A 288,358-nucleotide genomic window follows, 5' to 3' on the forward strand; every position below is an offset into this window, starting at 1 on the left:
CCTACCATTGACTTCCATTCATATCTAAACCCTAACCCTTACCTTAACCCAGACCAAAACAATGCCTAACCCTAGAGAAATGTTTTTACACTTTTACTTTTTTTCAGTAACAACAACATGGCCAAGAAAACACTGTTTAAACTTGTGGGGACCGAAATGAGGTCCCCACAAGTGACATTGTTTTCGGTTTTCCTACAGTTGTGGGGACATTTGGTCCCCACAAGTATAGCCAGCACACACACACACACACACACACACACACACACACACACACACACACACACACACACACACACACACACACACACACACACACATGTTTGTACTTCTATCTTAGTGAGGACATCCATAGGCATAATGCATTTCCTAGAGCCTTACCCTAACCTTAACCATCACAACTGATTGCCTAAACTTAATCCTGACCCTAACCCTAACCAAACCTCAATTCATACCTGTTCTCTAAAAACAAGTCTTCACCCTCAAACATGGCTGTTTCAAAGTGAGGACCGGCCAAAATGTCCTGACTTTGTAAAAATGTCCTCACTTTGATAGTTAAATGCAGAAAATGGTACTCACCATGTAGCAAGTACAAGAACACACACACACACACACACACACACACACACACACACACACACACACACACACACACACACACACACACACACACACACATATATATTTATATGAGCAAACTGTTCTCATCAGCTTTGTTTACATGTAGATAAAAAGGTTCAAATAAACCTTCTGTGTGTGACTTGTAAAGTTCCACACAGCAACATTTGAAACTAACTGGTCGCAGCATAGTAGCAGCATTTATCTGTTAAAAGATGGATATTTCCCTGGGAAGTTAATGGAGACTTAAACAGAACAAACAGAGAGATCGAGTAAATATTGGATTTGGGTTTAAGGAAACATGACTATCAATGAATGCTAAAGTAGCTCTGCGCCTGCTGGAGTTTAAATGTGTTTGCTAACATGTTCACCCTATTGGTTTTAAAGGTGATTATTTTACAACATGGTGTCACAAAGAAATCAAACCATAAAAACATAATTAATAATGATAAGGATAAAAACGGGCACAATGGGCCCCTCTGAATTAAGGGCAGAAAGGGCAGAAAGGGCAGAAAGCAACTTGGGCAGCAGTTTGGGTTCAAAACAACAGGAGGAGGAAGTTTAGAGTGTACTCTACTAAGACCTCAACCAAATGTTTATATGGTTTAAGTTTTAGAAGTTTAAGTTGAGATACTCTGTTTTTACCCAGAGACGGTTAGGTCCTAATCTACCATCTGCTGGATATAATTTTACCCTCTGGATGCACACAAAGACAATAACTCTGGCATTTTCTGTTGTAATAATTTGAAAAAAAAGTCAGTATGCTGATGGTTGGAATGGACCAATCTGGAGAAAGATTCTTGACATTTAGCTAGTTAGCATGTTTAACATATGCCACAATTACCATCACTCCATTAACGGAGAGACCTGTTCATTCAGTATATTCAGGTAGTCAGCTGACCTCATTCTTTGGGAACATAACGTTGCTGAACCTGACCAACCCCAGATCATAACCCTAACCACCACAGGCTTGTAGGCACTAGACATGATGAGTGAATCACTTCATCTGATTCTCTTCTTACCCTGATGCCCCCATCACTTTGGAACAGGGTAAATCTGGACTCATCAGACCACATGACCTTCTTTCATTGCTCCAGAGTCCAATCTTTATGCTACTGAGCAAACTGAAGCCTTTTTTCTGATTATCTTCACTGATGAGTGGTTTTCTTAGAGCTACACAGCTGTTCAGTCCCAATCCTTTGACTTCCCTTGTGCATGTAGAGATGCTCTTATTTTCACCACTAAACATAGCCATGAGTTCTACTGTTGATTTCCTATGATCATCTAAGAGCTTATTCGGACCACATTCGTCCCTTGAAGATGATGGTTCACCACTATCCTTCAGGTTTTAATAATGTATTGGACTATTCTTAACCTGATTTTAGTAGTTTCAGAACTGTCCTTAGTTGTTTTCTTTGCTTGATGCAGGACAATAATTTGACCCTTCTGAGACAGATTAACATCCTTTCCATGACCACAGGATATGTCTTCTGACATGGTTGTTTAAGAAAAGAGAAGCTCCTCACTACATCAGCTAGGGTTAAATAAGTTGTTGCAGCTGAAACATATTCATCACTGCAGCAATTATCCAATGGGAGGTTCTTACATATTTGTTTAGTTAAATCCAAGTGACAACTTTTTTTTGGACAAGCAGTGTTTGTGAATCAGTCTGAGCCATGTTGTTTGTTTTCATTTACAGAGTTAGGAATATGTACAAAACACTGATTATTTTTTTCAGCGTACAGATAAACGACAGCTCAGGAATTCCTTGGGGAACTTGACCAAGAGCCAGCCGTGTTTATTTGTTCCCTAAACTCCCCACTTCCCAGTCTGATCAAGCATCCGTGGGATATTCTGGAACAATCCCAATCCACACGGTCCCCTCGTGATACCTACAAGACCCAAAGGATTTGCTGCCAGTGTCCCAGTGTCAGACACCACAGGACACCGCCACAGGTGTTTATGCTTCAGTGGATTTGAGCTGTTTTGGTGGCACGAAAGGGACGAACGCAACATTAGGCAACTGGTTTAAATATTCTGGATATATTACACTTCAGTGAAAAGTAATCATTAGGATGTCGTTCAACTTCGACTCAAACGTGCTCAGTATTATTTGAATGTGAAGGGTGGCAACATTACAACAGCAGATTGACAAAGTCGTGACTGAGGTAATAAGAACATTCGACAAGCACAGGCTCAATCGATGCATTCAGTGTCATGAATTTGTCTAGTTTACCATGTCTAGGCCAGTTCTAAGGAAGAACCACAATCAATTGTACTTGAAGAATGAAGTCTGGGCGATGGCCCTGCGGTATTGATCTTTCTCAGGGGTAAACATTAGGTAGCCTGTCAGATGGATATTTAACACAGTGGCATTGTCCATGAAATGACAAAAATAAAGAACAGTGAGCAGCATCCAAAGAAAACAAGAAGAAAAGTGAGCGCAGAGCGTGACGACAAATATCAATGGAGACGGGTGAATTCAAAACAACTTTTTGTCATACCTGCTTGTTTACAAAAGAAAATCACAAAACCCACCTCAATAACAAGGAGAACTGTAAAAAAAAAAAAAAAAATCAAAAGAAATGAAAAATGAAACCTGTGATCAGGGGAAAAATCCATTAAGCTGCCACACATCCCTCAGCCCTCATGTGAGCACAATTAAAGCCACGTCACATGAGTATAATATAAATAATAAACATCTGGAATGAGTGAGGAAGAGATTGGTGGGAAGGAAGGAGAGGCTACGAGCAATTTGTGGGGGAGCATTCATCCAGTCCTTCTGCATGGGAAGATAATCTCCTCCCATTACTGCAGCACAAAGCAGAGCAGGTTTTCCATTAAGTGTACAACCAGAGCCTCCCTAGCCTCTCAGCCAGCCATTAGCTCCAAGATTAAGTAAAACCTCTATTTACATACCGTAGCACTGGCACATACTGAATTTTTCAACATTTGGCACAACACAGGACAAGAAATAGCATAAATCTTCTGATAAAGATCAAAGGAACTGCTCACTATATCCTACACTCGTCCTTGAAAGTATGTGCAGGCATATCTTGAATTCCTGAGTTTCTTCTCGGCTTCTGTTACAAAATGCATGCTGACTGTGTACTGCAGGAGTGTGTATGTGAAGCTCAAACTAAAATCCAGTTTCGAGAGGTCACAATATACACTAAGTCAACATTAAAATAGCCTATGTAGATCCTGCCGGTGCCACAGCTCTTACCATTTGAGGCCTTTGCTGCACAATTCCTATAAAGGTGTTCTGTCTTATCAGGCATCAAGATCAAGGCAACAGATCCTTTAAGTCCTGTAACTTGCAAGATAGAGCCTTCCTGGATCAGACTTGTTTCTCCAGCACATCAGGCAGATGCATGATCAGACTGGGCTAAGTGGAATATGGAGACCAAGTCAATAACTTGAACTCTTTGTTATGGTCCACAAACCAGTCCGGAACAATTTTTGCAGTGTTATTGTCCTGTAACAAGACAATAGATGGCATTAATTTCTTTTGTCAGTGGTTTTAATGTTGTGGTTGATCAGAGCACAGAATATCTTTTGTGTTTCTTACAGTTGTTACAGTAGTTATCAAGAAGAGCACTCAAGGCTGCTCAGCTGAAAAGAGAGCCATTATTCTATATTGTACTGTAAAATGTTGCTAAGGAAAAAATGCCACCCAGTTCACTTAATTACACGCCAACATTGGCCACCACAATTGCTGTTCTTGCTAAAAATAAATGAGATTGCAGCTAAATGAGTTCTAAGTGGTGAAGGGGCAGGTTTTATCCCCCATGAGGTCCACTTTTCATTTTTCGGAGAGCAACGGTGTTATTTCTTCTTTCAAAGGTTACAAAGGCCATAAAAAAAACAAAAAACAAAAAACAGTCTCCCTTTAGGTGAAGTTTGCGTCATCAGCATCTCATTTAGCAGCAGCCAGGGTGTGGATTCCACAAAATTTCCTTGAGTGTTTTGACGTATTGTATGAGTGACATTTGAATGCAGCTTAAGAATCGTTAAAAGGGCAGTCATTGCTTCTGAAATTGACATCAATCACGGGAAAGTGTGTGAATTTAAAAGGCAGCGGGATGTCGGCGTGTGCATTTTTTAACAGGTGGCTAGCTGTTGATGTTGCCCTGGGGTGGCAGTCGGTGTCACAGGTGCTGCTCACGCTCCACATCGCTTTGCTTCGGGGGGTGGAATCATCATTGGTCGTGTTGGCAGAGAGTGCTTCTCTGTCAAGGTGCATTATTCTTTTCACCACATGCCCCATCCCAAACTTCAGTCCCGCGTGGCTTCTGCTCTCACACAAGTAGCTGCACTTTCTGTTTTTCCTTTATTCACTCTCAGCTCTGTCTCCCACCGCTGCTATCACCCACGACATCACCTTCCTCCTCCACTCTCCCTTCATTTGCCAGTCTTCCCTCGTCTCCGTTTCTCGCTCAGAGGGTTTGTTTTTGACTCAGACAGATCCCATTAACCCTATCTGTGATTCGTCCTTAACTCTGACAAGCAGGGTTGCACGCCGAGGGAACAGGTGGGTTTCTTTTTAATTCATATACAAGCGCAATGTCACAGAAAAAAGTTTTCATTTTCTAATGTTTTCTGACAAGCCCAGCCACCAATGCAAAAAGAAAGGATGACCCCTGTCAAAGAGGATGACAGATTGACAGAATGATATTCCCTCAGGTTAAATGTGTTATTTCATCTTTTGTCTCCTCTTGCTCTTTTTGGGTTTGTGTGCACAATGGGCCCCTCTGACATTAAGCTTTGTGTTCAAACCTCTGTTTTCATATAACAGGTTGGAAACCTGATTGGATTTGAAGCATATACAGTCGGGAGGTTACCTTATTTCTTGTTTTATCTCTCATAAGATTAAATTAGTCTCCTGCTGACGCTGATCTCAGAGCAGCCTGCTGTTCCAACTCCGAAGCAAAGCTCAGCACTAACACAGCCACATTATTTGCCACTGACCCAATTAGGTCCTGCATAGATCCTGACATACGTATTGCTCTCTCTCTCCCTACTCTCTCTCTTTCTCTCTCGCTTATTTGCCCTCTTCTTGTTTTTCCTCTGCTCTGTTTGATAAATAGTGTTGCTTTTTAGGACAAATGACAGCTCTATGATTAATTGCATTCCTGCACTTTCCCACTCCTTTCAATTTCTGTTTCTCACCAGCTGACTACAAAAGAAAAAAAAATCTATCTTTACCTGGATTTGCCCCATCAGCATATTCCCATAAATAAAACAGTTGGGGTGAAGGGAAAGAGGAGGAGGTTGAGGTGGAGCGGTGGAGGGAAGTGTGGCCCAGAGGCAGGGTAGCAGGCATGTGCGAAATGGAGGGGTGAATGGATAGAGAGGGAAGGGAGAGATGAGCCAACTGCTCCGGATCAAGAGTGTGAAGGTGACTGCAGTGAATAAGTCAAAGAGATGGAGATGAAATGAAAGAGAAATGCAACTGTTAAAAGCCAGAAAACAGACCGAAGAAGAGAGAGAATGATCAGATAGATAGATAGTCTGAACAATTTCCACAGCAAAAAAAAAGCTCAAAATGAAATGAACAAGCACCTTCAGAACTCCGAGCTCTTTCATAATTTGAAGGAAACCGCTCCTTTCTATCAAACAAAAGGATCATACTTGAACAGCAGATGAAGGAGCAAAATGGGGATGTGTTGACAGAGCAGGGATGTTAGCGAGGTGTGCAGTCCGTGCCCCGTGGCAGGACGTCACGCTGTGCCTAATGAGCCAACAGTGCCGGCAATTAGTTCCAGATATGACATTATCAGTCACCAATAAGTGAACACATCATTAACCATGAGACCCCTCCGATAGCCTCCTTTTCTGTGTCTCACTTTCACTTTTCTGACCAACAAACATGTTTTCTGGCGCACACATTTTTAATTCATCAGAATAAGTTTGGGATCACCCAGACAATTTTATGTTTTCCATGAAGATTCACGCTTTTATTCATGTGCAAACAATTGCACAAGGGTTTTCTAATCATCAATGAGCCTTCCAACAGCATTAGCTAACACAATGTAGCATTAGAACACAGAAGTGATGGCTGCTGGAAATGTTCCTCTGTACCTCTGTGTAGATATTCCATTAAAGATCAAACGGCATTAACAATTTAATGTTATCTTCACTGAGAAAACTGTTTTTCCTTGAAAAATAATATTTCTAAGTGACCCCAAACTTTTGAACAGTAGTGTATTTCATATATTTTTAGCAAAATCAAATCATAATCTAATGCGAGGTTCATCTCTTGGTGATTGGGTAACTCAAACCAAGTTAGAAGAGACTGTGGTCCCGATTGAAAATTGAAGATATCAGCTGACTTGAGGAGTGGCAGGTTTATTTTTTTTAATATGAAATAAACACTTTCTTGATAGTTTCCAGTTTCTACCAAAACATTTCTGCAAAACAAATTGACACTACATGAGGGGCTTTTGTAAAAGAAAGAGTTTAAAAATAAAAAATTTCCTTGTAGGACTACATCAGCATTGACGGCATGTTGCTCCAAAATGTGCCACTCCTTCAGCCAATCCCAGTTAAGTCCACTACGAAAGTTGATTTCTACTTAAGTCAACAATTCAAAGGTCCACACTCCATTGGGAGCTGAGTGGTGCATGAAATGCACATTATTGCACTCACTCGTCTTTTTCTGTGAAGGTAAGGGGTGGAGTAAGTTTCTGCTTCTTCAAAAAAAGGCAAAGCGCTAAATAAGGGCTTTGCTTGGACTCACTAAGCATATTTGAGCGTGGCGAGGGTCTGATCGCACAGGGGAATAGTTCTTTTAACCGTTCCCCACTGCAGCACTGCCTCAATAGGCAAGGAAGAGGGGACAGTGAGAGAGAGAGAGAGAGGAAGACAAAGTGCAAAGAAAACTGAGAGAAAGCATTAAAATAAGATTATGCTTTGCCTGCAGTTTTTGTTTTCTTATGAGCACAACAGAGTGGCTCCATTTATATAAAGTTGCTGTACTAGTCATGGTTTTGCAAAATTACAACATATTTTTCACCAAACAGATGAGCTGTTTTTCATTTTTACGGATTTTAAAGTGGTGTGACATTTATGTGAGTCATGGATCAGGCAGCAGGTTTGTCCAGTGAAGTGAGACAAAGTTCAGGTGCCGACTCAAACAAAATGCCAAGGAGAGGAAGAGCAGAGTTTGTTTGGACAGTTACACATCTCTCTGATGTGCAGCCAATTCCGATCTCATTGTTGGGTTAAATTTAAGGTGTCCTTTTGACAAGAATAGTGAGTACATTTGTGATACGTTGGTAGTCTAAAGGAAATGGCTCGAGGGACCTTAAATCCCTCTAAATCCTTTGACCGACTTTGCTAACAAACAGAAGCCAATCAGTGAACTTGGTCAGTTGGGAAATAGAAGGATGGACAGCACAAAGAGGAAAATACTGTCTCTCCTGCTACGTATATGCAGGACACACATACACACACACACCCACACCCACACCTACACACACACACACACACACACACACACACACACACACACACACACACACACACACACACACACACACACACACAGAGGTGTCTTTACAAAGCGCCTTTAGCTTAAACTTCAAACAGTGAATCCGCTGTCATTATACTGGCAGCATTTAACATCCAGTGTGTCACTATCTGGACTTCTTACTTCAGGCTTAAATGGATATCTGTATTTTCTTCAGCTGTCAGTTAATTAACCTCTAAAACCATGAATTTTGCTCCTATTTCCCCGTCGGAAGCTTAAATAAGCCCTTTTCACACTTTCTGCCCCATGTACAATATATAACCTTATCTGCTGCCTCTAATACTTGAATATCTAATGGGCAACCGCTGCAACATTGCAAAACACATTGTTTTATTTATTCTTCCACCCAATTCTGCATGACGTCTGCAGTGGCTTCATGAGATAACCCAGTAAAGCAACTTAATGTGCAAAGGTTGAGTTGTGCTCCCTCAGACTATTTCATGTTCTCTCTGTTTCGTCTGCTCACAGAAGTCACATACAGTTTTATGGCTGTCTCTGTATCTGTTTTCTTATCTGTTTGTCCAATGGTGTTCCTTCAGCAATACAGAAAATCTAGAGATTGACTTACCAACAGCGTATAAAGCAGAGAGGCCTTTCCTGGGTAGATTCCTGAAGCTTTTGTAAGCTGACTTAATCTCTTGGAGTTTCTTTCATCAGTGTTTGTGAGTAAGTGAGAAGCATTTGGAGGATTCATTTTTTATTTTTTTTAATACTGTTGCCTTGCAGCTAGAATATCCCAGGTTCGCATCTCAGCCTTCTTGGGATCTTTCTGCATGGAGTTTGCATGTTGTCCCTGTGCATGTGTGGGTTTTCTCCAGGTACTCCAGCTTCCTCTCACAGTCCAAAAACACGCTCTGTATGATGTGTCACTTTACTCGGAGTCGTACAGAGAGACACAAACTTTCCATGTTGTACAAGAAATTGGCTCTTGCTAATGTTGCTGGTCTCTCGTCCAGTGAAGAAGATGTAGTGATGGCAAACAGAAGAAGCAAACAAAAGATCAACATTCTGGATGTTTACTGGTGATCTGATTCATGACATGTAGGAAAATAGAGTCACATACACCGGGAGTGTTTAAAACACAGATGGATCGTTGCAGCTAGTTACTCCACCAAGGAATGTGGCAGAGTTATGTGACAATCGGCGTATGTTTGTCCGTCTGTCTGTCTGTCTGTCTGTCTGTCTGTCTGTCTGTCTGTCTGTCTGTTTGTTCACAGCATTATCAAAAATGGATTAATGGATTTGGATGAAATTTTTAGGGAAGGGCAAAAATGACAAGTACCACCTCATTAGATTTTGGCAGTGATGCGGCTCATAGTTTGGATCCATGGATGTGTTAAAGATTTCTGTATCATTGCGAGAACAAGGAGTAACAAGTGAACACTACATCAGCTGCCTGCTGACGATCACATGATTGTGATCCTACTACAAATGGACCACTGTCGATTTATTGGGACTTATCCATCGGAAATGATACAAGGAACAGTTGATTAAACAGTGGGGGTGTTTCTGAGTCCCGTCAATTGCCACCGCGCTCTACATATTTAGGTCATGCGATTCAGGTACATAACATACACATGAATAACACACGCCTGTGCTCAGTGCCACGTCATTTTGTTTGTGGGTACATCTATATTAAATAGCCACTTTCTATAGTGCCGCAATTTCTTCTACAAGTTCTTTGTAAGATTTCATCTGTTGGAAATGATACAACCGAGCAGCCCTGGAGGAGTACTGCGCTCTGAGTGCTTTTCTTGTTGCTAATGTTTAACTTGGTCCAGGGCTTATGTAATTACGTTAAAGGATATCAGATACAGAAACAAAAATACAAATGTAGTGCAGTCATACTGAAAAAACAACACTCTTATTACTATCAGAATTATTAATAATACCCCACATGTAGCCATACAAGCAACCGTATTGCGCTGCGACTCTGTTCCAAGGCTGCAATTTTTCAATATCTGCATCATTAGACAACAAACATGAGTGTAATGTGGAGTGAAGAACCCTTACATCTGGGTGATCCGGTTTCAGTTTGATTTCACTCTGTAATTTGTCAGAACTAAAGCATGAGGATTTATGGTGGGAATGCAAGACTTAAGGGAAATCTTATTCAATGAGATTTATGTTTTTCGTAATACAAAATAAAGTAAAAATGCAGATCAGACTGAGAAAGTGTGCACAGTTGCTGTCACTAGTATCCCTTTAGTTCGGGATAAGACACTATATCTTCTGCTGTCTGCTTTTGTGTTCACAGTCTGGCCAGACAAGTATAAATGTTTCTCATTTAGAATTTTTGTTGATCTAGGGTGTTTGTGACTCAAATAAGATGCAGAAAAGAGCTGCTTATCTGTTAAATGTGTTCTAATGCAAATGAAAGCAGAATTTTGTATCTCTTCGGCACAGAAGTACCTGCTTGGTCCTTCTGTACGGGTGTGACACTGCCTATAGCAACTGTGAAACATATATTTGTAAGAATGCATTAAAAGATCAATCGATCGGTGTCGGAGACGTTTAAAGATTTTGTGTTTTTACCCTAGAGTCATTCTAATCATAAGAGATTGAAATAAAACACAACACTGATCTAGTTACGTAAAATGACTGCAGTAAAACAACATCATTGTCCTGTTCGTTCTTGAAGACTGAGGCGGCCACTTACATCTCTAATCCAGACATATTTAGCTGGATAATCACCTTCCATTATATAATCCTCAGGTTGGGTAAGGCTTCATACAGATACAGTTCATCCGCATCTGTCATCTGACACAAAGGAGAAGCAAGAAGAACAATCCGAGTAAGTATAATAAACGTAAGATATAATATTATTTTCTTCCAGCTTCCTTTGATAACTAGAGAGGATTAGCTTGTGTACGTGTGAGTACTGCCGGACTAATGATCTATGTAATGTTAACTTGGTTTGTTTAATTATTTAAAACAACTTACATCAGCTATGGATCATTTGTACTGAGTAAGCTCGGTAAAGAGCATGCTTTTAGGCCGCCCACTCACACTCTAATGAGACAGACAAACATTTCCTTTCTGCTTTATAACATTTCATTATGTGGATCTTGAGTATATTTTGCTGTGCAAGCCAACAGATGGCCAGCCCTCTGTTTGCATTTGTTTTGGTTCAATATTTGTGCCCCTGTTGCTTGCTACAATGCAATCGCATCAACAGACTTATTCAGACCAGCTCCACTGTGCGATTATCAGGCCGGTCTCCAAAAACGCAGCCAGAAACACACCGCAATTGGACAAAAATTACACAAAGCCATAAGGAGATTTTTCCCAAATGAAGATACAAGGGAAGATGCCTGTGAATGAGAAAAATATCTCATTCTCGCCTCTCATTCCCGATCTGCAGCCGCACCGAAGGCGACAGTCTCATTTCAGAGCCGTGACATGAAATCAGTGCTGGAGGGGGTAGAGGAGGGACGGGACGTGGAGGAAGTGGTGGAGAGGTGTGAAGAGAGGTGAAGATAAGATGGAGTGCCAGACCTGATTGCATTACGATCGGTTGTTTATGGATCACACGCAGACCGGTGTGTCCCTCTGGGGTTGATTGTCTTCTGACCGGACAGCAGGCGAATAGAAAGATAATCAGAAAACAACGAGAAAATACAGACAGATTACAAAGAAGGGCAAAGCTTCATCTGAACTCACAACCTGAGTGGAGCTGTGTGTATTTTTCCGTCTGTGGCTTGGTATTTGTGCGTTTTTCTGTCTGTCGGAGAGGTGCATGTTTTGTTTCCTGTTAAATCTTGGCGCTCAACAGATTTCTGGTTGGCAAAATTTCGTGTTTCTTTAAGTGAATTGATTGTGACAAATCTCTGTAAACATATCGTGGTTAGTCGGGAGCTTTTTAAAGTCTGACATATAAAGTCTTTTGAGGCTCCAGACAGAGCTGTGAAGAGTCTGAAAAATTGGTCCAAGTGATGTCAGTGAAGTTGGTTCAAAAGACAAGTTTGGAAAAAAAAAAAAAAAAAAAAACTTGAAAGAAGCGAACTTATCATAGCCCACTCCTTATCTTTATTGAAGACTAAATTCCACAAAACACCTGAATTGGTCAAGTTATATTGAGAATAATGTGACTACAGGGAAAAAATGAATGGAGTAGAAAGTATTTGTTGTTCAGCTGCACTGCTTTTGATCTTTTTAAAGAAATTTTCATCATAACTGACTCATTTGTCTGCCTATTTATCAGAATGTGGCCATGTTTAACACCTATAGTTTTTCTCAGGACTTCTCATCTCTCACATGTTGACAAGACCTTAAAAAAGCCTTAAACGGACTTCCGGTGGAGCTCATGGAGTAGCAAGTCGCACTGAAAGCAGCTCCGCCACCTTAACCTCGAATATCCCTTTCAAACTCGCTATTTTGAACTTTTTTCGACACATTTGGCAATCGAAAGGGGCACAACTCATATCAGGCCATCGACGAAAAGGAAAGAATGGGGAAACCTCAAGAAAGAAACACTTCGACCGCTAAGGCTAGCTCTCAACCGGACCAAGCTAACGCTAGCAATGCAGTAGCTAACAAGGACTCGGAGGTGCTCAAAGCTATTGCCAATCTCAAAACGGAGATTCTGGGTGACAGCAAGCAAAACATGGACAGACTTAGCCAGGAAATTAACAGCAAATTGGACAACGTGAGCCAAGAAATAAAAGGCAAATTGGACAACATTTCAGAGGATGTACAGGGCCTCTCGGAGCGGATGGATGAGGCGGAGTCCAGGATTAACAAAGTGGAGTGCTGGGCAGAGCAGGCAACCATTGCTCTGTGTACAAGCCTAGAACAGCACAGTAGTCTCCAGAAAAAGTGCTTGGACTTAGAATCACGATCTCGAAGAAATAATATTCGCATATTTGGCCTGGCAGAGAGCGAGGAGACCAACCCGGTGCCACAATTCATGGATACATTTCTGAAAACTCACCTGGAAATCCCACCGCAGATCGATTTAAAAATCCAGCATGCACACCGCTCCTTGACAAGTAAACCCCCGCCTAACGCACCACCGAGACCCTTGATTATAAATTTCTCGGACTTCTCAACTAAAGAAATGGTCTTGAGAGAGGCATGGAAGAAACGAGTAAAGATTGGCTCCCGCTCCATATATTTCGACCATGACTACCCCGCTGAAATCGTGAGAAGACGCAAAGTGTATGCTCCCATAAAGAAAATACTCAAGGAGAAAAGCATTCGTTTCCAAACTCCGTTTACCAACATGAGAATTCACTGGGAATCAGGAGTACGCACATACAGCTCCGCCCAGGAGGCTTTCAGTGAGTTGAAGAAACGCGGATGTGTCGCGGAGATTCCAGCCCCAGTTGACGAAGGATATGATCCAGTGCGGCGCCTACGGGAACTCCTGGGATGGCAGCCGACGGAGGACAGCGGCCCCGCGGTTTCACGGAGAGCAAAAGCCAAGCTGCGGAGTTTCCAGAGGGAATCCGCAGAACAGGTCTGAGTGGGTCTCCAGGCAACGTCTATTCATAACTTCGGCCTGACCAGCTACTCGGGTGGGGGAGTTGGCTCTTCTTGCTTATATGTTTGAACTACGTTGGACAAATAGGGTGGTGCCGTTTATGTCTATAGACGACGTAGCCGTCCTCCTAGGGCCCTCTTCTAAAGAAAGGCGTTCCCTTCGACCCTCCAACGGGGTCCAGTTTGAGGAGCAAAAGTCTCCTCTGGGCATAGTCAGCTCTGTTTTTGTTCATTGTTTGTGTTTCTGTTCACTTATTGTTCTGGGGCCACTGTTCCACATATACATTCATTTGATTTGCTGTCAGAATGTCAAATAATTTGAAAATAGCTTCTCTAAATGTAAATGGATTAGGTAGTCCATTCAAAAGGGAAAAGGTTTTAGACAAATTAAAAAAGGATGGGTTGCAAGTGATATTTCTGCAGGAGACACACATGTCAAGGTACGAACACGCTAAATTTAAATGTTATGGTTACTCACACCTTTTTTACAGTTCATGCAAAAACAGTAGACAGAGAGGGGTAGTGACTCTAATATCTAATACACTAAATTTTGAATTGCTTACCAAGATAGAAGATAGCCAAGGCAGATATGTCATAGTAAAAGCGAAGATAGACGATACTGTGTGCACTTTTGCAAATATCTACGTTCCTCCGGAGAGTAATAGAACCTTCTTAAAAACACTGTTTGACATCATTGTTACATTGAGTGAAGGGATATTAATCTGTGGCGGTGACTGGAACACCATTCTGAATCTCTCATTGGATACTACAAGTCACAAGAGACAAAAAACATATAGATCTAAGAACCTTAACGCCTTGATAAAAGAAATGGGGTTATTTGATGTTTGGAGGAACCTCCACCCTAAAAACAAAGATTTTACGCACTACTCCCTCTCGCACCAGGTACATTCTAGATTGGACTTTTTTCTGATGAACAGCGTTGACCGTCATAAGGTAATAGAATGTTCAATCGGCACGTCTGATATATCAGATCATAACATAATTTACTTGACAGTTCAATTAACCAGTTCACCCAAATCTACATTATGGAGGCTAAACATAAGTATACTTAACAAGGAAAATATCATAAAGGAGATTAAAAAAGAAATAACAACTTGTATAGCAGACAATGACAATGACCAGGTTAAACCTACTATCCTCTGGGATACGATTAAAGCTGTAATGAGGGGTAAACTAATCTCGAGAACGGCCTATTTGAAAAAAACTAAAAGGGCAATGTATGATAACCTCCAAAAAGATCTTAGAACTATGGAACTTAAACTATCACAAAATAATAAAGACATTAGCTTGCTTACCAAAATAAAAACCATTAAAAACAAAATAAATGTATCTGTACAAGAGGAATTAGAAAACAAACTGAGATTTTGTAAACAATCCTTTTATGAATCTGGTACAAAAGCAACAAAAATGCTAGCAAGACGCGTCCGGAAACAGCAGCTAAAACATGCTATACTCAAAATCAGAGACCCAGATACTGGTAATCTGACTTACGATGTTGAACAAATCCACGGTATTTTTAACAAATACTATAAAAAATTGTATTCATGTCCAATACCAATAGGAGAAAGTGATATTAACCAATACTTATCATGTCTAGACTTACCCTCTCTAGGATTAATACAAAATAAAGCCCTAACTGCACCTATTACTCCAAAAGAACTGAATAATGCAATAGGAAACTTAAAATCAAACAAATGTCCTGGAAGTGACGGTTTCTCAAATGAGTGGTACAAAATTTTTAAAGAGGAGTTAGCCCCTACTCTACTCAGGTCTCTTAATTGGACTCTCGACAGAGCTGAGATACCTCCATCCTGGAGAGAAGCGGTAATAACAGTTGTGCCCAAAGAAGGTAAAAATAAGGAATTCTGTGAATCATACCGCCCTATCTCCATATTGAACGTAGACTATAAAATATTTACTTCAATAATCTCTAAGAGGTTAGAAAACTATTTGTTAGAGTTAATCCATGAAGATCAGACAGGATTTATAAGGGGCCGTCAAACCCATGACAGCATTAGACGTACGTTACATATAATTGAGGAAGCTAAAAATCAAAAACTCAGTATGGCTCTCGTAAGCCTTGACGCAGAGAAAGCCTTTGACCGAGTTAGCTGGTCCTTCCTTTTTAAAGTGCTAGAGCGTCTAGGTTTTAACGACAAATTCATAAAATGCATACAATCAATATACAGTGCCCCAATGGCCAGAATAAAGATAAACGGTCATTTGTCCACTCATTTTCAATTGTATAGAGGTACCCGACAGGGTTGTGGGCTTAGCCCCTCACTTTTTGCTGTGTTTATCGAGCCATTGGCCCAGGCAATAAGGCAGAATGTGGAACTACAAGGAATAACAATAGCAAATTCTAAACATGTTATCGCTCTCTTTGCTGACGATATTATCGCTTATCTTCAGAACCCTGAGTTATCAATCCCTAAACTTATGTCTACTCTGAAGGAGTTTGGACATTTGTCAGGCTATAATTTAAATATTACCAAAACACAAATTCTAACGATTAACTACTCCCCTAGCAATTCATTAAGACAAAAGTATAAAATGACCTGGGATGCGGAAAAGATAAAATATTTAGGAGTATACATCTCACGAGATTACAACAGCCTGTTTAGTCTGAATTTTAGCAAACTACTGGATTCAATTAAAAAAGATTTAATACACTGGTCATCATTAACTTTAGATTTTTACTCCAGAATAGAAATTGTAAAAATGAACGTTCTACCTAGGTTTCTTTACCTCTTTATGGCACTGCCGGTTAAAATTCCAGATTTAGAATTCAATGCATGGGATAAGTTAATATCGCGATTCGTTTGGGCGGGAGCTAGACCTCGAATTAAATATAAAACGCTTCAAATTGATAAAGAGCATGGTGGTCTGGCTCTTCCAAACCTGAGGCAATATTACCTGGCAGCACAGATGAAAAATGCAGTATGTTGGTGTTCACCTGAAATCGAAGCCCGGTGGAAACAAATTGAGTTGAGTATGGGTGGAGCCCCACCTCAATCAAAATTAGGGGAAAAAACTAAGCTGATTGATACTGGAAACTGCATCATGGAAAACACACTCTCTAATTGGCATGAAGTGGTGAAGAAATTTAACTTGAATGACAAAACTTATTTATTGACATGGCCCTCCTTTTCTCTAAGGTTCCCACCGGGTAGGTCTGATCCTACATTTTCACAATGGAACGGAAAAGGCTTAACCGCCCTTTGTCGGTTTCTGGAGGGGGGCACCTTTAAGTCATTCGAAAAACTTAAAACTGAATTTGAACTTGAAAATACAGACTTATTCAGATATTTACAAGTAAGGCACTTTTATAGCCTTGAGGAACGGGAAGGTGCTCCCAGCCCCGAAGCAGACATTATCAAAATATTTACGAATGCCTACAAATGTTTACCCATTAAAACAGTATCCAAACTTTACAAAGGGTTTCAAAAACAAAATGGCCATAATACCTTGTATGTCAAATCAAAATGGGAAAAAGAGTTGTTTATCTTACTGTCAGAGGATGATTGGCATAAAATGTGTGTCACTCAACAAACAACAACTAGTTCAAATAGGTGGAGGGAATTTGGGTGGAAGTGTTTGATTAGATTCTTCATTACTCCTCATATCACCAACAAATTCAAGGGGTCGCAACAGTGTTGCTGGAGACAGTGTGGCTGCACTGATGCCAATCATTCTCACATTTTCTGGACATGTCCAAAATTAAAATGTTTCTGGGACAGTGTGTTTAAAATTGTTGACAGCATTATGACTTATGCTATACCTAGGGACGCAAAGATTTATCTTTTGGGCTTGTTTCCTGAAGAGGCAATTCATAAACAGGACGAATATCTATTTAAAGTTTTGTCTATCGCTTCTAAAAAGGCCATTACTCGGAACTGGCTTAAATCTGACATTCCTCGAGTGGACCAATGGCTTGAAATCGTCGAAGAATTACACTCAATGGAAAAAATGACGTTCTTCCTCCGACTCAGAGGCCACATCTTCATAAAACTTTGGACTAAATGGCTTGAATATAAACGAGAAGCTTGAACCAATTCATATACCCTCCCCCTTTGTCCATCCCACTATTATTTGGTTTTCAATATCATCCTTTGTAATATGTTTCTTTTTATGTCTACAAGGAAGTGAACAGTGCCCCTAAGTGTTCGTCTTGTTCTGCTTGCTATACTGAAAACGATTCAAATAAAAAGTATCAAAAAAAAAAAAAAAAAAAAAAGCCTTAAACATTTCCAACTCAACAGATTGTTTTTCATTTTAAGTTTCTGTAAGCCTTCTTTCCTTCTCCTTCGGCTAATTAAATCTTAATTTGATTTAGTACACAAGCTATCTGAATGAGCCCAAAAACAGCAATCAAGGTGTTTTCTAACAAATTATAACGTTTTTCTGTAACTGGTTGCCAAATTGCTGACACTGTTCTCACATGAAATGCAACAACACCTGGTTTCCTCTCATCAATATCAAGCTGCAGTGTGAACGGTGAGTTGGCTGTCAGGAGGACAGGTGGAAGCAGTCTGAGCTCTAACCTTCCCTAAGCCTAACCAAGCAGCTCTGGGGCCCAAAATTAAAAAATCTCCAAAAAAAAGGGGACAGAACCAGCCACAGACTGTATATAAAAGACAAACAGAGTCCACATGTTTGAAAAATGACGTGCATTCTTTGAAAGAGTCGATAGGGGAGCAACTCTTCACACTGCAAAAACAAGCCAGACTGTAAAGAATTCTGTGAAATAGGATCCTACTTGGCACTTGATTTATTACCTCAGCAATAATGTTCTTAATGAGTTTATAGCCTCAGTAGTTTCAAATCCTCGTCAATACAGAATAATGTCCATTTTATGTATGGAATAATGTCCATTTAAAAAAAAATGGGACAGTTCGTATTAAGGAACATTTATACGTAAATATGAGCAATTATAGCCACATCTCATTTTAAGTCCTATTAGTAGATAATTTTTTAAAAAGTACAAATAACACAGTATTATAGCTGAACAAAGGCATACAAAAAAAAACCAAGCAATAACACACAGTGCACACAAACCGACAAAAGCTGGAGGACTAAGACAAGCTACCCAGCAATAATTAATTAACATTTACACGATTGCATTGCAAATATCCCTCTGTTGCTATTGCACATTGCTATACTACACTTTATATGTTGATTCCACTTCATATATCCCCGACACTATTACACATAATTGTATTGCACATTTCCCATTGTCACTATTGCACATTTGTCTTCATCAGTATTGCACATATCCCTGTCTTCGTTACAAAGAATTACACCATACATGTCCCTTTAAATCTATTGCACATATCTCATTATCACTATCATTCATGATCCTTGAACACTATTACACATGTGTATTGCACAAAGCCCATGTCTACACATTTAAAAGAAATTAAACAAAATCCTCAAGAACAAGACCCCCTCAAAGGGCAAACAGAGTTACACAGTGTTATGATCACAGATCTGATTTTCCAATAGCCATGCTTACAGATGTTTAATAATTGAGGTGAGATTGCACTTGGTATAGCATTCTAGGTTTGAGATGCACGAAAAGAGAAAACTGTCTGCCCAAAATTACCTCTAGAGCCTGCTGCGGTTGATCTGCTGGAATTTTTTTAACGATTCTTGTAGCGGAGGCGGAGCTTGGCCATGAAAAATTTTGTAAACAAAAACAGAATCAGTGTATTTTATCCAGGTTTAATCGCTCACATTTCTTAAGAATACAACAGCGATGACACATTGTTTCTTATTTTATTTCGAATCTTTGAAGCTTGTTTGTTAACTGTTACAATAGGTTTTATGGTTGTCTTACAGGCCGGTGCCCAACTTGTCATATAGCACATCGTTATAAATTATGGTACCATTTAAAGTAAAATAGAGGCAGGGCATCCTTTTGGATGTGGCTACCTTGTGATTAAAATGTCAATATTGTATTTATTTCTCAAACAAATCCATCCCTCACTTGTCATGAAAAAACAAACAAAAAAACACGAAAATATCAGCTGCAGCCAAAATATCAGCTGCACTTTCAACTCACGTCAGAACGGTCGTCTAAACAATTGGTGGCGTCACAGCGGTTATGTACATCTTTAATATACAGTCTGTCATTAACACACAAACAGATCCAAAAATACAATATGTACAGTATCATTTTGAAGGCACTGAAAAATAAAGCCCTGTGCTGCTTTCTCTGAAGGACGCACGTGTAACATGACAATAAACTCTTGAGTCCATTTGTTTCCCAACTTGGCCGACGTGCTGCAGGAGCGACATAAACAGCCTTAACAGCCGACATGAGCATGACTCACTTGAAACGTTTTGTTCTTTTCGTCCCTGTCAAAAGTCATAATTTTAGCAACGGGAATTAGGTATCCTTCCAAAAAAATCACAACCGTCATTGGCCAATCAGCATGATGTCGCAGATTCACGTCCACATTTAAAGGAATATTTTCTCCCATCAAAATAACCCACGGGAAAGATCGAGCAGCCTCGACAGAGTGATTACGTCTTTGAGTGTTTTCTGTTTTTGGACCGTTTTTGTATCTGTATGTGGGTCATGTTTGTAAGACATGCAATAAACCTCTGTGCCCTTCACTCCAGTGGCTCTTATGAAATATATTTAGATATTCTATTTAGTGTTCAACCCCTAACGCTCCAGGACGGCCCACACAGCCTCTACACCATGACATCACAGCTCTCAAGCCCTCCATCGTCAGCTGTGTTTGGTTTTGCCCTGGTCCACCTGGCCCTCCATTTCATTACTTCAATTAGCGTGATTAGGATCTAAAATTGCTTGTGTCGGCTCAGTGATTGACAGCAATTGGCCACTTAGGGAGGAGAGCTGTGCACACACAAAGCTCTGCTCAATGGCTTGTGTAGTGAAACGCGCATGTGTGCAGGCCGTGCATGTGGGCTGTGCGTGTGTTTGTTTACTCTGATGGGAGTTGTGCTCACTGAAGATGAGAGCAATTCTTCAGGCAAAGAGTGTGAGACCGTCGCAATAGAATGTCAGGTATATCTGCTTTACCCAAATGTGCAACGTGAATGTTTTGTAGGGCTGGAAAAGACAGATGTGCACGTGTGTGTATGAAAGAGGGAGTTTGTGTTTGTTTGCAAAAGAGTGGAGTGAGGTTTTGTGAACATTATGAACTTCCATGCAGGTGGATTTATTCTCTGCTGCATGCATACATTTGCATAAACTCCAGGTCGTGTAGACAGAGGCTATATATATTGTCCAGTCTCGAAAGATTTCTGTTATCATGTGTGGAAATGAAAATCCCCCCTCCTTCTCCACTCGTACATCTTAACACGCTCTAAGCGTGTTGCAATCAGCTTGTATCACATGCATAAGAGCATGACAGACAGGCAATCACTACTCAGTCATGGCACATTTTGTTCAACCCAGTGGGAGCTGGAGAATGTGGCTTGTTTGGCACATTAACTGGTCGAATGTAATTTAGGAGACGGGGCGGGCTTCGTGTCTCTTCTCATTACGGCCCTTTGTGGTCCGGGTGGCCTTAAGTAGCGACCGCTCAGGCAGATCTTTGGGAATGTGTCTTTGCACCATATTTGTGACATGTGAGATGGCTGGTGTGAAGCGTGGCGTTTACAGCACGCCAGTCCTAAGCACGGCTGTTTGTCATCTGGCGCTGATACCCAGAACCACAGAAGTGCGTGACAGAACATTAATCTGCCGCTCAAATGGACAGCCATAAGTCTCTGCTCTCCTTCACCAGTCATGTGATTGTCATTCACTCCCTCCTCCTTAATCCTTCTCTTCGTCTATCTCACTGTCCTGCCTTTTCCACACCATTCTTCTTCTCCACACTTTAAAAAAAATCACATTGGCTGTTTTGACCTTTCCACTCATGCTGTCCTTTGTTTATTATTTTTATTTGGTGATTTGACAAAGAGCCCTGTGACACCTCCAGTCAATTAACCGTTTCTAAACTGGGCTGGAGCGATTAATCCAACCTTTTGCTTAAGATCTATCAGTCACTGTTTAATCTGTATCCTGTGTCCATGTTTTATAGACGGAAAATTCAGAATAAAAGCTTGGAAAAATATAATAGTTAAAGGGGCTTTAGTCTTTATCGCAACAATATATCAAATGTGAAATTAGAAAACGCTCCAACAAACTCAGAGAATTATCGCTCAGCTCTACAGATACCCTCAGTGGATCAGCATCCTTGAGCTCATTGTTTTAGTTTTATAGTCTTACACTCTCACAACTCCCATCAACTTGTTTTCCGATGATTTTCAGTGTCAGAGGTTTAATGCTAGCTACCCAATACCAAATGAAATCACTGCCAGCAACAAGTACACTTAGTTGATTCAGATGTTGTTGGAGAAGAAAATACAGCTATGGTGACTATAAAAGTATTCATTGAGGTTGTTTTTTTTAAAACTAATTGACATTACTTTGTGGAAATGTGTTTCTACTTTGGCATGAAAGAGTCTTTTTTTTTGTAATTTCTTGTCACAAAAGCCAAATTATATTGATTATGGTTTAATGTTGAAAAGCAATAAAAGGGGGAAACTTACAACAGGCTGAATACTTTTTATCCACTGCATAGGAGATTGAATATTGACCTTAAATCAGTAAAGAAATAAAGAAAAGCACACAAGAATTAGCGCTAAGATGCTTTGTTTCTTTGCTCACTTCATTATAAAAGAATGTGTTTTCAACTCTTTCTGCCGCCCTGAAATTGCCAAAAAAGTAAATTCATGATGTTTTAATAATGTTGAATGTGAGGCTTTTTTTCTGTAGAAAAACCATTTTCATCCTTTTAGAAGTAGACTCTTTGTCTTGGCCTTCGCTGTTCCATTACAACATTTCTGTCTTTTCGCCTCACATCCCTTTTGACATTTATGTTTATCTTTCAGCCAGGATGTCGTTGAAAAGTGCAAAGGGAGGAGCAGACAGCAGACCATCCTCAGCTGCCAGGTCAGTGAAGAATATTAATAGGAAGTAAATTCACTTAGAAAGTCAAATTTTACAATTTCACTAAAAGCTCAGCTAAGAGCCAGTGTGTCCGTGAACCTTAAGCCTTGAAGTGGCAAACATAAATTTAGCACCGCAACATAATGCAGCATTGCAATTATTATTACCAGATAGGCTGCAAGTAAGCAATTCAGTAACAGGGAAACAACCTAATGAGATAGGATTGGAAAGATTTCAAGAGTTTTTCAATGTTTTTGTGTTGTGTTGTCCCAGAAACTTTAAAAAAAAAAATCGTACAAATTCCATTGCTACTGCTGTCAATTTTAACAACATCAACAGGATCTCTGTTATGGTCCCAAGTTCAGTGTTATTAATTTTTGTTTTTTAGCTAGAAGTAATAAAACTGTGTTGATATTGCTTTTGAGACAGTGAGTGAATTTTAAATTGATTGAAGCTTTTCTCTCTCCTAGTATGTCTTCCAGGGGAGGAAGGGGTGCGGCAGCTTCAAGATCGCCCTCTCCAGGGAGGTTCAAAAACAAGGCCCTTCAGCTCAGCCTCTCCAAGAAATTCTGGTTATTATCATTCTCTGTTTCTAATCAATGTTGATTAGGACAAGGGGAGTGGGTTGTGTAGAGCTATGCACCCAGTTAGTGCCACATCAGCTGAAAACAAACCTTCAGAAACTCAGACTTGTCCTCCTGAGAAACTTTGCTTTTCTCCCTTTTTCTGGTGACTGATGTCAGCTGATTGGACTGAAGCTGAACAATCGTGTTAAAGGAGCACCTTTCTAAGAGCAGTGCTTGTTAAACTAAGTTAGGAGGGGGAAATTATAGGCTTGCTTTGATGATGACAGCTTTCAACAATTGGATGCAAATGCACGCTTCACAGCTCGAAGTCACAGTCCCCCAAGGACCAGGGGAAGGACTCTGAGGAGGAAGGTAGTCGGCGCAGTAAAAGGAGCCTCAGCAACAGCTCAGCGGTGGCTGCCGCCTACATCTCCTACCTCAATAAACTTTTTGGACAGGTCAGTTCAACAGTACAAATCACACTCATGCATGTTTTCAATGTTGTAAATTACTCAGGGAATGGGCGGAGTCGCACCTTCAAGTTTCTCATCAGGAGCAGGTAGAGGGGTCAGAAAACAATGCAACAGCTTTCCCTGCTAATCATTCAGCTACATTAGCAAAGCTGTTAATGTCACACATCTGAACTGCTTCTAAGAACAATACATGTCAACATCCAGTGCTCTCAGCATGACATAAATATTTCCATATCCCACCTGCATACTGGTGACAAATTCAAGAAAAAGAAAACTATATAAAGCCACCAAATAGTGCTACAACAGCTTTAGCGTGTCTTGGCATTGTGTCAGTGACCCTTGTGCCCAATGGATGAATGGGTAAAGGTTATCACTCAGAGCAACTTCCCCTCTTAGGGAACAAGTTGACCTAAACCCTGCCAGTAAAATTCTCCCCATAGCATAACAGAGCCACAGGGTCTCCTCACTGTCAGGGTCATGGGTTCAGGTTTTTCCTGTAATTTGTGCTCCAGAGAGACTGTACTCTGAAGACAAACATCAACACAAATAACAAAATGAAAACATAAAAGATGCATAAATTTTTAAAAATGTGATATGTCCATCCATTCATCATCTTTACATCACTTAATCCTCATTAAGGTCGTGGGGGGCTGGAGCCTATTCCAGCTGACTTAGGGTGAAGATAGGAGACACCCTGGACAGGTCACCAGTCTATCACAGGACTACATATAGAGACAGTCACATTTGCATTCACATCCACAGACAACTTAGAGTCAACAATTAACCTCAGCATGTTTTTGGACTGTGGGAGGAAGCCGGAGTACCCAGAGAAAATCCACGCATGCACAGGGAGAACATGCAAACTCCATGCAGAAAGATCCCAGGAAGGCTGAGAAGCGAAACAGGGATCTTCTAGCTCGTGCTAACCACCAAACCAGCCCATGAGATATGTTAATATTAATGAATACAAATAAAACAAGTAGATCGAGATGAGAGAGTGACTTTTGGTTTAAGCCAGAAACGACCAAGTTACAGTAGTTTAGTTGATGTTGATGTTCAAGTGACGGAGTCTCTAGCAGCAGTAATTATCACTTGTCTGTCATGAGCAAAGGAGGATCCAGTTGTTGTAGTCATTATAGTGCAGCCACATAGTGCACAAAGAGACATGCACCTTAAACATGGACTGCAGTGGAGACCGCTGTTTGCTGAGGTCAGATTCCCTAAGAAACAAAATAGTAACTTAAATGAAAGCCAAGTAGTTCTTGTGCCAAACCTTACAGTGGCCCCTAGGTCCTGGAGTCATGGGCTCAATTTGGATTGGCAGCAACATTACAGACATACTCAAAGCTGTTATCATTTTTGTACTTAGATTGTCATGAGTTTATTAGGTTAAATGTTTTCATTTAGGTTTAACATTTAGATGTTGAATATTTAATATCAGCCCAGTATTGGCTATTTTAAAATCTGCTCCTAAGTTTTTGGGGATGTGAAAGCAGCGAACAGTCATCCCAGGGGGAACAGTTTTAGTTCAGCAAGGCCTTTAGTTTACCAACTCATTTTTCCTCCCTTGAAACTTCCCAACAACACTTTTCTTCTTCATCTGGCACCAGGCTGCCAGCTCCTCCCTCTTCCATCCTTTTTTTTTCAGCAACCTCTCTCTCTCTCTCTTTCGCCATTGTCAACAGGTTGCCAGTTCCCTCTTGCATCCCCCACTCCCAGCAAACCCTCTCTTTCTCTCTCTCACACACACTATCGGCACACACAAACTCTTATAGTACAAGAGTTCGACAACAACTTGACCCTAATCCTCAACATAGCTCTCCATCTTGGAGACACATCTATCAATATTCCGTCTAGTTAGCTTCTATCACAGCAGCTCGTCTCCAACAAATAATCGAAAGCATCCACTAGGGTGTCACTACTGGGAGCTGTACTGTTGCACATTTTCAGCATGTTCATCTTTAATACGTCATAAATGAGGATAATTGAGTTACCCAGTCACCACATGTACTGTCCACATTTTGAAGCAGTTCTCCCTCACCACTGCTGAAATACTCATTCATGCTTTCATTACCTCCAGACCTGACTACTGCGATAGCCTTCTCTTTGGTCTTCCCTCCACTCAACTGCAAAAATTACAATATATCCAGAATTCTGCTGCTCGCCTTCTTACACCCGCACCAGGGAGCACATCACCCCCATCCTCAAACAGCTTCACTGGCTCTCGGTTCAATACCGTATTCATTTCAAACTCCTCCTCCTCACGTACAAGTCCCTCCATAACCTGGCCCCTTCTTACCTCTCTGACCTCCTCCAACAACACCGACCCTCCGGTCACCTTCGCTCTGCAGACTCAAACCTCTTGATGCCCATCATCCGTACCAAGCACCGGACTTTGGGGGACCGAGCCTTCGCAGCCACTGCCCCCCAACTCTGGAATTCACTTCCACCACCCATCAGGAACTCAGACTCACTTTTGACCTTCAAAACCCTTCTAAAAACCCACTTGTTTGATCTGGCTTTTGTTTAATTATTTTTTTTCCTTCTCTTAATCTTTCTGTCTGTTTATCTTGTAAAGCGTCTTTGAGTGACCAAAAAAGCGCTATATAAATACGATGTATAATTATTATTATTATTGGTTCTTCCTTTTTCAGTCGTCTTCACTTTACAGCATCACTATTTGCTGTTTTTCCAAAGGCCACATGGATTTCCACTCCCATGCTCTTGCCACAAGGTGTCAACCTAAGAAAAAAACAGTTCTTCAGTAACAAGAACAAACAATCTGTCTTAACCTAGCCAGCTGCAACACGCCTCAGTGTAGATACCAGCAGAGGCACTTCGCTGAGCAAGTGCTATAGTTTCCAATCTGCAATCTGATCCAGAGACTGCTGGCCCACTGAAAACGCCATCATAAACAATCTCCTGCCCTCCTTCTGGCCCCGAGATGCCAATTTCACTTGCCTCTTTATATCCCGTCAACAGTCCATTTCTTACACTTCTGACACTGGGTCACCAATTTCTCCCAGTTTCATACCCCCGTCAATTTTTTCTGGTTAAATTTCCAGCAAAGACGCCAGTAGCACCTACCTCCATTAACCACGCCAACAAATCACCCAAGAGGCATCCAAATTAGGCATCTGAACCAACTGGCTCCTTTTGACGCAAAGGAGAAACAACTCTACTCCAGCTCCTTCTGGATGGTGAGCTCTTCGCCCTGTCTCAATAGCCTTGCCCAGCTAACCTACGGAGGAAGCTCATTTCGGCCTCTTGTACCCATAAATTCATTCGTCTGTCAACATCTAGAGCTCGTGACCTTAAGTTATTGTTAGAATGTAGATTGACCAGTAAATCAAAAGTTCCCCTTCAGTTTGTTTTATCTAGTGTTTTGGGAAATTTTCAATTTTGTTGTTCTCATGCAAAGACAATAAAGACATTCTGATTCTGATTGAAGTTTTGTGGATCATCTGTTTTGGTGTGTCATTAATTTTCTTCTGGTTGTTACCTATTAATTATCTGTCAAGCTCAACTGAATTATCAGACATGTTTAAAACTCATTATTCTCAGTGAAAATCCTGCAGCTGTAAAAAGGATCTTTTTTTCTATGATTTATGAATGAGTTTATGGACACGATGTGATTGACATCTTATGTGTGCATTATAATTTTTGGCAGAAATTGTGATAATCAGGCTCTCAGGGTTTCCAAGTAGCCGACTGTGAGTGCCTCCATGCTGTGTGGCACATTCACTGCTGAGAGCGTGGACTCCCTGCTGTTTAGAGAACACCAGCATGTACCTGTCCCTTTCATGTCAAACAGGATCTCTGCCTCACATCTCTACATCTTCCACATCCCTGCAAGCCTCCCACTCCACCCTCACAGTCTGAAAAGTTCTGGAATGAAATCCTAACTTTTCAGTGGCGGAAATTATGAGAAGTTTTTACCCACAGAGTGAAAAACAAAGCAGCCCATATGCCTAGTGTATTCACACGACAGAGTTTTACCTGGAAAAATCATGAAATGTAAAAAACCAAAAAAAAAACCAAGAAGTTTTACCAAACTTGGACCGCCCGGCGAGGTCATCTGTATGTCATGGACATGAGCCAGTGACATCGGACACCACATTTACAAAGATGACCCCTGTGACCTTGAAGATTAGGTCAAGGTCACCAAATGCGAACTTGACCTGTATCTTGTTATGGTACACCTGTGTACCAAATATGGTGAGGCTACATCAATATTTTATCGAGTTTTCGCACGGAAACCAAATTGTTACAGACAAACAAGCAAGCAAGACCATGCAGCTCAAAACATCGAAGTACCTTCCGGAAAACAAGGTTTTTCCGGGCGGTAAAAAAGCCTGAGGTTTATTCAAAAATGTAATTGCTCTATGTATTTTCTTAATGTGTTACTTGTATAAAGTGTTTTGCTCCTGTGTATATTGACTGTGTGTGGGTGCAGAGATGCCTTGAATGTTGCTTATAGGAAGCCTCAAGCAATTAATCAAATTAGTGAAGCGCTTTTCAGAATTTCACTACATTTGTTTTCATCATCCAAAGCAGCCGTACATATTAGACATTTAAGCCAGGCGTAAACTAACCGTGACGTCACCCGTTGGTTTCAACGCCGAGAAAATGAAGCCCGGATTTTGCTACTTCCTGGTCGCCGTTTTGGATTTTTTGGAGCCAGTGACGTAAAAAGCGTCATCAAACAGTCTGGACCAGAGAACAGCTAGGGGCAGGATTGGCTGAGGACTCTCTTATCCCGCCCACGTTTTACTGCACAGGCTTCTGTTGCTGTCTATCAAGTGAAACCACGCCCCCTGGCTCCGCCAACTTTAACAATTTATTTAAAATTCAGTATTGATTTATTTTAAGATCGGCCACCTGATCTCTCATTTTGACCATGAAAACTAACGGGAAAAAAATCCTGAGCTGTAGAAAATCAGTCTATCAAATTTTATTTTTTCCAAAAATGAATTGGGGTCTATGGAGCAAAAGCTTTTTGGAGCCAACCCTAGCGGACGGCGTGATATTGCAAGTTTTTGACACTTCCGGGTTGGCTTCAATTCTGGAGCCAGATGCTACGTCCATTATATATACAGTCTATGGTTTAAGCCTAAACATGTTTCTGGGATTATTTCTTTCACGTTGTCTTATTTAATTACTTAGTTTTGTACACTTAAGTCTCTGCAGGCCATGAACATGTTGGAGAGGAGAAGCTGGAGGAGGTGATCAGAGGTGATAAGGTGGAGGTTTACACAGCAAGTCACAGCTGAAAGAAACAGCTTTACAGTGACTGCGGTTTTACAGCATCAAGGTGGAAAATTGACCCGCTGGTTGAGCTGGTTCAAAACATTAACTATTGATTAAAAATATAAACAATCAGGTGCCTGTATAGCTTAATGGGTTAATCAGGCGAATCATGTGTAGGGGCTCTCTGATGCAGTGGCCCGGGTTCGATTCCAGCTTGTGGCCCTTTGCTGCATGTCTTCCCCCATTTCCTGTCTATCTCTCCTGTCAAATAAAGCTGAAAAAGGCTAAAATATATAAACATTCATTGTAGCTCTTTGCAGTAATCCATAGGTATCCAAACATTATTGCTCTGCAGACCAGTAATTGCTGACATGGAATAGATCAAATGACCATGAGAAAGCAATATCAATGCCAACCTCTATTCATTCAAACATGAAGTCATGAGTGTGGACTGTTACTTCATCCTCTACATAACAAAAAGCTTTTTTCCTGGAAATGATTCCAATAATTTCACAAATGATTTACTGCTTGGACACTGGGTTGTCCTCCATTAATGCCCTGCTTGGCTCAAGTCAAGCATTGGCTCTGCTCTTGACAGATACCGCGATCTCACATTCCTGCAGGGCATCACTGAATATTTGGAAAAGTTACAGCAGGAAATGAGCCAACAGACAATGCAGCCCACTGTCATCGTCCCCATTTCTGTTTAAAACATTAGCCAATTTACGCATGGGGCACCAAACAGTATATGCACTGTTGTATAAAATGTGCCAATCTGCTTTGACATAATGTATATTCAGCCCTGGAGTCAAGAGGGTCAGTGTAGTGTCTTCACATGGGAAATGGACAGTAATCACAAAGATTCAGTAGATAAAATTTCACATACTGAAGGTCAAACTATTATAATTTTTTAAATGCATGCATGCAAGTGAAGGAATTTACTATTAAAAGACATCATCATACTGTAAGATTTTGCAAAAAAGTCCAAGCGGCATTCAACAATAACTCTTAGTCATTTCAACAATACATAGAATAAAAGGAGGCGATAACAGGGATGGAGGGAGCCGCAGTAGGAAATGGCATCAGTGTGAACACATAAGCTAAGTCTTAATAGTTGTGCTGTTCGTCTGCATGAATATGATTGACAACGTTGGGCAGACGACGGCCAAACATCCAGTTAATGAACCAGTCTTTGTGATGCATGAATGACTGTCATGCTTTGTGTGGGAAAACTATTCTAAGAAAAGTACATGCTGCACGCCCATAAACAGCAGCATTAGTTATCTCACTCGGTGTCTCAAAATTACACATTTGCGTCATGTAAATATTAAAAGGCACAGGCTACTGGACTCGAAGATGTTGCCCACTCACTTGAATGAAAATTGCTTGTGTGGCATTTGCTGATGCACCCCACTGCTGATTACACATTAGCCTGCAGGACACGCTCTGCCCACAGACTTGCAAGAGCCACAAGGGATGTTTTTTGTTACAATACTGCAAGAAACCACTGAGAAGAACTAGCAGGAAGGCTGACAGGTTGCACCGTGTCCATGACCATGGTTCAAAGGCTGAAACCCTTGAGGGGCCTTTTGTAGTAAATGTACAGGAGCAAAGGACACCAAATTCTGTATAAAACGTCAAGAAGCTGTAAGGCTAACCTAAAGTAATCTTCATAGAGGAGACTGTTTTGTTTAAGCATGATTACATTTACATCCAGAGTTTAGCCAAATGTGTGTTATTGGGCTAATGTTTACCTTCATGTAAACCAGGGGTGTCAAACTCATTTTAGTTCAGCCCAATTTGATTTCAAGTGGGCTAGACCAATAAAATCAGAGCATAGTTACCTAGAAATAACAACAACTCCAATTTTTACCCTTTGCTTTCGTGCAAACAGGTACATTCTGAAAATGTTCACATTTAAGGAGCTATCTTTTTACAAAACATTATGAACTGGAAATTTTTTCAGAAAAATAAGTTCAATTTCAACAACATTATACCTCCATTTATCATTTACACATTACAACTTACAGATCACAGTGTGTCTACAAAGGCACAAAACATTTAATCACAGCTATCTGGAACAGAATGATTCAGTATTTTACTTTATGATCAAAATGATAAATGTCAGACAAAAAAAAACAAAAAAACAAGACAAATTATTACAAAAATGAGACAAACTGACCAAAAAATGCAACAAATGACACAAAACAAAAATAGACAAAAAATTGGACAGAAAACCCACAAAATGGCAAAAATGATGCACAAAACAATGAATAAAGTGTAACACAAAATGATAAAAATAAGACAAAAAACACAAGCGAGACAAAAAGGAAACACAAAATGACAAAAATGAGAAACAAAAGTACAAAAACATGAGACAAATGACAAAAATGAAACAAAAAACCCTACAAAATATTACAAAAATGAGACACAAAATGACTAAAGAACAATGAACAATGTAGCATTTCAATTTATGATCAAAACAACTTGTCACGGTCTAAAAATTATTTTACATTTATAGTTTTACAAATTTATAATTTGCAGTTAATGTCTTCTCTGTAATTTTTGCACTTGACAAAGTCATCCCACAGGCTGGATTGGACCCGCATGTTTGACACCCCTGATGTTATCACAAAGCACTAGGATTCCCTAACAGTGTCAAAGTATTTATCTAGTGTTTATTTTAACCCAAGACTTTTACCTAAACCTCACCAAGCAATCCATGCTCCTGAGCCTCAGTGCACAGTCACATCATAAAACACATTCATTTATCAGCAGAGATTTAGAATAGTTTTGGAAAACTCTGAGAAATGAAACCCTCATTCTATTTGCCATTTAACTAGGAGGACTCATCAAAATGTCTGCAAATCTTATATTTCTGTATAATGATGACAATGAAAGAGCCCTTTCTTTGTCATTTACTAGTCACTGTAATGCTCCTTCAAAATACCGTAAAACTGCTTCATGGGCTGCTGTTGAAATATAAACAAAAAAAAATCCTTTAAATCACAGAATTGTAAGAGACTTTTGGTGAGATTTTACTACAAAGCAGAGCCGTAGGGGTTTTGCATAAATGCCTTCATCACAGCAGAAGGATTTACTCTAAAAGATAACAGAGAACTCTTCACCAAAGGGAGTTGTGTCTGTGAATGATGTTTCAAACCAAGATTTCTTAACTACTAATGGGACCATTTCATTGTTTTAAAGCAATTTATAGAAAATGAAAACCATTTCGCCATGACCTTGGGCTGCCGTGGACACTTCTACATCCCTCGCTGACTTACTACCACACCTGCCATGACTGATCTTCCTTGTTTTGCTGTGACAGCCTCTGGTTTGAATTTACTAGTAGCCAGGTAGGGGACACACTGTTCTGGTGGATGCCTTGACACTGAGACAGAGAGACCATCTATCCTGCAGCCTTCCTAATCTAAACACGAGTATTAAAAACCCCTTTAGCGAGGCTCACTGTCAGCCCTCATCACATCTAACTGAAGAAGGACCCGGCAGAGAGAATTAGCTCAAGAAAAACAATTGATACACGTCTGATGGATCCACAAAGGCAGAAGACTCTTGTGAAGCAGAATTAACTGTACTCATCCTTCGGTATTCACCATGCGCATACCGTTCCTGTATTGTAGTTTTCCAGTGCCGTTTCAATCCGGTGGCCATATCTGTCCATTTGAAGTATCAACATACCCCTAATATGTGCACATGTGTCATGCTTACAAAGCAGTGGACTGCTCAATGGGCCATGTGAAGGCAGACAGAATGAAATTAACTGTTAATGGCCTCGTCCGGATGGATGAATTGAGAGTCTGCATGGCATGCTGTCTAATCCTGTCTGGATGAAAAAAAAATCCAATTAATGTGTTGACCTTGCTATCTAAATATGCCCTTGTATGGCGGGAGGATTCTGTAAGTGGTAAACATCAGTGCTGCAGTGCGAGTTTTTTTATGCCATGATCACAAAAATCCTTTTAAAAAACTTAAAGGTTTATATAAATCATGAGTGTTTTAGGGAGAGTTCACATGCACTGATATAACTCTTGATGCAATTGCATCTTGGCGTTGCATTTGTGTCTCTACTCTGTTGGCAATATCATACAGTGAATAATCATTTGAACGGCTGCCATGCAGAGCAGCTTCCAAATAAACCATAACAGTCTCTCCTTCTCCTGATTCTATTGTGAACTTGAAGAGGATGACCTTGTATGATTTATGTATTAGACACCCTGAGTGCCAGCGCGCATTAAGAGGAAAATATTGTACTTCTCTTTGCATTTCATATCCAGTGCTGCTGCAATTTGCCCTTTTATCTCTCGCCTTTTTAGCAGCAAAACACACAACTAAAGGCTGAAAAATCATTTCATTTAATAAAGGTAGCAGCAAAGACATGAAAACAGACACTTGAGGAAAAGCAAAGGTCCAAAATCAAAACATAAAAGCACAGAAGTGAGGTTAGCATTGACTAGATTAAAGGATGAAAGGTAAAGTAGTATTTTTCCCTTCAGAATGTGAAACTGAATGAAAAACTATTTTAATGCAGTGCTGTTCATTTCTGCCATTTGACACGCATTACAATGCAGCATATTTACAGAAAAACTCACAGAAATAATAGCTATAGAAATCTGAATAATGCAATGGCATTGAAAAAAAAATCCCTCTGAAAGCCCCAAGAATATTTATAATATGTCACTTCAACCTCAACTAGTGTCTCTTTATCTCACAGCATTTGAGTTGCACGGAGTATTTTTTCAGCATCAAAGTGAATAAAAGCAAGCCCACAGCAAACTTGTGCACATTTACGCCTGCAAAAAGCTGTTATAAATCTGTGTGTCAGTCTTGTTTCTTTGAACTTATACAGTAGATCTCCTCAGGCTTGTGGCATCTTTGTGCTAAGTAATATCTGCATGTGTCAGACTGAGTTGCTCTATAGTAAGATGACTGAGTTAGCTTGTTTCTTGCTTCCCCTGTGGATGAGTTTCTTTGGAAGAGTTTCACATCATTAGCAAGCCTTTGAGTCAAGATTCTGTAGGCACAAGTATAGAACATCGGGCATCTTGCTAGAGATAAATGGTCTCTTTGCTTTTACAGGATGGCTAATTTCATTTCAGCGTTATCTTTCAATATCCAAGCTTTACATATGCAAATTTACATCAGTGCATTTTTACAAATATGCTAATTCGTATTTTGTTTCAAGCACTGAGGCACGTGATATGTGCATTCATTTTTTCCCTCTACAATACAAGCTCATTTATGTCGAACATGATGTATCCAGGCAAAGCTCACAAACCTTGAAGCCCATCTTTAAAACTATATTTATTGCCTGAGGATATGTACTTGAGAAGTTTTCCAACCGACTGCCAAATTACAATGTTCTGACTGAAAATGTTTGCCTGCTGCCAAACGTGTTAACAAATTGCTATTTTAAGCATTCAGCACACCTAAATTTCACCATCCTCCGTTATGTTTAACGACTAAGTGGAGATTTTGCTCCTAGCTCTATAGCTCTTCCTCTCTTCAGTGAAAATACACGAATAAGGAAGAGAAAGAGAGGCAGAGATCACCCTGAGCAAATGTCAAAACAAAGCAGAGAATCCTGAATGTTCCACACACACGGCTGTATGCAAATTACTCGCCTTGTGTCTATGTGGACAGGTGTACTCATGTGTGTATGCACGTGTGTACGGGAAGACAGCGAAGAGTTTCTTAACAACATCTCAAGGTTTGTGTAACTCACTGTTGTACGATTGTGTGTGGGTGTGTATTTGCATGCACGCAGGCTTAGCTTGTGCTGCATCTCCCTCAGGATGCTGCAGATATATAATGTGTGTGTGTGTGTGTGTGTGTGTGTGTGTGTGTGTGTGTGTGTGTGTGTGTGTGTGTGTGTGTGTGTGTGTGTGTGTGTGTGTGTGTGTGTGTATAACTCCTGTTGTGGGGACCTACATCTGTTTGCACACATTATGGGGACATTACTTCCTTATGGGGACAAAAAGCAAGTCCCCACAGCATAAATCATGACATTTAATAAGTCATAGTAAGCTGAAGGTTAGGATTTGTGTTATGCAATCAGCAGTTATTGTTAGAAATTAATGTAAGTCAATGTAATGTCCTTTGAAGTGATGGAAATAGAACTGTGTGTTTGTGCGTGTGTACATGTGTAGAAGTGTGCGGTATTGTGTCGCTTTGCAAATTAGAAAGCCATGTCGCTGGGTGAAATCCCATTAGAGTTTACTGTCAGCATGCAGCAGTGTTGACATGATATGCATGTTATTGTAATTTGGCAGTCAAAAACAGATTATCACTGGGATATTTCTCAGGAGAATTTACTATTTTAAAGTCACCCTGATTTTACATCCTTGTCTCCCGATACTGTCTTGTAATTATTTCCACTGTGTCTTCTCTTTTCTCTGCTCCGCAGGAGAGAGAGCTGATGCCAGAGGAGTTAGATGGTAAGATGTTGTTAAAGGCGTAATTACTGTGCAAGCACATGACAAATTACTAGTCAATGCAGAGATTTATCAATCTCATTGATGTTTCCACGGTTAAGCTCGCTCCTCTTCGTGATTCATGTAAGAGATTAAAAATGTCTCAGATTGCCTTGAACTGTTGCTTTCCAATGACTCAGAGCAACAAAATCTATTAAAACAACATAACTTTCTGTACTTGAGTGCTGGCAGTAGTTTTGTTTGCTGGAGTTCAGAACTTGCAGGAAACTTGCAACTATTCGAATCTGCACAGACCGTGTTTGTGTATGTGTGTTTGACTCTTGGGAAAAATATTTTACCCTACTTTACGGTTTGTTGAAACTGATGCAATTTGTTTGTGCATCTGTCAGAGCTGCAAGTGGCCTTTAAGGAATTTGACTATGATGCGGATGGCTTCATCCATTACAAAGACATTGCAGACTGCATGAGGACCATGGGCTACATGCCTACAGAGATGGAGCTCATCGAGATCATTCAGCAAATCAAGATGAAATGTAAGTATATATCTGTCTGGCAGCGTGTGTGTCTATGGTTTTCATTTCCTCCTCAGGGCTTAAAGCACGTGCGCATGATTGATGGGACTTTCTGAAGTGAGCAGGTGTGGATGTGTGAGTAATGTGTCTGTGTGTTGCACAATCCCATGTGCTTGTGTTCTTTCCTATGAGTCCTTGAGGACCTGATATTTGTCTTTGGAGTTGGGGACATTCAAGATGTTTTAGCCGACTGATTAATAGCCCTCACGCTGCAGGTGCAGAGACGTACGAGTGTTAGCCTGAATGTACAAGTGTGTCTTCGCACCTAATGTTCCTCTCTCTGCTCCTAATGTTGTGTTTGCTTTCTTTCATGAATGATCAAGTACAGATATGTGTGTGGTCAGTGTCCAAACTTTAGGGTGAATCATCACTGCAATCGAATTCTGGATTTTTGCCATGAACTTGGAGGATTGAGTCCTGTAACACCTACCTAGTGTTAGAATCTGAATAAAAATTCTGCCAAAATTTTACATAACCCTTCAGTGAACAAACAGGACTTAGACTCATGAAACATTGTATGATGTACTGATTTTAAAATATCCTAATTAGGGATGTTGCATTATAAACAGTGTGTGGGTTTTCCATTAATTGTAAGTTTGGCAGTTTGATGACTGTCCACTCCACATGACAAAGTGTCCTTGGGTGAGACACTGAATGTCAAGTTGCTCTCAGTGGCAGGCAGTCACATTGTGTGAGAGTGTGTGTTTAAATGGGTAAGTGACAAACGCACTGTAAAGTACTAAGCAGAACATATCTAAGGTTAAAAGACATTATATATACTACTTTTCAAAAGTCTGGGGTCACTTCAAAATGTTATTTTTGAAAGAATAGCATTTTTTTTGTCAATGAAGATAACAGTAAATTAATCAGAAATCCAGTCTAGACATTGATAATGTGGTAAATGACTATTCTAGCTGGAAATGACTGATTTTTAATGGAATATCTCCATAGAGGTACAGAGGAACATTTCCAGCAACCATCACTCCTGTGTTCTAATGCTACATTGTGTTAGCTAATGGTGTTGAAAGACTAACTGATGATTAGAAAACCCTTGTGCAGTTATGTTAGCACATGAATAAAAGTGTGAGTTTTCATGGAAAACATGAAATTGTCTAGGTGACCCCAAACTTTAGAACAGTACGGTAAGTTTGAACCATTGGCCCATATCATGCAATTATATATTTATTATTTTAAATTCATAATATTGAAACCCAGTGTGAAGTTGTAATTACATACAATATTAGTTGTGCCAAAAACTGTTTTCAGATGTTTAGGTGTGGAACATTTGAAGTGTTCGATTTCTTGAAAAGCAGAAACTCACAGATTTTCTTACAAATAAAAAAAAAAATACATTAAGGTGCACCATTGCTTAATTCACCTACAATCAGATTCCACGTGGGGTATTCATTTCACTTAAATTTAGTTTATATAGTGCAAATTCAATGACAGTGATTGTTTGTCTCTATATCTAGCACTGTGATAGACTTGTGACCTGTCCAAGGTGTAACCTGCATTCACTTAAGTCCGCTGGGATAGACTCTAGCCCCTTCTAATGGATGGATGGATGGATGGAGCAAATTCACAACCTATGTGGTCTGACCACTAACTTGTGGTGGCTAATGCTGACTAATGCTGTAAAACTTAGATTTTATCTGAGGTTACAGTGTCTGGTCTGTAATTTACTGCTGCTGACACCACATTTTAGCATTAATGGCTTCCCTGTAATTATCAACACACCATCTGTACATCACAATTCCCTTTACTACACTCCTACATCCTCTTTGTGTCTTTTCTTCCCAGTAAAAACATGAGATCTGAGATACAAAAAAAAAAAAAAAGTAAAAACACAAAAAGGAAGATAGCAATTTTAAGAAATGTTTTTCAAAGAAATGAGATGTCCTTACCTCCAAGATAAGTCTGGTTTTAGAGCTATTTACCCCCGTACACATTGACAGTGAATTGTGTTATGAATGCTGTTTGTTCTCCATCTGAGAGCTTGTTTCAGTACAGCCAGTCACATCAGACAGATACGCCACACTCACTGTCAGACAGCAGCCTGATACACAACACAAAAGGCTCAGACTCTGAACAACAACCAACATCAGCAGCCTTATGAAAGTGAAAACTGAACTGCCCTTGCCAGCCAGCTGAAAAAATAAATGGGCCAACACATAAAACAGCATAAACTACCCAATATGCAATATAAACACGGCTTTAGTCCATTTAAATGCCGTGGTGTTGCTTGTTCTCCAGCACTGCTGCTCAAAGATCACTGACAGCCTCTTCTTCACCGTTTCTGTACAGAACCAGAGCTCAGCCTCCAGTTACTGTCAATCAAACAGACAACTCATATTTTAAAAAGAGCAATCCTGATTATTCATTCTTATTTTCATGCTTTCATTAATAAATAACACATTGTGATCATTTGTTCTGCAAAACAAATGTAGTTGTGATTTCAATCGGACAGAAATGACCAAAGTGTGGTATCTGGTATCTAACCTTGAAGGCAGCTTTGTTCAGTTTTCTACTAAAGAAGGTAGCTATGATGATAAGAGGCTCTGTGGATTATCCAGAGTAATGGGGATGTTGTTTTTGGAAGCGCTGTTGCTGTAGGTCTTTCTTTGAGATTGTAAATGCATAGTAAAAAATAAAAAATAAAAAAGGCAAATTAAAGAAAACATTGCTTGAGAAGTATTATGCAAGTAGTTATTTTTGAATTCATTTTCTAATTAACTGTATCAGACCTTTCACCAGATGTGTTTAATGCACATGGTTGATTTTAGTTTTGCCCTAGAGACTTCTGTATATGCAGAGCCTGCTTTGAAAAGTAGCCCAAACTCAGGATTAATGTAAAAGTGTATCTTATTACCGAGCCCTCAGGAAAATAACACAGATACTGAGCAATATACTGGACTTCAATCCACAGCGTAGCAAATCAGCTTCATCACGTCAGATGCAGTAACACTGTTTTTTTTCCAGCTGTGTTCATATGGGATCAGAGTGCAGCTGGTTTCCTGTCTCGCCAGCTAGTTAATTAGATTCACCTGCTGTCCCAGGTGTAAATTATTTCCTGGTTAGTCAGAAGATGGATCTTGAAATCCAGGATTGAGAGAGTGATGGCTCCATGCACTTCAAGGAAAAGTCTCCATTTGATGTGCGCCATTACAAAAAGTGACAGAACACCAACTTATGCAACACAAACAACTTTTTGGTCAAGTCTACAGAGTCTTTTTTAGGCAAGATCTCCAAAACACATACCAAATACACCAATAAAAATTACAGGGACACATCAAGCAGCGTCGTCTGGGGCTGAAAAACAAAGCAAAAGCCGTCGTGCCCAAAACTGAATTTCTTTTAATGGCTACTTAAGGTTGGCTTTAAAAGGAAGTCAATCCTCCATTAGTCTGACTCACCAGACGTAGGATGCAGGTAGAAGTCTGCCAGTGGCTGATGGTTTCACTCAGCATTCTACCTTTCGCCATTTGTGTTTTTCCATTTTGTTCACTACAGGAAACAACCTCTGAGCAGCAACCTACCGCACAGCACTTGGAGCTTTCCTGAGGATGTGAACAATGCTCTATTAGTGTTCTTCAGTGAATTATCTATTTTAATCACAATCTTTATCTCCCTGGATGAAAAACAATTAGAATAGAATATCCTTTACTAGTGCCACAAGGGGACATTTGAAACATCACAGCAGCAAAGTGACAGTAAGAAAAGCAAGAGAACAACTATAAATTAAAGCTGCAAGCAGCGATGGACGGGTCCTCGCATCCACGCTGGTCGTGAATCCACGCACGTCCACCAGGTGGCGCTGTGACTGAGAGTGTATGTCGGCCTCTGAATCGCATCTGGACCAGAGTCCAATCATACATTTAAAATTTCAGCCAGACTGTAGCATGTTCAGAGCAGTTATAGAGCATTTCCTGTCTATCCACCAGGTGGCGCTGTAACTCAGAGTGTATTTCACACAGTGGATGTGATGAGGGTTGGACTCTGATCACTCATGAAAAGTTTCAGGCTGATTTGATCATGTAGAGGCCAGTTATACAGCATTTACTGTCCCTCCATCAGGTGGCGCTGCGACTGAGAGTGTCTGTTGGCCTGTAGATGTGATCAGGATTGGATTGTGATCACACATGGAAAGTTTGAGGCAGATTGGAGCATGCAGAGGAGAGTTATACAGCAGTTGATGTTTCATGGCGAAGCATCAAAACGCTGATGGTCGCCATGGCCACGCCATTTGGCTTCTGGTTAAACTTTTGATAACTTTTCCAAACCAAGTCCTGCTGTGTGGACTGACAAAATTTCAGGTCTCCTGGAATTATCCCCTAGGAGGTATTAACTCTCAAAAATGAGAAAAATCATCAAAAATCTCACAATTAATCCAAGATGGCCGACTTCCTGTTGGGTTTAGGACATGGCTCCAAGAGGCTTTTTTGTGCGTCCTGATGTGCTCTATAAGCCTCCCAAATTTCATGGATGTAGGTGAAACGTGCTGGGGGGGCTGTTTGTTAAAAATACTGTAGGGGGCGCTATAGCATGTGCAGTGCCGAGATGCATACAGTGTTGTTCCTTGGGTCAATGGTGATGTGTGTGGTAATTTTTGTGAGCATTGGAGTATTCCTAACCTGTCAGAAAGGGCTTTGTTTTTCATGGCGATATTTGGTTGCTACGGCAACAGCGTTACATGAAATGTCACACCCTTCACAGTGTGTGATTGTCAAGAGGTGAAGACTCGACTGACCAATTTCCAGCATGATATCACCAAGTTTGGGGCCATTGTACCTGAAAATATAAGGCCTTAAACTTACTATTACCAACAGGTGGCGCTATGACTTTTTCAAAATTTATGAGTGTGGATGTGTTCAGACTGGACCTGGTATCCAGCATGTGAAGTCTGAGGCAGATAGGATGTTGTTCAGCTGAGATATGAATCGTTAAATTTTCATGGCGAAACATCGAAATTGGTTTGGCCGCCACAGACACGCCCTTTGATGACAAGTCACCATTTTCACTGGGATGCATCATCAATGTGTTTAGGCTGTTGTCACTGCATTTGAAGTGAATATGATCAACTGGGTAACAATAGGGCATGAAAGTGTAAAAGATGTCTATTTCCTGAAACCACAAGGTGGCGCTATGACTGTCAATGAATATCCCTATGTGGATGACATCAGGACAGGACTGTCATCATACATGTAAAGTTTCAGGCAGATTGGAGCATGTTGAGAAGAATTAGACACCAATTCCTGTTTCATGGCGAAGGATCAGTTGTTTGAGGCTCCGCCATGGCCACACCTTTTGGCTTCTGGTTGAGTTTTTGATAACTTTTCATCAGAAAGGTCTGGTGCATGTACTGGCCAAATTTCAGTTCTCTCAGACTTATCCACTAGGAGCTATAAATTTTGACAAATGTACAGCAAATTCAAGATGGCCGACTTCCTGTTGGGTTTAGGGTGTGGCTGTGATTGACTTTTTGGTGTGTCCTGATGTGGTGCATATGCCCACCAAATATTGTAGCTGTAAATAAAACATTGTGGAAGTTGGCCTAATGACCACTGTTTCAATTTTGCAGGTGGCGCTATAGAGCCATTTTTTCACACATATGCGCAACTCCCATAAAATATCAAATTTTTCGCCAGTCCTGATGTGCACGCCAAATTTCACGCGTTTTGGTTCATGATAAGGCCGCCAAAAAGGCAAGTCATTTCCCGAGGAGCGATTAAGTTTGAAAAATTTACAGCAAATTGAAGGTGGCCGACTTCCTGTTGGGTTTAGGGTGTGGCTGTAATTGACTTTTTGGTGTGTCCAGATGTTCTGCATATGCCCACCAAATATTGTAGCTGTACATGAAACATTGTGGCAGTTGGCCTAATGACTACTTTTTCAAGTTTGCAGGTGGCGCTATAGAGCCATTTTGCCACGCACATGCGCAACTCCCATAAAATATCAAATTTTTCGCCAGTCCTGATGTGCATGCCAAATTTCACGCGTTTTGGAGTATGATAAGGCCGCCAAAAAGCCAATTTACTTTACGGGAGAAAAAAAAAAAAATAAAAATAAATAATAATAATAATAATAATTAAAGCTGCAAGCAGCGATGGACGGGTCCTCGCATCCACGCTGGTCGTGAATCCACGCACGTCCACCAGGTGGCGCTGTGACTGAGAGTGTATGTCGGCCTCTGAATCGCATCTGGACCAGAGTCCAATCATACATTTAAAATTTCAGCCAGACTGTAGCATGTTCAGAGCAGTTATAGAGCATTTCCTGTCTATCCACCAGGTGGCGCTGTAACTCAGAGTGTATTTCACACAGTGGATGTGATGAGGGTTGGACTCTGATCACTCATGAAAAGTTTCAGGCTGATTTGATCATGTAGAGGCCAGTTATACAGCATTTACTGTCCCTCCATCAGGTGGCGCTGCGACTGAGAGTGTCTGTTGGCCTGTAGATGTGATCAGGATTGGATTGTGATCACACATGGAAAGTTTGAGGCAGATTGGAGCATGCAGAGGAGAGTTTTACAGCAGTTGATGTTTCATGGCGAAGCATCAAAACGCTGATGGTCGCCATGGCCACGCCATTTGGCTTCTGGTTAAACTTTTGATAACTTTTCCAAACCAAGTCCTGCTGTGTGGACTGACAAAATTTCAGGTCTCCTGGAATTATCCCCTAGGAGGTATTAACTCTCAAAAATGAGAAAAATCATCAAAAATCTCACAATTAATCCAAGATGGCCGACTTCCTGTTGGGTTTAGGACATGGCTCCAAGAGGCTTTTTTGTGCGTCCTGATGTGCTCTATAAGCCTCCCAAATTTCATGGATGTAGGTGAAACGTGCTGGGGGGGCTGTTTGTTAAAAATACTGTAGGGGGCGCTATAGCATGTGCAGTGCCGAGATGCATACAGTGTTGTTCCTTGGGTCAATGGTGATGTGTGTGGTAATTTTTGTGAGCATTGGAGTATTCCTAACCTGTCAGAAAGGGCTTTGTTTTTCATGGCGATATTTGGTTGCTACGGCAACAGCGTTACATGAAATGTCACACCCTTCACAGTGTGTGATTGTCAAGAGGTGAAGACTCGACTGACCAATTTCCAGCATGATATCACCAAGTTTGGGGCCATTGTACCTGAAAATATAAGGCCTTAAACTTACTATTACCAACAGGTGGCGCTATGACTTTTTCAAAATTTATGAGTGTGGATGTGTTCAGACTGGACCTGGTATCCAGCATGTGAAGTCTGAGGCAGATAGGATGTTGTTCAGCTGAGATATGAATCGTTAAATTTTCATGGCGAAACATCGAAATTGGTTTGGCCGCCACAGACACGCCCTTTGATGACAAGTCACCATTTTCACTGGGATGCATCATCAATGTGTTTAGGCTGTTGTCACTGCATTTGAAGTGAATATGATCAACTGGGTAACAATAGGGCATGAAAGTGTAAAAGATGTCTATTTCCTGAAACCACAAGGTGGCGCTATGACTGTCAATGAATATCCCTATGTGGATGACATCAGGACAGGACTGTCATCATACATGTAAAGTTTCAGGCAGATTGGAGCATGTTGAGAAGAATTAGACACCACTTCCTGTTTCATGGCGAAGGATCAGTTGTTTGAGGCTCCGCCATGGCCACACCTTTTGGCTTCTGGTTGAGTTTTTGATAACTTTTCATCAGAAAGGTCTGGTGCATGTACTGGCCAAATTTCAGTTCTCTCAGACTTATCCACTAGGAGCTATAAATTTTGACAAATGTACAGCAAATTCAAGATGGCCGACTTCCTGTTGGGTTTAGGGTGTGGCTGTGATTGACTTTTTGGTGTGTCCTGATGTGGTGCATATGCCCACCAAATATTGTAGCTGTAAATAAAACATTGTGGAAGTTGGCCTAATGACCACTGTTTCAATTTTGCAGGTGGCGCTATAGAGCCATTTTTTCACACATATGCGCAACTCCCATAAAATATCAAATTTTTCGCCAGTCCTGATGTGCACGCCAAATTTCACGCGTTTTGGTTCATGATAAGGCCGCCAAAAAGGCAAGTCATTTCCCGAGGAGCGATTAAGTTTGAAAAATTTACAGCAAATTGAAGGTGGCCGACTTCCTGTTGGGTTTAGGGCGTGGCTGTAATTGACTTTTTGGTGTGTCCAGATGTTCTGCATATGCCCACCAAATATTGTAGCTGTACATGAAACATTGTGGCAGTTGGCCTAATGACTACTTTTTCAAGTTTGCAGGTGGCGCTATAGAGCCATTTTGCCACGCACATGCGCAACTCCCATAAAATATCAAATTTTTCGCCAGTCCTGATGTGCATGCCAAATTTCACGCGTTTTGGAGTATGATAAGGCCGCCAAAAAGCCAATTTACTTTACGGGAGAAAAAAAAAAAAATAATAATAATAATAATAATAATAAACCCTAGGGTTTCAATAGGGTCCTTGGCACCGCTGGTGCCTTGGACAGTCGGTGCCCTGGCACCGCCTGTCCTTCGCACCCTTGGTGCTCGGACCCTAATAATAATAAACCCTAGGGTTTCAATAGGGTCCTTGGCACCGCTGGTGCCTTGGACAGTCGGTGCCCTGGCACCGCCTGTCCTTCGCACCCTCGGTGCTCGGACCCTAATAATAATAATAATAATAATAATAATAATAATAATAATAATAAACCCTAGGGTTTCAATAGGGTCCTTGGCACCGCTGGTGCCTTGGACAGTCGGTGCCCTGGCACCGCCTGTCCTTCGCACCCTCGGTGCTCGGACCCTAATAATAAACCCTAGGGTTTCAATAGGGTCCTTGGCACCGCTGGTGCCTTGGACAGTCGGTGCCCTGGCACCGCCTGTCCTTCGCACCCTCGGTGCTCGGACCCTAATTAAAGAGGTGAAGTATACACGCTATAAATAAGAAAAACAGAAGAACATTAAAGCTGCAAGCAGCGATGGATGGGTCCTCGCATCCACGCTGGTCGGCGAATCCATGCACGTTCACCAGGTGGCACTGTGACTGAGAGTGTGTGTCGGCCTCTGAATCACATCTGGACCAGAGTTTAATCACACGTAAAATTTCAGCCAGATTGGAGCATGTTCAGACTAGTTATACAGCATTTCCTGCCCATCCACCACCAGGTGGCGCTGTAACTCAGAGTGTATTTCAAACAGTGGATGTGATGAGGGCTGGACTCTGATCACTCATGAAAAGTTTCAGGCTGATTTGATCATGTAGAGGCCAGTTATACAGCATTTATTGTCCCTCCAACAGGTGGCGCTGCAACTGAGAGTGTCTGTTGGCCTGTAGATGTGATCAGGATTGGATTGTGATCACACATGGAAAGTTTGAGGCAGATTGGAGCATGCAGAGGAGAGTTATACAGCAGTTGTTGTTTCATGGCGAAGCATCAAAACTCTAATGGTCGCCATGGCCACGCCATTTGGCTTCTGGTTAAACTTTTGATAACTTTTCCAAACCAAGTCCTGCTGTGTGGACTGACAAAATTTCAGGTCTCCTGGAATTATCCCCTAGGAGGTATTAACTCTCAAAAATGAGAAAAATCATCAAAAATCTCACAATTAATCCAAGATGGCCGACTTCCTGTTGGGTTTAGGACATGGCTCCAAGAGGCTTTTTTGTGCGTCCTGATGTGCTCTATAAGCCTCCCAAATTTCATGGATGTAGGTGAAACGTGCTGGGGGGCTGTTTGTTAAAAATACTGTAGGGGGCGCTATAGCATGTGCAGTGCCGAGATGCATACAGTGTTGTTCCTTGGGTCAATGGTGATGTGTGTGGTAATTTTTGTGAGCATTGGAGTATTCCTAACCTGTCAGAAAGGGCTTTGTTTTTCATGGCGATATTTGGTTGCTACGGCAACAGCGTTGCATGAAATGTCACACCCTTCACAGTGTGTGATTGTCAAGAGGTGAAGACTCGACTGACCAATTTCCAGCATGATATCACCAAGTTTGGGGCCATTGTACCTGAAAATATAAGGCCTTAAACTTACTATTACCAACAGGTGGCGCTATGACTTTTTCAAAATTTATGAGTGTGGATGTGTTCAGACTGGACCTGGTATCCAGCATGTGAAGTCTGAGGCAGATAGGATGTTGTTCAGCTGAGATATGAATCGTTAAATTTTCATGGCGAAACATCGAAATTGGTTTGGCCGCCACAGACACGCCCTTTGATGACAAGTCACCATTTTCACTGGGATGCATCATCAATGTGTTTAGGCTGTTGTCACTGCATTTGAAGTGAATATGATCAACTGGGTAACAATAGGGCATGAAAGTGTAAAAGATGTCTATTTCCTGAAACCACAAGGTGGCGCTATGACTGTCAATGAATATCCCTATGTGGATGACATCAGGACAGGACTGTCATCATACATGTAAAGTTTCAGGCAGATTGGAGCATGTTGAGAAGAATTAGACACCAATTCCTGTTTCATGGCGAAGGATCAGTTGTTTGAGGCTCCGCCATGGCCACACCTTTTGGCTTCTGGTTGAGTTTTTGATAACTTTTCATCAGAAAGGTCTGGTGCATGTACTGGCCAAATTTCAGTTCTCTCAGACTTATCCACTAGGAGCTATAAATTTTGACAAATGTACAGCAAATTCAAGATGGCCGACTTCCTGTTGGGTTTAGGGTGTGGCTGTGATTGACTTTTTGGTGTGTCCTGATGTGGTGCATATGCCCACCAAATATTGTAGCTGTAAATAAAACATTGTGGAAGTTGGCCTAATGACCACTGTTTCAATTTTGCAGGTGGCGCTATAGAGCCATTTTTTCACACATATGCGCAACTCCCATAAAATATCAAATTTTTCGCCAGTCCTGATGTGCACGCCAAATTTCACGCGTTTTGGTTCATGATAAGGCCGCCAAAAAGGCAAGTCATTTCCCGAGGAGCGATTAAGTTTGAAAAATTTACAGCAAATTGAAGGTGGCCGACTTCCTGTTGGGTTTAGGGCGTGGCTGTAATTGACTTTTTGGTGTGTCCAGATGTTCTGCATATGCCCACCAAATATTGTAGCTGTACATGAAACATTGTGGCAGTTGGCCTAATGACTACTTTTTCAACTTTGCAGGTGGCGCTATAGAGCCATTTTGCCACGCACATGCGCAACTCCCATAAAATATCAAATTTTTCGCCAGTCCTGATGTGCATGCCAAATTTCACGCGTTTTGGAGTATGATAAGGCCGCCAAAAAGCCAATTTACTTTACGGGAGAAAAAAAAAAAAATAAATAAATAATAATAATAATAATAATTAAAGCTGCAAGCAGCGATGGACGGGTCCTCGCATCCACGCTGGTCGTGAATCCACGCACGTCCACCAGGTGGCGCTGTGACTGAGAGTGTATGTCGGCCTCTGAATCGCATCTGGACCAGAGTCCAATCATACATTTAAAATTTCAGCCAGACTGTAGCATGTTCAGAGCAGTTATAGAGCATTTCCTGTCTATCCACCAGGTGGCGCTGTAACTCAGAGTGTATTTCACACAGTGGATGTGATGAGGGTTGGACTCTGATCACTCATGAAAAGTTTCAGGCTGATTTGATCATGTAGAGGCCAGTTATACAGCATTTACTGTCCCTCCATCAGGTGGCGCTGCGACTGAGAGTGTCTGTTGGCCTGTAGATGTGATCAGGATTGGATTGTGATCACACATGGAAAGTTTGAGGCAGATTGGAGCATGCAGAGGAGAGTTTTACAGCAGTTGATGTTTCATGGCGAAGCATCAAAACGCTGATGGTCGCCATGGCCACGCCATTTGGCTTCTGGTTAAACTTTTGATAACTTTTCCAAACCAAGTCCTGCTGTGTGGACTGACAAAATTTCAGGTCTCCTGGAATTATCCCCTAGGAGGTATTAACTCTCAAAAATGAGAAAAATCATCAAAAATCTCACAATTAATCCAAGATGGCCGACTTCCTGTTGGGTTTAGGACATGGCTCCAAGAGGCTTTTTTGTGCGTCCTGATGTGCTCTATAAGCCTCCCAAATTTCATGGATGTAGGTGAAACGTGCTGGGGGGGCTGTTTGTTAAAAATACTGTAGGGGGCGCTATAGCATGTGCAGTGCCGAGATGCATACAGTGTTGTTCCTTGGGTCAATGGTGATGTGTGTGGTAATTTTTGTGAGCATTGGAGTATTCCTAACCTGTCAGAAAGGGCTTTGTTTTTCATGGCGATATTTGGTTGCTACGGCAACAGCGTTACATGAAATGTCACACCCTTCACAGTGTGTGATTGTCAAGAGGTGAAGACTCGACTGACCAATTTCCAGCATGATATCACCAAGTTTGGGGCCATTGTACCTGAAAATAAAAGGCCTTAAACTTACTATTACCAACAGGTGGCGCTATGACTTTTTCAAAATTTATGAGTGTGGATGTGTTCAGACTGGACCTGGTATCCAGCATGTGAAGTCTGAGGCAGATAGGATGTTGTTCAGCTGAGATATGAATCGTTAAATTTTCATGGCGAAACATCGAAATTGGTTTGGCCGCCACAGACACGCCCTTTGATGACAAGTCACCATTTTCACTGGGATGCATCATCAATGTGTTTAGGCTGTTGTCACTGCATTTGAAGTGAATATGATCAACTGGGTAACAATAGGGCATGAAAGTGTAAAAGATGTCTATTTCCTGAAACCACAAGGTGGCGCTATGACTGTCAATGAATATCCCTATGTGGATGACATCAGGACAGGACTGTCATCATACATGTAAAGTTTCAGGCAGATTGGAGCATGTTGAGAAGAATTAGACACCAATTCCTGTTTCATGGCGAAGGATCAGTTGTTTGAGGCTCCGCCATGGCCACACCTTTTGGCTTCTGGTTGAGTTTTTGATAACTTTTCATCAGAAAGGTCTGGTGCATGTACTGGCCAAATTTCAGTTCTCTCAGACTTATCCACTAGGAGCTATAAATTTTGACAAATGTACAGCAAATTCAAGATGGCCGACTTCCTGTTGGGTTTAGGGTGTGGCTGTGATTGACTTTTTGGTGTGTCCTGATGTGGTGCATATGCCCACCAAATATTGTAGCTGTAAATAAAACATTGTGGAAGTTGGCCTAATGACCACTGTTTCAATTTTGCAGGTGGCGCTATAGAGCCATTTTTCACACATATGCGCAACTCCCATAAAATATCAAATTTTTCGCCAGTCCTGATGTGCACGCCAAATTTCACGCGTTTTGGTTCATGATAAGGCCGCCAAAAAGGCAAGTCATTTCCCGAGGAGCGATTAAGTTTGAAAAATTTACAGCAAATTGAAGGTGGCCGACTTCCTGTTGGGTTTAGGGCGTGGCTGTAATTGACTTTTTGGTGTGTCCAGATGTTCTGCATATGCCCACCAAATATTGTAGCTGTACATGAAACATTGTGGCAGTTGGCCTAATGACTACTTTTTCAAGTTTGCAGGTGGCGCTATAGAGCCATTTTGCCACGCACATGCGCAACTCCCATAAAATATCAAATTTTTCGCCAGTCCTGATGTGCATGCCAAATTTCACGCGTTTTGGAGTATGATAAGGCCGCCAAAAAGCCAATTTACTTTACGGGAGAAAAAAAATAAAAAATAAAATAATAATAATAATAATTAAAGCTGCAAGCAGCGATGGACGGGTCCTCGCATCCACGCTGGTCGGTGAATCCACGCACGACCACCAGGTGGCGCTGCGACTGAGAGTGTATGTCGGCCTCTGAATCGCATCTGGACCAGAGTCCAATCATACATGTAAAATTTCAGCCAGACTGTCGCATGTTCAGAGCAGTTATAGAGCATTTCCTGTCTATCCACCAGGTGGCGCTGTAACTCAGAGTGTATTTCACACAGTGGATGTGATGAGGGTTGGACTCTGATCACTCATGAAAAGTTTCAGGCTGATTTGATCATGTAGAGGCCAGTTATACAGCATTTACTGTCCCTCCAACAGGTGGCGCTGCGACTGAGAGTGTCTGTTGGCCTGTAGATGTGATCAGGATTGGATTTTGATCACACATGGAAAGTTTGAGGCAGATTGGAGCATGCAGAGGAGAGTTATACAGCAGTTGTTGTTTCATGGCGAAGCATCAAAACTCTAATGGTCGCCATGGCCACGCCATTTGGCTTCTGGTTGAACTTTTGATAACTTTTCATCACCAAGTCCTGCTGTGTGGACTGACAAAATTTCAGGTCTCCTGGAATTATCCCCGAGGAGGTATTAACTCTCAAAAATGAGAAAAATCATCAAAAATCTCACAATTAATCCAAGATGGCCGACTTCCTGTTGGGTTTAGGACATGGCTCCAAGAGGCTTTTTTGTGCGTCCTGATGTGCTCTATAAGCCTCCCAAATTTCATGGATGTAGGTGAAACGTGCTGGGGGGGCTGTTTGTTAAAAATACTGTAGGGGGCGCTATAGCATGTGCAGTGCCGAGATGCATACAGTGTTGTTCCTTGGGTCAATGGTGATGTGTGTGGTAATTTTTGTGAGCATTGGAGTATTCCTAACCTGTCAGAAAGGGCTTTGTTTTTCATGGCGATATTTGGTTGCTACGGCAACAGCGTTGCATGAAATGTCACACCCTTCACAGTGTGTGATTGTCAAGAGGTGAAGACTCGACTGACCAATTTCCAGCATGATATCACCAAGTTTGGGGCCATTGTACCTGAAAATATAAGGCCTTAAACTTACTATTACCAACAGGTGGCGCTATGACTTTTCCAAAATTTATGAGTGTGGATGTGTTCAGACTGGACCTGGTATCCAGCATGTGAAGTCTGAGGCAGATAGGATGTTGTTCAGCTGAGATATGAATCGTTAAATTTTCATGGCGAAACATCGAAATTGGTTTGGCCGCCACAGACACGCCCTTTGATGACAAGTCACCATTTTCACTGGGATGCATCATCAATGTGTTTAGGCTGTTGTCACTGCATTTGAAGTGAATATGATCAACCGGGTAACAATACGGCATGAAAGTGTAAAAGATGTCTATTTCCTGAAACCACAAGGTGGCGCTATGACTGTCAATGAATATCCCTATGTGGATGACATCAGGGCAGGACTGTCATCATACATGTAAAGTTTCAGGCAGATTGGAGCATGTTGAGAAGAATTAGACACCACTTCCTGTTTCATGGCGAAGGATCAGTTGTTTGAGGCTCCGCCATGGCCACACCTTTTGGCTTCTGGTTGAGTTTTTGATAACTTTTCATCAGAAAGGTCTGGTGCATGTACTGGCCAAATTTCAGTTCTCTCAGACTTATCCACTAGGAGCTATAAATTTTGACAAATGTACAGCAAATTCAAGATGGCCGACTTCCTGTTGGGTTTAGGGTGTGGCTGTGATTGACTTTTTGGTGTGTCCTGATGTGGTGCATATGCCCACCAAATATTGTAGCTGTAAATAAAACATTGTGGAAGTTGGCCTAATGACCACTTTTTCAATTTTGCAGGTGGCGCTATAGAGCCATTTTTTCACACATATGCGCAACTCCCATAAAATATCAAATTTTTCGCCAGTCCTGATGTGCACGCCAAATTTCACGCGTTTTGGTTCATGATAAGGCCGCCAAAAAGGCAAGTCATTTCCCGAGGAGCGATTAAGTTTGAAAAATTTACAGCAAATTGAAGGTGGCCGACTTCCTGTTGGGTTTAGGGCGTGGCTGTAATTGACTTTTTGGTGTGTCCAGATGTTCTGCATATGCCCACCAAATATTGTAGCTGTACATGAAACATTGTGGCAGTTGGCCTAATGACTACTTTTTCAAGTTTGCAGGTGGCGCTATAGAGCCATTTTGCCACGCACATGCGCAACTCCCATAAAATATCAAATTTTTCGCCAGTCCTGATGTGCATGCCAAATTTCACGCGTTTTGGAGTATGATAAGGCCGCCAAAAAGCCAATTTACTTTACGGGAGAAAAAAAATAAAAATAAAATAATAATAATAATAATTAAAGCTGCAAGCAGCGATGGACGGGTCCTCGCATCCACGCTGGTCGGTGAATCCACGCACGACCACCAGGTGGCGCTGCGACTGAGAGTGTATGTCGGCCTCTGAATCGCATCTGGACCAGAGTCCAATCATACATGTAAAATTTCAGCCAGACTGTCGCATGTTCAGAGCAGTTATAGAGCATTTCCTGTCTATCCACCAGGTGGCGCTGTAACTCAGAGTGTATTTCACACAGTGGATGTGATGAGGGTTGGACTCTGATCACTCATGAAAAGTTTCAGGCTGATTTGATCATGTAGAGGCCAGTTATACAGCATTTACTGTCCCTCCAACAGGTGGCGCTGCGACTGAGAGTGTCTGTTGGCCTGTAGATGTGATCAGGATTGGATTTTGATCACACATGGAAAGTTTGAGGCAGATTGGAGCATGCAGAGGAGAGTTATACAGCAGTTGTTGTTTCATGGCGAAGCATCAAAACTCTAATGGTCGCCATGGCCACGCCATTTGGCTTCTGGTTGAACTTTTGATAACTTTTCATCACCAAGTCCTGCTGTGTGGACTGACAAAATTTCAGGTCTCCTGGAATTATCCCCGAGGAGGTATTAACTCTCAAAAATGAGAAAAATCATCAAAAATCTCACAATTAATCCAAGATGGCCGACTTCCTGTTGGGTTTAGGACATGGCTCCAAGAGGCTTTTTTGTGCGTCCTGATGTGCTCTATAAGCCTCCCAAATTTCATGGATGTAGGTGAAACGTGCTGGGGGGGCTGTTTGTTAAAAATACTGTAGGGGGCGCTATAGCATGTGCAGTGCCGAGATGCATACAGTGTTGTTCCTTGGGTCAATGGTGATGTGTGTGGTAATTTTTGTGAGCATTGGAGTATTCCTAACCTGTCAGAAAGGGCTTTGTTTTTCATGGCGATATTTGGTTGCTACGGCAACAGCGTTGCATGAAATGTCACACCCTTCACAGTGTGTGATTGTCAAGAGGTGAAGACTCGACTGACCAATTTCCAGCATGATATCACCAAGTTTGGGGCCATTGTACCTGAAAATATAAGGCCTTAAACTTACTATTACCAACAGGTGGCGCTATGACTTTTCCAAAATTTATGAGTGTGGATGTGTTCAGACTGGACCTGGTATCCAGCATGTGAAGTCTGAGGCAGATAGGATGTTGTTCAGCTGAGATATGAATCGTTAAATTTTCATGGCGAAACATCGAAATTGGTTTGGCCGCCACAGACACGCCCTTTGATGACAAGTCACCATTTTCACTGGGATGCATCATCAATGTGTTTAGGCTGTTGTCACTGCATTTGAAGTGAATATGATCAACCGGGTAACAATACGGCATGAAAGTGTAAAAGATGTCTATTTCCTGAAACCACAAGGTGGCGCTATGACTGTCAATGAATATCCCTATGTGGATGACATCAGGGCAGGACTGTCATCATACATGTAAAGTTTCAGGCAGATTGGAGCATGTTGAGAAGAATTAGACACCACTTCCTGTTTCATGGCGAAGGATCAGTTGTTTGAGGCTCCGCCATGGCCACACCTTTTGGCTTCTGGTTGAGTTTTTGATAACTTTTCATCAGAAAGGTCTGGTGCATGTACTGGCCAAATTTCAGTTCTCTCAGACTTATCCACTAGGAGCTATAAATTTTGACAAATGTACAGCAAATTCAAGATGGCCGACTTCCTGTTGGGTTTAGGGTGTGGCTGTGATTGACTTTTTGGTGTGTCCTGATGTGGTGCATATGCCCACCAAATATTGTAGCTGTAAATAAAACATTGTGGAAGTTGGCCTAATGACCACTTTTTCAATTTTGCAGGTGGCGCTATAGAGCCATTTTTTCACACATATGCGCAACTCCCATAAAATATCAAATTTTTCGCCAGTCCTGATGTGCACGCCAAATTTCACGCGTTTTGGTTCATGATAAGGCCGCCAAAAAGGCAAGTCATTTCCCGAGGAGCGATTAAGTTTGAAAAATTTACAGCAAATTGAAGATGGCCGACTTCCTGTTGGGTTTAGGGCGTGGCTGTAATTGACTTTTTGGTGTGTCCAGATGTTCTGCATATGCCCACCAAATATTGTAGCTGTACATGAAACATTGTGGCAGTTGGCCTAATGACTACTTTTTCAACTTTGCAGGTGGCGCTATAGAGCCATTTTGCCACGCACATGCGCAACTCCCATAAAATATCAAATTTTTCGCCAGTCCTGATGTGCATGCCAAATTTCACGCGTTTTGGAGTATGATAAGGCCGCCAAAAAGCCAATTTACTTTACGGGAGAAAAAAAAAAAAAAAAAAAAAAAAAAAATAATAATAATAATAATAATAATAATAAACCCTAGGGTTTCAATAGGGTCCTTGGCACCGCTGGTGCCTTGGACAGTCGGTGCCCTGGCACCGCCTGTCCTTCGCACCCTCGGTGCTCGGACCCTAATAATAATAATAAACCCTAGGGTTTCAATAGGGTCCTTGGCACCGCTGGTGCCTTGGACAGTCGGTGCCCTGGCACCGCCTGTCCTTCGCACCCTCGGTGCTCGGACCCTAATAATAATAATAATAATAATAATAATAATAATAATAATAAACCCTAGGGTTTCAATAGGGTCCTTGGCACCGCTGGTGCCTTGGACAGTCGGTGCCCTGGCACCGCCTGTCCTTCGCACCCTCGGTGCTCGGACCCTAATAATAATAATAATAATAATAATAAACCCTAGGGTTTCAATAGGGTCCTTGGCACCGCTGGTGCCTTGGACAGTCGGTGCCCTGGCACCGCCTGTCCTTCGCACCCTCGGTGCTCGGACCCTAACAAGGATACAATGAGCACAAGTTTAAGAATATTTAGAAGCAAACCGATATAATGTACACAGAACGGTTAACACATGCAAAATAATTAGTATGGCCCTTTTTTTATATAATGTATTGGGATTAGGACTTTGGTTTATTGCACATGACAGTTGGCTAACTGGTATGTGAGTGTGTGGTCTGTTGGGAGCAGGGCCGATTATAAAGTCTGATGTCAGCAGGAAGGAAGGACATGCAGTAATGCTCCTTCACACACCTGGGGTGATCAGTCTGTCGCTAAAGGAGCTGCCCAGTGCCCTTAGAGTGTCGTACATGGGGTGGGAGTCACTATCCAGCAGGTTTGTTAGCTTGGCTCACATCCTCCTTTCTCCACCACCTGTACTGGGTCCATGGGGCTCCCCAGGCCAGAGCTGACCTTCTCCATCAGCCGAACAAGTTTCCTTCTGTCAGCAGCTGAGATCCTGCTGCCCAGCAGACCACTCCATAAAAGATGGCTGATGTCACCACAGAGTCATATTCAGTCCTCAGGAGTGCCTCCTGCACCCCAGGAGACCTCAGTCTCCTTAGCAGATAGAGTCTACTTTGACCCTTCTTGTAAAATGTACTAGTGTGGTCTGACCAGTCCAGTTTACTGTTCAGGTGAACACCCAGGTACTTGTAGGAGTCCACTTTCTCCATGTCCATGCCCTGGATGTTCAGAATATGTGCCCACCAGTTCTTTAGTCGTTGATTTGGAGGTGGTTCCACTGGCACCAGTCTACAGAATCCTGGGTCAGTTCTCTGTACACCTGAACATCATCATCTCAGATGAAGCTGTCGATCACAGAGTCATCAGAGAACTTTAGCAGATGACAGCTGGCTGAGTTGTACTTCAAGTCTGCAGTTTACAGTGGGCAATTCTACCCGTCACTATATGCACATATATGACCAATGCTTTACTTAGTCCTGCTCATGAAGTCTGTGATTGGTTTGTAGAAATTTAAACAGCAAACACAGCATTTCCCCCCATATAGAATGATAGTCTTAACCCATACCATTATGTTCTACAAAATGGGCTGGCAATGCATGACTAATCCCCATAAATCTCCATGTTAAAACGACCAGCTTTACGGCAGAAATAAACACGTCAACAGTTAACTCATCTTCCTGCGGAATGCTCTGCCTCATTCACCTCAAAGTACTCCACAGAATCTAACTTAGTCAAGCTAATCTTCCAAAGATTCATCCAAACCTCTGAGATATTTGCGACAGATGCTCTCAGGCACCAGCAGACTTGACCCATATGTTTTGGTCTTGCTCAAGATTGGTGAAGTACTGGAGGTCTATTTTTTTTAATTTTACATGATAGATACTAGATCTGACTGTGCATCCAACGTCTCAGATTGCTATCTTTGGTCTCCCTGAGGAGGGGTTTAGAAAGACTGCTAACAAACCAGAATAATCTCCTTTGCCTCTTTAAATGGCATTAATCGAATTCTCCTTTTTTTGAAAATTAGTTTACCCCCCTCTTGAACGCATCTCGGCTGCGAGATTTCATGTCATTTCTGAAATTGCAGGAGATCAAATATGCTGCGTGTTGCTCAGCTGAAAAAATTCACAAACACTGGCTGCCTCCCCTCTCTTATTTCTACACTTTGAAATCTATCCCACTGGGCTGAGGTGAAGCATGATAGGATGTAAGTAGCCATGATTTGTTTCCACAGAGGTGGATCCACAAACATGTGCACAGGTAAATTAAGTACATGCTTGACTAGGTAAATATGTATGTGACCCTGTGTGAAGCAGGCAGTGCGTAAAATGAGGTTCACTTGCTGAGAATATGTATTAATGGCAGTTTCCTTTTTTTTAAAAAAAAAAAGGTGTGTGTTGGTAGGTTCCCTGCTCGAATTAGTTTGCAAACTGCTATTTTCTTTAATGAATAAAATGTCATTGCTGCTTTTTATTGTTACAAGGAGGAGGGGGCTGATGAGGAAAAACAATATATTATGGTACTGCCACTCTTTAAAAAAAGAAAAGACAACATAGAACTGTAACATTACATCTGTCTACAATGTACATGAACAAACTGAATAAATATTTTTGCTGTAAGAAATAGTTTTAGTCCCTATAGGTTATTAAAATTGTAAGGTGGGTGAATTCTTTATAGTTCACATGTTGAAATTGTATGATGCCCACAGTTCTGCATAATTCAGGGAACGGCTGCTTTGAGTGACAAGTCTGTCATGCTTCATCTCTTTGTTCATTTTTTAATAGCCAGGAGTTTGGAGGAACCAGCCACTGCAACGACACTGCACTGAGCTTCAAAGCCACTGATTAGTAAACCTTTGGGTGATGCAACAGAGGGTTCGCTCATCTTTGTGTACAGGCAGCGGGAAACATAAAATGACTGCCACTTGATGTGATATTACAGTCATAAAGGCCCTGTCACACTCTAGCGCATAGAGCAAGCGTATGAGGAACGTATGGACTTTTTGGGGACACGCTGACATACACTGAAACACGCTAGGGGTACGCTGGAATACGTTTCGACTACGCCGGGGTACGTCGCTGTACGCTGATGTACGCTGACGGCCAAAACATTTTTTGAACATGCACAAAAAATTTTCAGCGTATGCTGACGTATGAATTGTACGCGCCTCATACATTCCTCATACGCTGAACACGCTAGAGGTACGCTGAAGATACGTTACTCATACATCGAGTACGCTTCTCATACGTTGAAATTGAGTGGGTCACGAAACCTAGCGTCAAGGCCCTGTCACACTCTAGCGTATAGAGCAAGCGTATGAGTAATGTATCAAATATTTCGAAAAATGATTTATACGCACAACTTTTAAGCGTACGAGGTCGATTTTCGGTTAATGACCGTTAGAGTAACGTGAGCCTAGCGTACCGTGAGCATATGAGTAGCGTATGAGTAGCGTATGCATAGCGTATGTCAGCGCATGTGAGCGTATGTGATGTGACGTGTATTTGAGTTGAACGTATACCGACACATATCAGCGTACCTCCAACGTATGAGAAGCGTATGCGGAACGTCAGCCTTCTACGCCTTCTTCTTCTGTGTCTAGCATACTCAACTGCCAACGTCGGCATACGTCCAACTCAAAAACACATCACATCACATACGCTCACATACGCTGACATACGCTACTCATATGCTACTCATACGCTGACGGTACGCTAGGCTGCGTATAAACATTTTTTCGAAATATTCGATACGTTCCTCAGGCGCTGGCTCTATACGCTAGAGTGTGACAGGGCCTTAAAGAGTGATTTGGATTTTAAGCTTTACACGTCAAAGTTCAAAATATAAAAGATACATGATATACATAGAAAGGGATCTTTAAGAGTATATTGAGCAAACCAGGCCTTCAGCAGCTGTCAGTGTATATTATTTTTTACGTCATGTTTCATGTTGTATAATATGACTGTTGTCTTAGCATGGTTTGATCAATAAGGTATAATGGGCTTTAGACATTCCAGCTTAATCTCTGCTCAATGAAATCCAGTCTCCTTTTGAAAACAGTTACCACACTATCAATTAAAAATAATCCCCCAAGACTTTTGGCAGCATTTTTCAACTCTGTGATTATAGACTGACCCACTTAAGGCAGAAATTCTTCAAGGCGCAGCGAGGAATCCCCCCAGATTGCTGCTCTACAAGGGTAAAGTCAGCCAAAAAAATGTATTTTACCTTGAGGCAAGTATGAAAATCTTTTGCTAACTCAAAAATAAAATGCCAGAAGAGGTGTTTTATTTCCTACAGCTGCTGCAGTAGCTAGATGACAGGTTCAGCTCTTAGTTTCATGATTCACCACCATTCAGACTACTTTCTATCCAAGCAGAGTTTGCTGTGGCTTGATTCTGTCTCTCAACAGCCACGAGACTCGGAGCGCTGATTCAATTTTGGAACCACAAAATGACCGCATGGCTTTATTGAAGTAGTCTTTCACTCCCACCAAGGCCCACATAATGAAAACAGTCCGAGCCCATTGGTCTGCGCTATCAAATGAGCCTGTCCTTTGTCAGACTAATAACATGAGCCGTCTCATTGTATCAGTCTGTTCTGATAACTGCAGAGGAAGTCCAACAAAACAAACTGGTTCTAACTGGGCTGAAGGCAGCACAATGAGCATGCAGCTGAATACACTGATATAACAGCATGTATTCACTGAGGATATTCATGAAGTTCTCGCACTGACTTTTATTTGTATGCTCAAACTGAAAAAGCTCAGATAAATGACACATCTATAAATATGCACTGCATCTACCTGATAGATTCCAGTTTAGCATATCACTAAAGCATAGTTTTTGTACATAAACCCAGTGCTGACCATAGCTTTCAATAAAAGTGCTTGAAAACGTGTATTAATGGTGGCTGCACCGGCCAACGTCCTGCTTTTGTTCAGGCCTGCTCAGTATCATGGCTCACTGGGACCCTTAATGGAACTGAATGAACCATCAGCTGTGTTTTCCCTGCTGTATCAAATTAGAGGCCTATCGTGGATTTTAACAAAAAAAGAAGAAGAAATAGCTTCTTAAATGGACTGTAGTAATGGTGGGGTATCTTCTGCACCGTTAAACTACTAAAACAACTAAAATTAATCTAAGGTTTGAAATTTCTGTCTCAAGAGTGAACATTTAAGTTGGACCTGTTATGTTTCACTTTGAAGTCAAATCAAATATGCTGGGAAGATTTAACCTAAGCACACCCTGTCCAACTACCTACACAAACCTTTATAGTCACAAGTATAGAATGTATAAAAAGATGGATAAACCCTCTGCAATATCACCCACAGGTTTCTTGAAAAGTAGTTTTAAAGCTCCGTGTGGTGGCTCCAGATATTGCTATCTCGGCAGTGCCTGATTCCTCTCAACTCCTGGCTCATCCAAAAATTAGCAAAGAAGTCGAGCATGAGTGGAGGCCATGAAAACATCTCCAGACCACTGACTGACCGCACCCACCTGTCACTCAGAGGTACCACATCCATAACTTTGCACAACTTTAAACTGTCATACAGTTAAAACAGATGAGCTATATAGAAACTCCCCCTTCTTTAGTAGTAAAATTAGCTATAGATACCAGAATCATCTTGGTACAGGGCTATAAACATGTTTATTTCTGCTATAAAGTTAAATATTTTAGCATGAGGGTTTTGGGGATTGACTCACCTTGTAGCAAACCTCAAGTGGACTTTCAAGGAACTGCAGTTTTGGCAGTTCCTCCTTGGCTTCATTTTTCAGCCCTAGAGGTTGATGTTTGGGCAGAGGTCTGAAAACTGAAGTGTGCTGTTGCTGGTCAGAAGAATTAAAATTTGTCAGGATTGGCTGGAATTCAGTTTTAGAATCCTTCTGTCATTGACAAATGGTGCTGAAGCTGGGTTAAGTCAACAACCTCCCGCTGGCTACTTTGGAAAAAACAGGTCTGCTTTGTTATGGAACCAACAATACGCTACAATATTATCATCCTGAAACCTCCTGTGAGTTTTAGATGTGCTGGAAGTTCTTCTCCTTCAGGATCAGTTTCCAGACTACTATTAGGTCTCCAGCTGCAGGTAAAGATGAGACAAAAAAATTTGAATTCTTCATTAAAAAGTGGAGGTAAACCCAGGGCCATACCTCCAGTCAGTCGCAATAGTCACTCATAAATAATTCATATATTTTACACAAATGGTTTCCAAAACAGCCTGCTGGAGGATAGAGCTGTTTGGGAATCTGGCCTGCAAGGAAACACGACTTTAGAATTCTGAGCTTTTGATGAATGGAACGCCACAGACATATTAAAAAATAAATAAAAAAATACCAGAAAGACCAGATCTTTAAGGCTGGGCTATGGTGGCCATCATGAAGATCGATCAAATGTTTAAATTGTATAAAAAAGAGGTTAACACATAGAAATCTGCCCTGAAAGGCGTTCATAGCTTTGCACTTGTTTGTACAAGCTACAAAATGGCAGAAATGGGTGTGTAAAGAATATCATAAAAATCATGAAAACTTGCTTATGTCCTCACATATGGCCATCAACAACACTGAAGTAGGCATAGTTGGACGCAATTCTGATCTTCTGAACAGCGCAGGGGGAGGGGGAAGATGCCTTTCAACCGTATGCATTTCAAAGGGGCATTCTGATGCCTTTATACATCAACTTACCCAGGCCCATGTAGCAGCAGTACTACAATATTTGCTGCTTGCAGGCTAATGTAAAAAAAAAACAAAAAACAAAAAAACATACCGACTCATACACTTTACTTTTTCTCATTTATATTGCTAAAGTACAAGTAGAAATTACGACATGTAGCCTAATGTGATAAAGAAGAGTTGTAGTGAGAAAGTGATATGTCATTTGGCAGACAAAGAGTCACATTTTCATCAGGAATGGGTGGAGAACAAAACAGAGCTAAAAGAAGTGTTACGTCCCAACCGCTAGGGTCAGCTGGGTGGAACAAAAACAACCAGATGTAATAGGTTTGGTAAAGCAATGTTTTGCTCAGTGACAGAAGTAATACAAAAGTGGTCAAACAAAGGAAAATGTAGTTCTTAACCTAGCTACACGCAAACACCACAACACCTCGTCTAAACTTAAGCACAGAAACAACACCAAACAACAGAAACTAATACAGCACAAATGTGTCAAGTGTGCATAATTAACTAAGTAAAACTGCTACTTCAAAACACACGCTTCTTAACAAGACAACATGCAAATACGAAAGTCACAAGCAGCTTCTCACCAAATTAGCAGGCTGCTAATGGGAGCTTTATTCCAAGTGGCCACCCCTCAGTGGCTACTTAACTTATGGAACCTACAGACCACACAGAACGAACACAAAACACAGACTCAAGAGGCACCAGAGCGAACTGGTCACACTAAATCCCATCCACCCTGACTGAGAGTTTGGCTGCAGACTTACACTGGAAAAATGCCCCTCTCAAAGCAAGGGGAAATAAAAAACTTATTTCAGAGAATTTTTACCTTGAAATAAGTGAAAAAATCTGCCAATAGAAGAAGTGAAAAATGGCTTGGTAAGATTTCTTGAAATAAGATATATTTAGAATGTTAAGATCTTAAAATTAGTGGAAAACTTATTTTAAGCTATATTTTACCAGGATTGTCAAGCTTAGATGTCTTAACCCTCCTGTTGTCCTCATTTACAGCACCAAAAACATTGTGTTTCCTTGTCTGAAAAAAAAAATTCTGCAAAAAATCCCCCCAAAAATTTGCAAAACCTTCAGGAAGGAAATTCCTTAAGTTTCCCTGAAAAGTTTTATTTAAAAAAAACAACTCAAATTTGGCAAGAAATTTAAAAAATTATAAATTATAAATATTTTCAAAAAATGAATAAAAATCTTCCATAAAACATAAATCCTAAAAATACCTAAAGTGATTCCATATATCAGTACAAGCTCTATTTGCTTTAAGAACATTCAGGGGGGAAAGAAAAATCAATCCATCGAATTTCACTGGATTTTGGTTGATATTTTTCTGAATGTTCTTAAATGTTAAAAAATTTCCCAAAGAATTTTGAAAAGTGGAAGTTTTTACTGTGAAAACATGTTTTTTTTCTCCACATTTTAAAACGGGTCAGTTTGACTGGCAGGACGACATGAGGGTTAAAACAAGATAATGTCAAGATTGTTTGACTTAATATATTTAAGGTGCGTTGCCTTAAAACAAGTCCCTCTATGTTGCTGGAATGTCAAGTTGTCGAGTGAATTTATCTTAAATCAAGTGGGATGAGACATTTTGACTAAAAATAATACACATAGACTTGGTAAGATTTATAGTTTTTGCAGATTTATATCACAGGTGTGGTGATGGTTGGGATCTTGTGGGAGGAGGAGTTGTGATGGTGGACCAATCTGACAGGTCAGGAGGTGTGGTGAACCAGGGCTGATAGCAGGTCTGGAGCTCCAGGCCAGTCACTCCTGATGACTGCCAGGTTGGATCTGGAGCTCAGTCTTTAGTCAGCTGAAAACAATAGTCTCTCCACAATCCATCCCAACACAGAGGCTCTACAAGGTCCATTACCAACCACGTGACTAGTAGAGGATGTAACAAGGAGAGTAAATCCAGAGTTACAGTCACTCAGTCTTGGAAAAAAATCTTCAAAATTAGGATTTAACAGTAAACTTATTGTCAATAACAAAAACTAGTGAATCAAGTTTTACCATTGTTACTAGAATGATAAATATGGTGCTACAGCAACATATTTTATGTGTCAATATCCTTTATGTGCAGCACAGACAGTCCAGGGAGACACCTGCGTCATTCTTTGGTAGTAAATCTGTGCATCCGAGTGTCTATTGTATGAGTGTGTCCTCTGTGTTTCTGCAGGGGGTGGTCATGTAGACTTTGATGACTTCTGTGAGCTAATGGGGCCGAGGATGCTCGCCGAGACGGCTCATATGGTCGGACTGAAGGAGCTCCGCTGTGCCTTTAAACAGGTATGAGGTTTCCCAGCTTGTAACTCTGAAGAAGTATCACTTCAAGCAAGTGAGACTTGGTACTGACAGTACTTTAAAGTGGGAAGCAGGAGTTTTGAGTGAGTGCCAAGTGTATATGGCTTGTAAACAAGTCTGAGGGAAGAGGGCTAGCTGGCTATGAAGACAGAAGGAAAATGCTCATATTGATGTCATGCAGCCGACTTGCTGCTGTCCACATTTCTTTGTCTCACCTTTTAATTTATGTTCACTCGAAATGCCAGTTCATCTGAAAGGTTGTGATGCCTCATCGAGGAAATGTTTATCGAGTTGTTCCCTTTGGCATCAATACAGAAGCAGATAGAAAAGAGCTCAAGGCCCTGCTGTGACATCATCTCTGTAGAAAGCAAAACAAATGAGGTTATCTTATTTATAAGCACAGCTTCACACACCTGGGCTCATCCCTGCAACACATTACACCGTGATAGGTTTTTAATGGCCGCTGCAACACAGACAGCACTGATGACGTGCTCTTCGTGATTGTAATTGAGAACATATTAGAGTATATGCTCATGGGATTCATTTATCTGCATTATAAATCTGGCTTCATGTATTTAGTGTGGATGCTTTAACTCTTTTGTGAAAAGCATCAGCAGTATAAATAACATAAAGAGCACAGGCACAGACATGACAGGCAGACGGCAACAGAAATACGTCTTTATTTAAAGAAAAACTAAACCAATACTGGAAGGGTAAAACAAACCAGGAGACAAACTAAACAAAATCTAAGACTTGAATGAACTACAAACTAGACCTACAAAAACCCACAGCTCAGCTACAAAACCAAACAGGGGAAAACTAAACCAGACAACAATGTACTTACAGAACTAAGGGGGCAAAACAGGCAGGCTCAGGGAATCCAGGAGTTAGTAGGGGAACAAAACTGGCAGACAGAAAGCTGCGGAATATCCACGAAGAGGTCAGAGCAAAACAGAGTCCAAGTGGAAGGGGAAAGAAGGGCAGGGGCTGAAGCAGGATCATAACAATTCAGAGCTCTAAAAGAAACTGTGCCAACTAATTAAGATGTGACTGTTTGCTCTGGTCATCTGCACTGTATCTTCTTTATCAAACATGTATCAACATCAGTGTTGTTAAAGGCTTGGAGCTCTCTTGTTCTGATTTTTGAATCCATTTATGGAGAATAATGACTTCGCTCATCTCCTCTACAACTTCAGAACAGAAAGTTCTGCGACTTGAGAGCATAGTTTGCTGTCTGAATAAATAAGAATTAATTTTCAACTCATTCCAACCCAGACTCACTTGAAAAGTCTTTCTCACTTATGTGCTAACACCTCATGAGTCAGCACTGATCCATCTGCAGACTCAAGCTGTTTTTAGACCTCATGCAGCCGTTCTGTAACTACATGCTGTAAAAACGAACTCAACGTTTTTATTTCATTACATTGTACTGTTTTCAGCCTCATTCTCTTCAGGATCCTAGAAAAACGTGATTGTCTTCTTGCCTCTTTGTTCCCCGTGTCACCTTTAACTCTCTTTGATCTATTTATTTGTCTCTCGTTGCTCACTACATGCTTGTGTCCTCACCTCCTTGCTCTTCGCTAACCCCACACGTTGCAGTTTGACTGTGATGGTGATGGAAAGATCACATTTGATGAGCTGAAGGAGGGCATGAAGACCCTCCTCGGGGAGAAGCTGAAGAAAGGCGAGCTGGAGGAGATCCTCGGCGACATTGACCTCAACAAAGATGGCAACATTGACTTTGATGGTGAGCAGTCGGGGACTTGTGGGGAGAATGTGTGAGAGAGAGGAGACTCCAGGCAATGTTTGAGAGGTTAAAGAAAAAAAAATTAAAGAAGCACTCATAAAGTAGCAGATGAGTGCACAACAATGAATCCCAGCCAAGGATACTTGTACCACCTGCTTTTGCCAGGGGGTATGTCAAAGAAGCTCATCTATCAAATACAAGTTATGTTGCTGTTTTTAAGTTAATATTCATGTATTTGAGTCAAAGAGTGGACAACCAAATAGTGTTTCAGTTGTTTTATTGCTGAGCATGCAAGCAAAGAAATCAAAAAGTAAAGCAAAAAGTAAGAGTTGCTTGAAGTATAGCATTGAAAATGAATGTTTACAGTAGCTACAGTATAAATACTGAATAAGCAAAACATGTGGATAGATACCTAATATAACCATCCCAGTACAGTGTGTATTTAGCCTGGAAGTTTTCCTCTTTTATTCGTTTTCAACCTTGAATCATTGTCAATATAATCTGGCATTTGACAAGAATTTACATTAAAAGACTCTTTCATGTCAAAGTGAAAATAGATTTAGTTCACTAAAAACATAGAAATAAGTGATTGCACAGGCATTCACCCCATTTAAATTGATTCCCCTAACTTAACACTGGTCCAGCTGGTTGGCTCTAGAAGTCACAAAGTTAGTGAAACGGAGATCAAGTGAGTGCAGTGAACGTGTCTGAAAGATTGTATAATAAAGACACATGCATCTGGAACATCCAGTTACTAGAGACTTAGTACTCCTGCCTATAACTACACAGTGAATGCAAAGCAACAGGTTATTGAAAAGCAAAAGTCAGGGGATAGATGCCAGAAGACTTCCAAGTCACTGAATATCTCTTTGAGTGCAGTTAAATCCATCATTATGAAATGGAAGAAATATGGCACATCGTAAATCTGCCAAGAGCAGGCCACCTTTAAAAACTCAATTGTTCAAGAAAGACACGAGTGAATGAGGTCACCATAAATGTTCTTCCTCAATCAAAGCTTTCTGAGAGAGTGGCAAAGAGAAAGCTGCTATTAACAAACTACCAAACTCTGTGCGTTCTGCTGAGTCCCTTTCTACTTTTAAGAGACAAATGAAGATTCAATTGTTCAGAGAACACCTAGGAACTTAATCTGACTCCACCTTAGGGGTAGAATAAGTCAAGTGGTCCAAAAGCCACCAGTTATTTAGCGCTGACAAAGTTGAAAAAACAGGGGGGGGGTTAGCACTTCTTCTGCATCTTGGTGGCAACACCTTTGACCAGTCACACTTGAAGCACTTTTTGCACTTACTAAAGGTTTTTCCTTATGTCTGAATTCTTGCTTGTGTTGTACGCCGCTTTGGACAAAAGCGTCTGCTAAATGAAATTGTAGAATTGTACAAAAGTTCATATTAAATCTCAAATGGAGTTCACCAGAAGGTATTTTGGAGACTAAAGTCAACTGGAAGAAGGTTCTTTGGTCTAAATGAGATCAAAATTGAGCTTTTTTGGTCATCAGACTAGACACTACATTTGGTGGACACCAAACACAGCACATCATTACAAACACACCATCCCACTATAAAGTAATGCATGGTGGTGGCAGCATCATGATGTGGGGATGCTTCTCGGCAGCAGGCCCTGGAAGGCTTTTAAAGATGGAGCGTAAAATTAATGCTGCAAAGTAGAGGGTAATCCTGATGCAGTTGTTTTCAGTCTGACATCAAAGAGTCGTTTTATACACGACCGTTCAAAAGTTTGGGGTCACTTAGAAATGTCTTTATGATTGAAAGAAAAGCAGTTTTTTCAATGAAGATAACATTAAATTAAACAGAAATACAGTCTAGACGTTGTTAATGTGGTAAATGACGTTTAATGGAATATCTCCATAGGGGTACAGAGGAACATTTCCAGCAACCATCACTCCTGTGTTCTAATGCTACATTGTGTTAGCTAATGGTGTTGAAAGGCTAATTGATGATTAGAAAACCCTTGTGCTGTTATGTTAGCACATGAATAAACGTGTGAGTTTTCATGGAGAACATGAATTTGCTTGGATGACCCCCAAATGATTCCTGTCAAAAAAAGTCAAATTATATTGGCCATTATTCATTATTAAAAAGGAATAAACAGGAAAACCTTCCGAGAGGGATGAATATATTGTAAGAAGCTCAGCTAGTTAGAAAAAACAACATAAATTAAACATCTTGTTTTTTTATACACTTGAAACATTGAGCTTTCTGTACAAATGTAAACTTGACCAAAGCAATCTAAACTTGAAAATTAAATCGTAACAATATCACATTATTTGTAATTACTAGCATCCAGCACAGAACATCCCAGTCATTTGTGCTGCATTTATTCATTTTATTCATAACAACACATTTGGTGTGCTGTCGATGAAGGGAAACCTCGTCTGATAGGACTGTGAAAAGGAAAGATTGTGGGCTGTTGGTGTAGGAGAGAGCAATCTAGAAGGACAGAATGAATGCAGTTGAAATTTGTTTAACATGAAGGGGACAGAAGGAGATTTAGCCGACAGCAACGTACAAAGGGATTGTGCTTGCGCAGCAATCCCACCAAAAATGAGAAAGAAATGAGGTGGGAAAAGAGTGAGGTGGCAACAGAGGCATGGTTATGTCAAGGTGGGATGCCTTGAAGGGCCTATTCAATCTAATCAGTAGTGCATTAAGCCAATCGGTATACATGCCTGGACACCTGTCACATGCTACACACTAAGAAAAGACACTGCTGGACATCTCAAGGACTATGCTGAAATTACATTACCATGTGCTACCGCTTACGCAAGTCAACAATGCAATGTGTCGCACAATTCAGTCACACACTCGCATAAACACAGTGTCAGTGTGCTCATGTGCAGGCGCCATCAACACCACATGTGCGTTAGTGCGATTACAGGCTGCTACACAGCGCAGGCTTAAAGGTGTGATCCTGTTTGTCTCGTCTCAGCTGTCCAATCAATCACAATTATTGGAAACATATGAATAGGCATGTCATTCTCAGAACGGATCAATAAGCAGGTGCTCCTCATTATCATCAATTAGCCCCGAGGGCAGCATTTGAGTCTATCTGCCCAGGATGGCCACATGTGCAGAACATCCCACAAGGCACATGGCTGACAAGCATCCACAGCACCTACCAGAGCTGTGAAAATGTTCCTGTGATAGGTCAAATTCAAGTGTTGAGGATGAGTAGGACAGAGCTGCCTCTCCTAGTCAAGACATGTTACTGGATCAATGTGGAATCAGGCTTTCAATAGATCCACAACCACAATCAGAAATGTTTCAGAGCAAAGTCCTTCAGGAAACAATGGGAATCAGAGGACGTGTGATTCAGTAAAACATGCCTCAAGCTCTGTGCTGCTGGGTTTTATTGGCAGGGCACATCAATAGCTGCCTTGATTGACAAATGAAGTCATCAGTACTGTGAGCTGAAACAGGAGGTAATCAGCTGATCACTGGTTCCATGAAGAAATGGACAAATAGAGTTGTTAAGTCTTTTAAATCCAGGCTTTAGTGCAGTCATTCATAGCCATTGAACAGAAATTTATGAAACTGCTCCTTTATGCCGTCTCTGCTTTAACACACCATCCATCAGCACTTCAGTTCTTCATTAACTTGGTGATAATGGAAATATTCATCACGGCATCACACCCCAAGCAGTGTTAGTCTCCAGTAAGATTCAACGTGGGCTGGGAATGATGTGGCTGCATCCCATGCTGTCCTCTTGTGATGGTAGATTGGCATTGTTCCTTATCAGTGGATCTGCTGCTATCTCTGTCTCCCCCTGCAGAGTTCATGATGATGCTTTCTGCACGGTGACCTCTGATGGAAGAAGACGAAGCACACAGCACTGCGTTCCTGAGCTACATACCGTTAACTCAATCATTTCTGTACATTTTTACCTATTTGATTGTAAAAGCATTATTAAGTTTAAAAAGATTCCTATATTTTCATAATAAAAGTTGAGATTGAATAAGTGCTGTGAGTGAAGGGTGAGTTATGAAACGCTTGATTTGTTACAATAATGCTGCACTGTCCCCCCCTTGTGGCTCAAAAATGCACAGAATCATCAGAACTAACTTGATATATTTTTTCAACCTACTGATTACTTAACTTGTATCTCTTATGTAACTGATGCCGGAGTTTGTCCTGCAGATTTGTTTTCTCATTTAACATCTTGCTCTGAGTGATGGAATTGTGCTTGAGAGAATACTTCTGCCAAAGTTAGAACAGTTTAGGTTGTTTAATGTTAGAGAATTCTGCCTTTCGTTTTTTTGTTCTTCTTACCAGTTTTAAGTAAACATTATTATGCTGGAAACAGGTAATATTTTGTATTACTGTAAATTAGAATTTGCACTATCTGGTGAGATAGACTCAAATCCAAAATGATCAGAATCAGCATTCATAGATAAGATGAAAAGATACACATACATTTCACTATATATACTTTGTTGTTGCATCTTTACTCTTGCAGAACGATAATATAAAGACGTACTGAAAATTTTAAGCCACTTCAGGAGGGCTTCAAAGTAAGGTTAAAAAAAAACAATCTTGATGCCAATATTGAAAAAAAGTGCATTTTTTATTGAAAATTGATAACTTAAAACATTTGAGCAAAAAGAAAGATATGCCCAAAAAGCCTTTGTACAAATGGTTTACATACAACTTACAAAGAAGGTTTTTTTTCCAATTTCTTACAGATGTTATGAACACATGGTAGCTTAAAATAACGGGAAAAAAATAATACAATTAAAACATACTTCATGCTATGGCGAAAAAAGGGAATGGTGACCGAGCAAATGCATCGCGTTAATAAACTCACAATGCAAAATGGTGTAAGGCAAACGCAGTCCTCTGACTGAAATGCTGCAGGTACCGTCCTCTCTCCTCCAAGCAGACAGAGCAGCTTATAATGAAGAATGATGCCAACCCATTTGCTGTATACATGCCACTTTTTTCTGGTTTTGATTTGCCATTATATTGCAAAACCCACTTATATTTTCTAACAAAACTCGAGGTCAGAATGTACAAACATGTTTTTTTGTACTGATAAATTAATTCAGTTCCAATGAACTCAATGGGAAGCAGATTTTTTGGTTTTAAGGAGAGACAAGTTATAGATGAGATAAAGGTAAGATACAGTGTGAGCCAACCAAAGAAGAGAAGACAGGGCCAACCCTGTGGCCGTCATAGGAAAAAGCATTGAAAGACGGAAAAACAATGAGTTTATTGGCCACAAGTTCCTCTAAACTCATGTTAGGAAGAACAAAGTGGGAAAACTTTGGCATGAGAACCAAGAAGAAACTCAAAAGTAAAAAAGATGGAAGCAAACACAGATCAGCTCTTTCTTTCAAAGTCCTTTGACACTCAGTAGTGGCAGAGATGGAACTTGTGGGTGGTGAATAACATCGTAAAGAAAAGTCAGTAGGAAGAAAAGTTGATGCTCAGATGAGAATAATACTTTCATCAGTGTCTGATACACTTAAACCAGCCTGTAGTTGCACTTGGTTTTGCACTTTTCTATTCACATGGCTCCTCTAAACCCGACTGGATGACATCTTCAAGCATCTATCAGTGTCTGTTAAAGGCTGTATAATTAGTGTAGTTATTATCTTTTACTTTTTGGACTTTCAGCATTTAGGATTTCATTTCACAGAATCGCTCCATTTCTCCTCTATATAAACATATAAACAAGTCTTACGGCCAGCAGACAAAACCAGAACACTTCCTTCCACTGGTGTCACCAGATATGATACAAAAACTGAAACTGATTCAACTCTTTTCACCTCAGTTCCATTCCTATGAATCAGAAAATAGTGACACTAAAAAGTGATTGTTAAGAGACACAACTCTTTGCCATTCTCAATAGTATCAACAAAACGTTACCAAGTGTAAACGCAACCGCTCTTCTAATTTCTCAACAATCATTCAGGAAGTTCTCTTGAAAATGAACTGCATTAAGAACAAGAGCAAGAGAAAATAGTGCTATAATGTCTCTCTCTTTTTAAAAAATTATTTTTAATAATGACAAACAAAAAATGTATCACTGCAGGTATCCCTGAGGTGGTTTGGCCATAAATCTGGTTTTAATAATCCACAGGTCAAGGATGTCGCTGCTTTGCAGTAATCTTTTGGATGTTTTAAAGAAACAACTGTAAATTTGGGGGTCTTGAGGCCGTAAAAATAAAAATAATTGGATCAGCTATGAGTAGAAAATATTGGTGGGATGTTGATAGAAATTGTTTCTTAAATGTCACTTCACAGTCCAAAGGTTGTAGGGAAGCTCTAGTTGTTGGGGATGCTCTGCAGATATGTGAGGATCTGCTGGATCTTCACCAGGCGTTCTTTGAGGCTGGTCATGGAGAGGACAGAGAGCTGGTACCGAGGGTCAATAGGCAGAACAGCCAGCAGCCACCAGCAGCAGGCTGGACCATTTGGAGTCGCCTACAAAGGAAGGAAGGAAGAAGAGTGTAAACTGCTTTGACACAAACTACAATTTATCTCAAAACCCATATTTTTATTCTGTGACACTCAAACTAAAGAATTTTGTGCATCTGATTACTGCCCAAAACATTTCTGAATAGATCAATGGTATAATCTGATCTGGACCAAGACAAGGCTATTCTCAATAGTCTGTGAAAACTGACAATAACTAAGAATAGCGGAACAAAAAGGAAAGCGTGAATTAAACAAATTAAAGAGGAGTAAAGAAATTACCCAGCAGGAGACATAGGACAGTAAAAAAATGAGTGTATCTAAGTACTCAAAACACAAAAACAAGCACTAGTAGTCCATCTGCATAACAAAATATTTCATAGTTGAAATTTTAGAAATATTAAATATATTGGATATTTTCTGGTTCTGACAAACATTTGATCCATCTCTCTCACCCTAACTGTGCCACCATATAAGATGAAATCAACCTTCCGTAACGTAACAAGCATCTCACGGCAAAACCTGGGGATCAGTACACCAGCAATCAGTAGCAGTAACAGCTCCCGTGTAACTGCCTTGCAGAGCTTTGTGCCACTGATATTGATCATGTTACAGAGGCCTCGCTGTTCTTCTACTTGCCCTCTCTAGCTGTGATTTGTCAGATATGTAATGAAAACCATTCATCCATGACACCTTTTCAAACCAATCTGCTAATAAAAATACAAATATAGATTTTAAAATGCAGCTTTATCCAGCATCAAGTTAGCCCCAGTACATTCAGCATTCACACAAACCTCTAGCTGCTTCTGAGTTCTGGCTTTCCAATATTCATTTTTAATACCTAAGCACTTCCTGTTACATGAGTGATAATTAAATTAAGTACTTAGTCTTACGACACCGGAATGAGTTGAAACATAAATGACCTTGTACCGTTACATGGAATTCATGACTGCGTCTGAGTAACACAGCTAAAAAAATCCCATTTTCTTCAAGTCAGAGAGCCTGAGCCAGTTATAAAATGTACTTAACACTTTGAAGGACTTGAGGTGAGTGATGTTTACTACACAGGCGCTACATTTTACTGTAAGGCGAGTGCCCTGGCCATTAAGCAAAGAATTTCCCTTGTCAGAAATTACATAACAGCAGCAAAACCTGTGGTTTCTGCCTTATTTTTTTAGTGTGTGTACACGTAGTAGCGTAGGGGATTCTATTCATGACGCTGTTCTGACGCAACAGGGCCAGTGGGATTAGGTATGAAGCCCCCATTAAGCTCTTTAGCCTATATTGTTAACAGACTCTGCCCTGTGGTTGTCCTGAACTATAATCCCTTTCGGTGCTACAGGCTGTGAGCCAGAGCTACAGCTGAGCACACACAACAACTGCTTTCCGGTATTAAGATCTCTGAGGCAGGTGAATCCATGGCAATGTGTTCCCAAAAAGGCAAGTGTGTCATGAGATGATCCAATTTTACACCGAGCATTTAACATGGCTTGCATTGTTGGTTCAAGTAATAAAAAGCTTTGCAAAGCCTGCACTCTTTGAAAGAAAATTACTGCTTTTGTTGAGTTCAGCAGATACCACTTCTGATAATAATTATCAGTGTCCGTGCTTGCAGTATTTTTATAAATTGATCTTGACAAACTATTACAGTTTTTCTCATCACAGTCTCTATTCTGGGGAGTCAGCAATTCAACAGAAGCTTAGGGTTCACTAATTCCAAACAAGCTCTGCATTACAGTTCTGCACACTGCTCATAATGTACACTATTACTAATAATGCCATCGCAAGGCCAGTCATTTCTGCACTCCTATACATCAGCAATTTTTTTGTCTGACCACTGCAGCTGCAGCAGCTAAATGCAAATAACAAATACACTCTTTCTAGCTCAACAAACTCAGAGATCAGTGCAAATAACTTCATTGCTTGGCGCTTTGCACATCTATTTTGATGTCCATGTTGTGTTTTGCCATGAACCTGTCTGTCCAGAACTGTGTTTCATTCTATTGTTTCATTAGCGTCGTTTGTCAGCGACTCAATGTCATCTTGTAATGTTATTTGACGACAGGTCTCTCTTGAGAATGAAACTCAGTGTTTTAATGAGATCACCTGTATAAATAAAGGTTAAATAAATAAAAAATATATAATATTTGTGGTGGAACTGAAGGTATTCTGGAGTCTAAGACGTTATTTATTCGGGGCAGAGACAGTCAAATCTCTGAGTCGGAGTCGTACCTGGATGTCAGCTTCTCGGTCTGGCATTGGTCCAAAGTGCTGCAGGATCTGGTTGTGGAAGTGGACCTTGAGGTTCTGGAACCAAACTCGGGCCTGCTCATACACGGCATCATGCAGTTCTTGTAGTCTCTCCAGTTCATCGCTGTCCTCCACCTAACAGGCAAGAATCAATCATTCAATACATCAGTAAATTTTGGAATGGCTGGATGATACATGAAGATGCATGTATCTACATCTACATCTATATCTATATATACAAACACACACAGTGGTGGGATGCAATTTTAAAAAGTAATTTAATTGATTAGAGGCTTTGCAATTAATTAATCGTGATTAATCACATTTTTGTCAAATAGCAATATTTGACATAATAACTAATAATAATAACAATAATAAATAGACATATACAAGAACTTAAACTTGTTTCATTTATTTTTATCTGCATTTTTCATCTGACTACTAAATTCACAGATTGCAAACTCAAAGTGCAAACTTTAGCTAATATTTTCAACATTTTAAGACTTTTTGTAAACTGAAACACTTTCAGTATCTTGAAAAGTGATTTATTTTGGGCTGGCAACACCGTAAGCCAGTGCCAGGACTGTTGTAGCTAACCTTAGCTCTGGTGCTAACAGCAACATATTTTGCACTGAGGTGATACCGTCGACTTGAAGTGTTGCGGTGATAAGAAAACTCTTTGTTACGCAATTTGCACACAACCACACTTTTAGCTAAGCTGTCATGGGGAAGTTTTTCAAAAGAAAACTTTAAGCCCAACAAGCTCAATGCGGTCTTGTGTTCCTTCATCAAATTTGTGCACTGACATCACTCTTTGCGGCTGGCAAACAGACTTTAGGTGCATTACCACCACATGCCAAGCTTGAGTGTGTGCACATGGTGTCTTTTCAATACTGCTTTGTTATATATGTATATATTCAATTATTATTTAATGTGATATTTTATTACTTACTGCCTGTTGCACCGTCCAGTGGAAGTATTTTCGTCATACCATGTATGATGACAATAAACATATTCTATTCTATTCTATTCTATCAGTGTTACCAGCGTGCCAGAAAATAGGGAACTGAGAAAGGTGTGATTAAATGCCTTATATTTTCTGTAATTAATGAATCAAAATTTGTGGTTCTTACCCTGCTATCCTCCAAATGCTCAATGTCAGCGGTACTGTAACCGTCTTTCATTCCTCGAGACAGGACCCGGAAGCGTTTTCCTCCGATCGTGTCCACTACTGAACGTCCATCAGGGAGGAAATGGACACTCCTAATGATCAGCATGCAGCCATAATCCACAAACCTGCCAGAAGGAATACAGTGGTTTATTTAAAAATGTGGCAACACCTCATGAGCCTTACATAATGAATTACATGTACTGATGCATATGGTGAGAGCTAAAAGTCATAACCAGAGCATCTATGAAGATTTAAGAGATTGCTTTTATAACTAAAGACGGCTGTTGTGTAAAGTCCTCTGTAAAGCAATTCATAGAACATCATACTGAGTGCCTGCGCTCATGTTCTTACCCCTTCTGGGAGTCACTGATGCACATCCCAAACTGCCGCGTGCCCGTGTCCATGCAGCGGCGAATCATGAGGCGGTAACGTGGCTCAAAGACATGCAGAGGACAAGGCACAGTGGGATAAGCCATGGTACACACAAAGATAGGCACATTCTTCATCAGGCTAAGGAGGAGGAAACAAAGAGAGAAGCTGTTAAAACCTCTTTCAATCCTTGGCATACAGCAGCATTTGATAACGAGCATCGAATTGAAACACGATCAGGCTGCTTACTCGGAAAGCTCTCTGGTTTCCTCCAAATGAGATTTAGTTCTCTCTGCATACTCCTGACTCAAATACTGTTTGATCAGTGTGTCCAAGACCGTAGTCACCGTATACTTCCTACATGCTAGATACTGGAGAGAGCAGGACATGAGTTATTAATTAAAAAAAGAAGTAAGGAACACATATTTTATTCAGTATAATGGTAGTTAGAGTAAATAAGAAGACTGACACACAGATTTAAGACATGCCAACATTGGTTCCTCACCTCTTTCAGGCTCTCTTTACAGAGGGGACACTGGGGCGTATGGTCCAAGCAGCGCTCCAGGCAGTTTTTACAGAAGGTGTGGCCACACGGTGTTGTCACAGGCTCATAAAATAATCTGCGATTACCGGAAAGAACAAAAATTCAGCTGGTTGTTCTGGAGGTCAGCAGTCTAGCTGTTGAGTCATATTTCCAAGTACTGACTTGAGCTGGAAGTAGATGTGTAATGTGTACAAGTGGAATGCTATTTGTGTCCTTACCTCATACAGAGAGAACATTCCAAGTCATTGGGGTCCAGCAGATTTTTAGGAACACTTCTGCTGGTTTTAGATTTGGCGTTCTGTTGTTTGGAGCCTTTTGCCACACCTTTTGGCATCCAGAGAAAGAAAGCATTTTAGAATTTACAAGACCACTGATTTAGGCTGGAAATTAAAAACAACAAAAAGTAAGAGGAGCAGAAAGTAATATGATGAGTAGCTTGGAAATTCACCTTGTTTTTTATACTTGCTACTTCCTCTGGAAACGACAGAGGGTTCAGTGTCTGACACCGACAGCTTCCTCTTCAGTAAACTGCCCTTGTCTTGGTCCCCTAGTTGAGGAGCAGAGCAAACTCTCTTAAGGCCCTCCTCACCACCACTAGAGCTGTGCACTCGTAGAGAAAAAGCTCGGCTCAGACCAGGACGCTCCAGACTTTCCCAGCGTTTCTGAATAATGACAGAAGACACAGGATGAGTAGATGATTGTGGGTTAATTGATGTGGCAACAACTGCAATGGATCAATCACTCAATAAACTCTGTGATTTCAGTATAATTACTAAATGTGTTAGTACCTCCTGGTTGTCCAGATAGTGTGCGGAGACAGCACGGGCCTGGTGTTCTCTTTGGACCGGGCTCTGGGGTTGAATTCGGGCATCAGCCTCAAGGACTTTACTGCGTAAGTGAGGCAATGTGTTTTGCGCCGTTTCCCTTAGGCCCACCTTGACATTCTCATCAGCCGGAGAGAGCAGGTCGCACAAGATCTGTAAAAAAAGCATTACGTTGAAATAGGGGCTATAGTCCCTGATGCAGCGGTCATGGGTTTGAATCTAGATCATGACCATTTACTGCATGCCATTCCCTCACTCTTCTACCCACATTTCCTGTTTCTTTATACTGTCCTATATAATAAAGACAAAAAGGCGAAAAAAAAACTTGAAAAAAATAGAAGCATTAAGCTTGTCATTGGAAAACCTAAAAGGTAAACATTTAAGAGTAAATGCAATCTTAACATACTAAGAATCCTGAGTGCCAAAATAGTTAAGTGGACTTAGAAAGAGTCAGTTAGCGATAAAATGTATGTTGGTGTCCCGTATTTATAGTATATATTCATAAATCCAAACCAAAAAGTCTTGTTGTAACATAAGATTCAATCTAAACACCAGAAAATAGCTCCAGAGTACATATTTATATCACATATAGTAAACTTTGATGTACAGAAGACATCTATAGCTACCAATATTAGCAATAATGTTACTTGATGTATATCAGCATGTGCAAAGGTTGATAAAAAGTCTTTACATCTGAGTGGCAAAAATCTGTCCTGCAAATGTGTGTCAGAGGCTTGATGCTAGAAATAATATACAGAGAACTCAAGGTCTAAAGCAGAGTGTAGTGAGAGAAAAATAGACTTTGTTCTCTCTGCGCAATGGAGCTATTGACAAAAAATTTACCTACAGAATACTGTAATTTGTCTTTGTCTTGTGCCATGCTCAGAATACACATTACTGTATCCTGTAGTGTACAGGACCTAGCAGCAAACATTAACAATATTCCAAAGTTTCAGTTAACTTTGGTCTCTTAATTACAGATCATTTTAAACATGTGTTTAGCTTCTCACTTGTCTTTCCTACTTTTACCTAAAACTACAGATTTTTTTTTTTTCACATCATATCAGAGTCTTTCTGAAAAGAAATCATGTGTGAGAGAAGAGGAGGTCAGTGATGAAGCTAGTGATGTCCTGGTCGGAAAAGTGCAGATTTTAGAATCATTCTCGCAGCGTTTCTATGTCTGAATTTTAACTCTTATTTCAACTCAGTATCATTTCAGTGCTCTGCCATATCTTTGTGAGGACCACAAGGACAGAGGCCCTCATTGTTCTTTTCATCAGTTTGCTGTTTTCACGGCTTTGGAAGCTGTTGAGACTGTAAGTGAGATCACAGGCTGCACAAACTTGATTTGACGGTCTACTGATGCTCGCCGTCTGGCTCCCACACTGTTGAAGATTGATGTCTAGTCTGAGTGACTCTTTCCAGATGGGAAGGATAAGGAATTTAGTTAAGATGCCAATGCATGCAGGGACCCCGAACAACAAGTCTAATCAATTCTGCACACTTATAACCAAGTGAAAACCTTATAGACAGATGATTCAGATACGCCTGAACAAACACGTATGAACTTACAACTGAATGAGAGACAGCTTCATCAAAAAAATGGCAACAATTGTTTTTTTTCCCCAGAACATTTGAGCGAGTGTTACTTGCATAACTACAGCGTGGCATTCTGTCTATTAAGGGGTACTAATGTCATTACAGGCAAAGTCACAAGACCTGACCCACAAACAACTTATGTAATTCCCTGACAGTTGATCCAAGAAGCATACAAAGAATGGATACAACTAATGGCTTAGAAAGTGCAAGTACAAATTCTGATATATTTTCTTTAAAGGCATTAATTTTACCTCAAAAAACTCCCCCCGTGTATCAAAGTTCCAGATTTCTAAGTCTTTTCCATGAATATCGTTCCTTCCAATCTGAAAAAACAACTTAAAGATACAATAGCTAGCAAATGACCCCCTAACAAGCAATAAAACATTTTCATATTAATCTTACAACAGATTAACCCTTTATGTCCTAGAATATTTTTTGCAATTCTCCCCTAAAAAGCATTGTTGAAATTAGCCAGTAAAAGCTGCACTTCTGTGAGGCAGAAATGAACAACCTCAGCATCAATAGATAAGAGACACTAGAGAAGAGAAAATTTAACACAAGTCTCCTTCCCCCCATCACTATCCAAGAACGAGTTCTGAAAAAAGCTCATGCAAAATTTTACATTTTTACCTCTCTCAAATCAGAACTATAACTGTGAGCGCATACAACAACAAGTCACTAATCACTGATGATACTGAAGCTGTAGCCGAAATGCAACTCTCAAAAATCTGATACGACACTAATGAAGCACAACAAGCGTCCATCACAGTAGTACTAGATGTCCTACTTATGAACGTACCACTGGCAGACACAGAATGGTCCTAGTTCTGGGACTGCACAGAATTTATCTTTTTTTAGTTTTGTCTGTAAACTGTAACGAGTGATTAGTAAGTATTAAGAAGTCTCATGTGAATCCATTTTGCATTTCCCCCTGTCAAACAAAACTTTAGCAAAGCATTACAAGCAAAAGCTTAGTATTTACAAATATTCATTTCTTTGTTTCTCTCAAGCAACTACTTGACTGACTATGGTGCACATTTATTCTTTTTTACACTCTGAAAAGGTCATTACAAATGACCAAAACATTAAGGCCATTTTAAATAAGCAATATGCAATTTAAATCCTATTCAAACCACAGCAGCACGAGTAGTAGTTTCAACGGGCTATGTAGTAAACCATCATAAATGAAGTCCATGCATAACAAGAGACCATAACAGCAGCTGCCAGACATAAGAACAGAAGAAACAGCTTTGTCCAATAAATCATAACAGAAGAAGTTTGTGTTCCCAGCTATGCAGTCAAAGAAGTGGGACAGTCATGTGCCTTGACTCCGAGAAGCAATTATGCAACAGGAGGAACTCCACGTTCCCTTCCAACTCTTGAGGCTAGCTCCTAACATCTTACTTGCATAAACATGATGTGACCTCAACTGGCTGCCTTCAGGATGACGACAGAGTCTGCCATTTCATCTCTATTACTGACAGGACCGTAATCCTTGCTCTCTCACCTTTTCCACTTGTCTCTTAGCACAGGGGAAATCCTCATCAACAGCCAGGCAGTGCAGAAAGGCTTGGAGAGACTCATCCACTTGACCCATCTCATGAAGCACCATAGCTTTCCTAAACAAAGCCTGAAAGGACAGAAAAAAGAAACAGACATTATATCTCTGTGTCAGCATTAATATTTACACTCTTATGGGCTGTTCTGTAAACTGCTGTTCATGGTAAATGTAAAAGCTTAGCACGCATCTTGAAAAAAGGCGGTCATAAACCTGAACACTCAAACAGCCACACAGAATTCATACGAAACTTCATGAACATCAATTAATGTAAAATTAAGGAATCAGCAACAATCTACATTAGACAACAAATAAATGCTATAGTTGAGGCTACAGCATGAACATTTGGCCTCCTGCTTGTGATGCAATAGTCATTAATGGATTTGACCTTAATCACTACATTCTAAGTTACAGCTTAGAAAACATTCATTAGTCGTGACACTCTTTTGTAACATATTTATCCTAAGAGAAGCACTTCTGTGCAGCACTAAAAAGAGCAGGAGGGTGTTGAATATACGCCTTGCAAACACACAAACAAACAAACAGAATCAACACAAAGCATTTTTGTGAATTCAGTTGCCACGTCATGTATTCAAATTTAAAACAGTTTTATTCTATAACAAAGTGAAAGACTGAATAAATGTGGCATCTGTAATCTGGCCTACAATTCACAGGCCATTAACTTGTAGCTATAATCAAATGACACAACAAATGAGGTGTTCCTCCTCTGTGCCATTGAGGGCAGCAAATCTAAAACACACCGTTGGTTGGCTGACAGACCAATACATCAGAACAGACTGAGTGACAGATTGAACAGACTCGTGTAAGTGGAAAGCAGTTGTGTGAACATACGTACACAGCCTGTCGAAGTCGCCAACAAGTTGTCTGGCACTGAGTTTGGTGTAATCACAGATGAAATGTCCAATACTGTCTCGAATTTTTGTAACATTTGTCCTTTTTAATGTCTAATTGTGGGTGTAATCCTGCTTCAATGATTGCTGTAAAAATATAGTTTATTGATACTATTTATTAACTTCATTTTGTTTCTATTTTTACCACCGAGTGACAAATAACGGTAGCATGAGAGAGTGACCTACTTCAGCAGAACAGGTGGACCTGGGACAGTACTCTGTGTCCTCCAAAGCCAGACGATACTGTTTCAGAGCCATGTAGGCCTCTGCTCGAGACAGTCGCGCCACCACTGTCCTATCTGGATCTGTAGGGGGCATCAGGAAATGGAGAAGGAAAAAAGTTATTAGATCAAGGAAATTCTTTGCTTTTGTATTTTTTAAAAAAAAAAAACCTCCACATTTTCTTTTTGACACTGAAAACCACAGCATTCATGTCATTCAGCTGTCGACTAACATCGAGCACAGCATAAGTAATTACATAATAATCGTATAAATATTAAATTGTCTTTAATTTACTGTGTGAACCTATGACCTTTTGTAGTTGTACAGGTAGACAGTGTATACTGCAAGTCATTCATTATATAACACCGCCAAAATTATATATTAACTGTGTCAATGAACTCTCTGAAAACTGTGTAAAATATAACATAATATTTGTGTGTGATAATATATTTATTTTCCCAAGAGTAGTTTAGATTGAAACGTGCTTTAATTGCAACTTGATGTCACATATAGGCAGACATATTACATTACATTCAGAAAAAAACACCGAAATAAACGACAAAGTTGTTTGAAAATACAGAAATGATGATCATACATTCCTTTGGATGTAGGCTGCATTAAAACCAGACATGAGCCATTCATCCAGTTCCCTAACTATGGCAATCTGATGTGAAATGCTCCAAGTCCTAAATAAATTCTGTTAATATGCTAAGTTGACCCACATTCCATTAAAAGTGCAATCAGTATAAATGTCTCCGTGGACTGATGTGTGATTTTTCAGAATACTGCATCCCATCAATCCCAGTGATGTATTACCTTTAAATTTCTGATTTACGCTAATGTGAACACCTGCACCGATAGTTTGTCTCGTCATCATAGCATCAATGAAACATCCACAAATGTCTGGAACTTTCTGTTCTGCTTCTAGGGTTATCTGCAGCGCTGTGGGCCACTGCTGCTGGCAAAAGCTGGTAGTATGACTGCATCAGACCTTCACAGCTGTCTGTCTGTACCTTCAACCCAATGTCAAGTGACAGCCTCCCTTGTCAGAGACTGAGATACCAGTTATCTTCATGTGGCCTTCAATTTACACACTTCACTGCGGCTCACTGCTCACTAGGGTTGTGAGTCCACTTTAGAGACACAACACAGGAACATAGGAGGACATGTCTTATGTCTATTAAGCCTTACTCTTTTTGCAGGGCAGTGTAATATGCACAGTGCACCATGTCATTTACACTTGTATTTTCACTCTCTATTTCCACGAAGGCAGCCACATGATAGCAACAATACATAAGTTTCTCAGTGAACATGTTTTCAGTTTCCACCTCCACTGGAACATCCGTGGGTTCCTCAAGGACTTTTCTGATGGTCAAAGGGAGCATTACTCATCTCACTTCACCCACACTGGGCTTTCCTGTCAATATTCATTTCTGCACATGAAAAGCTTGCACATACAGCTTAGCTGAAGCACTTCAGTTGATTTTTTTTCATTGCATAACGTTGCAAAAGCTAGCTTGGTGACTGATTATGTGGACAACCAGCCTTTCTGGCCCCCTTAAATTAAACCACAGTTCCTTTTACATCATTTATGAAACAGTGATTCGTAACAGCTACAACAACTACAAAATTGTATTGCCCCTCCACCATCACCCCGGAGATAAGTTACAAAACCTAGCCCTGTGTGTCACGACCTGCGTTATGTAACCTGCAACGACCGCGCATGCTCAGATGGTGAAATTTCGTAAGCAGGACCCACCAAGGGCAGCCAATGGGAGGGTAGACTGGCACCAGTACGACACGTTAATGGTCACGGCTTTCAAAATGTTGGTCAGTAGAACTAACTCTAGTTATCCCCTCTATATGCACTGACAACACGGACTGCAACAGCGCCACGTCTCTCGTGTATTTCTATGATTTTCAAGCCGTGTTCGGTTAAGTAAGGTCTCAAAAACACACTGTGCTGCTGTCATGCTCAGTGAGGATGCGCAGCAGACACACCTCTCCCGGCAACATGGATGCGTTAACAACACTCACCTGACTGAATAACATCGCTCGCTAGTGACACGGCTTCCTGGTAGCGCTTTCTCCTACACAGCGAGTCCACCTCACTTAATGTTTTCGACTTTTTCACCTCGTCCAGGAACCATTTGTCTAAAAGTCCGCACAGAATCACATTCGGCTTCTCCTCGCCCCTCATGGGTTCACTGCACAGCCTACACTTGGAGAACAGCCGCCGTTGATGACACCTTTTACAGTACGAGTGTCCGCAGGCGATGGTGACAGGTTCACCCAGAAAGCTATGACAGTTGGGGCAGTCAAACACGTCGTCCCCGGAGCTGTCCCCTACGTCCCGGCTCCGACCCGACACCTCCCCGGGCAGGGCCGCTTTCCTCTTAAAGTTGCGGAGGATACAATCCACAAAAGTGCTAAGTTGTTCCGGTCGCACGGGAGAATACCGCATAGCCACCGAGAACCAGTCAATGGCTTCTTTGAGGCAGTTTTCGGATGCTAACGCGTTGGCTTTCTGTAGTATAAGTTGATGGTGGTCCTCCTCCTCCTCTTCACAGACGTTGTCCCAGTCGGCGCCGATGAAGAAGGCGCTTCTCTCCTCCGGGGCGTCCTCCACATGCGGTTGGAGCGACATTGTAGCGTCAAAAAGTGTGTGTTATGAATCTTTTAGTTTTCGTCTGTTAGCGTAGCTATACATTTCTACAGCGGCCGCGGTCCGTAGCTGTGTAATGAACAGACTTTCCCATAGGTACCCGTTTGTTACATAAAAAAGCACGGTCACGTGATTGGCAGACTCGGGCCGTGATTGGTCAGAATTCGTCTGTTACAAAACCTGCGCTGGAAAGTTTCATAACTGCGGAAGAAACGCAGTGAAGTTGACTTACTGTGCCAGATTCCAGTGCTCCCGTTTGAACTTGTGATGCCCTAAAGTCCGCGCAGACTCTTTAACACAATAATACGCAGTCTTTTATACGGTTGATACACCCTCCCACCCACCCATTTTTGAAAGCTGTTAGGAAACTTACAAAGAAATCTCATCTGTAAGTGCTTGTGTAACACGATTTTGTAACGCGACCATGTTTACATTTTATGTAACTTATTTAATCTCCCCCGTTTTTAATGTCACTATCTGTCACTTTCTATTTTCTTATGCTTCAAGTTAAACCCGTTGATTGAACAGTAACTATTTGTTTACTACTGTTTTTTGTGTTATTTTGCATAACATAAAAAACTAAATTAGAATCAGTTTTATTGTCCTTATACAATGTATAATGAAAATGTAGCTACTTGACTTTCCCCTTATATGCAAGATTTGCATATGAGGAAAGTCAAGTGCAAAATAAATGGCCCAGCAGAAAAAAAACAGTCACACAGTCTAATATTTTGGTGGACCGCCTTTAGCTCTGAGAACAACACACATTCGCCGTGGCATCATTTCGATAAGCTTCTGCGATGTCACAGCATTTATTTCTGTCCAGAGTTGCATTCATTTTTCATCAAGATCTTATAGTGATGATGGGAGAGTCCGACAAAGTCTTCTCCAGCACATCCCAAAGATTCTCAGTGGGGCTGAGGTCTGGACTCTGTGGAGGTCAATCCATGTGTAAAAATGATTTCTCATACTCCCTGATCAACTCATTCACAATGTGAACCCCATGAATCCTGGCATCGCCATCTTGGAACGTGCCCATGCTATCAGGGAAGAAAAACTCCATTGATGTAAAGATCTGGTCATTCAGGATATTCAGGTATCAGCTGACCTCATTCTTTGGGAACATAACGTTGCTGAACCTGACCAACCCCTGATCATAACCCTAACCCCCACAGGCTGGTAGGCTGTAGACATGATGAGTTCATCACTTCATCTGCCTCTCTTCTTACCCTGATGCCCCCATCACTTTGGAACAGGGTAAATCAATTGTTCTACATAACATTCTATATTTGCAAAGTTGATGAGCAGCCTTGCATGCAATTTTGTTCTGAATTCTTTAATTTCGTGCTTAACCTGCATGAGAAATATGGGCAGGTGCCATTCTGACCTAAAGATAAATGGACACACTCATGTGTTCCTCAAATAGATCAATGATGAACTGGTATTTGTGACTTGTCAGAGCCAGCTGTGTGTATATATTTGTCCATCAGCATTGTGCTGATCACATGGAGCATTCTGAATGCATACTTTAAAGCATGCACCAAATAATCTGTTCTTAATTTTAAACTGACTTTTGTTTATCTGCATATTTTTTGTTTAGAAGTAACATCCTCCGCTGTATGTACATATATATACATGTGCATTTTACAAGTACAAAACAGATGAGTCATGTTTTTTTTTAGTACTCCTGGCATAAATAGAGTCCAACCTTTTTAAACCTGATACTGCTTGACAGAAGAGTTGCTCTCTGCAGATGTCGCAGCATGTTGCCCCAACTGTCATCTCCTGAAGCCTTCAGTTAGGAACATGTCAAAAAGAAAGAAAGAAAGAAAGAAAGAAAGAAAGAAAGAAAGAAAGAAAGAAAGAAATTTTTCAAAAACAAATTACTTTCCAAGACCACATGAGTGTCTAATCAATCCACCCAGCAGGCAGAGGTCACAAATACATTTCTTCTTGTTATCATGACAAATGCATATATTTTTTTTTTAAGCTAAATGTCATTTAATTTAAAAAGCCCTTCAATGGAAAGACGAATAATGATTTCATATTCAATGTGAAATGATTCAACACTGTAGTGGATGGCAATGGCACTATAATAAGTACTGAGCAGAATGACCTCTGTCTTCTTGCAACTGAAATTATCAGTGGTTCTGGTCCTATGGGTGCACATAATGGAGTGAAGAATTTTAGGATTGTACAACTATTGGACTACCCATGCAGACAATGGAACTAAAAATGTACAAAAAAATGCTCCTAACACAGTGCCATTATAGACAAACCACATCAAATAAATAACAAAATCAGTAAAATAACAGCAAAACTATTTTGTACAACATCAAAACTTTTTCTGCTGATATTATGTTAATAAATATGTGTATATCTAATAATGTTTAGCTTTAATAATGTCCAGGTTGAGGCTTTGGGACCTGCAGAGTTCCTATGGGAATGGTCATTTACTGTGTTGTGAGCTGTGACTTTAAGCAGGTCATACTGTGTTTTATTTTATCTGTGAGGAGAAATGATTTTTTTTTGTTCAGTTCAGTTTCATTTACATAGTTTATTTGTTCTAAAATTGCATTTGAGAACAAATAAGCTTTCAGAAACTGTAGGAACTACGTATAAACTTACACTCTGAGAGTGACAAGTTTCTGCAACAATAAAATCCATTTATTCATTTCTCCATGTGTGCACAGTTATAATGGTTTGGAGAAAATTTAATGGAGATTTGTGTATTGTGGAGGGAGACTGACATCTAGTGGTCAAAATATGTCATTACTCAAATGGAAATATGCAACTGGGGCTTTTCAAAATGGTTTTAAATTAATTATTCATGAGGAGAAATGTATGATAAAAAAACATCAAAAATGAATACGTGTATGAATACAACACCGATAAGCTTCTGCAATGTCACAGCATTTATTTCTGTCCAGAGTTGCATTAATTTTCTACCAAGATCTCATATTGATGATGGGAGAGTTGAACAAAGTCTTCTAAAGAACATCCCAAAGATTCTCAGTGGGGCTGAGGTCTGGACTCTGTGGAGGACAATCCATGTGTGAAAATGACGTCTCATGCTCCCTGATCCACTCATTCTCAATGTGAACGCCATGAATCCTGGCATCATCATCTTGGAACATGTCCATGTCATCAGGGAGAAAAACTCCATTGATGTAAAGTCATTTAGTGTATTCAGGTAGTCAGCTGACCTGTATGGTAGGTACTAGGCATGATGAGGGCATCATTTCATCTTATTCTCTTCTTACCCTGATGCCCCCATCACTTTGGAACAGGGTAAATCTGGACTCATCAAACCACAGGACCTTCTTTCATTGCTCCAGAGTCCAATCTTTATGCTCCATAGCAAACTGAAGCCTTTTTGTCTGATTATCTTCATTGATCAGTGGTTTTCTTAGAGCTACACAGCTGTTTAGTTCCAATCCTTTGAGTTCTCTTCGCGTTGTGTGTGTGTGTGTGTGTGTGTGTGTGTGTGTGTGTGTGTGTGTGTGTGTGTGTGTGTGTTCTTGTACTTGCTACATGGTGAGTACCATTTTCTGCATTTAACTATCAATGTGAGGACATTTTTACAAAGTGAGGACATTTTGGCCGGTCCTCACTTTGAAACAACCATGTTTGAGGGTGAAGACTTGTTTTTAGAGAACAGGTATGAATTGAGGTTTGGTTAGGGTTAGGGTAAGGATTAAGTTTAGGCAATCAGTTGTGATGGTTAAGGTTAGGGTAAGGCTCTAGGAAATGCATTACGCCTATGGATGTCCTCACTAAGATAGAAGTACAAACATGTGTGTGTGTGTGTGTGTGTGTGTGTGTGTGTGTGTGTGTGTGTGTGTGTGTGTGTGTGTGTAAATGCTCTTACTTTCACTGCTAAACATAGCTGTTGATTTCCTACAATCATCTAAGAATTTGTTCCGACCACATTTCTTCCTCAAAGATGATAGTTCACAACTGTCCTTGCGTTGGACGGTTCTTAACCTGATTTTAGTAGTTTCAAAAATCTTCTTAGTTGTTTTCTTTGCTTGATGCAAGCCAATAATTCCACCATTCTGAGACAGATTAACATCCTTTCCATGACCACATGATATGTCTTCTGACATGGTTGTTTGAGAAAAGAGAAGCTCCTCACTGCATCAACTAGAGTTAAATAAGTTGTTGCAGCTGAAACATATTCATCACTGCAGTAATTATCCAATGGAAGGCTCTTACCTGTTTGCTTAGTTAAATCCAAGTGGCAACTTTTTTTGGACAGGCAGTCTTTAAATTGTATCATTTTACCTGATAATGACCTAATCATGCTGATGACACAATCCACTCAGCACGCAGCTGTTGACAACTAGTATAAATTGCAAGAGAAGATAATATCTGGGTAAGATAAACTTTTAAAGCTGTGTGATCTCGGACAGAAAGTAGTATGTGGGTGGAATGTGGGTAGCTATCATTCAGTTCAGTCAGTCGGGTTGTTGTGAAAACAAAGGTCCCGAGGGTGTGGTCTTACAACTACAGTCTTGAAGCTACAGCCTCTTGTACTGTAGATACACATTATTCCAAATGTATCATTAATAGCCTCTAGAGGGCAGTGTTGAACTGTGTAAATCATAAACTGACTTCCAAGCAGCTCCATCACACCTCATGTTTGCTCAAAGTGGATGTGTTCCAAACCTTTAGCTAGTGTGTGTCACACAGGTTGAACAAGAAATATCTGAAGGACGGCAGAACATCTGGAACCCAGAGCTGAAAACATCCAGTTTGAAATGTTGAGGATTTATCAACTGAGAGGAAAAACACACACAAAATAGCACAATACCTCAGAACATGAGTTACTGATTATCTCTTCATTAACCTTCGTCATGACACTTTTTAAATCTCATTCATCTGCTTCAGTAAAAGTGTTCAGGCAGTTTCTTTCTCCACTGATAATGTAGTGCGAACATCTTTTTTCCTTTGTTTCTTTGACTGTCCTGACATCTTTCTTTCTTTTTCCCTCTCTGTTGCACATGTGCACACAAATGTGACCAACCAACAGCCATATCAGGACTGGGACACCATCTCAGTGAGTGGTGGATCGAACCCTGCCACATGCGACTCTGTTATTACTGTGAATGTTACATGTTATTGTGTTTGAATGTGTTTTGTGTTTGCAGGTTCATACAATGAGGCACAACATCCTGATTTTATTTATTTTTTTGACAAACAGCCAGATCTGTTTTTCTCTGCTCATAAACTTTACTTCCTGCCTCTGGAATTTCTGAAATATCCAGATGTGTTGAGGAATGATGAGGTCAACTGTAGAAACACCGTGTGACCAAACACTCTTTGTTTTCCGTGTTGACTCTTAAAATATGGCCTTATCTCGATGACATACCATTTCTGTTGCCACAACAGCGCTACAAGTGATCCATCAGAACATGCAGGTCCACATGGAGATATGTGACCCATTTGTGTTAACAACCAATTGAACAGGTGTACCTAATAAAGTGGCCGGTGAGCGTAAATGTCATCCCTTTATCCTATTACACTTCTGTGCGAAATGCTGTTATAATTAGCTCATGAATTCTTCAGTTTTGGCCAAAAACCCTTGAGTTCACTGTGACCTTTGGCCACCAAATTTCAATCTGTTTGTCCCTGAACCCAAGAGGATGTCTATTCCAGATGGAATAAATTCCCTCCAGGCGTTCCTGAGATATCACACAAATGGAACAGAATGCTCAGTGGAGCCATAGTTCTACTTATTTCATACCTAATTAATTAAGTAGAAAACTCCACGTTTGTTTTACTCCTGAAGCAGATAGTATCCGGACAGACTGTTCACATCTTTCAGATAAATGATAGAAATATTGCTGCAGGATTGATAGCAGACTGAGGGACAATATGATTATCTAACCACACAAACCATCAAAGTCTCTGCATGTACTTGAATACATTAATTTGTTCTCACTGCATTCAGTTAGCACCATACCTGCTTATTACAGATGCATTTGAAGTTTTTCTCCCAGCTTCAACACCAACATGATCAGAGAATAGAAATCCCACAAATGTCAGAGAGGGGTACAGAGGAACATTTCCAGCAACCATCACTCCTGTGTTCTAATGCTACATTGTGTTAGCTAATGGTGTTGAAAGGATAATTGATGATTAGAAAACCCTTGTGAAATCGTATTAGCACATGAATAGTGGGAGTTTTCATGAAAAACATGAAATTGTCTGGGTGGATCCAAACTTTTGAACTGTAGTGTAAGTCCAGACAGACGTGGATGTTTGCTTCAACTCGACTGATTAATGCTTGACAAACTGGAGGAACAACACTGATGAATGCACACGCTCATATTCATTTATCAATGGTGGGAAACCCTCTGTGGCTGATTCTCAAACAGCGGTGCAGGAATGCAGCACTGGTGCTGACTGTTGGTCCGCCTTATCTGGCCCTGCATAATCTCGCAGAGGTGTTTGGGTTCTCAGGCAAATCACATACACCAGTACTGGAGTATGCAGGCAAACACACGTACACACAAGAGAAAATGAACAGAGAGAAAGAGACAGATTTTGCTTGCTGTGGTTTATGTTATTCAAACAAAGAGGGAAGACAAATCTGTTGAATGTCCGGGACAAATTCAAATCAAAGGCATGTATGCGTCTTTTGTCATGTGCGTTTGACCCCGTCAGAGGCTCTTTGGTGCACTCATAGAAAAAATAAGTGAGTGAGTGAGTATGCCAGCAGAAAATGTAAATGCATTGTCTTGGCTGTGGGTTCACAGTCGAGTTCAGACTTGTTTCTGCTCTCACACTGTATGGAAAGAACTCGTCCTTGAGCTGTGGAAATACACAATCCAGGATTACGGATCATAATAATTCCAATGTTTGGACAGGAGCAAAGCATGAACAAAACATGTAGAGCACGAGGGAAAGACATTTTTTCCTGCCACTTCTAACTTTGTCGAGTGATTAAAAACAAAAAGAGGTACATTAGGCCCCGCTCTGACCCCTGGAACCCCGTCTTCCTTGCCGCATGACTGCCTTCCTCCATGTTGAGTCTGCCTTGTCTAGACCAGGCCAGCTGTGGTACAACAGACCCCATTGTTGTATGAAACTATTATGTAAGAAACAAGGCAAGGAGTGAGATCACCATCTACCAAGCCTTGCCTGCCTAATCATGGAATTACTAACGTGGAATGAAGACAAGACAGAGAGAGACGTGGATATGAGGGAAAAGCGGAGTCTGGATCTGAGAAGGTGTAATTACTTGGAACAAACTGTAATGTAAACAAGTGATTGCAGAGATTAAATGGGATTTGAGGAGCAAAACCAGAACAAAGCTACAAATGTTTGGTCTGAAAAGGCGTCTATAGTGTGGTCTCCCAGTAAAACCATTAATACGTAACTCTCAAGACACAATTATTATTTTTAATACATTTAATAGTGCACTTTGATTAACCTGTACAGAAATAATATTAATAAAAAGATAAAACATTTTTTTTCATTTCTGAAACACAAAGCTTAACATGTACAATAAAATAAAATACAATGATATGATACAAAACAAACATATATCTGAGGTATAAATATATTTGCTTTAAATTAACTGTCATTGTCATGCGTTATTATTTGGCAAAGACACAGTTATTAGGTACAAACAACTATGATATGAACAATGGCTTAGTGTATTAATCATACAACTCAACATGAACAATGCACCCTCAGATCGAAGCATGTTATGAGCAAAGGTCAACCGTTATGAGGACCCAAATCTCTAATTTCTTTTTTAAAACACTGACAAGACAGTACAGAGAGAGAAGCTTACGCAACAATATTTTTCCTTCCTTTTAAAATCACACATTCAATCGGCCCTCTTCTTTACAGTAAAACCTGTAAAATCTCCACCTTTATAAAAGGCCCATTTTTCTCCGTTTTCTTTTCATCTTTTCTGAGAGGACTTGCTAGAGGTTTGTGTTGCGTTAGAACAGTGCATTGTGTTTTCTGTTCTCATGTACATCAAAGCAATTATAAAATCTCTCTCTATATGTTTTTATTTCCTAAAGTATACGAGCGATGCCTGGTCGACAACTATTTCAAAAGCTGTGAATTGTGCTGTGCTCTAAACAAAATAATCTCTAACATTGTAATAGTGAGAAAAAGCTCAGTAAAGGGGAAGCTACTTCTTTCAGCTTTATTTCCTTTATTTGGTCCATTCGATGTGTTGGTCTGAAGTTGTAATTTGTTATCATGTGATGTCTACGTGACCTCCCATTGTGGCTGCATTACTAGCATAGAGACTTATTTTGCCAGAGTATCTCCAGAAACAAAAACAACTTTCATATGAAGCTCATGATACATCGAGACTAACTGAATCAAATTCGCCTTGAGGGAATAAAGAGACTTCCATTTGTATGTCAGTAAATGAGGCTCTTTCGTTGATCGTTCCTTTCTTTTTGGTGAGCCTGCCACCAGCACTCATCTGTCTCTACCTCGAAACACTAAAACCCTCTGTGCTATCTGCCACCTGTCATCTCACAATATCCTGTCTATTGTCTCCACTCAGTCTGCATATTACCAGCACTTTCACATCTTTCTTCACCCATGGATTCATCAGTCAGCTGACCATAATAATGTCTACTATTCCTCCTGTGCTTTGCTGTAACAGAAAAAGGAACAGAGGTAACACAAGACAGACACCGACCATTACTGTGTGAATGAAATACTCTATGTACACATTATTCTGCGACTGGAAACCAGTATATGTATTAACCGTTTGTTGGTTCGCACTCATACTCGCACTCACAGGCACACATTAAATCCCCCTTGCTTCTCAGAAGCAATAGCACCCTTTGGATAAAGTTTAAATCACACATCCTGTATCAGCAACATCCTGTCCTCTGGACCAGAAAAACGTTTGTGTGACGACTCCTTTCGGCAGCACACTGACAGCCCCAAACAGTTTTAAACACAATATCTGTGTTGATGTAGGGCACGAAAAGTCCTTCAATCCAGGATCCAGGGTTTGTCCTTTAAATGTGAGCATAATGAGGTGTGGACCGCATCTACCCTCTGAAGGAATGAATCCTTTCATTTCAAGAAAGTGTCCAAATTGCCTTCTCATTTGTCCATGGGCACGGTGAAAGAGTCTCGTATCCGCGCCACCTCAGCAGCACACAAGTGTCCATACAGTTTATTGTACCACTCCGGGAAACGACCCCTGAAAGAGAAGAAAGTGACGTGTTGTTAGCTCACAGGATTAATTTAATCCCCACTTTGGTTTTAGTCCTGGAAATAATCCACTCACCTGCAGTCGATTCTGGAAATGTGCGTGAGTCTGGACTTGTTGGTTCCACAGGGCTCTATGTAGTAGCGTGAAGTGAGGACATTGGCTCGGACACCCACCACCAGCACCCCTTCATGGTCCACAGATGTACACACAAGAGCACACGCTCCCTTTGGCAGGTCTGTTACCCATGTCCTGGTAGAAAGTGTAAACAGAGAGTGGATTAGGAACAACATTAGAGCAGTCAAACTGCAGAATAGATGGAGACAAAGACAGAAGTGAAAAAGGTGGATGAGGAGGAGGACAAAGACTTACCTGAGCACCAGGTGGTCTCTGGTGGGATGTGGAGCCATGGTGTTCCTGACATACTGGTAGACCTCTGTCCTCTCGTCGAGCGTCTCCACGACTCGGCTTTCGAGCAGGTCCTCGTCCCAGTGTCCCTGCTCTCGCAGCACCCGCGTCAAAACCTCCTCAGGACCTGCAGGAATCTCCACAGTCACTTTCCACAGCCGCAGTGGAAACCCATCATGCACCTGGAGAAACACACAGAAAGGCCCAATTACTTCACAGACAGTGTTTTATTAAAGATTATTGGATTATTAGATCACATTGTGATAGCAGAGACAATTCTGTCACAGTCGTAGACGTTAAATAAAAGAGATGACATTTTTTGCAACATCTGGCTTCAATTTCAAATGTCTAATAAAAGTGTTTGAAGGCTTCCCATAGGATTTCTAATTGTATCAGTCACATTACATGAGTTATACAAGTTATATGCGGTGATCCAGCCATAAATTTATGCACAACAGTCCGGCTGTGTTTCAAATCCTACTGCTGCCCTTTAGCCAAGTCAGCTGCTTCGTTCTGCCATCAGATGATAAAGAACACACGCACACACACAGACACAGACACACACACACACACACACACACACAGACACACACACACACACACAGACACACACACAGACACACACACACACACACACACACACACACACACACACACACACACACACACACACACACACACACACACACACACACACACACACACACACACACACACACACTTTGCCTTGTGACTTTCAAACTAGAGAAAGATAACCTCATCCAGGCCCCATTCACACTAGACACAGGAAATGTACGCCTGGGATAATGGCGGGGTTGTGTATGATTGTGTGTTTGTCTCCGTGTCAAGCTGATGTCATTCTGGGATGGAGTCCAGTACTGGGATGGGAATGAGAAGCCGAGGGCCAGGCCACTTTCACACGGATGCGTTTCTACACAGGAAGCCCTAACTGCTGTTTTTCTACTTGATATTTAGAGAAGCAGAAATGAGGCGAGGCGAAGAGAAAAGGGACAAGACAGGAAACAGAGATGGTGTGTGCACTTCATGAATGTCCGCTTGTTTACATACAAAAGACATATTGACGAATGATGCGGTTTTTTTTTCTCCTCTTTCATAACGAATTCTTCCTGAATCTGTTTCCACCCGTAACCCAAACAAACATGCAAAAAGCAGCCACTAAGACTGGACAGATGAGGTGTAAAAGACAACAAGAACAAGAGAAAGCAATGAGCGCTGACTGGGCCTACCTTCCTACAGGAGAGCTCGGCATGCTCAGGAGTGGAGCAGCTGTCATAACCTTTGAACTTGTCTTTGGCCTCTTTGAGGAGGGTGTCTAGGCTGTCCTGTAGGTACGCTCTGTAGCCTCCCTGCCCGGCCTCTTCTCTTGCAAGCTCCTCCAAACGTTGTGGCAACAGAGCCTGCTCCACATAGGAGTTCCTGCAGCGATTCATTTCTTCTGGGATCTGAAAGCACAGAGAAGAACGAAGGTCGGAACATTTACTATTTCACTTTAATTGTAGCTACTGTGTGTGATTGCTAGATGTGCTTAATTTAACAGACTCCGTTCAACTTTCTCCTTCTGTATAAATATTTACCACAGTACTGTTTTACACACCACTGAGACACTTCATGTTTTGTTTTGGCCAGGCATCTTCATCTTTACTGCATTAATCCTCTTAAAGGGGAACTTCGTTTTTTTTCAACCTGGAGTCTGTTTCCATATGTCACTTCATACATGTGAGTGATGGAGAAATGAATTTTCGACATAGCTCCAGTATTTAGCCAGGCAGGCAGCTTAGCAGCTCAGCTAGCAGCTCGGCTAGCGAAAAGTATGGGGCAGCTGGCCCCCCTGTGTCAAAGCCCGCCCTACCGTGCTTTTTGCCCCACACTGACCGGCTCAGATAGTCTCAATGAGTGTCCCACAACATACTAGAGATGAGCTCGCGCCAAAACTGGTGTTTTGGTGTGAGCTCTCGTGCGATTTCGGAACAAGATTTGCATTCTAGCGTCCTGAGATTTGGATACAGACCACAACAAAGAGCGATCGGCAGGTAATGTGGAGGTTTTCGTTCACTTCTCATCTCTAGTTTGTTGTGGGACACTCATTGAGACTATCTGAGCCGGTCAGTCTGGGGAAAAAGCACGTTAGGGCGGACTTTGACGCTGGGGGGCCAGCTGCCCCATACTTTTCACTAGCCGAGCTGCTAGCTGAGCTGCTAAGCTGCCTGCCTGGCTAAATACTGGAGCTATGTCGAAAATTCATTTCTCCATCACTCACATGTATGAAAATACATATGGAAACAGACCCCAGGTTGAAAAAAACGAAGTTCCCCTTTAACTGAATCCTAACAACATCAAGAAGATTAGATAAGAAAGGGCTGTTTCGAATTTAAGGTCATCATTTCGGCGGTCATCTTCCTTTTATAAACCTCCATGACCAAATCTAAATTCAATTAAAGAAAGAAAAAAATGAGAGATAATTGAGTTTACTTGCGTGATCATGACAGGAAGCTCCCCCACAATCTAATAAAACTCTGATAGTAATGACCCACAGTACGCGGCCTTTTAGCATCCACTGTAGCATATCAAAGAGGACGGCACAAGGGAAAGCACATTTTATGCTAAATGTAATTTTAATTGGATTAGTAATGCTGCAGTTTGCTGGTTACTTCCCGTTTATCCAGTCAAGTGCTCTTCACTAAATAAGATGTATTCATGGATTTGCAACCTCTGTGGGGCTCCGTTATCGTTTTCCTCTCTGCACAAATGCACGAGTGGGGTTTAAATGAACAGAGAGACGAGAAGTCCAGTTCTGTACAACAGAGGCATTCAAAACAGAGGGTCAGTTGGCACTTTTACTTTATGTAATCATAACAGCGCTTGAACAAATGACAGCATGAATTGGATCAACATGTTATGTAACTGGGGCTAAGTTTGTTTACATGACAAACACGGGGGCACAAGGTAGGTGGCAGTGACATGACGCAGTGAGCCGGAGGTGACATTCATTCTGTCAACACCTAAACGGCAGCTTGCCTACATATAGGACAGCCTAGACCCTCATTCTGACACTGTTATCAATTTTTAAGCTAAGTTTAACTTTAAAAGCGAGGAATTTGCCTAGTTACAACACACATGTTCAGTCTTTTTAAGTTTTACTGACCCTGAAGAGTTTCCTGCACTCCTGGATCATGTGTGCCAGACCATGAGTGGCAGCCAGGTTCTCATTCAAGTCCCTCTGGTCTGGCTTTCCCAGTGTCTGCTTCCGGTTCATCACCCTTTAATCAAGGAAAAGTGGGAGAAACAAGTGGAGGCAACAAGATTAATAACCGCATCCATCATGCAGACAGCGTGCAAAGAAAACGAAGAGGAAGTGTTAGAGAATGAGGGCAGAAACAAAGAGTTGAGCTGTTTAAAGCTGATGAACCATCCCCCTGGAAGTACCTAATATGGAACAAATTATGTGTCTCTTAATTAGGTTAAGATGTTTATGTAACCCTTCTATTTCCTCTGTCTCTCTCCCTTCCTTGTCTCTACAGCTTTGCCCTCTTCCTTCTTCTTCTTCTGTCCTCTATTCACAGCATCCTTCTCTTTTGTTTCTTTAGAGTGAGCCTTTCCTGTTTTCAAAATGTCCAACATATTTCATGTTACGTAAGCGGCTACGACAACATCTGCGACTGTTAATGATATTGCAAAAATAAACAGATTTACAGAGGCACACACACCTAGGCGAGGAGCTCTCCTTGCGCCGCAGGGTGTTGAGGTGGAAGACGGACGGAGCCAGACAGACAGCCAGGTTGGTGGGAGTCATCTGGTTCTCGGCCACGCTGGCCGTCACGTCACTTAGCAAACACAACAGCGTTCGCAGGGCCTCTCGGTTCTCGTCCGGCAGCAGCAGCACGGCAGCACGAGCAGCCTGAAGACGAAGCTCTTTAGGCATGTCTGGAGAAGAAGATGGAATTTGTTATGGCTCCATTTCAAAACTACTAACCACCGTCATGCTGCATCATGTCATCCTTTCTTTTGCATCCATTGGTTAATTCAAGAAGGAGATTGTGTAGGGCTTTATGTTACCTGCCAAGAATGAGCTACGATGGGATCTGCGTGCACCTAAGTGTGTTATATAAGTCTATGTGTGTGTACACTATATGTTTCATACTTCATGCACAGGACTGGCGTTGTTTCACCTTATATAAACAGTCTCAAATGCAGTATAGGAACCCAGCTTGAGAGGATGTCCATGTTGCCAGTGAGTTGCAGAGGGATATACGGTATCACATGCTTTTGAGGCTGGTTAAAGGATAATGTGTGATTGAATGTGGATGTTCCTACAGCATTTTGACGTGTTTTGTTTTGTATACTTACACTGATAGATCTGGAGAAAGGTCTCAGATAGTTTGCTAGTCAGCAGGGGTTCTGGTAAATCTCTAAAGTACTGTTTCAGCATGTCGGCAACGTCATAAGCCGACTGTCCCTCGTAGTTGACTCCTCCTCCATCTGCGCCACTCGCCTCGTTCATCTGGCGAAGAGCTTGAATACGAGATTTAACTCCCGATTTTCTGAAAAGACCCACCTGGACAGAGGCACAAAGAGAGACAGAGTCCCGTCATGCACACGCACAGAAACCTGATAAGTCAGCTTTGAACTATAATTCCTTTATTAATCTCAATATTACTGTGCCATTAGTAGAATGTTTGATCTTATTAAAAGGGCGTATCAAAAATGATTCACGTCCCTAAATCAAATACACAATAACATGTTTTAAAGTGAAGGCTGTGGTGGTTGAAAAATAACATTCTTGACTTATCCGCAAATCTAAAGCTTACAGTCAATATGGTTACATCACAACAGGTCCTGTTGACTGTATTTACAAGAAGCTGCCATGACACCCAGGAGGCATTCTTGTACTGACTGATGTCTGAGACCTCATCAGTGGCCTTTTAAGGCTGTATGAAATGGCAATGTTGGGGAGGAAAAGAGAAAAGACCGTTGGCTTGTCCAGTCGGAATATTTTCCATGAGCTTTCACCACTTCCAAACAGAGGCGCCTTGTCCTGCTCTGAAAAGAATGCCACCGTTCTCTTTTCTATTTTGCACTTCATTAATAGCCATTTTATACATATTCCAGCTTTCTTTCCTCCATGAAAGCACACACAGTCTTTCAAGCTGTTTCTGGAGACACGGATGACTTAACAGCTGCACACTTTGACTCTTCCCAGGCCTCGCTGCGTTCAGCGTGTGTGTGACAGTGAGATGAGAAAAAGGGGGAAAGACAGAAACTGTATACACACACTGACTAAGTGGGTATTGGGTTTTTTCCGATTCACTGCTCCATCTTATGTAATATCCAGTGAAAAAAATTGCACAAGAATATTTGACAGATTGCAGATGTCCTAAAACTGAGCTATTATACAACTCAAGCACTAAATAACTCTTCAAGCTAAAGAAACTAGAGATGGTCGTTTAAGTTTTAAAATGGATGTTACATGTACACTTGCAATTACAGTATATACATAGGTTTTGTGTATTTATCTATTTGGGTTACCTGGTCGAGGCACTGATTGCGTAAGTAGCGCATTGCCTGCTGAATTCCTTGAGGGAGGGGTTGGCCTGTCCGCTGGACGATGACTTGTAGTGGCACACCAAACACATTCCTGTCTTTGTAATCGCGCACCTTGATCCGCTTCATAAACTTTGGCACAGCCCTGCAACATATACACAAGGGGAAAAAAAATGTAACTTCTAAATAGTACAACAAAATAACGAAACACTTTCATTCTTACTTCACTAAACAGCTGTGCATTTCTCACAAAACTGACAGCCTCAGAAGTTTTAAATGGCTGTTTATTAGTTCAGAATAACTTAAAACTCTGAATCAAATTGCAACAGAATTAGCCTGGCCAATGAACAGTTGTCTGAATGTTTTATGTGTGTGCAAGGCAGAAACTGAGTGGCTGCAGAAGCCTGTCTCCAGGTTTATGAGAGGGGTGGATAAGCAAGGTAAGGGGAGAATGGAAAGGGGAGTGAGATGTAAGCCAGGGGTGTCAAAGGGGGAGGAACCCACTCCTTTAGACATCCGCACACAGTGTCTGTCTCCCCTACTGTTGTCTACTCACTGTGTGTGAGTGTGTGTGTGTGTGTGTGTGTGTGTACGCACCTGGGCGCTTGTGAACAGCGAGTCTATAACCACAAACTCAAAGTTGAAACATGCAACCCCGACCGTTTCACAAGAATGTGCCCACATATCTATGGCTGTGTATCTATCTGCATGGGTGCGAGTGTGTTTAGCAGAGAGATGCTATGCGTGACTCAGGACAAGCATCTCTTTGTAAGAGCTGATGTTCACAAGAGCCAAAGTGCTTCTCAGAACCACAGATTGGGAAAAATGGAAAAAGGAGCACATTATAATGCCAGACGGAATTCTGAATATGTATGGGCCTCCAGCCACCAATGGAACACTGGCTTTTAATGAGCCGCAACCTGTCATAAGACAGTCATAACGCCTTCTGTTCCTGTCCAAAGAAGGCCCTGAGCAGAAGAACAACACAAAAATTATGTGACTTTTCATTTTGGTTAATTTCTCTCATAAAACCTCAAAAACTAAAACCTGGTAAGGTCACATTACAGTTTGGTATTACTCTTGTGTAACACTTATGTTTTGCCCTGCTTTCACTTCAGGGCTTCTTTGTCAAATGGTCTATCTAAGGTACTTCATCTCAGCATCAAATAAATGCAGGACTACAGATTAAAACAGGAAGTAGAATTAAGATCACAAGCAACTGCAAAATCTCACGAGTAGACATAACGAGTAGGATATTGGGTGCCATTAGATAATTATGAGCAGCGTATAAACTGATGTCTGGCGTGTAGCGTACAGTAGAATTGATATAAAATATAGTTTGGGCAGATAACTGTTGAGGGCAGCTCTTTCCAGCCTCCAGCTCAACACCTTGCGTGTGAACTGCCATGATTGCCCCGTTGAGAAAAAGACAATGTACGCCCCTTCCCAGCAATTATGGGCCTGGGAAAAGAATGTGAAACCCAACCTCTGTGGACAGCCGTCACCACACTACACAACAACCTGCAGATGGAGTGGATTGAGAGATGGGTAGGATGGAGGAGTAATAGCTGGTTATTCAAGCAAATCACTTGCAGGAACAATCTGCCAGATGCAGAAGCTATTCTACATGAAAGACAGGCTTAAAAACAGCATGTGTGTCGAATAATCACGCTACAAGAATGCTTTCTATTCAGTGGATATACTGTGCATCTCCTTTACGTAAGCCTTCCACTTTCCTCCAGTCCACTCACCAACTGAATCCATGTTTGTTTGTAGGGGTGTGTTTCTCCAGCAGAGCAGTGAGCTGTAGAAGGGATAGCTTCTGGAGCAGATTCATCTGTAGCACAGACTGGCAGCTAATCTGGAGTTGGGCGGAGGCCAAGCTGGGCCGATGGGAGTTCTGGAAGCTCGGCCAGCGGAGTTTCTGTGGTCTGGAGTACATAGAAAAGGAAGGATAGAAATTGAGATGTGAGAAGAAGAGAAATGATTGTAAAGCAGCAGTTTAACTCCTGGGATCTGCGTCATGCTTTTGTGTATACATAAACAAAGAAAATAACACAAGGCCACACACAGTATTTGTAATTGTGTCTGCCAAGTGATCAGTTGAGGGATTACAAGGACTTATGTATACATCAATCAAGAGATTGTCTAAAAGGCTCAAAACCCAGAGCCCACCAAACATAATTCTGCATGTGAATTCCTGAAAGCTCAGAAACAGTCCCCATGGAGACCGAGAAGCATTCCAGAGTATTCAGCAGCATTACGTAAGGAGAGAAGTCTCAGCGTGTCCCCCCTTTATCCTGGAAAAGTCTTTCTTGTTGGTACCTTAGTGTTTGTGTTTCTGTTGGATTCTGATCTGTTTTGTTGTCTTTAGTGCACATAGTTTTAGAGAAAAAGACCAGGAGCATGAGACTATTTGGAAGCAGCGGCTGGAATTTTAGCTTTCTATCCTAAAAAATCAGTTAACCCAAATAAAAAAAAGTAATTTCTACACTTTCTAATGATTGACAGTTTGCCATGTGGGCTATTTAGAGTAAAGCTTGCTGTGTAGAGGAAAGAATCCAAATGCTTCCCTAAATGTACCGGGCTGGAGATGATTTTCTTCACTGACCTGCTGGTTCGGGTTAGGGATGCTCCAACACCAGAGTCTCTTCTCTCTCTCATCCCCTCCTCTCCCTCGCCAAGGGGGTTTCCTGTGCTGTCTTGGTCACTACCGTTTTCAGTCTCCTCCAGTCGGTTCTGCAGAGGAGAGGATGGACATGGGGAGGCTGAGTCCAGGGCTGAATCAGAGTCTCCTTCTTCTTCTTCATCTTCCTCTTCTTCCTCCTCTTCACCGGCCTCAGCCTCTGACCAGGCATTAACAAAACGCTGCAGGCCACTGACGTGTTGAAGCACTTCCTCTAATTTGTGCTCATCCCCCTCTTCCTCTTCTCCCTCCTCTCTCTCAGCGTAGGGGACGTTGTCATAAAAGCTAAGCCGGCTGTCGACTGAGCCTGATGAGCCGCGTCGCTGTCGTCTACTTTGCCGTCCCCTGAGGATCACCGAGTTCCCGTTGTCATGTCCATTGTTACTGCGCGAACTCCCATCCTGCAGGGCTTTTGGGAAGGTTCCAGGCTTGTGGCCCTCTGGTAAATAGAAGAAGATCATGCCCTCCTCTTCCTCCTCCTCGTCTTCTTCCCCTTGTCTGCTTTTGTCTTGAATGCTGCAGTTGTTCCTGTGGTTCTGCTCATCAACTGTCATCCCATTACTAGCCTGGCAGGGGATGGGCGGGGCAGATTTGGGTGGAGGTGTTGGCTGGCGATCTGAGGCTTGTTGGAGAATGCTGAAAGGATCAAAGCCCTCCAAATACATTCCTCCTCTTTTACTTGAGCCAGCTGCCGTGCTGTGGCTGCGAGCTCGAGTCACCGGACTCGGTGTGCTCACCGCACTTCCACTGCTGGCTTCAGACTGGCTGCTCCCGGTACTTCCAGTGCTTCCGTTGCTGGTCTGAGTGGAATAAGATACAGAGCGATTTCGGTTAAGTGTCATAGTCTGGGTGGGATTGCGGTGGTGATTGAGGTTCTGATTGAGGTTGATACTGGAGATGTCAACACAGTTGAGCCTCCGCAGTTTGTCATCATCGAGACCCTCCTTGATGACAGGACCGCTGATTTCTATTTTGCCTCCACTGGTGCTCCCCTTCTTCTTTCTCTTGGAGGAGGTGCCACTGCGAAGTCGTAGACTCTCCATCCTTTTGAGGAAGCTCTTAGCTCTTGATCGTGTACTTTTGCCGCTGCCACCTCCTCGGTCCAGACTTCCCCCCAGTCCCACCATTCCTGTTTTCACATCAAATGTGAACTGTCTGAGTGTCTCCAGCGGCGATGGAGGCAACCCATCAGACAGAGAGTCCTCATTAGCACATCCTGACCCTCCTGTGCCTGAGGATGAACACATGCTTGCTACGGAGTTGGCACGGGTGGCACCGGCTGGTACAGCTTCATTTATCAGGGCGGCCCCATGGCTCTTCTCCTCTCCTCGTCCTCCACTCCCACTGCTATGGATGGAGCCCACTTCAGGCTGCTCACTGAGGTCAGTCAGCACACTCTCTGAACTGTTGCCTTCACGAAGGGCGAGCTTGCCTTTCTGGGACACTTGGTCTTTAGGAAATGGCGGCTGGGTGGCATCTGTAGGCAGCGAGGAAAAAACCTCCAGCTCCTCCATACGGGACCAGCGCTTGCTGTCTCTCTGGAAGGTCCAGCGGCCACTGATGGCACAGGGCTCGTCTTCATCTGAGTCCTCACTCTGAATAAGGGGCGAAGGAGGGGACAAGGGGAGCAAGAAATGGCAAGAAGAAAAGGAAAAAAGGGAGGGAGGGAGAGAACAGAGGACATTATGCATTGCTACTTTTTCCATTTCTTTTCCAACATTCCTCACCTTGATCCAGGAAACTCTATGGAGTTATGGAAGTTATTTTAGAAGTGTTCTAATTTTAACCTACGTGAAATATAATTATATATGGCTGTCAAATGCTTTCATAACACAAGATCCTTTACATAAGATCTGCAGAATTCTTCTGAGAAGATATATAAGATGTAAGTGACAACAGTTTTTCGTAACGGAGGCCTTGAGGTTAAGCATCTGATATGATGAAATAAAGTTATTCATGGTCAGGCAGTAAACATGTCTCACTCACTTCCTGACTGCTCGGACAATACACATATTACACAAAGAACAAAGTGGCCATTACTGAGACACATTTAACGTACATGCACCTTACCAAAATGCACACACCTCCCCCAGTTTGGTTAATATATCTCAGACCCTGAAGGGAGTTCAGGAAATTCCATTATGACCTCCATAGCTCACAATGCAGCCAGCCAGGCTGGGGTCACCCCCGCATCCCCACCCCACAGTCTTAAACTCCTCTGTCTGTCGTCTGGACACACACGCACAGACACACACTCACCGGGAGTGAGACTGTGTCACTAACACACTGCTAGTGTCAATTTTTATTCTTTAGCTGTGACAGAGATATACCTCCTCCCCCAATCACAGTGGAGGATCCTAGCTCGTAAAACCAAACCACAGGCCACAATTTAACCGCCCTCTTCTCCTCACTTTTTAAAGCCCACCTGCTATTTAATCTGAACTTACCGACGCTTACTTTTAGCCATCATTCCTGTCAAATTCCTTTATAAAGATGTCAGGAAATTAGCATTTTGCATTAAAATATGAATCTAGCAAAACATCATTAAATCGAACAAAATACAAGTTCTACTGCTTTTGTGACTGTTTTCCATTTTCACTGCTCACATAGGGCTCCATATACAGGCACTAGTAATTGTTTGTTTAGCAGTAGAAGCTTAATGCAATGTCAAAAAAATTAACAGAAACTGTAATTTATCCCTGCTATAAATAGAACTTTTCTCCAAGACAATGTTTTGGAGAGGAAAACACATATTTTCGTGACAATTTCTCTATACTGCTGTGGCTTGTTTCTTTAGTTATGCTGATTGGAATGGAAGATAACAGCAGCACACTCTTTATCATGCACAGAAAGCAGTGGAAGGGCGCTGGAACTATTTGTAAAGATTGTGGAGACATCTTATCCATGAACAATCAAACCACCAAAGCGTTCATTGCAACGGTGGACACTTTGAACATCATGTCGAGGAGTGTGCAGAATGAAATCTATTTATTATTGCAATAAGGCAGACAGAAATAGCAAACCAACAAGAACGACAGACGGGGACATGGAGATTTAAGACAGGGAATGTGAGGACATGAGGAGATCAATGCATTCCTAAGCTGTTTGGGTGGAGGGGTGGTAGTCCCACAAGAGTCGAAGAGTCAGAGAGGCAAATAACCTCTTTGACTCCTCTATTCTTCTCTGTTGACTCCTGAAATGAAAGGTGACACAGAAAGGGTCATCCTAATGAATACCACCACACATGGGACAAGGATGTTACTATGTAGCCCTCAAGGCCATTAGGGAATTAGGGTTGATTTATATGAAACTGAGCAATCCCTTTCACAGAGGGACAGTGTCGCTCAGTCTAGACTTTCAGCTTTACTTGGTCTAAAACTGGGATTTTAACAGCATTAGCCTTCCTTTCTTCAAAAAGGAGAACACTTTCCAGGAGGTTGGCATTCTTGAAAGGGAAATCTAAGAGCCGGTATTGGTAGGAGTTACATTTCTCCTAAAAAGTGTGTCAATCATACCATTACTATACCACTGCAATCACTCATAGACCCTTACAAGCATGATCACAGACACGGCATGTATGACAGTTCGTTCTGCAAGAGTGTCACCAAAGAAGCGTACTAAATCCCTTTATGGTGAGCCAGGAGTATTTGAGAAAGAAGGTGAGCATGCCTGAAGTGGGGGAAGGTCCTGGTGAATTCAACCCCTTCATTTAGACATTAAAGCTATCCTCCCTCCCCCTAGGGTCCTCGCAGCCCACTTGATATAGAAATAAACCCAACAGGTGCCTTCTCATTACACAAGATGAGAAAAAACACACAGCTTTGCCCTGTGGCTAAAGGTGAACTGATGGCTGAGGTGAGGAAATGCAATTGAGGGTGAGGAGACGTGCAAAGGGGCTTTTCAGAAAGGAGGAGAGTTCAAGTGTGTGCATGTGGACTCACTCTTTTTCTTTGCGGTGATATCTCCAGTCTCATTAGAGCACACTTGTTGAGGGTGTTCAGTCTCCTGCAAACACAAACATACAAAATTGGTTACCTTTAAAATAAATGGCTGTTAAATGTTCTAGCTCCACTCAAAACTCTTATCACCAAGAAGATGTATACTAAAAGAAAGAATGAAACAAAAATTTTTAAAAAAGGGAAAGAGAGAGTCAGGGGGTGAGTTAGCTGGGGTGCACCCAGCTCAGCTAATGAGCTGCTGAAGGATAATCCCCATATGAACAGGAAGAGAATGAGAAGGAGGCAGAAAAAGAGCGAGCGAGGAGAAAGAATGAAATCTGCTGGAGTGGCGACGAAAACATGGGGAGGGGACAGAAAGCTTATCCCCTCGGCCACCTGGAGAAGGGAGGTGGTGGGGTGTACTGGCTGGAGAGCTCTTAGAGCATATCATGTAACAATGGAGAGATGAAGTGATGGGAACTGAAGGATAGTTGGGGTGGTGGGGACGGGGGTGAAACACTGCCAAGAGAGGAGACACTGAGATGATAGCTTCCAGATGTATGGAGGGACACCTGCTGTGGTTTATTACTGAGAGTCAGAGTTTGATGAAGGAGCTGACTCCATTAAAGAGCAATTAGCGCCCTCCGCATATGCTAATTAATATGGCAGGGACAGCGACCAGAATGCAAAAAGAGTATTTTTCAATGATACCTTCTGATATTTAGCTGCTTTGATAGACACAAACCAATGTAAGAGATGTCAAACAAAGCTTTGAAACTTGGCGCTTTTGTTCTCAAGCAGCAGAGAGCAAATGAGGCAAAGTACAAAAAAAAAAGCGAAAGGACTAACGTAAGAAGCATTGCCTGACCTGAGCATCCAGCAGTGAAGGAAGAGTGAGATATGTGCTTGTCAGGGTGATACCAAAGACTTGAATGAGTAAAACAGATGAAGGTATGGACATGGTGAAACAAACTGCAGAGAAGAATCAGTGCAGTATATGGTTCCAAGGTGGTTATCGCATGATCCTTTCATCTTATCTACAACTTTCCAAGCATGTCTCCTTTTGAACTCATACCCTCATGGTTCATTTGGGTGAAAATAAGAGGTAGTGCAGAAAAGACGTACCAGCAAAGGAAAGATAAAAGACACATAAAGGGTTCAGTATGACTTGTAATTTCACCTGCAGAGAGCCTCAATAGCATCCCGATCGAGGAAGTCGTGATCTCTGGTGACTGAAGAAATATCAATGGGAAATAGGGCATCTAAAGGGAGAGAAAGTCAGGTTAGAGTGAGCAACTCCATGCCGGTGACTGGATCAGTGTGCTCAGATAGAACTACAGATACAACCCCTAGCTCAAACACGCCCACCCACTCAAACATCCACCTTCTCCCCCACCATACAGCCTTGATGAAAAGCTAAAAGAGGAAGTAGCGTCTTAGTCGACCAAACAAACACAGCTGCAGCTTTCAGACCCGGCAGGCAGGGGGGATATGGAGCACAGAGGGAGAGACCAGGGAATTGATTGAAGAATGACAATAGGTACTCCACTGCTGCTCAGAGGTCCCACTTCCTTTTCTGCTTCTTGTTCTTTCTCTCTAGTCAGCCTCAATAACAGGATCATTAATTCCAGTCACTGCAGTGGTAAAGGCATGTAGATGCCTCATTCTGACAAGAGGAATGGATGGATGGATGGATGGATACTAACATGTTTTCTGGAATGTGTTGACCAAACACGAAATGGGAATCTTACATCTAAACCCTCAGGGGCGATGATGATAAGAAAGCTCTCTTCATGAGAGACCAGCACCTTTAACATACGGCACTGAAACACACCTTTCAGTTTGCTTATCTTTAGTGGAGCAATACCCTTGACAGCACAGACAATAGAGATTGTCTGATGAATACATGACAGTGAAAAATGTGTCATACATCAGCCCAGCAAATCCTACTCAAGTGGTGATGACTTAAAGCAATCTACTGGCTTTGCTGTAAAATCTGCACAGCGATTGCCATTTGGACTTTTCTGTTGCTGTGCATGAATGCATAAAGGGGCTCATCACCTGTGCAGAAACACAATGAATGTTCCATTCAAATTGGAAACCCTTCACAGTTAAGTGGAAACAAGCAATGACCTGTTGACAATGGTAGCTTGGTCCTGCTGTCATCATACCACAATTACATAAAGGCAACTGGTATGCTCAGGGCATGCCACAGTATAGTTGGAGTAGCTGCATGGAGTGTAAAGAATGTTTGACGTATTTTAGTGAGTGTGTATTTGAAACTCAAGGGTCATGCGAAGCAGTCTTTGTCAACCATTTGTCACTGTATGAGTAACTTTCCAGGGTTTCTGTCATAAGCTAGCTGTGGTCCCACACAGAAACTGCATAGGTTACATTATAATCAAAACATAGTTAATGTTTGGAATATAGTACAGTGTGCTGTGGTTGACTTTCCTTACATAAGGAGAGCAAAGTGCTGGTGCTGGGCAAAAATACCCCCTTTACTTCTCAGGAATGCTTAGTGATGTGTGTATGCACGCACAGACGCAAATGTACATGTTGGTGTTTTGTGTGCCTGGCAAAGCACATAGTGAGGGTGTGTATGCTGTACAATTTATTAAAGGCTACAATCAAAACTGAAAAAGATCATTCATTTGATCTAAACTTGTTTTATTATGTCATCGCCAGACTGAATTTAATGTTTTAACTGAGAAGAAAAACAGGAGGTGAAGTGTTTTTGATGGGAAGGGGGTGAAATGAACAACTTATAAAAATTCAGAACTGAAAATATAATTTGAAAACTTTGATGGTACCATAATTTCTGCTTTGATACGCCAAAACCTGCTACGTGTTATGGACATATTTGGAGTGGGGTGAGGTATCTCATAGAGGTCCTTACCCTCATAAAGCTGGGCGTACTGTGGGAACCCTGCAGCCCGGAGCCAGGTACAGGCCTCTTTGGCTTCGATCTCTACAGAGAAGAAAGATAAGAAGAGGACAAAAGCATGTTAGGTGTTGTGAAAGACTCCTCGATTCAGCAAAACAGAAAATATGTCAAAGTAAACAAGCAACACCAAACACCATGCAATCACATATTTAATGAGCAATGGTGTTTCATTATCAGTAAAAACTCAATCAACATCGATTGAAAAAGCCATTTTTCAAAACATCAGTGTAAGACAAACTTTTGAACTGAACACTCCAGCATGTTAGCAGCTTGTCAAATGTGAACTCCTTGACCTTACTGGCTATCTCACACTCAGTCACTCTCCTCTCACATGCTTCAAAAGTTACAGCTCAAAGCATCATTCGTGCAAACTGTGTTAACCCCCTCACACACTAAGTGTGTACCACTTAAGCTCCTTAGCCAGGGAAGGCAGTGGTTTTTAACATGACACAACTTTGACCATATACATGGATATGCCACTGTATGACTATCGTTAAAGCACAGAGCGCTTTTATCTGTGTTGCCCACCAGCTTGTACTCCCTCATGATGTCAATACTAAATACCTCTGTTGACTTTGCATATCAGCTGCATTATTCTCAGCACTTATCCTCCCATCCAACATGTTCACAACACTGCCAAACAAACTTTTCCACGACTACCTTTAAATACAAGGTGTGATATTTAGCCTTCTTCTACTAATTGCTTTGACTGAATGGTGAGGTTTACAGTATGTCACAGGAGCCATGGGGATGTCTCCTAATTATCTGTGAAGGTCTTTTAGATGGCATATGCCAAATGGCTGCCCACACCCCGGACTCCTCAATTGCTTCATTACCACCATAGCAAGCAGTTTGAAGAGAGGAGACAGAAAATTGTGAGAAGGCCATAAAATGTCCTCTTCAGTGGGATGACAGCAAGCACAAATGTAACACAACCTTGAGAACAATTTGACAACAAAACCAGAGAGACAAAGGCATCAAAAGACACTGATAAAGCATGGATGAATCAGACAACACATATACTGCAAAACATGAAGGTGAACTCCATGCTGATGCAAGTAATGTCTGTGAAAAGGTCAATTCTGGAGGAGAGTCTGAAGTTTATGCTGCAAACTCTACCATCCTTGCATTTAGATATCATAGCAATGTCTGTTTCAGGTTAAACAGGGATGCTGTGCTTCACTGAGTGTGTTTGAACTAATAGAAACCACTAGTAAAGATGGGATGTTTATGGTTTAATCTTCATCTTCAAATTATCTCATTTAAATTTAAGCTTCATTTTGAATTGAAATTACAATAACTGCTATATTTCACTTCCTCAAGCTCAATGACAAAAACTTACAAAGAAAGCAGACTGTGAGGAAAATAGACAGATTAGTGTGTAGTAAATAAAGCCAAACAAATGAGACTTTAACAAGTTCGAACTGATTTTCTTTTCTATGGGCAAAAGAAAAAGTAAGCATAATATACTGCCAGAGAGCTCAAAAGAGGAGTACTGCGGCAGAGTCTAGACCAAACGCTATACCAGCATTTACATACCAACAACAAGCCTAGACGGCAGACAAACCCACTAACAACAAGGTGTGACACGACCAAGACAGGGTCTCCCCTCTGCCACTGCAGGGGCCAGCAGCTCCTCAAGCAACCACTGTGACACCAGCATGCACACAAGTGTCAAATAACACATTAACAACTATGCTCTACCATTATTTTATTTGACAAACGGGCCATATTTTCTCTTGTGGATGTGAAAGGGCATGTCGCAGAAAAAATGTGTGTGTTTAGCTTAGTATTTTTGGAGTGTAGTGAACTCAGAGGAACGTAGAAACCAAGGTGTAATTATACCAACATTCTTGAAAGTAAGTCCTGCGCAGGGGTACAGATTCTTGTGCTTGCTTATGTATCTGTGTGTGTGTGCACAAGCAAGTCTGTGTGTGTTTGCAAAGACCAACCTCATGTTTAAAGACAAACCACTCAAAAGACAGTAAAGCTATTGAAATGCAAATTAGACATACAAACACATGGTTAGCTTTCCACCCCCAAAGCACAGAAAGAGAGCTATGCCTTTGGGGGGAAGCTATCCACTGACACACCCCATTGGGCTAGAATGTGTGTCAAATCCACTTTACAGTGACATAATGTGAACTTAGTGTGCCAAGGACACAAAATAATGACAACAGCATTCACCATGCAGATGCATCAAACTGAATAATATCTGTCACTGCACCACAGTGTGTCTCCATTCATTCACACTGAAGCAAGAATATTTTTCTGTCTTTTGTTTGACTGCAGGAAGTGGACAGGGGCATGGGGCATCTGGCACAAACAACCTAACAATAGAGCCGCACACACATATACTTGCATGCATCTGGAAGAGAAAAACTTGGATCCACAATGCAACAAAAGGAATTTACAAGAATATCCCAGGCACTCAGGCCATAAAAATGTCATCCTACAACACCACTCCCAGTCCTTTACATTTTTGTTTGCTTCAATAACTTGAGATTCAAGGGTGTATTTTATTTTTTTCTTCCCTAACTGTCCACCCCAGTTCTCCAGCCCTCGCCAGGGAACTACCTCACTTCCTCTTCCTGCTTCCCTCACAGGAAAGGAGCTGAGCGGCGCTGCAGTGGCCACTGACCACTTGGCTGTAAGGCCCTGCCTTCAGTTGTTCCTGGCCAGATAATAGGCAGGGAGGCAGCCAAGACAAACACAGGCTCCGGTGATTGTGTGTACTTACCAAATGTCCTCATGGGCAAAGACAGCTACAAAGCTACTCTAGCTAGACAAATGTCTCACAGCACGTGCTTAGAACTTAAATATGATGACAAGAAAGGTCAATCACTTGGTTAACCTCAAGTAGAAAAGTGAGTTTTATCACCTTGATAGTGAAGGCAGTATTTGATCTTTGTGCGCCAAGTTGGCTGTAGCATAACAGATAACAAACATGGATTAGAGTCAAACACTGATGTTTTAAAGCCAACTACAGTACTGAAAAAACTACCTGTCCCGGTAAACTACTTTGACCTTCACATTTCATTATGTGCAATGTGATTTATGGAGTTTTACATGCAACTGCAAATACACGTGGTTAGACACCCATCTACAAGAGCTTTGGCAGTTTTGTGACAGGTTCCCTCCACTGACCTGAGCCAATGACCTGATGGAGCAACATTAGGTATTCACAGCGTGTAATTTCTTGACAGCAAACGATTACGCCAGACCTTTCTCCTGTTGGTCACCCTTTTAAAATGACTAGTTGTTGCATGGTCGGGTTGAATAGAAAAACAAGCATTTGGATGGATTTATAAGTTCAGACCAGAACTTTGTTACTGCTGCTGGAGCCACACAGGATACCCAAAACATGTCTGCCAGGCAGGACAGAGATGGATATGTGGCTAAACTGAACTGTTACAATAAACGTATGTTTACACTGTGAACAGAAACTGAGAGAAATTCTCTCAGTTGGAAATAAAGTTCACCTCACATTACTTCCAGCTGATATGAATGAGCAAAACAACAGAGTGAGACACATTAGCTCTCAGTGGGAAAGAAAGATGAGAGTGACTATCAGCAGGTAGCATGAGTAACAAGACTCAGCTCACTGCTAGTAGAGATTTTATATAGATCATGAGTGGCTTTTCTCTTGGACTTTGGCCAAAACTCAACTGGGGAGCAACCAGTCAGGGCAAAGCTTCACCCAGAACCAGTCATATTGACTTCTAAAATTATCCATCATGGTGTTTTCTTTGCCTTCCTTTTCCCTGCTCTAACCCTCTTCTCCTAAGCTGCCTCTGCTTATTTCAACTCTGCTTGCCACTTCTCTTCTCTCCCTTCCGGTGGCAGGAAATTCTTACAATTGCCGGCCACAGTTTTCCTCCATTGCAGGAGGCAGCAGGGTCTGGCTAGGCTGAGTCTGAATGCTCAGCTCCAGTGGGAGTTTGTCAGCAGCTAGCAAACAAAGGATGTTGCTCCCCACCTCAAAGGCTCTGCTGTAGCAAACTGGAGGTCAAGAGTCTGAATACAGTTATCACTGATGCTGGGTCTTTGAAGTTGCCAGATTGAGAAGAATGCTCGACTCACAACTGTTGTGAATTGGGGTAGCTTATCTAGAATAACCCAATCAATGCTGGGTCTCTAAGTGCCCACTGTAAAACAACCCAAAAGGCAGTCATAAGGTTCTTATCAACTCCAGGTCTGAGTGGGTGACTCTGAAGGAGCTGCAAAGTGGGTCTACACAGGTGATGTGATAAACAAGGCCAGACTCTGTGTCTCAGGAGTAATCTACAACAAGCAAACCCCTTCAATGCTGCCAAATTGTGTCCTTTACCTTAGCAGTGACAAGGACAAACGTCTGACATGTTCATGAACTTGCAGAACATGTTTCTGACTGATTCATGACCTAAAGTATTTCACGAATGACCAAAATTTTAAGCTCAGCTTGTGTAGGTATGAAAATGCAGAGAACAACTGGAGGTAACAGCCTCCATAGTGTGACCGATGTAAAATCCCTCCAGTGCTGGAATGCATAGATGCGTGATAACAGATTTCTCTCCTGATGGGTATCATGTTTTGTGATTCCACTACTGAGACAGCTGGTGCTCGCAGAGAAGGTCTGGCTGTTAGCTAAGTGATACGGTGCCAGGAATATCACCATCTGGCTGGCCTCAAGCAGTGCCCCAATGTCACACACACACACACACACACACACACACACACACACACACACACACACACACACAAGAATAAAGAAGTCACTACCATTGTCTGTTCCGTTATCTACCACCAGCTGGCGCAGGCCAGTATGCAGCCATGGATCCACTGACACATACACATGCAAACACACAGCTGGTCCAGATGGATCATCACAGCGCTAACCCCAAAGGCCCCTTGTGTCCCCCTGATGACAGATTTATGCTCACACGGAGGTTCCTAGCCATGGATCAGGTGACCGGGCGGATTCAAAACCTCTGAGAAGCTTTCCACAAACAGATGACAGCCTACCTGTCAGGACCCACTGCTTGATGGCAGCCCATTAACAAACGGATCCCAGGACAGTCTGATACCTTCAGCACAAGCAAAGTAAGAGCACAAACGAACACGTGTGTCTCCTCACAGGACATGAAGAAACCAGCTGGATGTAAATCTTTCAGATAAGGCCACAGCTTACTTCCTGTTTCACAAAGACAGCAGATGAAGTGTGTTTCCTTCATCTCCTCTTCTCACAGAGAAGCCCCAGAAATGTTCTAAATGATCTCATCCCATCTCTGAATGAAATAAATACACAGTACGTAATACATTTGGCACCTATTACTTCTGTGATTAGACTACTCGGTGAGTCAGTCAACCAAAGAGTGTAGTATAGTGTCAGTGGCAGACTCTCGCCACGTTAGAAGTTACTGTAAGTAGCATTCATTCGCTTTGCATCTTGACGCCCGGATACGTGTAAGTGGCTCTGAGCACGTCCTTAATGGTTTTACGATTCAACCCAACCTCAGTGCGCTCATATCTCTACAAGACTACAGGTAGCTGATAAGGAACCATGTGTTCCAAAGAACAATTAAAACGGGTGAGACAAAGAGCCAAGCCCCACAAATCGAGTAAAACCCGCCAGAGCAGAACAGAAAACAGGATTTTATACGGCCACAACACATCCCCTCAAATTCCCTCGTCTGCAAAAGGTCGGCAGTCACGCAAAAGGCGCAGGCAGTTAAACAAACCGGAGGCACTGAGATGGCAGAAGTGTCGCAGACTGGCACTATACCCTCCGTTAATCCTGAAGTTCACTAAATACGGTTTATGTTGAACATTATAGTTCACGACCCCGTTTCCCCACACGGATCAAAGTTTGATTTAATCCAAACCTAACAGTCAAAGTGTGCGCCGGTCTGCTGGTCTGTGCGTAAAGGGGGAGATGTTAGTGATGACTTTAAAGCATTCCCCATACAGTGTGTGTAACTTTGGGAGAAGTTATGGGGGAACATATAAATATCGAGGATCTAAAGTACATTTTGAAGATGAGAAGGAACGTGGAGTTATGCGCCAAAGCGGGAAGATTTCTTATCTGACAGCCTGCAGCGTTGTGCCTTAAAAGTGACTCGAAGAATGTTGTACTTGAAGGGAAAATTCTTCCAAAAGTTCAGACCTTTAAATACTCAACATTCTTTTTTTCGATAGCACACTGTTTGCTGTTATTTATACTAAGCAGAGGGTTCTGTATCACCTGGATAAACAGGAAACCGCTTCAATGTGTGGACACATTTTCAGTACACACTGAAAACCATCCAGAATAATTCATTTCCAAACACGTATTTTATGCTGAGTGACTGAAATGAACTTACGTGTTAATATCATTTCTTAATCTCTCGGTGGCGACCAGCTTCACCATAAAACCAAACTCCCGGCTGCGCCTCGGCAGGTTACCACTGTCCAGTCAGATCTACTTCACTGTTAGGACGAAGTCCGCATGATAAATCCAGTGTACACAAAACGCAAACTACACAGTCGGTTGCAAATGTCCTCTAACCGTTGCGCAAGGCAGTAAATCCATGGCTCTACTTTGATTTAGCTGCGATAGACAGAATTCCAAAATCTCCAGCTCCTTCCAACACTACGCGTCCCTGAATGAAGCAGTCTCCAGCAGGAATGTGAATGGAGCGTAGAGTGATTCAAGGCTTTAGGAATGGGCAACTCTGCCGTGGCTCCACCCCCATCAGCTCTGCTGCTCCCCACCTGATAAGGACCTGGAGACACACAGACTCCCTCAGGACAACCTTAGCAGTTCAAAGTGTGCAGGGAAGATGTATATAGTGTGCCAAAACTTACTAATTGTGCCACTTTAACTGCTGTGCGCTCTGCGTTTCCCTCTGGTAATGTCTTTAATCTGGTTCATTTATTTTCCCTGTCATAATTTAATTTCGGTTTCTCATGAAAAAAAAAATTACATAATGTTGCCTATGTAAAGTCGAAAGTGATTCACTGGGCTCCCCGGGATTTCATCTCATCTCCTCAGAGCCTCAGCCACTCCCCTAATAAGCAGCGTCTGACCTGCTGGTTACCCAGTTTGCATATCATTAGAAACTAGTCGAGACAACTGTGAGACACTCTTTTGTGTCGCGAGATTAGCCTGAAAAGCGCAAGTAGTGCCGTGAAAAGACAAGACAACTGTTGCAGGTATGGTAATGTCATCGCTCGTATTCGTGTCCATGGCGCGCGTAGCTCACGTAGGCCTCCAGACTGAGGGGCTCCAACAACACATCTGAATGCAGGGCGGGTTTGACAGAAGTTTTACAGCTTACTTATTAAAGTTGGCTTAATTCACAACTGCATGTCCAGTTTTTGCCATATCCTCATCTATTTGGACTTTTTGACCACAGTTTTCCGAGATGTCTTCAACGACGTCAACCAGTTCTGTGTTATTGCCATGGCAACACACAGCGCTGAGGTGGTGCAAAAAAAGTGAAAGCCAGACGAGTCACCATGTGGCAGGGAACTACGTGTAATCCAAAGCCTGGCCTGCTCGCAGGGGAAAGGATGATGCAGAAAATCCTGGCGAACTGCGCAGTCTGCTGTTGGCTGCCACACCAGTCCCAGCTGACAATGGAGTCACAAGTGATTCAGCCCGAAGGGATCCTGCCAGCTAATAAAGTGAGTATGTCATATGTGGGCCCACACAGCAGAGGCACACCTCATGCTCAGCCTATTGCTGTACAGCATATGCACAAATATGAGCAGCTGGGAATCATTTGGATTTTTTGCTAACATTTCTCAATAGCTTAAACAAAAGAAAGAAAAGATACTGACAATATGAACCTCATCTTTGCTTTTAAACATACTGTTTTTTTTATCAGCCTTTAATGTAGCTATTAGTGTGGTCCTATAAAACCTAAGCCCTTTCTACAAACAAATGAAACTTATGTATGACTTTTGCCAATGAAACAACATGCGCTTATTAAATATTAACATGCTTCAGAAGTCCACTATAGAAAACAACATGTTATTTTTGTTTGGAGTCTCAGCAACCCACTTGTGAAACTAGGATAAACAGTACAATGAATTTTTATGTGCAACATTGCTGTGACTAATGCTTACAGTACATTTAATGCAGCACTATCCCTTCAACATCTCCACAAGTCTACCATTGAAAAGTTTGAGGTCATTAGAAATGTCCTTATTTTGGAAGTAGAACAGTTTTTGTCAATGAAGATAGCATTAAAGGAATCAGAAATGCAGTCTATACATTGTTAATGTAGAAAATGACTGTTCTAGCTGGGAACAGCTGATTTTTAATGGAATATCTACACAGGGATACAGAGGAACATTTCCAGCAACCATCACTCCTGTGTTCTAATGCTACATTGTGTTAGCTAATGGTGTTGAAAGGCTAACTGATGATTAGAAAACCCTTGTGCAATTATGTTATCACATGAATAAAAGTGAGAGTTTTCATGCAGAACACGAAATTGTCTGGGTGACCCCAAACTTTTGACTGGTAGTGTAAGTGCTTTCATGATGCAGGATAACAAGCGTACATTTCTTTTTCTGCCGACTCTTTTGGCAGAAGATATATATATATATATATATATGTCATTTCTGTATTTGGTTTCTTCCATATATGAAGATAAGTGGTTCATTTTGCAGTTATTATTGCTACACATACCACACTGGGTCTGTGGAAACCCATAACAATGGATTGGCGAAGCCAATGCCAGCAAAACACACTGTTGAGACAAGCAGTCATACAAAGATATAATTTACCCTGAGAAGAGTTCCTGATTATCATCAAGAAATATTTGATGAAAGACTAAATAAATATTAGCAAGAACCTGATACATTATTCAGTAGCTTTGGATACTTTGGAGTTTTTGCTTTTTACGCTGTAGGCAGATTACACACACACACACACACACACACACACACACACACACACACACACACACACACACACACACACACACACACACACACACACACACACACACAGGCCAAAATGTGAGCATACAAATTACACAAACAGATCACCATTACCATCAGTGAATAAATATCTAAATCGCGTGTCGACAGAAAATATGCGATCTTATGAGCCCAAAAATCAAAGAAAATCTCTTGTGATTTCTATCCTAATTCTGTAACCTGAAGGGAGGGAGAAAGATAATTATGGTCTGTTGTTGTGTGTGTGTGTGTGAGAGAGAGAGAGACAGAGAGAGATCGGAGAATGATAGAGGAAAAGAGAGAGAGAAAGCTAAGGGAGGAAGGAGAGATGAAGAGAGATTACCAAACAAGGCCAAATCCCCGAGCCACAAAACCCGACCACCCAGAGCCTGCACCCAAAACCCCAACCCAAAGCTTCACTCGGCTGAGATGGGTCAACAACCCTGCACAGAGATGAGGGGGTTCACGCTCTCAAGTTGTTTTGTGGCGATAAACACACAATAAGGCCGGTGACTGTTGATGAATGTGTGTGGTAAAGTGTGAGAGATCAGACGAGCAGACTGCCGCTGCTGCCAGTAGCTTTGGGGCAAATGAGTGTGTCTCTTTAGAGTGTCTACAGTTTTCATTCATCAAAGCTCACCCGAGTCAGGCGCTTGTTTGGCTTATGATTCAGATACAGATCAAATACACACAAGCATAATGAGGCCTTTGGACAAAAGAAAGGAAATAAGGAGACGCATCAGTGTTGCAGTAGGCAGACACAGGAGATTAGAGCCAGCATTACATGTAACTATCCTTTAGAAAATGAATAAAAATAGAAACTCTATCTTTAAGGCATGAAAGTTTTAGTGGATTATCTTGTTATTCATAGCAAATTTCACTTGTGTCTCTAGTGGTTCTAAATTTTAGTGTCTAGTTAAGACAAAAAAAGGGCAGTTGTAATAAAAACTAAACACGCACGTTGGATTTTAATAAAAATGCCCCATCAGTGTGGGAAGCTACTGTTGCAGGCTGTAAACTTTACAGTGCCTCCTCTGACCGTGGGACACAGAGGGAGGGGCTCAAAGGAAGCAAATGAGTATTAGAAATAATACAAGAACTGCCTAACAAAAGATTTTACTAACACAGAGATGGGTTGAAATAAAGGGAGAATGCAGGTAAGATTTTAAAAAATGAAAAAGACATGAGAAAAAGATACAGAATGATGATAACAGATTCCCAGAGCCGCAGAGACAGTTCCTCTGGGCTAGCCTTGGGATTAGGAATGGCAGAAAAGGGGAGCAAAAACCCCAAACAGTGAGGCCAAGCGAGGGTCAGTGGATGGCTGTGTCAGTCCAACACACACACAAACACCCAAGGCCGTGTCAACACAGACTCACAAAAGAGATAGTCGATTATTGTTCTGCAAAGGTTGTAGCAGCACGCCTGAAATAAACATGTTAAGTTTTACTTTACAGCTTTACTCTCACCAGTGATTTCATTGTAGATGAGAATTTTGGATAATGAGGATGTAAAGATGCTTCTCAAAACTGGACTTAAAGTAGCCAAAGAGCATTTCAAGGTGGACGTATACTGTTACCACCCTTGAAACTTGAATCTAAACGCCTCCAAAGACAAGCATGTGTCCTTTGCCTTTCACTGATGAGTTTAGCTGCTATGTCTGCGTATGTGTGTCTCAGTGTGTGTGGGAGAGACAGAGACAGGGAGCCATAGGGTGGATAATCTTTTCATAACAGGAATCTCCAGAAATAGCTCATCCATGGTCGTGGGGATCAGCCCAATAAGACACTGATTAGAGAGCGAGGAAGAAAGAAAGAGAGCGAGAGAGAGAGAGAGCATACGCTTCCATAAGCACAATGGCAAGGAGGAAGTGTAAGGAGACAGAGGCTTGGAGCAGCACTGACACAAACACACGCACAAACAAAGGAAGTGCAAGGCAGACAGAGGACCAAATGCCTCGCCAATACCCTCTCTGGCCTTTGATGGACTGACCATGATCACAATAGAGGCAGGAGGCTGACACACACACTGACACAAACAATGAGTCAGTGTTGTACTAATACTTTTTCATCCAGAGGGTGTGTTTTTTTTTAAAAAAACCCAACACTTCATGGTGGATCCATTTATCACTCAAGTTTTAAGTGCACACCACAGCAGTAAGAGTGTATTTACATTATGGCATAAGTACAAAAAAATTAAAGTAGGAAAAATAACTTCCAAGGGAGGGCTGCTGAAGATTTTTATCAAGCAGAGATAATGGGCTTTTAAGTGAGTCTTTTGTGCGGGTTTGCCTGTACGTCCTCCACTCACGTGAATAGACACGTACGTATTATTTCAAAGAGAATCAAAAAACTCCTGAACTGAAAGAAAAGTAATAAAGTGAAATAGCTTGGATGACACTGAGTTTTGACACAGGACTGATTGTAATACAACCCACAGTAACAGCCATTTCTCCCCATATAACACCAAAATTTTATTATTATGCACATTTGCCACATATGTAAATGCTTCCACTGGAAACCCATAGAAATCATAGAAGCCTCGCGCCACTGTCCAGCATAGGCTGGCGATGCGTCACCGGCCGCCATCTTGGAACGGGAGTGAAGTTGTAAACAAACAACGTCTGGTACATGCGAGACCATTACACAGCCACAGTTTTCCGGTCATAACTTTCCTTGTAATGCATAGATTTCAACATGGTATGGCTCATTTGAAAGCTTATGAGGTCGTCTTTGGATTACACTCCCAAAGAGATGGTGTCAATCAGCACAACAAGTTTTAGGGACCCTTTTCCTGCAACTGTTTGTTGTGTTGGCCTGTTGTGATGTCAGGTTTCTCTGATCACCATGATAAGCAGCTTCTAAGTTTTATTTATTTAGTCTGCTGATTATTCCTTTTTTGTGCCGCATTTCCATATGGGATTAACATCTTTGAACAATTATCTTGAAATGATGTTGAAGTTTAATATTAAGTTAATAAAAATTTTGAGGGTTTTTCTCTTTTCTCATTTTCAGTGCTTTACTACTAAAGAATTTTCAAAGCTGGCACAAAGTTGGAACCATGCCTAAATTCTTCAATTTACTTGTGTTCCACGCGTGCATGAAAAAAAAGCTAGATATAATATTGATAACTGAAAAACATGATGTTAACATGCCCTATGCTGTATGAATAAAGAGAAATTGATGTGAAATAGCGGTCATGACACCTGGCTAACTGTACATGATCATGACATCGTTGAAGTGACAGACTGACAACGTCTTGGTATCATACCATGGGTTTCTGCTACAATATCTGGTGAAATCTGTGAAAAGTTTATGGAAAGGACATACTCACTTGTGGAATGTGATTCCTTGTGCCCATTTGTTTGGGTTGCGTTGTATTGTACAGCCCCAGGCCGCACAAGACTGTGGCATTTTGAGATTCGTTGTCAATCGGTGTGTGATAAACACGCTTATCGCTGGTTTGTTTACTCCCGCTCGCTCCTGTTCCAAGATGGCGGCGCACTGACGCATCGCTCAATGGCCGGCGAGGCATCTAGTTTCTATTTATATCTATGTGGAAACCACACACACACACTGATACTTACTTACTCCACACTGACTAAATACCCCCTACCACATGGCCAGTAAAGTGTAAGGTGTAAAACACTGTTGCAGTCTTCTTACTGAATATTCCTCCTCTACGTGTACACTGTGAACTTGAACATTAGACATTTAATGGATATCATCACCACAAACAGACAAATTGTTATGATTCAGGACTTAATCTTGGACCAGTGTGTTGAGCAGAATTTTTTTAGCCTGTCTTAGTTTGGGTGCAATTGTGTTGTCTAGAATGTCAGGCTTGTGTGTTAATATATTTAATATTAGAGTGGATCTATATCAGCTCTGACTCATAACTACACAGCAGCATCCAGCACCAAAAAAGTGCAGTTCCTCAAATGTCCTCTTGAGGCTGACTCAAAAAGTGAGTTAATCCCCTTCAACCCCATTTTTTATATTCCCAATTTTACAGCAGAAATAAACATGTTTACAGCCTGGCACTGGTTTTCTTTTGGTCTCTATAGCACATGATCCCATTTAGAACAACTGTACAGAGGGTGCTTTTATAGAACTCACCTGTTTAAATTGTATTAAGACTTGAAGTTTTGCATAATTAAGGGGATGGTCACAAGACAGTCCAAGGCCCAGAGACATTTGCATGGTTCGAATCATGCTTCATCTGTGCTTTGTGGATTATTTAAAATTAGCCGGTAGTAAGGAGGCCTAAGGTGGGGAGCATTTCAAAACTGCTGTTAAGTAAAAATATAGCTTATGTAGGGGTTTGTCCATGTTTATGTACAGTTTATGATCATAACTGATGAATGAGTGGGGGAATTTGTGCTCAGCTGAGCTCCACAAAATCAAGACAATTAGACTGTGAATGTTGTTTACATCCTACAGACAGGAAAGCATTGATTGTACATTAAGATTTGAATCACAGGTGTTCCACTACAGACAACATCACACAAAAACTCTTCCAAATTGTTTGAAAATGTAACACCACCAGCCCAGAAAAAGATGAAAACCAGCTGGATTACATGTACTTTAGTTCTAATTTCATAAAGTTTAACAGTAGGAGTGACTACACCCATTAGTGCCATGAGTTTGCTGAAAACGTGTTTCAACTCAGCTGTCTGTAAATCCTGTGCTTTGGGCACCACTGACATCTTAAGGGAGTTCAATCACTGTTTCCCTGCAAACCACTACCATATGTGGATTTTACTCAACTTTGGCTTTCAGACAATGGCACAGAGAATTATTGGCCAACACTAATGTGTAAATGCTAAACTAAACATTGTGTAACTTAGCAAAAACACCCACATATGCGAACTTATGTACAAAACCTCCACGTAATCTTTGAGTCTACACAGTAGAGAAATTTAAACCAGATATTGTGTATTTCATAAACAGGCATGTTACATATACGTAGCAAAAACAGAACATTACAATACTACTGACTGTTCACCCTGAATATGTGACATTTTAACATCAGAGCAGGAACTTGAGAGCTCACTATGCTGCCATCTGTACAGGTAACATGTCTATGGTGCATTATATTAACACTGCTTTTTAAATGTGGTGTTTTGTTTTTTCTTTCACATTTAAAGGTCAGGGTAATAGTCACAAATTTAAAAGAACTAAGTCACATGTGTCCTGAAGCAAACCACTGATCAGCAGCCCTCTCAAATGTCCTGATCCAAATAAAAGAAACTCGAAAAAGAACACACACACAAGCATAGAGCAGCAAATTATTGCTCATATTTTTCTTATTAGTCATGCTTGGGGAAAGCAGATTAGTGATGGTTTGCTTTCGGGTGAGATGGGGTGGCAGAGACAGGGGGCAATTTCAAAAGATTTAGATAAAAAAAGGCTGCGCTATTTGGGAAATAAAGAACTGAAATTTGTAGGAGGAAAGAAGGAAATAAAGTATGCATGCTGGAAATGAGTTAGTGAGATGAGATTGCAGAAAAAACAGGAAAAAAAAGATTTCCAGAGCACACAATAAATAATAGGATGTGGTATCATTCAGTGTTTCTCTTGAGCATGTAAAATAAGAGGAAACATCTATTCCGACTTAACATTTCTGTGAAAACTGTGGTGGCTTTTCTCCTAACATTGGTTGATGATTGCCATTAATTTTGCTGCTAAGACTGAAAAACAATGTTTAATGGTGCAGTCTAGCTGGTCTGTACTGAATGAAGCAATCTGGTTTGATTTATTTCTCCAGGCTCTAAGACTGGAGAAGGAGCATTTCATCACATAAAGAGTTACTGTGTGTGTGACCACAGTTTCTAAGAATTACAAGAGGTGGAGGTCTGCTTGGGGAAACCAACACGAATAGTTGGGGAGTGGTTAATGATGCCAACCATATGGCGGTGAAATGAACACATATTTGGAGCTGTGCCGCAATGCCTGGAAATTTCCAGAATTCCTTTTCCAAACCCAGTGAGGTGCAGTTATAATTACTCTTTGGATTAGCATGTGTTCCACACAGTCTGGCTTTCCAAACTGAACATACTGCTTCATCAGATAATTCACAATAATCCAAATTAAATTAAGTCTTTTCTCATCCTGTATTAGCTTTATGTTCTCAGGATCATGTGATACCATCAGTATCTGTAGGTTTCAGGTTGTGAGGATGTAGCCGTACAAAGGCAGAGGAAGGTTTGAAATAATTTTCTGGTGCACTACAAAAATGCAGGGGTGAAAGAACATAAAGTCTGCTGATACCGTCTGACATCATGATGAACTGTCTTTGATAAAGGCGGAGTTGGTATATGCTTGGAGGAGTTGGCATGGGTGTCAAACATACATAGGCCAACTAACTTTCTGCAACAATGAATCATGGGTCCTTGGGTTCAAACTTTAAGTTACAATAAGATTAAAATGAACCCTGCAGCTACATGTGAAGAATTTTAAGTGTGATGTGGTGAAGAATAAGGTGGGAGTGGAGGGATGTTAGATACACCATGAAGAAGGAGAAATAGGAGATCAGGGTAAAGAAAAGGTCTTTTTGTGGATACATGGCTGGCTTTTTAATGTTTGATGTGTTTTTTATCTTTATAATATAGCACTGTGTCCTGCATGTGCATGTCCAGACTGAGATGTCCAAAAGCACATTTGGCAATAGAAAGTACAGAAGTCTCTTCCCTTTTCTATTTTCTTTCCTGTTTTTGACTTTTGTATTGGAGACCTATGTGTCTAGTGATGACCACATTCCAAAGTACCACACATCCATTCTCTCCCTCTCTCTTTCTGTGTGCATAATCTGCCTGTGAGTAACACAGGAAGTTCATTCTTTAGTCTTTTCTGCCCTGAACTGTGACCTCCTTCGAACCCTGACCTCTAGTGAGTCACGTGACAAACCATACAGACATCAAGGCTGTCACGTAAAACACAAAGCAGGTTCAGCTGTGAGATTATCACTGATCCAGGGGCTTCTTTTGCAAAAGTGCAACAAGCAGGTTTGAATTTCAGAATGATTTCTGCCAGCTCCCAACATCCTCCTGCTTCATGCATCATTTTTCAGATTAGAGAGAGTGCTTCTGCAGTTTAAAAAGAGATAGGATAAAGGACAAACATATGCCAAAAAATATACCAAAACTGAAAATATGAAATTGATTACAGGCATTTCATATTTGTAATAAGCGCTACTTTATGAAACTGACTTAAGTTTGGATACTGTGCCAAGTTAAATCTTGGCTTTGTAACTCTAGTTCCTAAAATATATTTCAGTCACTTCCTTGATGATTTAAACATATTGATCTATAATTTTATTGCTCATTCATTGTTTACATCTGGTAGATTTTTCTGTACATTTTTGTGAAAGACTGCTGAACCAAACAGAATACATTTGAAAACTATGGCTGATATCGACACAGCTACAACTTTAATAATGACTGTTGCATTGACTTGAGACAGACATAAAGTTCACTGTATGAACATCATAACACAGTTAGTATTTACTGCTTAAGTGTGTTAGATCAAGACAGTCCTTATTATGCTATGCTCCTCGCAAAACAAGATACACTCCAGTCACTGAAGTAGGTATATATTAAAAATTCAGACTGCTGCTGCACTTCAAATAATTGTTGGTAGTCTCTTCTCTCTTCCTTCAGGTAAAACACTTGAGGTTGAAGTGTTTTTTCATCTCTCATTTTGCTCTGTGTGCAAGTCATTTTCTTCCCTTCAGCTGTATGCTGCCGAATCACAGCAGGAAGGCAGAGATCAGCGAGTGGATATTAACTCATTCCTCGTGTGACAACCTTGATCTACTAAACTACAAATGAGACACGAGATTCACAGGACAAATGCCTGGCACATGCAGGAATTAAGGAGATTCGGGGAAAAATAGCTCAGGGTGCACTTGCGCAAACCCGCATATGTACAGACGTTTCTTTGCATGCTTGACATATTTTTCGGGCAGCCTTCCGTAAGCACTGACCGACAAAGAAGGTTTTGATATGATTATGAAGGGATCTTAGTTCAGTTGGTGAATGTAAATGTTTGCCTTTATGCATAGTTGACCTAAATCCAGCGCACAGGAATCTCAAGTATCTGGAGCATAGCGAAATATAAATAAACAGGTGGAAGTTAGTGCATGCATTTAGGTGTACAAGGAGAAGGCGACCTCTATTTAGATATACAGTGGACAGAAACTTCTTATGAATGGACCGTGACCCATTTTTTTTCTTGACAAAAGGTAAAGATGTGACAACTACAACTCTGGGTAAAGCATTTATGAGTAAAATAAAAATAGTCACCTAATAGTTGTAAGTATTTTGGTAGTTTATCCATCCATTCTCTATACACCGCTTTATTCTCACTAGGGTCGCGGGGGGTGCTGAAGCCTATCCCAGGTGACTCGGGCGAAGGCAGGGGACACCCTGGACAGGTCGCCAGTCTGTCACAGGGCTACATATACAAACAAGCAAGCATACTCGCATTCACACCTACGGGCAATTTAGCGTAACCAATTAACCTCAGCATATTTTTGGACTGTGGGAGGAAGCCGGAGTGCCCGGAGAAAACCCACTCATGCATAGGGAGATCCCAGGCCCACCCCGAGATTTGAACCGGGGATCTTCTTGCTGCAAGGTGAAAGTGCTACCCCTACACCACTGTGCAGCCCTATTTTGGTAGTTTTGTGAATTAATTCTGTTTTTAACATAACACTTGCAGTCACCTTTGTGTTTCCTTCTTAAGCATTAATACTCATATCAGGTAAGATATAAATGCCTAATGCGTAAGTCTCTGATCCTTTTGTCCCTAAGATACACTTAAACATTTTATGTGATTAGCCCTAATGCCCTGAGCTTTCATTCACCCACTCTTTCTGTCTCTGTCCTACACATAGACATGGTTGGTTTATTTACCTTAGGAGCGAATGGACAGCACTGATGTGTTTGAGGGTGGGGGTTTGGGTGATGAACAGGAGCCACAGTCAGACCTGACTACCCCCTCGTCCCTCTGCTCCTCATTGGTCCCTGGAGGATGACATCTCAACTCCTGAGTACCGAGGGGGACTAATACCATCCAGCTGGAGGTTGGCAGCAGTGACAGAGCCTCCATATGTCCAACAGATTGGGTCCAAGCTCTCACCACTGACCTTCCTCTGTTCACGCAGTAACCCCAGGTCTCCATGAATGAAGTAACATGATTGGAGAGGAAATGTAAAACAGGGATACTGGAGAAATGCTCAGAGTGATGCCATCAGCGAAGGTTTAATGATCCAAAGCAACACGGCAGATTCAGGAATTTATAGGTATTAAATATTTTAGTAGGGCATGTGATGAAAGCAGCACCACTATATATTGTAATACTGAGGCCCACTGGTGGCACCTGTGGTAGTTTCAGGCAGTCAGTCAGGTAACTGGTGACTTCAGCCCCATTTTGACAAAGGAGAGATTTCTTCACAATTTTTAATGGCTGACAAAAACAAAACCAAGAACTTATAGGGATGTTAGTTGCATGGTGTCACTTGGCGCTAAATGCTAGCGTCAGCATTCTAACAATATGCTTGCAATGATATGCTCAAGTTGATCGAAAATGCTGCAGCCAGAGTACTGACAGGAACCAGCAGGAGGGATCATATTACTCACATATTAGCTTCTCTTTATTGCCTCCCTATAAAATCCAAAACAGAATTTGAATCCTTCCCCTCATATATAAATACCTGAATGACCAATCTCCATCATATCTTATCTCTATCATATAAGGACCTTATGGTACCATATTATCTCGGCAGAGCACTTTGTTCTCAGAGTGCAGGCTTAAATGGTTCCTAGAGATTTCAAAAGCAGAATGGGAGGCAGAACTTTCAGCTATCAGGCTGCTCTCCTGATTAATCAGCTCCAAGCTTGGGTTTGGGAGGCAGATGAACTCTTAACTTTTAAGATTAGGCTGAAAACTTTTTGACAAAGCTTATAGTTCAGGGCTGGCCAAGGTGATCCTGAACCAGTTATGCTGCTATAGGCCTGGACTGCTGGAGGACTTTCCATGTTGCGCTGAGCATCTTCCACTGCCATACGCCACCTTTGCAAGTTATACACCTTGCGTCTTCTCTCCTCCGTAGTTTGTATTTTGCCTTCTCCGCGGGTATCTCTGGTTCCAGAGCTGTAAACATTTTTGATCTGCAGTTTTTTGTCATCACTGACCTCCCCTGTGTCTCCTTTACTCTCATCCCAACCAGTCCAGGCAGATGGCTGCCCTCCCTGAGCCTTGTTCTCTCAGAGGTTACGAAAGGGGAGTTTTTTCTTTACAGTTCTGCCAAAAAGCGTGCACAAAGGGAACTGTTCAGATGTGTTGGATTTATTACTATATTGTAATGTTGTAGAGGCTTTCCCGCACAATGTTAAGGACCTTGAAATGATTCTGTTGTGAATTGGAGCTAAAATGAATTAATAAATGAATGATGCATTAAAAGTTAGGAAATGACTAAAGTGTTCTACCAAAATTCATAGTAATCCATTCTATCAGAATGAAAAACAAAACAACAAATATCAATCTCAAGTTGTTTTCTTATTTTAAATTGAAAACATTTTGGCATTTTATTAAAACAGAATCACATGATGCAAGTGCAAGTCACAACTGTAACTTTTTTTTAAACAAACAATGATTCCCATTTTCTCAGCGGACAACAGAGTCCTTGTATCAAGACACTGTAGCCATAGAGATCCAACCATGACGCTGTCTGAAGAAAAAAACATTTCAGGATTTAAGAACCTTTAAAAACAAGTCACAATTCCCCTTTGTTTCCCCACTTTTAGAGGAAATGGCTTCAAGGCAATGAAGCACGAGAAAGGAGACACAAATAAAAGAAGACGCTGCCGGGTTACTGTGTCCTGGCTTTATTCACCCAAAGGTTTTGAATTTAATCTCCAAAAATGTTGTGCTTGCGAGGCTTTAGACAGCCAGGCTTTTCAAGCTCACGTTTCAGTGTGTGCATATTGTAAGACCCACTAAAGCGGTTCACGTGACAACTATACTGACCCTGCAGAAAGATGGACAAAGACAATAAAAGACCCAACATGTTTACCATTCATTAAGTTTCAAATGAAAGCTATTTGAGAAAGCAACAGCAGCGCACACAAAGAACCTTTGCTAGAAGAAAAAAAACCTGATGGCCCAAGTCACCTCAGGTAAAATTAAGCAAACCATAAATTTCACAACATTTTGAGAGTATCTTGCTCAGAACATTAAAGATCTTCGTACTTTCATACCTTTTCTGTTTTGTTTTACAGCCAAGAATGAAAATTTAAGAAACAAGGAAGCAGATGACAACTATGTGATCTGTTGAGGTAGTTAGCTCAAGAAATGCTGGACACACAATGTTCAGTGACCCTGACCTCAGTCACACATGCACTGAAGACATCAAGTTGTCAAACTGTCACTTAGCCAACATGCTAATGCTAAGCGCTCCAGTGCTTCCATTATTACCAGCTGGAAAGAGTTAAAATAGAGGATGGCCTAGACGTGGAAGGTGACAACACTTAGCCACTGGAATTGTGTTCACCCAGTCAGGGTGGCAAAGGGTTAGGATCCCTGAGTGACTACAAGGTGAAAGGTCACTGGAAACACCTCTTGATCAGAGGGAGAAAGGGATACTAAGTGGCCGATCAGTCTAAAGAAAGATTATGTTGAAGCTCCATGGAGGTCTCCATTTTGATGTGGAGGCAATAAGACAGAAAATGAAGTTAAGTTAGAAAGACTATGTCAGCACCAGGCCAGTTCCTTATCTTAAAACGTTTTATAATAGGAAATAAAAGCCAAAAGCTCGTTACGGATGCAGATTGTATCGAGCTCATGTTGTATAAACTGGTTTCCACCCAGAATGGAACTCATGATGGATCACAATGTTCCTTGGATAAACCTTTTCCTTTGAGATTTCTTTTGCGGGGACTTTTAAAAGCCTAGCAGAGACCCCAAGGCATACATTCTCAGAAGACTGCCAGAACAGCTGATGCATTTTACTTTGTGTTCTTCACAGCTCCAGACCTCAAGCCAATTTCTTACTGATGATCAGGCGATTCTCAGAATGTCTCACATTTTGATAACAGTCTCATCTATTTGCCAGTAACGACTTTGTCCAATAAATATTTTTTAAGTAACTAATCAAAAGCCATAGCTAGAACATTTATGGAGAAAAGTTGAAATCAGCAATATCACTTTTAAAAAAAGAAAGATCCTCTTTCCCATTCTATTTTTGTCTGTAATATGGTCTCCACTATCAGGGATCTTTGAAAACGCCAGCACAGTGACAAATGCAGAATGGAAAGTATGAGGAGATGGAAAATGAAGACTGTCCTTGCCCAGGGACCCACAGTGTCTGTCAACCTCCTCATTAGCAGAAAGTGTCACTCACTTTCTAGTATCGAGAAAATAAGGAGTTTGGTCTGACAATTTAATAGAGGTGGTATGTAAGCTGAACTTCCTTGAATGCCATTCTGGATTCTGCAAATCCATCTGTAACCATTTTTCTTCCCAATTTTTTGGCACATCCTCCTATTCTTCATATCTGGCCTACCTTCACTCCCATTTCCTTTTGGATGCAGCCAGTGGCTTTATTGGACGCCACACAGACATTCAACCTGACATACTGGTACACTACCAAGAACAAAATGTGGGGAGGATGTCTATGAAAGCAGCTATTCTCGACAAATTTCATGTAAAAGGATTGGTTGACCGTCCTAAGACTTCTTTAAGATTATTAAAAATGTTTGAAGTTTAGGGCAAACATCTACAGACACACACAGCAATGACCACCAAAACATCTCACCCCTTGGTACCTTTCACTGCACCAACACATTTCACTCATGTGGGAACTTGTAATTTAAGTTGAAGACACACTGCCAGCAACTTCAGCAGTGGAGACTAGCAATTGCAGATAGTAAAACCTCTCTTCCTTCATTTCACCATGACAAACTGTCTTCAGTGGTAAACATTTTGGTTAGAGTTTTATTATGTTGTACAAGTTCCATTTGGAAAACATGACCTTTGATAAAACATTCAATTAAGTTTAATTACCGGTAGGTCTTTTTGGAAAAGAAAGAAATTGATTGAGTCTTCATAAATATTTGGAAGCAGCTTTGCAAATGGATGAAATATTTAAGTGTTTAAAATTGAGCTGACAGGTGACCCAGACATTGAAACAAATGCCTTGTGTGACTTCAAAAAAATAGGTCAGTGTATTCACATTTCTGTGTAGTCTGGGTCAACACGTTTACTGCTGTCTGATCATTTCTAAGTGCATTACCTTTAATACGATTGCTGGAACCTTTGGCTGACGCACACGGTGAGATCAGCCAGTTATTTACGATTCAGTTGCACTATTTCAAATTTATAGTCATCTGAGCTGACATTTTGAACTCCTTCTTGATATGATTAGCTGCGTGGCTTGCTCTCATGACTGTAGCATGCAATACATTTTTTAAAATCTATTTATCTATCAGGCATTTTCAGGTCAGAGCCATCATAATGCTGTCTCTTTTCAATAAAGAGACAAAATAGAAGAGTCCAATGTGACTCAGTGCTCCAAAACTACACAGAATGCCTCTAATCAATGGCATTTTAAGGGTCGAAACCAACAAGAGTAACAAGATTAGCCCAAGTCTCATGTGGACTGACTCAGTAAATTAACCCACTGAGACCTGCCACCAAACGCAGACACACAGGAAATGAAAGCCCATCGGAGAGTAAACAAACAGCATACCATGAGATCAGGAACCCCAAGAGGCAGTTAAGTCACCAGAGATGAGACCATTTTAATGGGGCACTAAAACTTGTTTTAAGTGCCCATCTGGAATAGATTCTTCCAGAATGTGGCTGTTTTACAGCTAATGACCAGTGACGAGTCGTCACGCAATCATCTTCCTCTCGCCTCACAGCAACGATTAGAAACGTTTTGTTATTGTTTTCATTTCAGATAAGTTGAAACATCTTTCCAGTGCAACTGCTCTATGTGGACATTATGGCCCGTTCACTGTTTCTCATATGTCATGCTCTGACCTCTGCTTCCCATCTTCCCTCGTACCTCACAGGTGAAGACAGATGAATGTGTATGGAAGAGACCAAACCTCCCTAAATGCACACACAGATGGTCGCTCTTTCTTTCAGTTCTTCATAGTGAACTCATTATTCTGATATTCCCTATGTTTATTCAGCGTATCCTCATATTTTTTGTTGTTTGTTGGAATTTTTCTGAAGATTTTGAGACACATGAATGCATGTCCACTATATTCACTTACACAACATAAAATATTACATTTTATTCTGACTGCGTTTTGTGATTCCAATCTGTGCTTTAGAAGTGACCCCTGCACTTACATCTCATTTTTTGTGGACACAGATATAGTGACTGCACAGTCAAATAATCAAACCACAAACCAGGTACACCTTTTCAAGCCATGAAATTTACATATTGAAGGCAAAATTATGCTTTTGTATGCTTTAATTCTGCAAAAACTCTCATTGTTTATAGATATATATTGCAACATGTTTCATTGTGATTCATAAAAGGTTAATTAAACCTCTTGGCATTATCTCTCTCCCTCAGTGTTTCTCTCATTGACAGTACATGATTACTCTCTAACAGCACGACCAGTCAACCTTGCAGTATTGATTAAAGGTGCGAAGGCACACTATACACGGTGACTCACACGAATAAAGGAAGCTCTGTCTCTGCCAACAAAGCAGCACTGCACCAAGCAGCACTCACATTTCTGCTGATGGAGGGAGGAAAGGTGTAGGAGTATCTGAAAGACCGTGGTGTGAAATCAGACATTCTCAAGTGCCGAGGCAGGAGTGAATTCCTCCATGTGTGCAAATATTTGTGAGCACCACTTTGGGAATCCCATGTTTTGCCAAATCAGGAGTTCTGTGAGTTTTGGCTCTGCAAGGACGGACTCTCCACTGGCGTACAATGTCAATGGACACTTGAAAATAGTGAATCTGATGTTCCAGCTCAGTTTTATCTGGCTGTTTGAGAGTGGGAGGCTGTTGGAGTGAAGCATGGCCAGTGAACGGGACAAAGAGAAGTCAAGAGCATGCATCAAGTGGGCTACTTGTGATCCTGCTGCAAAGCGCTAGACATCCCACTTGAGACATAGCAAGGGCCAGAGAAACAGAAATCAAAGAAAAGGCTGATTAAGATTCTGCTCACAGAATGGCAGACTAAAACTGTAGCGACATGCTCATAAGACCAAGGTATTCATATCTGCCTTAGGATCTATTCTGTGTGCTATTCCCTCTTTTTCATTCTTCTACCGGCCCTAATGATGGCAAAATAAAAGTATTGCATATGTGTATGTGTGACGTTAAATGTGGCTGATAAAAGAGGCGGGTAACGTGGCGAGCTCAACAGATGCCTGAGATCAAGCAGCTCTTCGGCTTCTACTAAAGACAGAACGAATCAGATACTGATGGATCAATAAAACAGAGAGGGGTCTTGTCATGCGGGAGTCAAAAGAGGCACTGAGAATTTTTATGTGTTAAAAAGAGAAAGTGAGAAAATGGCTGAAGGAGAGGGAGCACGGTAGAACAAGCAAAGCAAACAAGTTTGGCATGAGCCTGCCAGAGTCACTGGGTTTAGCAAAACATTCCAGAGTCTTCGAAACAAGCGGCCTTGTGAGGCAGAAACAAGTGGCCTTTAAATCACTGAACAGGAACAGTGTTGAAGGACTCTAATTCAATCATAAATATCTCAAGAGTGTTCACCCTCACACACCGACATGTCAAGTTAAATGACCAGTCACCTATATAAAAGCAGGACAGTCTGTCAGAGCCACTTGGTCGAAACATAATAAACCGGGAGAGGACAATATGATTCACTGAGATGAGGCCACAGGAGCAGATTTTAAGTTACTGTGGTTGTTACATTTAAACATACAGATGAAAAAATAATGAGATAATTTACTGCAGTAAGGACATTTGATGGCCTTGGGAACCATATAAACACTGTAATGTATATATTAGCTTGTACAATGTTATATATTATGTAGTGGTCAATGTTGAAATCACATCTGCTTACATTGGACTAAAGCAACATCATCCTACATCACGTAGCCCTATATACTGCAGTCAGTTCCGCCTGAAATTTCTACTGAAGTTCACTAATATCCATCCATCCATTCTCTATACACCGCTTTATCCTCACTAGGGTTGCGGGGGGTGCTGTAGCCTATCCCAAATATGGGACGCACAGCACGAGGTGCACATTCACGAAAACTAGCTATTTGTGGATTGTTTACTGATTTCAAGACATGTTTTGGACAAAATATTTTATTGGCTTGTTTTGTCTGGATGTCCAAGGTTGGATTATGGCTGTTTTTTGTGGAATATTTTCATCTGTGACTAGTTATGAGCCTTCAAAGGTGAGTTGTGCTGTTTACGTTATTTGTTGTTTGTTGGACAAATGTGTTTATATTACCCGCTGTGGTAATCACATCTGAAAGTGGTTCATACCAGCAGATTCATGAGAATCTAAGCTTTCCATGGGTGTATAGTGTTTGTATAATCGAGTTTGCAGCTTCAGACATTTAAGGAAATGCTTATGCAGATCTCAAAGCGTCCCGCGGTCGGGCCGGTGAAGCACAACGGGTTTTAAACAGTACTTTACATTTTGTATGTATTGCTCTTACAACATGAAACAAGCACTACAATCTGAAATCAGTTCCATGTCAGTCTCAGGTTGCAAGTTCTTCTCTAAAAATTCCTAATTAAATTGCGTAACTTGGACTGAATGATTTGGGGAATGTAGAATTTTTCAAGTTTTCAAGCAACGTCAAGCTTCAGTTCAATATTCCCTGTGTAATAGATTTAAAACATATGATGAAGCACTACCACATGGGATAACACCAAGAGCATGACCGTGACAAAAGGAGGATGACTTTGTAAAATTCTTACCATGAATGTTTTAACCCTGCAGACGCGTTGCATAACGTATATCTACAAGTAATGCCTTTGTGATGTTATATTTCCAGTATTTCAAATTACAATTTCAATCTGAAATCAATTAACTGTTAAGCTGTAGTGCCTTCAACAGATTCAGCAGAAATATGTCAGGAAAAGGCTGATTTACAGGGTGAAAACTGTGAAAAGTGAATTACATATTTGATACAATAAGTACTACATTTGGTGAGAAGTCAGAGATAAAAACGAACAAATAAAAGCTTCATAAAAAGCTACTAAGGGGACCTTGAGGTGGAACGGTTTTCATTTCATGCTTTATAAATGCAATAAATTATCAATAATAAAGGTCTGATTTTGGTTGCCAACAGTTTTAATATTTAATTTACTTAAGGAACACCACTGGCATGTTTTTTTTTAAAATTAATACTGTTAAATGTAAAATACATAAAAATAAAAATACATAAAAAAAACATACAGCAACAGGAAAAGGTGGATGATGAGGCAGAGAAAGAAAATGCAGCATGTCATCGGTATGAGTCGCATAGTCATGTCTAGTCGAGTTTGAGTGCAGTCTTGCAGAGTACACATACACATCCAAACAGAGGTAAACAGTCTGTGCATGCTTTTAGATATTCTCTGAATTACTCACACACCTGCACAGACAAACATGGTGGTGTTCGACTCTTTCAGTAGTTCAAATGCAGCACACTGCACTCGAGAGACACACATGAAAAATCTCTGGCACGAACACACGAACACAGAGAAAATGTTGTTCTCAGCCTTCAATTTGATATCCTCCTGATGAGGACGGGCTGTAGTAGATAGTAGAGCAGTTGATAAAATAATAAAGACGTGCTATTTATAGACACAAATTGAGCAGCCTGACCTAAATTTCAAGACATCCTGAAACGTGAGGTCCCAATAAGGGAATTGGTGTGTAGAAGAAGCATCACAAGCTGTTGTACAGAAAGCAAATGTGAAGCGCTCAGACTAAGCAAGTGGAATGAACACCAGATACATATCCACAAGCAGAAGTGTTGTCGGATAGTAAAGAAGAAAACATCGTATGAGAGTAGCGGCCTCAAGTGACTTTGACATCAAGGTGCAGGTTGAAAAGGTCCGTCCTTTAGCTAGATAAATGTGCTGTGAGAGCTTACGAGCTCTATCCATGCTTGAAACACATGCTGAGTGCTGCCAAGACAACAAATGTATGTGCTGCAAACCGAGAAAGAGCTGAGGATAACGATTTAAAGATCGCGCAAACACAGCAGCCATAGAGGCTTTAAGTTGAGCACAGTCCCACATTCCGTATATATACGCGTGTATATTAGATTTCAGCAGTTAAAATGCCGTTTGTCTTGAAAATATCTGGAGCCTATTAGAACAAAAGCATAAAAATTTCATGTACATGTTCATTTGCAGATAATTCTCCCATTTTTCAGCTAAATCAGTGATCAAACTTTCAGTTCTTTCTGTGAAAGTATCTTGTTGAAGCTAATTTGTTACATGGTTGCCTGCTGTGTTTCTATTCAAAGAGATCTCTGCTGATGTCACAGTGGTACGCCCCTTCTGACTTCCTCTTTGGGCGTCCTTCAAGCGTGAAATGGCCCTGTTGGGTTCCTGTAGAGTCCTGAAGGGCCACAATAGACCCACAACATCTGTGTGGTTGAACAGTGGGCAGGGCCTGAGCAGACCGGAACATGTCTATGGACCTCCTACTGGTCCACCCTTAAGCCTTATACAAAAGCCTGGTTGCCACTTAACAATAACACATTCATGCACAAGTAGGGCCACAAAGACACAAATGTACACTCACACTCAAACATTAGCACTTAAATAGATTAATTTCTCATTGTAACTATTGTACTCAAGTGTGTTTAGGGTTTAGGCAAAAGAGCATTTTTTGGCCTTGACATTGCTTTAGCATCTGTTGAAAAACCTTGACTAAACCAGAGCATAACTTCCACCTTTTAAGCATCTTATTCTGAGCTTCTCCTGTGGGATCATTTGGTCCAAACCACTTTGGTCCAGCTGGTTACATGTGAACATATTGCCAGATTCATCTGGTACAAGGCAGGTATTTGTCTGCCCGTGCTTGTGTTATTTTGTGGTGTAAACTGGACCCACTTGTGCTCACCAAGATGGATGGAGTGGTGCAGCTGGAGGTGTGGTCATGCAGATTTGGAGGTGCACTTCCAATCTGGTTCATATATTCTGGCATTTAGTTGTGGTTCCACTAAGACTTCATATTAGAATACTCACTCTGTGCTCGTCTTTATTACGGTAAATTAAAAAGTAAAGACTTTTTCCAGGTCACACAAAATCATTAAAAACACATTTTTGTTTAGCATTTCACTGCAAATAACTCACTAGATTTTAGCCTCAGTTAAATTACTAAGAATGTCGGATGTTTGCCAAATCTTTTGATAGTTTTAGAAAGCAGTTGTGAACTAATTTCACTGATACTGTATTTATAAAACAAGCAAGGGGGACTGCATATAATGACCATCTCTCCACCTTCCAGACAACATTTCCTCTTAGGAAAAGCCAAAAGAACCTAAAACTCCCTTCAGAACTGTCAGCATGTCAAGACTGAACCAGAAAGCTGTTTTTCAAAAGTATGAAAGGAACTGCTTGAGGTTTGTACTTGTGCCAAGGTTCATAAAGGTATAGCCAAAAATATGATACACATTTCTATTTAATCCAAGTGAACATTACATTTGACTGTACCAACAGCTACTTTTCACTTATGAGTGTTTTGACAATGCTAAAGGGGAAAAAAACTGTGTGTCAGTCTCTACTGCTGGAATATTACATAAATATACCAGCTTTATGCATATTTTCATGCATTTGACAAGCCACAAACTTAAGCCACAGCAAAACAGCATAGCAGAGTAAAGGTAACGTCTTAATGCAATGAACATTTCATTGCTGCTAACCAACTACTTTAGCCTATTTTACAACAGCACATTTAGCCAGAGAGATATTTACTGAAACTTAATGACTACGTATTTATAAATGGCCTTCATGTCACTGGATAATAGAACAGTACCTAGGCTAGATATTTAGTGAAGCATTCTGAGCCAAGATGAAATTAGCCTCCCTAATGTGTCTATTACAACCCTTCACATGACTTTGGAAAATGGATTTCTTTGCTAAGCTCTAATTGTTATGCAATGGAATTATCCCAGGAGCATTATGATAGACTCAGTAAACTAAGTAGATTTTCAGGTAAGCAGCCAGAAGTGGTTTAAATGGAAGGCAAAAATATCCTTCACCTCGATGAAATCCATGATTACATCACACCGTACTGCCACAGAAATACATTATGAATGAGATTCCCCACAAAATTTAACTTCTCTGCAAATGTGGCCTTCAGAGAGACTGTTACACAATATCCAGGCCACATAAATGGTCTTCGTACATGGTGAGCATATACGTGTTAGCCGAGAAAAAAAACCTGAACATGTCAGCATAAGTGAAAAGAAAGAGAAAAATAATTCATGCAGTGGGTGGTGCTGACATAATTGAGTGAGCAGTTTCTGTACACTCAGTCCTGAGTGCTCTTTTCTCTCACAATTCATTTATCATTCTCCACACCTCTGCATTCATTAAAAACCTATTCAGCTTATAAAGTACCTGCCTGAAGTGCTCCACTTGTTAAAGGTTTGTTGAACTGAATGATTGTTGTGCAACAGTCCAAATATTTTCATATTTTGTGGTGTACTGTACTACACGGCATTTATGTTGTTACTAAATGTCAAATAGAAGTGCTTACAATTGAATCATTTAATTTCCTTAATGAAAATTGAATCAACTAATGCTATATTCTGCACAAGTAAAATCTCCAAAGCACTGATCTCAATCTGTAGGACAGGAAGCTTTACAATTCAATTTAGGCCTTCATGATCTAACAAAGAATAGTTTTTTTTTTGTTTTGTTTTTTTTGTTGTTGCTGGAAACAATGGGAGATTCTGCTCTCTTCCTTTTCAGTCTGAAACATGCCCTCCGACCTCTCTGAACTTTTCCAAACCCTGTAAATAAAGAGCAGCATGAATCTCACTCTTTCCAAGCTCAAAATCAATCGGTCACTTTTAGTCACCTTTAGTCACCTTTAGTCACCTTATCCAATGCTGTGAAGTCTGTAATTTAGCTAGATGTGATGAAAAAAATGCAACAATATAATGGCAAAGGCTCTGTTGTTTGCAGCAAGGGGTAATCCTTCTCTATGGTAAACTAAAATTCTCAGAACTATCAATCATGAGCTCAATGAAAGGGCTTGTTTGCATCCTCAAAGGTACAGTATCTCTTACTGTCTTGTTGGAATGTCATACCTTTGACCTAAAGCAAAATATTAGAAAAAAGATTCCTGCTTGAAGCTTTGGCCCTTTAAAAGTGCCATTTATATGCCTTCATTGCCTGAAGAAGCTCTGTATTGAAAAATGAGGTTAATTTTAGGGGGGTCTTGAGAACAATAGCTTGATGGAACAGTGATCTTTTTGATGACGTCTCTACTAGACAGTCTGCACAAAGACTGAAGTGGCAGCTGAGCTTTGTCGGTGGATAAATTCGGTGTTCTTGAGTATAGCTTTTCCCTTTCAGCTGTAAACATGCTTAAAATGTGATGTGATCCCTGGGCTGACAACGTTGGAAATGTCAACAAGGCTATTGAGTTTCAGGATGTGTGATGCTGCACAGGACTGACATGAAGTTCTTGAGAGTGTGCCGTGAGTGTTATTTGTTAATGCACATGCGTCATGAGGGATCACATACCAAATGCATGTCATCATCGTGCGTTATAGTAAACAAATATCAAGTTACAGCATGTAAGTTGTTTTTTTCCAATGGACCACAAGATCATGTAGCCTCAAAGAAGTTTGATTAAGTGTAGAATGTTTTGACATGGTGCCATAATACGTCATATTAAATGCTGTACTCTTACAGAGAGTAAATCATACATACCGTACATGTATATATAAGTCATACTCATGTACAGAATAAAAAGCTGACGACTCAGGTACGGCCTGATTATGTCTCAAAGACGGGGCAATTTCCACATTTTAAGCATTATATGGTTGAGTTAGAACTTAATGTCAATTCAAGCAAACTGGCGGAGAATGCCTGCAAATCTTTTAGTGCGGTACAATATGTTCTTGTACTTTATGGCCATGAACACACATGCGTCACATGCACACATGCAGTCATAATGACACGATTCAACATGCAGCCTCAGAATTCTGCGTGCATCTTGGAGAAAACATCCAAATGAAAAAAAAAGAAAAAGAAATTAGTGTCACATCAAGAAGGGTGTAATTAGATCCTGTCATAATTCTTTGGCCTACTTTTCAACGCTTCCCTCTCTTATGTAGGACAGTGAGCTATGCGGAAATGGACCAAAACATCCTGGGCAGTGTGTGTCTGTAGATATTTATTACCTTGTGCGCTATACTTCAATAGACAGGTTAGGCCACAGTGCACTGACCTCTGGATTTATTAGGGAAAACGTGAATCCCCCTTTGAAAAGAGACACAGCTGCAACTGTACTGATTCGAAAGGTTTTGCGATTTAAAACATCACTCAACAAAAAATCCTATCAATTGGAACCCTGAAGGATGATGATGATGCATCTGTTGAAAACACTTTGCAGTGGCCTGAACTTGTAGTTGATATCACCCATCTGCAACCAACATTCCTCAAGAGCATCTCTGGTAATCCAGCCTTTTTGCTGCTGCTGGACTATCTGTATTATTTAGAGGTGAGCTTGCTAGAGAGTTGGAAGTCTATCCTAATGGACTCAGTCCTGCGCGTGTATAACCAGCTCATTAGTTATACATGGACCAAACCTGGTCACAAGCAACTGTGGAGAAGGCTGGCAAAAGAAAAAAATGAAAAGCCTCGCATTAACAAAAAGATACATCTGTGTACACACACATCTGCCCAATACACACACTGAGAGAAATTAAGAAAAAAATGCTCAAGGAACATCTGAACTATCCTTTGCTTTCTGTTCTGAGGTTCAACATCCCCACCCATCCGTAAAATGCTGGTGATGTGTAGAGCTATTGATCTGCTTGTCAAAAACACAGCTGACTTCACAGAAACGTAGCACCAAAATTTGTCTTCTGTCTGGGACAATGACAATGCAGTTTTGCCATACTGCTGTGCATCTTGTTCAGGAATCTGAAACTTAACATGTTAAATCACAGGTGCATGTTCTGTAGCAGAAACATACATTTCTGCACTTAAATGCATACAAAACACATACAAGAAGACATGCAAATGCTGTCCAAGCACCAACACATGTACACCTGCTATCCCAGTCACTGCTGTTGCCACTCACCTGCCAGGCGACTCTCCCGAGCAGGCTTACTGAGCATGTCTAGGGCTTTGGAGGTAGAGGACCTGATGTGGTCGCTGAAGGACCTCTGCAGCAGCAGCAGCCTCATAGAGCGAGACATGCCGATAAGCATCCGCCTAAACTTACAACGTCAGACCTCGTCCCCTGCACCTGTTCCTGATGAGGCTGATTTCTGTGTCTCTTTTTTGTTCAACTTCTTTCCTCTGATTCTATTTTCAGTCCTATGTTCACGCAGTATATGACAGTGATAACCTGACCAGTTTCTGCATCTATCTGGCTCTGCTCTATCCTCAGTAGTTGTTTGGTTTCTGCCTCCTTCCCTTACTCACTCTGTTCTGTTCGAGTCTGGACTGTACACTCCCGTCTGCTGCAGCAAGCATCAGTGCGGTAACTGCTGGGACACATCCAGCTAGTGCTGCAATGCTCTCATATTCTATTCTGCCAGTGTGTGTGTATATATGTGTATGTGTGTGTAACTGTGAGTAAGTGCTTTCTGACACAAGCTCCAGCACTCTCAGTGAATATCTGAGTGGTTTAGAGTCACGACTAGCAATTTATCTCACATCTCTTTTTATTCCATCTCTTTCTTGTCACCTTCCTTTCCTCCTCACATCCACTCTTTTTACACCTGCCCAGCCCCGTCTAGACACAGAGAGCATCAATGCCAGTTGTATAACCCATTGCCAAGGCAGCCTGCTTGTTATGAAGTTTCACCTGTCCTTGTCCTCAGACAGTGAAGCACATGACAGAACCAAACCCAAAAGCAAGGAAGTGAGATGATGACGGGGTGCAGGATATCGTTAAAGTCACTCAGACGGGACAATTAAAAGATTGCCAGAAATGGGTTGATAGTGAAAAAATCTTTAAAGAGTATTTAGAGAAAGAACACCAAGATTTAAAGATTGAAAAAAAATACCAGGTTTCAACCTGCTCTCCTTTCTAATGCACCACAGAAAGCCCTTCTTCCCCAGAGTCCATAATCATTTTCCCCAGTCACTCCACCGTGTAAAATGGTCCAACCCCTGACATTACTTTAAGCACATCATGGATGGAATAGAACATGCAGTGCACACGCGCACGGACACACACACGCACACAGACAACCCCCCCCCCCCCCCCCCCACACACACACACACACACACGCTAAAGTAAATGCCAAGAGTTATTGAGAAACACACATGTACTGTACAGCTTATGTAACAAAACCTAAGCTAATGACATGGACAAAAACAACACAATGGAATCCATTACTTATACTGCTGCTGAGTTGATCGGATAATGCTGATTTAGCTTCTATTAAGCAAGCACAACTCTGTGGACTCTCAGAAAGCTTAGTCATTGGCTCCTAGATGAAAAAATAGCGGCTTCAGAGCAACAGTGTAGATGTTTTAAAGTGTGGTGTTTTTAAAAAGACATAACTACCCTTGAAAACAATGAAAACACAAATGCCCTTCGCAATAAAATGCATAAATAGTATTATTTTTAATTAACCTAATATAGTTTGAGACCCAAGAATACATGGACCTGTTATACAATTTGTGTTGTTAAATGGTCAATGTTCTTAAAGCTTACATCTATTGCTATTAAGATGACTACAAATTTATATTAATGTCTGCTGGATGAATAAACAGACAATTGACAGCTGAAGCATTTGCCAGATTAACTTTGTATGGCAATAACAGGTTAATTTGTATTTATAATTTATTCTGTGGCACACAACTAGCCCAAGTAATTACTACTACCTGCATTGGGGTTAGTTTGAAATACATTTCTCAAAATTTAATCAACGTAAAATATTGTAAATGCTCATGGGTGCTTTTGACTCATCAAGTTCCTATATTTGTGTGTAGATTAAGTTACTCATTACATGAGCATGTGGCAGTGTTTGTAATGCGCAGTCAGGAGCAGAATATGCTGTTCAGTCTGCATTTCTTTACGTTCCACATTGAGCTCAGACACAAAACAGCCAATCATGCTGATTGCCACAGCAAGTGAAGGTAATGTACCCAGCATCGGCTTAATGCACTCTGCTGATTGCATTGTGCTCCTCACGGCCAATTGACTTTACGGTCTTTCAAGGTTTACTGAGACTGATAATGCCAGAGTCCCACGTCTTTACTTTTTCACGACCTTTCAGTCTGGGCCTCTGCAACTGTGGACTGACCTCTTTAACAGCATTGTAAATGAGAATTAGTATGTGATACAGAAAAAACAAACATCCTATATAAGTATCAGCGTTCTCCTTCCTCTATCGGACACCTGTTCAACTCACATGACATCTGAATCAAATTATTGTTTTCATGCAAGTGTGTACTTACTCAGACACTCAAATGCCAACCATCTGGGTCAGCATTCATATCACAACAACATATCAGTGTACTTTCCCTCTCTGTCTCCCATATACCTGTGATAAGGGGGCAATACGCAGACTGTAACCTGGATATGAGGGAAATATCCTGAAGGGGGGAAGACGAGGGCTGGACAGGGAAAACAATGGAGTTCTCATACCTCAGGAAGGAAAGTCTTGCCAAATGCCTCCTCTGTCAAACAAGTGTACGGTGTGCCAGGAGTGTGTATCTACACCAGACTCCTCAGAACAGCAGCAGGAGAAGGTTACCTGCCAACATACTGACCCAGAAATCAAGACAGTAGGGGGATGAGAGGGAAGGGCTTCTGGGAGGACTTCAAACACTGTGTATAAACAATATGTCAGGGTCTACCGTCAAAATGTCTGCGAAAAAACAATGCACTACTCAGTTCTTTAGAGCAAGGCCAAAAATGTGTCGGTTAGTTGAAGCATGTATGTATGGGTGTGCCCGAATGTGACTGTAATTGTGTGCAAGTCCCTTTGATGTGACCATCTGCTTGAGGTTTATTAAACATAAACTCCCTCACACCGTCTGTCCTACTTTCTACACCTCTAGCGTCACTATCTGATACCTCGGCATCTCACGTGTCAAACTTATTTCAAGGTATAAAAACGATGCATCCAGCAAGATTTTAAAAAAAACTACCTGATATAGTGAGATAGCAAAACACAAAATGTCCCATGTATAGCTCATTCCACAAACTAGTATCTCAGTCTCCTCCATGTTCTAGATGACCTCTCTCCCTGACAACCAGACACAAGGAATAAACCAGCCAGGGAGTGACAGAGCCTGCTGAGCCAGGACTGATTCATTAGCCTGGGGACAGCATGGGCATTTCACACACATCATCACTTTGAGATTTACAATCCTCCGGTTAAAGATGAAGGTTCTTGCTGGATCCTTTCAGATAAAGAGTACATTCAAGGTTATATAAACCTTAAAATTCTAAACCAAGGAGTCGGAGAGAATTTAAAAATTGCATACTTAATTACCTCCAAACAGTTCTTGTAATTTTTTGGAGAAACTGTTGAGGCACAGTGTATTTCTGGCAAAGTAAAGGAACCTGACATTTTAAATAGAGGGACAACATTTGGTGCCATTGCAAGGAAATACTGTGTTCTTTACGTAGCGAAGCAGAAAATAAATCTGTGGAGGTCAGAATGGCCTTTAATAAAAATTAAAAACTTTCGCTAACCTATCTGCTATCAGTTTCTCCCTCCCTTCCGTCCTTGGCCCAACCAGTCGAGGCAGACGGCCATCCACCCTGAGCCTGGTCCTGCCGGAGGATTCTTCCTGTTGAAGGGAGATTTACTTTCCAACTGTTGCCAATGGGCTTGCAAAAAGGGAATCCTTAGATTTGTTAGACTTCTCTCTAAAATACAAAACTGTAAGGTCTTCACTTTATCATGTAAAGTGTTTTGAGATTATGTATGTTTCAATTTTGCATTCTTAAAAGAATTAATTGAATGGAACTGAATTGGACATCAAAGGAAATTATCAGTGAATACAATTTGAGGTTTGGCATGAACATCTAATATCCAATTCAAGAAAATGTATGTCATATTCTTAAACAAACGGACAAAACAGACTAAAAACATATCTTACGGGAGGAAATATTTCATACATTTTTTAGACTATATTTTAGTCTTACACAGACAGAACATGAGACTTCATTATGATTCTGCGAAAGGAACAAAATGCTTTATCTTGTTTCTATTTCTTTAAACCAATCACAATCTTACGGAGTGTAGCAAAGCGAAGAATGGGCCTTCAGTTTTCATTCAAAATGGTGATGGGGAATTGTTTTGGTGGAACATTTACACCAAAGAAACCTTACTGCATGATCCTAATCTTGAACAGAATTTGAAATTTTCAATGTGGTATGTTGTTGTTGTTGTTGTTTACCACAGTGAAGGGGGCTCGGAAAACAATTATATGCAGATAGATGAAGAGGAGGAGAAAGCTTTATGAAAGAAGTCAGATGAATTCTATTTATAACTGCTACTATAAATAAATTACAGTCACACTAACATAGGAGGTTTTAAATGCAAACAAAAAGCATGACGTCTATTTTCTAACAACTACAACAAAAAAGCAGTACATAATTTCAAGCACAGTGGACAATGAATCACATAGTAAGCTGTTGAAAAGCTAAACTAAAAATCATGACACAATGCCTCTTCAGGGTTCTTTCTTTAGGACAGGGGAGACATTTGTTGTTGTAACTCAGGGAGTTCAGCGAGCTGAGTTCCTGTTGTAAATTCCCCTTCGTTCCGCGGTTTCCTGTTCAGAGTACCACAGCTAAGGAGATGGATGCCTAGGTCACTGAGCTTTGACTTAAGTAAACCAGTGATAGGTTTTTACAGTCTTAGAAACTGCATTTTTGTAACAGGAGGAACATTATGCATGATGATTCAACAGGAAACCTATGTAAAAAGCACACCACAACAAAACAAAGTGAAAAACATCAAATGTTTCCACTTGTTTTCAAAATCCAGACCATCAGATATATCCCCGTACGATATCAAGAAAATAGAATTGTTTACCTTCAAGGGGAACCATTGAGATTGCATCTGTAGATATATTCACCTCAGAGGTAGAGTGTGAACTATAAATTGGCTGAACTCCAGTATGTTACAGTACCAGTCTCCACACAGGAAGCCAGGAAGAGTGTCAAATGTGGAGGCTGGAGGAGGGAGGTGCTGAGGCTGGCGCAGACGGACAGGGGAGGCCAGGAATGTGACCTTGCACAAACACACTGACTCCTGTACTGGGTATGAAGTGGTGGCAAAAAAAAAAAAAAGGATGTGGCAACCTCAGTCAAAGAGCTGAGACAAGCAACAGAAAAACAAACATCAGTCAGGAGCTATTATTGACTTGGCTGCAGGGGAAAGGAGCTTCATTACATCTGTCAAAGCACCTTCTCAAATGAGAGCAATGTCCTCGAAGGCCATGCAGCTGCACAAATGTAGCACAAGTTACAAAAGAGAAAAGCAAGTCATTCAGTGTTAATGCTAACTGATGTGACAGTGACATTCTCTGAATTAAATCAAAAGTGGTGTGGAAATGTGTTAGGTTTGAGGGGAGGAACTGCGCCCTGTTGGAACTAAAACACTCAGTCACAAAATCTATAGAGGAATAGAGATTCTTGGATATCATCGGTGCTGAAAGGACTTTTTTACTTCTTTACCCTGGCTGTTTAGTCTGGCAGATACATCACATATTCAGAACAAGTTCTTTATACAAGGAATGGTTCAACATTGTGGGAAATGAACTTACTTGTATTTTCACTACCACTAAATTATCTATACACTAAATTTAAAGCATACAGATCTACAAACAATTTCTTTAAGCAACTAAAGCACAAAATTCTAAAAGTTAATTTAGGAACAACTTACTCTGGTCTACACATTGGTGTTTTCTCTATTAAAACATGGGCGTTGGTCAATGGCTGCACAATCAAAGGGGAGTTTTCTAATTGTGTAATAATTTAGTGATTAATTCTGGGATCCCCAGAGGTCAGTGCTCAGGTTAGATTATATTTGTCAAAAAAAAGTCCACACAGCTGCATTTGCAATCAGTTTAAATGCCAGTAACATTATTGATGTTACTGGTAGGAAAGTCACTATTCTTTCTAAGAAGGACAGATTGATGACTAAGAGGCAAACAAAGGATAAAAGGGAAACAGAAGCAAAAAGGAAAGAGACAGAAATGATGAGACAAGTTATTCACAGGAACCACCAGCTCCAGAATGTCAGGCAGCTCCTCCCATAAAGAATCCCACTGAGGGTGCTAAACCACCCCCAGTTTCCTCAGTTTGACTTTCCTCCACCTACAGCTAAGGCAAGTGAGGCTAGAAGTCCAGGTAAAAGGTCAGGCTTTAACCCTGCTGTTGGTCGGATGCCCATCATTGTGTTCTATATTCCCACTGGTCTATATTTAGATCAGCAAGGCTCAGCATGGTGCCTCTAACCTCAACTACAATCAAGGAAAAAAAAGACGACATTCTTGGAACCAGGAATCTCTAAAGTGTACTGTTGACAGCTCTAATACTGGAGAGAGAGAGAGTGAAAGTGCTACAAAGAGAAAGAGCGACACAGAGTGTTAAACACTCCGTTGTCTACATTGTTGAGTTGAACAGCTGATGGGCTGATACCAGTCATTTAATGTAGTTTGCATAAAACCAGCGTAATGTCATGACAAGATAATTAAGAACAGCCTAATATCACGTAGACAGACAAACAAGCACTGTCAGTCACTGAGCTTACGCGTACTAAAACAAAACAAAGTGTTCCTGTAATGTGGCACTTAAGGTAGCGGGGCAAAGATTTCCAAGTTTACAACATTGAAATTCAATGAACAAGCTGTTACTTTTGCCCTAAATAACCTTAAACAATGACATTTGTTTGATGAGAATCTGGGGATGGATTCTGATAGCAGGTTCCATTTTGGTTGTATCTAATTTAGAAGCCAACAACCCTCTAACCAAATTATTTACATTTCCTGATGCTTATTTTAAGGAAAGAGACTTCACATTTTTAGCCAACTGTTGCTGACTATTAAAATGACCCGTTTACCTGTTCTCTACTGTGCTCTCGGCAGCAGCTGTTCGCATTCAGCCAAAGACTGTCTGTTATGACACATTACTATGTACTAGGAATATTATATAAGCAAGTGCTAACTGACTGGTGACTCTTTGATAGAGAAAAGAAGAGCTGATCTCCTTGAGCCAGTTTAAGAAAGATAAACTTTGAATCATGTCAGCATCTTAGTTTTGAGTTTCAGCATTTGATGGAATAGTTTGTGATGTAATGCTATTTAACATTTCATATTATGTTGATCATAACTCATTAGGTTGTAGCTAAGGCTGTGACTAAATATTGTAGTGCTTCTTTCTTTTGATGCAACAAAAAATGACATCTTTAAACAGCTTTTAGCCTTTAGTTACTTGCAGATTTAGAGAGGTAGTAAATCTAAATTCATTAAAGGGCTATGACATGTTAGACATATGAATGGACAAACGCTAGGCAATTGATGTTGGAAAAACATCAATTTATAACACAGCAGGGATTTCATTTAAATTCCCAGTTGAAATTAAGACTTGGGGGTTGATGTTAACAATATTTCCAAATCAGAAATTAGTAATAAAGGTAGCTCCAACATGCTACAATGTTATTGTAAGAGAAGTATCTCTACATTCGTTCAGTTGTGACAGACAGTTTTCACAGTGGCTGCCCTTAATTCAATGACATTGAGGTACCAAAGCTCACTCAATCTGAACAACTACCAGTCAACATCACCTGCTCAAATAAGGAGTGATAGAGACACAACAAAGCCCCACTGTTTGGGCCAAGAATAGTGAGAAAGAGGAAAGGAGGATTTTTGTTAAAAAGTGAAAATGTGAACTCAGTAGCTGCACCGCTACTGTATAAGACTGCTTGAATGCCAAATACAAAGAATGTGGTTTATCCATCACAGAGAAGAGCATTTGAAAAGAATATGAACCTCTGTCTTCCTTTGCTCCTTTGTCTCTTAATCTTTCCTCTGTTGTGTTTCTACTCACACGAGGTAAACCTGTCAACTTCCTGTAGAAGAGGATGTGAGGTCAAAGAACCAAACAAGCTGCCCGTGAAGATAAGCACTGACTGATTTGGAGGCTTGTCTTTTTTGTTAAACACATATTGTAAATCCACCTAAATATGGCCTTTCCTGTGCAGATTAATACACCGGTTTGCATCAGGTTACAAAAAGTAAGTTACATCACAATTTGCCAAACTTAAATTCACATCTCTTCTTAAACCTATGTTGACTGATGTTTCCAGTGTCCATCTGTAAACTCAAATTAAACAGTAATGACTCTTCATAGCAGACATAAGAAGTTACAGAGGAATATTTGTTGCATGCAATATTTCGAACATCTTTTTTTTACATTTGTCAAAACAATTATGTGAAAAAATGTTTAAAGTTCATTTGACAAGCTTACAGAAGAGGCATCTGGAAACTCGGTGCTTAACGCGCAGAATAAGAATTGAGAATAATAATGACAAAAAATAACAATATGCTTAAAGAACGTTGTGTCCCTTAATTATTTATTGTCTAATGGATGAAAGTAGTGGTAACAAATAACTATACAACATGAAAATAGATATATTATGTGCTTTCTATACATCCAAATCAGTGTTTCTGTGATTTCAACGACATGACATACACATCCCATCTCTCATTGCATCGCACGCAAACTGTCCTAAACCAAAAGCAACCGGTATTAAGGTCAATTACGTGAACTTAATGCATGACTGTCTTTATCCGTCATGCGTCGTCTAGCATTGGTGCTCTGCAGGCAAGGTAAAGTTCGGGTTGTATCTGGCATCACAGCATCTGTAACTCTACAGCAACATACATATCATCTTTGTGCACAGGAAAACTGTGACACTGACTGCTCACTACGGTACAACCAGCACTGCAGGGAGGTTATTAACCATGTTATTACAGGGAGTTTCTACAGTGGGCTGTAGAAACTCCTTGTTGATCACTAGTGGCCTTCCGTTTTTGGAGATAGTAAAATTAACCATGAATGAACAGGCTTTCATGGCAGTGCAGCGGGAGCCTTTAGGGAATGGTGTGTGATGTAACACTGTCACAAATGTGTCATTCCCAGGGGCTTAAATGGTGGAGATACAGACAGGGCTTTGAAGTGTCACAATGAACACTGGGCTTTGTGCTCCCCTAAAAACTCAGCCAACTCCCGTCGTAGCCCCATCCCCCCCGTCCAGAGTCCTGGGTTCCATCACAGAGACGCAGAGATGGAGGTTACATAACTTGCTTTCAGGCAGTCAGACTGATTAAAATGAAGAAAAATGACCAAGAACGTTTGACCCCTTTGAAGCTGCCACTGTGCATTTTTTCAAGCTTTGGCCTCCATGTGAAAGAGCAACACTTGGCGCTGCTCTTTTGCCAGAAGGTTGCACTCATGCATGCACACGACACACATATAGGAGCAAACATGCTGACAGCTTCTGCACATTTCCCATGAGAGGTTTTCAAACAGCGGCGGTAATTAGAGGGAGAGACAGAGCAAGAGTGAGTAAGGTCTCCAATCAGGCTTGGAGACAGCAGGGGGCAATATGAAAGCCTCGTCCCCACATCGAACCACCTCTCTGGTATTGTTTACCAGCGGGCTGACGACACAGGGGGGTGTTTAATGAACACTGCTCCCCTGCAGTCTGTCTGAAAGAAGGTCTGTCCATCCAGCTTCCTGATGACCCTGTGCATTATCAGCAGACTGCTGGCAGAGAGACCAGAGCCAGAATGGAGGGAGCAGTCACCACAGATTGAGTTTGTTCTTTAGATCGATTCACAATAAGGTTTACAAAGAAGATGACAGCAAGTATTACATAGTAATGACATAAAACATTAATGCAAAGAAGCCCATTCATCGAGAGAATGTAAATATGACTGATAGTAAACAAATCTTAGACAAGTCCAGGCTAGACAAATGAATCTCTGATAGCGTTTGTGTTTACACTGACTCGCATATTTTAGACACATAGATGTTCATTCTGAGTTGCTTTCTGTGTTGGAAAACGGTTTTAGATGCTACGAAAGGTGAGTAAGACATGAGGGCAAGTGGTAAATGAGGGAAGGGTTCAAAAGTTTTGGGTGCTAGACCCGACATTCAGTCTGGCTCTTATCTTTTAAAGGCGACAGGCTTGATGTTTTAGCAGATGAGTCTAGGATCTTATCTACGCTCGCATCCAGTGTGTCATAGAGCCAGAGCCTGTCCTCCTCCACTCAACCACTCCCTCCTTCGCAGTCACCCATGGCCCCATGATGTGCGCACTGGACAAGGTTATCAATCAGAAATTGCCGCAGTCAACACTGTCCTCACATAACACCAACCAGGGCCCAGACCAGAGCAACAGCAGGCAGTTTCTTTTAACTCTCATGTGACAAAAAATGAAGAAAAAAAAGAAAACACTAATGCAATGCTAGATTGTTACAAGGTATAAAGTGTAAATAAGCTGAACGCACAATTTTAAAAAAAAAAGAAGAAAAAAAGAAGAACAGCAGGAAGGACTTACCAGCTTTTTCTTTCTCAGGAATAGCAGAGGTGTTCTGGGAAAAAGAAAAGAAACAAAAGATTCTTGTTGAAACTGCTTTGTTGTGACGCATTTTCGTGATAATTGATGCTATGCAGTGATTTATAATCCTACAGTATCCCCTGTTCTAACTCTCTAGGGCAAACATTTCCAAATATATGTGTGTAATGAGGAGTACAAAAAGAAAATCATTGATGAGACACATGAAGGGACAGTGTCTTGTCAGTGTTGTGATGTTGTGACATGGATGTCTTCTGATATGTCAATCGTATACACACTGCAACAAAGAATAATGTACATATATTGGTTGTGTAAGTTGGTTTGCATCACATCTAAATGTGTCTATTTTAGTTGGTTGATAAGTGTTACCACAGCAATTTACAAGGGTCACTCATACTTCCATTTTGCCCTTCTTAGAATATTGTTTTAGAGAAGTAAATGGAGTATATAGTTACACCGATATGACAGTCACAGAAGTGAATATCAGACACTTACAGACACTCACAATGCTGTTGCTAAAACTCTATATGCATAGTTTTGTGATGTGCGCATGGTTTAATAAATGTCCATAAGATAACGAACCCACACGAGACTTCTGAACAAATATCACATCATTAAAAGTCAAAGCACATAGCAAAGTCTCCAATGAGTCAATGTTGATTCAATTCTTACGTAGGTAGTCTGGAAAGGCATTACTGATAAAATCACAACATGTTTTGTAGCCATAGTGGATTCTCTGCATTCTGTGCACTTAATATTTCCTTCTTTGGATTTGTTGCAGGTCTTAGAAAATACAACTGCACCAGCACAGTGTTTCTAGTCAAAATAAAGCCATTGTGTGTCATTTCAGTGGTAAAGCTAGTGTGCGTGTGGAGGGCAGCAGTCGGATGGAATGCAAAGGTCTTCCTTGCCTCTGACTTTTGACCTCAGGGTCCTTGGCTGATCTCCACACCCTGACCTGGTTTAATCCACAATCCCCTGGAAGATCACAGCAAGCCAGAAGGGCAATTCTAATAATAAACTCGCTTTGTCCACATTTCCTTCTGTGTGCAAAAACTGTAAATATAAACCTTTTCTCTTGATATTTATATTAGGTCAAAACGTTTTTTAGATGTAGAATGTGTACATGTCTTTGTCATATACATTTTTAAAAAACAGAATTCCTCCTGGTTACCGCAACATCATGTGTTCATGTTAGCTGGAAGGGCATGACATAGTGAGGTAAAATAGGAAGAGAGTGGCAACAAGCAGACATCAGCATCTGAGCAGAGTTAAAAAGGTTAAAGTCTGTTTAGCCCTCAGCATTTTCCATACAGGAGACTCAGCACAGTCAAAACTATATCATCTTAAAGTGATAGTTTGACATTTTTGGCTTGCTGTCTCCCTTAACTGACTGATATGAATCTCAGGTCTGTATATATAGAGCAACTACAAGCAGCCAGTTAGCTTAGCTTTGCACAGAGACTTAAAACAAGGGGAAAAGCTGGACTGGCTTTGTGGAAAGGTAACAAAATCTGCTTGTCAGCACCTCTAAAGTTTGATAAATAAATGTTCATATTTTGTTTCTTTAATTGAATTCGTGTTATGTGCTTAAATATGCTCCACTGGCTATCTGGCAACTCAGCACAATAACAATATTCTGAATTTGTCACGGAATGGTGTGTGAACCCAAGCAGCAGGCACAGATGAGTGGGTGATATTAATAATGATTTAATGCAAAATAAGAACAGGAAACACTGAATAACAAAAGCCGGAGGGAAAATAACGGGGAGGAGTAAGGTAACTAAACAAACTAAACTAAGAGCGGACCCGAAGGCCGAGTTAAACTAAACATAAAACAAAACTAAATTACGGGAGTAGGAAGACCCACAGAAAGTCCAGGGTGTGAAACGGCGGAAGCGGGCAAAACAGATGGAGCAGGTGGAGAGATGTGGCGAGGGCAGGGAAACAGGTAAATAGTCCAAGGGGAGATTGAGTCCAGGAAGCGGCATGCAGAAGACGGGGAGCGGTGTGCAGGGTTTAGCGGAGTGCGTTGTGGGCTTGTATGATGGAGCATGGAGCAATGAACCGGCAGTGAGTCGTGAGGGGAGTTGGGCTTATATGCTGCACTGATTAGAAACTCACGCCGGCTGTGCAGGGAGCATAGCCGCTCATCATTGCACTGATGAGCCGGCTCGTTGGAACCAGAGGGGCGTGACAGAATTAGTAATTGGGCCTGTAACAGTACATCGTGTCACTTTTCAACTTTGGTTTTGGACAAAATGAACAAATGACGCATAACAGGTTAATTGGCAAGTTTTAGAGCTACCTGTTTCACACATTGGTATACAATGGTAACACATACTCAGTGACAAATCGTCTCAAGCTAACATGAGTTAACCTCAAGGAGATAACATCTTTATAGTTCCTTAGATAGTACTTTACATAGTACAGACAGTACTCTGTTACTTTATTATCAATAATATTATTTCACAGCAGTAAAATCTTATCTACACACCTTGCAAAAGGTATGATTTTGACATTCAGGTAACATGTTTTGCTGTGAATTTTTGTTATTTCCTGAAATTTGCCCACACTGACTTCACACTAAACTTTACAAATCTAATTCATGCAAAAATCAGGCTCATTTTGGAAATTTCTTGTTTGACTCATTTGCAGTGGCCGATAAGCAGGAAACTATTCAAGATGAGGGCATGACTTTCATTAGTTTTCACTTTTAGGTACACAATCAAACAGAAATATAATAAACTGGTAAAAAGTAAAAACGGATACAGGCTCTTTGCTTGTTAAAGTTGAAGGACATCTTATATTTCATTTTGAACCACCACAGGTATGTCACGGTCTGGTGAAAATGAACACAACGGCTGCTCTCACGAGGTTGTTTTGCGCATTTGCTGATTAACACTAGATAAATGTGTTGTCTTGATCCAAATCTGTTCCTCTCACATTCTTAAGCGGGCGGATGAGCTGTCTGCACACACATAGTTTATCTAATATCCACACACCACCACACAACATCACTAGAGCTAAATCTGATGAGGCGTGTTTTTAAAAAAAAAAAAAAAAGTGTTTGTATACATCATGTATTTATGCATGTGCATATTATGTGGGCTAAAACAGCACAATCACTTCATGGGTCATGTTTCAGACACAACACGGGTAAAATTCCCTCTGAAGGTGAATAACTACAATTTATTGCTCATTAATGATCCAAAAAAGACAGGGGAGAAACCAAAGACTCCCACCCACTTCTCTGTCACTAAATCACCAGCACAAACAGAACAACAACAGTGAGGTGAAATCAGAGATAGATTTATACTCAGTGCTGTTTCAGCTGTTGGGCCCGAGTAAGATTAGCTCTGCTTTTTCAGCCACAACAGTGTCATTGCTGCATTCCCCTGTGGATACAAAACTCTTTGAATGGTGTGAGACTCAACCAAGAGAACACTAACAACCTGCTTTGTTTTTGAATTTTTATCAGTTGAATATAATTCGTCATTGTTGGCCTGCAAGTTAAAGCAATATCCACTGAAAGATCACTACTGTTTTGGCCTATTACACTCTATATACACTAGCATTCAAAAGTTTGGGGTCACCCAGACAACTTCATGTTTTCCATGAAAGCTCACACTTTTATTCATGTGCTAGCTTAACTACATAAGGGTTTTCTAATCATCAATTAGCCTTTCAGCACCATTAGCTAACACAATGTAGCATTAGAACACAGGAGGGATGGTTGCTGGAAATGTTCCTCTGTACCCCATGCAGATATTCCATTAAAAACCAGCCATTTCCCGTTAGAATGGTCATTTACCACATTAACAATGTCTGGACTGGATTTCTAATTAATTCAATGTCATCTTCATTGGAAAAAAAAAAGATTTTCTTTCAAAAATACAGACATTTCTAAGTGATTCCGAACGGTAGTGTATGTTAGAAACATTTTGCATTTTCATTTCCATCTAAAACACAACTGACAAAGCATGGCCTTGCATAATGGAATCAGTATGGGAGGTCTGCGTGGCATCCCTGCTTTGCACTAACAAGACATTTCAGTTCAGCAGTGTGCACCCGTCTTATTGTGTAAACACCACACCACGGGTTCCTTTTAATGACCCATGAAGTCACTTGCACAAGGTGCAAATCTCACCTTCACACAATGTTGCGTTTTTTCTCACAGTAACAATTACAGATTAATAAATTTGAGTGAGAGAGAGCACAGAGAATAATAAGAATGTGAATGAATGGGTTCCAGCAAGTACCAGTGTTTTCATGGCACTGCGGTCGCATATTTTCTCCATGTTTGCCTGTGCTCCCCCTTCTACACCACAGTGCAGGTTGTCCAGACCGTGTCAAGTGTCCACCGGGGAGCTGTTGGCTGCAGAGCACACAAGAGTCAGCTGCCTCATTTACTGCCACTAATTTACTGGAAATGGGTTGTGTTGGGGCACAGGGGGTACGGTATGTGTTTGCCTTCCACATGTGTGTGGAGCGGCCTATAAGCATCTGTGAATGCATGATTACCCACTGCAGGGTTATTATTGTCATTACTACAGCTTGCAGTTTACTGAAATGGTTTTTCCTACAAATCATTTTGCTTAAAGGTAGAATTTGAGATACTAATCGAATGCACTTTTTTGGAAGATAAAGCAAATATTTCCTCACAGTCCACTAGTTGTCCATTCTGTGCATACAATGAAAAGAAAGTGAGCATACATACACATACATATACACTGCCCTGGCTTTGCAAATGAGCAATGAAGTGGTTCGGACTGATCCACACAATCCGATTCCAAAAAGGAAAAATGGTGGAGTGAGAGCAAAAGTGATGACATGTTAACTAGCAATCTTTCTCTAGAATGACTGCCTCGGATCGAAAATATTCTTGCTTACTCTGCTAATTCTTTCCAGTAGATGCAATGTCTGATGGTATGATAAGCTTTCACAAACTGAAATAGTAAATTCCTTTGAAGCGGTTACCAAGAACCCCTCTACCAGTGTTGCAACAGGCTTTCAGTGCATTGTTTTGATGTCTAACTTTAAGAAATACCAGTATTTTATTAAGAAAACATTAACTAATATGTCAAAGTTCACAAATGTTTATCAGCGAATAATGAGAGCAGAGAAGGTGGTATAAAATCTGCAAAATTTGGACTCCTGACATCTAGTTTTCTGTTTGAGATTCCGTAAGTAGCCTTAAGTTGATGAAGCTATCTCAGTCTGACAGCATCATTGTCCCAGCTTTTCTATAGGAAGCATGGAGTAAATTAAATATTCAAGATTTGTAGCTACATTACACTTAACAGAAATATTCTCCATCCAGAAGCATCAGATATATTTTCCCCAAATTTAAACCAATGTATTTGGTATATTTGGCATCTCCTTTAAAATTTTAAATAATGTTTCAAGGGTAGGAACACAGTTGCTGTACAGCTTGAGTTTGCTGTTTCCTGAGACGTTTTAAATCAAAGGTGACGTGATGAATGAATGTGTATGAAGAGTAGATTTCTGACTACATATTCAGTCCCAGCATTTAGTGCTTAATACTTGTTGGTTTGCAGAGAAACACGTACCAGGCCTTGTAACAAATATGACTTTGTTTTTCAGCAACAGCCCTTGCATTGTGTGTGGCTGTGTGCACATGCTCTTCTGTGTGAACAAGTCAGTCAGAGATGTTAAGCAAGCCACTGGCATGTGGCTCTTGCACAACAAACCCAAGTGGTCCACCAGGCTTGTTTCAACCCCAACGCCAGCCTCTCACCCCCCATCCCCCCTCCAGCACTGCAGCTGCAGTATGTGTGTCAGTACGAGTGTGTATGTGTGACCACCCATGGTCTGTGCTGGCCAAGGATTAGGGGCTCAGGCTAACCCAAACCTTTTTCTCCACCACTTAACGCAAATGGCTAAATTGGTACAGATGGCTTATGGTCAGGTAAGCCAGCATCTAGGGCACTAGATTTAGAAGTGTGATAGTGGGAAGAGAGACGCGTGTGAGAGAGTACGTGTACGCCTGTCCAGGGCACTTGGAGAAGTTATCTGGAACTCATTTCTGTTTTTTGATTGGCATAAATGCGCTCTTTTCCGCCCTGCCGTTACAATGGAATTTTTTTCTCCATGCTCTGTCAACCCAAGAGCACACGTGTGCTGGGAAACGTGGGAAACAATTTCATTTTAGCCTTCTCCTTGCGGACCAACCCCCCATACTTTCTCTCCTGCATCCCCTTTCCACATTTTAATAGTCTCCACATGTCGCATTTGGAGGGTGTCAACAGGAAGGGATGCCATGACTTGGTGTAATGATGCATTAGAACATTTCCTGTAGAAAAAGCATATTAGTGTCCAGATGTTGCATTTAACAACTTGAAAAGAAAATAATTCCAACAAAATTTGGTGACACTTGATCGTGTCTCAACATTTACTGGCATCCTGTGTAACACTAAAAGCTCAGGTAAATCTACAGCATGAATGGGGGATTTTTCAGTCTTCAGTTGTGTTAGTTGGTTAATGATTTTACCACACACACTGTACACTCACTCACAGACACACACATTCAGATCACGTTCCCTCGCTCAACCTTGAGTCAAGAGTTATGTTCTCTATGAGCTGATGTAAACTAAAAGGGAATGACAGAGGGTGAGACGCATACACACACATTTGTCATTGTTTACACAAGTAAGCCAAAGCAATGGGCTCCTGGTTTCAGGCAGTGTCTGGAGGGATTTAGTGCTGATTCTCTGGCGCATAAACTGTGAACTGGTGACTGGCTGTTGGAATCCATCACTGGACAAGACAATCACTCTTAGCTTGTCTGACCACAAGACTCTTCCTTGAACTGGTCATTACCGAAGTCCACTTCCTAGGCCATTCTTACAGATACATCATCTTGCTGTTCTGAGAGTAAATATAAAGAAAATATTTGCTTGAGTGCAGACCATCTGTTTTACAAAGGCAGTCATGAATGTGACTCAGTAAGTCTGACTGCATTACTTGTGTTTCTGTCGGTGAATCATGGTACAGCATTGACTCAGATAAATAAAGCATAAGAAAGGACACTTACTATGGTATTTAGAAAAAAATATTTCTTCCAACTAACTAAATAATACAGTACCAAATAATGCAATGTCATATGTATTTGGGATGAACAATATATACAAATATATTTTACAGACAAAGGCCCCATAATGGTACACCACATAGACATATTGTGATGAAAAAGTGAAACTACTGAACACCACATTTTATTGACCCTCAACACAAACAGCATGATTTAGCCTGCATGATTTGCTTACATTTTGATAAGTGGCTTCATATTTACAATCCTTATATGTGCAGGGTAAATTATCATCTCTAACGCACAATGAAATAAACAACATAACAAACTAGGAATTTGTAATTTTTTTTAAAATCTATAGTTTAACATTGATTAAAGCTAAATTGAAAGGAATTGTCAAAAAGACGAATTGAAGTTGGAAAATGCAAAATGTAAGGTCTGATTTTCACAATATTTCAGAAGCAGCGTAAAGAACTTCACTGAAAGTGTATGCTGGAAGAAAATACTCTGGTGCAAGTTTGCTCCTCTTTAAATCAAACAGTTTAAGACAACAGACAATTTATAAAACCTATAATTCAGTAAATGGGGTTATCCCGACTTAAAAACAAGCTTGATTGTGTTACCAACTACATCTACAAGTGGTTTTAAAAATATGGGATAAAATGTTTGGAAACAATGGATTTAACCAAACAATCCATTTTTCATTCACATCATTCCAAGTTTACTTCACCCATTAGGAGACAAAATGTGTCACCTGATCCTGTGGCTTATCGAGCAGAGTTAATAGGGATAAGCCTTAAGATCTCAACTATATCAACAATGCCAGCCAATGGATTAGTCGCTGACATTTTTGGGAGAAAGCAAAGCGTGGGTTAACAGGAGGGATTAAATTGTTCTGTGTAGAAAATGGTGGTTGCCCAACAGCTGTACAATGGCAGAAATACAGCTTACTGACCTACCAAAAGGACCTTGTGGCATCACAGTTTTATAACGTCTACTGCAGAGTGCCTACATTTAATTATCTGCTTTAAAGGGCACTACACTTAATGAAACCAGGTCATTGGAGCCTTGAATGCTGGGTGACCAGACTGTAAATGAAGCACAGGTACAATTTCAAATGCCACAACACCATATTTAGCTATAAATACAAAACAAACACTCCTGATGAGTGAGCCGCATTCCTTTCTAAAGACCTTAAAAGCTTGGGCGAAGGCGATTAATTGAGCCAGACACTCAAGTGCATCTCGACTGAGGTAATGTGACTTCAAGGCAAACATGAATGGAAACGCTTTCAAAACAAAAAATGTGAACACATGCTCAAGCTGAATGTCGCAATTAAAACCTCGAACCACACGCCTGAATAAGCGTTGCTCAAATTGCACCTGGTTTTACAGTGCATTCCTCTGTACGTGTATCTAAGTGTATCTGAGAGCACATGCAGTTTGTTTGTTCGTCCTGTGATTTATGGCACTTCATTATCAGCAGGCTGCAGGGGTGTTTCCAGATGCCTGCATTTTCCAGTTACCCCTTAGATTTACTGTCAACAAGTACCATCATCTTGCAACTATTCTCTGAGATGTGATTCGGGCACCGTGCCACAGTATGTTGTCATAAAAACAGAGAGTTGCCATTGCGCACACGGTGTAAACACAGAGATTTATGTGATATTTGACTTCCACAAAGATGCTAAAACGCAAAACTGATTCTGTGAAACAATTAGGAGCATCATAGCTCAAATCCGTTCATACAAAATGTTCTGAATGCACATTCAGGCCGATACTTGTAGGCAAGCTGAACAGATCTAATGATGACAGTTATTGGGCAGCGTGCTCTGCTTCTCTTAGACTGTGATTACTGATAATGCTCTGCCAACTCTGAAAGAAGAGAAATATATTAATTCTATATATCGTCCCCTCTTCTGTTGGAGCACTTTATGCAGCAGCTATAGCCTTGAATTGACAGGAAAAACAAGATTTCCTTGTGGGGGATGAGGAGAAGTTAATTTTCCACATCCTGTTCCAAACATAAGCCGTTTCTCTTTTTTTTGACCCTCTTTTTTGTAAACCACAGCGGGTCTGTGTTTGTCTGCTTGTTACAGCTGTGCTCAGTGGAGGAGTGACCTTGGGGACAATGACACTACACAAAGCGGTGAGCGTGGCCGTGACCAGAGCCACTACTGGCAGCCCTTGTCAGACTGAATGGTGGTTGGTTTCATAGCTCGCTGACTCATTATAGCCTACTACAGTCTTTAAGCCAAATATGTGGGTGGAATGTAGGCAAACAGAATTATGCCAGTTGCACATTCTGTTGACTACTGACCAAGGACAGGAATGACAGAGAGTGGGAGCAAATGTAAAGATAAATAAAAGGTGGTGAAAGTAGCAAAACACAGACTGTTCTGAGTAGAACACCGAGAAGGTGTGGTTCAGATGAAGGATGTTTGGGGTCTGTGAGGCTGCCAAACCGGAACACGGAGGAAGGACAGAGCAGAGATCTGCTAGTGACCTTAGCACGCAAACCACAGCGCTTCTATTGTCCACCAGACCACAGACCGATAAAGAGCTATGTTGATACATAATCTACTGACAGAGAATTTAAGTCTTTCCATTATTCTGAAATAAAAATATCATTCAATCAATCATTTTCCACAGAAAAATCCCATTAACTCAGAAATGGAATGACTGGAAATCTGGCACTTTCAGAGTTCACCAGCAGCAAAACTGCCAAAAGAGGTGACAGAAGTCGTATTGGAAAGCCTGCTGCCATGGAGACAGAATACAGATCCAAAAAAAGGGTCAAAGGCCGCCGTGTTATGGAATGTTTGCCAAAGATGAAGAGGATGAGGGCTGGTATGGGGCAGCACCTTCCCTGTCACCATATGCATGACATGTAAAACACCCCCATGCTAAATTTAACAGGCAGCCATGTGGTTTGTTCAGTAGAGTGTTTAGGCCTTTAGGGGATTCTGTCTTACATGCTCTGCTGGTGGGAACACTCAGCGCTGAAGGTGACTGATATGTTGTTTCCGACTAACATTCAGAGGAAGGTGGTCGGGGGTCAGAAGTCTCCACCCGCCTCTGTGGCTTGGCACATCCTCTCCAGCAGCACAGCTCTAAAAATAGAGTCGCACAACAAATGGCCCCCACACTTTGCATAACTTCATTTTATCACCACAGATTATACTTCTATACAATGACATGAATATATATTAATGATTACTAGCCCAGTGCAGCTATGTCAGGTGAATACATGAATTTTTTTTGAAAGATCATTAACAAAATCTAACACATCACCACTCCATATTGAAAATAAATACAGTAAAAAAAAAAAAAAAAAAAGGAAAGCCTTCTGGGAGAGATTACATTTAGAGCTGCAACAACTGATTCAAATAAGTTTCAATTATTTCTTTGTTTTTTTTTTGTTTTTTTTTACAAAAAAGGCAAACATTCATTGGTTTCACATTCTTAAGTGTGAACATTTTTAATTTCTGTTGTCTTCATGTTATGTGATTGTAATCTGATTATGATTTAGTTTGACTTAACAAGCAGTAAGGATGTCCCTTTGACCTTAATAAAACTGGCATTTTTTCTCTATTTCCTGACATTTTGTAGTTTAGACCAAATGATGATTCCGTTACTAGGGAAAATAATCAGCAGATTAAGCAAAAATAATCACTTGTTTGAACCTACTCCATAACATACAGCCGAATGACCCATCAGTCTATAAACTAAATAAAACCCACCTGTTGCAACACAACAACTCAAGCCAAACAACAGTGCAACAGACACCTGCTACACTAAGCAAGTAATAGAAACCTGCCAACAAAAACACTCTGGGTAAAAAATAGCAGCTCCAGCATAAGAAAAAACACCTGCTGTGGCACAACATCCGCTAGATGTTAGGCCCACATTCGATGCAAGAATAACAGCCACCTGCTGAAGGCTAACAATAGCCACTAGTTAAGCTAGCAAAGAGCCAAGAATGTACTCGCATGAACCCAGTGGCTTATGCACAAGAGCAAGTGAACGATACCATACGTGCCAAGCGAATGTCCACTCATCGCAAACAGATACAGCTGCATATCACCACTTCACGTTTATCACGGTTACATAAAAGAACAGAACAGCGTGAGAGGGTGCTTGGTACAATCACACCAAAGTGTTACGCTGAGTGTCAGGAGATGTCACAAGGACAATAACAACACAAATACCACCTACCTCTTGCATAATCCAGCACAAGATGGAAGGAATGCAAATGCCGAATGATAAACATTTCACAGTTCGCTCAACCTCCACCAGAACCAAAACCACACACACACAGACATGCCACTCTTCTGCAATCCTTCACCAGCCACTACATGAGACAGTCATGTTTCTTTCCCCCTTCACTTTCCACACTTAGATATTTTGTTGGTTCATGGCTGTCTTAATGCCCAAACAAACATCATTAACTATACTAGTTCTAATATAGTATTTTATGGGCTCAGTGCATGGTGTAGTAAAGTGACTGTGCACATTTTACTTTCTCAGATTTCACATTTGAACCTTCCAGTGACCTTCTGCGTGGCCCTGTTCGTGTGGACAGTTTACCTACACTGTCAAGGTTGTGTTGTAATTGGGCCACACAACTCCTGTTATCTTGACTGCTTTGACCTCCTCTCATAAATTACTGAACTGTGTACGGTACCAATTTCTATGTAGATGTTGTCTCTAAATGGGCTGCGCTCACCACTACTTTGCTAAAAAGATGTATGTTGTTTGCTGTATCCTGTGTAAACTTGCAAATACCTTCTTGGGAGGATAGATGTCAAGACATGCTCAAGGCGACATACACAAATGTTGAAAAAGCAATGTGGGAACGAGTCAGTGATTTATTATCTGTCAAATGCTATCTGTTCTCTCATTTTAATAGAGTTTTTTAGCTCAACATCGCCTTGGATTTTGGCTGCTTGGCACATAGTCAGCAGAACATTTGTTTTAAGTGAATGACTTGACTTACTGAGGCACCCTCTAAATTAATACAATCAAAAAGCTCTTTATCCTTTGTAGACACTGTGTCAGGAGGGTGTTAATTAAACTTGATCCTAATGTAAAGGTCTTTTGTGATGCTGCGTCTGTTGTACTGTGAGCAGTTCCGGTAACTCAGTCATCATATGTATAATCTATATAAGCTGTTGTGGGTATGGAATAAGAGTTAATGCAAGAAGAAGGTTGAGGGTATTTCCCATTATGACATGAGACTACACCGACATTAAAGCAAAACAAAGGTTAGACAGTCCCCTCCAGGAACATTTTGTGGGAATATGCTGGCACGACATATTTCCTTTTCTAGCTCTTTAGAAGTTACTGGTGCTTTTAACGATAACAAATAATAGTTATTATTCTGTTCTTAAATATTTAGGTATATAATGGATGTTGTATTGATAATACCAATATACTATCTTATAAAAAAACAACAATCAAGTCAAGATGGAGCTTTAACCTCAACCCTGGTCCTTCTCTTCTCACATCTGCCTTGTGTTTACATCATTTAAAGGATTTGTATTGTCTAGCTAAAGAGATTAAATGGGCGTCGCAACATTTTAAGTTTGAAAGGGCTCAACGGTCCCCTGCAACTATCAGCTACTGAGAATCCCCTTCACAAAGTCATCATCTCTTTGGCCTCAATCAATCACTCCACGGGGCCTCCACTGTAAAAAAAAAAAAGGCTTCCTATTAGGTGCAGTGAAAGCACTGTTTACCCAAGCTTAGTGAGTTACCTTGGGTTACTGCAGGAATGGAGGTTGTAGAACCAGTTGGTCACAGACATAATACATCCCACATCATAGAGCGTGCTGATCTTAAATTAATCAACAGCTATTTGTCTCTTGTGTGACGGCAGAAAAGTCGTGACGTGTGATTAGACACAGCAAAGTCCACGTGAAACTACAAAAGATAATTCAGGAATGTGAGATGTTCTTTTAGTAAAGGAATTCCAATGATTCCGAAAGTTGCAGTGTTTTGTTGGAGCCAGATAAGAGGACTGTTTGCAACAGAAACATCCTGTTTGCATTTGGGTTACTATTATGCATCACTACATCATGAGATGAAATGTCTAAAAGCAGTTAAGATAAGTCTTGTACACGTGCAAAAACCTACTGGAGTGCACTGACTACTGGCCTTGTTCACTTTACCGTTGTTCTGAAGGCAATGGCTAAGCAAGGCTGACAAAATCATTAAGTGAGCAAGCAAGAGCTTTACAGACACACGTCTCACTTGGAGCGTGTCCCCTCCTTGCTCCCCCCTGCCTTGGCTCTTCACCTCCGAGACCCCTCTTCTGACCCCTTTGTTGGGGTGAAGGAGTCTGGATCTTTAGAACTAGCTAATTATAGAGTTTTAATGTCTGCTTGGCTAAGCTCTAAGAGCTGAAAGACATTCCGAAAATCAGGAGATTCAGAATTAAACGTGTGTCTGTGCCCTCTAAAGTTCTGTTTTTATTTAAAATCCATGATAATGCCAAGAGAGAAGAAGGGATAAAATGTTCAAAATCAAAAAAATCTTTGTAACAACAACGTTAGCATGTACAATCGGGGAAACAAAAGGAGGCCTGTTTCCATTATAACAGGCCAAACTGGTGTTTCCCAAGGTCTTGTAGTCATATACTTGGTTTTTCTAAGTTTAATTTCAGCGCAGTTCTTAATCTACAAAATTTCTTCGTCTTTTTGGGGACAGTTTGGAGATATGTAAATATTGAAATACCTTCAATACTTTCAGGATACTGACACACAAACATGACCATTTCTGTTCACAACAGCGTGAAAAAATGAAATGTGAAAGCAAAGAAACTAAAAAGTAAAGAATGTTGGCAAGGCAAGACAGTGGTACTTTGTGTGTGTGTGTGTGTGTGTGTGTGTGTGTGTGTGTGTGTGTGTGTGTGTGTGTGTGTGTGTGTGTGTGTGTGTGTGTGTGTGTGTGTGTGTGTGTGTGTACGTGTTTATACCGGTGGGGACTTGAACCTGACTATGTGCTATATAGGTGGGGACTCGTATCACGGTGGGGAACAAAAATGAGGTCCCCACGGGGGGAAACGGTGTTTTCTTGGCCATGTTGTTGTTACTGAAAAAAGTAAAAGTGCAAAAAAGTTTCTTTAGGGTTAGGCATTGTTTTGGTGTTGGTTAAGGTTAGGGTTATGGTAAGGGTTAGGGGTTCGATATGAATGGGAGATATGAATTATGTTTGAGGGTGAAGACTTGTTTTTAGAGAACAGGCATGAATTGAGGTTTGGTTAGGGTTAGGGTAAGGATTAAGTTTAGGCAATCAGTTGTGATAGTTAAGGTTAGGGTAAGGCTCTAGGAAATGCATTACATCTATGGATGTCCTCACTAAGATAGAAGTACAAACGTGTGTGTGTGTGTGTGTGTGTGTGTGTGTGTGTGTGTGTGTGTGTGTGTGTGTGTGTGTGTGTGTGTGTGTGTGTGTGTGTGTGTGTCTGCAAAGGTATGTTATTTAAGTGTTTAAATCAATGACTCAGAAAATTAAGGCTGCAACAGTGGACCCAAACAAGGGGTTAGTGATGAACCGTCAGCCACACGAATAGGAAAAATGAGTGTAAACGCACATCCAGTTTGGAATAATCTCAGATTCTTCGCCTAACATAAAAACTGAGTATCCATACTCTGTCAGGAGTGAGATAGAAAACTGATAAAGACGTACCCTCTGATTGTCACCGATATGAATAATTTGTGCTATGGTAGATTACATTGCAAATAGGTCACCCTTGTGAAAGAGGTCTCGATTTCAATAGTTCTTTCATCTGGTTAAATAAAAAAATAAAAATAAAAACACATTATTAAATAGTCAACGGAAAATATTCCATCATTAAGTGATGAGTTAAATCTTCCATGATTAAATAACATTTATTTTCAGTTTCACACCTTCTGATTCTTGCTGTGTGGAAAATTCACACCAGACACCAGTGCTAAATCAGATTTTTAAGTCTGTACATGAGTTTTACATTTCTTAAGACAACGTCTAGAGATAAACTTGGTTCTTAAAAGTAAACTCAGTCTATGCTAACCTCTCCTCTAACCAACCCACCAGTCAACAAGATCACTGCTTACAAGCTTGCTGGTTCCCACATCCGGAAAAGTAAGAATCTCTCATTTGAATAACTGTGTCGTGGATGTTTTGGTTTGAAAAGCCTGGTAGTGAGTTTGAACTTGGTGAGTTTTCATTCAAGGACCAGTGGTTTTGATTCTACCAGTACAATCTATGCTATTGTATCAGCACATGTCTTATTTTTATGCTGGACTGAAGACTAAGATTTCACAATAGTGGTACACACCAAGTCTCTGAGAGGATAGCGCTAACTAAAAGTTTTGCCATCACTGACTTGGCTTTTTGGCATAATTTGAGAGACAGAATGTGTATTATCCCAGCTATATTTAAAATTCCTTGGAGGGACTTAAATGAGATAAAGTGCAACGCTGTTCAATGCAGAGCACATAGTGAAACCAGACCGCCAGAACAGACAGATGGTCAAGAACAGACAAGAAACATCCCGTTCCTTCTCTGCATCATGTTGTGGCTTATCTGCATTACTTTAAGATGTGCTCAGAACAAAGTGAGAGTCAGTGGTATGTTTCATCACTGCCCATGTTGCTAAGGGTGAATAACTTTACAGCAATATACCCATGCAAGCATGACTGTGAGGATGATGCTGAAATAGTTTTCCCATAATTCACCTTGCTTGCCTGAGGCTATCTTTCCAACTGCCGTCTCTGAAGTGACGTTTCTCTGCTTTTATTTCCCCAAAAATATCTGGTTAGTTTGTAGTCGCACCAGTGCAATGTTTGCAAAAACAAAAAAAAACAAACAAAAAAACCCAACAACTTCCACCTTAAAAATGTGATCAATCACCTGGTGGGGAGGGGAGGGGGTTACAACTGTTATATATATAGAAATGCATTAATTGATACCAATGCTTTTGTTATGGAAAAATGATAAAGTTGGAAAAAAAAATGTGATCAATTGGTTGCAATCTGGAGCCCTGCTATGGTTTGATAAACGACGGTATGATATAGAACACTTCACTTACCCCACTCTTAGGTTTCGCTCCAAGGATTGGTGTGGATCCAGAGGACACAGCAGCAGGAACATGTGGATGTTGGGGGGATTGTGATGCTGCTGGCACAGACCCTAAATCAAATTCCTGCATGTGTGAAAAAAACAAACAAGCAAACATGACCATGTAGGGATTTAAATGAACACTGTTTCAGTATTTCATCAAATATGATGAAGAGCATAGATATATTGAGACAAAAGAGTACAAAAATGAAAGAATGAATGGATGGATGAATGAATGAAGTTCATTTATAGATCCACTGGGTGCGGCATCGGGTGTAACAACCATTGTGTTGCTTCATTTAAATTAAGACTTGCTTTACAGCCTAATTAAAGAGTTATTTGGAATACAGCAGTAACTGCAGTCGAATCAAGCAAGGTGACAGTGATGTGTACCAGGAGATGTCGTCGATGGAGGGTGGGGGTGCTGTCCATAGAGGAGGTGGCACTAAGGGCGTTCTCAATTTCCTGGTCCAGTTGGTCCAGCTTCATCAGCAGCAACACCATTGAGTCCAAACGAGCATGCTCACGCTGAATAGAGACAAATCAGTGAAGAGAAACGCAGTTACTGCAAAGCTCACGAAAGTAAGTATTGGAGCATTATATTTATGGCTCTAAAATCAATACTTATGGACATCATTTCCATTATCATTCCTCATCAGTGATGACAGGATAAGCCATGGGAAATTGCAGAAGCCAGCATTACTAATACTGTATTTGCCTAACACCAGAAGATTTATGAGATTAGATAAGATGAGTTCAGCTAGGGGACTGCTTAATCTACTTTTCAATTGAAAAATGAGGCCTACATACTACACCAACCTCCCAGCTTCCAACTACATAAAGGTCATGCAAGTGATCTGGATTCATAATGTTTGCAATCACATTAAAAACACCAATAAAAATACGATTTGAAGCAACAAACTTGTAATTATTACTAGCGTGTGACATCTTCAAACAAATAATGCTAAATTGATCCAATTCTAACTTTCTGGGACATCATGTTGAAAAAATTGATGAATTCTGCTCTGGCCTGTAAACTGTGCTCATATCTCTTTCCTTTACTTCTCCTTCATCTTGTTTTTCAACTGCTGTTGACACTTTCACACTCTGTTTCTGCTATAAGCACTATTTATATTCTAAGTCAAACTCTTTTGTATCATCTCCGCTGTTACCATGACTTAGTTCTCCTCTAATCTGCAGCATTCATCTATGCATTCTGAAGCTGTGATAACAAGTCTCACACTGACCCCAGGTGGTTTGTCTCCAGCAAGACAAGCTAAATGATATACAAGCTTCACACTCCACCTACCACTCTGTCCTCTGCTGTCCCTCAGTTCTGTTTCATTTCATGCAGTACAGAAAACTTGTAAAATCCCTTTATGCACCATTTAAGACAGCATGATTTCATTTCCTTCAGCCTGTCTTTTATCTTGGCACCGGGTGTGGCTCCGTCTGAGCTTCTCCCCTGAGAAGAACCCTAAGAAATTTCATGGCTGGCCCATTAGTCCCAAACAAACCTCGTTACAATTCCCACTAACAGACCCCATTAAACACTTAATGAGGGTGAGCTCATGAGACACGCAGCCACTGTGATTGTATGTTTATGCAAAGGTACACGGGCATGTTAACAAGTGGACGTGAGCCTGGTTTTCATGCGATGTCTCTGTTCTAGCTGTGACACCTTAAAGACAAATCCAATGGCGTTCTTTAGGATGAAGTAAATACTTCTTACATATCATAAACATGTCCTGTAAAGTGGTTACTATAGCAAAATCTTATTAAATCAAGTTTACAATGGGTGTGTGTGGATGACAACATTCATATGAGAAGAAATGTGAGTAATTTGTGTGAGGCTGACAGGCGTAAGGATCCTGGATAGTTTCGGCATAAACAGGCTGCAGGCTCAACCCTGCGCTTAGCTTCCAGCTCCATTCCTAATAATGTCTTATGACTTGTGCTTACATTTATTTTCCAGTTAGTGTCCAATTAGTCTGTCAAAAGCAGTTCCTATTGGATTTGCTGAGAGAGCAAATAGGCACTGAGGGCCATGTGTGTCATGGAAATGCGTCTCACATTGATGCATTCTCTGGCATTCCTAGCTAGTGGCAGCAGGGCAGCACACATCGCTACGTTCTGTCTTCTTGGCAAAGCATCACAATGAAACATTGTACCATGGTAAAACAATGACATCTTTACGAGGCCTCACTGAATGAACAAAAGCATCTGGCTCGGGATGGCAATAACAACCACAAAACAGCAGAGTAAAAAACAAGTGCAGCGCAACTTCAGTCGCCTCAGAGCAGCAACGTTTTTTAGAGGCATTCTGGCGGTTTGGGTGTTCTCAGAAGGTTTCTTTTCTGTCTTTCTCATTTTTGAGGTTTCTGTTACATTCCTCTCAACTTCCTGTTTTTTGAGATGGGAGATGGTTCCCACACTGTTTGAACTCTTAGATCTCTTCTTTCCCCTTTTCCTGCTCGTTTTTTTTTTTAAATCTCCTCTTAGATCCAGTCTGCAAACCATTTCACACGCCTGTCCATTCAACAGGGTCTTTCTCTGCTGAGCTAAACAGTGTTTTATGTTGTAAACATACTGTTCATACACTGCTCATTGCAGTTATATTGTTCACTGACAGTACCTTAAAAACATAATTAAATAATATATACAGACAGAAATGCATATAAAGAGAAAAAGAGAACACCGAGGGTGATGTTGCCAAGCAGTCTGCTGCCAGATAAATGACTGCTGAGCCAATTTGGCCCTGGGGTCAGGATAAGGCCCTGTTGCTAAAACAAATAAACACAGTAACAAAGCCCAATATCAGGTTAATCTCGAGCCATTATGCAAACCAGATGGGTTCATTTTACAAACTGAATCTGCAACAACATCATAGCCCACTCGGGACAGAATCATTAGTGCATTATCTTGTCAGAGATCATTCCAGGTTTCTGTTGTCCACGAAGAGATAACATAATCTCTACAATTCTCTAATTGATATTTAAGAGGTTCTTCTTTTCTTTACACTAAATATTGCATATTACCTCCCTCTAACATAATGTTTATTTTGTCTAATTATGTTTTTGCGGTCATGATCCTCCCGACAGCATATTTTCTGCAGCAAGTTTGCCACAAAAAGTAAGTAAATACACATCATGCTGAAAACTCTTGGTGCTGTCAGTGAAGTGGCAGGCCATTACCATATGGTGGATGAATTGTCTTGGTGCCTTCCACTTTTATGGCTGAGCTGCTCTTTTTGGGTTCCAAGACCAGCTTTTCTGGATATTTAAAGTCATCCTAAGATTGAAACTGGAGCCAGAGTAAATGTGGCACTGGTTTTCCATGTCCCCACACTGGACTGTGACCTTGTGTTTTTGGCAGCTGAAGGAATGATGTCAACATTAGTTATGACTCAGAGTGGCTCCAAAGTTTTCAGTGCAATTTATGTGGAAATAATGCAATGACAATAACTGACAATCTTTAGGATTACACAACCCCTAGGCTTTTGAGGACAGACATGAGGACAGCATCACGCTATGACATATTTCTACAGGATTTTATATTCTCTCATTAGAGCAGGGTTTGATAGACTGTATTTGCAACATGGCTGCCCATTTTAAACATGCAAAGCTTCCGCAGTGAAAATATTTGGAGATGGAAACACAGTTTACATGTGACTATCAAAAAAACTGTAGCACACGTCATCACTAATGCAGTGTACAGTCACATGATAGAGAATATGGCCATTTAATTAACACTAAAATGATGCTCATGAATAGTGTAAAACATTTACAGTGACTAACAGAGCAAATGTTAGACTTTTGTAAGCTTATTGTTTTTACATCATTTATTTCAGACATTTCAACAAACAACTATAACTTTTTTTGTCCACACATGGAGGACTGCTTGTTCATGGACAATCAAAGCATTGACATTATATGTCTTTTCCAGGGATGCTGTTAAACACGGTACATTAATAAATACATCGCGAGTTCTTATAGCTGCTTGCAACTGTATTACAGTGCTACAAACCATTTATTTAATGCAAATAAATATTCTGATGAATGAAAAACAGATGGGTTAAAGTGTTCATTTCTATAACTAGTTTAATAAAATTATAGAAACTTTGAATACAACTCAGGCATGGAATTATCATATCAGAGTCACTGTTTACAACTGGGTAATAAACGTCAACTACAATGCAGCACAAAAATTTAACTTCTCACAAATATGGTACTTGTCCAAACAACATGCCTGCTTAATGGGCACTGCGTTAAATAGTGGATTTCTTGTCATTCTAAAAGAGACAATTCTGCAGTGAATACAGTTGCTGTGCGCCAATGAGCAAAAATGCATGACATTTTTGGCATATTACTGTACCAAACAAGCACTAAATAACGACATATAGTATTTGTGAGAGAAAACAGTTGAAGCAATTTCATCCAAAAGATCACTTGAGCTTCTAACCCCCTCTGCATTCATAGTCTCCATGTCCTTATAGGACCTTGTTTTGCAATGAGCAGTTGAGAAACATTTCACAGATCCCCCACTCACAGTTCTGTAAGCATGTGAGAGTGAAGTCATCGTTTTCCGAGACACTTGCCAGAGTGTGGGACAAAAATTATTTGTAGGCTCCGTGTCAATTTATTTTGCTATTGAAGTTCATTTGAGGTCCTGAAGTGCCAGAGTCAAAACACAAAGACAAAATGAAATTAATAGTACCATGTCAAACTGAAGCGCTTGTATATTGATATTGTATTTAGTCTTACCTTTCTCATGCGAACTTTGACCACGTTGTCATCCTTTTGATCTCCAGCCTCATTTGTTCCATCTAAAAACAAACTGGACGGTTGTGTGTTGCTGTTACCAACCGAGTGCATGTCCTCATCCACCTCCTCCATTCTAGAGGCAGTGGCTCCTGGTCTCTGGTGTTCCCTGTGACCATCTGCCACCTCACCGGCAGGTGACTCACTGAAGTAATGACCAGAGGCTTGGTTACCATGGAGTTTGCTGCTGACCTCTGCAGAGCATGGTGGCGGATTTTGTGTGTGTTGTTCAGCAGCTTCATGTCTATCATCCATGTGCTGAAGAGCTGGATTTTGAGAAACACTAACATCAGTATTCTTAAGAGGATCCAGTAGAGAGGTGTCATCTGCCTCGATAAGGCTGACCTCTAGGATAGTGTCCAGTTTTGAATAGCTGTTTTCTGTCTGATGAGGTACAGCTGGATCTTCACAAACAGTCAAGTCTGCGGGTACTAAGCTCTGATCAATATTTTCCATTCGCTGACCCACAGAATTTTTCATATACTCATCTGTACACTGAATTGCATTTGTCTGTGTGGGATTTCCTCCTGAATATCCAGCATTTGGCTGTTCAATTGCCACGTTGCTGTTTGCTGTCTGTGAGCAACACTGACTTTTGACACAAATATCAGATGATTCAGTAAGTTCATGTCTGGCATGTGCTGCTTTCTCGCTGCTTTCTACTTGTGCACTTTTCTCTCCCTGCGGCCTGTTCACTGCTGTTATTTCAACATTGTGCTGGTCCATCAGTGTCTGGCAGGATGTTTCACAACCATCATCCTGATCCCATACTCCAATACAGTCAAGATGATCCTGGTCTCCCCTTTGAATGTCTCTTGAGCGATGTTTAAGTTCTGTATTTTCATTTAGAGTTTCTGCCTCAATCAATCCATCCAGCTTGTCAGCAGACTCTGCGCTCCAGTTTTGAGTTATTCCTTCATTATATTCTCCATCTACCACTGAAGTCACAACTGGTTCCACAGTTTTGTTAGCCGGTAACATAGCATTATCATCCTCCATCACAGTAGCTGAACCGTGCAGCACATCAACTGAGACACTTGCATCAGCTTGATCAGAAGTGGAAATCTTCCTTTCTTCAACATCTGGGAGGTCAGTTTGAGGTTCCAGTTCAGCAGAAGCGGACTGGCTTAGTGTGGCCTCAGAGATTTCAGGAGGTCTGCTGTAACCCTCTGTATGGCTCTCTTTTGTTTCCTGATGATTTGGAAGTTCGCCAGGCTGTTCACCAGCAGATTCTGACAACGGAGGCCCATTGTCTGAAGAGATAGAGATGTATTGTCGCTCTTCACGAGAGACATGTGGACATTTAAAGACATTATCGTCATCGCAGATGTTGAGACTCTGGCTACTTTCTGTGTCAATGTCGCTTTCATCAGTGATAGCTTTTTCACTTTCACAGCTGCCATCAGTTGCACAAGAAATAGTTGCACTAGACATACCATTGTTTGAGTTAGAGGAAAACTCCCCAGAATTCTCAGCATTTGTGGTTGGGAGACGCTCTGATTTAGAAAGCCTTTGGGGAATGTCAGCACCCACCAACTCGTGAGAGCCATGAAGTGATTGCTGCAAATCTGGTGGAACTTTTCCATGGTTTTCCATTAGCTCCAAGTGTTCTGATTTAGTATCATCCTTCAAAACAGAAGCCGTCCCCTCAAGTGTCTGAGCCAGGTCAGCTGTAGGTAGTTGGTGGCAGCCCTCTGGCATGGAAGCACACCTCGTCCGTCGACCTTGTTTGGAAGCATCTGAGCCCACCCAAAGCCCCTCACTGTCCACCCCATGACAGCAGACCAGATCCAGATCATCATAGCTGTACTGTAATCCTGACGGGTGAGTCACATGCTCCTCCCAACTTCTTTTCCGTATGGCTACCGGCATTGTGGACAGCCCGTGCTATCCCATAGAGCTGCTCTTGATGTCAGGTTAAAGTGGAGAACCAGATCTGCTGCAACTGAGAAGAGAAATGGGGATAAGAAACAGCCAGTGCGCCAAAGTTGTGAGTTTACAGTAACTGAATGTGCAGATGACAATATGGCAAATAATGTTTCACTTTTCAAGTAAACAGCTGGGGAATAGTGAGTGGAAGTTCAAGAGGGGTGTAATTACACTGCATTCGCAAGTCCCTGGAAAGTATAAACTCAGCTGCGTTGGTGTAAGATGTCAGGAACTCCTGTTAAGCTAATCTACCAAGGAAAAATGATATCTTTTTGAGTAAAACTCACATTAAAGGTTGCCCACTACACTAAATGGCCTTGAAATGCAACTTTTGTTTTTGCCTTTGATGTTAAGAAACTTCCAGGAAAAATCCAAACAAAGAGAGGATTCTTAAAAAAAAAAGCTATTCATCAAGATTAATACTTATCTGTGAGGAGCACATTGTAACAGAACCACTTTGATAAATGTGCACCACCAACTGTGCAAAACTAGTCTTAAAAGTTCTAAGTGTTGGTTATCTGTCATTCTGCACCTTCCCATACACCCACAAAATTGAGTATGGCGTAACTGAACGGAACTAAAACAACAAATGACAGTGAGTGGCTGGTTGTCGGGAGTCCAACATTATCATTATCAACATGCTGTGGGTCTTATCATATGTATCAGACCAAGATATGGTAAACTATACTATCATACTGTGCTCAGTTTTTTTTATCCTGTTGTTGTAGTTCTGAATGTACAGAAGTACAAGAACACAGAGACTCAATGTGTAACACAAATTCTATTCAAGCTTTACATCTGCAAAACTTCACGACAGAAGCATAAGAGATTTAGAATCCTTATGTACTTCTAGTATTGTACACTACGTAACTGAAATACACAAGCAAAGAAACTGATTTTTTACAAATGTTTCAGAATAAGAAAAATTTTGCAGCTTCCCAAACAACCATTTCTTAAAGAGCCAATGTAACGTTAAACTTTTAGACTTGTCTGAAATGTTTTTTTTCATTTTCAGACATAGAGCTCGATGATTCAAACTGCCATCTGCACACTGAACCTGTACCTAGTTATTAGTAAAGTGAGAGAAATCACAAAAAAATGTCCCAGAGCTGCTACTTCGTCTTCCCACGAACCAACAGCTGACAACCAAACTGACATCTCAGTAGATTTCAGATATTCTACGGTGGAGCAGCAATGTTTACTTGTAGTAAATTCTCCAGTAATTACAATATAATCCAGCATCTAAATACTGTGATAATCCGGTAGCCAAAAACATAATCCAACATACAGGTAGAAGATCCAGTATTTGCTTCGAGCCCAGGTATCCAGAGCAGTTTTGCAAGCTGCTTTTTCATTCATACACCAAAAGCAATCCATCCACGCTTGGGAAATATGATTCCAATTCCTTCCAAGTGACTGGATGTATGAATGTTTATTTTGTGAGCAGTCCTTACTCTACGTTTCTGCAAGCCATTTTCTTGACTCCACTCAGTATCTTCAAACCGCTGGACAGGCGCTGAAGACCCCAAAGGCAGGCAGAAAGCCGGGAAGCAGTGAGAAGTCCATAGACAGCTTCCATCTTGATCACATTAGGGTTTTTGCTGACGCTGAATGCTGAGGAGTCGGGGTGGTGTAAGAGGGGCCGGGTTTTCTTTCCCCCACTCCACCCCTGCTCTCCTCCGTTCTATCCCTTTTCTCATCTGGTCCCCTCCCCTGGTTTTGACAGGGAGTCTGAGTCACATCCGAGGAGCCCCTTCCCCCGTCTCACGACTCACCAAGCACACGATACACATTTATTCACTCCACCCTCCTCTAATGTACGCTCTCTCCTCACAGCTTTAGAAACTTCCTCCCATCCTCTTCTCGCAAAACTGTTCTTTTTCCTCTTCTCTGTGGATGTTTTTCTTCATTCTTCTTTCGCTTGCCGTTTCTTTGAGCTGGGCAAGGCTCCCACCAGTTGGTTTTGATTAGTAACAGACAGGCTGCCTCGTAAGACTTCTGGCTGTGAGCCAGAGGAGATTGCTCTAATGTTTTGGCAGTTATATCTGAGGCATGCTTTTCTTAAAAAAATTTTTGTCATCTTGTAACTGCACAAGTATTCTTAACCAAACACACGGGCACTGATGAAAAACACAAGGCAAGATATCGCTACAGATATTATTACAGGACACGTTTAAAAATACTTTCTGAAAGTAAAATGTATACGATCATTAAAAAAAATGTTGTGTCACAATGGGCACAACTTTAAAAGTATAGTCAACTTACAGTCTGTTTTAAAGGAAAAGTAAAAACTTTTAGTAGCCAAATACCAGTAATTCATTTCCTAATATAGTCATTTCTCAAGAGGCACTTAGCAGAAAAACTGCAAAGCTGGAGATAAATACACCTGATGTCACAAAAAACAAGTATTAATCATCAGATTTTGTCTGATTTAAACTCTGATTAAAATTGAAGTTTAAAACAAATTGAACATTTCTAATGACCCCCAAAGTCTCTGAAATTAAATTAGCAGAACAAATGCACTTCAGGACTTTCCAACATTCTCAGAATAACACCTCTTTCTACACTTACCTTTGTCTCATCCAAATACTTGATTAAGTTATACCAGCTAATTTTAAAGAAAATTCAGCTTGTGATTTCTTTTATAAGGAGGACTTTTCTAAGCTGGGTCAGCTGCACAATAAGAGCAAAGCACCAAACCAACAGGGACAATCCAAGCACAAGAGACAACTGGAATGAAGCCCCTTCCAAGTATCGGTACAACCCCAGCCTCTAACCTCTGGGTCATCCAGATGTGAGGTGAGGCTCTGGATGAGTCTTTTCTTAGGGGCTGCACTGGGAAACTGTGCGCTGCCATTAATGTCGGCTCTCCAGGGACACAGATGGTCGCACTCAAGGGAAAGCATCCAAGTTCAACAAGACTCCTCTGCGGCATGTCACATGATGCGCTCTCCAGTTATGCTGGGTGCAGTGTAATGAAATGCAGATTTTTTCTGGTCACAGTAGCCTCCATATGGATATGGCTGGTGATTGAAGTGCAGAGGCCGACACAGAGCATGACTCAGGCTATCCACTCATTATCTCCCGTGGACATCCAACGTGGGCCTATAATTTAAAAGCCCAGGCCTCCCCGTGCCAATCAGACCATGTAGGACGGCCGCAGGGCATCTGATCTGCTCCATCACTGACACCATGGAAACATATGTTCAGTCAGCAACATGTGTGAGACTAGATGCCTATCAGCACTGTCCCAGAATGTGCGGTTGAGTGTGAGCTGCATGAGAACTGAAGCATTAAAACTGGAACATTAAAACAAAATGTAGCTTGAACAAGATCGCCACTCTGGTAGTGCTGTAGGGCAATGGTACTTTGAGCTAAGGGAAGCACACTGAAGTGCCAGCTACGGCAGCGCTAATGTGCAGATGTTCAGCAGGCAAATAGTTTCCTTGTTAGCATGCCAAGAATTACAAATAAGCACTAAACAGTGTACAAGTGAGTATATGATGATATGTAGTATTGCATGTATCATTGTGTACGCATTTTTGTTTTATTATGCCAGTACTAGAGGAAAGGTCAGGGCAGCAAGTTATCACAAAGCATACAAAGGGAAATAAGAAATTTGAAACCACCCAACATCTAAAACATTTCACTTAAAAACACAAATCATATGATACCTCACGAGGAAAAGTCACAACTAAAGTCATTTGGATAGGTCATTTGAGAACTAAAATTATACTGCGATATTACACAGCATGAGTGGAAAAAAAGTTTTTCAGAGGAAAAGACAGGATATTGAAAACTGTCAATGTATCCAAGAGTTTTTGAGATATTTCAGCCGGGACAGACAGACTGATGCTGCGATCCCTTAAGTCAAATGAAGTTGTCCACACCAGCGCTTATTTGCCTTTCGAGTCAGTGCAACAGGTCTAACTCTGTCCAAGTACCACATCAGAGAGGATGAGCATGACCACTCTCATAGGCATGCAGCATTGCAAGTCACATGTCTCGAGTAGTCACATACATGGTTGAGAAAGAACCATTCATGATTCACCCTATAATCCCCCACTGTTCAACCCCTCTGATTCTTAAGTGGAGCAGTGAGGGCCCAAAGGAAACAGCCTCACATTCCTCACTGATATAGTTTATTATTGGAAAAATAAGCCAGTCTAAATCATGGGCATTGAAGAACACAGTGTGTGCCCATGTAGGAAAATGTAGGTGACGCTCACAGAGGAAACAAAAATACTGTCCCTCCCACAACTGAGTCATTTTGAGTCCTTGCATATACAAAGCCTGCTTTGAGTAGATTTTGTGGCACCGTTTTTAAGGCTTCTTTAAATAACTTTTTTTTTTTAAAACCCTGCTTGACGATTAGTTATAAGAAGTTGCAAAAAATGGATCTTGGGTTCATTTACACTAAAAAGAAAACTAAACAAAATGCCAGATTCTCATCTGAACGGCTAAAAATAACATCAACAAACCACACCAAGATCCTCGCAAGCCTTTCCTGTCACTTGCTATGCCCTGTGGTTAACAACTGCTTTTCAAAAGCCTGGAGTCATGTTGGTTTAAATAACTGTGTTTGAGGCCTGGGTGGGAACTTGAGCAATCGCAATATTCTTGAATGAAACATCCCACTGAAGATGATGCAACTTAAAGAGCATGTAGAATGCCAGTCAGTTGAGGGCTACTTTGCTGTCCTAATTTGAAAAATGCTCTTTAATAATGTTTTGACTTTGACTCGCTTTACTTGTGTGGGTCTGCCCGCAAGAAGTCGTCGTGGGAGAAACCGAGGGGGCCTTGGCCACTGATCATGGGTCATAGTGCGACTGTTACCGTGGGAACAGGAAGTACAAGTTATTGAGGATACAGACCATAACAGGCTAAAATAATCTAATCTTCTTGGGAGAGGGTCTGTGTGTACGCATGTGCACAATAAAACAGAGGACATTAGATTTGTGTGTGATTGTGTTTATATACTGTATGTCTGCGTGGCTGTGCTGTAGAATACTGTAAAATGGGTTTAGGTTTGTTGGATGAAATGATAAAGACCTCTGGGTCATCTGGGCCTTATATTTTTATGACGACAGTGGAAAATACTTTCTCAGACAGTAAGTCTCTTTAGTATGCACTGTGTACCATCTGATCTTTGTTTCTTGGTACACTTACATATTAACCAGCACTGTTTTAGACAGTTACACTGTTTGTGGTGAATAGTACTTGACCACATTCATTACGAAAGACTATGTACTTCCCATGAGCAAATACAGTAAGTAGATAGAACACCACCAGTCAAATTCCATAGGAAGGAACATCATTACATGTCTGCAAATATGCCTGTTGCCTGAATCTTGTATACTAAAAATGCACACACCAGTATCCTGTTTTTACTAAGGTTATATATGATATCCATCCATCCATTCTCTACACACCACTTTACTAGGGGGTGCTGGAGCCTATCCCGGCTGACTTGGGCGAAGGCAGGGGACACCCTGGACAGGTCGCCAGTCTGTCACAGGGCTACATATACAGACAAACAATCACACTCACATTCACACCTACAGACAATTTAGAGTGATCAATTAACCTCAGCATATTTTTGGACTGTGGGAGGAAGCCGGAGTACCCGGAGAAAACCCACGCATGGACAGTGAGAACATGCAAACTCCATGCAGAAAGATCCCAGGAAAGCCGAGACACGAACCAGGAATCTTCTTGCTGCAAGGCAAAAGTGCTAACAACTACGCCACTGTGCAGCCCTTACATGCGATATGCCACAAATAAATATTTTGATAAACTCTTGTCCTACTTTTAAATACCTTTGAGTTAAAGAACCTATTGTATACAAGTTTTTCTGACGACTGCAAAGAAGACTGTGACAACCTCATAAAACGGAGACTTCAATTTCCCAGAAAATCCCCTCTGGAAAACAGTGGATCTTTTATCATGACCTCATTCTGGACAAGAAGCCATAAACAAAAACTCCAACCGACAAAGCCATTGCCTATCCAAATCCAGGACTTAAGTATAGAGGGTGTTGTATGCTCTACAGTCTGTACAACACTTTAAGGAAAAAGTGTGATTTGTAATTTTGGTCTAAGCAAATAAAACTGACTTGACTCTCCTTCCAAAACATTCTGCCTTTCTCCCCTAAAAAAGAAATCCTATTGTTTGCAGTTTAGAATGCATCATCTAACATCCTGTTTGGATAGTAATTTCATCCCAAGAAGGACTAAAAAAAATTGCTATGATATGTCAGGAGAGTCAGGGAGACATTGCACAACTAAATGCAACTCTACTGTCTGGCAATTTACCTGCATCTCAAGCAGACCATATGGATCGAAAACCGGCAAGGTGGCAACAGCAGCTGGATTGCATTTGTACGCTCTGGCTCCAACACATGCCCCATAACCCTGTAACCATCTGCACCTGAGCATATTCTCACACTTAAAATGTGTACAGGAATGTACACAGACATACCTAAAAACACATAACTTTCACGTGTTCACACAGGCTTGTATTACACACACATGTGGCCTTATAGAACATATTGATTAAATTCACCAAAAGGATGCTTGTTTCTGTAAGTTTTTAGAATATTTATGCTCAAAGTCAGATGTGTGCTTTTGAAACCATCACAAAAACTCCAGATATTCTAAATGAATGAGACAGAAACTGTCTGGATTGGACACCACTGGCTCATCTTGGAAGATGCACTGTTTGTTTTAGAAAAGGTCAAGTGATTCACAAACTGGAAAGTAAGCAATGCATCACTGCCTCACTCTGTTTTGACAAAAAGAAAGAAAAAAGCTGGTAAAGTGTAGAGCCTCCACAATAATTGCTGTTTGGAATTCATCACATCCTCCAAAGAGTGACATACTCTAACGTCTTGAATCTTGGAAGTGTCCGAGGACAGAGAAACATAACATTTATCTTCTTGTCTTCTTTTTTTTATGAGGAATGACTCTGGAGCTTGGACCAGACTCTTTTGAAGGCCAACATGGTGACGTACTACACCCCCACCCAGGATTCTGCTCAACATATGCTGCACTGGCATTGATTCTTTCAGTAAGAGCTCCAGAAAAACGTGTTGTCCTTGGACACGGTTGCCACAGCAGCATCAGCAGGAAATACTTAAGACCAAAAGTCAGGAGATGAGGGGCCAAAAGCTCTTCCATCATATGATGAGAGAGACCTCTGCACAGTTACGTTTCCGGTCCATGTTCGCTCTCATTTTTGGTTCCAAATGTACCCTCCCAAAGTCTGTCTTGGTGCTCGCACATAAACAACCGCTCAAACGTTTGGGGTCAAAATGTTCTTAATTTTGAAAGAAAAGCAGTTTTTTTCAATGAAGTTAGCATTAAATTAATCAGAAATACAGTCTAGACATTGTTCATGTGGTAGCTGGAAACAGCAAATTTGTAATGGTATATCTATCTTTTCATGGAAAACATGAAATTATCAAGGTGACCCCAAACGTTGAAACAGTAGTGTACATTCACAACTACTCATCACACTTCATTTCTTTACTCCTACTTTTGCTAATCCACACTTTCACATTCAGATTTGAGTAAGATGTGCATGTGTGTTCATCTGCACTATAGTTTTTGGCTTTTTTTTTTTTCAGTAAAAGGCTTAAATTTTGCAGCAAATTTGCTTGAGAAGTTTGACTGCTAAACTGTCCAACATGGAGTGAAAATTGTACAAGATTGCCACGGGTAAATATTTACCTCCTCTTCCAGTCTCCTACATAATGTGTTTAGAGTACAAGAAGATGCAAGACATTTTTTTCAGGAAACTGACATTTCAGCCCACTCGGGCACACAGATAAAAAAAAATCAAAAAAAATCAAAAAAATCGTCACTTTGAGGAGAAAAAATCCTCTCGGAAAACAGCAAGTAGGAGGCGTTGCATCCTTTAAAAGATCTCAAATCATTGACCAAGTTGAATTTTGCTAGTGGTATCTGTGAAATGCCTAAATTTATATATATATATATATATATATATATATACCTTGGGAACCTTGGGAACTAGATAAAAGCCTGAAATGTTCACAGTTTGTCATCATATAATAATTCAGAATCTGCAGAAATTGATCTAAAATGTAATGATTTGAGATTGAATGACCAGTAGGAGTCTTGTCTGCAGTCACCAATGACCACTAAAGAACTGTAAAAAGGTTTAAAAAAAAAAACCTGAGAAAGACTCACTCAAAATCCTACAAAACCACCTTTAGTCTTTGCTTGGGCTAAATCTGTAAGCCTTTGGGAAGCTCCTATCTGTTAAGTTGCACAGTAAGTGAGAAAGGAGGCCATTTAAATCAGCAGCCTTCAGGACTTCCAGTACATTTTTAACCTTCAGCAAGAGTAGCATCAAACTGCCAACCAAATTAGCATCTTGAACGGAAAGAAAACAAGACCAAACGTAAAGTTAGCCTAAATTGTGTGGTAGCTCCATCTTAGTGCCAGTTAACCAGCCACTTGTCTGCAGTCTCAATGAGTATTTAACTTTTCCAAGCACATTTAACAAGCATTTGTACCCAAATATATAAAACACCTAACAGAAACCAGCAGTTTGATGAAACAACTGAACACCTGAACCTGAAAGTCGTGGACGTTACTCACCTCTGTGGCAATATGGCATCTTATCAAACGGTAGATTTCTCTACGCAAAGCCCAATTTGAGTGAGTGAAGCTTGTTTTTCTGCCACTGAGAGACACGTGTGGATACAACTATCAGCTACAATCTAATCAACACTTACTTCGTTACTCCAGCAAGCGGCGCCAAATTCCACATTTGCGTCAAAGCTTCGAGCTTCCAGTCGTCTATGGTTGTGCTGCCTTCACGGCACTGTGTAACTTCCTCAATACTTAAAGGAAAAAGCAACATAAACTTTATTTTATTTTTAACTTGTTTTTGGGTTAAGAATTATTTTAGAAGTGTTGGGTCATGTCATTTTGCACCGTTTTATTCATGCCAATCTGTAGAGCAATGCTTGAAGTGCCATACTTTGAGAAATAATGTAGTTAGACTCCTGAAATTTTGCAGTCTCCTGCCTTTGCCCCAAGTCAGCTGGGAAAGGCTCCAGCTCCCTGTGACAGACAGACAGACAGACATTTTATTAATCCTGAGGGAATTTCAAAGTTTTTTTTCTCTCAAATACCATTCACAAATTTGTCTAAATCTGTGTTCAGGCGCACGTCTCTTTTGTCAAGAGAATCCATCCTCCTCACAGGTGTGCCATATCAACATGCTGATTAGATGGCATGATAATTGCACAGGTGTGCCTTAGGGTGGCCACAATAAATGGCCACTCTAAAATGTACAGTTTTACTGTAAACTTTCTTTAATGTTTTTCAAGAAATTGTAATATTTGTATTTCTACGCCAAGCTTTTTTTTCACTGATAATATCATATAAGATGATGCAGTGCACAAACTTGGTTATGGAGAGTAGTAATAATTAGAGTATCATGTTAATTATAATCTAAAAATTGGTATTAGACATACAGCCTAAACACTGGAAAACAATACTGTAGTAAAGTCTCTAATCATTCTGGGCACAACTATTATTTTACAAGAAACTTTTAATGTTTCACAAGGACCCTTTTTCTTTCATCACAGACATGAAGTTCTGCATATTTGCATATTATGACTCTTTAATCCAGATAAAAGCAGCTGTAGATGGACATAAAGAAGGTGATCAATATTTAAAATTATAAGCAATATTAATTCATTTGACATCAATTTGGATGCATTAATAACATTCCAGTCACAATGTAGGGACTACAATCATTTTGGCAAATGGAAAACAGCAGTATATGAGCTGAGTTGGTCCTTTAACAACATGACTAATGGATGAGTTATATATATATATATATATATATAAAATAGAGCAATTATCGACTTTATTCCTATCTCTTATTATCCCATGGAATATGACCTTTACAAATTGTTAATGGGATTAAGTCATTGTGATGCATTAAAGAACATTTCGGTATAAATTTACAGGGTTCAATCATTTTTGGCAAAGGTAAAAAAAACTACATTATATGATTTGAAATGGCCCTTCAAAGCTATTTTTACAGAAAAAACAACGTCGAAGGGTCAGAGCAGGTATGTTACAAACAGGCTGATGGCAAATAATCACTTTTTGGCACAAGAACTGCGTTTGTTTGCTTGATAAGTGGATATTCCTGACAGTCTCTGAATGCAGCACATAGGAAATTTGACTTCTTCCGCGTTTACCTGAAGCACTAATAATAACTTTCCAAATGGGCGTTTATCATTGAAACGAATTTGTCTGTGCTCTTGTCCTTGTTGTAGAAAGACAGAGAAGGAAAGGGAAAGAGAAATGAGACAAAGAAACTAAACAACTTTCCCGGTACTTTAAAGTTTAGTTTTTGTCGAAGTTTGGATCCTCGCAGGTCGACATGGGTTGTTGTAACAGCACAGAGGTAAGTCGGCTAACAACAAAATGGCTAAATGAGACGGCGACTCGGCTCTAATGTCTGAAAACCCCGAGTAACAAGAGGATGTTTACATGTCGTGTGCAACGTTAACGTCACTTTTCTTCAGCAGTAGGGGCTCCTTGTTTTACGGCAACAACGCAGTCGCCAGTTTGCTGTTTTTGGAGCGGCAGTGAAGCTACTTGAGAGCGCCTTGAACCAAAAACAGAGCTAAAGATATTCTGTTATTTATGCCTTGGCAGGGCAAACGGGACTGGAAACCCCTGGAGGAGCGGAGCTGCACGGATATCCCATGGCTCATCATATTTACACTGTTCTGCATTGGGATGGTAAGTTTCCAGTTAGATCGGAGCTGCAACTCCTGCAGACTAATGCATCCTCCCTGTGTTAAATCCTTCCTTAATCAAAGCTGTAACAAAAAAAAAACAACAAAAAAAGTAGCTTTATTTAGTCCTGCACACTACAAAGCTCAACATGTATTAGTGGGATTCATTGCAAGGCTGTTTTTATTCATTTTAGCTAGTGCTTGGGTGCATTTTGTCTATTAGATATTTGCATGTTTTTCTACCAAGTTGTTGTTTTGCAGATCATTGAGGTTAATGAAAGCAAATTTTACACAACGCCCTTGCAATAAATCCAGGTTTAGTTGAAACTTCTGATTGATGAAGCTTTGTGGTCATATTCAAGCCTGTGGTTGGACCTCAAAGATATAAAAGTGATGGGCAGCGGCAGTGTACCACAATATGTTACAACAGCAACTGTAAAGTCATATCACCATCTTTTTTAAACAAAAATCTGAACGTGAAGGTGGAATTTATCATATGTACAGTCAGTTTTGAATGTTACAAATTAAAAGTCACATTACGGTTTCAAATTTTTGCCACCAATAACCTGCTGGAGCTTAGTCTATTGTGCTCGCTGCTTATTAATGTGCTAAATGCTGCTACCTAAAGCCAGTATTATCTTCTGTAATCTGTGTCATCTGCAGGCATGTATTTGTGGCTATCCCATCGCCACAGGAGGTGCCTCCAGGCTCATCTCAGGATATGATAGCTATGGCAACACCTGCGGTAAAAATAACACCAAAATCGACGGAGTACCCCTCAGTGGCCGGGACATGAGAGAAAACAAGTTAGTGCCTTAAAATGCAGCAGAGGAGTTTATTTACACTGTGTTCATTTCTTCCAGCTGCACTGACCCTTGGTTGCACTTTGATCTGCTGCTTAAGCTCTTCATATTCCTGGATGAATAGCTCAGCTCATGAGCGTGTCTCCTTTTGCATAATTCACACGACAAAAGCCTTAAGTTAATGAGATGTTTTTATCGTTTGTCTTTTGAAGTCTTTGATGATATCCCTGCGTTTGGGCTTTTCGTCAGCACGCAGCCTGCAGGCCCAGTTTGACTGAAACAATGGGTCATGCTTTATTGATGGGCTGATTGCCAACGGAGGCTTTGCATAAAAGGCGTCTCTGATACAAAGAAGGATTTGTCTGACGGGGTAGCAAATGTCACCAACTTTCATTTTCTGCCCAGACAGAGGATGGAAGCTGGCATTGCAATAACCAAACACGCACTCTCATTTTGATCAAATTAGAGGTGTTTATTATTTTGCAGCAAAATGTGACAGTGCCTCATATTGAAACGTTGCATTTTTCTTCTAGGTATGTTTTCTTTCTAGACCCATGCAACCTTGACATCATTAACAGAAAGATCCAGTCCATTGCTCTGTGTGTCTCCAAGTGTCCAGCTGCTGAACTGAAGTCATACAGTGAATTAAAGCAGTTTGCTCTGAATAATGGTGAGAAAAATGTTAATATTTTAAAGTTGGACCAGTGTGTTAACTGACGTTTACTTGCACATATACCTGTGACATTTGTTTATGTTCATAGCACCATTATACTTACTTGCACACAAGTTTTCAAATGTTTCAATGAAGCTAAACCATGTAATCCTAATTTTTGGTTTCCCTGTTTTTAGGCTCTCATCTCTGCTCCTATGATATTTCTCCTACAAGATACCCAGGCAGTCCAGACAGATACACTAAATGTCCAAAACTCCCTGTTCTACCAAGGTAACCAATCACATCCATTAGATTTAAAGTTTTAAGAAATGAGCTTGTGAATGTGAAAATTAAATCCTCAGTTGTACCCAGTTTTTAATGGCATTCTTGTCGGGGGCACATCCATGAAGGGCTGCTGAGGGTTTAGTGAAGCTTATATAACAGTGATGTTTATGAAGGAAAGTGATCATTACTGTGTGTTCCATTATTTAAAATTAACTTTGAAATAGTTTTTCTTTCAGTCAGTTATTTCAGGTTAATTCCCAAACAAAAATCTCACAGAACTGTACACTGTAGCTCCACCTGTTTCTGCACATTCCAGATCTAAATAGATAACAGATGAAGATAAAGTGTGCCATAGTTTTCTGCTTCAGCAATTGTTGATTATAAATAAATGAATCTGTTGTTCATCTTTTTACGTTCGCAGTAAGGCCGTGCCGCTGTTCCGCCGCTGTATTCCTGTGGATATCAGCTGCTATACTGAATTTGCCCAGGCTTTTATTACATTTGTCAGTGACAACACTGTGTTGCGACGAGTCATCGGTGGGGTGCTGGCCAGCAAGGAGATCATCATGGGCCTCTGCCTGCTGGCTTTAGGTATAACAAATGGTTGCAGCTTGCTTATATTAGGCCTTAAGCTATTTTAGGTGATTAACCGAGGGGTCTTATCCTAAGAAAACCTGCTGTTGTATTTTTATTTTTTGGTGTCAGCAGCGCCATTGCTCATGAGGATTCTGTAGGAAGGAAACTGTCGGAAGGGAAGCTATTTTTGTCATAAAAAAAAACAGGAAATGTCTGAGCGGTTACAGCCATTCTATCCAGTGAAGTTTCTCCCACAGGCGTTAATTTAAGGTCTGCTCTGACTCCTCCCACTGGTATCGCAAAAGAGACAGAACTCATCCCATGTCAGCTTTAGACATCTTTCATCTCAATTATTTGATCTGCCTGCTGTGGCTGTTGTGATTGTCAAGGCTACATGATTCATAGCAGGATGGTGTTTTCTTCATGGACTTTTGACATTCATACTTTTATCTGGTACTGTTTAAAAGCACCTTAAACACGGGTTTAAATGTAATGCGGTTTGCATTTGGTTTTATTTTATGTTGTACAGACTGTAAGCTATGTTCTGTCTAGCTATAAAATAGAATAAAGATTTAACTTTTTCCCATGTAAGTAGTGTTTTTGCCTTATGGTGCTGTGTGTTTGTTCTCTCATGCAGTTCTCTCCTTGATCATGATGGTCGTCATTCGTTACATCTCCAGAGTCCTGGTGTGGATTCTAACAATTCTGGTAATCATCGGCTCTATAGGTAACTTGTTTTATTGTGTCAGTCTTAATTCTATTTATTTATTTAGTTTTACATTAGTTTATATTTATTGTTTTCCTGCTGACCCCGTGCACGTGGATATGATCTTTTGCAGGTGGAACAGGCGTCCTGTGGTGGCTGTACGTGGACAGCAGGAAAGCCCTGAATAATAACACCACATCAGTGTTTGGGAAAGAAGTGGCCTCGGACAATGTTAAGGCTTTGCTCGTGTATGCAATTGGTGCTACAGTTTTCACGGTATGTCTTCCTGTTCTCGTACTGCACGTGTTCATGGTTTGTAAATCAAAAGAGTTTATATTTGAATATTTGAGGTTTCACAAACTGCAACGTTTCCCACTTTATTACAAATGCAGTAATTCAAGAACATGAAAGAAAAAAAAAAACTGTTGGGCTTTTGACACCGTCTGGAAGTTGGACACTGTTTGTTGTAATACCGTATCGTGGTTCACTTTCCATGGTCTCACTGTATCGTGGATTTTTAAATTGTATATATGTAATTTGGATTGCCAGATTCTGTGGTATATAGGTATTGTTTGTCTTAATTATTTTTATGGTAAAATAAGCACATTTTTGCCTAAAAAATTGAAAACAGTATAAAAAAAAATACTGATTAAAAGAATATTAAGTTGAAATAAAATGCGTGGCGTACAGCGCTGGGCACTGATTGGCTCAGTCAGCATCAGTCTCCTCCATCTTCCATGTATATCAGCGTTCAGCATCTCGCCTCGTCCATTTCACATCGACATCTGATTGCCGTGCGTAGTGTTGCTCTGCAGTGTTTTTGTAAAATTTTCGTGAAAAATTGAATTTATTTCAAGTCCTATGATGTCAATCAAACATTCTACACCTTCTAAGGCGTCTGACACCAAACTCAACTGCCAGAGGAAGATGCTTACCATTGCTGAAAAGGTGAAACTCCTTAAAATATGTAGAAAAAATAAAATAAATATAAGGTCACTGCTTCACGGATTTACGTCTATCAAAGAGGGTTCTGGAACCTAACCTCTGCAGCAGATGAGGGACCACTGTACTTTTTCTGTGGTTTGACAGAAAACATGAGCCATTGCCATAAACACCTTTACTGAATTACTCTTATCGGTTTACAGCAAAGCTTGTTGTGTAACCCTTCAGGTGATACTGCTGCTGGTGATGTTCTTCATGAGGAAGCGTGTGGCTCTCACCATCTCCCTGTTCCATGTGGCGGGTAAAGTGTTCATCCATCTTCCTCTGCTGGCCCTGCAGCCTTTCTGGACCTTCCTCTGCCTCATGCTCTTCTGGGTCTACTGGATCGCAGTGCTTCTCTTCCTCGGGACTGCAGGTGAGGAGGAAGTATTGTGGTGAAAACGCTGCTTATTGCCAGATTGTTTAATGTGGATGTCTGTCAGAATTCACACTGCTTTCATCTGATGCATTTGTGGTACCGTTCCCAAATGAGTGTAATATTAAGTTTGTTACTTTTGACATTTTGCCTCGGTTTTGTGGTGTGACTGAACTCCCACGTTGGGATTCTTGTGCCAGTCTTGTGATACAGAGAACGGAGTCAAAGAACCACTTCTCTCTTCATCTCCCACGTATCTTTTCTACAGCTGATTTTTAAGTAGCATTTAAAACAAAACGCCAACAAAACACAAGAGAAGTCGTTACGTCACATTCTCTTGATTTGTATTCAGTTTTGGGGAAAATTTAGCTAAATATAGAGATGGTCTCTTTAGAATGCCTTTCTGTGAGAAACAATGCACCAGCAAGTGAAGCTAATTATGCATGTTGGTTAGATTGCTGGAATTGTGTACATTTCATTTTATTTTAAATGCCATTATACTTGGGAAATCTTTCTGTAGCTCTGCAAAAGTTATGTTACACACAACACAAGCTGAGTTTTTGTGGCGCACCTTGGCTTGAGTTTATTTGTATAGAAAATTTCAACAATTTTCATGTTTAACATAAAAGCATAAACATGAAAATTTCAGCATTTCAATGAGTTAAATAGAGAATAAAAAATCAGATAAAGCAAAAAATTAAAGCTACTGTAAGTGCCCTTTTTCAGTGTTATAATTGAGGAAATAATATTTTTTGTTGCTGGAAAGCAGACATTTGATGTGTATTGTAAAGTCAAAGGGTTAAATTGTTCTACTTAATTATCCTGTGAGGCTTCTGTAGGCTTGTAAATGCAGCCGTGAGGAAGAGCACTGCCAGGAGTTTTGTGTTCTGTTGCAATAAACGAACAGGCGGCAGAACAATACAGTAGTTTTAGCGTTGTCGTGATTACGTGAGTCAATTTAACGTGTAAAACAGTCTCCCATCCCTCCTTTATGAAGTGGCTATGGCTACAAGACACTAAAAAGAATGAAGAGGCAAGACTGCAGAACTTCAAAAAGCTACAGAAACTAGGATAACCACTACAGCTCCAGTGCAGTTTAGGACATTCAAAAGCCTCAGATTTGTTTTAGAGGAAGACAAACTGAAAAATCTTGAGCGTTTATTTAAAAGTACTGGGTTTTGCAGCAGGTTTGGAGTTTTCTAGGACTTTGTACCAGATATGAAAACAATAAAAGCTGCCTCTCTGTGCTTTGTTTTTACTTTGGAGAATCAAAGTAGACCTGGTTCATAATGTAGCAGTGCTTTCTAAACCAACAGCACCATCTTAAAACCAGTTCATTGGCAGACAGCTTGCACAGACCGCACGTCAGATGCAAAGGTTAGATTTTTCTTCTCCTCTCTAAATTCATGCGTGTGTTTTCACACAGGGACGCCAATAAAAAACAATTCTACAGGTGTGGTTGAATACCAAATGCAGGGGCCTCTCCAGTACTTGGTGTGGTATCACGCTGTGGGCCTCATCTGGATCAGTGAGTTCATTCTTGCCTTCCAGCAGATGACCATCGCTGGAGCTGTGGTCACATACTATTTCACAAGGTATAAAACCAAAAGTCTAATATTTAATCACATGAAAAGCTTAACGTCACATTTGCTGTCATTTTTATTTGCTTTTATGCCATCTTTTTTTCAATTATGTCGTCAGGAATAAATCCCAGTTGCCAGTAACACCCATCCTTTCCTCCATGGCACGAACCATCCGTTACCACCTGGGTACTTTGGCCAAAGGCTCCTTCATCATCACGCTTGTTAAGATCCCTCGTCTCATCCTGACATACATTCACAGCCAGCTCAAAGGAAAGGTAAGCCGTGACATAGCTGACTCCCATCTGGACTTTTGTTGAGCCAGTGAGCAGCCATTATTGGTATTTCTCATGTATTTATCCATTCAATGCTGTTGAGATTGCTAAATTTCTCCCTTTGTCTTTTTAATAGGAAAATGCCTGTGCTCGATGCATGCTAAAAGCCTGCGTCTGCTGTCTGTGGTGTCTTGAGAAGTGTTTAGCATACTTGAATCAAGTAAGTAGTCTCAGGCTGGTAAAAATTTCCTCCCTGTATACAAGATCCCATGTGTTCACACTGCACGTTTCTGTGTTAAATTATTTCAGAACGCTTACACTGCCACAGCCATCAACAGCACCAATTTCTGCACCTCGGCTCGTGATGCTTTTGTTATCCTGGTGGAAAATGCGCTACGAGTGGCTGCCATTAACACTGTGGGCGACTTTGTCCTCTTCTTGGGAAAGGTATTGCCCCCAGAAACAGTTGTGGAATGTTTAATGTAAGATAATCTGCCAAACTGACTGTAAAGCGGCTGTACTGCATCAAATGACAAAATGTTTGTAGCAAGGTATCAAGTTTTATCAAGTTGGTGACGTGTCAACATTTTGTTCACAACTTGATTGGGCTGCCCCCAAGTGGCAAAAATAGATTTTTTTTTTTAGTTCTCATTTAAAAAAAAAAAAAAGGTTTCTCACAGGTACTTCATATTTTCTAACCAGCCTTTCTGTCCACATTCTCAGGTTCTTATAGTTTCCTGCACAGCATTTGCGGGTATTTTGGCTCTGAACTACCAGAGAGACTACACTGTGTGGGTGCTGCCTCTCCTCATCGTCTGTCTGTTTGCCTTCCTGGTTGCCCACTGCTTCCTCTCAGTGTTTGAGAATGTGGTCGATGTTCTCTTCCTCTGCTTCGCTATCGACACAAAGTATAATGACGGCAGCCTTGGGCGCGAGTACTACATGGACAAGGCCTTAATGGTGAGAGAGGAGATGGTTCTTTTATGTAGCTATTATTGTTTTGTACTGCCTTTGACATTATTAGGTCTCTTGTTTTTATGTCTTGTGTTGTTTTTTTTTTTTTTTGACAGAGTGATTTGACAAATGACCATTTATTGTTTATAAATGGACAAAAACTTACCACATTTCTAATCCATGGTTCAATAGAAACCACTTTCCCCGACCCTTTTATTAGCCCGCTAAGGAACGGTGGAGTTATGTGATGATCAGCGTACGTTTGTCTGTTTGTGTGTCTTTGCAACATTACTGAAAAATGGATTAACGGACATTGATTAAATTTTCAGGGAATGTCAGAAATGACACAAGGACCTGAGTAGATTTTGGCAGTGGTATAGCTTATAGTCTGCATCCACAGATTTGATAAAGACTTCTGTATTATTGTGAGATACCGGCATAGCGTCACTCTAACTCACATGATTGCGATCCAACTATAAATCGACCGCTGCGGACTTATCGGGACTTACCCAGCCGAAAATATACAAGGAACAACTGATTAAATTGTTGGGTTGTTTCCGAAATGATACGACTGAGCAGCTTTGTGGGAGTGCTGTGCTTTTCTTGTTCTCCTTCTGACCTTTAAAGAAGCATATTAACTTAAATAAATTGAGAGTTGAATATCTTTTCTATAACTCTGTGTTTCCCTTCCCAGGAATTTGTTGAGAACAGTAAAAAAATGGGCTGGCACAAGCCAAAGGATGGCGATGGACGGGAGATGAAGCCCATGGTGAGCTGAACAATGTTTGAAGCCCTTAAGGGTGTGGTGTGAATAGTTTGTTTGCAGCTGGAAAGCAAATACAACAAATACATGGTGCAAAAATACATTGTAAACCAAAATCATCTCACATGCTTCATTTAAAGCAAGCAAATAACCTAACCCTTACTGAGCGTTGTTTTCTAATACATTCTACATACGTGCATGTTGATGTGAATGACAGATGACAACAGAGTTTTGTTTGTTTTTTTTATTGCAGACACGTGGAGGGACTTTAGCTTGACCAAATTTCACAAAGACTGCCAAAACTCCTTCAGATCCTAACTCAGAGTTTACCAGCAATACACTCCAGGGACATCAACAAAATAACAGTGCACTTTGTATAGAAGCTTTACCAAGCAAGCAGAGCAGAAAGGTGCTTTGTATCTTACTGTTTATTTTTGAAAAGAGGGTTACATTTTGATACTAATAGATGTAATATGGCAAAGGCTTATTTGGGTTTGTCCAGGTAAGCTGGATTTGCTAGTTTTCTTTTCTTTACACATCCAAGTTTTCCTTTCGATTGTGTTTTAATTAATGTGAGCGATTTAACATGGTTTAACATGTTTGGTTTCATAAGTAAGATTATCTGCCTTTTGAAGGCTTCAATGAGCATTTTGAAACATACAGCTAACTACATGTGGTCAAAAAACTGTTCAAGTTGTTTATGACTTATTCAATTTTATACCTAAATAAAATACTTTTCAGTTTTATTGTTTGAATTTTTTTTCCACATCTATGAAATGTATCAAAGTTCCTGTTAGCAGTGGCTTTAAATTTCAGTCAGAGGCAGCAAAGGAGTTAAAACATCATCAGTGCTATACAGCACCCTCCATAAATATTGGCACCCCTGGTTAAGATGTGTGAAAGCCTTAAAATATGTTAAATTTTTATTGCAGAAGCATACTCTTACACTGAAAATGGTTGAAAAATGTATTATAGGAGAAGCTTAGGTGCTGTTTTGTTGGCAAAAGGGAGTTGTGCAGAGTATTATTAATTGTGATACATGTGATTTGATGAAAAGAATTATTTCTTAATGTGTGATTTTTTTATTTTTTTTTCCAACACTGAATAACTGCACTTTAATTAAAGGTTGGATTTTACTTTTTTTTCATTGTCGTCCAATATTATTTAGAAAAAAATGAATTTTTTAGAAGCTAAAGAACACATCTTAACCAGAGGTGCCAATAATTATGGAGGGTGCTGTATTTGTCATCTGAATCCTTACTTAAATGGTGATTTTCTGCTGAGTGGTACTGAGCGTGCTTTGAAATGTTTCACAGTCACCTACACTACTGTTCAAAAGTTTGGGGTCACCCAGACAATTTCATGTTCTGCATGAAAACTCTCACTTTTATTCATGTGCTAACATAACTGCACAAGGGTTTTCTAATCATCAGTTAGCCTTTCAACACCATTAGCTCAATTAGAACTCAAGAGTGATGGTTGCTGGAAATGTTCCTCTGTACCCCTATGGAGATATTCCTTTAAAAATCAGCTGTTTCCAGCTAGAACAGTCATTTACCACATTAACAATGTCAACACTGTATTTCTGACTAATGTTGTCTTCACTGAAAAAAAACAAAAAACTGCTTTTCTTTCAAAAATAAAGACATTTCTAAGTGACCCCAAACTTTTGAATGGTAGTGTATTCATAAACTAGTCGAGCTACCTTGAAACCTGCTTGCCATCCGTTGTGAGCGAGTTAAGGTTCAGTGTCTCGCCGTAGTGTCCCTCCACGTGAGAGAGGACACAATCGATAATGTTTCACCGATAGCTGTCACAGTAAATTTAAATTCTGTACAGTAGAATACGAGGTAAGTATTTTTGACATATTCTACAAACAAGCATTGAAGAAAACTATCAGAACCAAATCTCAGTGCTTCTACCTGATGTGTAGGTGTAGTATTTTTTTGATGTGCATGACAAATTAAATAATAAAATTTAATACAATTTTAATGTAAAAAGAAAAAGCAGCTTGTATAAGAATTTCTGTACTGTGCCAAGGACAAAGAAGTTTGAGTATCAAGTGATTTTTTTTTTCAATTGCATGTTTGTTTGTTTTTTAAATGTATTGTTTTATTGCAGTTGAATGTAAGATATCAATCTGAACGCTTTCCACCTCAGCAGGAATACAGATGACAAAAAAGCAATTGAGACAAACCAATGGGACCATATTCAGCTGTGGGGTCTGACTTTAACCACCTGAGGGCAGCAAAACCTAATAAATATATTGCATTTCATTTGCAAATCCTTGAACAGATGTTACTTTATAACTTCTCATCACCACTATTAGGATGAGAGTTATCTGAATACAGAAAATAAGTGATGTAGGCATTTTGATTTCTCACCAGCTCATATTTCATGACTTAGGTTTAATTTGACTTACAACAGATGAAGCCTAAACGGAGGAGTTGGTAAGTTTAAATTTATAGTATTTGATCTGTTCAAGCTAATATGAATGTCTCTCTATAAATGTGCAGTATTTTTAGATGTACATCTATAAGACATTCTTCATTAAGTATTATAACTGTATGTTGTCACCAATTCAGGCCCCCTTTCTCTTGAAATTTTTGAATTTACTGATGAAGTATTGGAGTAGAGCAGTCATGTCTATGATCACTACAGTCAGACTATCCTGCCATGAATCCGTTTCCCTGTGAGGAGTGTCTTCTCTGTGTATTGATGTGTAGATTACTGCCTCAAACCCTCCAATCCGGTGCTGAACAGCCAAGAATCAAACCACTAAGCAGTTAGGAGTTATTGATGGGAAAACTCTCTGCACACCGCCTCCATAAAACACCGGAGGAAAACAGCTCGATGGCTGCTGGTGAGTCACACTGAAGTGATTTCTGTAATACAGCTCACTAGCTGTTCCTGGAATCCCCTCGTCACTGGATAGAAAGAGACGGGAGCAGATTTGACAGCCTGAATACGTTTGTGTGTGTAATTTGATTGTTTTGAATAATTCTGGTAACAATGTGAGTCATAGTAAACAAAGGAGGATGACTTCAGGCTTGAGTTTATTGACCCAAATAAAGCCACAAAGTAAAGCACATTTTTCCAAATAAGACTTGAGATTAGATTTCTTTGAATTGTGAAATATTTAAATCACTAAGATGTTTTTAAAAATACATAATTCTTTGTCGGCACTGTTTGTACCTGCAGTCAAATTTAAAATGAATCATAGCTCATCTGAATATATATATATATATAAAGCTAATTTTGACATCATATATCCTCTATCTCACCATATTCTTGAATATATGCACATTTTGATTTATTTTGAAAAAAAAAACCCTCTCTGTATATCATGCTGTAGAGTTCTCTGCATTGGCTGTGTGTCAAATAACTAATTGATTCTTGCTTGACAATCTGTCAGGCTCTCATTCCAACGGTAAATAGTGAACAAGCATTAAACCTGTTCTGTCCCCCTCCTACATGGACATGTATTGTTTGCGCTGACTCAGGCACAGTAACTTGAGCCTGCTGTAAATGTGTGTGTGTTTGCCAGAGAATGTATTGACAAACAGTGACTTACCTATTAAGGTGAGCCATTTTGCCTCCTCAGCAGCTTGCCCTGAAAGCTCAAGTCAGGCGTTTGCAGTTGTGCCGGTAGTACACACACCAGAACAATGAAAGGAGCTCAGAGTGCAGCTATAGTAGTAAAAAAAACCAGAAGAAACCTACAGAAAACAATGTCAGGACTCACAGTTACCGGAGGAAATGAACACACCCATACACATTGTGAAGCCATAGAACAGAGCAGGCAATCATCATCACACATAACCCCTGTGTTTTATTACTTCTATACATATATAGAGTATTATGCAAAAGGTTTAGGCGGTAAATATGTTTTGACTTGATGTAGAGTAATTCTACATTTGCTGCTTTGAATCTGACTGCCCTTTGTATTTCAAAATCTGTCTTTTGAGTCCCATCCATTCATTAACTATACACCGCTTAATCCTCATCAGGGTCACGGGTGGCTGGAGCCTATCCCAGCTGACTTAAGGGGAAGGCAGGGGACACCCTGGACAGATCATCAATCTATCACAGGACTACATATTCAGGCAAACAATCACACTCACATTCACACCTATGGACAATTTAGAATTACCAATTAAGCTCAGCATGTTTTTGGACTGTGAGAGTAAGCTGGAGTCCCTGGAAAACCCATGCATGCACAGTGAGAACATGCAAACTTCATGCAGAAAGATCCTGGGAAGGCCGGGACATGAACTAGGGATCTTCTCTTCTAGCTGCAAGGCTAAAGTGCTAACCACTGACACACTGTGCAGCCCTCTTTTGAGTCCCCCAACTCTAAAAAGTACAACATGGAACCACTGACTTAAAGCTTTAAACTGTGCAAAATGAGTCCAGTGAAAGCTGGCAAATAATGTAAGTATTGCCTTATAGTTAAATTCAAAAAGGAGCTCAATTCTTCTCCAAAACTGTATTATCATCTGCCATTTTGGAGCTTGGAGCTTGAGCTATGCGTGGCTGAGTTCAGTGTGGAGATGATGTGGTGCAGTTTTAACAGGTGATACAGGAAAATGTTTCCACAGACAAAATTGTAATACTGGGTAACAATAATTTAATGGGCGGTTACACTTTAAACAAAAGCTACACCTCATCAAGCATGGGACCGTGGAAGTGCTAAAATAATAATTTAAAAAACCTGCGTCACAGAGTATTGCTTATCCAAGAAACCTGATTTCCTGAACATGAAAAGTGCTTCCTGCAATTTGAGGCATTTCCCATTAGCTCTCAGTCATTCTGTCTCCCCACACGCGGGCATATCACTTTTTATTGTTGAGCTGTCTCCAGTGTGTGGAAATGAGCCACAGAGATGCTATCTCCCCCACATTTCTATGGTCAGCAGCACACACAGGCTGAGGGAAGCTGTGTGAAAATGAACATTTTATATTTACCCAGTGACTTCCCTGTCTGGAATCACTGACAGCTCCTACTGCCAAAACACACACATTTATCTATTGTGTGAGTTCTTGCAGCCTGTTTACCCTGAGCTGTGTTGAATGAAACACACTCGCGTTACTCTCAGAAAAACAGGGAAACAAACTTTACCAGGTCAACAAATATATGTTTTTCTTGTAGCATTTCTTTGAGTGTACGTATTTTGCTCTCCATGTGTCCACGTTTACTTGAATATGTTGTATGTGTGCATATGGTGTTGGTGCGACGTGACTCATAAAATATTCACCTGTTTTTCCTCCTACATAATGCAGTAATGTTCAAGCACACAGAAGTCAAGAGTTTGTCACTCCTTACGGCCATCTTTCTCTCCTTACACATTTCTGTCACGCAGTAACACTTTCACTGATGTTATTTCATGCTGAGAAATCATCACATCCCTTTACAAAATGTGCACATCCTAAAACTGGGCCTAATAATAGAGTTGTGGTGTTCTTTCTTAGTTCTCACGTACTCTTCGAATGAAACATCATCCACCTTTACAGTGCACAAACCTCTCGGCAATGCACCTGTTTTCCTAAATGCGAAAAGAGAGAACAGAAACGACGTGACACAGAAACGAGAGTTTACTGCATGTATTCATGTCTGTCCTCCAAGTAACACCTGTGATGACACAGACATTGGTCAATATAGCTTTTTATTTCAGCAAATCATACATACACTGTAAAAAATGCATCTGTATCATAATCTTTAAACACTATCAGAGCTGTGATGACAGTGTGTGATTGGTTGAGAGTGGCTACAGTGTCTGAGGTCATCAAAATGATTTGCATGTCATCACACTCATGAGACTGCACACTTTAATAACGCCGGAAGGACTTTCCAGCTCGTAAAGTGAATCCCAACTCAGAAGGAATGAGGGGAGCAAAAATAAACAAAAGAAAGAAAAAAAAAAAAGACAAACGAACAAAAAAAAGCTCTATTGGACAGATGGATGGCACTTTAAAATTCTTAACATGGAATTTCAACAGATATTTGATTCAGATTCATTGCTGAAAATTAACACAGGAGCTCAGCTGATCCCAGAGCTGCATAAACAGTTGCACGACTTTATCGCTAATACGCACATCTGGGATCAGAATCGATTTTTCAACCCTGACGGATATAAGTAGGTAGAGCAGATCAGGTACAAACCAAGCGTTTGAAACAACATAAAAGCAAACACCGTAAAGATGATCTTTTCATATAAAGCTGTCTAAACCAAAGCTTCCTCTAGCCTGTGTGTAATATATATAAAACATTTTTAAATCCAGCAGAATCTATGTGTTTGTATGCCTTAACTGCTAAGCATCTCTGTGCTTCTCTACATTCTAGCTATCCTATGTAACAAATCAAAAGATCTGAAGTATGGCCATCATAACAGAAACCCAGAACACATGCCATACAAAAGTCCAAATAGTACAGGCTTTAACAGGAAAGCCACTCGTATGCAGTGTAATGACGCGTTTAAGTCAGTCCAGTAAGCATGCTTCTCCAACTATCCCCTCCATCTGTCCTTACCAGTAAAAGGCACACCTTACCCCTCGTCCCCTGCCCAGTATTTGTGACAGGTCTGCATGGCTCTGCGGTTTATTAGCTGTGCAAGAGATTTGCTCTGTTACACCGTGTGCTCAAATCAGTCCCGAGACTCGTATCGGGGAAAAATGTAAAAACCTCAACGATGCATTTTCATCTGAACTCTAATGAGGTTTTTCTTTGAGCTATTAGAGTTCAGGTTTCATCACATGGATCGGTGTCTAAATCAGTTTGTACCGATGCAAGTGTAGTTTATCTGTACACGCCTGAGGGGGAATTTTACAACCTCGGGCTCCGTTATGTTTTGAGTTCCATAAAGGTTTAGTCTCTGGTTCTACAGACTGGGAAAAAAAACAAAAAACATCACGCAGTACTGGACATGCTAAGACAAATCTGTTTCATCTTCTGTGTTCATCTTACAATGGATTAGAAAAATAGATAACAACAATATTCCCCCTCCCTCCCCCAGCACCACCGGCCAAACAGTAATCTGTCCTTCCTTGTTGCTGTGCCTTTGAGATGATTTGACTTGATTTGTGTCTCAGTGAAAACAGCTAGCATGTCGGTTCTGATTGTTATCCAACTCATATTGTAATTTTTTTTGTGTTTTTTTCTTCTTTTTTTTTTGCCTTAATTCTCCTAATGAAGCATGTCTACCTCTTATCTTGTTTTTCCACACAGTTACAGTCACAGTTACAAATCAAGATCAAAAGAAACCTAAAGAGTGCAATATTCTCTTATCTACATCATCAACATCCCACCTATACACAGGAACATTTGATAAGGATTAAAGGGGTGACGAGGGAGGAGGGAGATGGAGGAATGAAGAAGAGGAGAAATCTCTTTAACATTGCGCCGTAGGCATCAACACACTCAGGCATCAGAGTGTTGCACAAGGACAGGACACACTGGAGGACAGGGACTGTCCAATGAAGGGAAAGGTCTTTGAACACGTGACCAAATCCAAAGCGATGGACTGGTTGTCAATTAGTCCTTTGTCATATTCTCTGGTTGGCTGACACCCAAGTGAACAAGTGCCATTAACCACTCATATTTTATACTTCAACAGAAAGAGAAATCATAAAACGTTTTCCAGGAATATTGATTTTTTTTCTTTTCTTTTTTAGTTTTTTCTTTTTTTTTACTTATGAACAAACAATACACAGAGAGTAGTCCATAGGTTGTTAGTACAGTTAAGTATCTGCCTGGGGAGTCACCTAGAAACGTGCAGATTGACCAAACAAACAGTTTTCTCTTATTTCTTTTTTTGTTGTTATTTGTTTGTTTGTTTTTTTTCTTTTTAGGAAATTACGACAGATATTCATCGTTGTCGTCCTCGTAATCCTCGTCTTCGTCATCCTCGTCGTCCATACCTGCCTGGTCGTTGAGGACAAACGAATCCTCGTCGTCGTCACTGAACAGCGAGTCTCCGCTGCCGAGGTCTCCGGAAGACTCCAAAATCACACCTGCAAGTGGAGAACAAACCGAATTGTAAGATCTTCTGAGAGAGCTTGTTGGCTTTGTTATCAGGAGTTCGATAAGATCGATAATCTGTGTGTGTGCGATAAAGAAGCATGGCACAAAGACTACAAATGGGGTAAAAGAGCTCGCCTGGCAACCCTTATGGTAATGACAAGGCTCCCTGAAATCAGTTCATGACCACAACTACAACCTTCAACTGTTGTTTTTTGTACTGATTAAACTAATTTTTTTTATATATATATTTCAGACAGGTCACAATATCGAAGGCACAGGAGAAACTAAAACAAACAAAATGAAATAAAAAAAACAGACAAGGGACTAACTTTAATTAACTTCCACCCACTATATGTCTGTACATCTCATATCTTGCCATTTTATGTTTGCTTCAAATCTTATATACCTCTTTAGACACCCCAAGAACACCTTTATATTCCACTTTAATATAGTTTTTAAGCAGTCTTCTTTACTGAACTGTGGCATATAATTTTCTGATTAGCTGTGAATCCCCCTTCCAGGTTGAAATTTTGTCCTTTCAATCTTCATCTATCTATTATCTGCACATTGCTTGATTCCCATTAGGGTTGCAGGAGACTGGAGTCTGTCCCAGCTGACTTAGGGTGAAGGCGGAGGATGATCTGGACAGGTCACCAGTCTATCACAGGGCTACACATAGAGACAAACAATCACACTCGCATTCACATCTACGGACAATTTAGAGTTACCAATTAACTTCAGCAAGTTATTGGACTGTGGGAGGAAGAAAACCCACGCCTGCACAGGGAGAACACGCAAACTCCATGCATATTGCAAGGCGAAAGTGCTAATTTTGCCACTGTGCAGCCCCTTTTCAATCTCAGAAAGAGCATTATCACAATTTTATAACATCAGTAAGGTTTATTACAGGGCAGATTTCATGGATTATGAGAGAACTTGTTTGATGGCACAGATATCTGTGAAGCATTTCCTTCATTCAGACTCTCTACATTGCCAATAAATGCCTCATCTCTTCATTTTCTTCCACAAACACAGAACTTGACACTGCTCTCTTCAGCGTTTCGCTTACCGCAGTCTGCAGGACCGTGGGTGCGTGATCCGGCCACCTCGTTGCCATAGCGATCCACGCACCAGCACTGTCCACTGCTGCTGTGACACTGGTGGGACCTGTAGTAACCGTCCTCATCACAGGACGGCAGATACTGACCTACACATGGAACCCACAAACACAGACGGTGAGTTAGAGACAATGTTTGTGTGTGCATTTGTGAGATTCTGTGTGTGTTTGTGTTTGTTTGTCTCACCGAGTAACTTCTTCCCTGCTTGCTTTTTGTTGATGCTGGACAGTTCTGCTTTACAGGGGGAATCTGGAAGGCAGAGACAAGGGACTTTGGTTAACAAACTGCAGAATTCCGCTTTTCTGGGAATATATCTGTTTGCATGAACCTTCGCTTCCTTTGTGTAGCCGACTTTTTGCTTTCGTCATGATGTTTGTTATCCTGCAGTCTTTGCTCTTACAAGTGCGGCTCCGGTGGCTCATCTGTAAATACTGTTTCTTTATCACCATAAAAAAGGGGGGGAAAAAAACTAATTTTGCTCTCGCACAATGGTGTTCTACGCAGTTTATTGTGCTGCATTGTGTTGGATTTTACAGTGCATAACAGAGTAGAGTAATATTCTCCTCATGTCAAGGAACAATATACCATTCTGACAGAACACAAGGTGGCTAAAGAAAAGCTCGGCTTCATTACAACTTTTTTTCACAGTTTCAGCCATCATTTCAGTTGGTTGTGATAACATTGTGCTGTTGGAAGTAAGGGATTGGAGAAAATAGCGAAATCACAACATCAAAGTCACAAGAGACAGCAATCAGTCGATCAGACTCGTCAAGTACACGTTTAAAGATAGAGTCAGCGATACTAGTCCAATATACTTTTTGTCAACATAAAATAAAGTACTCATGCACAGCTGTGGCTCTGGAAATAGGAGACAAACATCCACATGCACTATTTCAGCCCAGTGTCTCGTGTGCAATGGTTTACGTGATCAAGCCCAGTCATGTAACCACTTTTGTGGAAGTAAAACTGGAAAAAAAGACTGAAAACATTCCTGCATTTCAAGGGAAAACTGAAGTACAAAAAGTAGGGCAGGTCAAGCTAAAAAATTAGTCTCGCGATTATGACGAATGTTTACACTGGACGGCTTGTGTTATAGTTTTATTGCTGTCATTTAATCTTCTCTTTTTATTCTCTTTTCAAAATACGGTCGAACAAACTTGGGCTTTTTTGTTTAAAATCTGCATGGCTGTTTCTTTCACCACCCATGATAAGAAATTAATTTGGAAAGAAAAAGACAAAGAAAAAGCAACAAAAACAGTCCTTGGTCCGTCCAGGCACACAATGTTCCTGTTCATGAACAACATCCATCAACTATTTAAGAGCACAATGAAGGTAAATCTATAAAGATTTAAAAAAAAACATGTTTGTCTCCAAGTCAAAGCTAATTGGAGTGGATGATAATAACGCAACCTGTTTTGTATGTCGAGCCGATGGTCTTTTTGTTTGCCTGGAATGGTCTTTTTGATTTGCTTGTTATATTTTTCCTTTCGGTCGTCTCCAGCTTGCCTTTGAGTTGCCTGTTTGTTTACTTTAGCTGCCTTTTTTTTTTTTTTAGCTTCTTTCGGTTTGCCTGTAGCTTTCGTTCGGTTTCTTGTATGTTTCTTTTTTTGAGTGTTGCATGGTTCTGTTAGATCTTGTCTTTTCTTTTATCCTTGGAGGTCTCGGGAAGTGTTTAGGTTTGAATTTATGTCCTTTGTTGATCATCACGTGTTCTATGTGTCTATCTACTTTTGCTATTGTTGTGGAAGTTCAGCGAGGTCGAGCAATTGAGGATTCAGACGCATAGAGACACACTGGAGACTCGGATGACTTAAGTCATGAGTAAGGTTTACTGACGTCAGGAGAAGTGACACTCACAGGAGAGCAGTTAACGCAAGCAATGCCAGCATCAGTTGTGAGGATTCTCTCTGATCTTTGGGTATATATTGTAGTTGGGAGAAGGTCAGATTAGATTACAGACCAATATGGAGACAACTAGTCTGCTTAGTCACGTCAGAACAGACGATATCTAATCTCCTGCAGCGTCTGCCTTGTCTAAAGGCCACTGTGACCTTAGAAAGTAGAAAGTCATTGTCCCTTCACAGCTATTATTCTGTTCACGTTTGTAGATACTGATGTAAGGATTTTATATAGAATTTGTACTTTTGATTGTAAAAGATTGTTCAAATTGTTGTCTTATCCATCACAAAATACAACCTCAAGTTGCAGTGACGTTTAACCTGAATGTGACCTTGTATTTGCAGATGAGTGCATGTAGACTCCATACCTGTGTACCTCTGGAAGCCTGTGCACCACTCGGAGCTGGTTATAACTTTGTCAGGATGCGTATCGCAGGATCTGAAGAAAGCATCAGTGCACGGCTCGTTCCTGTCCAGGTAGAGGCTCTTGATCTCTGACTGGTCCAACTGTAGGTCAAAGTTTGTGTCGAGCCGAGAGAACATCCAGCCCAGAGGGTCCTTACAAACAGGTGACGCCCCGACTTCAAACTCTGTGGGAGCAGATCAAAGAGGACAGAAGGTGGACGTAGTAAGACATGCAGTGCGTGCAGAAAAGCTGTGCATTTCATTGTTTTTGTACTTTGCTAACGCCAGGTGACTCACTGTTCTTCTCTGGCTTTTGGATCTTGACTCTCTTGTGGTTGCCATTCTCATGCAGCACTTTGAACCAGTCTCTCAGACGACTCACCACCTCCTTTAGATCCGCCTCACTGCACACTGCGGAATAATACCAAGGATTTATGACGATGCTTTAGTGTCCCGCTGCTCTCTGATGGATATGAAGACTCACTTATGGCACAGTTGCCTTGAAACTTATGGAAATTCCACGTTGCAAAGACACTTAGGAGCTTAACATTAAACAAGGGCTTGAGCACCGCAGAGAACTTTTTAATTAAAGAGAATGTATTGTTTTTTATGCAAAGTAGCGTAGCTTGCAGCAGTAATATGTGCAAACTTTTGTACCTTTTTTCTCTGCAGAGCTCGCTTCAGGCTGAGAGGGACAAGGACACATTCCAGGACACTTCACAGTAATCTTCTTTCCTGTGATGCAAGCCTGGTAGTCCAACTTACACTGATCAAGAGGAAGAAGGAACGAGACAGAAAAGGAACCAAAATTAGGATGTGCGTCTCGTCGAGAGGAAACGAAAAAAAATGTGACTTGCGGGTGAGACATGAAGGGGTTGTGTGTTGGCGTGTGAGGGTACCTTGGTGGAGTAGGTGTGGCCGTCGGTTCCACAAACAGGCGAAGGGTGAACCACAGGGCAAGGTTTGCACTTTGACCCTGGGCTCTGGTACAAATTGGCATCTTTAAAACTGGAGAAAAGATTGGAGAGACTTATTCTCTGCGCGCACACTAAGCATCTAGCTGTATGCACATGAAATGGCTTTAAAAATGTGATCATTTGACACCGTGTCCTTCGTCCCAATGCAAAGTCAATGCATCCTCCCAGCTTCAGTTAAAACGAATAGTTTCAAAGCATTTGGCATCCATAATGCATTGTCTTATTCTTACATCAATTTCCAAGGATTTAGGATTTGTGTGTGATTACTTTCTGATTTGTTTGCACCGTGTTGTGGGAATTGTGTTTTTGCTAAGAATGGGAAATGAGGTCAGTGTGGTGTTACTGTCCTCTGTCCAGTCTGCAGTGTCCCAGACAGAGACACACACACACACACACACACACACACACACACACACACATACACATACAAAGCCCATTCATATCATTTGGCAGGACTTTGTGTCCGTCATAAGGCAGTGCCAGTGCTGGGGTAATTGGACCAAACAGTAATGTCACACAACAGTCACAAGAGAGCTGGGCAACCAGTAGAGCGGCTGAAAAAAGAAAAAGAAAAAAAACTGCCGCCCCTCTGTCATTGTTGCTGTCGTGCTGCATAAATAAGTAAGCAAAAAAAAAAAAAGAGAGCGAAAACAGGAGGAGAATTTAGGTAATGAAGAAATTTCATTTGCTCCTAATACACTGTCATTTGTGTTTCATTTGTGGCTATGTCACGGTAACATCTGAACACAAATTAGAGAGAGCTTTAAAACACAGGACTGCTTTAAAGAGCAAGTGTGTGTGTACGTTCTTACCTAACTCTCCTCTGGCTGACACAAGTGGCTGTCTTGTAATCCTCAGCCACGCAAACCTTGTGGCGACTGCATTTGATCTTCAAACAGGGGTCTTTGGCTGGATCAAGGCCTAAAACATTAAATCATATATATATATATATATATATATATATATATACATACACACACACACACATATATAGACATTTAACATTTGTAGACGAAAACTCTGTGTGTGCAATTAATACACAACTTCTCTAATAACAGTTTCCTAGAAAGACTAAGCACATGAGCTCAAATGCAGGAAATCTTGTTTTTTTCTTTTTGCTCTTTGAAATTCTCAATCAACAATTCTTAGTTAAAGCGGCACCTCCTTTCATTTTTAGGACATCCAAGCAACGTGCATAGATGTTCTGCGATCTGGCTATGTGTTTTTTATGTGTGTTTTCCATTAATTCTAGTCATTGTTTCTTTCACTTACAGTACACTGGTACCAGTGAACTCAAAGCCCTGCTACTGCTAAGTATCATTACAGCTAAAAACAGATGGAGCTGGTTTTAGAGGCTACTTCTGATCTTACATCAGCCTGCACTGGGTGTCATTCTCCTGTGTGCTCTTGCAGAAACCCTCAAACTGATCTCCTGTCAGATCCCACGGCCACAGAACCGTAGACGGCTTCTGAGGTGAGAGCTGATTTTAGATCTGAGGCTGTGATCTTCGTTGGTAGACTCAAGCAGCCTGTTTCTGACTCTGTGTCAGCCTTCAGAGGGGCACCTATGAGCAGGATCTCAGGCCCTCAGCTGTTCTCAGAGCAGTTTGTCAATGACCTCTGCACTAAAGAACCTTACTGTAATCCCTGAGCAGCTTTGGCAGATTATCCTGCCTCCATCCTCCAACGCACCATCTAATGCTATTGTTTCCCTGACATGTCCATGTGTGTGTGGATGTGTTGTGTGGAAACAGCGATAAGTGAGAGCGAATATGTTATGTCCTGCTGGGCCTGGAGGAGATTATCACTGTCAGTAATACGATGAGGAACGAGATGATCGAAGAATAGAAAAATCATCCTGTTCCTTTCAGCCGGTCACCATAGTCAAAAGAATTGGGAAGAGCTTAGAAGGAACACAATGATAGACGCCGAATGTGAAAATCTGTCTGTTTTCACAGAGAAATGCGGTCATGAAGAATACTAAAAATGCTCGCACGTATCAGAATTCGGCTGACATTGTAAAGGAGAAGGATCTTCGTCATCTTTGTCTTACTGTTACTAATTCTGGTTACACAATATCCACAGAGTGACGATGAGTCATGAGGGTTGATGGTAATTGGTCATCATAGGTTGCCAGCAGTTACATGCTTCTGAGTGTCAAATGGGACCCGCAGTGGTATAATGTCAAAACAACTAAACCAATTTCAGTGACATTTGGTGGAAAATGAGGCTAAGAAACAAGGGATTTATATTTAGACGACAACATGACAAAGTGTGAAACATTTGTACTTCTTACTGAATGACAAGAGCAAGTATTTTTTTATGAAATCGCTTTATCTAGGCGCAATTTGCAGCTCAGATTTACAACATTTTTGAGATATTTTTCCCATAATAGATAGGCTCCAGCACCCATGGCCCTCTACAAGATAAAGCCATGTATAGATAATGAATAGATACATTGATATCTTTACTTTTGCTTCTATTTCACCTACTTTTAACCAATCAGTGAATCTGGTATACAATATATTTAGAAGACCCTGGATGTTGGTTTTCGTCATGTATTCATGATGTATTTGAGACCTCATTTGTAAAATTTGTTGCTCAATTCCTGTGAGCAAGACCTATTTGACAAAAACGTCCATAACTCTTGATTGCCAAGTGCAATTACGATCAGACATAGATGCCATCCACAAATCCATGAATCCAGAAAACATGATTACATTTTTAAATCAAGACTATGTTGCAGCCACATTAAACCAAATGATTATAACTCTATTTATCTTTAGCTACAATATTCCCAAATGGAATTTCAGAACAAAACTTATGACCACCATAAGCCAATGGGCAATATGATATATACTGTGTGTATTTTGTAGCAGACTCAAAGCTTTCTAACATTTTCCATTATGAAAATGAAACATTTGAGGATTTGTGCAGGAATAGGTATGGGCGCGCTGTATTTATTGTATTTTTTTTTTTGGCTTGTTTTATCACACAGCCCACAGCACAACCACTCCAGGCTTTGACTCTCTCTCATTCACACCCACCTTGATCGAAGGGCTTGGATGGAGTCCATGTTCCCGGCTCCTGAAACACGGTAAGTCAATAAACAATGAAAATATTGTTCAAATGACAGCTCAAGTAAATAATACATGACAGATGCAAGACTGTTAAGTCGTCGTACACGGAGCATTATTAATGAGTCATACAAACCTCAACCTCCTTCAGGAGAGAGCATAATGGAGACAGAGAATCAGGAATTAGTTTTGATTGTTTTTTGTTATTTTTTCAGCAGAAACTTTGCATAACGGAGGGAGCACTTGGAATATAGGGAAAACACACAAATGTATCTTCGTGTAGAAACTCGTGCAGCATGCATTTATTTAGTCTGGACAATGCTGGTGTTATGACAGCAGCTCTGTGCAGTAATGTGAATAAAAGGCGGCCGTGTCTCTTGGCGTGGATCACTGAACTAGATTATGTTTAAATATTGTATAACTCATGTATATACATCATATATACACACACTCACAAAACGGAGGGAGAACTTCAAATCAACCAAACAGACTAAACAGTTTAAAGATGTAAAGAAGCATTTGTCGGATTCAAGTAATGGAAATGCAATTTAAAATGAATTTCAATAACTATGACAGGCTTTTAAGGTTAAAAATAATGGCTGTTAAAGGTTAAATGAAGGCACAATGTTTTCAATCAAGTAAAGTTAGGTTTAATGGCAGGCTTATCTGTGTAAGAGCCTTTCAGATGGAAATCACCAGCTAGTAAAATTTGCATTGCATCTCAAAGCAGCAGTGCCTTAATGTGCCTTTTTGCAGTCTAATGTACTGATTGGTGCATCTGATTGACTCTGTTCTTTATTAGTAAAACAGCTCTTCTTTAGTTTTACGAGTTTTACCAAGCCAAGAGAGCAAAAGCTCAAAGAAGCCAGAATGAGAATAGGTTCTTCACATCTTCTCGGCTATTGCAAGCTGCACCCAATAAGAAACAAACTTGAACAGAAACTGAATTACGGCTCAATGTGGGCACATCTATCAACATGTGCTCACAAAAAGTTAAGGAGATTACTTAAAGAGAGAACACTTTTTGCTCTAAGTTCTGTAGAGCAAAGCTACTGCCTCGTCAAGTATAATAATATTCATAATATTACTTATTCATAGCAGACTTTTTAAACTACTGAAATATATCCCCTGTGACAAAATGTTTTACCCCATTTACATCTTTTTCAATGTAGTCAAATGACTCCATTCATTGCCTCTGTGTGTGTGTGTGTGTGTGTGTGTGTGTGTGTGTGTGTGTTCCCACAGTCTAAGTAAGGGGTGAGTGATTTGCCAGCTTTTAATAGAAGGACAAGGAGGAGACACACCCAGCAGGTGCCGGCTTATGATGCAAATGTAAAAGGAGCTTAAGAAATAGTGAGCTGGATGTTATTTTTTCCCTCAGTCTGACTTCAGACTGATGCACTGTGTTTTCTCTGATTCTGTCTCAGTGATATTTTTTGTTGTTGTCTCATCCATCTCCTTTCCGTTGCGTTTACCATCAAATGAGGGTCAATAAGATATTGAGCTTATAAAATGATGTCCACAAACGATCAAATGTGTTGTTGTAAATCACGCTTTGTAAACCTCTAGAATAAATCTGCCGCCACGCTTCAATGGTGACGGCTAGAACAGCATTCGTGTCAATACCTTTATTAAAGTGGACTAGTGATGAATCATCATTTCGTAGACTATATAAAAGCTGGATGTAGCTTGCAGGTCTGAAAAGTGAAGTCAGTGTAGAAGTACCTTAAAAATGCATTCCCTCTAATGGCCAGTAGGGGGAAAGTCCCCTTGTTGCAACATAAGCCAGAATATATTGAAGTCACTGAGAAAATGACTGTAATTCTCACTCCATTTGTTACCTCAGTAAACATTTTCCTGATGAATTTATGGTCTCAAAAGTTTCAAGTCTCCTTAAATACAGCTTGATGTTTATTTAGCAATTTACGGCTTCATTTAGCAAAAAACAGAAGATGCGGCAGGGTATCCTGTTGGCATAACTACCTTGTGATCGACCACTACGGTGTATAGTGTCCTCGCTCATCATGTCCAGTTTCAAAATACTGAGACGGCTGCAGCCAAAATATCAAACTTAAGGCTTTAGAACAAGTAATCCATAAAACAATGGGTGATGTACCATTGACTACGTGTGTTTTTGACTCATTTGCACTTGACTGTAAAAAGCTGATGCAGTAACCACATTGCAATAATCACAAGCATGTGACTGTGATTAGAAATGACTGTGCTGACTGAGGTTTGGTGTCATTCAAGGAGAAGTTACAACGGATTGTATGCAAGATAAGAAAATGAAATATATGAGTCACCAATGAGAAATATTTATGACTTTTGAAAAGAAAAGGCTTTATCTGACATCTAAAAATGATAAACTCAATAAATGATAAAGCGTGAAGGTTATATTAAGGTTAATTTTGGATTAAGGGTATGATAAATGTCTGGGTAACGCTAACGTGTTATATGTAGGGTTAATGCAAGTCTCCAGGAAATTAATGTAAACACAACAGTCCACATGTTTGTACACGTTTTGTGTGTGTTGACTCACTAAGCTCTATATTGTTCTGGCAGAAATCTCTATAGACATAATGATCACTCACTCTCACGCATATAGAAGATATTTAATGTGCTACTGTTCTATTTTGGGTACACACCATTTACTGAGGTGATAAGCTACATGCTGCTCTGGTTAAGGAATAAACCATGACAGAGAAGTTCTATAGTTTCAAGCAAAAATTTCTTTTGCTGCAGTCAAAAAAAGAAAAACAGTAAAGGTAAATGTTCTTTCTTAGAAGACCCTTTTAAAAACTTAAACCAACACTGAAAGCTTTGCAAGTGTGGATGATTATAATGTACAATAAAAAAGTAAGGCATTGACAGTAAAAGTGATGATAATGGCACCAAGTAGAACTTTCCAGCGCTGACAGGGTGGGAAGTTAGGGTTTATTTTTATAAAGATGCACGACTACAATCTAACACACATTATCTTTAACTGTTGCATCAGATGCTCTATTGTTTTTATCTCGAACATGGTTGTCTAGCTTTACAAGTTTCCACTATTACAAATGTTCAGTACAAACCGATAGATGTAGATTATTCATCATCTTCCTGCAGTATTCCGACTATTAGTTCTCTTAATGCTATTTTACGCAGATTTTCTACAAAGTGTTTTGCTCTAGGAATGTAAAACACGTTTATGCCTTCATTTGACATCCCTGATTTGTGAGATGCAGTTTCAGTAACATGTGTTTTGTGTATTGTCAGTCCCAGTGACAGATTAACTGACCTGCATTTCATGGTTTCTAAAACATTTCATACTACCTACTGATAAAACCAAAGTAATTCATAATGTTTTCTTATAGCGCACCATTTTCAGTCAATTTGGAATGATTGACTCTTAACGCATTAATGCAGCAAATAATTGTTTGCCACGAGAGCCCACTTATTTTTTAAGCAGCATGATTTCACCCGTCTTCCTCTGTCTCACTTCCTCTGCGCTTGCTAGAAGGTGAACAGTCAACTCATGTTCTTTCTCGGCTCTAATTGATTTCTCCTTCTTGTCCTTCATTGCTGGGCTTCATGCCTCCCTGCATCCTCACTACAAACGCATGCTCTTTGACGAAGTGAAGCTCTGTTTGTTCGTCTCGTTTAGAATCATACGCAGTACTTTAACATCTTGATATGAAGAAAACCCCACGCACTAAAAGCTCAGCCGAGATAAAGCCAAACAGCGAGCTATTTGTCTCTGTTCAGGACGGGTCCCTTCTAGCGCTGCAGACTGAATAATGAGAACATTGCATTATGGGGGCCAGGCCCTCTGGACCAGTCAAGACAACAAAAGTGCTTGCGGTCCGATTCCTTAATGGAATCAGCACACACACACACACACACACACACACACACACACACACACACACACACACACACACACACACACACACACACACACACACACACACACACACACACACACACACACACACACACACACACACACACACACACACACACACACACACACACAGACAGTCCTATAAACCAACAAACTTATCACCGCCATAGCTGTAGTGCCGGAATCTGTCAGCAGTACAAAACATCAAATAACTGGATGAATGCACTTGGCTGCACATGCATGCAACCAACCACCCACTTTCCCCCAAAAAAACACAGAAAACCCTAAATTCAACAATAGGTCTAATGGTCTTCTGAGTGCATCTAAAATAGCAACTTTTCAATTCATCTCTCCATTTCTTTCCACCTCTGTTCCTCTCTCTCTCTCTCTCTCTCTCTCTCTCTCTCTCTCTCTCTCTCTCTCTCTCTGACAAACACACACAGTTCCAACCTTTTTTCTCCTCATGTGCACAAACACACAAACACAGCTGTGTGTGTATTCAACAGTGTGGGCTAACATCCCAATTATCTGCCATGCATATCGATTTCGTTCTAGCTGCGTGCCTATAAGGGAAAAAAAAAAAATCCTCGTTACTCGCGTTGCTTCTGACAATCACTTTGCTCACCTCTGCTTCAGATCTAATTGCATCTTAATGGTTTCCTTCCCTCTCTTTGCTGCCTCGCCGCTGACGTCCAACAGGAGAAATATGTGCAGGTTTTCACTGTACTGGCTCTGCTTGTCTTGCTCAAGCTTGTCGCATGCATGCACGCACAAACACACACAAATCCACACTAAGGTGCTTTGAAGTGGAAAAGGCCTCAAGCTCTGTACCTTCCCTACATCATTCACACTCCACAACACAAACAACACAGGACAGACACGCACAATAAAAACACACAAAGGAGAGGAGGAGGAGGAGAGGATGAAAAGGTAGAATCTGTTTTAATAAGGCTGCTCTAGACAACATGTTCATTTGTTCCCATACTGTACCACGTCTTATATGTCATCGCACATTGTTTATCGCATTTATTGTTAAAACGAGCGTCCTTGTCAGCTTATCTCTTCACTCTTTGTCGCTGCTGTAAGCTCGCCAAGGTCCAGTAAGAGGAGCAGAAGGTCTAAAAAAACTGAGATGGCACCAGCACAGCAAAGGCAGCCCTCAGGCCTCTACGGCTAACAGGACTTACAGTAAATCAGTGGCCGAGATGCTATCTGATGCACTTAGCATGAGACCCACTTATGGCTCTTGCTGAGGGATGAAAGCAACAGTACATACCTAGCATGTAAAATGGAAGTCACAGCAAAGGAAAGTTCGACATAGTGCACTGGGTTTACTGCCGCAGGTTTGAGAGATGGAAAAATAAATGTGTAACTGTGAATCCTGCGCTTATTGATTGCAGTATTAAAATAGTACGAACAGGTTTGATTGCATGTAAAAAGTTTTATCCTAAACTAATATACCTCAAATTTTTCTAAGCTGCCGACATGATAAAAAAAATAATTCTGCTGTAGGTTGGTCGAGAAGTCAGGAATCGTTAAAAACTAAAATTACGTTGCATCAAGTATTTGTTAATCAGTCCTGTCTCTGAAATTGTAAATGCATTACAAAAAATGTGTGCAAGGTTCTTAGTATGTTCTAAAATAATATTTTAAAGAACTATATATGCATTTAAATTTCTAACCTGCTGTAAATGTGACTTATTTTATTTATACACTGCCGATTAAAAGCTTGGGGTCACTTAGAAATGTCCTTATTTTTGAAAGAAAAGCAATTCTTTTCAATTAACACAACATTATATGAATCAGAAATACAGTCTAGACATTGATAATGTGGTAAATGACTATTCTAGCTGGAAATGACTTATTTTTTTTAGTGGAATATCTACACAGGGATACAGAGGAACATTTCCAGCAACCATCACTCCTGTGTTCTAATGCTACATTGTGTTAGCTAATGGTGTTGAAAGGCTAATTGATGATTAGAAAACCCTTGTGCAATTATGTCAGCACATGAATAAAAGTGTGTTTGCTTAGAAAATATGAAACTGCCTGGGTGACCCCATACTTCCGAACAGTAATGTATATGTATAGATATGAGTCAGAGTTCACAATGAGATGGAAATATTTGGTTAAGATAAGCTAACTTGTCCGCATTTAGCTTAATGTTATTGGGAGGATGCTTTGCAATTTTGGTTGCATTGTGTTGCTTTTGTTAAAACCTTACATCATCATTCAGAATCATTTTAATGTGTCATGTCAGAGGTGTTGACCAAATTCTTTTACTCTTGAGTCGTAGTTCGTGTAGGTCATTTTCACCATAGCTTAGCCATTCAACTGTACAACACTTAGGCTACATCTGGCAGTTAGTAGAGGTAAATATTAAGTTAAAAAAAAATCTCATCTCTACCTAAAGACGAGTACATGTGACGCAATCTGTTTTAATCTGACTACAGGCAAATCTCCAATTAGTAAACTCTAACAGTGAAAATGGAAGAAAAAAAAAGCTGCTGCAGCCAATGCCAGTTCATTAAAAAGTTCATTTCTGAGGGCTTAATTGAGCAGCTTGATCTTACTCACTTCCTGAAAAAGAATATGTAGGCCATGTGTCTCAGAAGTACGGCTTATATCATCCACATTATGTGCTCTCAGCCTGCTCGGTATGTGTCATGACAATCAGCTGCAGCTTTCCTGTGCTAACTGGCCCTTAGAGCTGTAACCTCTATACAGTGTACATGACAGTGCTGTGACAGTATCGGGAGACGTGTTCCATTATGCATGACTGTATCAATCTGATTGACATCGCATTGAACTACAGAGTGTCTAAATTAGTCCAGAAATTGACCGATTCGGAAATCAGGTGCAGAAGCAATGTCTATGTTGCATGAATCAAGCCATATTTGAACACATCGGGTGTACATGAATATTTGCTGTAACTACAAATATGCACCATCTGTGGCTTCATGACGGGCCCATATTTGTACAGGGGGGTTGTGACCTTTGTACCACTGAAAAACATAGCGGTGACACAAATCTGACTGTCAACAAAACACGCCAAGAGCATGATGAATAACTTTAGCAGGGGTGCTTGTTTTGTTCCTTCGATGAATACCTTCATACCGCTCTGGTACGTTCTTGCAAGAAAGAAGGCAACAAAACACACACAGACGGCCTGAAAACAGGAAATGAAAGGCACGCACATATATACAGAGCACATAATGCTTTTGCACTCTACCTCGATCTCTAATGCCTGAGCCTCAAGGTTAGAACACCACCGTGAATGCACACAGAGCCTTCGGCTCGCTCGTACGCCAATCAGTCCAATCTCTTTCATCTTCATCCACTTTCATTACCCTGTAGCTTCCTCTCATCCATCTATCTATCTATCTATAAAATCTTTGGCTCCTTGTAGCTCTAGAAGTCAGATCATCTTAAATAGCACAGCACTTGGCCAATCACGTCTCCTCACTAGTGCTTGGTCCTGACACCTCATTTGCATAATCCAAATCCTGTTCAGCAGTTGGAACCTCAGGTGTATCACATGGATCCACCCGAGAGACAGAAAAAGTCTCTTCAAGTTACACCTAAAAAATGTTTAAAAAGAAGACAGCTCTTGCCCTTATCTTTAAAAATTAAAAAGAATGTCATCTCTGGCTGCTTTTGTCTGTATCTCTCTCTGATATCAAATATATCAAGGACTCCAATTCTGAAAACAGTTCCTCCTGCATGTGCTCAGCATGGAGGTAGAGCTACTTATCAGAGCTGGAGCACTATTTTTCTCTTTTGTCTTTTGTTCGGCCCGTTGCTCCAGCAGCACCATCAAAGTACAGATCTTGTACCGAAAAGAAAAAGGCCCAATAATTTTGGTGTGCGCAAATACATGCAGGCGTGCTTATGTTTTTGTATCTGATTCTGTGTGCGAGTACAAGTTCAAGCATGCATAAATCAGTTCTGGTTGTGCAGAGCCATTTAATCTATGGCTAGAGGCAGGATTTTTTTTCTTTTTTTAGCAAATACACACCATGGTGATTACATTTCACCATCAGGGAATAGGTTTTTTTGTAGTTAGAGCTTGTTCTTTTCGTATTAATATAATATCTCCAAACAACATCCAAAAGTCTTTAATCTACAGAATACACCTGATTTGTATTTTATTACCGACTGCAAAGCCAAAATATGTGTCCCGCCGCTGCAAGAAGAAGGATTTTTGCACCGAAAGGTTATGTTGTAATGGATGTAAAGATTCTGCAAAGCATGAAAACACAGAAGCCGACTAATTTGCAGCAACTTGACAGGCAGACCACATGATCAGAGGCTTTATGGTATGTACCATGACAATCAGCAGCAGCAGCAGCAGCTCTGTGCTAAGTGGCCTTACATAAACATGTCATGGTAATGGTAGCTGACAGCACCTTGTGGAAGAAACTCTCCAGCAGAACACATAGCAGTGAAACACCTTCATTCTTCCCACAATGTATCTGTGGGTTTAAAGTGGACTCTTTGTGGTGTTCGGATCATTTGGGATTGGCTCACATAAAACACAACTGGGTTTCCCCATGGCAGGGGTTCATCCTGACCAAGCAGAACATCCAGGCCTCGCTGCTGCAGACTCCCCCTTCATACCTGCCTGTAATTAGGCCCCTTCCTGGGTCTCAGCGGTGCCTCACCGACAGCTATGTGCCATTATTGTGTTTTCGCAGAGCGCTCTCGGCTATCTCTCCTAAGCAGGGGCCTGCTATCGCGAAGACACACACAACTCACGGGCAAGAGCTCTCTCCCCGGTATCGCTATTAGTGTATTTACAGTGTGAGCGGAGTGGGTGATGAACGTGTGACAAACACAACAACCGACGGGCCCTGTGACGCGCCGCTTTGAACACAACGACAAAATGAAGAGCGCATGATCACAAACCAATTGAGGGAGAGGGAAAAAGAGGGGGGTGGGTGGGTGGGTGTAAATTAGATAATGTGGAGAGGGGGGAAAGGCGAGAACCCTAAAATAAAATAAAAATAAATCACTTACATCTCTGAATTTATCCCATCTCCCGGTCAGCCACTTATCATCCAAAAAATTGCCGCTGTCGGACCGAGCGGAGACGTGTCCGAGGGCGACGGCGCACACACACAGCAAGGCGACGCTCAGCATCTGCGGACACACAACAGCGCGAAGAGAGGACATTGGATCGGGCTGTAGGACACGGCTGAAAACAGCAGCGCTTCGATCCGCATCACACCAACAAGCTGAACAAAGTGACTGGATGTGTGCGGTGAATCTGACGGCTTTCCCGTCTTTCTCTCCTACCTTGTCGCATCAGCTGCTCTCCAGACTGTATGTGCTCGCTGCCGTTTTCTGTCACTAGTGATAGCAACCCTCTCCTCCCTCTCTCTGTCTCTCCGCACCGGCTGTCTGTGCGCAGCGGAGGACGGGAACGCGCATGGCACCGTGCGCGGGCCCTGCGCTCTGCTCGCCTTTTTCCTTTTTTTCCCCCCCAAGTCTCTGCTCAGTGCGGAGGAAACAGTTCTGATGTCTGAGGGGTGTATTTAAGCCACCTTATGAGTTATTCCCTCTGATTACCTCTTATGAAAAAAACAAGGCGGGTAATCCTACTCTAAGACTTCCACTGAAGGTACACACCTAAACAAATGTTCCAAACAGTAAAATTAGAAAAAGGCAAAAGAAAAAGAACATAAAATGTGCCCACCCCGGAGTAAATTCAGTTTCAGAAAACTTTTTTCCCCCAAGGGTCAATTAAAAGGCAGACAGTGCAACAACCTAAGAAATTGAGGAGAAAATCAAGAAATAAATGATGCCTAACACAGATAAAACAAATAGGGATAAATAAATATGCAAATGTAGAACAAGTCATATAATGAGAATGGAAAAATAGAATGAAAAGAAAAAAACACGACTTAGTAGCACACATGTGTAAATTGGCAGTGAGGTAGAGACTTTATGGTGTGTTGTGTAACTGTGTGTTTTCCTCTCTGCCATATTACAGCCATCACATGAGAGCTGATCAGGCTTGTTTGTACAGTAGTGACTCATGGTAGGGGTTTCACTCACATTCCAGGCAGAGGTATGTTGAGGACAGTAAATTGATGTCACAAGATAACATGGTTTCCACAAGAAAGGCACCTAAGTGGCCCACCCTGGATGATTTGTGGCAGTGGGAGCACTATTTTTTTTTTTTTTAAAAAGGAAAAATCTTTTCAAGCAGGTTTGAACTGGAATTTTATGATCTAGTTTACAGTTATTTTTGTGTGTTTTCTCTGTTTGGTTAATGTACAGGTAACACGAATGAACATGAATTAAAGTGTATGGATAGTAAAGCATGTCAAAGCTGTCAATAATGTCTTTTAAAAAGAAAATCTATGTTTTTTTAAAAAAAATGATACTTTGTTCATTTATAATGTTTGACTGTAAAATGACACTAGTTTTACTGATGGCAGTTTAAAGATATACTTTTCAGATATTTATGTTATTTGAAAGAGAAATGATAATAATAATCTTTGCAAAGTGATAATTTAAAAAAAACAGTTTCCCTCTGTTTCGTTAAATTATATATAATATAACAGAAAAAAGTCATTTATGTGTGGTATGTAAAATATATATACAGCGCTGTGAAAAAAATATTTGCCTGATGTCTTTGCATATTTCTGACAGTTAAATGTTTCACATCATCAACCTAATCTTATATTTATTAAACGTTTATATAGATAACCCACAATACACAAACATACAGTTTTTTAGAGATCATTTTTAAGAAAGTTTTATTGAAAGCCCGTATCACCCGTGTGAAAAACCGCTTGGTCTCTTGGCAGCAACAGCTGCAGTTCCAGTTTGTGATCAGTCTTTTCCATGGCCTTGAAGGAATTTTGGTCCAGTTTTCTCTGCAAAATTTTTAAAATACGGCTACATTAGATAGTTTCCGGGGCTGCACATTGGGGTAGTGCTTAGCACTTTTGCCTTGCAGCAAGAAGATCCCCGGTTCAAATCCCAGCCTGTTCCCCTGATCTTTCTGCATGGAGTTTGCATGTTCTCCCTGTGCATGCGTGGGTTTTCTCCGGGCACTCCGGCTTCCTCCCACAGTCCAAAAATATACTGAGGTTAATTGGTTACTCTAAATTGTCCGTAGGTGTGGAAATGTCTGTATATGTAGCCCTGTGACAGACTGGTGACCTGTCCAGGGTGTCCCCTGCCTTCTCCCGAGTCAGCTGGGATAGACTCCAGCACCCCCCGCGACCATAGTGAGGATAAAGCGGTGTATAGAGAATGGATGGATGGATAGATAGTTTCCAAGCATGAACCCCTTTTAAAGTCTTGCCACAGCATCGCAATTGGATTACAGTCTGGACTTTGACTCTGCGACTCCAAAACCTTAATTTTGTTCTTTTTCAGCCACTTAGAGGTGCTTGTGTGCTTTGGGTCAATGTCTTGCTGCATTACCCATTTGTGCTTGAGCTTCAGGTCCTGAACTGATGGTAGATATTCTCTGGGAGGATTTTCTGACAGAGAGCAGAATTTATGGCTCCATTTATTATGACAAGTCATCCAGGTCACACTACCATCACTGTGTTTGACTGTTGGTATCATGTTCTTCTTGTAGAATGCATTACAAACTTTGCATCAGATGTAACTGGACCCATGTCTTCCAAAAAGATCCACTTTTGACTCATCAATCCAGAGGATGTTATCCCAAAAGTCTTGGGGCTCATGTAGACATTATTTTTTGTAAATGTTGGTCGAATCTTTATGTTCTTTTTGGTCAGGAGTGGTTTGATCCTTGCATCTCTCCCATGGAGGCCATTCTTGCCCAGATTCTTCCTTATTGTGGAATCATGTAGACGGACCTTAGCTGAGGGAAGTGAGGCCTGCAGATATTCTGATGACACACTCTTGGAGAAGTGGTTGACCGGTCACGCTGGGAAGCTTCACCATTGTCCCATGTTTGTGGATAGTGTCTCTCACTGTGGTTCTCTGGAGGCCCAGAGTCGTAGCTGTAGTTTTGCAACTCTTTCCGGACTGATAAATGTCAGTGACTTTGTTTCACTTTTGCTCTTGAATCTCTTTAGAACGTGGCTTCATGTGTTGCTTTTAGAGACCCTTCAGCTACTTCACAATGCCACACAGGCTCTATTTAGTGATGCTTAGATTCATAAAGTCTGACAGTAATCATATGTGGATGTGGCTGGCGAACCCAACTGCCAATGCATAGATACTTTAAAATCTGTGTTTTTACAGATAATAATTTGTTCTCTTTGAATGTATGACTGTACAATCACACAGTTTTACTGTATTTAGATCAGGTAAACATATTTCAATATTTTATAGGTATTTGCTGGTATTTTCTTTCTGATTTTGCTGCTTTTTTAATGTATTTATTCTGCCATCCTTGCTACTATATTTTCGCCTTGTTTTTACAGATTGTTTTTACAGTGTGGAAACACCCTCTCTTATGTTTCTGGGACATGAAAACCCCAAAACATTCCTTGGATTAGTGTGTGTGTTTGTGACCGAAGGTGTTTTCAAGAGGGAAAATTTGTAGGTGGTGCACTTTTGGCTTAGGGACTCTACTGTGGCTTTGTTTTGGAAGTTTACAGACAGACATATAGATGAGTGACAAATTACAGAAAAAAACAAACATATTTTGTGTCGATCGGGTGTTGGTTTGCTTTGGGCCTCTAGAGTTCCTTGCATCATCTCTGAACCTTCCTGGAAAAATAAAATACTATTTCTTCTCAAGATATTCTGTCATCCAGTGTTTTGAAGATGACAGTAGTAAGCTTGACACAACATGTCAGGTCAGAATCAGGTAACTGCAAAGGCTTTAGGACATGATTCACCTAATCTTCATCCTCTGTAGACCGTACTATGACTTCATTCAGTTTTTTAATTGTATTTGTCAACGATTTGGTCTTTAGAGCGAGAACACAATAGACGCAGAAAAAACAGTGAATTGAAAAGAGAGAGCATGAAGAGGTTGAGCAAGTTAGAGTGTCATTATCAGGCTGAGAGGAGAGAGGTCTGGTGGTCAGGTGGGTCATGGCATTAGCATGCACAGTTGCTGTAGAAACCAACCTTGACACCTCAGCTTCACATCTTCATCTTCATAAGAGGCTGTGGAACAGTGTGTGTATGCGTGTGTGTGTGGGCATGTGGAACAGATGACAAAGTGCAGGCATTTGAAAGTCAAATTAGAACTATGATGCACACATGGCTGCCTTAGAGAGACCCACAAGGGTGTATCGTGTGGCATGCACAAGTGAGGTAAGCAAAATGGTCAGCCGTGTAAGCACACACAGGTACAAACAAGAAAAATAACAACAAAAAGAGAGAGAACGTTTGATGTGAGACTGTGTGCTCATTCCAGCAGGAAGTTCGCAGCATGTAAACAGGAAACTGGTAGTAGAAAAGCCATTGTGGTTGAACGCACAGGAGGCACTGGTCTGCTTTGAACTGTGCTTTGTTCTCTCTGAGCAGCACAAGGTGATCCGATTTTGAGTACGACAAAATCTGTTATTTTGATATTTTTATTGCTTACTGTTAGCTTTTGCTTCATGACATTTGTGCAAATGGAAGCTGTAAAAGAGGCGGTGTGTGTGTGTGTCTTCAAGCCCAGGGGGTTCATACATTATTCAGAATCAGACATTAAAGATGTAGATGTGGTCAGAGACATATGCAGGAGAGACACACAGAGTGCACACACACCCACACACGAGCATGCCAACACACACAAAGACTCCTGCTGTTGCCCAGCGAAACTCTGCAAACATGTTTCTTTCCAAAGTAGGTTAATTTTTCATCCTCTAATTCACGGTCTTTACACATTGTTGTCGGGTTGTCATCTTTTCACGGGCAGAGAAAGAGAAAAAGGGTGAACTGGGAGAGACGGAGAAAAGAGTGGGGTTGAAAACAGGACAAAAACAACATAAAGTGTGTGCTTGTGCGGGGCTGTGTGTGCATGTGTTCGGAAGGGAGAGGCTTGAAACGTGTCTCAAGGAGCAGAGATTTCACAGCTCAGTGGCTCTGTCACTGTGCACCTGCTCACTGAGAAGGTGGGAGGGGGGAGAAATGAGAGGAAAAGGGGTGGTGAGGTGAGGAGGTTTGGGGTAAAAGCAGGCTGAAATTACACAGACAGAATTAGAGTTAGGATACCAAAGGAATTTATATGATAAGAGGCCAGCACAGCATTATATCACTGCATTTTTACTGAAGAATGCTACTCTTTGTTTTAACATACAAAACCAGATGTCCAGAGGTATGTGGACACTCAGATGTCACATCCTTGGTGAATTTTCTGAAACCGATAAACACTCTAAAGGCTTCCTCTCTCCTGGGTAGGTTTTCCCACAAGATTGTAGAGCTTGGCTGGAGTGATTTTCTCTCTTACAGCCAAAGGAGGTGAGGTCCAGAGATAAAAACCTGGCACATACTGTAGGTAGTCTTGGATGGGTTTGAGGTCACGGCTCTGTGCAGGCAGCCAAATCTTTTTATGCCAGACTTTGATTTCTTCATCATGCCCATATGGTGCATGTATGGGGATATTGTTAGACTAAGCAGTCCATTGTCTTTTCGAAACTGGTGCTATAAAGCGAAAAGTTTGTGATTGTCTGAAGTGTGTGGTCCTATTTCGCAGAAGACATTCTGACATGTTACAGGAAATGAGTAGATACAGTTGTGAACAAAAGTTAGCATACACTTGTAAAGACCATGTATATCACCGTAGTGTTGATTTTCTGTAATGGAATCTTTGAAACCCGCATGTCTTTGTCACAAAAAAATATCCATGTGTTTGGGTTCTTTCATAGATTTATTTTAGGTCCTCTGGAAATATGACACAATCTGCTGGGTCAAAATATATACATACAGCAACTTGAAATGTCATTTTAAGTGATGTAGAAAGTTTTGTTACCCTAATTTTCTTGGTGGCATGGCCTCTTAACTTCTTGTGAGTGATTCGAATTGACTACAGCTGCTGACTCCTCTGAGCCAATTTTAGCAGGACCCATTTGATGCACTCATTAGACTCAGCTACAGACATTTGAGGAGCTGGCTACAGATCTGAAGAAACAAATCATTGACTTGAAAAAGCTAGGAAACCCACTTGAAGCCATTTTAAAGCAGCTACAGATCTCAAAATCATCTTTGAAATATCTTTCATGATCACAAAGAAAGTGCAAGGTATCGCCTGCTGCCAAGAGACAATTGGTCAAGATGGTCAAGAATCATCCAAGAATCACCAAAAAGCAGGTCTGCAATTCATTAGAAGCTGGTGAAACACAATATCACCATGGCGGATAGAACGCCATGCAAGAAAAAAGCCCTTCCTCTGGAATTGGCATCTTAAGGCTTGCCGAAAATTTGCTGCTGATCACATGGAGAAATAAAAAGGTCTTCTTGAGGAAAATTCTGTAGTGAGGTGAAAGAAAAACTGAGCTTTGTTTGGCCACAATGTCCAGAAATATGTTTGGATAAGAAAAGATAGGGTGGTACTGTTATGCTTTGGGGCCAGTATTACTGTATGTTTTGGCTCCAATGGAACTGGTTCTTAACACAAAGTAAATGGAATAATAAAGAAGGGGAATTACCTCTACATTCCTCAAGAAACCCTAAAACAACAGCCAGAAAGTTGGATCTTGTTTGCAGTTGGGTGCTCTAGCAAGACAATGACCCCAAACACATATCAAAAGTGGTAAAAAATAAAAAATAAAAAAAAAGCTAAATCTGCCTAGAACTAAATCTTCGCTTGGTCTTTCCAAAGTCCAGACTTAAACTCCACCAAGAACCTGCCTCTTACAGTGCTTTTTGGGATACCTGAGTATCATAAATCTATTGCTAATGTCATACACGTGCTTGTACTACTGCACGTTGCATTATTAAGATTTCTCTTAACTGGCCCAAGCCCATTATAATCAACCACAGATCAAATTGCCTCAAGGTATATGAATAGGATTGTCCACATTGGACACATTTGTTCATATTTTAAGTCTCCATTTCTACTTGTCAATGCAGTTCAATGCATTATGATTTAATGGTGCAAGTGTCGCTCATATAGTATTGTGAGTAATTCAATTTCAATCTTGGGAATGATTTGAGTATAATCATACTAAGAGTCTCTTTCTTTCTCTGTCTCTCTCGTTTCCATCATGATGGTAGAGAAAACACGATACTAACAAAACTGAACTGTGAGAGACTCAGGTGTGTCTAAATCTTTAATTAGATTTCACGTACTCTCCATTCTTCAGTGAAATTAAACACATCGGTGTGGCTGGTCGTGCAACAACAGTTTCACATCATTTGTTCAAAGGGAAACTGATTCCGTGACTATGAGTAGATACCAACTAGTGGGTTTTGTGCAGAACTTAGCGTGCAGACTTGGATATGTAGTTATGTGTGTTTAAGAGAGAGGGCGATGGAGTTAGTGCACAGAGGTGAGGCGAGGGGAGTGCTATCTTGCAAAGCACACGTTTTGAGCATAGCTGCAACTGTAAGGTCAGTGTTTTAGCCCCAGGAGGAAAAGCTAATAGCAGAGTAATGACAGAGGGGGAAACTGCAAACAGGAGATAAGGCAGACAGAAACAAAATGGCCATCGCTGAGAAGGGTGATTACAGCCCCAGTGAGCTCGCATAAAAGAGGAAAGAGGCTGAACAGTGAGAGAGAAGCTGGGAGGGGGTGGAAGAAAGAGCAAAACAAGCGATATGGAAAATGTATGCATATTTGCACCTCTGGATTTGTGTGACTTACATTCAAATGATTCCTGGAGTCTAAATTAGGTGACTTCATGATTACTATGAACACAAAGAACAAAAACTACATGTGATGTGAAAATGTATGTTGTCATAGAGGGGAAAAAAATACAACTACTGTCTGAATTGGCATGTTTTCTCTTGAATGACATTCTCACTGTGCTTATTTTACACCCAGCAGTAGTTTTTCATTTGAAGTTAGCATTCATATATTATTGCATACATTTTCCTATAGTGGGAAATGTATCTACAGTCCCAAGTTTTAACTCAGAGAACCTCACAGGAGATCTTTGGATGAGGTAACCGGAGTCACAAGAAATGTTAAAATCAGTGCAAATACAAAGCTCCTTTGTATTTAATTTTGGGTAAAAGCATAAAAGATAACCCATGAGAAATAACTTAGAAAATATAGTTAGTAGCAGTATTTTATCAATTAGTCACTGGAATGTTATGAGTCAACTACTGGAAGCACGCTGCAGATTTTTTGTCGTGGTGGTTGTTCTCCCACTAGTGGTCAAAATCAGACATTACACACTGAGCAAGAGAGTTGCGTCAGTAAAGGACGCTTCTATTATTTACCTGATTTCAGACTTTAAAGTGCAGATAGATATTGGGGTTCCAAATCAAGCCCATGCAGGCAGAGTTAGGGCAACAAAAATTCCTATTGTTTTCCACTTCAGGCAAGTCAGAGAAAAGGAAAAATTGCAGAAAAGTCCTTGATCAAAATTCAGTTAACTAATTTCTAAAACACAAAGATAATAACAGTCTTCACAAGAACAGCCTTTGTGGTTGTTTTTCTCTTATGCTTAAAATATGTACTATTTATAAATCTGCAGACAAAGATGCTTAGACCTACTATTTTAAAGACGCGCTGAATAGTCAGTTACATACACACGTGGACAAAATTGTTGGTACCCCTCAGTTAAAGAAGGAAAAACCCACAATTCTCACTGAAATCACTTGAAACTCACAAAAGTAACAATAAATAAAAATTTATTGAAAATTAAATAATCAAAATCAGCCATCACTTTTGAATTGTTGATTAACATAATTATTTAAAAAAAAACAATCTGATGAAATAGGGCTGGACAAAAATGATGGTACCCATAACTTAATATTTTGTTGCACAACCTTTTGAGGCAATCACTGCAATTAAACGATTTCTGTATTTGTCAATGAGCGTTCTGCAGCTGTCAACAGGTATTTTGGCCACTCCTCATGAGCAAACAGCTCCAGTTGTCTCAGGTTTGATGGGTGTCTTCTCCAAATGGCATGTTTCAGCTCCTTCCACATATGTTCAATGGGATTCAGATCTGGGCTCATAGAAGGCCACTTTAGAATAGTCCAACGCTTTTCTCTCAGCCATTCTTGGGTGTTTTTGGCTGTGTGTTTTGGATCGTTGTCCTGTTGGAAGACCCATGACCTGCGACTGAGACCAAGCTTTCTGACACTAGGCAGCACATTTCTCTCCAGAATGCCTTGATAGTCTTCAGATTTCATCGTACCTTGCACACTTTCAAGACACCCTGTGCCAGATGCAGCAAAGCAGCCCCAAAACATTACTGAGCCTCCTCCATGTTTCACCGTAGGGACAGTGTTCTTTTCTTCGTATGCTTGCTTTTTGAGTCTATGAACATAGAGTTGATGTGCCTTACCAAAAAGCTCCAGTTTGGTCTCATCTGTCCAAAGGACATTCTCCCAGAAGCTTTGTGGCTTGTCAACATGCATTTTTGCAAATTCCAGTCTGGCTTTTTTATGAGTTTTTTTCAGCAGTGGTGTCCTCCTTGGTCGTCTCCCATGAAGTCCACTTTGGCTCAAACAACGACGAATGGTGCGATCTGACACTGACGTACCTTGGCCTTGGAGTTCACCTTTAATTTCTTTGGAGGTTGCTCTGGGCTCTTTGGATACAATTCGAACGATCCGTCTCTTCAATTTGTCATCAATTTTCCTCTTGCGGCCACGTCCAGGGAGGTTGGCTACTGTCCCGTGGGTCTTGAACTTCTGAATAATATGAGCCACTGTTGTCACAGGAACTTCAAGCTGTTTAGAGATGGTCTGTTAGCCTTTACCTTTAAGATGTTTGTCTATAATTTTTTTTCGGATGTCCTGGGACAATTCTCTCCTTCGCTTTCTGTTGTCCATGTTCAGTGTGGTACACACCTTTTCACCAAACAGCAGGGTGACTACTTGTCTCCCTTTAAATAGGCAGACTGACTGATTATGAGTTTGGAAACACCTGTGATGTCAATTAAATGACACACCTGAGTTAATCATGTCACTTTGGTCAAATAGTTTTCAATCTTTTATAGAGGTACCATCATTTTTGTCCAGGCCTGTTTCATTAGTTTGTTTTTTTAAATAATTATGTTAATCAACAATTCAAAAGTAATGGCTGCTTTTGATTATTTAATTTTCAATAAATTTTTATTTATTGTTACTTTTGTGAGTTTCAAGTGATTTCAGTGAGAATTGTGGGTTTTTCCTTCTTTAACTGAGGGGTACCAACAATTTTGTCCACATGTGTAGATGCACCTTGTAATGCATCCAACCAATATTCACAAACACTGTATGGTTTTTAATGTTCGGTTCTGTTCACACCGTGTTGAGGAGGTGTTGTTTCAACTCTACACAATGTTCTCAGTAGCGGACTGCATTATGTTAAGGTGTTTTTAATGTTATGTCAGGAAACATTTCCACACACGAGTCCCTGTAAGGCGACATCACTAACTACAGTCTCGAAAATCTCCACTGTGTTAAATCAAAATATTTCACTCTGGCAGTGTCAGCCGAAAGGAACATACTAGAATTCGCAGAGGCTGGATTTATTATTTATTGCAGTCCCGTTGTACTGGATTGCATTACTGCATATAGCTGCAGACTAATTAACCTCTTTCTCAGCGTACAGGGACAGACTCTTACAATGTGTCTGAATGCACAGGAGATAGTACTCCAATTCTTATCTCTGCCTCTCATCTCTATTGTTTTATTGTTTAAAAGAAAGGAATGTAAGTGCATGAACCTTCATGAAGGTTGTTTATTAAATTCACTTAAATCTCTTTTCTAGTCTGTTCACTGGTATGCGCTTTAAGTGACAAGTTTGGCAGAAAAGCCAGTCTGGTTTCAAAAGGGTAAACTCCACTGAGGCCTAGATGTTATCTGTAAAGTGTGCACCCCCATGGATCATCTTACTAGATTAAGCTCTTCTTCCATAACATCATTGTCATAAATGTTTTTTTTTATGATTTTGTTGCAGGAGTTACCTTCACCACCCTCGTTTATTGGTCATTCAGTTTTTCCATTGCGATCAGAACTCTGTATCCTGAACCTACCCATTTTTTCATATCTCCCTTTCATTCACTTGCACTACCTCTGTATTCTGACATTCAAAAACTTCCAGTGCTGAGAAGTGAGATAGTTTCTGGCTCTATAGACCTCGAGGCCATGCTCTAGTAGCTGCATATAAGTCAGTTTATTTGAATTCTTCCTCTACCAGATGCTTGGCTGTCCTTTCCCAGAGCTGAGAGGTCGTCACTCCACATGGTCGTGACTGCTCCTGGCTTTCCAACTGAGAAATAGCCTTCCCACTTGAGGCAGAGCAGATAATTTGACACTCTCAGTCTGTCAGAGAAATCCCATCCTTCATATCACGAGTACTTCTTTCACTGAAAGTTTTCAGAACTCTATTGAGACCAAACTTTTTTTTGTCAAAGTTACCTCTCTTTCTCAGCTTTTCAAGTATTTCGAGTTTCTCATATGCACTGCCATTGACCAGGTTATTAGGTACATCCAGCTAAAAGTAATACCCTCTAACAATCAGAGGTGCATAGAATCCTAACCTTCATCACAGCTCTGTTAGGATTTTGAGAAATATTTATTCAACTGTGTAGTTACTTTTGGAATATATAGTTTGTGTTGCACCGTTGCCTAATAAACCAATAACTGGGAGTGTACTTAGAGTGCCGTGTGAAAGTATTTGCAGATATTTTCTGTTTTTGCATATTTGTCACACCTAAATGTTTCAGATCATCAACCTAATGTTAATATTAGATAGAGACTTCCCAAGAAAACATAAAATGCAATTTTTAAATCATGATTTCATTTGAAGGAAAGGGCTGTCCAGAACCACCATGCTGTATGTGCAAAAGTAATTGCCCTCTTAGTTACTAGTCTACCAAATGACCACATTCATTTGGCAATTGAGTTCAGTTTCACCAGTTCCCCCCACGTATGATTACTGCAAGGCTGATTGAATCTAAAAATCGTTTAATGCAACCTGTCTGGCATTGTGAAGTAGCTAAAGGGTCTCAAAAAACAACACAATGCCACATTCTGAAGAGATTCAAGAGCAGATGTGAAACAAAGCCACAAACTATAGCTGAGACTCTGGGACTCCAGAGAACCACATAGAGAGGCATTATCCACAGACATGGGACAGTGGTGAATCTTTCCAGGAGGGGCCAGCTGACCAACATTTCTCCAAGAGCTCATTCAGAAGGTTATAAAGGAACCTGGATGAACATCCAAAGAGCTGCAAGCCTCACTGGCCTCAGTTAAGGTCTATCTGCATGATTCCACAATTAGGAAGACTCTCGGTGAAAATGGTATCATTTGAGAGATGCAAGGCACAGACTACTACTGACCAAAAAAAAACATAAATTCTTGTCTGGCATTTGCAAGAAATATTTTGAGGACCTCCAAGACTTTTGGGATAACATCCTGTGGACTGATGAGTCAAAAGTGGGACATTATGTCAGACATGGGTCCTATTACATCTGGCATAAAGCTAATACTGCATTCCACAAGAAGAACATGATACCAGAAGAGAAACATGGTGGTGGTAGTGCGAAGTTTGAGGACCTGGACGACTTGTCATAATACGAAAAGCACTCAGAGAGCGCAGTACTCCCTCAAAGCTGCTCAGTCGCTGTACCATTTCCGACGGACGAAATGTTGAAAAAAGTTTTGGCAGAAATGACCGCACCAGAATGTGGTCATTTAGTATAGATGTACCCACAAACAAAATCATGTTGCGCTGGTATGCATGTGTATGTTATGTACGAATTCCGAATTGCGTGACCTAAATATTAAGCTGGGAATTGATGGGACTCACAAACACCCCCACAATTTAATTCATTGTTTTTTGTATCATTTCCCACATATAAGTCCACAGCGGTTGACTTGAAGTGGGATCGCAATCATGTGATTGTCAGCAGGCAGCTGATATACTGTTCACCTGTTGTCATAGTTACACTGACGCTGTGCTGCTATCCCGCAATGAGACAGAAATCTTTACTAAATCCGTGGATCCAGACTATAAGCTGCATCACTGCCACAATCTAATCCGTTGGTCTTTGTGTCATTTCTGACCTTCCCTGAAAATGTCACCCAAATATGTTAGTCCATTTTTGAGTAATGTTGTGAGCAGACAGACAAACTAATGCCGATGCTCCACCTCCTTGACAGAGTAATAAACGCAGCCATGAATTCTGCTTTCTTTTGGAAAATCCTCCTGGAGAAAATCTGCCATCAGTTCAAGATCAAAAGCTCAAGCACAGATGTTTTATGCAGCATGAAAATGACTCAAAGCACACAAGCAAGTCTGAATCTGAATGGCTCAAAAAAAAAAAAGAAGAATAAAATTAAGGTTTTGGAGTGGCAGAGTCAAAGCCCAGACTTCAATCCAATTGAGATGCTGTGACAAGACCATAAAAGGGCAGTTCATGATGGAAAACTGTCTCATGTGGCCAAACTAAAACTATTCTACAGAGAAGAGTGGGCCAAAATTCCTCCATGGTGATGGGATAGACTGATCACAAGCTGGAACAAACATTTCACTGCAGTTGTTGCTACCAAGTGTGGCCCAAACAGTCATTAGGATACAGGTTTTCAATAAATCTCTTATAAATCATCATTTAAAAACTGTATTTTGTGTTTCGTGGTTATCTCTGTTTAATATTCAATAAGTAGAAATACTAGTTTGATTATCTGGAGCATTTAAGTGTGGGAAATGTGCAAAGCTATAAGATGTCAAGACAGTAGCAGTGTTTTCTGCCAGGGTTATCCTAATGAGAGTGATGACGATATGGCTGTTTTAGGTTCATCACTTGATCTTATATTCATGCCTTCCAAACAACGTACTTTACATCGTCAGTTATGTTATTTTGGTAGTGTAATGAATGTTTTTTTAAAAATACAAACAACTCATTTTGTTTTTGTTTTTCCAGCACTGCAGAATAATTTCAATTGCAACTAAAAAAAGCTTCTATACATGGGTTTAACTTCCAATTGAAAAGCCCCAAATAATCCCTATTTGAATTAAACAAGTGACCTCTTTTATTTGCCTTTAAATGTTTGATATGTTTTAAATTATGTTTTATTTCTCCCTTTGCTTTTGAAAAGATAATATCCTTTGTATGAAGGTTCTACTTTGTTCCGTGTTTGCGCGATGTCACAGGAATGAGATGAATGCGGGGAAAGGTCAACATGCCATTAGAAAATCCAGGCGTTTCAATGGAAACTTTCAGTTCTGCATTACATCTAGATCTGATGGAGTGTCTGTCACTTTACTTGTGTCACACGTTGGTGCTTGCCCTGTATGATTATAATCATGATTATAATCATTTCATTTCCATACAACAGAAATACATGTCATGTTTCTCAAAAACATATGATTGTTGTCATCATGGAGTCTCACACAGAAATGGCTTATTATCATTCGGTGTCCTTTCCGTCTGCTCTCTATATACAGTCTGTATCCTCCTACAGCTGCCTGAAAAGATCCCCTGATGTGTTTATTTTCCTTCACATAACAGTAGCATAGACTTACTGTGTGCTTCCAAATACTTCATTCATAAAATCCTTCTCAATCACACTCGTTCAACCTTAGTAAAAACTGCTCATTTCGTTGTAATACTATTATTTGCCCACTAGATGGCACCAAAGACACGAAGCACACTTCCCCACCCAATTTAGTCCAATTTATAAAACATCAATAAGTCCATCCATCCATTCTCTATACACCGCTTAATCCTCACTTAATCCCCGCCTATCCCAGCTGACTCGGGCGAAGGCAGGGGACACCCTGGACAGCTCACCAGTCTGTCACAGAGCTACATATACAAACAACAATCACACTCACATTCACACCTACGGGCAATTTAGAGTAATCAATAAACCTCAGCATATTTTTGGACTGTGGGAGGAAGCCGGAGTGCCCGGAGAAAACCCACGCATGCACAGGGAGAACATGCAAACTCCATGCAGAAAGATCACGGGAACAGGCTGGGATTTGAACCGGGGATCTTCTTTGCTGCAAGGCGAAAGTGCTAACCACTATTCCACTGTAATAAATGACAAAATAAATAAAAATAAGGCAGATTGCCACTCTGTGTTCTCCGCCGATTGCTGTTGTTTTGATGATGGAGCTGTGTCAACTGCCTGGTTTTATTCACTACTGACAGGAGCAAACTAGACGAAGGCAGTTAGTTGTTTAGTTTGTTGATTTCTGGTATATAAACTTACATGAATACATCACGTCTTTGCCAAGCTAATGGTACAAACCAAAGTCCTTCTCCTTCTTTGTCACTGCCCATTTTTCTGGTCTTTCTCACCTTTGTTTGTTTGTTCTTCTACATACCAACTCTTCTCAGCAGATTTTTACCCAAGTATGCAAACTCAAGTCCTGCTCTACCCCTTTTCTTCTGTTCTTTTCTCACACAGCACAGACACAGACACACACCACCGCAACTCTCCACGGGAGAGTTCTGCCATGCTGCGTGGATTGGGTGTCCCAGGGTGATTAACTATTAATATGAAGCTCAGGTAACACACCTGATATCTGGGGGTGGGGTGGGGGAGAGAGGGAGAGAGAGAGAAGGAGAGGATCGGAGGGGGCAGGCAGAAAGACAATAGCATCGGAAGGGGGGGGGGGGAAGAGAGAGTGAAACAGAGAGAAATGGTGTACAGGAGCAAAAGAGACACATGATGTACGAGACTGAAGGCAGTTAATAGACTAATGGAGAGCCAGCGGTCGCACATGCTTCCAACCCCCCTCTGGATTGGAGGGCCGAGTGGATGCTCAGGCCTCGGTGGCCAATAGCTGAGTTGCGTATTGTGATGACTCAGGGCATAGCTGAGGAAATGGAAAGGAGAGGGCAGTGAATGTACCAGAAGAGATGAGCAGTGTGTGTGTGTGTGTGTGTGTGTGTGTGTGTGTGTGTGTGTGTGTGTGTGTGTGTGTGTGTGTGTGTGTGTGTGTATGGAGGGCAGATGCATAAAACAAATGGGTCACTGTTAGAGAAGAAGCATCGATTTGTCTTTAACTGCACACATCATGGTCCTGCTCTCAAATGCCCCTTCTACCCCTCCTCCAAATTACTCTGCATTCCCCTCTGTTTGAGTGTGTTTGCCCGCGTCGTGTGTTTACCGTGTAAACAGACCCACGTCTTTGTGTGACGGCTAAGTTCCGTCGTCAGCATAATGTACAATGAACTCACCCCTTAAATTCTTCACCTCCACTTCTTTTCTACCTGATAAGCATCTGTCCTTTCTTGACTGTTTGCGGGTGAGGAATTAACCCGAGTCCCTACCATTTTCAGCAGCTTTCTCCTTTTCCCACTATAGTGTGTGAGTGTGTGTGGGGCTGGATTAAACGAACAATTATCCTCCATGTTAATATCTGGTGGTACTGTTTGACTTTTAATGGAATTTGTCTTTCTAGAAAACACAACACAGGAACTGGTTCAGATGGTGTACTGATGAGTGTACTTGTGAATAATGTTAATAATGCAGATATTCTGCAGTCCATTTTCATCAAAATCTATACTAGTTGGGTTAATTACTGCAGCTTATAATACAATTGCACTCGTGTGTGGCTTCCTTATTGCATTTGCTTTGGTTATTCTCCAAAACTTGCAGCTTGTAACTTTGTAATTTATTGTCCAAACTTAATCTGTAAGAAACACAAAATTTGTGAAGTAAAAAAGAGAGATAAAGTCACTATAATGGATGCCTTTGTAAGCTGTATCATCATGTTTAATTTGTGTATGATTTTGAAAACACTGAGACCGTTTTCTACATTTTTATTTCTTCTTGTTCAGATTATTGTAAAGGTCTTTTTTTATCTGCCTGAGCTAACTCAGCTGCCGGGCTTTTAACAAGAACCGAGAAATGTGATCACAAGATCACTGGTCACTTTCAAAGTCTTTAATGGCCTCTTCTAGTTAATATTCCAACCAATTCTTTGGCAAGGCAAGGCAAGGCAAGGCAACTTTATTTATATAGCACATTTCATACACCAGGACGACTCAGTGTGCTTCACAGTAAAACATTAAAGCACCGAAACCATTCAGACAAGCAAGCTGGTCTGTTCCTAGGGCCAGCTGAAAACTAATGGGGACTGCGTTTGAACCATTTGTCCTAATAAATCTCTTAAATTTAGTCTCTTTAACTTTGTGTTGCTTTTATACATCTTGTGGTGCTTTAATTTGTATTTAATTCTGATGATTTTATGAGTTGTCTGTTGTGAATCACTTTTTAACCCGGATTTTGAAAAGTTCTGTCTAAAAATGATATGGTGTGCCATTCTCTATATTTTATCTGTAGCTGGGAGTCACCAGTCGTAATTTTGCTGTGTGGAAACACAATGACAATAAAGATATGCAAAAGAAAATAATTCTTCTTGTTTTTTTTCTTGTTCCTCTTTCTCCTACTCTTCTTGCTCTTAATTTTTTTTTATTACTGGGGAGGTTATAAATGCCTTTTGGGAGGAAGAGCACCTGGTAATGTGTTTAAATCAATCTTTATTGTTGAACAAGAAGCTATCCTTGCTCTAAATTGTTATTTTTCCAGAGAACATTCAATATGCATCCATGTATGTCTGGCACACGAAAGACTGTGCTCATTCAGCCAAGACCTCAGGTAAGGGGAGTTGCTCTATGGTCAAACAAAAGTCTCTCAGTGTCACTGTGGACCTGTCCTTGGTTCTGCCTAATAGAACCTTAAGACTGTCACCAAACTGTTCAGGAGTAAGCATCTTCCGCTTTCATCCTTCAGTGTTGAACGTCCTGAAGGCATGGCTTGTTCTGGGTAGTGATACTGAGGCACTGAGCTTTCTGTTCTCAATGTGCATGCTCCATGGTATTCAAATTAACTGAAAATAAAGCAAAAATAAACTTGCAAGGTGTCCAAGAATGAATGAAATGAACTACCTCAACTCACCTTTTGAACAAAAGAGTAATAGAGTTAAGTTTGAATACCCTAAGCTGCTACTTATTTGTCTGTCAATGTAATTTCAGTCATGTTGCAAAGCTAGTTTGAAGTTGTGTAATCTGCGGGGATACCAAAATATACTAGCTTGTTTATGATATTGACAAATGTTCAAAAAATGCTGGTTAAACAGCCACTTGTGACGTACAACAATGAAAGCAATATAATACATGGAGAATTATAGGTTTTGTGGGTGGTGATTTGGTAACTTATTATAGTTTATAGTCTATCAAGTGGGAAGTTTTAAGATCTTATTGACATTCACCAGTGAAATGAGTAACTGATTATGTGTGTTCAGTTTGGTCACATCATGGCCTACATGATTTTAATGATAAACTCTCGGTGTGTTATTTAGGCGGAAATGCACATATCTGTGGTTTTCACATATATCCTAGTAGCCAAGAGGAGCCGACTCTAAATAAAAAAATAAAGGTGAAAAATTTAGTTTCTCTGGATATATGGTTACTTTGAACTAATTAACAGCATTTTCCAGAAAGATTTCCTATTATTATATCCAGTCAGTATGTGAGTTGGAGGATATTTGGGCTTCAAAATTTTTAAAATATAGACCTTCTCTTTTCCATTTTTTGCTACATATTCATCAACAAACTTTCAAAGGCTCGATTGGTTCAGCTTGCACATCAATGGTACCATTTTATTTTATTTTTATTCTATTTTTGTTGTTTGCTAACCCTGCTCTAATCACAGTAACAGGGTTGCTAATCCATGCTAATGTTAGCTTTTTCTCAGCAGTAGACGCTAGATACTGTATTTAGCTAGCTGTTACTACTGACCAAGATGACAAACTTACTGACAGTAAAAAGAATTTGTCTTATTCTGATAATATGCATAACAGGGTTGGATGAGGTAGAGTGAGACATTCAAATCAAGGCTGACAATGTTATCAAAATATAAAAAATAGAAGAGAGGACATAGCTTTGCTCTACCCATTCTTTTAGAAAACTGTTTGATGATGTTAATTCCAGCATTTCATGTGATTCACTGTTTTATTTTTCTTCTACCAGCTGAAAAGGTTATGCTAACAGAGTTGTTGTAGGACACACGTTCCATGCATAATGATTATTATTTAAAATATTACGTTGTTAAAAAAATTGTTCCCAGAATTACAAGAGACATCAATGGAAAAAAAAAAGCCAAAAAGGGAGGTTTGAATTTCATTTTAACGGTTTTGTTTGAGACTCAATTTGGTCATCATTGGGATGGGACAAGAGAAAAATGGCATTTTTGGAGGAACTCCAGACTTTTTTTTATGTGTTTAAAAATAATTCCAAACATTCTTTTCTCCCAGTTTTTTTTTTTTTTAATTTGGTCTCAGGACAAGTACATTTACACAACAACTGCACGTTTTAGCATTTTGTACATGGATTATTTTTAATTTGATGAGTGGGACATAAAATGTCCTCCAGTTCTAGTGTGACCCATGTATCCCAGAACAACTCCAAACACAATGCTGACATGTCAATAAAAAACTATGACTTAAGAGCTGTCAGACAGGTAAAGGTGAACCAGACTAACCTCTCTCCTCTATATCAATATCGACACAAATGGAATCACCTGTTTTCCAGTCCAGCTACCTGGATGAGCTCTCCTCCCCTCCCTTATTGTGTTTTACGCAAACAGCCACTGTGTCCATTTCTTTCTCTTTTTTCTCCTTTCTTTCCGCCACTCCCTTCCTTTCCATCTTGCAACATAGTCCCGCCTTTCACCACCCCTGTGAAAGGGACTTCGACTCTAATGCTCCCTCCGCTCGTATTCGGTTCCCGGGGACCCTTTTTACTTTACAGGCACTTTTTCTAAGTCCTGGGCCCCTTTTATTTTGTGTTCTGTTTCCCCGACACTTTAAATTCTGCCAGGACTACTTCAGGTTGCTCAAACAGAGCTACACACAAGTGTCAAGGTAAGGCAGACGCAGGCGAATTAAGTGCGTATATTACAACAGGTGTACTGTGAACTCAAGCCGGATAACTCAACCGAACTGCTCATTTTCACTCTTTTTTTTAAGCAGCCTTGTTTCATACTTTTAACTAATATTGTGCAAGGGGACAATTAGGATTTTGGCGTTATTTGGATGTTATTTCAGTTTGCTCGAGACAGGTGCGACAGTCGAAACCGCCTCCCCTCTTCCAACACCGGAGATGCAGGCGTAGTCAGGTTGCTGTGTTGCGTTCAGGAACTTTCCCTCAATCGAGAATGTCACTACCGGCGGATACAGAATTCGTATTTGTGAGTTCATTTGGGTTTTATTTTATTTTTCGTTGAGATTTTATGGCAGTCTTAGATATAATCAGTGAGGGGAAAGTTTTACTTAAGAAATCCTACTACTTCTGGTCTGCTGATTTTGTTCTCTGAAATGTCTGAACAAACTTAAGGTTATATGTTTGACCTTTTCTTTTTTTTTATCCACTTCAGTCATCTTGCCAAACTCCACTGCCAGCTTGAATTTCTTATCAGACTGATAGGAAACTTTATACGTAGCACTATATTGTTCCATTATATCTGTAGGAAGGCGACAGTGTGCTGTCCTTTGTGACCTGAAAGTCACAACTCAAAACCTGAAATGACCTGAAAACAGGATTTCTCTTTTACTTTTTTTCTTCTTTATTGATCAAACACCAGGGCACCTGTTTGACCAATCATGTTACACCAACAGGTGGAAATTGATGACATGATGTTTTTAAAAAAAATTACGAGCTGTGACTGCATAGCTTCCTTTCAGATATGCAAGTCACTGCCAGAACTGGATGGTGATTCAGATTAATTCTATCCTGCAGAACTTCCTGGTGGCATTCCTTTAACACTCAGACTGTGTGTTTGCGTCCTGAGGTGACTTTGCCCAAAGCCAACCCTTATTCTATGGGATCAAAGGATAAATCCACCTAGATTGAGACAGCCTGCCATACTTGAGAAACTGTTTACCTGCACATTAAGACTGTTAAATGTTCTTTTAAAGCGCACATGAAGGCTTTACTAGCTGTTCATTGGGGCTCCTTTATTTGCGATACATTATATTAATGAGATGCTGTGCTTAGTTGCTGGAATTTTACTGGAAACGACTGCAGTGCCTTCTTTATTGTTTATTTGGTGTACCAAGTAGTCAATCTTGGAAGGTTGGAGCCTGTCTGACCTGTTCTTGTGTGTTCATGTATTGTAGTGTTTCAAAGGCGTCAACATTATGAAAACAAAGAAGTAGTAAGTCAAAGTCAGCAGTCACGTGCTTAAAAAAAAAGTTGAGGAGAAAGAGTGTATCAGATTTAAGTAGAATTTTGAATTTATATCTGGGTTGCGCAACAACAACAAAAAACAACAAAGCCCAGGACTGTTGGTCTGAATTAGAGGATTCCTAATGCTAAAGGCCATGTCGTCCATTTTGCAATGATATTCTCTTTCTTATGTAGCAATGAGTAATCTCCCCTGATGAAATTTACTACTTGCCTTTATCTATATCCAGTGGACCTGTTCTGTCAGACGCTGATGAAGCTTTAAGAGATCAGGGCCTGCAGAGCGCCCATGTTGCCATTGTAAACAGCATCCCTTGTGCTCTGACATGGGAAAGTCAAGTGTTTTTTTTTCCACTTACATTTTTTTTTCACCAAAATTCCAGCTCTAAAGACTCTTGACCTTTGCTTAACTTATCTGTGAAGTGTTCTGGTGCCCTCTTTCATCTTAGAGGTAAGAGTACCAAGTCTTATTTGTCACATATTGTCGCTAACCTTTTTTGACTGAATGTTTATTTTCGCACATGCATGCCCTGAGATTTTTTTGTTGTTCGTGCTGATATGCAGCCGTCGGGCCTGGCTATGTGCTGGAATGCTGGATTTCATTATCAGGATTTTACTTTTGATATGATAAAAAAGTCCTGCTGCAGTTAATGATTTCACCACGCCATAAAGCTTTTGGCAGGTTATAAATCTGTCTCCAAGCTGTGAGCTTGACTTCAAAGCTGACATGATCCGTGTCTAAACCCATTTTGTAACTACAGTGTTTGTCTTTAATTTATTTTAAATTCAAGTGCTACTTCTTGAAAGTAGTCAGTCTTGTCCTTCAAGTGCCCCAGTTGGGTTCTTTAGCAGCAAACAAACGTAAGATTAGTTTATCTCACTCCACTTTAAAGATATGAGGCAAAATAAATAGTTTGGGCTGCCCGGTGTTTGACTTACTATCAGTTCCCGGACGTCACATCTCCCCTCTCAGCAGGGTGCGCTGAGCTAATGAACCCCCACTGTGGAAGCAGCAAGACTGCTCCTCCCGCTGAGCGAAATCAAGAAAATGTTAGTCTAGATTATGGTATTAGACAGTGTTAATCACCGTACAATTACCGTCTTGTGTCTGAATGGATGAAAATTCTTCCTGTCGAAGCTGTAATTGGCTTGATTTTCAGTAATACCCGACAGAAAGCTGTAATGCAAGTCAATTAATTTAATATGATTACAGCGTTATGATTTATAATCATTGACATTTTGTTTGTTGAAGCAAATATGATGGATATGCAAAAAATGCCAATTATGCTGTTTTCTTTCTCACTTCTGCACAGAATAGAGGCTTTTGTATAGTTCACTGGTCTACACTAGAACTCATTTACAGGATATTTTTAGGTCTGTGAGATACTTTAAATGTGGGATTGATAGAATTACATGCAGTTCTTAGAGTCTGAACTGTGGACTTTAAAGCAGACTAGGATGGTAAAAATCAATATCACAACATCAGTAGCATGTGACCTAAAGCGCAGTGCAGCACATGCTTCTACAATCATATAGAATATTTCAGTTAATGTTCAGCGCAATGTGTTTCTCAGTTAGACATGAGAGAAAAAAATCTGATTTTCATGAAACAGAAATATATCTTGAAGACTCCATTTTTCTTATAGCCATGTTTGTATGTTGATATTAATGTATTCAATGCTGATATAAATTCATAGTAATCTATATGTGATGTACAATCAAATGGAGGCGTTGGATATAGATTCTATTCGACATGTATTTATACTATACTATACATTTTTTTTATCATTTAATGGCATTTTAGTTGATAAGATAAGCGATATATAACAGTATCAACACTGCACAGATGTATGTCCAAGCTGTCACCTGCTGACCGTTACAGTGCACACTATTAACAACTTTGCTCAGAAATGTTGTCAGAAATGCCCACGTTCTTTTAAGACATTGTCATGTCTTTTGTCTTTGTCTTATCATTTCGTATCCTTTTAATTCTTTCAATCCAGATAATTTCCTCAGCTGTCGCTGTGTGCTGGGTAACCAGACTCCCTTGTTAGTAACCCAAGTCATGACGCATCACAGTCGTCAGTAGACAGTGGCTGGTTTCTATAGATACGGTCAACAGTCTGGGCTGAGAAGTGTTTGTAACGATATACTCAGGACAATGCTAAACAAAATGGTGGCCACCTTGAGTCCTTCTGGTACCAGGCCTCAGCGTTTTGAACAGAGACACTCCATGCTGTGAGTCAGACAGGTGACTGATGTACATTATAATTGTGTGTAGAGGAGATCAGGACATGTTCAACAGAAACAACAACAACACTCGATGTAGATTTCAGACTAATGGTAATTGTCATGATAGTACTCATGCGATATTACTCATCCAGTGATAAAGCAGAATGTGACAGATATCTTGTGCGGCTGACAAAAGGAAGTAACTTTTTACTTTCACTGGTTCAGTGAACAAGAGGCAAGGTGTGCTCTTGACAGGTTCTCAGTCTGACGCTTGAAGATGTAGAGTCAAATCCACACCTAGAGGAGCTTCAGCTCGATGGAAGAATGTATGAACTGTCCAATGCTCTAGAAGAAGATGTGGACTAATCCATGTACTGCAATACAGCGTTACACTAATGATCTGTGGACAACTCATTTTGCTATGTTGGAATTTCAAGAATCGTCTTTTGTTTTAATCGTGGCTTCGTTCTGTATCTTTTGGTTCCAAAGCCACAAATACACAGTTTGCTCATACTCGCGTAGCTCAATTAATTCATTTTCCCCTAAATGTCAACACATTCCTTCAGGTGTAGCACCTTGTGGAAAGAGTGTCTTCTTTAGTCTTTGTTTGTTAGTAAAATCTGGATAAGCGATGACTCTCCTTAAAGAGCTTTCCTGTGTTGATCATTAATCCAAGCAAGCGAAAGAGTGATTGTAGGCGGGCTCAGGCTATGACATGGTGGCATGATAATGGTTCTTTGTGCTTGCGTTTGTGAATAGAGCGAACGGAGGTTTAGAATGACGTTGGTGCTACCCACACCATGTCAGTGACGGTCGTGCACAGAGTGAGGAAGCATGAAGGGGTGGATTTAAAATCGTTTGAAAAAAGTCATCAGGAAAAGTACATTTATGAGGCTACAACATATGCAACAGCACAAATACCTTGCATTCTATCAGTACCACTTAGCATATATGAGAGAACTGCATTCAAGTTTGGCACCACTGAATTCATTTCCAGACTTGAGATTTGGTGAATAATAAAGGAGATTGTCGACTATTGGCTCCTTCCATCAGGTGACTCATAAAAGATGTTCCAGAGTAAGGTTCACAGAGCAGGTACAACTCTGAGACAACAAACTGATGACCTCTAATAAGCTGTTCTTTCTCTTGGTGTCGGTCCAGACCTGTAATTCTATGTTAGGCCCATCCCTGAAGATGCAAGAAATACAATGTTTCACCCCATTCAAACAGTGCTTACAGTATAATGTATGGTACATTTCTTTAACCATTTATAATCACAAATGTTTTTGTCTGCAGAGCAGTAGTGGTTAATATTTGTACTATGACACTATGTTGTGTTTTCTGTCCCATGCTTTCATTTTGATGTCTTACTCTGCTAACATGTCCCATTTTCTAAAATGATTTCAGCCATGCTACTACCCTCCTCACTACTCCTCCTCGGCCTCCTCACATGGAGTCCCAGTGCTACATGGGCTGCTAAAGTGATCGTGGTCCCACCCATCATGTTTGAGTCCCATCTCTACATCTTCAAGACGCTGGCCACGGCTCTACACCAAGAGGGCCATGAGACCCATTTTCTAATTTCAGAGGGCCGCGAGGTCCCCCCCTCTCCTTACTACCATTTGCAGCGCTATCCAGGGATCTTTAACAGCACCACGGCCGACAATTTCCTCCAATCCAAAGTCACCAACATCTTCTCAGGCCGCCTGACGTTTCTGGAACTGTTTGACATTCTTGACCACTACTCTCAGAACTGTGACGCTGTTGTGGGCAACGTTGAAGTAATGAACCGCCTGAAAGAGGCCAAGTTTGACCTGCTGCTAGTGGACCCAAATGAAATGTGCGGTTTTGTGATCGCTCACATCCTGGGTGTGAAATATGCTGTGTTCAGCACAGGCCTGTGGTACCCTGCAGAGGTTGGAGCTCCAGCCCCGTTATCATACGTACCCGAATTCAACTCATTGCTGACAGACCGCATGTCCCTGATGCAGAGGATCGCGAACACAGCTGTTTACCTGGTGCAACGCTTTGGAGTCCATTACATTGCATTACCCAAGTATGACCGGATTATGAAGAAACATGGAGTAAAGCCTCAAGTGGCCATGGCTGACTTGGTGCAGGGCAGCCGGCTGTGGATGCTCTGCACTGACATGGCTCTGGAGTTCCCCAGACCCACCCTTCCACATGTGGTGTACATCGGGGGCATCCTCACTAAGCCCCCCAACCCACTGCCACAGGTCAGTACCAAGCAAGACACACAGCTGACACACACAGGGTGAGTCAGTCAGGGATTATTTTTTTGTGGTATCGAAGTAATTTATTGCGCTGACTTAAAATCATAAATCAGTCCTGCTCAGTGTTTTGAAACATTAGCCACAATGGCCCACACCCAGAGTTGTTAAAGTTGTAACTATGGGAGTATACACCTAATGACAAAATGTCTGACTGACAAATTTGCAAGCGTTTCATTTCATGCTACAGTATTAAGTGTATTTTACAGTTCATTTCTAGGTGCACATACTAAAATCATAAAGCTGTCTTCACGTAGTGCTTACAGGGGCCACTGTGAGTGGCCAAACACAAAGTGAATGCTTAAGACTCTTGCGACAGAAGTACTATAGTAAAATGAGTAATTCACAGAGGCAGGGTTCGACTTTGCCATTATGCAAATATGTGGCTTCACAGACAGGACGGAGGCCCATATTGTTCCCCAGGCCCTTCACTGACTTGGAAGAATTGTATCCATTTATATTCACGTGTGGTGCAAGCACTTTCACACTGTTTTTTTGCATAGATTATTTATTTATTTATTTATTAGTCAACCATTTGCACCAGTCCTCTTAGAAACACAGATATTTGGGGCATTTCCTCTGTCAGCATGTGTGCATTCTGTGTGTGCACCCAAAGGGATCTCGAGAGATTTAACGTAAATGCAGCAGTTAGAACCTGTTATGTACTCAGTGTAATTCTTTTGGATGGATGGATAGATGGATAATTGATTCATCTCCTTGGGGAAATTTCTTGTTCTGAAAAGAATTTATCATTTCCAAAAGAGATAATGATGGATTAATCTGCATTCAACTGCAATTGTTTTCTCAATCAATCGTTTTGTTCACCAATTCTCACAAAATAGCAACAATCTCTGGCAGTGGGTGGTGCTGTTTTAAAATGCCCTGTTTTGTTTTGAAAAACCGAAATATATTTTTAGTGACTTTCTGAGAAAAGCATGAAATCCTCATGTTTGAGAAGCATAACCAGCAAATCACTGGCGTTTTTGTTTATTAAGACGACTTAATCGATTATTTGATATTTAAAATAGTTGCACAGAGTAATTGATATGTCATGCAAATGCCCACTTGTTACACCTCCAAAAATTTAGCGATAGCATTCGTTGAATCTCACCATCAGTTCACTTGCAACAAATTTCTTCCCATTAGCTCGTCTCGCTGCTTTCTTGTCTCGTCGTGCTATTTCCTCCCTCCTGTCCTCACAGCCGGACCAATACTTTTTGTGTCTACCCTTGCTTGTCCCCATTGTCTATTTAATCACTTGGTATATCTTATTATCACGTCCTGTGACAAAGCGCGCCTTTATAGACGGGACTGGGGTGAGGATGGGTTTGGGTTGAATGGACATGGTGGATTTTTAGCAGAGAGGGAGGAGATTCATGGAGAGCAGAGGCGGGTAGTGATGGGGGGTTCGTCCAGCGTTTGGACGCTGAGCGCGGGCCGTCGGTATCTGCTGCTGGGGGCTTTAGGAATGCCAGTCTGGCCAATGGGGCGCATTGTGCTGTGTTGTATGGAGGGAGTTATAATGGAAGTGGAGGGAGAACGAGGTCATTGTTCTGGGCAGAACTCTGGGGACACTGAGACTCTTTTATGGGGTCACTGAGGCTGCGTTGTAGGGACAGTAGGGCTGTGCTGCCGGGACACAGAGCCCAGTGTGCCCCTGAGGTTGGTCAGTGCCAGGGCCGACCTTAGCTGCTGCAGCTGGACCGTTAGCCTCCCTCTCCCTCCTGTTCCTCCAACATGGCTGCTCCCTGATCAGTCCTCAGCTACTGTCAGGCAGTATATCTTCACTCAACATGTTACAATACAATCAGTATTTTACTACATGGTGGACTGCTTACATCCCTAATTCACCTGTGTACACGCCCAAATGCGCAATATCTTATACCCCAATGGTACCACATTACTAGAGGTTTCTAGATGCAGATTCACGAGGTAATGTCAAACTTCTGTGAGTACATCCTAGAACAGCGTGGAGGAGGACAATACTACTGCTTTCATTTTTCTAGAGGCATGTCATGTCTCTAGTTTTCATCACCTCAGAGTAGCTGTCAGCTGGTAGAAACCAATGAATTTTGCAGGCCTCATTCCTTTTGTTGTAACTGTGGTGCTGACATTTTAAATATTCCAGCAAATATTTGTTGGTATAACACTGAAAAAAGACAGCATTGAGAAAAATGTAATCGGGATCTTATATCAAACATTCAAACAGTGCTCATAAGATGTTTGTTTTCCAATGAGATAGTTACTGTTTTCTTCCTGACTGTGTGATGAGCTAACATGCACTGACTTCATGGGGATATTACCGTATTTGCCAGTTTCACACTTGTAAATGCTGTTCAACACCCAAGTAGTAATTATGGCTTGAAGCTCTGAAATATAGGATGTGGCTTTAAGAAAATACAGGATTGTCCAAAAACGAGTTAACTTGGACACATCATCTTGGCTCAGCACCTCTTTCACAATAACTATACTCCAGCTTGATGTCAACTCAGTCAATGCTCATGATTTCATTCTCCTACAGAGCCAACTGTTGGCCTGGGTATGGCTTCCAGTGAAAATAGTTTAAATGAAAACAGCTCTTTGTTGTTTACTTTTTGTGGGGCTGTGGTTTAGGTTGTACAGTGAGTTGGTTGTTTGACCCCCCTGAGCCCTCCTTTAAAATGCTGAACTTGAAGTTGCTCTTGCTGGTAGGCGAGCACCTTGCCTGGCAGCTCCACCACCATTGATGTGTGTGAATGAAGAACACATTGCACAGCCCTCTGTAGAATACAGCTGAGGCTGAAAGGTGCTATATAAGTGCATACCATTTACTATTCAAGAGAAACATTCTGCTGCGGAGTTTCTTTGAGAAAAAGAATTTATTTTTACGTCTGTTATACAAGTGTTAGATTTATCAAAAGCCCGGCACAAACAAAAGTGTGTGCATGACTAGATACCAACGAAGAGATATTGCTTGTGATCATTTTAGGCGACCTGACCATTTTTATGCTAATATGATACAGGATTAGATGAGAACGTGTGATGTGAATGCTGCTGTTAAATGATTGTTTATTGTTTTTTTGATTATTACTTACATTTTTTCAAGTTGTTTTGTCAACTTAATACACCAGCATTTGTGTGTTTTCATCTCTATATTTGTTCTCAAGGTCATATATACACAGATACAGAATTGAACAGCACTTAAAGCGGTGCTGATCTCTCGGGAAAGCAAATTTCAAATATATTTCATGAAACCTAAATAATGCTGCATTTACAGGAGAAGAAATAATAATAAAATTTTAGTTTTTTTCTCATCTGATTGAAAGTAAGGCTGAAAATTAGTGACTTTCTAGACAGTAGTCCCTAATCAACAATAGACGAGTTTTCCTGTTTTTATAAAAATTCCAGATTTGAATTTAAGCATATGTTTCTATAGTCTGCACCAGTTAAAAAGTGATGATTAACGAATGAACTTGTCATGTACTTCAGCATAATTACTTTATTGGTTTATAGTTTGAAAGCCTCTGACCCTATCTTCTTCGTTTTCCATCTTCATTCAACATTTTCAGTGTACAGCATGCTCATTAATGTGACCAAATTCTGTGAGTTTTATGACATCACCCCACAGTTGGCCGTTATCCTGTAAATCATACGGAGAATGAGTGTGCAATAGACACAGCTGAATCAGGACCATAAATTTTATCTTCATGTAGGTGTGGCAGAAAAGGGGAAAAGATAACCACAGTGTTCAAAGTTTATGCGAAGACAGTGGTTTATTGATGTCAAGTATTTACTTTCAGAGGAGTAAAAAAAAAAACCTGGCAAAGATGTTAGACTGCAGTTATACACATTGTGAGTCATTCAAATGATTTCATTGCACGTAGAAGGAAAAAAACAAGAGAAGGAAGATGAAAATGCAGTTCAGGCACAAATATTGCATCGAAATGCTGCATAGTATTATTGCAAATATTGTTTCACAGGCATGCAGACTCTGAGGCATATTCTATAGCTCTTACAGTCATTGTTTTCCTATTCCCACAGGATTTTGAGGCCTGGGTGAATGACACAGCGGAGCATGGCTTTGTGGTTGTGTCCTTTGGAGCCGGCGTCAAGTACCTTTCCCATGACATTGCTCACAAACTGGCAGGAGCCCTTGCCAGGCTGCCCCAGCGTGTCATCTGGAGGTAATGTTGTCCTGCTCATACACAGCTGTCACTGTGACAGATGTGAACAGGACTTTCTAACGTAGTGAGCCTCAAGTTACCGACAATCCCCCACTCAGCATTCACAGGGTTTTGAATGTCACAGGACGGAGTATGTAATCTTTTTTTTTTCATTTTGACTTCCAGCTTTAGAAGGCTGCTATGACTTATAATAAAGACAACACGTTGTCTTTCTATGACACGTATAATAAAGACAACACGTTTTTTCCCTGAGGCAGGCTGCCTCTAGAGGTCAAAGTCCGTCCTCTCCTCACATAAGCTCCAGGGTGTTTTCTGAGGTTATCCAGTTGATCAAACAGACATGAGTACTGGATCTTGAACTCCAGACACTACCATCTTGCCTCCGGACAACGTACAGAAACTAATGACGAGGCCTTCTCATTTTAATAGTGAAAATACTTTTAGGGTTTAGTCCAGTCACAAAATCAGAAGTGATTTATCCAGAATGTTTGGTCAGTAAATGTGCTTTGTGTCTCACTTATAAACATACAGTTATATAACTACATATTACTGCACTGTTGGCTACACAGGTCTGACAAGATCTCATAATTATCGCCACGTGACAGTCAAAGTACGTGTATGATTAGGACTATAGAGTTATTGCAGAGTCTGTGTAGGTGTCTGTTTATTATTTGTTTATTTACTTTTATTTAACCAGGAAGTCCTGTTGAGATCTCTTTCATGAGGGAGACCTGGCCAAAGTAGCAGCCATACACAATTTAAAGTTGTATAAAGCAAATATATTGTTTATTTGTGTATTTATTTGTGTATCATAATGATACACAGATAAACAATAAGACAATAAAACAGATGGACAGTGACCTCTCAAGAAACACACTGACATTCCTCCTTCACAGTATTCTTCATGATATTCTGTTATAGGATGCAAATGTTGATAAATTTAGGATATCTTTATAGCAAGACATTCTTTGCAGTGAGTTATCTAGAATGTTGTTTGCTTTTCCAGTGAGAAAGAAAGGCATGATTAATGGTTAATCTTTTTTGCAATCATTGAGACAATCCCTCAGCAGTGCCCCACTAACTGTGACCCTAGCAGCAGAAAATGCTGAAAATAAGAGGACAGAAAGTTGGACTGATAAAGAGAGGAGAACAGTGAAGGCTAGTTGCTTGCACAGCGCTTTCATATTCTTTGCATGAACCTGTTAAACCTTCACTCTTATCTCAGTTTTTGTAGGAGTTTGTGATTCATTGACCACATTGAGTGACACTGTTTTTGTCTAATTTTGATCCCTTATGTGTTTATAGAATAGTGAATTAGTCAAACAAATTGAGTGGTTTGAATCTATCACTCTATTCTGCAATATAGATTGCAAGAACATAGCCCTTTGCCATAGTACATAAAGAAGCTCTGTTCCCAAACCTGAATTTTCCGCAGGTGTGTGATGTATCTGTGTGTAGTGCAGAGGTTGTGTAAGGGCTTCATTTATCCAAGCATCAGTTTACAGTGACATCATAACTGACAAAATGACCAAGAAACCTTTCATTAGGTGTCTGTGCCAGAACAATTACAGTTCTTTTCAAGTATAGTTTTTGTTGTTTTGGATCAAAAATTAACTTTTAATTTTGACTTAGTTTTTAAACTACAGACAAGGTCTCATTTAATTCTACTGAAGTTTTACAAAACTTTAAAGCCTGTTTTCTTATTGACTACCGTCAACAGCATCTGGTTCCGTTAATGCATTGCTGACTCATAACAATGATATCACAGTTGTTCTCACAATACTTGTGGTGGGCAATGTTACTTGCTGACCCCACCAGCAAACTCTTCAGACCTTAGATAGAGGGTTATATTGTTGGAGATTTGTGTAGTTCATGAAAAGAGAATCATGAAAATAGGAGAGAAAATGCAACATGTTATGTTCTTTTGTTTCATATAAGTTTAAGTAGATCTAATGCAGAGGAGTAAATTATGCGTTGCTTGTATAGATGGCTGACAACAGATTTTTTTTTTTTATAAGAAAGGAAGAAAAATATCAAAGCTCAAGGTGGAATATGTCTTCTTTTATTACATGCATAATAAACTGTTTCCATGATTGGTCTGGTTATTTAGTAAAGCCTTATACTTACACATGTCTTCCTGAATTTGAGGGTAGTTTAGTTGTCTGGCTGCTATTCTTAAATTTTGCTGATAACGGCGTTGTATACAGCAGAGGGGACGGAAGATGCATGAGATGCGACTTTCTTAGCAACCTAGCATGCTAAAAGTCACTGTTGTACAAACTTTAAGAGGTTTGACAATGGGCTGGATGGAATGCCTTGACAGGACCTTAGAGATTGAGATTGTGGCTGCAGGTATTGCTTGGAATTAGATGAGGGTCAGTAAGTTTGTCATAGTTTTGGTACACTGAGCAAAAAGTACTGCATGATGTGGTAAATTGTCAGTGTGGTTCGTGAACTTCCACAGGAGAATGGCTCAACTTAACTTGTAGCTCTTTGAACCCCAGGACTTAGTGTATGGTAATGTGGCTTCCGAACAGGGAGCATAGAAATGGAAGAGGACTGATGAGAGGGACAAGGACGACGCCAAATGAATCATGTCATTGATAACAGGCTCCATGAATGTAGGCTTTGATTGGCAAGACAGTGAATTGGTGCTTTGTTGAAGGGAGAAAGTGAGATAAAAGAGTTTGGGTTAGGGAGGGAAGTAGTCAGAGATGGACAGATGGGGGTCGTAATGTAGCAAGCATTTGCTTTCTGTGTGGAAATACTTCCTCACACGCAAGCAAGACAAGACACCACATGCATACACGTAACACTGTACACATTCACCATAACCAGTATAAGATGCAGGGTTGAAGCCTGAAAGTCTGTGAGCACCAGCAAAGCCCTTCTCCTGTTTTGTTTAAGGATAAAGAGATCAACTTTGAATTCCCATTTGTTTAAGCTCATGTACGTGGAATACACACAGTGCATCTTCACTGTGCATGTACAGCAGTAGTAATGTTAAAACTAGAGCCTGACCCACATTGGCTTTTTGGGGCTGGTAAAGTAAAAGAACGAACAAATAAATATCTGATATTAATATATTGGCTGGTTTTACTTACACATAAACACATGTTTTACACATATAAATATAAAAAAGCGTGCTAGCTGAATATTTGTATAGGAGCTCCAACCAGATTGCTTGGAGTTACATGTTCTATTCTAAATAGCCTAATATTCACTAAAGATTAAACTGTCTTTTTACATGTATCAAAAATGAGTCCATGGTATCTTGTATTTTATTCACTAAACCACGCAGTCTTTGCTCCATCAAGCTAGCCATGAAACTCATATTACAAATGTGTTCTGAAATGTTGTTTCAGCAGATTTGACTCCAATGTGAAATATTTTCTTAACAAAATGTCATCTTAAGCAAAATATTACTGTTAATGTATGTCCGTCACAAACAGTAATTGATTGTTGGCTTCTGCCGAATCAAGCCATGAGTAGTGCCTCTGCTATTAACACTCAGGGAAAGCTTGCTTTGTATCTGGTGGAAAACCAGATTTTTAAAATTTTATTACCAGCAGATTGTTTGGTTTAGTGGCTATACTGAACGGTGTGTTGTGAGCATTTTTTCATGTAAGTGAGCACTAGTTAGACATCCTGTTATTGTTACCATGCATGATAAGAAAGGATATAAAATGCTAAAACATTACCGTCCACTCAACTGACAAGCTATACATAGCTTCATGATTTACTAGCTAGGGTATACAGCAAATTAAGCAATGAATGACACGATGGTTGTTACACTGGAATTAAAGATGGGGGCATTTTTAATTGCTTTCCCACATAGAATCTCACCAACTTTGTGACGAAGTAGTGTAAATTGGCACTGAACAGACTCAATCTGCCACTGCGTTGTCGTCTACTGAGCTACATAAGTATTACAAGGAGATGCTAACTTTTCAATCTGCTACTAAACTGACTCTGACAAACTATAGCCAGCTAGCTTACTTGCTAATATAGCAAACCTGACATCATGAACATGTTAGACTTCTATTTAAAAAGGGAAAATAGTGGGGTTGTTGATGTATTTCACAAACTAGTTAGCAGCCTACTGTGAAGACACCATTTTACTCCACACCACTGTCTGCTCAAATGTGATTGGAGCTTATCTTGCTGCATGTGCTGCTGTGTGTTAAACAGTAGAGTCAGAGTGCACTCTGCTCAAAACAAAAACAAAAACTTTCTGATGACACCATTTTTAATATATGATAAGGCTCTTTTTCTGCATTGTTTTCTGTTGAAATAAGGTTTACTATTCGACAGTACATAAACCTAAGAATCAAGCATCTCTATTGTCATTATGTTTTCACATAGCGAAGTTTCGATTGGTGACTCAGCTATAGATAAAAAAGAAAAGGCACACGATATACAAATAAAATAAACTCCTCAAAGTATATACTGTAAACAAAATTAATGATTAGATAAAAATCGGATCTAAAACCGTATCGGTCAACAGTTTCAATAACAGCGATTACAAGTCAGAAAAAAAGATGAAACATCTTAAAGTAAGAAGAAAAATGAGTGTCACATCAGTCACATTCTCCATCGTGTCAAGAAGACCTAAAGGAAATGGCAACATCAAATTAAGAAGTAAAAAAAAACATAGAAATACAAAATAGAGGGCACAAAAAAATATAATGTTGCATTAGCCATATCTTAGTTCATGCAGATAGTCAGTCCATACATGACCATGAAGTTTTCAGGGAATCGGTGTAAGTTAGTTTGTTTCAAAAACTGTTGGTGGATGGATTTATTTATCCTTATCAAACCATGAAATCTGTTTGTATAATTCAAATAAAGGCCAGGTCCTAACACACTCTCTCCAGACCTTCCCTTGAGGGCAGAGGTTGGCACTTGGAGTGTAAGGTTTTCACTTGTACAAACAGTTATGCAGAAGGTATTAATTAGTGAAGGTGTTTGAAGGAGGATTGGCTTTGTGTGTGTGTGTGTATGCGTGCGCGCATAGCTGGCTGTAGTTTCATAGTTACTCAATAGACATACGAGTGATACCAATCTTTTCACTGAGCTTTGTAGGAAAGATAAGGGCAACATGAAAAATGTCAAAGCATTCCTTGGAAAAATGAATTGATAGAAAGTTCTCATCAGTATTTGTTTGATCAGAGGTCTGACAAAAGACATGACATCCTTGCGTAGACTGTACAGCTCTTTTTATTTATTTTTAAAAAAAACAAGCATATTTTGCATCTTTATAGCAGATTCTATCTATTTTCCTACTGTAAATTTTTATTGACTTGCAGTAGTTATTGCTTTATGACTAAGTCAGTTGTCATTATTTTGCAACTATCTGTCGGGACAAATTCCTTGCATTTATAAATTTGCTTGGCAAAAAGGCAAAAACAAATATAATTCAGATTCTGATTAGCTGTTGTTGAATTACACAATGGTCATTTTGCATTTATAAAAGCAGCACTATGGAAGCAAATAAGTCTCAGATTTATCTGAATTTATCTGAAATTTTGGTCTCCAAATCCAACTATATAAAATTGAAAGAAACTCATTGAAACTTCTTTTTTTTTTTTTTTAATGTTCTCAAATTTTGAATCTCAGATTGAAATTTTAATAATTCAAGTTCTATATATTCAAGTTGCTCAAATTCAGTTGGCCAAATTTAGATCCCAAACTTTAGTGGAAAATAATTAGACCTGTAATTTCAATACAATAAATTAAACACATTTCAGTATTAAACTGAAACATTGCATAATTTATGATTAAGTATTATCATGTCCAGAGTGCTATGTGTGCACTTTTCTACCATAATCAGCAGTCCTGACTTTTAGAAATAAATCTGAACTTACGACCACAATCTGAATCTGTTTACATACTATGGTGGTGAAACGTTCTGCTCAAAAGTGAAATCATCTTTAACAGCATTTTTTCTCTCTTCCTTCATTGTCCCCTTTTCATTTTCTTAGATTTTCTGGCATTCCACCCAGTAACCTTGGCAACAACACTAAGCTTGTTGATTGGATGCCTCAGAATGACTTATTAGGTAAGTGCATCAGGGGGACAATGCATAATATATACCTTCAGTGAATTTATTGTGTGTTGCATTGCACCATATAACTGAAATATTGTTAACAGAACTCACAAAACCCATCAGATGAACCCAGATACTTTATTTAAAAACATCCTCTCATAAATTTAATTTCTTTGTAGTGCTTGTTCACAGCATGTTTCGACATACAGCTAATCCTGGGTGTTTAAACAAAAGATTTTCATAATATGGGTGTGGCTGTTTTGTTCGGTTTGGGTTTTTCCCATGCCTACTTATTAACCATAGTAATGGATACCGTGTGATTGTGTAAGCCACTTTGTGCCTGGCAGGAATGAGGAATATGCAGCAACATTCAAATATTGACAGCTACCATTGTGTTCTGTGATAGTGGAATAGCACTTTGCTAGCTAAGACTGCAAATACTGAACTGTTCTGAATGTCTTACCACATGCTAGGCCAATGAGAGGCATTTGAAATGTGACGACGTAATAAAACGTTTTTTGTTGTTCATTCCTACTGCACCATAGCCAAGAACCACACCCAAACCTTTCCAAATTCAGTAAGCCTTTAAAATATGCAGATGGCTATATAGCACCCAGATAGAGAGTATAATTACATTTTTCTTTGTTTGAGCTAAATTACACCTTTAAAAAGAAATTAGAACATGTGTAAAGAAAGGAAAGCTTTTGCCGACACATTTCTTCCTTTATAGATACTGTACTTTGATCAATTTTCTATTTAAATGATACAAACCTTCAGGTGGAGAGCAGAACTGAGCGCTTCTATGTGCGGCCTTTTGTGGAATGTATCCTGTTGTGTTTGGAATATCCAGAAAAACCAACTCAGTAAATGTGCCCTGTCAAAAAATGACTGAACAGAATACCTAACATGCCAAAACCTCGTGCTTCCTGTCATCTAGGCCATGCAAACACGAGGGCCTTCCTGAGCCATGGTGGCCTGAACAGCATCTATGAGGCCATGTATCATGGGGTGCCGGTGGTCGGTGTGCCCTTGTTTGGCGACCATTATGACACCATGACTCGTGTGGCAGCCAAAGGTATGGGTATCATGATACACTGGAAATACATGACGGAGGAAGACCTCTTCGTAGCTCTGACCAGCGTCATCAAGGACACCAGGTTAGATTTGTCTTGTACTGTAGACTGATCAGCCACAACATCAAAACCACCTGAATATATTGTGTAGGTCAACTTCTTGATGCTACAGCAGCCCTAATCTATTGGGGTATGTACACACATGACCTGTGGGGTTTCTAGAATGTTGGCAACGGATCTTTTGGGTCTTCTGGGTTGTAGGGTAGTGTCTCGGTACCTCAGGCTTGTTCTGGTCAGTACCTTGGGCTCTTTGTTGTGTTCTTCAAGTCTTTCTGGAGCAGTTTTTGGGGGGGTGGTGTAAATGACCTAAATTTTATCTGTTCATCTCGGTTTTTCTTATAATTTAAGTTCCTTCTGATTAAGTTAAATCGGGTGCTTTTATTTTGGTAGTGTTGTATGGCAGGAAGGAGTATGGCGTCTGACAACAAAAAGTGTAGAGTGTAGGTAAAAAACGGAAAGTTTAGGAAATAGAAAACGGACAAACCATTTAAAAATTCAGCACCTGGCTAAAGGGGACAAGGTTTGTGTGTGTTTCTGTTTAATTTGAGTTTATGGTAGTTTAAATTGTGACGTTTTTTATTGATGGTTTTGTGGACTTTGTGTCGACTTTGACTGTGTGTTTTAGCTAGGTTGAGTTTTTGTAGTATCGTCCGGTCATTACTCGTTCGTTTATAATGTGTATATTTTGGGATTAATTCAATTATTCTATGAGTTATTATTACAGTAAATGTATACAAGCTAAGATATGAACATGAATGTGATATTTCGTTTTCTTTTTCTGTTATTGTCCTAGCTCTTACGGTGTCTTTCAAAATAAAACAACTGAAAAGGCATCAGTCAGAGAGCACTTCTTTAATAAAGACAGGGATGCTACAGGTGGCAGTCCACAATATCTGATGGGGGAGGCCACTGCAGTCCATGAGTGACCTTGCCAATGGGGGTGTTCTTGCTCTGCAATGATGTTTAACCATGTTAAAGATGTCAAAGACACATCTTTAGGAATCCCAGGACCCAGTGTTTCCCAGCAGGACATTGCTCTGTAGTGAGACAGACTTACTCACTTAACCTGTCAGGGGTTTTGATGTTGTGGCTGATTGATGCATACACATACAAATACTTTGTGCATTAGTGTTATTGTTTGTCAGTGCCCTCTGGTGACTGTTTATGGCATCAGAATTCTTTGACTTCATGGTGCATACAGTATTGTATTTTTCTCCCTCACTTCATAATCAGCTTTACTCTGATATGTTTATACCTGCAAAGCTTGCTCATAAAGGCAATTGTCTTCGCCTCGTGTCACTGCCACTTAGGTATCGCCAGAAAGCACGTCTTCTCTCCAACATTCACAAAGACCAACCAGGCCACCCTGTGACCAGGGCCGTTTACTGGATCAGCTATATACTCCGTCACAACGGTGCCAACCACCTGCGCTCATCTGTATACGAGGTGTCCCCCTACCAGTATTTCCTGCTGGATGTGATTTTTACTGTAGGGGCTGCCATGGTTCTAACAGGCCTTGCCTTGCAGCGGTTGGTACGACTGCTGAGGGGGAAGGTCGGGGACCACAACAGAGGAGGTAACATCAGGGATGATGGTAACATGGCCAATGGACATTGCCATAGCGAGAGCTTGGCCAATGGGAAACACAAACGCAATGGCTCCTTGAAAAGCGAAAAGAAGATAAATTAATGTTTTTAGAGGCAAAGAGAAATGAGGAAGAAGTTGCCCTAAGGACTCAGCTCTAGATTTGGTTCAGTGATTTTATGAAAGCTTGGAAAGAATGCTGTTCTTAGGTCTGCGTCAAGAGGCAACTGCTACTCAGAACATGGAAGAGGCTGTTGGAGGATACACAATGCATCGTGTGAGGACAGAGCAAAGCATTGGGTGCTCAAAATCTGTGTGTGTCTGTGTGAATGTGTATGTGTGATGAGGCGAATTTAACAGCAGCTACAGCAATACAACACTAAATTTGAACGTCTTTGAGGATGAAACACAGGAAAGACACATTGGAAGAAGTTGTTTCTACATGTGCATCTGCATGTTCTCTATCGTCTTCCTGCCTTCCTGTCCAGTGGAAGGATAATGAAGAGGGGAAATCCTGAGCGCCAACCCCTCATCCTCAGAACAAAACAAGAAAACCAACAGCTTTTGAAATATTTGGGATTTAATGTTTTTAACTGCAAACTGCAAGTGTCTGGTAAACTGTAAATAGAGCATACTTCTATTTATTACTGTACAGATACATTTTAAGGATGGATCTTTTTAACCTATCTTATTTTTAATTTATTTCACATGTAAGTGGTGTGACAATTAGTAGATATACACTCCTTATTCTAAGCTCACATCTGCCCAACATTGTGTCCTTCACAGAAAGGAACAAAAAAAGCTGATAGCAGTAGGTATTGTAAGCATGCACAGGTCTGCGCTCTCTGCACTTGCATTATCCACAGTATTCACTGTGTTCGTCAGACTGATCAGTATGAAAATGCACTATTTTCCCTTTTCACATGGTAGTGCCAACTTGTGACTGCACTTAGCTGTGCAGTGTCCTCATTGTCCCCTGACTGACTTTTGTTCTGTTGGAGAATAACTCTGCTGAACTTTGTTTGGCGTATCCGTGTGAAAAGGTGATTATGTAAAATTGAAAAGATACAGCACTGATAACTGCTGAGGATACTATGGATAGGCAGAGCCAGATCAGAAATGTGCTGAAGGTCGTCCAGTCACGTGATAAGGGATGAATCCGAGCATTATTGATTGATAATTACTTGCTTTGTTAGTCACATAGCTTGCATCTACGCCCCTCGTCTATTTATTACTCAGTAAAGAATAATCACTTGATTGCCATTTTCATTGCTACGCTTGACTTTTTACACCATAATTTATTTGTTAATTGTTAATAAATATATTAACTCAAACTTGTGTTGCAAATTCAACTTTAAATGATACTATTCAGGTAGGAATTTCCACTCTGTGCTTCATTTCTCTCTGTTTGTTTGCTATTGAAGTTCATGTACAAACTAGGCACACCCCACGTAATTACATTAATTCTGAGTGTGATTGATTCACATTCTGGATGTGGCCTTTTGTAATGGTACCATATGTGTATGCAGTATGCTTGAATACCGATGTGTGAGCTTGTTTCAGCGCTTGAGTGTTTTGGATCATTTTACAGCAACGGACTGACTGTATGGGTGACACAAAACAGATGTGGTTTGTCTTAGTCCACGGAGAGTCATGGTAAATAATTACTGACTTTTTAGTTCTGTGAAGTTAAATTGTATGCCCAAAAATATGCAAAGGATTCTGTCTGTCCTTTTCTTTCAGTGAGACTGAAGTTGCCTTCCGTGACTTCTCTATGATCATTATTTCACTCTTGTTTCTTGGCCAGCGTTAAGCAGCCATGTCAGTTAATTTTACATGCAGATGGGTGGATGAGGGATTGGTGTAAGAGGAGAAAAAGAATGCTGCAGTTCCAACAATAAAGGTGAAGCCCGGTACTTTTACAATGAATAGTAATGTGTCAAAGTGACACCGATCCCCGCAGTGAAATTCTCTTTTCTTAAGCCCCCGTCAGCGAGATCAAAGTACAAGGTGAGCTGGAAGAGTATCTGTAGAGTTTGTGGGGATTCAGTATCTTGCTAATGGATATTTCAGAAGGGCAGGTGCTCGTCGACATCGGACATAAAAATCTCATGAACAGGAGACCTCCAGCTGGGTGATTTATCAAACCACTTGACATACTGTATTTTCTGTTACTGTTTTTGCAGCAACGACGAGACATTTGCTTTTAAAAGTTGCTAATTGCGACAGCATTTTGGCTTCCTAGCAAAAAAGATTGTTTACCAACGTAATTAAGCCTCATGCACAGCCAAAAACAGCAATGTAAATGAAAAAGACATGGAGGAAATGTTCACTTAACCAGGAAAAGTTTTTGAGAATTTTAACATCCAAAATCTTTAAAAGTTTCACGATCTTCCTTTCTCTGTGAGCTACCAGTATGCTTGCACTGCCCAACCCAGCCCTGTTGAAAACACACTCTTATACTTGAATCGTCATCTTTATCATCATCATCAATAACATCAGGTGCTGGACATGGTAGGTGGGCCTGCAGGTGCTACATAAGCTATGACCAGAGAAATAAAAGCGTTTGAGAAGATATATCTTCTTTTTTTTTTTTTTTCCAGTATTAATGTTATAGCCCACATAGGTAAATGAGCATCCTTTAATTACCTAATGTTTTTGTACATATCCTGCAGTCTGACATGCCTCTGTTCCTGTGATGTTAGTATTTCATCAGCTTGATCACCTTTTGTTTTGTGTTCAATACAACAAAAGGTGCTTGTTCCTGTTGTCCATTCTGTGACTCACTCTTTCCCTCCTAGCGTTTTCAGCCGTCTTTGTGTTCTTGTTTTCTTTCTCCTCCTACATAATTATTAGCTGTCTATTCACTCACTTCTTTTCAATTTTATTTTACTTTGATTTCAAAATGACAGTCTTCACCTTTTTTCTGTCATGTGTGTCTTTGTTGTAAATAGAATGTAAACAAAATACTAATGCTGAATAAAAATTGCATATTTTGTTTGCAGAAAATGATTGAAACTTTTTTCCAAGTGCTGGTCGTGGCATATTGTATTATCTTTAGTTTGATATGGTTTCTGAAATATCCGCTGTCAGCACCACTGTACAACGATATTGAACAGACAAAGCACATGCAGTCTGTGTTTTTGAGACCTGACAAGCCTGATGTTGATTACAGCAGCTGATGCTGCCAGTCTCAGTTTGATAGGGGATGTATAGGCTTTCTGTGGGGAATTGTTACCAAGCAGCAAGAGGGTTTTGTGGGTATCAGATGGTAGAATCATCTAAAGTAGCAAACTACACACACACACATGCACACAAGTCAGGTGGATAGATAGGGTTATCTAATGCTGTATGCTCGTGCTGAGTGAAGCTGGGGTAACAGAACACCCAACCTGGTACCCTACCTCGCTCACCGGCCCTGTTAATTATTCAATCTGCCTGCAGGGGCCTGCAGAGCTCTCTCTCACACACACACACACACACACACACACACACACACACACACACACACACACACACACACACACACACACACACACACACACACACACACACACAGTCAGAAGCATCTGCAGATATGTTTAATTTACGTTCTTGAAGTTGTTTTCTTTTGTTCTTGCCGGTGGCCAAATGGGGCACTGTTCCGTTAACTGAGACAGGCAGCGGGGAAGAAATGGAGGGCTGGCCTCTGTGGATGAGGAATCTGATATCACAGAAAACACAGTGGGCATCATTCATGACATCCTCCGTTCATTCTTAGCCACACCTCCCTCCTCAAAACCTTTTAAGTGCCTATTATGTACCTCCACTCTTCACCTCAAAGGACAATCATCAGGTGCAATTAAGCACGTTTTGTTCACCTAAGTGGGACTACGATGTGGAGTTTATAGTCCTCTGTGATGGATTTGACAATAGTTTGACAACAGGGTGTGCTCTAAACGTATGCACACTGACATCCACTCTTTATGTGAGAGTATGGCCAAAACAGGATGTTGGATCTGGCTTGTGCATTGTTGCGTGTGTGTTAGTGTGAGGCCTTAGGGTGTGTGCCCGTTTTGGAAAATGTTGACTTAGCTTGTATGAGCTTAAATGAATGATGTCTTTCCTTCAGTGTTTATTCATCTCTGTCACACCATATTCCAAGAGCTCTACCTATGGATCTACCCAAAGGCACATAATATTTCTTTGTAAAAGGCTTGACAGGATTGAAAGACTTCCCCACCACTAAATCAACCCACAGCTGAACTGACCTCGACAAGATCTGTAATAGAAAAAGAGAGAAAGATCCATCACTATCAATTATTTCAATGAAAAATAATTAACCTGGCGGGGTAACTGCACCTTGAGAAGCAGGCTTCGTCCTTGTCCCGATACTGTTTGATTGAGAGCAGTCAGCTTTTTTTTGCATTCATGAATTTGTTTATTTTATTGCTAACTGACTGTGTTACCATTTGATATATAGCTTCAAAATTAAATCCAATTTCCATTTGCATCCTGCCATTTACATTTTCACATTTAGTTTCTTTTGCCGTAAAGAAAAAGCTTTTTGCTTTGAACAGAAAAGGACCAAATTCTTACGTATTTTGATATACGGCCAGCCTTACTACAGCAGAGTGAGGTGCTGCAGTGTGTGAAGTATACACAGATGAACCACAGCATTAAAACCATCTGCTTGAGATTGCAGGTTCATTTCATGCTGCCAAAACAACTCTGAATCATCAGAAAATGGACACGAGATCTCTGTCCTGTGGTGTCTAACGCTGAGACGCTGGCAGCAGATTCTTTCAGTTCTGTGTTTTGTGAAGTGGAGCCTCACTGCATCGATAGGATTAAGATGTGGGAAATTTTGCGACACGGTCAACACTTTTGGGCTCTTTGTTGTGCTCCTCAAGCTGTTTTCGAGCAGTTGTTAGAGTGAGGCAGGGTGCCATGAGGGGCTGTGTTAAAGTAGCATCCCCATGAATGCCAGGGCCCAAGGTTTCCCAGCAAAGCGCTGCATTCTAAGAAGACGTCAGTGGTTTTAATAATGTGGCTGCTCAGTGTTTGCTCCGGAAGCTAAGAATCCTTGTATTTCCTGAGTGAGGTCTCAGCTTGTAAAGGAACAATTATACAGGCTGTGTACATCTAATGAGAGGATTTACCAAAGAAGGAATGTGAAAGACTCGAGTTAAAGGCATTCCTTTGGCCCTCTTTGGCTTTCATTGACATTCTTTGCCATTTCTTAGTGCAGGGAAAAGTAGATAAGTACGATCAGTCGTGTGTTTCATGATCTTAAAGGTTAGAATCAATAATCCCAAGGACTCCTTCTGCCTGATGAAAAGGTGGTCAGCGTATCTGGTGCCGTGAGATGGAGATATGCGTCTGTGTGAAAGGAGGAAAGTGAGGGAAACACTTTCCTGCAGGTTACACTTACGTCCAGTAGAGGGTAGTAGTATTCCATATTTAACTACTGCGTTCACCTCATGCTTTCCTCTCTGTCTGTCTGTCACTCTTGTATTTTTCCTGGCCTTGTGACTTGACCAACAGCTGATGGACCAGTCGACTGAAGTTTCAGCTTCTGATGCAAAAATCCCGCAATAGCAATCATGCGTGTATGTGTGTGGCTTAATGTGTGGGCGGGCTGCTATTGTCATTCCAGTCCAGAGTATCAGCAGCTGTAACTCCTTTTAAATCTCCCTGCTATCAAAATCTTTGGGCCCGAGCTCTGCATGACAGATGTAGCCGTTGGTGATTGAGGAGAAGCCTTCAACATCAGAGGCCTCCGAGTGCTGCGTGTGCGAGTGTGCACGCGTAGGACTTCAAATGAAAGTTAAATGATCCATGTGGAGAAACAAGGTCCCTTCAGCAGCCTCAAAGATAAGATGAAGCCAAAAAGGGAAAAGATGAATGGACTTAATGAATAATTGCAACAGGCAAATATAATTGGCTGTATTTGTGCATGTAGGCCTTATGGCTGTGCATGCGTTTACATGTGTATTTATACGCCTGTGCATGTGTGTGTTTGTGTACATTTGTATTTGCGTGTCAGTGTGTGTCTATCGGGGTGTTTGCAATAGATGGAGCCCTGTCACTGTGTCACCATGGAGATAAGAGAAGCCTGACAGCACGGAGGGAGAGAATGACAGCTTTTATATCAATCATACTGACTTATAACCGTGCGCGTGTGTACAAGTGTGTCTGTACGTTAAGGGGTTAGGAAAGGGTATTTAAGTGGCATCAAAAATAAATCAGTGTCATGTGGTTTGTATGTCAGCAGCTGTTGTCAGTTTGGCCTCACCTCTCGCTGTAATCTCCAAACTCTAGTGTCCACACGTAAAACACACACACACACACACACACACACACACACACACACACACACACACACACTGCTCTGACACACAAACACACAGATGCCAGTGTGTGTCACCCATCTCTAAGTGCCTGGACAACGCCCAGGAGGACAGCTTTGGCCAAATGTTATCCTGGCACAAGAATCTACATCTTTTAGCTTCTCTGTGATCTAATTCTCTCCATCTAATTTACTTTCTGCTCCTCTCTATCTCCCTCCACTCTGAAATTTCTGCCCCCCCCCACCTCCTCAGCTACTCTTCTTTTTCCCCACTCCTGCAACATCTTTCCACTTTCTCCCCCTCCGTCTGTATTTACTTTCGCCCCTCATCTCCAACCATCATCCAACCCACAGCCTCAGTGAGTCTGTAAGCTGATGCAGCGTATCTGTGAGGAATTGGGAATTCAATTGGAGAAAATCAGGCTTTTGAGTTTTCAGCCAGATATTTAATTATGGGAGTGAATTATAGCTGTGTCGCCGCGGGGACGCAGCACAGAGGTAATGTGACTAAGTAAACAATAAATAAGCACTAAATAAACATAAAGTCAATGCCATGCTTGATTAGAAACATAACACCTACTGCTGCCCTTGCTAAACCTCCCTCGCTTACTTACTTTAACCAAAAAAACCAACACTTTGCACTCCTCATAAGTGTCTGAGTGTGTTAATACCCAGATGTTTCGCTAATATTATCTGAATCTTTCGCCCAGCACTGGATCTCAGACAGTAGCCGAGAGAGCGGCCAGTGGTGAGATAGAAAGATAGAGATGGGAAAGGACTTGAAAGATAGTGAGATAGAAATCTAACCTCCACTGTGATTAGGTACTGACCTCATAGGCCTGCTGTCTGCACTGATAAAGAAACACAAAGACACACACACTCACCCTCTATCCCATCCCTTATTTTGAACTCAGTAAATCATTTGATCCTTATCACCGTTCATTCATTTCATTTCTCTCTTGCCTGCCTCGCTCTGGGTTTTCTAGCTTTTCATATTTCTGCCCGCTCTCCCCAAAGCTAAGGTAAGAGGGAATCTTGCTATGATCTGTTTTCAGAAAGTGTTCTTCACACAGTTTTTTTTTTTTTTTTTAATATTTGCTCTATTGAAAATATTTCCTTTAAATAAAACAAAAGAGCAAACTTGTCATCTTACATATTTCTGCTTGGTCTAAAAGGAAAAAAACTTGCTGATGGCAGTTTGCTGATTCTCCCTTAAGGTGCTGAATATAAAAGGAAAGCAGCGACATTCTAAGTGTGAGGTGAATCTGAGAAGGACAACAATGAGCATTAGTCTGTATCAAGTGATGACTGATAACTTTCAGTCACTGATAACACTGATATTTTCCCCCTGAAGGCCTCATCCAATGTTAAATAGCTGTTACACTTGTCAGATATCAGATACCCGCGCTGTCAAACACAACTCACTTTAAAGTCTGGGTTAAAGCCGGGGATAACGTGGTTATCTTCCCTCATATTGGAATCTGTTGCACCTACGTATTAATGCACGCACGCGCATGTGCAGACAGACCTCCATCGAGTCAGTCAGTGAGCTCTCCATCATTGCCAGCGGTAGCCCGGTGCTCTTTGGTTGGTTGCAGGTTGATGGATGAGTCTCCCTTGAGCAGCTCTGTTAAAGCGCCTCTCTATCAGGCTGCAGCCGCATGGGCCCTCACATTTGATTAGATCCCAATGGAAGCCAGTTGCTCCCTGTCATCACTCATACAGCACAGGCCCGAGATGCAACAGCAGCAGCCATTGGAGCAGGGAGCTTGACACGCTGAGGAAGCCATTTCGGTGCAAAGAGAGGATATTATGTGACTCATGTACAACTCTGTCTCACATGGGTGGCACCGCACTTGGCTGGAGAGGAGAGATAGTGTGACGGAGAGGGATACTCAAAAGAGCAGAGTATTATTTCCATATATTCCATTATATTCAGAACCGAAAGCCTCATCCAAGATTCTATCAATCAAATTGCCCACCTATTCATTTAAATTACACCTGAATGAGAATGAGGACCATTACAGCACTTCAAAACTCAAAAGCCTTCTGTCGCTTTGACTCTGCCTCTCTCTGTCTCGCTGCCTTTCCCCCACCTCTTTTTAACATCTTCCCTCCCTCTCTTTCATCTTTCATCTCCCTCTGTTGGTATTTACATGTCAATGACTTCTGTGTAAGTGCCTTTCTCTTTTCTTTTCTTTTTTTTTTTCCGTCTGCTATTTACATGTCAGTGGCTTTCGCTGCTTGATGGTGCTGCGTTGAAATGAAAGTAATTTGCTCTGTGACAGTCAGGCCATTTTACCAGCTATTACTCTCATCCATTCTGGTCAGTGAATACTGATGACAATGAAACCAGGGAGCTGTGAAGAAATTTTGCAAGCTCTCGCGTTAGTGACGCTGGTGTGGCTATCCTGTGGTGGCTGTCCCATTCACCTCTAAAAGACTTCTTTTCTAAAATGATATGCTGCAACTTTGCTTCTTTTATGCTGTTCTTTGTTACACTGCACAGTCATTTTGATCTTTGTGCCGGTTAATTGCTTCAGCGTGAGCTGTTGAAATACAAGGAGAGCAATCCTTTATACTGACTTCTCATCTTGGAAGCAGTTGGAACACTGATGTTGTTTATTGCTCCAGACCTGCCTGGTCACTGCAGCCTTAAGTCAGGCCTGACATTCTTTATGAACTGCACAACAATGTGAAAGCCATTACACTTCCAGTAAATTGCTTTGAAAACTTGATAGTTGCACAAAAAAAAAAAAAGCAATTTCAGCATGAAATCATGGTACTTCCCAGCGAGAGCCTGGAGATAAGTCTCAACTGATGATGCGGTTTAAAAATAAAGACTAATTTCCTTTTAATCAGCAGCATAGACCGTGCCGCCCAGAGTGTTAAATCACTGTTGCAGAAGTGATTTGAGGATTGTTGCTCGCAAATCATGGAGGATGGAGATGAGATATGGCGATGGGAGGCCACCGAGGTGCTCAGGGTCAGCGGCTCACATGTCGAGATGGACACACGAGGAGACAAACACACGCACACACATGCATGGCAACTCTCTGCTGTGTTGTTTTTAAGAGTTCCGTTGGTTATTAATGATTTAGTCTTACAGGCAGGACAGAAATATGACTGCTTATGACTGAAATATTGATGCAGCTGTATTAATTATTAATAGGGCAGATTTCTGGAATAAAGATGCAGTTGACCTACTGTAGTCAGAGGTGAGGTGCAGCGGCGCTATTGTTTTGTTCCATGGTTGGTGTTTTGCCGTACGTGCTCACCTTCAAAATTCTTCACAGAGGTGCATTTTGTGTACGCTTGACTCTCATTGTGTGTTCGAGAGGAATGTGTGCTTCCGTGTGCAGGAACGTGTCTCACGCAGATGCTTTGTGCGACTGCAACAAACACTAATCTGCTCCTCGAGATATGCATGTATGAATGAGAGTGAGCAGGAGTGAGGTCATTCAGCCGGTTTTGTCTGTGTGTGTTTTTTTCTTTAAAATCATCACACAGGCCCCAGATTGGAAAATAATCAGCTGACAAAGTAGCAGTCTGGCTACTATGCACAGCACTGTTTTGCCAAAACAACCTGCACGCTTTGAAATCTGTTTGTGTCGGTGCTGCCTCCAGATGAATCTAATTTGGCACCGGAGAGCGTGAGTAGTTAGCGCAAATCTTAGTACGCTCTTGGATCGGGTAGAAAGAGTATTGGAGTCGAGACGTGACACATAAATAGTCAAAGCGTTGCTTGCTTTTGAGTTAAAGCATTGATTTTTCTTTTTCGTTTACACAGCATAGATTTGTCAGTTCTCCTCATATAGTTCAGTTCAATTCCCTTTTTTAATCTCTTTGTCTCTTTCCACTCTTCCTTAAAAATTCATAAGCCTTCAGGTTGTCTTTCATCAGTTTGAATATTCACAGTCTCCTCTCGTCTCCTCAGTTAGTAAACCATCACTTTGGGTTTCACTGCTGGGTGAGTACTCAGGCTTGCGATTGTCCTTTTTCAACTCCTCACCTCACCCCTATTCCTCTCTCACAATTGAGTGTGCGTCGGACAGATTTTTCACCCCCTCATTTTATCTCAACATGACCCTCCGCAGAGTGTTTGACGATTTCTTTTTTTTATGGAGCTGTGATAGATTGATATGGAGTTCTGGAGATGAGTTTGAGTGGAAGCTGGAGGCAAAGGAGACAGTAATACATGTTAATGACTCGCAAAATGAGGCCCCAGAGGTGCACAAAGAGTTTTGGGTGACAGGAAAAATGTCCAATGCGGGCATGTTTCAAGGAAGGACAAAGAACAAAGGAGGATTATTCTTAAGCGTTTAGGCCCCGGCAGAGTTTGCTGGCTTGGGCTGCTTTGTCCTTCACTTGGGTCAAGAGGACAGGGATGCAGGGGGGTGGGGTGAACCGATAGGATCTTTCTCCTCAAGGGATGAAGGGAGGCAGAGGGGATAGAGAGGTAAGCGCTGTGAGGAAATGGAAAGATGGAAGGATGGAGATAGGAGTGAGTGGAGGAGAGAGGCTATAGAGTGGGGGATGCTGGAGAAGAGGGGATAGATAGAAAGATTGGGAAGAGGAGAGATTGGAGAGGGGAGCTTTTCTTTTGATAGGAGAGAGAAAATATTTAACAAACGGGATAGTGAACACTTTATGGTTTGATTTGCTTACGCTCAAAGTTTTTACCTCAATAGATGGAGCTATACAAGGCGGATAAATATCTTTTCAACAATTGGGATTCAGCTGGTGTGTGTACACCTGGGTGAATACCTGGACTTAGATGGCAGGCATAGATGAAACAGAGTTAGGCTGTAAAAAGATTAGCCACAATCTATCACTGAAAGCAAGGGGCTTTGAGTAACATAAGGCACGATGGAAGCCTGCAGAATTTGGAAATACTGTGCAGGGTTGAAAAGTGTGTGTGTGTGTGTGTGTGTGTGTGTGTGTGTGTGTGTGTGTGTGTGTGTGTGTGTGTGTGTGTGTGTGTGTGTGTGTGTGTGTGTGTGTGTGTGTGTCTTTGAGGGAGTGTATGTGTGTCTCTAAATGATGAGGTTGAGTCCCAAGCCACCAGCTAATGGTTTCCATAGATTTATTGGCAGTGCTGGGGGTACTTTGTTTTAGACTCATGAGACAAGTTGCAATATATCACGTACTCAACCAGCCTACAGACATCAGACTTAACACCAGATCTCTCTGAGTGGCTGTCGGGATGTACATGCTGGAATGTGTGCACGAGAGAAATGAAAATGAAAAGGACAGACCAATGAAAGGCCAAGAAAAAGTGCGAGTGACAGAAAGAACACTGAGCGGTAGTTCGGTGAAATCACAAACGGTGTTTAGTGGTTGGTTCCACCCCATGGATTTTTGGATCTGCCTTTTGCTATGTCCACCTGTGAAATCACAGCACAGAGCATTTGAAGCCTTTAGGCAAAGTACTTGTCTCTCCAACAATAGTGTTTTCATAACCAGCCAACTGGGAGGAGATCTAAAGAGAGAGGCAGGAGCACTAATCAATAGGAGAGGGCGGACCGGTGTCAAACGGCAAATAAACAAACAAGCCATTATCCTGACACACACATACGCACACATGCATTGCTGCACACACACACACACACACACACACACACAGATTCAGCTTTGGACATTTATGATAAATGTGGGTGTGTGTGCTTTTCTTTCTTTCCTGGTCAGGAAAACGATGGTGAAAATAAAAGAAAGCAGAAGGGAGTGTGCGGCTGATACAAACAGCGATATTACTGTATTGATCAAACCCGCATATCTGGTGGCAGTTAAATGGCCCACAGGCATGGCTGTGTGTGTAAGCATGCTAACGTGATCTGTGCATCATCGGTTGTGTATTGTGTATGCATGTGTGCATTTGTCTGCTCGTGTGTGTGTGTGTGTGTGTGTGTGCTTTATCTCGCTCTGTCAACAATTTGTGTGCATGTGAAGTTTGTTCTGGGCTGCGCGGGTGACAGAGAGAGGGAGAAGGAGAAGTGCTATCGATTTTTTAGCCCAGCCATGCTCGAGAAAGATCTGTTTGGGTGGAACTGTGATTACCTCCCTTTCTTACCCCCTCGCCCCCCCCATTTCCACCCCCTTCCTCTCCTGTTACCCTGTCACTTAGCATATGTGCGGCATCCATCTATCCATCCAGTGTCTCACCCGTCTCAATCGTTAGGCCTAAACAAAGCGTGTGATGTGCTCTTGCTGTCGTCTATTTCGGGATGCCAGCACGTCTGGGGGAGAATATGTTTCAAAGTTTTTGCAGCTTAGAAATGGTGTGTTTATATTCTAAGTGTACCGCACTTGGCACATAGGGATTTTGTGCGTCTGTGTGCATCCACATGTGTATGTGCGCGCTTGTGTGTGCACTTTCTAAAACAATGACAATGGTATCTGAGGTTTTAAAAGATTTAGGAGTGAATCAGTTGCCTGGTTACCAGAGTCTGTTTGTTGGGTTGCAGTTTTCATGCATGCAGTTGCAGACACACCCATATATAAGTAGGCACAAATTTACATGCAGCGTTTTTTTCATTTTGGAAGAGATGTGCATCATGTTAAATACGCCCCATTTCCTTTGCCAAACTTAATCCCAAGTGCTAAGTACGACTGGACTGGCTGGTGCCTTCTGAACCTAGATCAGTGTGCATCTGTCTGTCTGCACATCTGAACAGACGGCTACACAAAGCCAATCTGTGCTTCTCAGTGTGCGTAGTCAGATAAACAGATAAATGATTAGTTGCAATAGAGGAGAGTCTTAGTGTCATCATTATGAGGGAGAGAGGGATCGGGATTAAAAGAGCGGCATTGTGTCTAACAGATTATTGGCTGTGTGTGAGTGTGTGTGCGCCCGCTGCATGTGTGGCTGGCTGCTTTTCTCATTACAGGATTAAAGAGCATCTGGTTCAATGTTCCTACTCAACCCCGCCGTTCAGATCATGAGGGAAATAATGCACGGTTGCCTCATGTAGGTGTGCTGCATGTACCCGTCCATGTGTGTCCATCTGTGTGTGTATATGTGCGCGCACGTGCCACATACATGACTGTGCATGCATGTCATCTGGGAGGAAAAAAAATATGGATTGAATGGAAGTGGACACGGGCTGAAATGAAATCTCTGTGTCTAGAGGCTGTGTCACAGAGAGTGGAGAAGCTTGTATTGTGGGCTCTCTGTGTGAAAAACTCTTGAATCAAATCTATTTCTGGTTATATAATGAAAGGTGGACTGAGAAAGGCTTAGCTGGATCTCTTGGTGAGTATACAGCCAAGAAAGCGGTGGGTGAAGTGGAGAGAGAGGCAGGGGGGAGACAGAGATAGATAGATAGATAGATAGATAGATAGATAGATAGATAGATAGACATCATCATCATGTGTCATCACACAATGATGATGATTTCAAAATCTCATTTTACTGCTCACTGTACTTGTGTAGGGCATGTTGAATAAACTGACTTATGGTGATTTGGTGATTTATATGAGACCCATATGGAACAATATATATTGTATGAGCCCCAGACGCCAAAAATGAACATTTACATTATTTGTTACATATCTGCCATTTGAACACTTTGCTCATTTAGCATTTATAAGCTGAATATAACCACATAATAAATGTTTGATATGTTCACAAATAATGATCTACAGCACAAAGATAATCTGTTTTAGTGATGTTTTCTCCACAAGAAATTTAAAAAAAAGAATATAATAACGCATTCTTAAATAGTGGCGTATAAATAGTTAATGATCAATAACAACATTGTTATATTTATTTATAACAATACATTTTTTCAACACATAAACAGCTTTAAAATTGCTGATTCATGCAGCTATGATATACAACATTTTCAGTGACTCATTAACTGTTTGTGCATTAGTTAAATACATTTTAAGAGGAGTTAAAACAGTTGATATGTGCTCTAAATCCATTAGTCGACACTACCAACATGTAAAATAAATACACGAAGAACATTTCTGTGCTGCTTATAAATGATATTTATTGAACGATTCAGCATAAAATTGAATTGACTGCAGAAAAAGAATGAATGGAAGCATGAATGAAGCTGGGCTGTTACAAAAAAAAGAACTACAGTGAATTCACTTTGCTCCTCACTCAGCTGAAACATTATTCGAGCAAAAAAAAAAAAAAAGAATAAGTACACACTTTAATTAGATAAACTCTACTTTTGTTTGTGACCGACAGAACAATAATACATCATTGTGATTGCATCGCTGATGGTGGCGCTGAGCTAATAAGAGTTTATGTCAGTATTTCCGTGTATTTGTGTATGTGTGTGTTTATTGCCTGTGCCCCTATTAATCAGAACCTATCACTTGTGCCTAATGGAGATAGATTATCAAGAAGAGAGACGTGACTGTCCCTAGAGAATGCCTGCTTTTTGAGTGTGTGTGTGTGTGTGCGCAAGTGTGATACCCCAATAACTGCCTGATTTTCTGCTTGACTACCAGAGCCACCATCTTTTGCGTCACCTGCCCTCGATAAGGAGGGTGAGGGTGTGTTTCTGGAGACACAAAGGTTAAGCACACTCATTTATTACTTTCTTTGGTGCTTGTGTGTTTGTGCGTATACATCGGGTGAGTATAATTAAGCCAGGACTACGCTTGCTTGTGTCCTCCAACATTAATTCCCCAAACATGCAAGACTTTACCGGCATCTGTGCAGGCTTCCTCTACATGCCCCAAGGTAGAAAAGAGTTTGCTAGCAGCTGCAGCAGAAGGCTTTAATCCCTCAGAGATACCTATATTATCCTCGCTGCTCAGGATAAAATATCAGCTACATACTAATAATATTTCTCCGCTGCTTCCTTGAAACGTGTCCTTGCAAGGCTCCCCGGGATACCTCACGGCCTTATTGATATCCTGGAAATATTACAGGTGTATTCAGCCCAGCCAAATTACCGCATCAAAACACTCCCAACTGCAGCTCACTTTTAATTTGCCAGGATAATGTTTATGGTTTAGTCACAATAATAAACCTAAACAAACTCCAGTTGATCCTTGCGTGCGCATAATCTCACAGTGACAAGCTCTCACGAGGAAACACGCACTTGTGTAAACCCATTTTGCTTTCATTAAGTATCACTCAAAATGGATGAGAGCTCTCGTTTCATGGAGTGCTGCCAGACTTGATATGAATGCCTCTTTAACACGGAGACCGACGCACACACACATGCATAAACACTCAAATCAAAACCCCTCATTCTGACAAGTTGAAGAGACGTGTTCTTGGAGCTACAAACTGATAGTAAATTTAAACGCTTGTTCGGGAAAAGTTGGAACGCCAACATAAATGGGAGTAAAATCTAAGATAAGACAGCAGAAACAGAGCGATAATGCCAGACGCAATTTTAGATGACGGCACTCTAAGTGTAAAAAATGTTAAAAAAAAAAAAAAAAAACAGAGTAAGAGGTGATAATTTTGCACTCATACTTTATATTTCTAATCTGATTTTGCCAACCGTTTCATGGCTGCACAGAAAGGAGGGGGGAAAAAAATGCAATTAAATGTCCACCAACGTTATTTGGACTGTTGATGCCATTTGAAGGTCAGCAAAAACAACAGCCCAGCTTTTTCGTCTCTAAGGGAATAAAATAGTCTAAAAAGCCAAATAACAGCCTTCTTGCTCATTGTTCCATCGTCTTCTTCTTTCTTCTATTGATTGCCAGCTGTCTTCTGGGTAGTCAGACTTGCTGATGACCTTTAAAATCTGTGTGTGCGCGCTTCTGTCTGTGTGAGTGAGCTGCAGCATATGTGTGTGTGTGTGTGTGTGTGTGTGTGTGTGTGTGTGTGTGTGTGTCAGTGTGTCATTACCTCTGTGTCCAGCCTCAGCATGTGCTCTCTTTGTGTTCTGTCATGTTATCATATTTTCTCCTGTTCCCCTCATCGATTACCTGTCATCGGGCTGAAAAGTGGACTTTTGTTTCACCAAGTTGGCGCGTACTGTGTGCTTTCTCCCCCTTTCTTTCTCGCTGTCTCTCTTTTCATTTTCTGTCTCCATTTTGCTTGTCCGACTTATTTCTAAAATGCAAGTTCCCACTGTCATGGCAATCTTTTACCGCTTTATCTTTATCTTTTTGGACTTTTACACGTTGCTTTGTGAAATATTCAACGCTTGTGGCTCCTCTTTGCCCTCCTTCAGCTGTGATGTTGTTAGAAGGAGCTGCGTAACTTATTAAATACATCCATATATCTGTTTATTTTTTCAGAGCCCTATAGTGCCTCATGTCCTAGAAAGTGAAATCAGACCAGACCTGTCATGGCACATCTGCTATGCATGGACGGCTTCATTTGTGTGTCTGCTTGGCAGCGTGTGCATATGTGTGCGCGCTGCATATTGTGTTTGCACTGCTGCTGGTATGCATGGCTGATTGTGGGATGGTTCTCTTGCTGGGATGCTAAACAGCAGAAGAAGAGGAGGTTAAGTAGGAAGGTCAACAGAGTAGAGCGAGGGAGATATCCATCACAGAAACCAATACATTTCCGTGGACACCATGGCTATTTATTTTTATTTCTATGGAAAAGCAGACAGTTTCTGCAGGTAAGCTGGCAGCGTGCCCGGGGCCAACCTGACACATCCTCTGCAGACATTTGGAGGAGAACATAGAGCCCTGAAGTAAACAAACTGACTGGGCAAATCAGCTTGAAAACTTGTTTGCTTGGTTGCAAAAACAAGTTTATTTGCTCTTTCAAATAAGGGGTCGTTCCGTTCGAGCTAGAGGAAGTAAATACATTGACTTTGTTTCATTAAAATCATTGGAGAAAAAAATGCTTTCTAACCTTCGTGATAAATACGCAGACGATGTTTCATTACAATCATTGAAAGAACGGGGCTGTAACCTTTACAGCCAATACATAATGGTGACAGGATTCGGTCTGCTATGATTTTACTCCCACGGCGGAAACCAATTAGCCGATGAGACAGACAATATCTCCAACTCTAGACAACAACCTGAGTGTCAGCTGTCCATTGCTGCCATTTGTCTGCATTGAGGCAAGACCTTATTAAGAGAAAATGTGTTGGCATATATTCACATTTCCTCTCTGAATTCTATGGCATATTTATTGGAGTGGCCCTTAATTTTAATATGATTTAGACCCATTATGACATCAAAGTTTCATGGGCCTGTGAATTGTGGGGTAAAGAAAAAAAGGGAGCAGCCATACATCTTGAATTAGGTGCAGTCTACGCTGTTTCAGACTCAGTCATGTCATAATCAACAGAACACATCTACTGGGAGCTTTCCGGTGAACAACCTGCCAGAAAACCCCCCCAGTCTGATTACAGCAGCCAACAGGTGTGGTTCACTGGTTTGGATGAAGGGTCAGCGATTCTGAAAGTGAGATGAGCTGCTTCCACGCTCTGAGTTTCATTACATTAAGGCAGCAGCAGCAGTAGCGGCAGCAGCAGATATTAAAATACATCTTTTACAATTATTTTATGTTTAGCTCATAAAAATGTGAGAAGACTGGAAAAAAAATATCATTTTCCAGGGCACAGTTTTTATTTTCTATAATCTGCAGATATCCACTATCATTGAAAATGAATGAAACTACTAAATATTAACATTTGAGAGGCATTTTTTGGTATTTCTGATTTTAAAAATTGCTTACTTGACCAAAAAAGTAAAGGTTTTATGCATGAGACACCACTGACCGTCCTGCATTTAAAAACAAACAACAGACTGCGAGAATTGCTCCCACATCATATTGCAAAGCGAGAGTGCAATCTAGGGCATACAAGTGGTGCCTGAAAAAAAATTAGGAGTTTAATATTTATTACTCCACCAAAGAACAGCGGAGTTATGTGACAATCGATGTACATTTGAAGAGTTCATTTGCAAAAACAGGTAACTCCGTTTTATAAATTTTCAGAACACGTATTTTTTATTGTTTACTTGAGATAATAATAATAATACTAATAATTTATTTTTTTCTCTATTTTGTCATGTGTTTTTCTACTGAGTCAAATCCACTCAACTTCAGTTTGATTGATATTATCTCAAGTAAACAATAAAAAAGAAGTTTTCTGAAAACTTATCAAAATGGAGTTATCTGTTTTTGCAAATGAACTCTTCATTTGTCTGTCTGTCTGTCTGTCTGTCTGTGCGAAGGTTACACAAAAACGGACTAACGGATTTTGATGAAATTTTCAGGGAAGGCCTGAAATGATACAAGGACCAACTGATTAGATTTTGGCTATGGTGTGGCTTACTACAGAGCCCCCTAGGGGACATCCTTCCTGTTTGTGTTATATCCCTTCCTTTGTATTTTTTCTCCTCCGCGTTTGTATTTTATTCCTTCGCGTTTGTGTTTTTTTCCTTCGCGTTGTACTTTCTCTCCTCCACGTTTGTGTTTTATCCCTCCGTGTTTATTTTTTAAGGAACACTTTTGTCATTTTTGCCCTCCGCCTTTATTTTTTAAGGAACACTTTTGTCATTTTTGCTGTAGACAAGTTGTTTTTCAAAGACGGAGTTCGCGTTCAAAGTCGAACTCCGCGTTCAAAGTCGAACTCCGCGTTTAAAAGCGAACTCCGCGTTCAAAGTCGAACTCCGCGTTTAAAAACGAACTCCGCGTTCAAAGTCGAACTCCGTCTTGGGCCCGAGCGGTGTCACTCAGTCAGTCTGTTGAGCGTGCAGCAGGGGAGTCAGAGGATGGATTCCTACGGTACTACTTCCTGTCCAAACTTAGTTTGGAGGTTTGCTTTGCCTGGCACACCGGCTGATCATCACCTTGGGACATTACACACCAAACGGTAAATAATTATTTTAATGAATACCACTGTGCTTCGTCTATTGTTCTGAACTCTACTTATCTCAAGTCACATTAGCCCTTTCTGTATTTATCGCAGTTGGACTGCTTCGGTTTGCACGCCGGCATGAAGCTAAAAGGAGCGCTCATTTTTGTCAATGTTTCTACTGACCAAACCGCGACTGTTTCTCGGAATGTATAAAAAGCGCACCGTCCCGCGCGCGGTCCCACTGAACAAAAACGAGCGCTCCTTTTAGCTTCATGCTGGCGTGCAAACCGAAGCAGTCCAACTGCGATAAATACAGAAAGGGCTAATGTGACTTGAGATAAGCAGAGTTCAGAACAATAGACGAAGCACTGTGGTATTCATTAAAATAATTATTTACCGTTTGGTGTGTAATGTCCCAAGGTGATGATCAGCCGGTGTGCCAGGCAAAGCAAACCTCCAAACTAAGTTTGGACAGGAAGTAGTACCGTAGGAATCCGTCCTCTGACTCCCCTGCTGCGCGCTCAACAGACTGACTGAGTGACACTGCTCGGGCCCAAGACGGAGTTCGACTTTGAACGCGGAGTTCGTTTTTAAACGCGGAGTTCGACTTTGAACGCGGAGTTCGACTTTGAACGCGAACTCCGTCTTTGAAAAACAACTTGTCTACAGCAAAAATGACAAAAGTGTTCCTTAAAAAATAAAGGCGGAGGGCAAAAATGACAAAAGTGTTCCTTAAAAAATAAACACGGAGGGATAAAACACAAACGCGGAGGAGAGAAAGTACAACATGAAGGAAAAAAACACAAACGCGAAGGAATAAAATACAAACGCGGAGGAGAAAAGTACAACAGGAAGGGATATAACACAAACAGGAAGGATGTCCCCTAGGGGGCTCCGTAGCTTACAGTCTGGATCCACGGATTTGTTAAAGACTTCTGTATCGTTGCGAAATAGTGTCACGGCATCACTGTAACTATAACAACAAGTTAACACCATGACAGCTGCCTGCTGACGATCACATGATTGTGATCCTACTACAAATCGACCACTGCAGACTTATGGGGACCTATTGATTACATTGTGGGGGTATTTCTGAGTCCCATCAATTCTCCCCATATTTAGGTATTCGTACATAGCATACACATGCATAACACAATTCTGTGCTCAGCGCAACGTCATTTTGTTTGTGGATACATCTGTATTAAATGGCCACATTCTGTAGCGCCGTGATTTCTGCCACGACTTTTTCCAACATTTCAGCAGTTGGAAATGATAAAACAGCTGAGCAGCTTTGGAGGAGTACTGTGCTCTCTCAGTGCTTTTTTTTTGTTGGTAATTACTTTGTCTATTTATGTGCAGTTGTTTCATTTTAACTGACTGTTTCTGATGGTTTTGCTGCTAGCCTCTGACTCTTCTCAGGCTCTGTTCAGCTCCAGTCCATGTATGTCGGCTTCACCTGCTGTGTGAATGAAAAAGAAACAGACACTCAAGTTGCAAGCAACTTGTTGCAGCCTTTCAATGTAATTTTATAATGTTAGCGTGGGCTAATAGTTGTGGTTAGATCATTTTTTGTTGACTCTCATGCATATAACCTTTTCGGTTTTAAATGAAACATGAACAGAGGCGAAAGATTGTGGTTGTTTGTTTTGGTCTGAGATTCTGACTTTTTAGCGACATGCAGTGGCTCTGAATGCCAGCCAGTATACTGAATTTTAAAGAGCCCCTTAAGTTATCTGTGTTTTATATGACTGAAGACATGTCATGAGTGACATGAGCAATCAGTGACATGACTGATGATTTCCACCTTTAAACTGCAGTGCATCGATGATAAAAAAAACCTATACTGAGATGTTCAGGATTTTACACCTAGCAATCTTTAGGAGCAAATCCTGTCAACCTGCAGCGTGGAACTTTCAGTGTCATTCAGTTTCTGGATTTAACATGCATAGCTGAATTACTGTGTGGAATGGATGAAACAATGATATAGTTACATCTGCACCATTTTAAGGCAGGATGTTATTATTTTAATGAAAGTAATTCGAAATATGTAACTTTAATTCACAAAAAAGATTTTTTTTTTTAGGGGTTAAATCAATGACCGGAGACAGATTTAAGCTTTGATATGTTTTATATATATCTTCTCTGTAGTCTGTGCCTTAAAATTGCTCAATGCTTTTCAAATCATAATACCTTTTTCAGGCATAATTTTTCATTCATGGTGAATTTAATGTACACGAATATGACTTTATTCAGTGCTATTTTTCCTCTTTTTATGTTTCTTTCCCCTACTGTCAAGCAACTCGTTCTCTCCCAATTTCTGACTTCATCTTCTTCCATGTGCCTCCCACGAGCTCTGTCACTACCCTTCTTCTGTGTTTTTTATACCTCTCTTCTGTTCTCCGCTCCTCTCCACCTCCCGTCTCCTCCGCCTCTAACACCTCTTATCATTATGGCTAACTCCTGCTATGACAAGCGACAGCTCGATCTATTTCTATCCCCCATTAGAAATGTGTTACATATGCACCAACTGTGTCCTTGTCCATGTATGTATATGATCTATGGACAGGAAATGGAGACATTTGTGTGCATATACAATAATTGCATGTGTCCACAGCAGATGTTGTCAGTTTAAATGTGACCATCCCCATTACAATTCACACATCCGGCATGTGCATTACATTGTGACGGGGCTTTGATGTTTCCGAAAATGGTTTATGAGAATAATTCTCAATGTGAGAATGACACTGGAGATCGCCACTAGACAGCACATGCAGATCAAATTGCTGTGGAGACAATGCAATCCATGAGCAGTCAGTTTACAGGGTTAGGGTTAGTATACAATACAATAACTTAGGTCTAAATTTTTAAAGTTATATCTTTTCTATCCTCCTATAGCAAATGACTGTGATTACAAACAAAGTTTTAATGGTTAGAAGTGTTTATTTCAAGTGTTTAGCTCCAGAATATCTTTATCTGATTACATACACATACAAGTATTGCAGCAGCGAGGTCAGTTCCTTCATTTTTGCTGTAGACTGAAAATTTTCGGGTTTGACATCAAACAGTGAATATGAGACAAGAGATCAACATTTCTGCTTTTAATTCCAGGTGTATATGTCTGGATAAGATACACAACTTAGAAGATAGCACCTGTTGTTTGAACCCAACCATTTTTTCATGTAAGCAGAAGTACTGCAACATGTGACTGACAGGTGTGTTTTGTTGCCCTGATGTGTTATTACATTGATTATTCAAATGATTAATAGTGCTCAGCGTCTACATTCAGTTTCAGATTTGGGTTTTGCCTGTGCAGACTGCATCTCTAGTTAGAGGGGCAGTCAACATGAAAACCAGAGAGCTGTCCATGGGTGAAAAACAAGCAATTGTGAAGCTGAGAAAAGATGGAAAATCAATCAGAGCCATTGCACAAACATTGGTCATCACAGTACAACCATTTAGAATGTCCCGAAGAAGAAAGAAACCACTGGTGTACCAAGTAACAGACATCGAACAGGTAGACCAAAGAAAACAGCAGCGACAGAAATATTGTGAGAGCTGTAAAGAAAGACCCTAAAACAACAGTTAGTGACGTCAGCAACAACCTCCAGAGGGGAGAAGTGAAGGTATCACAATCTACTGTTCACAGAAGACTTCATGGACAAAAGTACAGAGGCTACACTAGAAGATACAAACCACTCATTAGCAAGAATGATAGGAAGGTCAGGCTGGAATTTGCCAAAAAGTACAGAGATGAGCCTCAAAAATTCTGGGACAAAGCTTTATGGACCGATGGGAAAAAGATGAACCTTCACCAAAGCGATGGAAAGGCTAAAGTTTGGAGAAAGAAAGGATCTGCTTATGATCCCAAACATGCAAGTCCATCACAAACAAAATGGAGGTAAGGTCATGGCTTGGGCTTGCATGGCTTCTTCTGGGACGGGCTCATTAATCTTCACTGATGATGGAACACATGATGGCAGCAGCAAGTCTACTGAAACATTTGGTCTGCCAATTTAAAGAAAGATGCAACCAAACTGACTGGGAGATCCTTCATTGTGCAGCAAGATAATGACCCAAAACACACTGCCAAAACAACAAAGGAGTTATCAGGGGCAAGAACTGGAAGGTTTTAGACTGGCCAAAACAATCTCCAGACATAAACCCTATAGAGCTGAATTTTACCTGCTAAAGAGGAAACTGAAGGGAGTAACCCCCAAAACACACAACAACTGAAAGAGGCTGCAGTCAAAGCCTGGAAAAGCATCACAAAAGAAGAATGGAAAAGTTTGGTGATGTCAGTGGGTCACAGGTTTGATGGAGTTATTGCAACTAAATATTAGGTCTTACTCACTTGAATCTATTTTATCTGTTCCAATACTTTTGCTCACCTGAAAATTTGGTGTTCCATTACAAATAATGCTATCTTCTAAGTTGTGTCTCAGACCCATATTATTGGACTGTTAGTTCACCCTGTTGTTAATGATTATGAGAATTATGCTGAATTGGAGTGAGATCACATATGTCATTAACAAGTAATCATTCAAGCTGCTGGAAGCTTTTCATGTCTACATATATTCTCTCATTTGCTAGGTTTGTTTAATCAGTGCAATTGCTACCAGAGAGTATCTCCAGGTAGAAGTTAATGTAGCAAAAGCAAGAGAGCAATAACCTCGATCATAAATGAGCTATGCAAATTCCTCACTGTTATTCTGTAGCCCTACTGATTCACAGCTGCTGTAATCATTATTAACCAATTGACCATGTGCGGCGTAATGTGAGCGGCTTATAGGGAACCAAGAGAGAAATATGACTTGACTTGTCAATTTTTCTGAGCTTCAGCTTTTTGACATATTGTTGTTCTGCTTGTACTGTTTTAGTTCTTTAGCAGTGGGTTTTATTGTTATTTCAAACTGTATTTTAACCCTTAATGCCAAAGACCATACATAATGGCTTTATGCTGCAACTGATGGTTTCACCTGCTGGTTGGTTGGCTACTATTTTGAAGCCTACAGTATGGAATTTGGCCATCTTCATCTTGGTCTTGTGACATTAGGCATGACAAGTAAGGGGTGGATGTGACTGAAAATGTGAGAACAGATACCATAACAGCCTGTCAATCACAAGGCAGCTATACCCATACCCTGCTTTATTATCTGTCTTACTCTAACAGGACCATATTTTTACAAAATGAGTGTCATGCTGTATTGAGGAAGACCTGAAACTAGTAATTGAGACTGATAATTACAAAACATGTTTACTAAGGTAACAAATTAAATGAGAAGTAAGGTCAGTTTCTCATAGACTTCTACACAATTGGACTGCACAGTAGCTTGGTGGTTAGAATGGTCACCTTACAGCGAGAGGATCCCCGGTCCACGTCCAGGCCTGGGACATGGAGTTTGCATGTTCTCCCTGCGCATGCTTGAGTTTTCTCCGCATACTCACAGTTCAAAAATATGCTGAGATTAATTGGTAGCTCTAAATAGTGAATGAGAGTGTGATTGTTTGTCTCTATATGCAGCCCTGTGACAGACTGGTGACCTGTCCAGGGTGTCCCTTGTCCTCGCCCTAAGTCAGCTGGGATAGACTCCAGTCCCCCATGACACTAATGAGGATTAGGTGGTGTTTAGATAATGGATGGATGGACTTCTACACAATCAAACATCTTTTTCAAACCAGAGGAGTTATTCCCTGCTGGCAGTTTAACGCTTAGATGCACGGGTCATTGGACCCTATACTCTTCCATAGGTGGGTCAAAAATGACCCATATAAGGATGAATGTGTTTTTATGCCATTTTGGTTAAGAATAATCATTTGTATTTTTGTTTGTATTATATTTTTGTCCACACAAGAATGATTTAATGTTTGAAATATGTTTATTTTTTACTTTATAACAGATTTAAAACATTTTGATAACAGAAAAAGAAGAATATTACACAGGACAGCAGTAGAAGAACATCAACATCCATTTTGTCGACATTTTTCCACTCTTTTCCTCCAGTTGTTGCTACTTACCGGCCCTCCAAGTTTGTGCATGATATTATCAGTGACAAAGAGCATGGAGTAGTGAGACAAATATTGAAAATCACTAAAAATTTGGGATTGAATGACATCACTAACATTTTTTTTGAGGAATATCTGAAAAATTAAATGCTAAAAACTTTTCATTTCGAAGATATAGCAAGAAAATGACCCCACCAATTCATTTTTGACCCACTTATGCATCTACGGGTTTAAAGAACGCAGGTGTAAGGCACTTTTATATTGGCTTCACTTTTCAGACCCAGCTTCTGTACCAGTCTGTTTTGTGCATGCAATTCTAAATGTAGAAGCTTTCCCTGTTACAAGGAGAACAGCTTTGTTCATGTAGCCTCTTTTATTGTGAGACCTTTGAGCAGCATTTCTTTTATAAATAATGATGCAGATTCAACAGGCATTCAGTGGAATATGGTTCACCTTGGACTCCTTGCCCAGCAGCAAATGGCAGACAGACACAGTTACTAACCAGCTGGTGAACACAATGAAACCTTTAGCAGCTGAAACGCAGAATATTTCCAATTGTAGTGGAGATCACAGTGAAACAAAGGACACAAAATAAATAGCTAAATAAATATGTGGTTATTTAACACAAGTCCAATACCAATAATGTAAATTGTTCGTCTATTATGAAATATGAATTCTGAATATTTTGCACATCTTTGGAGTCTTTATATTTTTCAATATGCCACTATCTCACTGAGAACTGTGATGAATTGCTGGTAATTTGTGGTCATATTCTCAACTTATTTTTCTGTCTAGTGGGTAAAAATAAATATAGTAAAAAGTATAAAACATGGAAAGTGGAAGCAACGCAAAGTAAAACATACTGAAAGAAAGCTCTTGTTCCACCAGATCCTTCTCCAGTATCCCCAACACGCAGCACACAGCTGACTGATCTTCAGAAATCCTCCTCAGTTACTGTTTTTCTGGTAGCTTGTTAACGTCAACAAATCTGCCGTAAGTTTGTGTGCCTGTGGAGGCGATCACACTCTCCCGTCTTTGTTGTAGTCTCTATGGGGTCACCATACTTCGCTGTAATGTTCCTGGAAATGGGATTTGCTTTGTGTGCGTATGATTTTGTGTGAGCGTTAATGCAGGCCCCCCTGTGCGGTCGAGCCAAAATATAGCATGGTTTTCTTTTTGACCTCCCTTGTACCCTTCCCTCAGGGGCTAACGATCCAATCAGTGGATAAGCCTATTTCCAGACCCTCCCCCTGGGAGCAGGAAAGATCCAATCGGATAAGGGTTCATCTTAGATCTGAATCAACAAGGGGAGGCTGAGAAGGGACCACACAGACAGACAGCCATCTGAAGAAGAAACAGACTCAAAAGTGTTTTCACAAAGAGTGCAAATAACTTTTAAAATAAAGGCAAGCTGCTACTTGTCACAATATGAAAGACTAATCCGTTATACTTTTTTGAAAATGCACTCAACATGAGGGGGCTTACCCTCTGTATGAAATTTCCGATAAGGACAGAGTGGGCGCCTGTGTCTCTGCATCTGACTCAGGCAGAACCCCTCTGTGATAATTCTCAGCAAGCGGGACAGCAAAGCCCACTAAAATGACAGAAACAAGAAACGCTCACCCTGATTAAAACAAACAAAAATAAAATGCAGCAGTGGTTGCTGGAACAGGCTAAGAGCGAGAGGAGAGTAAATACTGTGGGACTGACGCTTCAATACTCCCACAGTTTGGGATATCTCATTCTCTGCATGATCTTGAATGACGTTTAACATTTATTTACCTTTTCTGCAATATTCTAGCCCACATTTCCTTTGCCTTTTTAGATTTACCACTTCCACCTTCTCCATGAACATTTCTCATTGCATTCCTTTGGCATGCAGCAGGTTGCACATACAGTATCTGTGTGGGCTGTGGTCTAGTGTGTTCATGTGCCTCGTGGTGCAATTGTCACCAATGTCACTTTCATCTGGGCGCGCTACTCTTCACATATCGAATGCTTTGAAGATACAGAGAGACTTTAATTCCCTCTTTTGCTCCCAGTGACACCCAAATATGTACACAAGCCCACATGCAACCAAACACTCTGTACTGATGCTGAAAAACTTCATTTGCATCCATCTTTTAGCCCTACAGGAACAATTGTGATCTATGAAGCATCTCCTTCTGTTTAATTGTTTTGCTGGCCCGAGGATGTCATAATTATGCATGCTGCAACATGCCTAACTGATTGTCTTTGTGCATGTCAATATTTGTGTGGGTGAAAATATGTGTACAAAATGGGGTTCGGTGAGAAGAGGAAGAGAGAGACGCTGCTATGGTCCACAGAGTCTAAATCTGAGAAAATGTTGCTGCTGGGGCTTTAACTTCATTGTCCATACTGTAGCTGCTACCTGTCAAAGAACTGAACATCCCCTGGAATTATTTCAGCAGGATGTGGGCGAAACAGAGAATATCTCTTGTCCCTATACAGATGTATTGGAATCCATACACTCATTTTTTTTTAAACAAATTCTACTCCCATACATTAAATGTAAATGTGTATTTGCATGCCTGCGTGTGCTTCTCTACATGGCTAAGGGCAACAGATGTCCTTTGTCACTGTCAAAATGCCAAATAAGTTATCAACACCTCTCCGCCTGCTGCGGTGACATCTATGCCCACACACACACACACACACACACACACACACACACACACACACACACACACACACACACACACACACACACACACACACACACAAATCAGCAAGCAGACTGTATTACTCAGACACACCAGCTGAAGTAACACTGTGTGTTCATTGTGTTAAGGTGAAAGTGAAGGATTTGGCATTTGAATTAAATGCATCATTTGTTGTGGAATGTGTTTTGGGATGTGTGCATACACTTGCTCTCTGTTTATACATGCGTACTGTCTACATTAACGCTTTCGGCATTTCTCCACCATCAGTTAAAAACTGTTCTCCGGTATAAATGTAGATTTTCACCTCTGTGACACCCAAACACTCACTCCGCTGTATTGACTGGTGTCTTACTTGGAGAGCCCGAGGCAGTTGAGTGGGTTGGATTTCAGAAAATTCTTTCTGGCAATTTACAATGTCTACTTTGGACAGTGATACAATGAATTAATTAGCAGTGGCAAATGAACGGGAACTGTCCTGAGATTAGATAGATTTCTTTTTAAAAAAAAGCAACAGTGTTCTCAAAGTCACGGAGAAACACTCGCAGGCATACAAAATAATACGCATACAACAGGCGATAAGGATAACATTCTGACTGCAGTTGTGCTGTGTAGAACTCTTTGTATGTTTTGTAATGCACCATGAGGGCATTGCAAAGACTTAGCAGTGTAACTTTTGATACACATGAGAATGAATGAGAATATACTTAGCTATGAAATGTCCAAAGCTTAAAACAGTTGTGGTCATTGTTATTCAAGCAACAGGAAACACAGCTGAAAGAAAACCGTATCTTGGCTGTAATTACTTTCATACTATAGCACTTTTGATTGAGACTCCAAAGGAAATGAAAACGCCAACATATCCAGAAAACAACCCCGTCTACCAAAAATGACATTCCTACACAGCAAACTGAATTCTCATTTACATATTGAAAGAAACATATTTTCTGCCAGAGAGGTAACACGGTGACAAAGCAGGACAGACTTCCAGTCTGAAGGATTCTGGTCTCACTTTACCAGAGCATTCTGCATTGCAGAATGGTCCGACTGCACCTTATTATTGTTCTGCTTTCGAGGAGGAAAATGCTTTGGCTTGTTTGTGTTTCTTAAAACCAATCACAACTGTATCGAATGGAGCTCAGCAGAATGACAAGGGAATTGTTTTTGGTGGAACATTTGCACACAGGGAGGCAAAAACTGTGATTAAAATGGCAAATTCAATGAAAAAAACTGGGCCGCCTTACTGCGCAATTCAAATCATCGACAAAAGTTAACATTTTTATTGTGATAGGATGTTGCTTGGAGGTCACTGTTGTTGCTTCTCATTGTGAAGTGGATTTTAAAACCAGTAACAGAGACATAACAGAAAGGGAGGAGGAAGGATCTGCTTTTGGTTGGGTTCATGTACCAAAAAGACATGGTTAGGTTTATGAAAATATCATAATTTGGGGTTAAAATTTGACCCTTCCACTGCACTGAAAAGGGAGAAAAGCAATGAAATAAATGGCCAAAATACGTTGAAACTGAAATATATTCATAGGATGTCTCAAACAAGCACACGCACGCACGCACGCACGCACGCACACACACACACACACGGTAACAGAGAATAGAAACAGAATTTTTGGGAGACACAGCCGCTAGAAAAACTGTTTGTATTTTTATCCTTGAGTCTTATTACTCATCACTTAACTGCAGCCACTATAACTCACAGACTAAAACAACATTTATTTCTCTTAGCTTCTCTACTAAATGGCTTAAACAGCGAATCTTTATATGCAGGTGTATTGACTTACATTTATCTTAAACACGCACATGCACTGGAAACTTTCAGTAGTATGCGTAATGGAGGCTCTCTACTGCAGGGGATAGTAAGTATAATAAAATATTTAACCCTTACCTTCTTGCTCTCGATCACACATTCTCCACTGCTTCTTGGAAACCCACGGTATGAACACATATGCCTGCTTGGAGGAGCCGCTTTTCTGTCTTAATGTAACAAGCTGTACTGTTTAGTTGATAAATTCCATTGGTCCCAGCTGTACGCTCATTAACGTGAAGTAACTGTAATAATGAAAGCGGTGTTCTAATGGAAAATAAATAATGCAATAAGTGAAAGTGATGCCATACTTGGGGAAAACACATAATGTGGCAACCTGGCAAATAAATACCAGATGAGGTGAAAGTGAAGAGAGCTGTGACACAAAGCAGAGCAGCATCCCCACCACAGAGTTAGTCATTTTCTACATGAACTCATTAAAATGTGTTATTATGCTTGTACCTCTGACTGCAGGCGAAAAGAGAAGCTGTCAGCTGTGAATCATTTGTGCTTAGTATTTGTAGTCAGTTTAACTAAGGTTTAGGTCTTTGAGAGTCAACCACCTTGTTGTGTTTGCATTTGTTTTCATTTGTTTTTCCCACTGGATCTGTTTTTTTTTTATTTCTTTTTATGCTGAATGTTGCATTCCTCCTTGGGCTTTCACCCTGAGCCACGATCTTTACCTGTTCCTTACCCTTTTTTGTATAAGTTTTAGCTGCTCAGTTTATTGCGCACCAAGAGAATGATACAGGCCTGAATGCTTGACCCCTACAGTAATGGGATCTGGTGGCTCTGCTGTGCTGTAAGGGGGCATTCTGCTGGTATCCTGACACCTTTATCCTATGATGAAATGTGTCTGTATTGATGGGAGCGGTCTCTTTCACGATGGCAACGACCTCATCCATAGAGCCTGTGGGGTCACTGAATGTTTCCAGGACATGACTCATATACTTTGACCTTCGCTGTCACCAGATCACCTATGGGAGATCTTGGACTGATGTGTTAGATGATGTTTATCACCACCATCATCAAAACACCAAAAGAGGGAGTACATTATGGAAGAAGAGTGTTCATCCCTCCTGTAGAGTCAGAGATTTGCAGAATCAATGCCAAGGTGAACTGATCCTGTTTGGCATAAACACGGTGCTCCAGGACCTTACTGAGACACTTCATGTTGGTGTTTCCTTTGATTTGTCACCCATCTGTATATCCCATCTCTGAGGAAGTTCCTCAGCGGAGGGCCATAAAGCCTGTCAGACAGCATGTACTGACCTTGTCAGTGCTTTAACCCCCTGTCAGTCTGTAATCTGAAAGAGATTTAAACAGATTACATTCAAATGTCCACAGGGCATATCTTATATTAGAGCCTTGCACAGTGTACAGGCTTGTAGGTTAAAAACTACCAAGCTATCACCTGTCCACCTCATTAATCCCTGTTGACTGCACTCCCATGGCCACATTTTGTTCTGTGTCTGTCCTCCCACCTTCAGGCTGAATTTTCCTTCGCTACTTCTACAAAAACAAGGCAGATTAATTGTTTTTTTTTTCGGAGCCTGAAATGAACTTTGCATGGATATTGATTAATAAATTAAGTTCTTTTGACATTTTGCAGAAGACCCTTCTGGCTTTGAAAATTATTGCTTCATTAGGCCATTGTATTATTGAAAGCTCTCCATCAAGTTTTTAATATCTTCTTTCATCATAAATGTATGTGTTTGATGTAAGTACCTTAATGAATTGGAATGTACTTCTTTATTCTAGTGATGCAAAATCAATGTAATACCAGACTGAATATTAAGCGGGCAAGTGAGCTGTAAAGATTTGGAAACTGCGTTCTCAATTACACATACCTTTTCCTTTTCGCTCTCCTACAGCTTCTGCCAGTGTCTCCATCTTCCATACTTGCAGAGTGTAATTATTGACGATGGTGGAGCCTATCTCTGTGATCACTTGGTGTGAACCTCAAGTGATTTTCTTTTGTGTTTTGTAAATTGTTAGAAAGCAGACTTAAACTAGAACAAGTATAGTATAACAAGCGCTGTTTTCTTTTTTTTCAAGTTCACGGAAAGCAGTCTCATTTAGTTGTAGAACAAATGTAAAAAAAAAAAATCACAATGTTCTAATGTAGTGGTGTGTAACAGCAAACAAGACATTCATTATAATGGCTACAACAACTGATAGCAAAAGTACGTCTATGATTTAAATATATAGGTCAGATCGGGGCTCATTAGTGGTTCGTACCAAGTGCCTTAACTCTGCAGGGAATAGTAATAATAGAGAACATGTTTATGGATGAGATTCCCTGCATGTATGCTCTGTATAGCTGTAGCATGGCATGGGCTGGTGTCCAACTGTTCACGCAAATATGACATTGGTAAATTAATGACAAAGTGATACAGCTGGGGTGGTAAATAAATTAGGCCTTATGAGCAAGCTTCCTTCGGGATTTCTGACTTCAGAAGGAAGGGAAGAAGAAAGGGACAGCAGCAGGGAGGAGCGAAAGCAATTGAGGAGGAGTGGAATACACAGACATAGATGAGCAGAAATAATTGTGAGATTCCCCTCTTCTTTTCTTCCTCTCTCTGTCTTGTCTGAGTTCCATCCCTTCTCGTTGTCTTTGCTCTTCCATCTTTCCTTCTCCCAGTCGCCCTCCTTTTAACGAAAATGTTTTGCTGTCTGCCCCGGCTTGCACTCCAGAGTCTGTCTGTCAGTTCTTTGTTGAGAAATCAGGAGGTGAAAAGGGGAGGCAGACAAAGAAGGAAAAGAGAGAACAAGTGAAAGAAATGGAAGATGATGGCTCCGAGAACGTAGATACAATTTCAATATTAAGACGGGATACGATTTCAATAATAGAATGCGGCCTCAGATCTCTTCCTCTCTGCCTCTTTCTCAGAGAGCCTCGCTGTCAGATTGTGTTTTCACTGGGACGGGTTAAACTGGGGGCTAATCCATCTTGCTCCACTGAGGACGCACACAAACAACATAATCTGACAGCATGAAGCCTCTTGAACACTTGGAAATTCAGATGAAGATGCCTACAGCTTCGAAAGTCATGGCTCTCCCCTGTGAGAGTTGCTCCTGACTGTCTGCCAAA

At 40.7% G+C, this 288,358-nt stretch overlaps 7 protein-coding genes and 2 long non-coding RNA genes across 14 annotated transcripts; 5 read left to right on the forward strand and 4 right to left on the reverse strand.

Annotated features, from left to right (window-relative positions):
* Positions 1 to 23,361: 23,361 nt before the first annotated feature.
* On the forward strand, positions 23,362 to 69,155 carry cabp4 (calcium binding protein 4). The gene is made up of 7 exons (XM_051945966.1): positions 23,362 to 23,393; positions 23,514 to 23,649; positions 35,339 to 35,369; positions 35,756 to 35,899; positions 63,059 to 63,168; positions 64,783 to 64,930; positions 68,738 to 69,155. The coding sequence occupies exons 1-7, from the start codon at positions 23,362 to 23,364 to the stop codon at positions 68,764 to 68,766; spliced, it is 630 nt and encodes a 209-aa protein (XP_051801926.1). The 3' UTR covers positions 68,767 to 69,155.
* On the forward strand, positions 45,062 to 54,726 carry LOC127533097 (uncharacterized). The gene is made up of 3 exons (XR_007940792.1): positions 45,062 to 45,205; positions 47,550 to 47,788; positions 50,130 to 54,726. It is a non-coding gene; the product is annotated as an uncharacterized LOC127533097 (long non-coding RNA).
* A 355-nt stretch (positions 69,156 to 69,510) lies between the features above and the next one.
* Positions 69,511 to 83,628, reverse strand: lonrf1l (LON peptidase N-terminal domain and ring finger 1, like). The gene is made up of 12 exons (XM_022215948.2): positions 82,868 to 83,628; positions 80,795 to 80,913; positions 79,647 to 79,769; positions 76,505 to 76,693; positions 76,165 to 76,378; positions 75,935 to 76,040; positions 75,678 to 75,792; positions 75,422 to 75,543; positions 75,155 to 75,313; positions 74,766 to 74,928; positions 73,615 to 73,767; positions 69,511 to 71,391 (listed from the first exon to the last, which is right to left on the reverse strand). The coding sequence occupies exons 1-12, from the start codon at positions 83,475 to 83,477 to the stop codon at positions 71,233 to 71,235; spliced, it is 2,232 nt and encodes a 743-aa protein (XP_022071640.2). The 5' UTR covers positions 83,478 to 83,628; the 3' UTR covers positions 69,511 to 71,232.
* A 3,330-nt stretch (positions 83,629 to 86,958) lies between these two features.
* On the forward strand, positions 86,959 to 165,426 carry LOC127533098 (uncharacterized). The gene is made up of 2 exons (XR_007940793.1): positions 86,959 to 87,168; positions 165,256 to 165,426. It is a non-coding gene; the product is annotated as an uncharacterized LOC127533098 (long non-coding RNA).
* dlc1 (DLC1 Rho GTPase activating protein) lies at positions 90,897 to 140,874 on the reverse strand. Of its 3 annotated transcripts, none has more exons than XM_022215960.2 (14): positions 140,462 to 140,874; positions 108,194 to 108,265; positions 106,475 to 106,556; positions 105,298 to 105,361; positions 101,282 to 102,951; positions 100,422 to 100,601; positions 98,656 to 98,815; positions 97,477 to 97,684; positions 96,837 to 97,053; positions 96,275 to 96,389; positions 94,359 to 94,574; positions 93,076 to 93,293; positions 92,782 to 92,955; positions 90,897 to 92,694 (listed from the first exon to the last, which is right to left on the reverse strand). In XM_022215960.2, the coding sequence occupies exons 1-14, from the start codon at positions 140,589 to 140,591 to the stop codon at positions 92,595 to 92,597; spliced, it is 3,606 nt and encodes a 1,201-aa protein (XP_022071652.1). In that variant the 5' UTR covers positions 140,592 to 140,874; the 3' UTR covers positions 90,897 to 92,594. The 3 variants fall into 3 exon arrangements, with proteins under 3 accessions (XP_022071652.1, XP_022071661.1, XP_051801271.1); XM_022215969.2 differs by lacking the exon at positions 140,462 to 140,874 and adding an exon at positions 114,583 to 114,904; XM_051945311.1 differs by lacking the exons at positions 106,475 to 106,556; positions 140,462 to 140,874.
* Positions 165,427 to 170,522: 5,096 nt separating the features above from the next.
* LOC110966573 (uncharacterized) lies at positions 170,523 to 175,859 on the reverse strand. Its single transcript, XM_022215981.2, has 3 exons — positions 175,140 to 175,859; positions 171,866 to 173,867; positions 170,523 to 171,770 (listed from the first exon to the last, which is right to left on the reverse strand). Exons 2-3 carry the CDS (start codon positions 173,792 to 173,794, stop codon positions 171,759 to 171,761), a joined length of 1,941 nt encoding a protein of 646 aa, XP_022071673.1. The 5' UTR covers positions 173,795 to 173,867; positions 175,140 to 175,859; the 3' UTR covers positions 170,523 to 171,758.
* An 8,212-nt stretch (positions 175,860 to 184,071) lies between these two features.
* On the forward strand, positions 184,072 to 193,340 carry LOC110966578 (choline transporter-like protein 1). The gene is made up of 16 exons (XM_022215994.2): positions 184,072 to 184,306; positions 184,561 to 184,647; positions 185,307 to 185,449; positions 185,980 to 186,116; positions 186,296 to 186,389; positions 186,805 to 186,974; positions 187,597 to 187,686; positions 187,799 to 187,941; positions 188,836 to 189,022; positions 190,449 to 190,617; positions 190,724 to 190,880; positions 191,014 to 191,097; positions 191,187 to 191,324; positions 191,601 to 191,837; positions 192,526 to 192,600; positions 192,848 to 193,340. The coding sequence occupies exons 1-16, from the start codon at positions 184,283 to 184,285 to the stop codon at positions 192,869 to 192,871; spliced, it is 1,959 nt and encodes a 652-aa protein (XP_022071686.1). The 5' UTR covers positions 184,072 to 184,282; the 3' UTR covers positions 192,872 to 193,340.
* Positions 193,341 to 198,182: 4,842 nt separating this feature from the next.
* On the reverse strand, positions 198,183 to 217,412 carry spock3 (SPARC (osteonectin), cwcv and kazal like domains proteoglycan 3). Of its 2 annotated transcripts, XM_022216007.2 has the most exons (12): positions 217,270 to 217,412; positions 216,991 to 217,113; positions 208,225 to 208,233; positions 208,059 to 208,098; positions 205,824 to 205,932; positions 204,934 to 205,042; positions 204,692 to 204,800; positions 204,332 to 204,445; positions 203,998 to 204,219; positions 201,918 to 201,980; positions 201,683 to 201,820; positions 198,183 to 200,603 (listed from the first exon to the last, which is right to left on the reverse strand). In XM_022216007.2, exons 2-12 carry the CDS (start codon positions 217,111 to 217,113, stop codon positions 200,446 to 200,448), a joined length of 1,194 nt encoding a protein of 397 aa, XP_022071699.1. In that variant the 5' UTR covers positions 217,270 to 217,412; the 3' UTR covers positions 198,183 to 200,445. The 2 variants fall into 2 exon arrangements, with proteins under 2 accessions (XP_022071699.1, XP_022071707.1); XM_022216015.2 differs by lacking the exon at positions 208,225 to 208,233.
* A 19,276-nt stretch (positions 217,413 to 236,688) lies between these two features.
* On the forward strand, positions 236,689 to 258,684 carry ugt8 (UDP glycosyltransferase 8). 3 transcript variants are annotated; one of them, XM_022216026.2, is made up of 6 exons: positions 236,689 to 236,902; positions 241,863 to 242,692; positions 246,767 to 246,909; positions 252,894 to 252,970; positions 253,896 to 254,115; positions 255,402 to 258,684. In XM_022216026.2, the coding sequence occupies exons 2-6, from the start codon at positions 241,865 to 241,867 to the stop codon at positions 255,778 to 255,780; spliced, it is 1,647 nt and encodes a 548-aa protein (XP_022071718.1). In that variant the 5' UTR covers positions 236,689 to 236,902; positions 241,863 to 241,864; the 3' UTR covers positions 255,781 to 258,684. The 3 variants fall into 3 exon arrangements, with proteins under 3 accessions (XP_022071718.1, XP_051801288.1, XP_051801287.1); XM_051945328.1 differs by lacking the exon at positions 236,689 to 236,902 and adding an exon at positions 237,208 to 237,228; XM_051945327.1 differs by lacking the exon at positions 236,689 to 236,902 and adding an exon at positions 238,536 to 238,674.
* Positions 258,685 to 288,358: the final 29,674 nt, after the last annotated feature.

The sequence above is a fragment of the Acanthochromis polyacanthus genome, chromosome 3 (genome assembly GCF_021347895.1).
Source record: "Acanthochromis polyacanthus isolate Apoly-LR-REF ecotype Palm Island chromosome 3, KAUST_Apoly_ChrSc, whole genome shotgun sequence".
Classification (NCBI taxonomy): domain Eukaryota; kingdom Metazoa; phylum Chordata; class Actinopteri; family Pomacentridae; genus Acanthochromis; species Acanthochromis polyacanthus.

What these genes read in the sequence shown, in the direction of transcription:
- cabp4 (XM_051945966.1), top strand. Translation starts at nt 23,362, where the DNA reads ATGTCAGCTGATTGGACTGAAGCTGAACAATC. An exon ending in TGGACTGAAGCTGAACAATC is followed by an intron (nt 23,394 to 23,513) that starts GTGTTAAAGGAG and finishes CACGCTTCACAG; the next exon opens with CTCGAAGTCACAGTCCCCCA. An exon ending in TCAGCAAATCAAGATGAAAT is followed by an intron (nt 35,900 to 63,058) that starts GTAAGTATATAT and finishes GTGTTTCTGCAG; the next exon opens with GGGGTGGTCATGTAGACTTT.
- lonrf1l (XM_022215948.2), bottom strand. Translation starts at nt 83,477, where the DNA reads ATGTCGCTCCAACCGCATGTGGAGGACGCCCCGGAGGAGAGAAGCGCC. An exon ending in ATCAGTGACTCCCAGAAGGG is followed by an intron (nt 74,929 to 75,154) that starts GTAAGAACATGA and finishes TCCTTCTGGCAG; the next exon opens with GTTTGTGGATTATGGCTGCA. An exon ending in ACCGAGAAGCTGACATCCAG is followed by an intron (nt 71,392 to 73,614) that starts GTACGACTCCGA and finishes CTTCCTTTGTAG; the next exon opens with GCGACTCCAAATGGTCCAGC.
- dlc1 (XM_022215960.2), bottom strand. Translation starts at nt 140,591, where the DNA reads ATGCTTATCGGCATGTCTCGCTCTATGAGGCTGCTGCTGCTGCAGAGG. An exon ending in TCGGGAGAGTCGCCTGGCAG is followed by an intron (nt 108,266 to 140,461) that starts GTGAGTGGCAAC and finishes TCTTCTCTGTAG; the next exon opens with AGATCGAAGCCAAAGAGGCC. An exon ending in AGTGCAGGAAACTCTTCAGG is followed by an intron (nt 94,575 to 96,274) that starts GTCAGTAAAACT and finishes CTGTGCTTTCAG; the next exon opens with ATCCCAGAAGAAATGAATCG.
- LOC110966573 (XM_022215981.2), bottom strand. Translation starts at nt 173,794, where the DNA reads ATGCCGGTAGCCATACGGAAAAGAAGTTGGGAGGAGCATGTGACTCAC.
- LOC110966578 (XM_022215994.2), top strand. Translation starts at nt 184,283, where the DNA reads ATGGGTTGTTGTAACAGCACAGAG. An exon ending in GTCACATACTATTTCACAAG is followed by an intron (nt 190,618 to 190,723) that starts GTATAAAACCAA and finishes TTATGTCGTCAG; the next exon opens with GAATAAATCCCAGTTGCCAG. An exon ending in ACATGGACAAGGCCTTAATG is followed by an intron (nt 191,838 to 192,525) that starts GTGAGAGAGGAG and finishes TTCCCTTCCCAG; the next exon opens with GAATTTGTTGAGAACAGTAA.
- spock3 (XM_022216007.2), bottom strand. Translation starts at nt 217,113, where the DNA reads ATGCTGAGCGTCGCCTTGCTGTGTGTGTGCGCCGTCGCCCTCGGACAC. An exon ending in ATCCAAGCCCTTCGATCAAG is followed by an intron (nt 205,933 to 208,058) that starts GTGGGTGTGAAT and finishes TTAATGTTTTAG; the next exon opens with GCCTTGATCCAGCCAAAGAC. An exon ending in AGCAGGGAAGAAGTTACTCG is followed by an intron (nt 201,821 to 201,917) that starts GTGAGACAAACA and finishes TTCCATGTGTAG; the next exon opens with GTCAGTATCTGCCGTCCTGT.
- ugt8 (XM_022216026.2), top strand. Translation starts at nt 241,865, where the DNA reads ATGCTACTACCCTCCTCACTACTCCTCCTCGGCCTCCTCACATGGAGT. An exon ending in GCCTCAGAATGACTTATTAG is followed by an intron (nt 252,971 to 253,895) that starts GTAAGTGCATCA and finishes CCTGTCATCTAG; the next exon opens with GCCATGCAAACACGAGGGCC. An exon ending in AGCGTCATCAAGGACACCAG is followed by an intron (nt 254,116 to 255,401) that starts GTTAGATTTGTC and finishes ACTGCCACTTAG; the next exon opens with GTATCGCCAGAAAGCACGTC.